Source organism: Nyctibius grandis, chromosome Z (genome assembly GCF_013368605.1).
Source record: "Nyctibius grandis isolate bNycGra1 chromosome Z, bNycGra1.pri, whole genome shotgun sequence".
Taxonomy (NCBI): Eukaryota; Metazoa; Chordata; class Aves; order Nyctibiiformes; family Nyctibiidae; genus Nyctibius; species Nyctibius grandis.
Genome location: NC_090695.1, coordinates 8,423,259 through 8,667,325, shown reverse-complemented (window position 1 = coordinate 8,667,325; position 244,067 = coordinate 8,423,259). Strand labels below are relative to the sequence as shown.

Sequence of the window (244,067 nt, the reverse complement as noted above, 5' to 3'; positions counted from 1 at the left end):
CAGATGGTCCGTGTGGGTCACCCTGGCCAGAGCAGGCAGGAAACTGGGGCAGACTGGAGGTGGCCAGGGATGTCACAGCACTGGGGAGGTGATGGGGAGCTGGGAAGGCAATGGTGGGTGCTGCCCATGTGGCCCCAGTGCAGCTGGGGAGTGAGGAGGTGTCAGAGCTGGTCTGGTGGGGAGGGAGGGCATAAGGCTGCAGGAGGAGGTGTCTGGGGACCAGAGACACAGGACAGACATGAGGAAGAGGAGAGTCACTGCTTTGAGGCTCCTCAAACAACAGACGGCCTCTTCTGGTGAGACATCAAGTCCTGATCTGGAGCCACGAAGGAATAAGATGGTCCAAGGCTGTCCTTTGCAGTCTGCTGTGACCATCTGTCACCTCTTGCTGCTACAAACCTCCACCCTACAGCATTATGGGAATGCCTGGGGCTGTTGTTACCTGCAGGGACCCCACCTGCACCTCCTGCTTCTGCTTCTCCATGTGGCGGTGGCTGAATCACTCAAAGCTCCTGGGCACGTTCCTGCACCACTGGTAGTATGCAGGAGCCTTTCCTTGTGGTGGGACCCTGATGCTGTGGTTTAACCCCAGTCAGCAGCTAAGCCCCACGCAGCAGCTCACTCACTCCCCCCATGGTGGGATGGGGGAGAGAACCGTAAAAGTGAGAGAACTCATGGGTTGAGATAAAGACAGTTCAATAGGTAAAGCAAAAGCCATGCGCACAAGCAAAGCAAAACAAGGAATCCATTCACCCCTTCCCATGGGCAGGCAGGTGTTCAGCCATCTCCAGGAAAGCAGGGCTACATCACACGTAACGGTTACTTGGGAAGACAAATGCCATCACTCTGAATGTCCCCTGTCCTTCCTCCCCCAGATTTTATGCTGGGCATGATGTCATATGGCATGGGATATCCCTTTGGTCAGTTGGGGTCAGCTGTCCCGGCTGTGTCCCCCTCCCAACCTCTTGTGCACCCCCAGCCTGCTCGCTGGTGGGGTGGGGTGAGAAGCTGAAAAGGCCTTGACTCTGTGTGAGCACTGCTCAGCGATAATGAAAACATCTCTCCATTATCAACACTGTTTCCAGCACAAATCCAAAACACAGCCCCACACCAGCTACTATGACGGAAATTAACCCTATCCTAGCCAAAACCAGCACACCTGGTGTCTGGTCCATCCCTCCTGCCACTGGGGAAGAAAGTCCTGGAGGAAGGCTATAACCTGCCAAGGACATCCAGTGCTACATCTCCGTACAGCAGACATAGGTATTTTCTGAACCAATACCCCGTGGTTTGAGGTGGGTTCTTGTATTTTGCTGGACTTGACACCACTACAGGTTGAGGACTGGGGGAGTCCGGGCTCCTCCAAGTCAAGCTGACTCTGTGTGCATCCTCACCCCTTGCAGATGCTGCTCTTCACGCTGTCACCCTGGGGACCACCTTTCCACCAGCTCCTCCGGCTCTCGCCTCCATCTCTCACCTCTCCCTGTTGTGATGGAGGAGGACGGTTGCCCCTTGGGGACCAGGTCTACCCCTGTGCAAACAAGCTGCAGCTCTCTGCTAGCTGGCTTGATGCAATCCACCTGGCATTTCCACACACCTCGGCAGGATGCTCTCACGCTTGGGTCTGGCTGCACAGCTATCGGTGTGCTTTCTTGGCAGCCGAGCCTGCCTCCGCACCCTTCTGCCTCCCAGCTCTCACCTGCGACCGTCTAACGCTCTGCCAGAGCTCCAGCACAGCACCATGCCTGCTGCTCCACCAAAGCGTGGTGCCCCATTGAAGCCCGACGACTCAGTGCTGTCAGCCCAATTTGTGATAAATAAGCTGCTTGTTATCACCTGGGGGCTCCAGGCTTCTGGGAGGCTGCTGTGGGAGCAGGGAGCTTCTCCAAACTTTGGGTCAGGGAGGATGGGATCTCTGCTGGCACCCGCCTCAGGGAAGGATGCAGGAGGCGCAGTGATTCGGACGCACTCCACTGTTCATCCCATCGCTCAAGCAAGGGGGCTTTCTGCTTCCTACGAGGCCTCGCGGCCAGGAAATAGCTCCTGCTTTCCAGCCGCGCTTCTGATCTCTCTTGCAAAGCATGGGGAGCTCAGTTCAAGGCTGCTCTTGCATCAGCAACAGCTGAAAACAACACCTAAGGTGGGATTTACTGCCACGTATGTGCTGGGAAGATGCAGGGACATGTTGCACCCGGCTGATGTATTGGATTTCAGGTTACGCGATGCACAGGTCTCTCTGAGCGCTGTAATTCCCTCTTTCTTCCTGTATGGATTTATACTGCTAAGTGGATGGATTTTCTGCTTGTCAGGGATGCTCCCCTGGGACCTTCCCCAGTTAGAAACATCTCTGCACATCTGTACGTAATACCGCTGGGGCACTTCACGAGTGGGCTTTTACAACACCCCTTGCTTTATGGACTCCTGCTTAACCTGGCCAGGCACCGCGGAGGGGCTGACAGACGCCATCCATCCCGGAGCTGGTGGCAGGCTGCTTGCCAGCTCCAGGTACCGGAGTGTGCTCGGGGCTGGGTGTGAAAGCCACTGCTCTCGGATGGCTTCTCACACACCTTGGTCCCTGAAACAGCTTGAGAGGGACAGGTTTCCTCTGCTTAATAACCTGAGACAGTATGCCTCTGGACCAGGCACGGAGATCCTGGGTAGAGATGAAGGCAATCTGTCTGTCTGGGATGCTTCCCCCAGGCAAGGGCTGGGCCTGACATTTTCATCTCTGCTAAGAGCTATCCCTTCCCCCTGCCCCAAAGAGCCATCTGCTATGGTAGATTACTCCGGCTTTTAGCGCTGTGAATCCATAATTAGTGCATAATTAATTACCAGATGTTTTTAACACTAATGAAACATTAATAAATGATGGAGGCATGTTGTCTGGTAATGGAATATTAACCAGTGAACCAAGCCAGCATCTGGGTCAGTGCTGTTGCCAGCACGGCCGAGCCAGAGGCAGGGCTGTGTGGGACTGAGCTCTCCTCTAATAAAGCCCCGGCATGGCGAAAATCATAGCGAGCGCCTGGTGGGAGCTAGCGACCAGCTTGGTGCTACCTTCAGGATTTGCAGAGCCAGGGTTGTGGCTACTTCACCTCCATCCACCCATCTTTCCATCCATCCACACATGCATCCATCCATCCATCCATCCATCTATCCATCCACCCACCTCCCAACTGGAGAGCTGCTGATGGGTCACTGGGCAGGAAATTTTCTTAAAAAACAAGCCTTTTTTTTTCCCCTGGGATGAGCTGCAGCTCGATGACATCTCCGCTCCAGTTGGTGCTCACAAGCAAGGCACATGGGGATAGGCCAGACCTCACACAGTGTCCTTTGCTGCGCCCATTACCCCCGTGCCGGATCCATGTGAGCCCTGCCCTGATGTAAGTTTAATTTAGAGCATCTGGGCCAGTGGCATTTTCCTAATGTGAAATTATTAATCAGACAAGGAAAGTGCATTAATTGGGACTACATGGCATCTCCAGCCTTCAGGCTGCAGCGGGGCGCAGGCAGGTGTCCGTCCTCCTGCCTGCCTGAGAGGTGTCAGGGTGCAGCCAGAGCTTGGGACACATGGGATTCCCGAGAGCCTGTGAACGCTCTCGGGACATGTGGCACCTTCCCCATCACAGAGTGGGTGCCATGTGGGGTTGTGACAACCATCCCCTTTATATCATCGAGGGTTTCCAGGGGTAGCCACCCCCCTTGCACCTTCTCAGGATGTCCCGAAGGCCAGGTTTTGGGTCCCCCCACCCCCTGGGGAGATGATGCTATGGGCTCAAGCCCTGGGGAAGGCTCCAAGGTGCCTGTGTCCTCCCCACTACCACCCCCACGTCCTCCCCATCGCAGCCAGCACCACGTAAGGGAGCAGGCAGCTGAACCCACCCGCTCCAGCCGGAGGGGAAATAACACCCAGAGCTGCCAGTCATCATGAAATGATCATTTAATGAAGACCGTCTCTCCTGGTGCGCGTGTGTGTCCATGTGTGCGTTGTCTCTGTGTGAGCTTTTTTTTTATCCCCTCTATTGATTACTCTTTTTTTTTTTGTTTCTTTTTTTTTTTTATATATATACATCTATAAAAAATTCAAATACAGCATGTCAACAGTTGGAATACTAGGATGTACGGTATTAAATACTGCGCTTGGGTCTGGGCAGGGGCAAGAGGAGCTGTCTTTACAAAACAGGGCTTGGGGCAGGACAGGGAGGAGAGCAGAGCAGGCACGGGGACAGCAGGGGACAGCGGGGACAGCGGGGGACAGGTCTGCAGGGCTCCAGCTCTAAAGGCAACAGCAGAGCTATTCTGCTTTTGTTGGAGAACGAGACAAAGATGTGAACGGGGGCGATTCCCTGTATCCAACATGGTTAAAAGTTTGTGGGTGATGTGGGGATGGGGTTCAGGGTGGCGAAGGCTCCTGTGGGGTGCTGGGGTGGAGGGGGGGGAGCTGGAGGGGCAGCTCCCCTGGGTGCTTGGCACGGGGCGGGGGGGTTTTATCGGTGTTTCCTTTCCTTTTTTTCCCATTAAAACCCTGCCAGCTCCCTGCTCCCCACCACACTTCTGAAAGCCACCAGTTCTTCCTTCCATCATCCCCTTGGAGGGGACCAAGACCCCCCTACCCGCACACCCCTCCAGCTTTGCCACGTGGTCAAGAGCTCGGGGGAGCAAGTCCGGTCCTTGGGGAACCCCCTTCTGCCATAGTGGGGTACACAGCTGGGAGCATCATTCCCCTCACCACCACCCCCCCCAGTTTCCTATCCCCTTTTTTCGGTGCACCGTCACGCTCCCTGTCACCCGTGTGGGCGGCGGGGCGGCGGGCACGTCTTTGGCGTGGGGGGGGTTAGCTGTATGAGCGGGGTCCTCGGCTGCGGCACGGTGCCTGGGCTCGCTTCGCCTTGCTGGGGAAAGGGGGACGGGGATGGGGGGCGGGGACGAGTGCATCTCCTCGCTCCGGGCTGGGAGAGGATTTCGTGGCTCCCCAGGGGACGGCGGCAGCTCTGTCCTCCTCCGAAGTGATGGCGAGAAGCGTGATACATCCTCAACGTGTGCAAAATCGAAGAGATAAGATACTCAACCCGGGACGGGGGGTGGCGGGCATGGGGGGGTGGTGGCGGTGGTGGGCGGTGGGAAGGCGTCTGCGCTGGGCTGCGACGGACGGACAGACGGGGATCTGCGAGTGGGGAGGAGAGGGGTCACTGGTCCTGCTCCACGCTTAGCTGTGCCCGGCCACCGAGGGGACATGCTGAACAGAATTTGGCCTTTTTCCACAGGGGAATTCACCCCTTCCCAGAAGCCAGGTGCCCAAACCCGTCACCTCGACCTCCTCCTCCCAGGGCTGGACCCTGCCCATCCACCCCTGGCTGCGTGCCACCGTCTCTCCCATCACCACCGCTAATGTCACACGTGGAGATGACGCAGCTGCAGGGGAGCAAAGGACCCCGCACCCACGGGAGCTGCCTTGCGATGGCTCCTCCTTGGGCACCGAAGGACAGGTGGCACGTCCTTTATTCCCCAAAGTGACACACATGGCTGCTGCCAGGATTGACACCCCAGTCTTTGGGCAGCGTGGGTACAGTGAAAGGGCATGGGGGGGATGACCCATGAGACAGCAGCCCTGGCCTGGGGAGGAACAGGCCATGTTGGGGCTCTCCAGGCTGCCAGCTGCATTCTAAGCCAAACCAAGCACATTTTTGAGATGCATCTTTGAATTTTCTGATTTTGGACAATTTTTGTTCCATCACTACTCAAAGGCCTTAGATTTCCACATCGTTTCCTTTCCTCTTGAGAAAACAGCAGTGGAGAGCGGGGAGGTCTGCTAAGAACAAGGCATCAACGACCCACCCCTTCGTAGACTTTGTGGAAAATGTTTGAAAAGCCATTTTTGAGATCTCCACCAGAACCCCCAATCTGGAAGAGCAGCCAGATTTGGTGCATTTACAAAAAACTGCAAGAAAAACCCAAATGGCTCATTCCCAATGCCCTTCACCCACAGCCTGACTGAAGCATCCTCTTCCCAACCACAGTGAAGCCCCTGGGGTCCCCATATACCTGCCCCCTCCCAGCAACCACATCCCATCTCTTACACCCCCAGTTTGGGAGATACTCACTAAATAAAGAGGACACCATAGGCAGCCAAGACCAGTCCAGCTGTCCAACACACTGCCACGGCTCCGCTGCCCACCACGGCCCCCTTGTCGCAGATCTTGGTGGTGGGGGGTGGCATGAAGGAGGAGGTGCTAGCGCTTGTTGTCTCTGCAGGGAGGGAGAGTGGATGGTAAGGGGAGACGGGTGCCTCAGATATGTCCCTTAGGGGCAGCCCTGCTCCCTGCCCCGAGGGGGACACAGCACTGTCCCATCCCCAAATTGCCCCTCTCACTGCCATGCTACACTAGGGATGAGCGGGGGGGCTGGGATGATGAGCCAGGGGATGGTGTGGTCCATGAGACTTTCCCTGCTCTGACACTAGACCTACTGCTCGGAGATGCTTGCACCACCAGGCAGAGCTGGGCATCCCTCCCGTCCCCATCCTGCCCAGCCAGGCCGCTCTGTGCATCAGCTCTGTGGGGATTTTGGCTAAGAAGTCATGATGACATGGCCACAAGTGCTCAGCAGAGAGCATCCCCCACCCACGGAATGGCCCAGACATGGCCGCGGCTGCTGGGCTGGCTCGCAGGGCTCGTCCTCGGGTTGTCTGTCCCTACAGAGGGCTGCAGGATTGCAGGGAGGGCTTGGGTGGGCATTGAGGCTGGGGCAGCTTTGGTCACAACCAGAGGGACTCAGAGTGCCCCCAGCCAGCCAGTGTCTGAGGAATGCTGGGGAACATAGAGGGTCTGTCTCGGCGTCTTTCAGACTCCACTGAGGTGTCACGGCAAGGCTCAGCCCTGGAGCCGGGGTGTCCCACATCGGCCTTGCATGGCTGCAGCCAGCTGCATGCACAGGGACACGTGTGTGAGGGGTACACATGTGAGGGACACGTGTGTGCCTGCACGGGGAGCAGGCAGGTGCTGCTGGAAGCGGTATTTGCATTTAGCATGACGCAGGTGGGTATAGAAGCAAACGCGAAACCCTGACGCCATCACTGCTGCAAGGTGAGCAAGGGTTTACCCCCCTGGGCATGAGGGGCTGAAAATCCCTGCTGCTGCCCTGCTGGGTGCTGTTTCTGCAAGGGAGGGTGTCCCCGTGTAGGAGGCACCTCCACCTGCCGACAGCGGGGCTTGCACCTACCGCGTCCCCACGCAGGGAGCATCACCAGGGTCTGCACGGGTTCGCGCAGGGCTCTGGCAGCAAACAGCTTGCAGGCACGTGCTGGGGTCTGTGTGCACGGCGGGGGAGCTCGGAGGGTGGGGGCACTGAGCACCCCCTCCCCACACGCACATCTGGCCAGCTCACACGCGCGGCCACGACTAGCAGCGTGGTCCCCACCTGCCTGCACACCAGTGCTTCCCCCCGCCCCGCCACCGGTGCCAGCCGGGGGAACGGGCACAGGGTCCGCTCCAGCCCTTCTGGGAAACGGAGGGCTGATAACGCCCATTTGGACACGGTCCCAGCTCCTTCCTAGAAACAGAGGCTTGTTAACTTTGTGGCTTTTATTTCGAATTGGCATCACTCCGAGTCGTCGTGAGGGGTCAGAGGTGTGGAGGGGGTAGGACTGGAGAGGGAGGGCTGGAGGGAGGCAGTGCTCCAGGAATAGTAGTAGTAGTAGTAATAATAATAATAATAATAAAAACCCTCAACCACCAGCTTTGTTGTCACCCTGCAAGCGTCCTGGCGAGGAGGATGCCGGAGCCAGGTCAGCTGAGTCAGCACCCCTTGGGCCACGGTTGCACCTACTGCCAGGGCCATGGGTGGGGGGCAAAGTGTAGGGTGAAGGGCTGCAGCTGCCTCAGGTGCTAGGGGAAATCTCCTTGGGTGGGGATGAAACTTGCTTGGAGCTGGACTTGGGGGGACCCTCAGCCAGGACCCCTGGGTTCCCCCCCACTGCGGGCACAGCCTGTCTGTACTGGGAAGGGGGCTCTCACCTGTGACCTGGGCCTCCGTGGTGAGATGCTTGGGCTCCTCCGTCCAAGGGGTGGCATGGACGGCCACGCTCCAGTCACTCCACGTGCCAATGTCGTTGTCTTTGGCGGCCACCTGGATGATGTACTCCTTGCCAGCATAGGCATCCGTGATGGTATGTGATGTCCCGTCCGACAGCTCGACCTGCAGGCAGCAGTGGGGAGGGGAGGGCGGTCAGAGGAACCTCCAGCACCAGGAGGTGTCAGACGATCAGTGTGTTTAGCTCAGCTACAAGATGATAATGAGACTTTCGCAGCACTTTGGGAAGCGCTACAGGGTTTTGGGCAGAGGCATGAGCTCAGGACAGGGATGCAGGGGGAGAATGCTCCAGCTGCAGCTAAGCCACCAGTCTGGTGAGACCCTGTCCCGCTCCCAAACCCGTGGTGCCGGAGCAGAGCAGCTTCCTCTAGAGGTCACCAGAAACCAGCAGATGTGCGGGCAGGCTCTGCTGGGACGTGTTGGGGTGGCTGGGGTGTGTGCACACATGCTTTCTGGGCATCACTGCCAGTGCTGGGAGGAGGCTTCCCCCACCAGTCACCTCTGGCCACCCTGCTCCTGTGCCTGCTGGCATCTCACAAGCTTGGCTCGCATCCCTTGGGCAAGAATCAAGCCATGTCCAGCCATCTTTCCTAGAAAAATTCCCTCTGTCCCGTTGTCACTGCTGACTGGGACACAGGAGGTCCTGCTGCTGGTGCAATGGTTTAACCCCAGACTGTGTGCACACCTTCCGGGGATCTCTGATCCACTCTGAGCTTGTCTCGAGGACAGGGGGATGCAGGTGCTCGGCAGAAATGCACCGCCAGTGCACAGCCACCAGTGAGCAAACACACCTGTCTGACAGAGTAGGAGGGCTCAACACCCAAGTGACCTTCCAGGGATGGAGCCAGGCTTGGTCTCAGGGTCCTGAGGGCACAGAGGGGACCAGGGCAGTAGCATCCTGCAGAGGTTACATGGGAGATCATCCTCCACCCAGTCTCTGAGGCTGAGGAGCAACACGCTGCCCGCTTCATTCCCCTGCTGTGCTGCCTGTGCCTGGCATGGGGAGGACACGGGGCACCCTTTGTCCTTCCCGCGTGCCCTGTCTGACACAAACCACCTTCTCTCCAGGCGCATGTTGATAATAAAGATGCTAGGGGGATGAGGGATAGTGCAGGTCTGATGCAGCCCATCTGCGAGCACCAGTGCCCAGCCAGAGGCTCATGCTCGAGCAGAACAAGCGGCACTTCGTGGGTGGGGGGAACTTCATGGTGCAACCCATGTGGGGTCCTCCACGTCTCCCCAGCCACCCAGAAGGTCAGGCACAGGATCCTACTGCCCTGGGCAGCACCAACAGCTGAGTTTTATTAAGAACTCAGTTCAATGACAGGAGCAAGATGGAGTCGAAAACTTCTGCCTGGTCCTTGATCACATCCCGAAGCCCACAGAGAGAAAAGCTGCACCATTGGGTTGCCTGGGCCAATGCACCTGTGGGATGAGGCTGCCCTGGCACTGTGGCTTTACACACACAGGGATGGTGTGCACACCAGGGACGTGTGTGACGGCCCGGCCAGCGGCTGGCGTGGTTAATCTCATCACCCCGCTGCTTGCAGGGGTACTTGAAAAGCAGGAACCCACCCTGAGAAAAACCCAGCCGTTTTCCAGTCCCCCTGATACAGCACGTGCAACACCCCAGCACAGATTTAATCCCTTTGGCACACCAACTGCGGACCCCCTTGGCTTTTACAGCTGCTCTGGGGGGTCACTAGCAGGGAGGGGGGCACTTTTGCTGTCCGTCTCACCGCTGCAGATTTTGGGGCTGGATAGAGGGAGGCTGAGTCCTGCCTCCCCTCACACCACCAACTCAGGGCTGACACCCATAGCGCCGGCAGGATGCAAACAGGGGATGCTGGTGGTTTCACTGCAGGGCTTGTGCCTAAGCTGAGAACTGCCTAAGCCCTAAACCACCATTAGCCAAAGCACTGGGACAACTGGTGCCCAAGTCCATCCCTACCATCCAGGGGACAACTTCCCACCGTGCCACGGGTCTCACCATCAGGTCTGACCCGTTAGCACAGGGGCAGCTACTCCGGGTGTCCACCAAGGGGGTCTGAGGTCAGAGCCTGGCTGGACAGAGACTGGTGTGGGAAGCAGATGAGCCCAGTGACCCCAGTGGGGCTTTGTACAGGGTCTCCCTGGGTCTCCAGCACACCAAAGAGGCTGACAGCCAGCCCTGGGGTCACAGGTGCTGCCTCTTGTCCAGATAATGGAGTCAGGCTTAGAGCAGTCCTGTTTAGCAGCTTGCAGGTCTCCAGCACAGTCTATACCAGTGGGGTGCCCAGCCCATCCTGCAGGAAAAGGATTTTGGACCATTTCACTTATGGGATAGATGAAAACTGAAATCCTGTGAGGTCCAGGCAGAAGGGAGGATGGGGAAAAGAAGATGAGGAGGATGCCAGTCCCTCCTGCAGGACACGGCTGTGCATCCTCCAGCCCACGGGGGAGTCTTGGCTGAGACCCACCTCACCAACCCCACCAAGCTCCAGCCTTGCTCAGCCCAGGACCAAAACCTGAGCTGGATCAGGGTCCTCGGAGGTGATGGGCTCTTGGCACCCACCGCTGCACCCAGCAGAGCTGAGGAGACAACTTTTGCACCCTATTCTCATAGAGACATGTGTTCATGGCCCAGGCACCCAGGGCTGGGTAGGCAGGAGAGGAGACCCACCAGGCTGTGAATCACCTGGCCCGTGCAAAGCACCACGCTTGGCAGGGCACTTCCCTGCAGCCCCACAGCACGGTGAGGCTGTCGTTGCCACCCAGACCCTGGGATTCATGCCTCTGCCACCAGCTCCGGTCACTGCTCGCAGGCATGCTGCCTGCAGGCACAGCAGGACGGGATGCACGTCCAGCACCGTGCATCCCACAGCGGGGACCTGCCTGGATGGGATCAGCCCAGGGCCGTTCAGTGGCACCCACCAATGTGGACAGCAATGCCAATGTGATCAAGCTCAATTAATTCCTAATGACAATTAAATTAAATGAAACCTTGCTGGGTGAGCTGCCAGCCCCCACAAAGCCTGTTCCTCCCAGCTTGGCCTGTGCTGGGCTGGGGGTGCCTTGGAAGCAGGGAATGAGCACAGGGCTCGGAAAGATGCCGGGGTTATCCAGCTGGTGTGTGGGTGTCTCTAGGTCTTTCAGCATCCTCCAAGCCCCCCGGCTGCTCCCTGAGCCCCGCAGCAAGCCTGCTGCAGGCAGGCCAGCCCTGCTGAGGTCCCACTGGCCTGGCCAGGCTGCTGCTCCATCTGGAGCGTTTTCTCCAGCCCAAAGAGCCCTCCCGGCTGAGCGCTTCCCCTTGGGAGCAATTCCTGCCTCTCCCCAGCCACAGCCAGCCTGCAGCTGAGTGTTTGCAGATGGGGCATCGCAGGCACAACGGGGCCAAGGATATGTCTTGCCTGGGGGGAATGTTCCCCCAGGACCCAGGCTGGAGGACCTTCCTTGTAGGACCTGGGAGGATGCTGCCTTAAGCTCCTCTTTAGACAGCAGACAAAAAGAGAAGGCATAGACGACAGCGTCCATCTCTCCCCACACATGATATCTGCATGCAGCACTTCTGAGCTGGGCAACCAGGGGACACATCCAACATTTGCCGTGGTGGGTGAGAAAGTCCCTGGGTGGGTGCCCATGGCTCAGTGCAGAAGCGCAGCAGCAGATGGGAAAGCACAGGGGGACTGGGTCCAACTGGGCGTAGGCAGGGAGAGCCGCAGTGGGGGGATGCTGGGGAGGTCGTGGGGGGACGGATGGACACACAGCATCAAAGGCAGAGGGAGAAATTCCTTAATCCGCGTCCCCGCCACACAGAGACAAAAGTTGGAGGAAGGCTGCGCATGGTAATTTTTTTGGCTGTCTGCGTGTCGCTGCCTGCCTTTGTGCACCTGCCAAAAGTCACTCTGGCTGGCTGCGAAGCGCTGCCCAGATTAATGAGGGATCAGTAGCCAGTGCAATGCAGAGCTATTAGCATTGCAAAAAAAAAAAAGAGAGAAATGAAAAAAAGCCCTTGAACTCAGTAATTCAGCCGACAGCTTGCTGAGGACAGCGTGGGCTGGGATCCCACTCCCTGCCATGGCCACATACCCCCATCAGCTTGCTTGGAAAGATAACGGGGCTGCCGAGAGATGGCCAGTGCCCACCCACAGCCCCAAGACAGCCAGGGCAGGTGGAGGGGAGGATTTCCCAGCGCTTGGCTTTCCCCTTGTCCATGCTGGTCCCCCCTGCCCATGTGCTGCAGGGCTGGGGACACCCACATGAGCCATCCACACCAACAGTGGACATCCACACGTGCCCTCGTCCCAGCCTCTGCCCGCAGACTGGTGGCACTGCCCTGCAGTGCTCGGCATGTCAGGAGGTAAGGAAGCCACTGCCCTCCCCGGGCTCCCCCAACTCCCGCTGCCCCCAGCCCACCCTGCCAGGGTGCCCCGGCAGTAAAAAAGGTCACTGTGCTCTCTTCCCACCCAGGCTCTTCTCCCGGTCCAGCACGACCAGGTAACAATTACTTGCGAGCAGGGTGATGCACAGACAGGTCTGAAGCCCAGATGGCCTCTGGAAAGGGGATGGGGGGGGAAAGAAAAGCCCAACCCTCCCTGCCCCAGCAGCTGGGCTGGGGGCTGGTGCATGTTGGAAGGAGCGGAGGGGGAGAAGGGGGGGATCAGATGCCTCCTTCTCTGCATCCCACATGAAAATGTGTTTGCCGTCTCCCCCGTGGCGGCCGTGGCTCTGCTTTCCATTCCTTGACACCTCCCGCTCCCCGGCACAGCTCCCAGCGCAGGAAGGGGGTGCTCCGCTGCCGGGAGGCTGGCAATGCGGGGATGGGGGGCTGGCACCCCTCAGTCCCACGGCAGGGATGCACCACTGCTGTGCATGCCAGGACAGAGACCACACACCTGTCCCAGGTGTGGCATCGAGCCTGGATGAGCCTGCCTTCCCCAAAATAAAAGGAGCACCCCGGCTACGGTAGAGTGAAGCTGATCTGCTCACACAGCCTGTGCCACCCACAGAAAGTGGGGGGACGCAGGAGGAAACCCCTTCCAAGAGCACAGCCCAGGTCTGCTGTGCATCTCACATCCTCGCAGCCTCCTCCACCTCTGGATGCTCCCCGGGTTATCCTGGATAATGGGGGAAATGGGAACTGGGAGGGGGACGGGGCACCCCAGCGGGCTCCATCTCACAGCCTCTTTTCCCTGCAGCACATGGCCAGATCCTGCCACCTGGCTGCAATGAGCTTTGCAAGGACTCATGCTACACAAGCAGCTGCTGTTTCAGGTGCCTTCAGATTGCAGGGGGATCCCAGGCAGGTTCCCACACGCCCCGGGGAACAGGCTAAACCAACAGCAGGAGTCACCCCCAAGCAAGCTGCCTCGCCACTGGCAAGCGCAGGAGGGTCGCTGCGAACAGCCGCTGCAGCCCGCGAAAAGATGACGCCAAGCGGAAAAGAAATGTTTTGCTTTTTCCCTTTCAAAGCCACGTCTGGAGAGCAAATAGGTCTGACATTCATTACTAATAAACGAGCCTCCAAATACCTCCTCCTTCCGCAGCGCCGCAGGAATCAGTCGGGCTAACCCCAGACAAAACTTTCTGCCCAGACTCTGGAATAACTAAAAGGTCGGGGAAAGTGAATGACACCCCTGTTATTCTCTGCCAGCTGGGTAGTGGAGGAGCCCAGCAGGGTCTGAGCCGCGGTCTCTGCTCTCACCCCCACCCAAAAAGGCTGCTGTGCTGCTGCTGCGTGCAGCTCAGCCCTGCTGCCGGCCTGCGGGGACGAGTTATCGCAGGGCTGGGCTGTGTCACACCAGATGCGGCTGAACGGCTCCCTTCTGGCTTGAAATAAAGAGCGTCTTTGAAAGCGGAGCTGTAAGCTCGTTCATAACAGGACTCTCTCTCCGGATGCACCATCCCCTCCTTCCAAGTGACAACTGGCAGAGCTCGCTGTCCCTTGCGGCTGTGGGGAGGATGGGATCAGGGGTGCTGAGGGCGCTCAGCACCAGCTCTAACCCTGCCCAGCACTGGCGTTTGGTACCCACGGATGCATTTACCGTGCTGATTCAGCGGGCTGGGGGTGAAAGCAGACGGGTGCAGCTTGTGCGTGGGCACCGCGGGGCACGGGCACCTGCCTGGCATGGTCTGCATGCGGGCAGGGAAAGCTCAGCTTGCCGGTGCCGTCCTACCTGCGTGTGGCTGTATGGGCACGCGGGTGAGCACGGGCACAGGGGTGAGTGCTCTGCTGCCCAGTGGCACCTTTACGGCTGCCATTGGAGGCCTGATCCTGCCGGGCGCTCAGTACTTTTAGGTCATTAGCAGTTCCCAAGGGGGCTGAGAGCACCCAGACAGTGCCAGCCAAGAGTCCCCAACCCGTCTCTGTCCCTGGAGCTAGTGGTGGGCGGAAAAGGTGATTTCTGAGCATTTCCCACCCCCATCCTCCTCTGAGGCACCCTCTGCTCCAGCCCTGCCTGTCCCACCGAGCGACACTACCACAGCCTCAACATTTTCCTCCCACCTATTACTTCTTTTTTTTTTTTCTCTTTCTTTTTTAATCACTGACTTTGCAGCCGGGAGGGGATGGGAGAGAAGTGCCGCAATAAAAGCTACCAGGCGTGAAGCTGTAACCCAGCTCGCTCAGGGTGACCTCCCCGCCAAGGCTGCCCCGCAGAGAGGGGGAGCGCAGGCAAAGGCAACAGAGGCGCAGGGGGATGCTGCAAAGTGACATTGCCGCCGCGCTGGCGGGGACGCAGCTGCGGCAGGCGGTGGCACTGATTGCCTTCCCCAGCTCCATCCCTCCCCCCTGCCCAGTTGCAGGCACGATACGCATTAGCACACGCTTTCAGGTTATTTCAGGCTGCCCCAAGGCAGGAGCTTCCAGAGACAGCCTGTGGGATTCACCTATTTGACCAAAAAACGTTGATTTGCCTTGGAAGATCAACCTGAGCCCACCCTGGCAGCCACTCCAGACACATGAGTGTCCCAGAGGACCATGCCCACCCTACACCAACAAACCCAACCACTAAATATTTGGCAATATCCCCAAATTGCCTGCTTCTGTCCCCAAAACCCCATCATTTGCCTGGATCGGAGCTGCTCAGTAGCAGAGCTGGCACAGACACCTGCATTGAGGGCTCTGCGGCCCCAGCTCCTAAAATCCCATGATGGTGGGAGCACCTCTGCTTGCTTTTCCAAAGAAGGAGGTTTCCAGCCTTTGCAAATGCTCACGGATGTGGCTCTAATGCTTCCAAAACAGAAGAGGAAGGAGAGAACCCAACCACATTATTAGCTTTAAATATCTCATGACCTTTTACTGCAAATCTCAAGATCTGAGGCGCAGCCTGCCTCATGGTTCGTTAACATTTCATGTTGTCAGCGCGGCCAATGGGTTCAATTAGACTTTGCGACGGCATCTGCAAATTGCTGGCAACCCACCGGAGGAAATCCTCCCTCGGCCTGGCCACCAGCTTTGACGCTGCTTAAGAAATACCTTCTGAGCCTTGCCGTGCTCCTGGGACGTGCACCGAGCTGGTCAGTGCTCAGTGCATGACAGCTCCCTCACAAGTTGGGAAAAGGGGAGATCCTGATCCAGCAAATGTTACGGGGTGGGAGAAAATTGTGTGCAAGACCTGCCCTGGGCTCCCCAAAGATGCTCGGGTCAGTGCCTGGCCACCCGCCCGCATCTAGGGGTGAGCGTGCAGGCGTGCTTGCGGGGAGATCGCATGTGTGAGTGTGGCGACCGCTGCTGTTGTGAGTTAACTGAAGGAGCCTTTAAAACCAGAAACAGGCTATTAGCAATCCATTAGGAAAGGGTATCCAGTTCCAGCCTAGGTAAGCCATTAGAGGAACATCTGAGAGCATTAGGAGAGCTCGCTTGGGGCCAGGATGGGGCTATAAAACAGAAGAGGAAACCACGCTAATCTGGCTTGAATTACAAACTTAAAAGCAGGAGAAAAATAAAGGATACCCTAAACATTTAATGTTTTATATTTAGGAGACAGAAGGGGAGATTCTGCCAAAAGGAGAGAATAAAAAACCTGTTTCGGCTACAAATATCCCATCTCTCTTCTGGCAGCAGAGAAACCACCAGCCCCTCTTCCAGAAAGGGAGGAGCATGACTTCAAAGTCGCTTGAGTTTCAGAGCGAGCTCGGTGCTGGTGGGGTGGAGGGGAGTCAGTGGCCACCCGATGTGACACGATGTGACACAGCCGCGTCCTGAACAGCCGGGAAATGCCCGTTCCCAGGTTCAAGGGAGCTGCCGCGAGGCGACATGATGGTGCAAGGAGCATCTGGCATGCGCCCCGCGGCACGCTCACGTGGAAACTCATCATCGTCATCTCTCCACGATAATAATTCCCAGAGCACATTATCATGATTCCCAGAGCAAACTGCAACACGAGAGCTGCTGAGCAGCCTGAGCGGAAAGGAGCTGCTCAGCCGGGGAAAGGGAGTGCAAGTGGCACGCTGGGGCTCACATCCACCTCTGCAAAGTGCTGGGAAGGGGGTGAGGGTGTCCTCCTGGCTCTGGGAAGGCCCCAGGTACTGCTTCATGGTGGAGGATGCTTGGGCCAAGCGTCGCCCTGCTCCCTCTGGGGGAAAACTGCATTTATGGCTAGCTTGTGCAGCGGCGGTCTCGATAAGATCCACCGCTCCTGCCACGGATGGCTTCATCTTCTGGTGCCAAGCCCTGGCATTATTAAAATCCTGAAAGGAAGAGCCTAGGAGAAAGCAGACGCTGATTGAATCAGGCCCTATGGTATTCGACAGCTCAACATCCATCTGATCCTATTAGTGCTCATTCGGTCCTGCCTGCCGAGGTGCTGTGCATAAATCAGACCCTGCAAAGATAATGGGAGGCAGAGGGGAGAAAGGGGAGATGCTTCTTCTGCCAAGAAACGCCATGTGTGAGCGAGGCCTGCATGGATATTCCTCGCTCTGGGCAGCCTCCGGTGCTCCCTTGTGGGTTTGCTCCCGCAGGGCTGCCAAGGGGGTGCCAGGAGATGCTTAAAACCCACAGCCAGTGTGTGGGTGGGTTTGCCATGAGGAGGCAGGGACGGGGCTCAGCGTGGGGACCTTGGGCACACAGGGATGTGCCAGAGCATGAGGTGGCCCAGCTCCTCTTGGCTGCTGGTGGAAACTTCTCCTCTCCCTGCTGGGATCCCAAGCTGCCCCGTCGTCAGCAAGCAGGTTGTGCGCTGTAACTTTTCCATGCTGGCAGCCAGTGGGGACACCAAGAACCAAGACAGGGAGCAGCTTGCGGCAGGAGACCTTCACCTCAGCAAGAACTAAGACACTCCCATGCAAGCGTGGCATGCATGAACACTGCATCCTTTCTCAGGGCGCTTGTCCCTTCGAGGAGAGACCCAACACCACCATCGCAGGACGAGCTGGATGGCTGAGCTAGGCTTGGCCCTGCCAAACCGTGTCTTTCCCTCTCGTGGCTGGATTTAGGGGAATGGGGACACCCCCGAAGACGCCAACAAGCAATAGGTCAAGCAAAGCAGAGCTCAGCGTGGCTTGGGCATGCTCCCAGCACGCTGGCATCGGCTGGGTTCATTTTTGGGTGCAAACTCCTGCATTTGCAAGGCAACCAGCTAGGCTGAGCAGGCTGAGCATGCCAGGGGGTCTGGGGTGGGGGCAGCTCCTGCTACTGCAGTGCTGCCATCCCCTGGTGTTTGGGAGCTGATTGAATTAGGCTTCGCAAATAATTCATCTGATGAATAGTGGCAGTTTTCCTCAAATCACCCACAAATCAGATTTTTCATTACCCAGCCGGCGGGGCAGGGAGTTGGAAAACAAGGCTGGTACCTCACTCGCTGAATGCTTGCACTGGCTCACCAAGCAAATTATTCCACAAACACACTTCTCCATCAGCCAATGACAGGGAAAATGTACCTTGCAAGGGGATATTGATTAAAAGTGGTACCCAGGACTGCTGTGCTCTCCCAGGATGCTCGGAGATGAGCCCTTCCCAGCTCTCCTTGCACCTACTGTGAGGGCTGGTACCTTGAGCTCTCTCCACAGCTCAGGGTATCTTTAAATAGGAGAAATCAAGTTTTTACTGCCCTAAAACTGCCTTTTCCAGCCAGGGTGACCCTGCCACCAGTGTTGCCAGCACCTCCATGTATTTCCCACCATCGCTGCCTGCCCAAGAGCACTGATGGAGAGGCCACACCGTCCCTTCGGAGGACCTGCAGTGAGGGAACTGGCACAGCTTGACCCCGTGAATATGATACCTAATACCCAGTGATGGAGGGACCAGCCACCCTGAAGATGTCGAGGCAGGAGGCAGCTCACTGGCTCTCCCACCACTTTTGGGTGCAAACCCCTGCACTTGCAGGGTGCTTGGCTGAATCAGGTTGTGGCAGGGTGAAAACATCAGCTTTTTTCCACAATAGTTTCACACCTTGAAAAAACTGACATTGTGTTTGGTATTTCCCATTAATTCTTCCCCCATTTTTTCACAGCTTCTACAATTTGAGTATTTGTCCCACAAGAGAAAAAAAAACATCCACAGCAAACCAACATCCGAACTCCACCTCTGCTTTCTTACCCCTCAGGATGCTCTGCGGATGCTCTCCCGCTCCCAGGAGGGAAGCGAAGGGCAAAGAGACGAGCAGGAAAGCCCTCTCCCAACCTTCCTCTGATTTTCAAAGCCATCAGCAAATGCTTCAATCTGAAACTCAACCTGTGGCGCTGCCTCACGAAAAATCCCAACCAATGCAAAAAGAAAAAGTCACCGAGACACCGACGTCTTGCAGAGACACGAGCAAAGCCTCCCATCCCCTCTCTCAGCTGTTGCTCTCCCCAAGACAAGCCAGCTGGCAGAAAAACCTCCCTTGGCTCCACGGCTCAGGTGACTTCCCTGGGGACTGGGTGCTGCCTCCTATTTGTCTTTTTTTTTGTTTGGGCAAAATGCTTTATCAAGCAAAGCACCTCACTGGCTTTCGACTGGCAGAGCTCGGCGCAGAGGGGATGCTGGATGAGCCGTGCCAGCGTAGCAGCACCTCTCCGAGAGCGGCAGATCACTTTCCTTCACAAGCTGAGCATGCAAGTAGCACACAGAGGAAGAAAAAAGAAGCAGCCCGTTTGTTATCTTCCTGCAGCTAACAAATGAAATCTGTCCTCCAGGCTGCCAAGGATCTCACTGACTACTTTTTTTTTTTTTTTAAGGAACAAGAAATAAAAGTAAGAAATACGATAACATCGCCGCAATCTCCCTGTGACTGTGCTGCGAGTTACGGCGAGTGGTATTTTATCTTCAGTTCAAAATCTAAATGTGGCAGAGGCGCATTTAAATGTGGTGACATTTATACTTTAAATGCCTTTTACATCTCATTGGCAGGTTTTATACAGAACATATGTATGGAAAGCAGATAGGGGCCGTGGATGAAAATGCGGAGTGGGGAGAGCCTGCAGAGCCATTTGTAGGCAGAATGCGAGTTAAAAGAAAGACGGAGAGGAAGAGAGAAGGGAGGGGGGAGAGAGAGGGAGAGGAAAAGCATCTGGGTTGCCTGGGCAGTAAGTAGACGTTTATTTTGGTCCCCGACCACTTGTTCCCAGTGTAACTTGTTCCCAGACACCAGCTCCCCCTGCTCCCTTCCGCCCCGGCCAGCTCAGCATCACTTACATGTTGCCACTGGTCCAGGATGAGGGGCCGATAGCGCAGGAAGAACTTGAGTGGGAAAGACTCCGGGTCGGGCCACGATGAGGGGTTTTGCCACGACACCTCCAGCCTCCGAGGGTTATTGGGTACAGGTTTGGCCACCACGCTCTCCGGAGGGTCTGGCTTTACTGGAAGAGAAGAGGGTGGCTGGTAAAGCTTTGCACGTGGCATACTTCCTTACACCCCTCGGCATAGCTGGCCAGGCTCTGCGCTGTGTGCTTTTCACGGGGAGCAGCCAACACACAGAGCATCCTTCTCCCAAAGTAATCAGACGCAAATCACCTTTTCTTGTCCAGGTCAGTAGTACCACTGTCCTGGCTCAAAACAACCACCATCAAGGAGGTGTCAGTGCTGGAGACACACAGAAACAACTTGGCCAGAGCAGAGAGCATCCCTCTCCCCACGTCTACCTGGCTCATGGTGAGGAGCCCACCAAGCCCAAATCCTGCACTTTCCTCGCACCTCCTGATTTCTGTTTAAACATTTAAACCCATTTACCTTGCAGTAACATGGCAGAGTTTGGCCCCTGGATTTAGGGCTGGGGTTTTGGGGATTCAAAGCACTGGCACGTCATATTTGCCAAGGGCGAAGGATCGCCGTGGTCACCTTCCACCCCAAGTATCTCTCTCTCAGCCCTGCTCTACTTTTGCGATATGGAGATATTTTATATCTACCTGATGAGTATTTCAAGAATATACTAATTGGCTGTGAGCTATGTAACGTGCTTTGAAGTTACAGCTGCTTTTAGGGTGCTGGGAGCAAATCACAGACAGGCTGTGATGAACGGCACTGCCCATTGCAGATGGAGCCTTGCTCCACGCCAAGGGTTTGCTCAACTCCCAACAGCTCAAAGTCCCAATTTGCAATAGCAAAGCTACAAAAAGATCAAGATTTGGGTATATCCACACTTCTCATTTTGTCACGGCCAGGAAGGAGATGGGCACAGGGAGAGGGGCACAAGGCTGTGCCTGGGGTGGAACAGGGCTCTCTGTCCGCTCTAAGAATAGCAACGCACATGAGTCTTCATGTCCCGGGAGGGCTCTTACCCCCCGTCCAAAGTCCACATGGAGACCAATGGATCCCTCCTGGCCTGAAAATCACTGGATTGAGTAATGGTCCCCTGGCTCTGACCACCTCGAGCAGCAGCTTGTGAAGGTGCCAACATCAAACTCCACTCCCACGCATGGAGGAGGGATGCTGGGGCCATGGGGAGTGCCTCTCTACCTGGCAGAGCTCCTGTCCCTCACTCAGAAGTCTTCTCCATGCTGACCCCAGGGGTTCACCTGGGATGTGATGTCCACACAGGGGCTTCACTTCCTCTGGGACAGGAAGGAGGTGGTGGTGGCGAGTGAGCTGCTCCCTCGCTAGCTTGCCTGCCTGCAGTCCTGCCCTATGCACAAAGGGCATCTCTCCCTCTGCTTGAAGCTGTATGGGACCATGCGCTGATGTGGGGCCAGTCTGCTGCAAGTGGAGTCGTGCGTGTGCTGTTCGCTCCCATCTCTGCTCCAGGATGATGGTAGCATCGCACCAACTGTCCCCAGGAAGACACCTTCCCTGCACCACCACCACTTGCTCTTCTTAGGAGAAACCAGCCTGTGATGCTTTCTAACCCGCTTTCTTGGCTATGGGTGAGGCAGAGGGAGGCCACTGAAATGAAGCCACAGCCCAACCACCTTGGTGGGGACCCAGAATTAGCCCTGTTCCCACTGAGACATAGCCCACCACCACCTCCCTCTCCCCAGCCCTCCTGCTCAGCACCCTGGCACATACCCTGCTGCAGTCCTCCTTCACCTTCACCACCACCCCGACAGCCTCTCACAGAATCAATGAGGTTGGAAGAGACCTCTGGGATCATCGAGTCCAACCATTACCCTGACACCACCCTGTCAACTAGACCATGGCACTAAGTGCCATGTCCAGGCTTTTCTTAAATACCTCCAGACATGGTGACTCCACCACCTCCCCGGGCAGCCTGTTCCAATGTCTAATGACTCCTTCTGAGAAGAAATTCTTCCTAATGTCCAACCTGAACCTCCCCTGGCGAAGCTTGAGGCTGTGTCCTCTTGTCCTATCGCTAGCTGCCTGGGAGATGAGGCTGACTCCCACTCCACTACCACCTCCCTTCAGGTAGTGCTGCGGCGAGTGCAAGGAGAGCTGGACAGCTTCCTCCATCCCCACTGCACCTGGAGCTCAGAGGATGCTCCTGGAGGCTTGGGGAGCGGCTGGTGAGTAAGCACCCATGGGCCTGACCAGGGGTGCCCAGTGCCACCTCCCGGCTCCTACTGACCCCTCTCTGCATCAGAATGGGACACCATTTTCCATTTACAGCTTTATCCTCGGCAGGAGGGATGACTTGCTGGGGCTGCGCCGTGCTGAGCTACTCCAGATGGCTGTGCAATTCCTCCGCTCGCTTCAAATCCCCGGGCTCGGGCTGGACATCAGCTTCCATCGACAGGGACTTGGAGTCCAAATGCGTACGGAAAAGTATAAATCCAGCGCTGGCTCGGCGGGCTCAGTTTGCAAAACAAAAGTCTGTACGGCTGAACGAATGCAGATGACTGCGAACTGCGGCTCTGCAGCGAGGAAGTGGGAAGGAAAGCAGCGGGCTGGGGACGGACGCGATGGGATACCGCCTGGGGTAACGCAGGGAGCCTGGCCCTGCTTTTTGGCGTGCCAGCCTGGAGCCAGGGCACAGGGATACTTAAATGCAGTTGTGCCAGGCAGGGCACATGTGCTTGGGCAGCAATGAGAGATGTTGCTGCGGTGGGTTGGAGGGAAGCAAAAAAAAAAATGTGCCCTGATGGTGAGGTGGGAGTCATCTGCCCGTGTCGCAGGGATGTGACCCCCAGCTCCATTCCTCTGGGTTGGAGACTGTCCCTGGTGTGCAGGGGAGGGCTGCCCTGGCTCCGAGCGCAGCAGAGCCCAGCCATCAAAGGGGGCTGCGCTCCTGGCTGTGACGAGCCTTCTAATGGTGCTGCGGGTTAATGGGAAAACCAGCAGTCCCTGCTACCTCCCCATGTGTACCCCTGTCCGTGGGACTCCTGCCCAGGCTAGAAAGTGCAGCAGGGCCAGCCTCTGCAAAAGCACAAAGCCAAAACTGTTCCTGCCACGTCCCTCCAAGGCGGTGCGGATGTGAGAGCCCTGAGAGGGGACGGCACCTCCGGCAGCTGGTCCAGCAAGGACAGACCTACCTCTCTTAGGACAGACCTCACTACGCTGTGCTCATCATGGGAAACATCAGGGCCGGTCCTGCAGGGGCCAGCTGAGGAGTGAGGGGAGATGGGCTGCGTCCAGCTCCCCAATTTCTATGTGACCTTGAGGGAGCCCTTTATCCTCTGCAGCCTCCCGGGTCCCTGCTCCGCAGACGGGGACGAGCGATCCTCCTTCCCCAGCCTTTGTCTGCCTCCATTTAGCCCTTACATGGCGAGGCAGGGGCTGTCTGGCTGTACATCAGCCAGCATAATAGAGCCCTGTCCTCGGCGAGGGCCTGCAGGCAGTAATGTAATAAAAGCAATAATAGTAATAATAATAATGGACGACGGGCATTAGGCTGAGTACTGGTTAAGCGGCTACAAAACCAGATGTAATATTATCCCGCAGAGCTGAGGGAGCATCTCCAGACATTCCTGGGAAGGGGACTTGGCCGGGAGGCAGCTCACAGCTCTTCCCGCTTGGTTTTCGGCTGCTGCATCCGAGCGAGGGCTTGGCATGCAGGGAGAGCCGCAGAGAGCGGCTCTTCATGAGGGCTCTGCACGCTCACGCTTAAGCTATCCGTCTTTAGCTATCCGTCACCCCCGGCTGTTGTTAGACACATCTCCAAATGAAGCCTGCGGTTTAGAAAGGCAGCTGAGACCCCGCAGCACGGAGGGGCCCGTCGCCCATCCCATCTCTCCAACGAGCACTAAAATGGATCCCTCGCGGCCGTTAAATATCCCCTGGCATTTTCCACGAGCGGAGGGATATTAAACTCCATGTCTTAGCCAAATGTCAGTCTAGGTAATTTAATTCTGCCTCCCTAAGTAGTATGAATTGAACTGACCTTCTGCCTAGGCAACTGTATACCCATGTTCAGAGAATCTGAATTTTGTACAGACACAGGCACGTTTGTCCTCACGCAGCCCCCTCCGAGATGCTCTGCGTCTTAATCACCCCAGAGCTGGAGCTGGGAGGATCAAACAATCTTCCCAAGGTCTCACAAGGGATGGGTGGCAAATCTGGGGAATGCACCCATGCCTGCAAGGCCCCGTCCAAGGCTGCCTTCCTCCTTTTAATGCTGTGGATCTTCCCCTGCTGATTTGCCCCAGGCTCACATAAGGAGAAAGGAGCCGAGGCGGGATGCCAGCGTTGCTGTGTGGTGGTGATGTCCCTGCTTTCCTGGGGGATGCACGTGCTGGCTACCTAGTTCTTGTGCTGAAACACAAGTGAGGAAGGTGGGGCTGTGTCCTGGAAGGCCATAAATGTCCCCACTCTGCCCCAGTCATCACGAGGCAGGTGCACAGCTCCTGACACACCACCTCACTCCTCCCTGGCACCTTTCTCTGCCTCCAAGCCCTCTCCTCTCCACCTTCTCCAGCCCCTTTCCCACCTCCTCCTGCCTTGGGCTGGAGCCCTGATGTCTGCAAGGCTTTGCAGAGCCTTGCCCTCCCCACGCTCACCTTTATTAATATCAATACGTTTGCAGAAGACGTAATTATGAAAACAATTTCCAGGAGTGAGACTGGGAGGAAGGCAGCCCGGATCTCCTACCGATGAGAGAGGGGGGCCAGAGGGCTGGGAAACTTCTCCCCGTCATCACTGACAATGGAAATGCAGAGCGACCCCTCACAGCTGGCTGCTAATAACCAGCACGGCACGACCGCCAGCAAGGCATGGGCTCGGGATAGCAAAAGAAAGTACCCGTCATTTTCCACTCAATTAGAGCCCATCTTCCGAGCGGCTGGGGAAGGGATTTTCTGCTGGGGGCTCCAGGGAGGAAGGGGAGAGGAAGCAAAACCAAAGGAGGTCTCTCCTTCCCAGGGGGCTTTTTGTGTTTGCCCAGGCTGGGTGGGTGGTCTGGCTCAGCAGCGGGTCTGCTGCCGGCTGAGCCGGCAGCGGGAGGGAGAGCTGCTGGCCCCACGCTGCTCTCCCGTTGGCTTCAGGCTGCTCTGTCCCCAACAGGGCACGAGTTCGAGGCTTCACACCCAGGGTTTAACCGCCACGCGGAAGGTGTGATGGTTTCCTCTAGACTAAGCGGAAAACACAAGGCAGGCTTTGACACCCCCAGCCCCAGGATTTTAGGAGCAGATCACACAGTTGCTGGCTGACACCGTCTCTCCACTTTAGCAGGAGGCATGCACGTGTCGCAACGCTCCCACGCAGCATTCTTCCAACGAGCTGATGCGATGGCTTCGTCTTGAGCCATAGGTTTTTCCACCCCTCCATCTAGCAAAGCGAAACCCAGCACAACTTCCAAGATGGGATCTCAGCTCAGCTGATGCTGGTGGAGATCCCCACGGAACCTACTGGGTGCTAGATCCACACCGCTAGATCCATGCTGGGACCCAGCCCTGGGCTTGCAGCCGCAGAGGAGAGAGCCAGAAGAGACACTGAAATACAGAAGCTTCTGCAAGGAGAGCAAGCAACCAGGGGCAAAATTGCCTGGCAAAATACGCTATCGCAGTGTACTTGTTTTAATTGGAATCACCGGGACGGCACAAGGAGAAGCTCCGTTCAGGGTAGGTGGCTGTTGATGGGTGGCAGCTGGGTTCATCCCGTAATGACTCCGCTAAGCCTGTAGACTGCCTGCTTGAACACTCAATCACCACCGTGTCTATGCTTCTCACGCACAGTGGCCGTACCAAATCCTGAAGAGGAGAGTTTCATAGATGAACAGAACATGGAGATTTTAAGGTCAATAGATACTGAAATGTTTATGGGAGCAGGCTGGCTCTGGGGTGCAGGACACAGCCCTTCGTATCAGCACTGGGCCATCACCCCTTCCCCGAGTGCCATCCTGGAGGGTGCTGGAGCATCTGTCAGGTGGTGCCAGGGGGTCTCACCTCCCACCGCAACCGCCGGGACGTGGCCAAGCACCCTGCGCTGCTCCAGGCGCTCTTGCAAGAGGAAGCAATATTGCACCATGCTAATGGCTGGCCTGGGGCAGCGCCGGCCTCCACTCACCGCTCCTCCGACCCGGGCTGAGTTCAAACTCCTGGGCTGGGTCCGGCTTGTGCTGATGCCAGGATGCCCGGGGCTCACAGCTGGGTGTTCTTCCCAGGGGGTTTGCCCTTGTGTGCTGGACGGAGGGCCAGATGTTTGGGAAGCCAGGCAGGGCATGGGTGGGATGCAAATGTTACAGGACAATGCCCTGAACTCCTGCAGGAGGGAATGCAAGGAACTTGGAAAATGCAGCTTAATTGCTGCCCTGGGCCCCACAGGATGGAGGTTACCTTCATTTTTAAGGAGTGTATCTTCCACAAACACAACAATTTCCATTTAAAGGCACCCAAGTGACTGAAACTCCACCGCTTCCCTGCTAAGCTCCTTGCCTTGTAATCAACGTTTGCAAGGCACCGACGAATACAAGCTTCGGGTATGGGTTGCGGCCGCAGGGACACGGCAGGACAGTCCCTGCTCCAAAATAACTTCCCCACTCTGTTCAGACCTGGCACCTTGTTTCTTGTTTGATGTTTTCCAGGATTTGGGGTAGAAAGGGAAAATCTGGGATAGCAGTGGAGCTCCTCTTCTTGTACCCTGGCACTTCCAGCTGCTCAGGACTGGCACATGCAGCACATCAAAGGCAAAGACTGACTGCTGGCTGTACTTCAAGGATTCATTTATTTGTTTTTCTGGTCCAGTAATTGCCACATGTAACCAGCAAATTGTTTTTCGACGTGTTCCTGAACTCTATTCTCTCCATTTTTCCTGTTCTTTGAGGATGGGCAGTCTTGTCAGGCACTGGCTGTAATCTGTCTTTGGCTGGTGGCAAAAGCGCTGTGCCCGGCTCCTTGCTTTACTGTGCTTGGCACCGAATTGCCCAGTCCATGCTGGTCCTTCACAGTCGGAGAAGCATCTGCACCATGGGTCTGGACACAGCCAGGCAGCTTCCCTGTGGCACAGTTGGCAGCACGGACACCCTGGCCCCCAGAGCCCGCTGCTCCCTGTCACACATTGCACAGCATCCACTGCCCAGATGGGGCAGTGAAGAGGTGCAAAGCGGGGAACAGGGTTTTTAGGAGCATGTTAGGTAAGGGTTGGTGGAGGATGACTTTGGGAGGGCTTTATCCTGCCTAGGGATGGGGGCAAGAGGATGGGAAATTTCGATTTCTCATCTAATCCTAATACCCGTGACTCTGCTTCCAGCACAAACACCAAACCTCTCTTTTAGGAATGCTCAGAGGGGCCAGAATGGCAATGCCATTTGGACCACATCAGTTCCACAGCCCTCTGGCCTGGGACATGGCAGCCGTTTCCTCAGCCCCCAAGCAGGGAGCAGCTCAGCAACTACAGGAGACCTGGAACACTGGCGATGGGACCAGGCAGGGCACCAGGCCACTGATGGGACCAGCATGAGGGATGCCTGTGGGCATCCTGCCTAGCTCCCCGAGGATGCTCAGGTGCCAGCACCAGTTACAGCAGGGACAGAAGAATCAGGGGAGGCATGATGAGGATGCCAGGGTGGCTCAGACCCCAGCTCCATCTCATACATGGTTAAGCAGAGGCTCCACTTGAGAACCTGCCTCTTCCCTGACCCGTCGCTCTGGCGGGCGATGCTGCGTGCAGAGCAAGCCAACCCCAACACCGTCTCGGAGAGGCCAGTTGCTTCCGCGGAAGTTACCTATGGCGAACTCGTCAAAGGTGACAGTGGTGGAGTTTTTGCCCAGAGCATTCGTGACTGTCAGAGTCACCTTGTACTTCACCGTCGAGAAGAGCTGGAGGTATCTGATGTGACACCTGTTTTTGGGAAAGACATCCTTCTCGCAGACCATCTCTCTCGTGCCGTGTCTGGAAAGCAGGGGTGAGAAAAGCCGTTACCTACAGAGCAGTGCTCAGGGTGAGGATGCACCCGTGCTGCTGGAGGCAGAAGGAGCAGTGCTGCGTCCCCACTCTGCCCACAGTCTCCGTGCAGCAGCCCCTGTCGCAGCCAAAGAGATGCTTTCCTCCTGCCAGGGAATTTTGCAGGCTCACGTGTGGAAATTTTGCAAGCTCGTGTGTGTGATGTTTTATCCTAAGCCTGCACAGAGACTGCAGTGAGTGTCCTCACGCCAGCCCCAAGAAAAGCATGAGACCCTGCTGGGGCTGGGGTTGGCTCTGTCCCTCCTGTGACAGGAACAGCATCTCCTTTCTGCTGGTGACACAAGCCCCAGAAGATAATGCATGGCACCACCCTGTATAAGGGCTATGCCAGGACCTGGGCACAGGGTGGGGGACGATGCCATGCCATGGCCAGTTGTAGGTGAGGGACACTGCTGCTACCTGACCACAGCCAGCGTACAGCAGAAGGGAGCATGGCTATGCCAAATGCACCAAAAAACAGTGGGTACAACCTCCACTGTGGACAAGTGGTGCAGAGAGGATGGACTCGGGGAGCATGGAAAGGGGACCTGGCAGCTGCGGACTTTCCTGGTCCCCTCTGGGGAAACTGGAACTTTCTTGGGACAAAGCCCCACTGCCCAGCATCCAGTTTGGATGTCCCTGGCGCATCGTCCCCAGGCCCACTTTTGAGACACCGATCCCATACGCTCAGCACAGGTCAGACCAGGTCCCAAGACTTCATGGCACTACTTGGGACCTGCTCCAGGCTGCAGGGACAAAACCTCTCGCTGTGCCCTGCCCTGCCAGGCACTTACATGACAGAGATGTTGAAGGAGTTGGGGATGTAGGTGGGAGCAGACAGGTGCCAGCTGCAGTAGAAACCCTTCGGGTAGTTGTTGGATCGGCACATCAGCACTGGCTCCTTCGGGGGCACTGCCAGGGAAAGAAAAAGAGCAATTAGCCATGGAGGTGAGATTACCACCAGGTCCTGAACAAGGGGACATCCCTCCACCCTCAACTGCTGCCAGCTCAAGGTCGGGGGACACAGTTTGCACAGGGAGCCTGGTCTGTGTTCATCAGCTGCTTGAAGCATCTGGGGGCCTTTGTGCCATGTCTGCTGCTGAGGTCCCCTAAGAGACCTTACCTCGGCCTGGGCTGCGCACAGCAGCTCACCTTCTCTCCCAGCAGCTCACCAGCTCTAAGGAGAGAAGGGGTGGCAGAGGAGGTTGGCAGGTACTGGGGAAAATTGTCTTCAAGGCTGCTACAGAGATGTTGCTGATGGGGAGGAGGTGCCACTTTCCTGACCGCATTAAGCTACAGCGCTCAGGGCCTTCTCTGCCACATCCCTGGGGAGCGATAAACTTCTTGTTGAGGGATGATCCTCCAGAAGACCAGAGGTCCTCAAAGGGAGGAAGAAGGACTGCTTATGGCAAGATGAGGAGGAACAACATGAAATCAGCAGAGGAGGACTGCAGGAGTTCAGCTCTGCAGGAGGACTGGTGGAGTTAACCCTCTCAGCAGCAGGGCAGAGCATCCCATCCAAGGGCCGTGCCTCCCAAGAGACACGGAGGCAACCGCCGATGGGAGGAGAGCACGCAGCGAGGAGCAGCCTACCTCTGGCCTCGTCAGCCAGTCCTAGAGGTTAGAGGCAGAAGTTTTTAAACACAAACAAGCGTTCACACTGCTCTGGGCTTTCCCGGGCATATGTGCACGCTGTGATCTTTGCAGGAGCACAGCCAGAGCTGCAGGAAGACTCTGCAAAATGCCGAGGGCCAGTGCGTGTGGGAGGATGAGATGTGATACCCTTCAGCTGACAAATTTTTGCCCTTGTAGGCTGGTAAAAACCTTATCTGAACTGACACTGAAGTCAACTCCTCTTGGTACCTGGACACTTGCATTGCAAAGAGCAGAGTTTGGCTCTAACTGGAGCACCTTGGCACAGTACCTTGACATAAAACACACTCCCTGGGCTGGATGTGCAGCAGGATTCCCTCAGAAAGGCTGCCTGAACCTGTAGCAGTCCCTCTTTCCCTTCCTTCATTATCCTGCATCCCCACGCATCCACCCGGGATGTCCCAGGACATGCTCTTAGAATCATAGAATCATAGAATCAGTTTGGTTGGAAAAGACCTTTCACGGAGTCACAGACTGGTTGGGGTTGGAAGGGACCTCTGGAGATCATCTAGTCCAATCCCCTGCCAAAGCAGGTTCACACAGAGCACGTTACACAGGGTCGTGTCCTGGCGGGTTTTGAATATCTCCAGAGAAGGAGACTCCACAGCCTCCCTGGGCAGCCTGTTCCAGGGCTCTGGCACCCTCATAGTAAAGAAGTTTTTCCTCATATTCAGATGGAACTTCCCATGTTTCAGTTTGTGCCCGTTGCCCCTTGTCCTGTCACTGGGCACCACGGAGAAGAGTCTGGCCCCATCCTCTTGACACCCACTCCTAAGGTATTTGTAAGTGTTGATAAGATCCTCCCTCAGTCTTCTCTTCTCACCAAGTCCAACCATTAACCCAGCACTGACAAGCCCACCATGAAACCATGTCCCTAAGCACCACATCTACTTGTCTTTTAAATACCTCCAATGTTCCAATGTTTGATAACCCTTGCGGTGAAGAAATTTTTCCTGATATCCAAAATCTTCTCTCCAAGCAGAGGTTTTGAAACAAACCTAGCAGACTTGGCAACCTCAGTGCTAACATCACTGCTCACCACCTCACTGTGGTCCCAGCAGCACTCCCCCCACATGGCTCACCGCTCTCCTCTCTGCCACGGAGGCAGATGCCTTACCCATGGCTGTTACTGAAAATGAGATGCAAACCAGGATGCAGTGATGCAAGAGTTCAGGGAGCACCCCCAGGCTGGGAACCTCCCTCCCTGAGGGCTGCAAGGGCAAATCACAAATCCCACACCACCACATCTTTCTATGGAGTAGCCCATACTGATGGTGCAGGGAAGCCACGCACCAACCTAACACCCCTCTGCATGCTGTGCCAGAGAAGTGAAGGCTGCAGTGAGTCAGCTAAGGGTGCCCTTGCTGCACCGGTGAAGCCGGCAGCACCAGGAGGATGCTCAAGCCTCAAGACATCCATGCAAAATGGGACATCCCTGCAGCCCTGCAGAGCTGCCCATCTCCTGGAGATCTGCTTACATGCAGCCCAGGTCTCGAGGGTGTAACACACTTGGGGATGGCCTTCCTCTGCTCAGCTGTGGGCATCCAGGGGCAGAGCATGGCCCTGATGGAAAACTGCAGCCTGATCATGCCCTCTGGAGAGGGACAACCCAACCTAGTTGCCGTGAGCACGGACTGCCGGGGTGGGCGGTTGGGATCCTGGCTTGGTGTTGCACAGCATAGCCCGTGGCCAGAAAATAACGATGGGTTTTGCTTAGAAAAGTCTTTTTTGGGGGATGACACGAGCTCCAGCTGCAGCACCATGCTGCAGTCCATGGAGGGGAAACTGAGGCTCAGGGCTTGCATGCACACTGGCACCTCCGGGAGAGGGCTGGAGGGGGAGCAAGCAGATGGCAAGAGAGCCAAGGACAGTGGGAGCAGGGAGAGGGAGAGGGAGAGGGAGAGGGAGAGGGAGAGGGAGAGGGAGAGAGAGAGGGAGAGGGAGAGGGAGAGGGAGAGGGAGAGGGAGAGGGAGAGGAGGGTGCTGCCAGGGAGGGGAGGCTGTGCGGTCCCCGACGCATGTTTCTCCTAATGGCTATTTCAGCCTTCAGCCGGCAGACGAAGGCCAGAGCCTGGTTAATGAGCCTCACAGCTAAATTATTCAAGCAGACCCTCCACAGCAAAACAGAGTGGCTAATCGCAAGGCCAGAGACAAGGGCCTGATCCTCTCCACAGCTCCACGCTCCTCCTCCCCCTCGCTGGCTCCTTAACCCCTTCCCCGCCCCGCAGCAGCCACCGCCGCAGCATCGCCCTTTGCGGGAGGCAACGGGGCGGGTTTGGGGGCTCCCGGGAGGCGTTTCGGACTGGGTGCAAGGGGTGCAGGGGATTTAGGGACAGCCTTTGGGGTCCGAGCGACCGCGCGGTGGCAGTGTGGGCTAACAGCACCCGCCTGACACCCGGCAAACCGGGCTGGGGGCTGGAAATACTGCGGGGCTCGGGGGGTGGGATGCTGGGGATGCTGCCGGGGACCTCTCGCTCACTTGCTGCTTGCGCTCAGCTGTCCCATAGGACACCAAGAGCCATCGGGGAAGCCGGGTAGAGGCAGTCAAGGCTTCGGTGAGCATCCCTGAAGTCCTGCACCGGCCCTGCCCGACGAGGAGGCTCTGCCCTACCTGTACGTCCCCAGATGCTGCACTGCTACTGAGCAGCAATTAGTCCATCTGAGGATAATTCATCTCCGTTGTGTCCAGTACTACACCGGACCTGGCTCTTGGTGATATGTGCTAATTTCTCCACCGAGGATGCTGTGAAAGGCTGTGCCTCCAGGTTTGCTTTGCTGGGAGAAGCGGGGCTGCCCAAACTGCCTCCTGCTCCCGTCCGCACTCTGCAGCAGCCTTTGAAGATGCCCCATTTTCACAACCTTGAATGCCTTGAAGATCCTGTTCTCTGCTCCCAGATTGCGGCCCCCAAATGCAGCCCCTAGCCTCTGTGCCCACAGCATTCTCCACCTTTCATCCTCTGGTGCCTTTTAGCAAGGCAGAGCCTGGGGAAGGGGGACAAAACGACCCTCCTGTCTCTGCCACCCTGGTGCCCATGCAGCATCCTCAGTCCGCTGCAGCTGGAGGGACGCTGCTGTACGAAGCCTGGCTCCCCCCAGCCATCGCTATCTCTTTATGGCAGGGACAAGCTGTCTCACGGGGATGCTCCTGCCACCTCCATCTCTCCAAAGAGCCGTCAGTCCCGCAGCCACAGGTGTTTTGGGAGGGGCTTGTCATGCAACTGCCCCACTTCACACCTTGATGGGCAGGAAGTCCACCGCACGGGAGAGCGCAGGGCCAGGGCAATGTGCCACTTGGGGCTGTGACCATGACACCATGCAGGTGACTGTGACCATGACTGCCAGGCTCCACAAAGGAGAGGGCTGCAAGCCCCTTCTCACCTGCCACAGCGCATCGGGAGGGATGCTTTTGCCCACCCTGCCATGGTGCGTTCTCCAAGCTGGTGGCAGCGTCCCTGTTTTCCTACAGGAGATGGTGGCTTGCAGCCCTACTCCTCTCCCCTCCTCTCCCAGGAAAGGCCCTCGCTGGCACAGCTCATCCTGCCCATCAAAGGCTCTTAAAGAGAGCAAATAAAATTGCAGACTCCAATCGATCCGGCGCTCCGTAATGCTGTCTTTGGAGGTGGGCCAGCCCGTTGGGCTGATAGAGAGAGCAAGAAAGGCAGCAGAGGAAAACAAAGCCATCAAGGGAGCATTAAAGGCTTTTTCTGCCCTGAGGCTTTGGGCAGTGCCTCTGGGTGTGGGGTGTCCTGCTCCAACCTCCTCCATCCTCCCCCGGCTGATGTCCAGCTCTCAGCTCCAGCCCAACGCCAAAAACAGTCCAAGCAACACGTTGCCCCTGCACGGGCACTTCTCCCCCGGCTCCTGCACGCAGCCTCCCTAATCCCGGCAAATATTTACTTCCCCGTCGCCTCATGGAGCTGCTGAACTCTGTAAAAGCAGAGCTCCTTCCCTTTCGCAGCAAACAGTGCCTGCCCTCTCTAATCTCTCTATTAACCTCTCGCATGGCAGGAAGCCACTTCTCCCACGCGCTCTGCTGATGTCCTCTCTGCAAACTCAGTGTGTTTAATGCCCGGCTGTGGCGGCTTCCCAGCGGCTTGGGCTGCAACCAGCTTTGCTTGCAAAAAGCTCGGGGCAAGAGGATGAAAGGCTGCGCCATCCCACCTGGGCAAGCCGCTCACAAGCCATGAGATGCTCCAGCAAAATCTGGAGCTGTGGCAGGCAGCGAAATCCGGTGCCAGGGTCAGCGTCTCTGCAGACCCCGCAGAGGACCAGTGGCAGGGACGGGGTTGGCTTTCCCATCACACAGTGCCCCAAGTTTTGCATACATTTGACCGCTGTCTCTCCGCCTTGTTGGAAACAGCTGTCACTTGACCAGCTCCAGCATTTCTGCTCAGCCAGGGAGAGTACAACAAGTGGTCCTCAAGGATGAAACAGCTCTGGATGCACCAGCACAGACACAGATTTTTGTCTCCCTCCTCATCTCAAAGCCCATTTGTCCTTGTACCCCGAGTCCCACTGAGCAGGGGAATAGTGTGACCAATCCATTTTAGAAACCACTAAAAATGATCTACAATAGCTTTTCCTAGCCCTGCTAGGTCATGAGATAATGGATATTAAAATTGTGGCATTTTTATATATAGAAAAGTTATTTTAGGTCATTTTTAGAGGTTTCTGAAATGGATCAGTTATAATTTTCCTCTCCTGCTGAGGGCTGAACGTACTAAAGATGCCTTGCTCCACAGGTGGAGGGATACAAAAAATAGTACCAATAAAAGTTTTGAGAGGCCTCTCAAACACTTCTACAGGAGGTATTTCTTCTGGTGCACTCAGGGCACATTCAGGCACTGGGCTGCTAGGTGACACTGATCCTACAGCGCGCTTGCAGGGTCAGCTACATAAGTCACCATCCTGGTCTTGGGCCAGCAAAGCCTCCACGGTCCATGACAGCAGCACACCCCACGTGTCTGTGCAGGCACCTACGCAGATGCTTTTGTTAGGTGCACACCAGCTGCAAGCACGATGTATTATTTATTTAACATCGCTTTTCTAAAATTATCTGTGTACAGCAGGCTGGTAAGACACAACAAAGACAACAACGATGAATAAATCATATTTCTACTGCCCGGTGGATCAGGGGAGCATCCGTCTGCCGTGTATCACCTCTGCTGGAGTAGAGCATGGCTGTGGCTGGGGACAGTCCCTTCCACTGCCCCAAATGTCAGGATGTGGCTGTGTTTCATTGCTGGAGAAAGGAAGTGAGGTGAAGCTCCAACTTTGCTCTGTTTCCCCTTGTCCAGGCTGTTCTTGGATAAGGGTGAGGATGAGGAGGGGTGCAGGGACAGTGGTGGGGTGGTATGGAGGCAGGCGATGCTCCCCTACATTGTACTTCTGTGCTCTGGGAACATCACGCTCATAACCACCACTTCTTCAAGAAGGACTAAGCAGGTGGCGTTTTTTTTAATTAATGCAGCATAATTCATGTGAGAGAGAATTAGAGAGCCCAGGGATGCAGGGACTTAGGGCAAGATGGGCTCGTCCCTCACTGACCTCCTGGGGGGCCTGGGGCAAGTGATGGGGGACGGGGTTTAAGTCTCTCCCAGTTGGTCTAAGCCACTTCAACCAAGGGACATTTTCAGGGGGACATTCCTCCCCCTTGAGATCAGACACCGAAGACGTATCCCTTGGGAGTGTAAGCCATCCCAGTTGAACACCAGAGATGCCCACAGTCAGTCAGCACCCAGCCCTGACACACTTATGCTGCAGCATCTCCCCGGGAGCTCCTGAAAAGGGCCAGGGACACCTGAGGCTGTAACCAAAGTCCCCTGGCCCTGCTGCCATCTAGGAGCCAGTTCCCCAGCCTCAGAGCAAGAATTTATTCCCCAGAAGGTGCTGGAAAAAAAGGTGGACTCAGCAAAGGATAAATTTCTTAAAGGCCCTGTTTTACACTGATTAGGGCTCATAAACCAAGCTATGGATTTTCTCATTTCCCTTGCAGAAAATTCAGCGCATGCGTCGAGAGGCAGCGCTGTAAATTTTGGGGCGAGGCATTACTCATAGAGAAGAGAGAGCTCAGAGCCCCGCTTTAAGCCCAAATCGTTGTGCAAGCTCCCAGCCCTAGAAGCTGCCTCACAGCAGGACAGCATGATAACAGGCTCACCAGAGTCTGCTTCATCCTGCGCTGCACGAGGCCGTGCTATTCACGGCACAGAGGAGCTGCTCTTCAAACCTGACAGCTCTCAAGCCTTCAAAAATTAGCGAGCACGCCTGGCTAAGCAGTGAGAGGAAAGAGCAAGAGGAGAGGGGCTCTGGCAATTGTGGCATGGGGTGGGGTGGCTGGCTGGCACGGCAGCCCTCACCGGAGATGCTCCCCGAGGTGCAGGATGCTGCGGGAAGGTGATTTAGGCAGGTGAAGCTGGCATCCTGCACCCGTGCCAGACCCCCTTGCTCCCAGCTGCACAGCAGACCTCCTCCAGCGGCGGGTCCTTGGAGATCCCACCCAGCACCCCAAATCCCAAACCCCACTGTGCTCCTGCAAGTGACCTTGCCCCCCTGGGCTGGGATGCTGGGCTGGATGCCTTAGGGACCACCATGCGGCGGGGATGCTGGGTGCCTCCAGCCTTCGCTTGGGACCCCACCAGAGCAGAGAGTCCCTCCTAACCTCCCCGTCCTCCCTCACAAATGAAAGAGCAGCTTTGCTCCAAAACAGTATTAAATATTGAACAAAAGAAAGCAAATCTGTTATCTGGGATAATTGGGAGTAAATAAAACATTCAACCAAACCAAATGCAGCTGTTTCTACTTGGAGCCGGCACAACAGCAGGGAAGCCAGCTCAGCTACTCCGCGTCCTCGTTACAGCAGCTGATTATTGTTTTGTGTATAACGGTAGCACGGCCAGGCGTCGAGCGAGGCCGGGGCCCGCCGTGCTCTGTGCGGCACACCGGGGAGGGGTACGGCGGCGCGGCAGGACATGGCAGCACGGTGAGCGCGCTGGGCACGGGAAGCCCTTCGCATCGCCGGGGTTTGCTCTCCAGCCCGTTTGCTCTCCAGCCCGGGGAGTTCACGGCAAGGCCGGCTTTCCTCCCCCAACACCTCTTCGAGGGGATTTGCATGTAACATAAACCATTTCAGAGCCAGGTCACTGGTTCGCACATAGCCCCAGGGCAGTAATGACCAAACCTTGATACCGGCTGCTCTGGGATCGAGTGTGCCGGGCCTCCGTCCAGCTCCTGGAGACCTGAAAGAGCAGCTTGGGGTGAGGGACTGTGCAGCTCCCAGGGGAAGGCACTGGCAAATGGGGCCAAGGGAGGCTCCAGTGATGGAGAGCGCATCCCTGCCCACAGCTCGGGGCTGGAGCACCCCGGTGTGCCAGGCTGCCGTGCCCAGCCAGCGGGGAAGGGGCTGCAGCCCCCGCAGGGAGAGCAGGGGGATGACGTGCTCATTGCTTTCCCAGTGCAGCCGTGGGGCTTTCGACCACTGGGTTTTGGGGAGCAGAGCTTGACACCCCCGCAGCTCCCACCCAAATGCTGAGCCTAACCCCTCTAAAATGGCCGTGAAGGATGCGGGGTAGGAATTGCATGGTGTTTTGCAGTCCCTGCCGAAATAGTTTCTGCTTCCAGGGGACCCCTCCCCTCCACATGGGGCTGGATGCACCGTGCCAAGGCAATTCTGGGGGAAAATGCTTCCCAGCACCCACATGGGTCCCCCAGCACCTGCTCCTCACCCCAAGGATCTTATGGTGGCTGCACCTGGAAGCACATCACAGCCCTGATCCCCAGAGAGGAGTAGCTGCCTCCCTTGGTGCCTCCCTTGGTACCCCTCTATAACAGGCTTGATCAGAGCAGCCCAAAAAGTGTTTTTTTTCTGCTGTGCCTGGTCTCAGCCCACACCAGCTGTGAGCGACACGCAGCCCTGGAGCCCAAATCTGCACAGAGCCCTGGAAATCTCCTCTAGGAGCTCAGCTGGAAACGCTGCCAGCCAGAGGGATCATCCCTGTGTCCTGTGCGGGAGGGCAGTGCCTTCCCCAGCTCAGCTGTGAAGGGGGCATGCAGGGTGCCCTGAGGGCTCTCCGGCAGGTATTGGGGAGCCCGAGGGTCTGTGCCGTGGCAGCCTCCTGGCTCCATGCCTGTGGGGCCTGCAGAAGGGGACTCAGCATCCCCTTTCCCCTCTTTTCGCAGCTCCAGGCAGAACAGCCCTGCATGATCTGCCCCGTGAAATGCCCCTGCCCCCTCCATCACCTTATTTAAAGGCTGCAAGAAAGCAATTCATTCTCCTGGCCTCTCCAGATGGAGAAGACAGGGAAAATACCAGGTGCAATCAGACACAACTGGGACCATCGGCAGCCATGTATCCTCAGCAAAGCTGTCCCACCAGAACTCCTGGAAATTGTATAGTTATCCAGGAGGAGCCTCTGGAGGGAAGCTACAAGCACTTTGTCATGTACCGAGCAACAAGCTAGCCACGAATATTACCAGCTATCACTCCCAGCAGGGGATTGTGGGCTGCCTCTAACAGCCAGTGGCTGTCCAAAAATGCCTCCTCTCTTCATCCCTCTCAAGATGCAGCCTGGATATGTCCCCTTCTCTGCTCTGCTCTTCTCCAGGATGCTCTGTGCTACCCAGGTGAGGGGGGTACTTGCTGGCAGAGGGGTCTCTCACCCCATGGGGAATGGAGAGGAAAAAGTTAAGAGATTTCTGAATTTCTGGAGGAGAGAAAGGCATATTTTTGGGTTTCTCTTCTCCTGCCTGGGCAGGAGGAGGAGCTGATAGGAGTGGTTAGTAATCAGACATACCCCTCATGCACTTCTGGCACTGGCTTTTGCAGGAAAAGCTCTTTTCCTTCAGCATTTACGGAAAACCACCCTCTCCTCTTTTCTCCCACAGGTTTTGCTAGAGGAAACACTGCATGTGCTCCCAACCCCTTACAAGGCAGACCCCACGGCAGCCTCCAGCCTACACCAGCTGCTCCATCTTGGATTCAGTCAGAACAGGGATCCGCAAGCAGGCACCTGTGTGCAGGTACCCCGCTGTGCACCGGGTGTCTGCACAGGCAGCGGAGACATTTGCTCATCCTCGAGCCGACCCTGTGTTTGGCCTTCCGGATTGCATCTGGGTTTGCTCACGCAGACTCAGCATCCCCTGGCCACCGACTCACATCCTTGGGGACTGCCCTTCTGCCCTGCACCACTGCTCTCCTGGTAAGATGCTACGCTGCCCCGTGGGGCTGATCTGCAGCCTGTGTCTGTCCCTCAGCCCCTGGGTCCATGCAGTCCTTTGTGTGAGAGAGCCCCAGTCCCTGCAATGCTGGTGGCTTCACCCAGCTTCATGTCATTGGCGCAGTCTTGCTGGGAAACCAGCTGCAGGCACCTTGTGAGAACAGCTGGGCTGGAGCCAGAGGTCCCCCAAGAGATGCCAGAGCTGTCTATAGAAAGCTTTCGCAGGACCAGAAGGAGCCTCATATGGCTTCTTTTCGTGCTGTTCCCACCCCGAATCCGTGCGAGTCCCTGCAGCAGCAGCCAGCCTCCTTGGCGTGTCTAGTGCAGTCACCTGGCCCGTCCCACATGTCCTTCTGCATAATATATCCTGGAAAATCGCAGCACCGGACTCTGGTGGGGATGGGGCTGAGACATACACCCCAAGGGGTGGCTCTGGTTGGTGGTGCTGTTCAGGCTGCTCAGGGATGCTGCCAGCCCATTAATGACATGCATCAAGGAAGATGCTTAATTTGTCCGAGGGAATGAGGTCTCCACACCAGTCCTTAGCTGCCCGCTCTCTGGCTTTGAGAAAATACCAGTCGGGCATGCCACTAAGAGCAAGAGGGTCCCCAGGTCAAGCTTAAATCCTCCCCCGTGCCGCTGGCACCATGGGGTGGAGGCAGGAAAGAGGAGGGAGCCCAGGTTCAGAGCATCAGTCTCTGCAGCTCAGCCAAAGGGTTTCCTTCAAGGGGATGAAACCCAGAGGAGTGTGGCATTTCTGGAAGGGGTAGGCTGAGATACCAGCTCAGCTAACACTACTGCTCGACACCTCTGCTCTCTTTACGAACGCCGTTTTTTTATCCTCAGGTCTGAATCAGGTCCTGACCTCATTCTTGTCGTACGGCAATGAGATCCTTGGGACGATGCAAGTCACACAACCCCAGACTTCACTGCATTTGGAAGTAATAGCTGCATCCTTAACTCAGCCGACTTCGGGGGAGGTCCCATTATCCAGCCCATCTGTAAAGAAATGGAGCTAAAAAAAGGCTCTTTGCCTTATGAAAATGACGCTCATCTTCCTCAAATCCTGGCTTGCCGCTTAAATCCCCACACACGGCAGCGAGCAAACCCCGTGGGATGCTCCTGGCGTGCATGGTCAGGGCAGCCCCAACAGCTCGAGGGGCTCAGGGAGCCCCTTCCCACCCACGTGAGAGCCCACAATTTGCAAAACGAAGAGTGAAGCACAAACCGACTCGATTACTCACAGCAACTGCTTTCACCCGCTCTAACCATCACCTGTAAAATCTTTGCAGGGTTGTTTTCATTTTCTTCCCTCCACGCTTCCCCCAGCTCCGCTCTGCAGCGAGCACCTCACCAAATTCCCTTAATCTCCCCTTTAGGTCATATGCTACCTTCTAATTCTTTAATCAATTTTTCCTCTGGACTCCCTGTAATTTATTGATGACCCTTTAATAACTAAACCCCCAGAAGCGAACACACTTTTCCTGAGCGCATCAGCACCGGGTCAGTGACCAGAGCGGCATCATTGCCAGAGCTGCCCCTGCAGCGATAACTTGGATGCTCAGCACAGCCTGCCCCTCCTCATGGAGGACAGCGGCTTCTCACGCATCCTCTGGTTCGCTTCCAACAAAGAACAAATAACAAGCAGTTACTGTTTTCTTTATAAATATGTTAATTATTTCCCGAGGGCTGGAGGGAACCCCCAGCACAGAGCTCCCCCAGGGCGGCTAACCCTCCTGCAAACGCCAAGCACCAGAGCTGGGGACTGAGCTGTCACCAGGAGGTCCCCAAATCTCTTTTGGGCAGGGCAAGGGAGGCAAGATGCCAGCACAGGCACTGGGCACAGGTGGTAGGGGCACTGCTGCTTTTTTTTTGGGAGGCACCGTACTGCCCAGTGCAGCAGGAAGACCCTTAAGAGACTGGGGGCAGAGAGAAGAGGAGGGTATGGTGCCCAGATACCCCACCAATGGGCTGGGACTGATTCCTGGCTGGGTTGTGGTCTCTGCAAGAGGCTGAGCACAGGTTCAAGGAGTTTGGCAGGGCAGCCCGGGGCTGCTCTTTCTTCCCCTGCCTTTCTCACCCCCTCCAAGGTCAAACAGTCCTGGACTCTCAATAAACTGTCGTAGGGGCTCCAGGGGATTTCAGAAGGTATTTGATAGGATTTCAGGAGACCTGAAGCATGGCTTCACCGGGATGGGGGTAAATACCCTAGAGCTTTGAAGGGAAACATTATTAGAGCCACTGAAGGATTTTTCTGTGCTCTCTGAAGCGTTGCACAGAAAATTGCAGGAGAAGAGCAAGCCCCATGGTCTGGAGCTTGCCAGCAGCAGAAGGATGCTACAGTGTCCCCGCTCACATGAGCCCCATGGCCCTGTCATAGACCAGGAGCACACTGCTGCTGGGTGCACTGAAAATGCCTCCTGCAACAGGGACAACTATCCCTTCGACACATGCAGATGGCTCAGCATCCTTCTGAGATGAGGTGAGCAGCAGGGACAGGTCTGAGAGCAGGACTGTGCATGAGAGCTGGAAGGATGGGCTGGGGAGAAACACACAGGGCAGGGCAGTCTGGTTTTACCCGATCCTCTCCTGGAGCAGAGAAAGCAGCTCTAGCTGGGTTAATGCCAATGCAGCGAGGTCTGTCCCTTGGCATATGTGCCATCAGCAGCACAGGAAGGAAGGCAGCATGCCTGGAGTAAGAGAAGCGCTGTGACGCTGCCAAAGTTTCTGACCTTTCCAGCAGTGCCACCGGGTTGAACCTGCCCAGGATACAGTATGGGAAGATTTGGGGTTTATCTGCAACAGGGAGAGATGCTGGAGGCATAGCTTGACACACGCCGCATGCCCAGAAAGTTGTTCACGGACATTTTTGGAGAGCAGTTCTCATAGAAGCACCCACACCGTTATGGCAGAGCAGCTCAGACACAGCCCGGCATAAAGAAATGCAAATAACGTTTGCGGTCATAGCTCACACACGCATCTCGGGGGCTGTCTCTCCTGCTTTCTGCACTAATATGGGCTGGAAAGGCAAGAACTGGGCAAGGACCTGGAGGGCAGATGCATGGTTTTTGTTTCTCCTCCCCATCCTGAGGCTTTACTTGGACCCTTGGGGAAGTTTGTAGCTCGAACGCAGCCCTCGCTGTGCGCCAAATGGGCTGCAAATGTATTGGCATGTGTTGCGTCTTCTGCAGCGGATAATAGGATCCATTTTCCAAGGAATGGGAAAAGAAAAGGAAGAAGAGGAGGGGAACGCTTAAATCTGCAAAACAAACTTCCATCACCCCTTCCGAAGCACTAAACTCATGGCAATAGATGATATATGAAAGGTTGGTCTAGAGCAACAATCTGCAAGGGCGTCTCACAACAACGCAGCTGGATTCAGATGTCAAACCAAAATCCTTAGCACTTAATACCTTCAAAGCCTGTACAGAAAATGGACATGATGCTGGCCCCAGTGGGGTTATCGGGAGATTTGTCTCCGATTTCACCAGCAGTCCCGTTAACACGCTAATTCCTGTTGCCCCAGGAGAGGGCAGGGGACCTTCCTGCCCGGTGGCACCTACGCCATGCCCCAGCTCTGAGACGTTGCAGGAGATGACTTCCAATGTGGTATTTGCCGCAAAGCTTGGGAGAAGTGATAAACGGGAGAAAAGCACCTGTGCCACCTTACAGCCAAGGAAACGGAGGTACAGAGCAGCCAAGGGATGGCCACGGAGGATGGAGCGGCTGACTGAGGACGCCTGCTAAATCCCTCGGCCCTGCATGCATCTCCCCACGTGTCCCGGGTGCTCAATCCACCTCTGCCTGCCCGTGAGCATTGCCGGGCTCAGCACCCATGGGTAGCTGAGCTACCCAGGCTCCTGGCCCCCCGCCCGGCCCCAGGCAGGGCTGGGACAGCCCTCCTCGCCTGCCCAGCTTCCCCGCAGCCCTAGCAGATGTTCTGGGTCCTGCATCCCGGGACGGATCCCAGCTTGATTTATTACTGGACGTGACTTCTGGAGTTTGTCAAAGGCACCCGCTCCCCCTCCCCTGACTTTCCCCACACCCTTCCCATTTTGTTTTACGTTCACTTTGTGGTCTCCCCACCATAGCTTGCAATAAACAGAAACTCATTTCCAGTATAAACAACCGCACACTCTGCCCCAGTGAGCCGTACGACCCTGCCTTTCCTGCTCCCCACCCCTGCCTGCTTTGGGCTCTGGGAAAACGGTCTCTTCCTTCTGCTTTTTTTCACCCCCCATCCTCCTGGCCCTTTGCTTTTTTTTTCTCGCTGAGATTTATAACGTGCCAGCCGGAGCCGGAGTGGTCTATCCCACTCCACGTCACGTACGTGCTATTAAAAGTAATTCTACCAATAGAACTCAGTAAGGAAAGCCACACGAAATCCCAAAGAGCTGGAGACACGAGAAAGGCTCTGCCTGATCTGAGGGTTTACACTCAAGATGGGGATGTTGGCCCCAGCACGGCCAAAAGCCTCCCAAGATGTGGGATGCCTCTCAAGGCATGAAACAGGGCACCGATGCATGGGGGCAAGGCTGAGCCCAGTGCTGGAGCGGCTGCCGAGTGGCTGTTGGAACAACGAGGCTGTTAGAGACCCTGTGCTGCTCATAATCCAGAGGCGTTAGTGCCGATGGTGTTATACAGGGAGGATGCTAATGGTGTTCTCACGGCGGTTGTGCCTGGGTAATCACCGGGACCTGTCTACAGCTGCCTGTGGCTGCAGAGCCCTTTCTCCATGTGGCTTTAACAAAATGACCCCACCTTGACCACTTTGGCCCTGAACCTGTTTCTGCTCAAACATCTACAAGCTCATGCTCATTCAACCCAGCAACACCCTCCAGGTTTCACCCCAGCGATGGAGGTGTGCGGGGCAGATCCTGCCCTCCCCAAGCCCTGAGGGACAACAGCGGGATCAGAGGACAGCCCAACGGGAGCCAAGCCCGGGGAAAGAGGCTTTGCAGGAAGGCCACGGAGAGCTGGATGGATTCACCTCTCCGAAGGGCTAGGCTTGTTCTCTCAGGGTTGCCTTTATCCAACCTTAAACACCTGGAAGGGAGGTGGCTGGGCCAAGCAGGCTGCCTCTGCTCCTGCTGTGCTCGATGGGGACAGACAGGCACGTGGGGAGGGCAAATCAGCAGCTGGCATTCGAGCCTTTCTTCTACATGGGGTACACGACTGCTTGCAGTGTTTTCAAGGCTGTACAGGGAGTGTAGCCAAAGCACTTGTGCTAGAAAACCCATTAACTTTGCAAGCTTGATGCCTGTTAAATGCTTTCGTCACCCAGGGTAGGCATGATGTGCAAAGCCAAGGTGGCTGTGTCTCAGCGGCGTGGATGGTGTGCTCAACCCAGCTGTCCCCACCTTTCATCTGCCACCATGAACCCAAGCAGGTGCAGCCAAAGCCACCCAGATTCAATCAGGAAAAAAGGTGAATATTTTTGACAGGTGGGTAATTAAACCCTGGAAGAGCTTGCCAAAGGCTCCGGTGGATTCCCTGCTGCTTGAATCCTTTAAATCAAGGATGAATGCTTTCCTAGCAGCTCTGCTGCCCTTTGAAGAGGGATTCCTTCAGGGCAGTGCCCTTGCAGGGGCCATGCAGCAGGGCCGGTGGCGGCAGCAGCCCCCTCCATCTCCTTCACATCCCAAGTCAGAGGGATGCCGTAGGGGATGCACACACCTGCCTCTGCCCACGGCACGAGGACACTGGGGTCAGTCACCTCGCAGTGCCCGGGGACAAGGCTGATTGTTCAGCCGAAGCTCCATAGTTGCAATTTTACTCTCTATTACCCTCTCTCTGGGACAAGCCAGCCCAAGACCACCAGTGGTTAGGAGTTAGTTGTTTAATTCCAGGCAAGCAGCTGGTCAAAGCAGCCAATGGTTTCATTTTTGCTGGGAGATTAAAACAAACAAGGAAATGAGGTGGGTTAGTGGAAATCTGAACACAAGTGGTTTGGCTGGAGAGTGTCCCAGCATTGCAAACTGGCCTCCTAAGAGCGCTGGAAACACCCTTATCCCTGCTGCGGATGCTGCCTGACCCCAGGCTCACGGTACCGCCAACTGGGACTCATTGACAGCAGGGCTTGTGCAGCCCCAGACAGTCGGATTTTGGCTGCTTGTGCAGCATCTCTGTTAGTTTTGCCCCACTTGGGGTTTTCCATGTTGAAATGAGCACCTTGAGGGGGGTGCAGAGCACTGGGGTGCTGCTGGAGGGCTGCGACGGACGAGCAGCACCGCACCGGGAGCTCCACGCCTGCAAGAAGGGTGCGCTGATTTGGGAAAAAACCCCACGCACAACATTTATGGGGACGTTAGACCTGAGTGACTGTACAGAGCATGAGTGCCAGTGGAGACTGAGGTACCACGGTGCAGAAACCCCACACAAAGCACCGGGGAGCTCCTCCCGCACCTCCTGGTGTCTGCCCACTCCCAGAAGCAGCAAAATTTGCAGCTATATGAAGCAGGTGGGTTTGCCCACCTTCTCTGGTCCTCAGGGAGCAACTGATGCTGATCGGGTCTGTAATACTCCCGAGGCAACCCAGTGGGCAGGGTCCGGGCTGAATCACTGTCTCCATTTACCCACTGTAATGCATGAACGTGCTGGGTTGAGCCTTGCATATGACACACACTGCTCCATGCAAGTGCCACGCTGCTGGCTGGCCCCAGGGAAGCCGTGTCCTTGATGACAGAGCTGCTCCAGGTGGTTTAAATGCCCTTGAGCAGGAAGGGACTCAGTGACAGAGGTCTGGTAATGCGAAGTCACCTTGGTATATCCCGTGCTGTCTGTGCTGCAGGTCCTGCAGGGGGTCTGCCCATTGGATTTGATGGGAAAGCTGCAGGGCGTGGGAGATTTCCTCTGCGAAATGCCTGATTGCCATGGAAGCGCAGTGACCGGGAGGAAATTTAGAGAAAAGCACAAACCAAAAACTTCAAGCAGAAAAATCCCCAGAGTGGAGAAACCCTTCTATTACGTGCTGAGACTCATTTTATCTCGATGGCTTGGCTACTGTCTTGCGTCACATCTCCGTGGCATGACATGGCTCCGTACCACCATGGCAGCAGTTGGTGCTGCAGCTGGCTTTACCATGGCAAGAGAGTTACAGCCAGCTACAAGGAACTGTAGGATTAGCTGTCTATGAACATAGCTGGTAGCATTTTATCACCCCTTCCCACCCCACTGATAAAAGCACTCTTGGTACGACGGGTGCCGAAGAGACCGCTCTCCTCTCTCCCACGGATGAGCAGCTGAAGCTGTGCCCGGCTGGCTGGAGCCTTTGGTTTGTCCACCCAAACTGAGCATCCTCAGCGCAGTTAATCACCGCAGGCGTTGAGGCCGGAGACAGCCAAGGCCGCTGAAGCCCGGCACAGTTCGCTGACCCTGGGGAGGAATGCAGCTGACTCACAGCATGGGAATCTGACCTCCATCGTGGCCCCGCGACTGGCTGAGATCACGGATATCCATCTCCTGGCACTGCAGCTCTCTGCAGTGCTGCAAACGGTCCGGCTTGCCCTGGAGGGTCACGGCGGGTCGAGCCTCTAACCTCACTGCAGTGATGCTCTTTAGGCATCCCGGTGCGTGCTGCACACCCTGGTGCAGCCCCTGCACCCCTGTCCCCGTCCCTGCCTGCTCAGGAACATGGACAGCAGTCCTGGTTCTCTCCAGCATGATATTTTCAGCTAGGAAATGCTCCAAGTGTGCCAGCACTGGAGCTCTGATGCTGATTCTCCTCCAAGTGACCCACAGGGTCCTGTTAGAGCTGGCACTATGTTGATTTTTATTTAAATCAATATTTTCCGTGTAATCCCTGAAGTGCTCGCTACTAATAACCTCTCATCCTTCCAGGATGCCTTCAGCTGTGGTCAGATTTGCTTTGCTCTGCACCTAGATACAGGCTCTCAACACTTCCCCTTTGCAACTCCACCTCTGCCCATGTCACAACCCTGCTGCTACCCAGGGTGCGATTCAACCCCTCCGGTGGCCACCAATACCTGTGAGATGCCCAGCTGGTATTTAAGTTTCCAACCACTGTGACAGGAGAGAAAGCCCTGAAAAAATCTCATTTCCAAAGACTTTTTTTCAAGCGCCAGCCCCAGGTGGGAACTGATAAAGCAAATCCCCAAGTGTTTGGGTTGAATAGCAGGTTTCAGGTCCAGCGTGTGGCTTTTGAATCCCAATTCTGCAACACTTCTCATTACTATCTGCACATTCTGGCTCTGCATTTTTGGCCGTGCGACTGCGTGTGCACCCCTGGGGAGAGCAGGGGTTTGTGTGGCTGGCGTTTCTCAACGTGGAGCATGGAAGAAGTCTGGGTCACTTGGTCACCTGCACCAGCAAAAAGGGACAGGGGAATTGCCCAGGCACTGATGAGAGCCTGCTAACCATGCAGGGCACAAAGACACGTCCTAGTTTCCCGACATCTCTGAATTTACAAGAATAAATCCTTTCCTGTTTCATCTAAGCAAGTATGGGTGCTTTTCTATCAGAGCTGAAAGGCTTGGTGGATCTTCCCCAGGTACAGGCTCAGCCTGACAGCCACAGGGTGACAGTCCCAGGGCTGGGGACTGGCCAGCGTGAGGCACAGCCTGGAGGCCACCAGAGATGAAGCCCCGCAGGGACATGCTGCAAAGCCAACCCTTGCTGCAAAGCAACGTGTTGGGGGTGCTCCAGACCCTTGTGGGAACAGCCTCCTGAAATGAAGCACCAGTCACCACCTCACTTCCTCTGCCTACCCCAGCTACCCTTCCCCAAATCCCTCCCCAACAGCTTCCCCCAAGGCTGTAAAAGCCAAAACCAACAGAGGAAAAAGTGAGATGTAAACCCATCATCACGATGGCAGATTGGCACTTTACGGATTTTCCCATGTCAAAATAATGGATCAAAACTCGTCCTGCCACCCGGGCTCCAGAAGGGCACTGCCGCTCCTGCCCATGGATTATGTTCGATGAAACCGAGTTAGCGTTTTTATCTGTCAATTAGGAACCATGAAACAGTTATTAAATAGAGTCAGAGCCCTCCTTGCTGCTCTCTTGGGCAGTGCAGGAGACACATAACAGCCTGTAATGAAGCATTAAGCAGCAGCAGTTTTGTTTCTGATAGGATTGGAAATGATAAGCCAGCGAGGCATGGTCGGATGGGGGGAGCGGGTCCCTACCTCCGCAGCCATGTACCAGCAGCTGCTACAGGGACGATCAAGACCAAAATTTCTGCCCCCTGCCCCAAATAAAGTCTCTGCAGGACTGCTGTCTCACTGCAACTGCTTGCTGGGGGAGAAGTGAGGGCCTGAATTTAATTATCTGCTTTTCCTGGTGCAGCTCTGGGTGATTACCGTGGAGCCAGGAGGGCCTTCAGCTGTGTGTGGAGATGTTATCCCAGCCCCGAGGAGAAAAAGGGATGGTTTGAACAAGCTTTAAGAGACAGGGACTGGGCTGCCCGCGGGGATGGAGATAACACAGGCGCAATACACTTCTGGAGGTCATCAGAGTCCAGGGGATGCTGTCACTGCCCTCCCGCCACAGATGCGATGCCCTACGGCATCTTTCAGTATGCTGGCACAGCCTGGGGACAAAGCTTTCCCCCTGGCCAGGCTGGGATGTCTACCCGCCCTCAGGGGCTCTCTGCTCAGGATCTGGCACAGGGCAAGGCCAGATTCTGGGCAGAGGGGTGGTGGTCCTGCAGGGAGGGAGATCCCAGGGAGGGGGAGAGCACTGCCCTAGCACGGGAAAGGGCAGAGGTGTGTGGTCCCAGTGCCAGCAGACAGATTTACCCCTCTCCTTCCCACCCCTTGTGTCTTAGAGCTTGGTAAGCCCTTGCTCTGCCCTGGCAGCTCAGCACCCATGTCAGCCTGAGGATGCCTAGGAGGGTGTTTGCTGTCGTGGACCCATCCCACCCACTGTTGAGGACACGTCCCCTCCCCAGCTGGTGCAGGCACACATGCAGGCAGTGCCTATTTGCAGCCAAGGGGTCACCCAAATGGGGAAGGAGCAAACTGTCCTCCCCACACCTCGCCCTGGTGAACACCAGGGATCTGTCTACGCCAAAGGGTTTCACACATTTGTGGCTGCTTTGCAGCTTGTTCGGTTCCAACGGAAACACGACAACAACAGCATGTGTTTTTTTTTTGTTTCTGGTGATTTCAAATGAAAGGTTGAGCTTCCAGAGCTTTTCCTTTTGGAGCTCACTCCAATTTCATTAAAACCTCATCAAACAAAAATAAAATGATCAAAATCTTGAACCCAAGCGCTTAATTCTCTAACTTCCTGGTTCATCAAAAGTCTTCAGCTGGCTCTGACTTCCAGGGCATTTTTCCAAAGTTGCCAGTGAACAGCAAAACCCATCCATTTCCCCTTTCTGGGCAAAACACTTAGAAATCTGAAAACTAGCATCTCTCAGTGCAACGAGGGTACCCACTAGCTCCTTCTCCAATTGCCAGCCTCCAGAGTGCAGCAGGGAAACGCACTGTGGTGTTACACTGGCTCATTACAAGCCAACACCATCCACCCCTCTCTTCCCAGGGACTGTGCAGAGTTTCGGTGTGTGAAAGATATTAAGGGACTCCCAGACAAGTTGCACCATTGCACCGCTGTGTCCTGAGTCCTGTCACCACGGCATCCCCGCGGCACGGTCTGCAATGTCTGGCCTCGAGGTTAATCCCTCTCCTTTCCTTCCAGCCATGCAGAAATGAGAGGGAGACCTCAGCCCGGCAGAGATCTGAGCTCTCCCTGCATGGAAAGACGTAGCTATAGTAACAAATCGCTCGGGACTGCAAGGCAATGGACAGGCTTCAGCATGGCAGAGGGGAGGGATGCTGGTACCCCTGTGGGTAGGATGCTGGTGAGAGGAGCGTGGAGGGGATGGTGATGGGCATGCTTTCCAGGGGAAGTAGTGTCTTCCTGCACCCTCTGCCCTGCTGCGTGCCCATGCTGTGGGCATGTTGTACCATCATGGGGCTCTCTAAACCTCACAGACTTGTGGGGTATTTATCGCTACCAAGCCATCTCTGACACTTTCACCTTGCTAAGATGAAGAAGATGCCCAGGACACGACTGAAGCAGCATGCTGCTTATCCAGCCTGCCTGGGGAATAAAAAGGGAGAAAAACTTGAAATGGCAGGAGAAGCAACAGCTGCTGTAAAAGAGAAGTAACCCATCAGACAGGAAAGGCACAGAGCCTTGTCTGCAGAGATCAGCACACCCAGCCCCTCTGCTCACCTCTACACTGCAAGCTGCTCCCTCGAGTGGCTGCGAACGTGGCACCCGTGCCTTGGGACGGGACAGGACCTGGGGCAGGTTTTCCACCGCTGCACCACGGGGGCTTGAACATGGCTCGCAGGCAGAGGGGGAGCCCCATACCACCCAAGCCGGATTTCATCTCAGCTCCCACTGGCAGCTTGTGTGCGAGCCCCTGTTGTGGATCGGTATCAACTGGTGGAGCTGGCACAGTGCAGCTAGGGTGGGCTGGAGATGGGAAGATGCAGCAGGGACAAGAGAAATAGCAATCCCTGCCTGTCCTGGGTAGACGGAAGGAGGTTTCCAGCCCCATTCCCACCTCGACCATGCCTGCAAGGTGGCCAGGAGGGAAGGCCACAGTGGGTTGCTGGAGAGAGGCACATCGGTATCCAGTGCACCAACATCAGGACAGGGGGTAAGGCGCAACCTAAGTGGTTCTCCCACTCTAGGCTGAGGAAGATGTAAAATTAGGGCCAAATGCAGCCCAGGGTGCTTACAAAGCACCTACCACCCTCAGCTGTCTGGGGACCTTGGCTTTTGCAGCCCCGCGGTAGCAGGATGCTGCCCTTGCTGCACCTCTGCAGCACACAAATAGAGGCCTGGGGCTGTTCCTCGGGGATCAGCCTCTGCTTTTGGAAAGCAGCCAAGTGGCAAAACCAGGCTGGAGCCTACCACAGAGCTGCTCAGCCAGGAGACAAACCCAGGGCAGGGATGCAGACAGGGAGACTTGCAGGGGCTCTTTGCAGCAGCACTGAAAGAGCTCTGCAAACACCTCCATCCCAGCGTGAGCATCCTCGGGATAGCAGGAGGGGCTGCTGCCTGACTGGCTCTTCCATGCCTGCTTCATACCCGGGAGGGATTCTGGGGGTGAGGGGAGGGAAGGCGGCCAACCCCTCCTCCTGCACCTCCCTGGCTTCCCTGAAATTTGCCCAAGAACAAACTCTCAGGGATTAGCGCTGGCCACATCCTGGTGAGAACAATATTAAGGGATTATGAGATTAGAAATACCATTTATGCCGAGAGGAATAACGCTAATTCTTATCTGATTGTCTACAGATGTCAGCAATCAAAGCGCCTCTTTCATGCAAAGCAGGGCGTGCTGCTGCAGGAGCAGTAGGTGAAGGCGACTTGGCCCCCTCTGAGCACAAGGGGGGCCAGCTCCTCCTGCCCATATACACCCCGGATTGCCTGTGGCACAGCCGCCGGCGTGCAGATGGGGTTACCTTCCTTCATGGGGAAAAGCTGTCCAGCAAGAGTCCTGTGATGGGGTTGCATCTCCCTTCTCTGTGTCTCTACCGGGCTGCCCCTCCGTACAAGCTCAGCCATGCATGCACGATGCTGGCGGATAGCCCAGGGTGGTGGGTGCTGCTTTGCCCACCACCAATACCAGCCTGAAACCCCACAACTCCAGCTCAGTTACAAGCCCACCACGGCCCATTTGCAACCCTGGACCACCAATTCCTCTTGCCCTGGGCTGTGTCCCCCTGGACAACATCAGCACCTTCAGACAAGGACGTGGCACCATGATCTGCGGGGTGCATGGCATCCCCAGAGTGATGCATGGCTCTTCCTGCTCCTGGAGTGGTCAGACGGCTTCAGAAAGAGCCAAACTAACCCGGTCTCAACCCAAACCCGTGTGCTGCCCCTCTCCCCTCTCGGAGCCTGCCTTACGCTCAGCCAGAGGGGCTGTGAGCGGTGGGGCTGGAGGCAGTATCACTGGCTCCGTGAGTGGCATGGTCTCTCCTGGGCTGGCCAAGCACTTTGTGCCAGCTCGCCTGGGGAGGCAGCTCTTAATGGGGCTGACTGGGAGGCTCTGCCCGGACATTAAGGAAGGTAAGTGCTTCTGGGTGTGTGGTGCCAAGCTCCTGTCTGCATGTTGGAGGCAGAGGTTTGCGGGGAGCTGCTCCTGGCTCCCTCCCCACCACCGTTTGATGGCACGTTATCTCCATTCGGCTCCTCATCAAAAGCTCTCTGTCAATCCCTCCTTCAGAGGAGGGTGGCAGGAGCTTTCCTCTTTCAGGCTAATGTCTCACATGAGTCTTTCCTCCCTGTCTCCCTTCCCCCTTCCCTTTCTCAGCCCTGAGCCATCTCATCCCATTTTGGTCCATTTTGCTTTTATGTCTTCACAGAATCACAGACTGGTTTGGGTTGGAAGGGACCTTAAAGACCATCTAGTTCCAACCCCCCTGCCACAGGCAGGGACACCTTCCACTAGACCAGGCTGCCCAAAGCCCCACCCAACCTGGCCTTGAACACTGCCAAAGAAGGGGCATCCCTGTGCCTTGCAGACATCCCAGTGCTGAGCCACTGCTCAGCTCCTCCTCACCGGGAGCAGGGTGCACACAAAGGCGAGGCATCAGGGAGCTGGGATTGAGCAGGGTGAGGAGATGTGCTCCTCCTGAGCTCTGCAGGACTGATGCCGATCCTCCCCTTCCCAGGCACCTTGCTCCAGGGAGCTTGTTCACAGCTGCCCCCAGAGCCTTGCTCAACCTCCCTGCGCTGGCCAGAGCAGCTCAGCACTGCACAGAGCACGGCTGGCTGAGACATCTGGAAAACCACCATCGTGTCCCCATTCCATCACTGTCCCACAGCATCCCTGCACAGGGTTGGACTAACTCAGTTTAGACCCAGAGAGGGCAGCTCTGCCCTTCCCCACCTCCCTCATTTTTCTCCTTACAAGCTCCACTCTCCTGCTGTCTTTCAGGCCAGGTATGAGCACCAGGTATCTCAGAAAACGCAGGGGACGAGGTGCATGGTCTCGGCCTCAACCTAAGCAGTCCCTGCTTGTCCCATGCAGCATCCTCTGAAAGCCCCACAGCCTGCTGTGCTGCAGGTTAGTCCCCGCAGCCCTGCTTCGCACCACCGAACACCCGAGTCACATTATCTGATGAAAGAAACAGCCATCGCGAAGCTAAACCTGCAAGACAGGGATATGCACCTCCCTTAACTCACCGACTCGAAGGCCACAGAAGAAAATTAGTTCATCTCACCTGACCTCCCGGGTTGCACAGGCCATTACGTCCCTCCGTTCCTCTGTTGAGCCCAATAATTCGTGTTTGACTGAATCATCTTTCAGCGAGGCAGCCAGCCTTGCTCTGCAGATAACAAGCGACAGAGGAGCCACCGCTGCTTTTGGCAGTTTGTTCCAATGCTTAATCATTTTTTCTATTAAAAATACGAGCCTCATTTCTAATTTGAACGTGGCTGCGCTCAGCTTCCAGCCATTGGCTCTAGTTATGGCTTTGCTTGCTGGTTTAGTACCCAGTATCTTCTCTGCTTGGAGGTAATTACCAACGGGAGTCAGGGCATCTTTCCAGCTCCTTTTGAAGTCACTGAACACACTATTTTAAGTCTTTGTCCTTACAGCAGTCCCTCCTACTCCCTTTGCATCCTTCTGCACTTTTGCTAGTTTTCCAAAGTCCTTCTCAAGTTGCTCCTTCCACAACGTCCCAGGACTGATCTGTAAAAAGGTTAAAATTGCCTCCTCATCAGACACACACAGCATTTGGCAGAGCTGGCTCAGTCTTGGCTCCTAAAGCCCCAGGATGGTGTTTTTGGCCAGCCTGTCCCAATACAAACTCACAGTTTGCGCTGTCTCCATGCTGGCACCCTCCTGCAGGAGGTATCTTATGTGCGCTCTGCAATTTTGCTGGTTTTAGTCATAACTAAGCCCTGGAGGTGCATGGAAGCACAGACCTCACACTGCCACCAGCCCCGGCAGTGAGCTCACCCCAAGTGAGCATCATCCCCGAGGCTTGCTCCGATCCACCAGTCACCAGGAGACGGGGAAGCAAGGGAAGGGAATGCAGCAAAACGATGCCTGCACTGACTTTGTGAGCTTTGTGAGCTTTCCAATGCCCATGAAAAAGCCCACCACTCTTTTTTCACTTCCGAACAAAACCCTCAGCATCCTCTGCAGCCTGACACAGCAGCCCCCGCACCACCGCTAATGCAACGCTGCACCGCTATGGCAAAATCTGCATCCATGAACACTGCCTCGGCAGATAAAAAAGTGAGTGGTGTTTCTCCTCCTGAGCCCCCAGAGGCAATTGGAGCATTGCTGACGTGCTTATACTGCTCCACCAAGGCAAGCCTGGTTTGCAAAAGCCACTTGTCACCACTGGCACTTGCAGCAAGGAGCAGCCTGGTGTTCTTGCACAGTCCCCAAGCACCTGCTTTGCATTCATGTGAACTGCACAGATGGCCACAGGACCAGCAACCTCCCTCCATGGTCTCTTCTCCAGGAGGAGTTCAGGGATCTGATTTTGGAACTTATTTCACCACTTATGCCCAATGCTGCAGGTCAGTTGTAGGTAGAGGAATTGCCCCCCCACTAAGCTTCACAGCTCTGTCTCCCTGCTGCAGACCACGAGCTGCTGCAGACAGCAGAAGGGAAGTAGAATAAACTCACACACTGGCCAGCTATGCTAAGCCAGCTCTGTCTCACTTGGCCAGGCAGTGGGAGGAGGAGGAGGGACGGGAGGAAGGGCTTGATGATGGAGGCTGTGGCACAAAGGGGAGCATGTGTGGATGTTGCCCACAGGTGATGCCTCTGGGCTGGCTGCCTGTGAGCTGTCCTGCTCCACCACACGATGCAGAGGCATCGAGTCCTGTGTGACCAGAGCGTGCTGCTTCTCCGGGGTGGGCTGCGTCGGGTGGGAGCCCTGGGGTAGGAGGGCCCAACCCAGCACACCCCAGTTGGGAAGCCAGGTAGGGTGAGGAGCACACTGAATCACCAGTCTGGTTTCTAAGCACAACTGTGTGGCTTTGGGAAATCCCTCCCCAGACTGTGCCTCAGTTTCCCCTTCTGCCTTTTCATTGAGGTTCTGACCCCTCTGCTCCCCACAGAGCTGGGGCTCTTCTCTCCGTCAGGGAGGGGAATGGGAGGTGGTAGGGGCTGCCCTGTGTCACCAGTGCAGCACTGAAATCTGGGTCCCTGGGTTTCAGTGGGGGCAAGGGAGGAAGACGAGGAAGAAGCTGATGAGGCCAAAGAGCATTTGCAGAGCGTGGCTGTACCTGTCTGGTGACTCAGGGGAGTCATGCACAGAGGGAAGGGGAAGTGGCTTAGGTCCAAATGCAGAGAGCGGAGATGAATCCAGCACTGGAGGACTGAGTGTTAAGAAAGCAACCAGGAGCCAGAAACGCGCCTACAACAGCCAGAGACCCTCCACACCAGGGTCCCCTCTTTGCAAAGGCACGCTCAAACCTGTTACACACTGTCTTTCAAGCAACAGAGCTGCCTGCCGGGCCGTGCAACGCTGTACACGTTGGGATGCTGCAGCAAGTGGGCAGCGATGCGCAGGTATGCATAGGCAGGTCGCTGTGCTGCGGAGCACCAGTGCCCACACAGACACGCCTGCACAGGACCCTTGCCACCCAGCACCCTCCGCTCTGTGCTCAGACAAATGCCCGTGCAGCACCAGACGCTTCGGGCTCTAGGCACTGGCTCAGACCAACTCAGGTTGCACAGCGTCCAAAGAGCGGCCGAAAGGCAGAGAGCTGCCCTCAGCCCTCTGCTTTCTTCTGTGACTGAGAGGGTAGGGCACGTGCACCTGCGACACGCGACAACCCACGCCGTGCAAGGCTGCTCCTCGTGGAACGTGCACTGCGTTGGGGTGTGCTCAGCACGAAGCCACACACACTTATGAGGCTGTGGCAAGGAAAAACATCTGGGGTTGGGAGCACTCAGAACAAGGCTGCCCAACGTGAGCAAAAACACAGCACCAAGGTCTCAGCTCCGGCTCCTAACCTCCCTGTGGTTTCCTGGCACCAAGTGATCTCCTGGCCTCCAGAGATGGACAGCAGCATCCACATCCTCTCCCTACACATCTGAGCTCAGCCACGCAGGACACCAAGCTTCCCCTGTGGACCTGACTCTGGTCCAGCCCCGGTTCCACGGTCGCTCTCTCCTCCACATCTCTCAGTTGGGGCACACTGCAGCAGCGCGGAGCCACCACTGATCCCTGATGCACGAGGGTCTGTGCAGGCGCTGCTGGGCTCCGGCTCTTCACATTCCCAGAGCGACACCGAATTTCCCCGTGCTGCTCGGCACAGCAGGCTGTCACCGCTCACTTGCTTTCGGCAAACATCCCGTGCCCCTCTCCCTCCTCTGCACCACTGGCAGTCAGGCTGCCCAGCCTACTGCCCGGCTAGCTGGCGGGCAGAGGGACGAATGGCCTGCCCTTAGCCATATCTGCACTCAGCAGGCCGTGCACATCTCCTGTCAGCGCAGAGAAGACCATCCTGGAGAGAAAACAAGCAGCCATCACCCTAGGGATGGTATCATAAACCATTTTAATAAGGCATTTTGCTCCCCCTCCCCACCATCCCAACTCATGCAAACACTGTCTTGTTTAGTTGGCAGCAAAAGATAAAGACCCTCAGGGAGCAGAGGAGGGGGAAAAAAGGGACATCTGTTTAGAGCATTTCTACTGCGTGGTTCTCCCAGGCTATTTCTATCTCTTCTTGTCAAAATTTATCAACTGCGTAATTGTTTAAACAGCATTAAAGTGCTTGGAGCAAGAGCAACTGGAAGTTGTCCTGCAGTTGCCTCTGGTACCGATGCTGACAGCTTGGAAGGGGACTGGGGAGAGAAGGGTTCCATTGGGCATGGGAACCCTCTGACTCCTTTTCTGGGGGGGAGACACCACCCCGTCCCGGTAACAGGAGGAAAATAATCTCATTTTATTCCCAGTGCCCTTCCCTGCTTTCCAGCCCCAAGACTCTCCTCCCTCGCCTCTCCTCCCCGCCCTGACCTGCTGTTAGCACACATTTACTCTGCTGAATTATTTACAGCATACACACCGGCTCGGGAAACCATAGCTAATGACAATGTCTTTCACACTGAAGTACACTGGATCCTGCCCTCACCCTGCTGAGCCCTCGGCTGGGACCTTACTGCCTGCCCAGGCCCTGCTGCAGCTCCCGGCCAGTGATTTTGGAGAGGGATGGAGAAGCACTGGGAGCTGGGAAAAGACAAGGATTTGTTGCTGCCTGCCATCGCCTCTCCTTCCAGGTGGCAAGATGGGGCTACAGAAGGTCCCCACCACAGAGTCTTCTCATCTCTGGGGAGACAACCTGGCCTGGGTCCCTGCAGACACAGGCACATGTGGCTGGTGACATGTACCCCATGCTGCTGACAGCGGTGCAGTTTCTTTTTCCACCATCATCTGGAAAGCAGACCGTGATTTTTTTCTTAAGTGTCACAGCCGCGTGGAGCTGTGGGTGGAGAGGGAAAGGCAGCACCCACACGCGGAGCATCCACACCTTTACTCTTTGCCCGGTGCCTGCAGTGACAGGAGGTAGCCACATCCCCTCCCAGCACCCTCAAAGCCGAGGACCCACCGCCGGCCAGCCGCAGGAAGCTTGCACCAAATATTTTGACAAGGGGCACTTAGGAGCAGCCGAGACGAAATCCTTCCTGGCGCAGAGGCCAGTGCAAACAGAGCGCCGTGCCACCAGCGTGTCCCCTCTGTTTCCCCTCCTCCCCTGGCATGCACTGTCCCAGCCTGCGGCCAAGGCGGCTTTGTCCTCCCAGCCCCAGGCATCCCTAATTCCTGGCACAGGGAACCTGGGGTTGTGGGAAGCTGTTTAGACTGGACTTGGGCTTCTTTAATTACCGGGCTGGTTTTGTCATGGTAGGGAGGATAAACAAACCTCAGGAGAGCATGACCAGGCTGTGCTGCCACCCGCCTGGGACACTGGATGCTGGTGCTGCACGCAGCCTTTGGCATTCGTGCTAGGTGAAGATGGGGAGGGTTTCCCAGTCAAGCTGCCAAGCCCCAAAGCCCTTTTTCCCTCTTCTCCAGCCCGGCAGCTGCTGGGACGGGGCAGGGGGCAGAGCCAGGTCACTCGCCCATCGCATCCCATGAGCTCATCCCCAACGCTGCTGCAGGACGGGATGTACAGGGAGCCTTTGGGCTTGTTTCACACCTAGATCTAAAGCTTGGGACCCTGCCAGGTGCTCACCAAGGAGGTCTTTGCACCTGGGAGCACCCTCTCTCTGATGGACACTCCATCCCTGGCTCTGGCTGGTCATCGGCAACCCCAAGGCTCCCCCATCTTTGCCCTGAGGAGTGGGCTGGCAAGGGGGTGACAGTCTCCACTTCTCAGTGCCCTCATGCCATGTGATGCCCCTGCCGTGACTCTGGCGAAGGTCGAAGCTATGAGCTCTCCATACCACCCAACCTGGCACGAGCTCATCAGTCGCCAGGGTCAAGCGTGGGGCCACATCCCTTCAGGTACCAGTGGGGACGCACCACGGGATGCGGAACCCCGCACGCGTTGGCCGCCTCCTGGGCATGCTCTTCCCTCAGGCAGGGGCTCTGCAGGCCACAGAATCGGGGAGGCCAGGGCAGAGCCGCTGGCGCTGCAATCCTGCGCTGCGGCACCTAATAAATGCCACGTGCCGCTCCGCTCGCCCCGCTGCCGCGCGCTCCCCGCTGCCGCCAGCAAAGGGGGGGGGCCCGCAGGGATGGAAGAGGGGATATTTTTATTGTTTCTGACACCGGCTGCCCCAGATTATCATATTTTACGTAGCGAGCCAAAGAAGCATCACTCTGCTATGCTGCAGCTGGGCAGGCTGCCCAGCCCGGCGAGGGGAAGGGCGGGAGGGACACGGCGGGGCGCGGGTGTGTGCACGTGCGGGTGCGAGCGTGCGGGCGCACGCGGGGCCACAGGCACCACTTCGCCGGTCCCTCCCCGCCGCGGCACGGCAGCGTGCGTCCTGACACACGGGGCGGAAAGGTTGCCCGCTGCCTGCAAACGTGTTTGTTTTTCCAGCCCGCCTTCTAATTCGATCAGGACTAATTGTGTTTGGGAGCGCGGTGGGCTTTTTGGGGTGGGTTTTTTTTTTTTTTGCCTTCTCCTTAAAAAAGCAGGGATGGCAATTTGCATATGGTCACCCAGCGTGCCTTTCCAGGTCCCAGCCGGGCCAAGACCTGAAATCTGGGCACAGGTAGTGAAGTTTGTTGAGTTTTCTCAGCCATGAGCTGCTCGGCGCAGAGAGGCGGCGACTGGAGAGCATGCGTGCCTCGTGAAACAAAGCCGAATTTCGATGGACGGGGCACTCTCCCATTCTGGTTGACCCTGTCTGCAATGGTCCCTTCCCACAGCTTTCAGGAACTGGGGGGGGTGATGCTTGGCCGTGAAGCACCCCAGAGCCATTGCACCTACGCAGCCCCCAGCACCGTGGGCATGTGGGGAAAAATCAACCACATCCAAAGCAATAAACCCAACAGCTTTGGGGTCCATCTCCTGATGCTGGAACATCATCAGCCACATGCTTAAATTTATTAGCTCCATCCCTGCCATAGGTTTGGTCTAGGTTAATGTAGTCCTGCCCCACTCACTGCCTGGGCACAGCCTTGGGGCTGACCTTGCACGGGGCCGTCCCCGAGGGGCAGGAGGACATTTGGAGGGCGAGAGGGATGAATCGCAGGGGCGGGCGCTGCTCCCTGCCAGCTGGCCCTGGTGCCAGGGAACGGTCGCAGTCATGTTTAACTTGCTGCTCTCGAAATAGCCTCAGTTTACACGGCCGCGGGAAGGGATTGGATAAGTTCATAGGGGAAAAATCCATCAAAAGGGCTTTTACAAAAAAAAAAACAAAAAAAACCAAGCCCTGCATCACAGATTGCTGGACACGAGCAGGGAAATATCTGCACGCGCTGACCCTGAGCCCGTGCTTCTCCATCAGCATCCGTGCCAGCGGCAGGAGCACTGGCCGGAGCAGTGGTACCCTGCTCCCAGGCAGAGGCATCCTCGCTGCTGGAGCCAGCCAAACATCTGTTTTCCCAAGCTGGCATGTCGGCAGTGCCCTCCTGCAGTTCTTCCCATCAAATCAACCTACAGAGGCAGGCGGGCAGACACCAGTCACTGGCACTGCCTCCCTCTGCTGTTTAGGCCATGCCCTTCATGAGATGCTCACACCTGCCCTGATGCTCCGTCCCTCTCCTGGGGAGATGGATGTGCATGTCTTACATGGAGAGGTTGTTACCTTTTTTGTTTCTTCTTTATTTTGGATGGGTGAAAAAGACAAAAAGTTATAAAAACATCGAAAAAAAAGATGCAAACTACAGTCCAACCCTCCGGTTGCAGCTGGAGCCCAGCTGGGAAGAAAGGGACTTCTAAGGCAGAGAAAAGGGAGGCTCTGATTATTTATTAGTGGCTGATGTTTGATCGTTTGCTAATCAGGCCAGAGAACACACTCGGGCTCTCCCGGCCTCCCTGCTCACATGTGGTTCCTGTTGCTTTGCCCCTTCTCCCCCCCCCGCCCCCCCACCCCGCTCTGCTTTTGCTTTGTTTGTTTTTCTGTTAATTTGGTTGTTTTTCCATGTTGTTTTCTGTCAAACCGCATGTTTTTTCCCCTTTCTCTCGCCAGCCGCTGCAGTGACAGACGCGGAGGGAGGAGGCCAACGCAGAGCTGCTTGCCCTCTGCCAGCCCCTTTCCCACCATCGCCCGGGAAGCAGCGATGCCCACGGGGCAGGGCTGGGGCTGGCACCTGGCTACGAGCGCCCCTGCCACCACTGCAACGCGCAGGGCAACTCCACTGCCTGCATCCTGACCTGCGTACCTGCTGCTAGAGGGGATTTTTCTGTGTTTTCTCTCCCACGCAGATCCCATCCCTGCCTCCACCCCAGCCCACCGGGCAGCAGCCCCGTTAGGCAGCAGGCAGAGTGATGGGGGTCAGCAGCACAGGCAGCAGCGCTTGGGCATCCCCAAAGCAGGGCAGAAGGGCGGAAGAGGGGCAAACAGGCAGAGCCAGCAGGTCAGGATGAAGATAAGCAGGTTAGAAAGGGATGGAGAGATGGGAGCAGAAGGACAGACGCCCGCCCTGGCTGCTTCCCTCCCTCCCCTCCTTGCACACAAGGCCTCCCCGCTCCCATGTGCGCTCTCCGGCTTCTGGCAGCCTTTCCGCCGCGCGTTTCCACTCCTCTCTGGCCCATTAGCAGTATTTTTATAACATTCTGTAATGCACAGAGCTGTGTGCCAAACCTCAAGAGCACATTATTTCCCAACGTCTTTGTTATATCCATCCCCGGGACCTCTGGCCGCGCGTTTCCAAACGCAGAGCTGTGGCTCATGGGGGCAGTTGGGAGCCCAGCGCTGTGCTCCTGGTACCCAGAGCCTTCCCCTCCCTCCCGCCTGCTCCCAGTGACCAGCCCCAGCCTCATTCCAGGGATACCTGGTGTGCAAAAGCCCCCAGCCCCATTGCTTGCTGCTTCTGGCCACGCTCGGGCATCCACTGCTCTCCAGGCTGCAGGGCAGGTGATCCATTGGAGATAAACACGGAGCATCCTGGTTGCTCTCCTGTGCTTCACCCCCTGCTCAGCTGCCAGAAAAAAAGGAGGCAGAGCAACACGTCGCTGCTCAAAGTCTCCTGGAAGAAGCTGCCCTGGAGAAGTGCCACCTTCTTCTGGGCTGGTTTGTGCTTCACATCCCGGAGATGGGTGATCTGGGACCCTTAGGGAAACACAAGCCTGTGGGCCCTTCCTCCTCTCCAAGATGGACCCTCCATCCCTGGTCACCCCATCCCTGGATGCACACTGTCCCCACTGCATGTGCACCAGTGTCCCCATCTCTGCAGGGGACAAGACAGCCCAGTTACCCCCGCTCATGTGCGCTCCGCTGGGTGCTGCTAGGCTCCTGGACATGCTACCCATGATGTGGACCTGGGTGTCAAACCCCCCCCGCCAAGAACCAGCTGAGCTATCCACGTCCTCCTGATTGCCCGATGAAGCACATTGATGAGACACATTCTTTATGCTTATTTATGCAGCATCCTGGCCCCTCCAGCATGAAATCCCCACTCCAGAAATCCTGGAGTCCTCCTGCAGCCACTGCCGTGTCCCACCGGAGCTCCCTGCTCCTTCTGGGCCACAGCCATTACGGGAAACACCACTGAGAGTGGTCTGAAGGCCGATGCCGAAGCTCCTCCATCCCTCCCAGCAGCTCCCCTTTCAGCACAGTCTGATCCCCTTTAGCCATTTCCTAAGCCATGTTCCAACTCGCGTTCTAATCCACATTTTCTCTGGTTTAACTCATAATTTCCCATGTGGCATCATAGCAAATACTTCACTGAAGTCAAGACAGATTATATCGACCACATTTCTGGGCTTAGGAAATCAGTTCCCCTATCAAAGAGAGAAATCAGGTTAATCTGGTGTGATATATCCCTGGCAAGTCCCCCTTATATTTTTCTCCCATTTTCCATTTGTCTCCACATCTTTAATTGCTCCCTCTTCCAAGCGTGCCCCACCACCCTGCTGTGCTGTGGGGTCAGGATGTCTGATTGGGATTTTTCCTTCTCTCAAGCACAGGAGACACATCGCCTTGCCCCACAGCACCAGGTACCACCAGTGACCTCTCAGCTGCTAACGAGCCCTGCTAATGAACAGGAGATGTCCTCACCTGGGGATGAGATGCTCCCCAAACCTTTAATAGATCATTTTCTTTGAAGATGCCCACATGGTGGAGGATCGTCTCCAGGTTTTACCCTCCCTCCTTTCCCCGAGCCTGCGCTGCCCTCGCTCTCAGCATCGCCGCTCAGACCCGGCGGGGTTCATTCGGTACCGGCCTCTGCTGAGCTTACCTTTAATCTCCTCTGAAACCTGGCTGCACAGCCAGCTCCGCTCTTCTCTCCTCGTTCGCTCCGTACGTAAACGGCTAACCCCCCTTTTCATTTCCTCTGCAAGGTCTCGCTCAGCTTGACTCCTGGCAGGTCTCCCTTTATCCCTGCGCTCGCTGACCCCCACGATGGAGCTCGCTTTGCTAATTTACACCCTTCCCCGGTCCTCACAGCTTCTCCACTCCCTCCCCACACCCTTCCTGCAGCACTGTCCACCCAGGAGCACCCGTACCTCGGCTGGGGGGCACACTCCAGGTACCGTCATTTATTTAATGACAACCCCAGCACTTCGCGTGTGGCCCCCCAGCCCCTCGCTCCCGCTGCCGTCATCTTTCTTGTTGCCCCAGTAAGAGGGGAAAGCGCAGGCACAGGCCTGTTTTCATTTAACTTCCCATGCAATTGAAACGAAACGAATCCAAGATCCCTCAAATCCCAGGTTTGGGCTCCCAGTGTGCTTAGCTGCAGCAGGGATGGTACCACAGCGCCGTGCTGCAAACCTCCCGTGAGCTGCCCATCTCCATCTCCATCCCCATCTCCGACCCCATCTCTGTACCCTCCTGGGATGCTCCCAAATCCGCTCCTCCGCAGCAGCCTGCGCACCTCCAAGCAGTCAGTCATGCCCTGCAGAGGCAGGAAAGTTGGGGGGGTGCAGGCAGGGGCTGAGGGTGGCAGTGCTGGGAAAAGAAACCTTGCAGAGAACATTAAATTAAAATCCAGGCAATTAAATTAATTACCACTAAAAGCGCCTCACCTGATTAGCTCCTTGCATACTTAATTGCATTAACACTGGGCACTCACTTATTTACTTGTCGCCCTCTCTCCCGGGGCTGGTGGCCCCTGCAGCATCCGACCGGGTTCCTCAGCTGCCTGGTGCTCAGGGGGGCTGTGAGCTGCCAGCTAAACGGGAACACGTGGTAATAGGAAACAGCAGGATTTAGGCTCTAACGCTGAGCTATTCCCACGGGTCCCTGAGCGGATTGACAGGGATTACTATTAGCGAGGTGCTTAGCAGATGGAAGAGCCATTGCAAAGTCACGGTGATGCCACAGCTGCAGAGGAGACGGCTGGAGGCTGCAGCCCCCTCCCCGGTCCCCTTGTTTCCTCCAGACCTAGGCTGCAGCCCCCTGTGCACTGGCACAGCCTGGGACCTCTCCCCAGAAGGGGTCTGGTGAGCACATGCCAAGCAGAGGAGCTTGCACAGCCTCCTCCTGCTGCTGCCTGCTCTGCACCCAGCTTCTGCCTTTCCTGCCCCCAAACAACCTGTGAACACCTCCTCACCCCGACAGCACGGCTGAGAGGCCCCTGACTCATCTGCCCCTGCCTTTTTGTCTGCTGTGCTCCCAGCCCTGACACCTACACTGCTGTACCCCCCACCCTGTGCTGACTGCTCCCCCCTCGCCTGCTTCTCACATTGCCTTTCAGCTTCGTCCAGCACCCCTTCCCCTTGGCCCACATGCCACGATCCCTCCCAGCAGACCCTAAACCATGAGTTGGACACCATGCAGCATCCCTGAAATTCGGATTTCTTCAGTCTGACCGACAGATGCAGTGAGCCCCTCCTGCCTGATTTGCAGGGCTCACGCAGGCCATGGCTGGTCCTCCTGTGACCCTCTATCCCTGGATCACAGTCTAGGATGGAAACACCACGCTGACTCTGATGCAAGGTGCGGAAGGTGAGACAAGGAGCAGTGAAAGGCTCTGCTGTGTCTTCCAAACCCGGGAACGTACAGCCACCCACATGATGCATACCCAGCTGGTGGGGCTCCCAGCTGGTGCCTCACAGCATCCTCTGCAGCAGTTACCATCCCACAGCCAGCTACATTGGCTGGTGCTCCCAAACACCCACCGCTGCCAATTGCAGACGCCGTGCTGCGAAACACACTGTTGCTATCAGCTGTACAAACACATCAGCCCACCAAACACACAGCTGCTATCAGCTCTCAGCATTGTGTGAAATATAGCACAACTCTTATCTCCCGCACCGAGACCTGTGAATCAACGCATCTCGAGCCTAAGGTATGCGAAATCCTGGGAAACGTGCAGCTGCCCTCCAACACACCTGTACACAGGGGCTCTGCGAGCACACAGCAACTGCCACCACCTTTTGGCTGCTCCTCTGAAACAACCATGTTGCAGTAACCCCAGCCAGGACTTCTCCTTCTGAGCTGCAATCCTCTCTGACAGCTCAGCCCCAACTCTTTCCACCTGCAGAGATGGTGGTCGTGGCACTGGGCTGGATGGAAAAAAAATATCCCTTCCCAAATTATTCCTGGGGCATCATTTCATCTAGTGGCTTTGATGCAAATTTTGAGGCAGGAAGGGCTGATTCCAGCATTGTGCTGCTGGGATTAGTACACTGTGGGGAGCTCGTATGGTGGGACGCAGCAGTCAACCATATATATGGACAGTACAGGGGTTGGCATGGTAGGAGGGGGCTGTGAGGGGTCAATATGGTAGCATAGAGCATGGCTTTGTCCCACCCACTGTCACACATCAGGGTACTCACTTCCCACCCTCAGGTAGGTCTGGTATTTGAGGTGCCAGGAGGAGCCCTCGTAGCAGGAGTACTGGCCGCTCTGTGTCAGGTCGACATTCTTCAGGATCAGGTAGGACCCGTTCAGGTGGGACTCATCGATGTCGGTGCCATTGGCCGTCCAGGTCACAGCTGCGTCCCAGTCCATGGAGCCACATTTCATGGTCACATCTGCACCTACCCGCTCATACTGGATGTGGCTGTCTGTGGGGAGGAAGAGGAGAAAACCAGGTGAGCTTGGAGCCCCATGGGCAGGGCTGCCTTGGAAATAGCATCTTACCATCAATGGCATAAGAAGTGAAAGGACCGGAGCATGGACTGACACTGTGTTGGTGGCCAGGGAAGACTAAGTTCTTCTCCTGGCTCTGATAATGATTTAAACTTAGATCAGAGTGAATCAGCTGGCAAGGACCAGGGGATCAGGACTCACAGACCACCTCCATCTCACAAGATGCTTTCCTCTGACCTTCACCTTAGAGGAGACATGTCAGGGCTGCACCAGCCCAATGCCTCACAGCACAGACAGGCGCTCACACCAGCAAGTCGTTGCCACTCTTGTATCTACGTAGCTTGTTGCAGGATGCAAACCAAACGCAGACATCAGAAATTCCCAGCAGGTAAGTGACAGAGCCCCAGGACTTGTCACCAGCAAACTCAAGTTATTTACTAGCAGAGGTGGGGCAGCTTCCCTTGCATTCCCTGCCCAGGAAATCGGGTGGGAGGATTGCAACCTAACCGTGCCGTGCTGTGGAACGGGACAGCTGCTTAGTGCGTGCTATGCTGTTCGTCCCCCTGCCTGACTTTCCTTCTCTCTCTACAATAACATGATGCCTTGCTGAGCTGTTTGATTTAGCATCTTGCGAGTGGGGCAATACAGCTCATTGGGCACCAGCTGCCTAATTGAATTTTCTCAGGCTTCTGGACAGGAGCTCGAGCTGACTTTCATTAATGATCCTTAGCAATTGAATGTTTCCCGTGTTGCTACACTGGCTGTGCTGAGCTGTGTGTGGCAAGGATAAAACCGTGTGTGTGTGTGCATGACACGGGGTGAAGCAGGACAGGTGGGTGAGCAGGGGATGAGGTTCTTTCAAGGCTTCATCAAGCCTTTGTGCACACACAAGGGTGGTTCAGTTCTCAAAATACTCCTGGGTTTCAAAAACATGCTTGACAAAGTGCCTCCTCCCAAGGAAACCGAGCAGCCCTGACACAGGAGGAAAGTCCTTGCAAGGATTTATAGCAGCTAAAGATCAGGAGACCAAAGGTGAGAACAAGCCATCAGATGTGGCAGTAGAAGACGTCACCGGTGAAGTTTGACAGAGGTCAGAGCTGGATCAGAGCTGCCCAACGCTCTCGTAACTCACAGGGAAAAGGGGGTCGAGGCAGTGAGAGAAGGCAGAGTACTGCTGAGGCTGTCAGGGCAGCCAAACTACAGAAGAATACCATGGTACAGACCCACGAGGCAGTAACACTGTGTTGATAAATGCACAGGGATGCACACAGGGAAAATGAAGCCTTGCTTCCCTTACATACTCACAGCTCCAAATGAGCTGCAGCCTCCATAGAAACATATCTTGGAGTCATCACGCTCACTTCCCTGAAAACATCAGCTTAGCAGTGACCGAAAACACAAACCCAACGCTAGGAATTATTCAGAAAGGGATTGAGAACGAAATGGAAAGCGCTGTACCCTCAAAGCTGTGCACAAATCTGTCCCCGTGCCGTTAGGAGTACAGTTCAGCTGAAAACAGAGCGGAGAAAGGAAACGGGAATAGCAAAGGCTGGAAACTGCCCCTGCATAAGGATGGCTCAGGCTCGATCCCTTCATCCGTAAAAGGAGCAACTGAGCAGAGACATGATGGACACCTAAGCAATGACGAGTGACATGGAGAGGACAAATAGAGAAGGACCGCTTGCTCTTTTTCCTAATAAAATCAGGGGCAGCAAATGAAAACAAGCAAAGGAAAGTGCTTCTTCGCATAAAGTGTGATTAAATTACAGAAACCCATGTCCATCAGATGCTGTGGATGTCAACATTTGGGAGAAAATAGCAATTAAGTGAATTCACAGCAGAAGACACCACCCAGGGCGGTAAAACACTGAGCTGCCCAGTGAGCCCGGGGAGACTGCAGGCAGCAGATTGTGGGGAGGGACGGGAGAAGCATGCCCGTGCTTGTCCTGCTCTCTTCTTCCTCTCTAGGCATTAGCTCCTGGGTCCCGTTGATAGGTGAGACCACATGGGCATGATCCAGCCATTCTTTGTGTGAAAGACCACAGCCTGAGCCCATCTGCAAAGGAGACAGCCCCAGGGCGAAGCTGGCCCTGAGGACTCCCTGGTAGGTCTGAGTCCCCCTGCAGATGGTCTGTCAGGACACCTACTTCTGAGAGGCAAACAGCACCTTTGGGGATGCTATCCCTGCTGGGAAAGGGGGTGCTAAGAATAGGTGGGGAAAAATTGGGTTGTAGCGAGTAAGATGCTGGTGAGATGCCTCAGGATCATCTCAGACACTAAGCCAAGGGTGGGAACCTTTGAGAAACTGCACTGATCAGGCGAGTGTGTTTCAAGTGTCTTAAAAAAGCTTAGCGCATATACTGACCAGCAGAAAGAGGGGACAGCATCTAAGCTGAGGTACCTCTGTGAGCAGGAGTAGATGGAATGGGCCCAGACAAACAGGCAGATAGGCAGAAGTGTGGAAGAAGATGGATGGGTGGACGGATGAATGAACGCGTGTGATTGCAGACAGATGGACAGCTGGCTGTCTGGGCACAGATGGGATGGAGGGAAGAGTATGAAGATGAAAGGATGGATGACTATGCAAGTGGATGGATGGATGGATGGACGGACGGACGGATGGGCAGGCATATATGGGGATGCAGAGATGTGTAAGAGGATGGAGGGATAAGCATATAAGCAGCTGGCTGGCTGGCTGCTTATGTGGATGGAGGGATGGGTGGACAGATAGGTGGACAGGTTGAGGGAGGGAGGGATGGAAGGACCAATGAATGGCAGTGGTGTTGGGTGGATGGTTGGCTGTTTGAACGGCTGTGGATGTGAATGGATGGGTGGATGGACAAATGGATAGATGGATAGATGGATGGACAGATGACCAGGCAGATGGGTGGATAGACAGATACAGATAACAGAGCTAAAGTAAGAGTCCCAGCACCTTAGACAAGTTCTCCAATTTCTTCTAATGCATAAGGTAAAGATATTTTCTCTTCCCCTTTCCTGATGGCTTACAAAAGGCCATTGACTCTCTTGGCCTTACACTTGGAGATCTGCTTGGCAGAGACACTGGAGATGCTGCACCACTCACCAGCCTTCCGTTGAGAAATGCTCAGTGCAGCAATGGACCCACAGACCTGCCTGCCTTGCCTGGCTCCTGCTTGCCTGGTGCCTAGCCCCAGGAAAGGTTTGAGAGCGGGGAAAAGCTCTGGGCTGCCCAGCTCTGCTTCTCACAACTGTTGCTGAGAGCTTGTCTGTAGCTGGTGGCAGCAGGACTAAGCTGGGAAAGGGGAAAAGGCACCTTGAATTATTTCCTATTTGTCCTTAAACACAGTGCAAACATGTTGGCAGTCATTCAGAAGGGCTGAGGGAGCCATTCCTGGAAGACAGGTATTTGAAAGCAATGTTCCTTTCCAAGGCAATGATTTAAGGCCCCTGAGGAAGGAGAAACCCAAAGCACAGCTTCAGAGGAGGTGTTTCTCCCAGCTGGGTTTGCTGAGGCTCTTACTGGAGCCAAGCCATGTCCCCACATCCCTCCTGCCCTGTGCCAGGTGTAGAAGTCCCACCCAACCACACTGCCATGTGAACGCATGGCAGCCCCTTTGGGAAGGGGCACTATGCGGACAGCCCTCTCCCCCCCCCACCGCTGGAGCAGCCCTGTCTTGCACTTGGACACCAGTTCTGCTTTAGGATGGGGATGGGCAAGCGTGACCAGAGGTTTTATTGGGAGCCTCCACTTCCTGTAGACTGGGTATGGGCAGGACCTCCCCCCAGCCCACCCAGAGCCTCACGGCTCCCTCGTGCAGGGAGGGGAGGGAGGTTTGTCCACCCTCCTGGTCATCACATCACTGGTAACACATGGGATCGATGACCAAGATGGTGCCTGTGCTGCAGGGTCAGCCCTGCTGGATGGACATCGACTGGTGGCACGGGCAGAACGAGGGCCAAGAGCCAGGGGCTGCAGCTCAGGAGGTCTGAGCTGGACATGGAGGAAAATTTATTCTCCAGGAGAGTGGTGCAGCGCTGGGACAGGTACCCACAGAGAGGGGGGATCTCTGTCCTTGGAGGCTGTCAGGGCTCTGTTGACAAAGCCATGGCTGGTCTAGTCTACTGTTGAGGATAGTCCTTTTCTGAGTGGGACACTGGACTAGACACCTCCAAAGATTCCTTCCCACCAACACGGCTGTGGTCACTGGCTAGAAGTGATGCTTAGAGATGTTGCCCTGCCCCTCCACCATCCTGCTTCTCCACAGTATGGTGCTTTTGGGTTGGGTGACAGCACACACGATGGAGAGGTTGTGATGCTGCACCCCAATCAGCAACATGCCTCTGAGCATCCAATCCCACCATGCGCCACATCCTCTGCCACAGCACAGCACACCAGCCAGGCACAGCATGACTTATGATATAAAGTCCCAGAGTTGGAGAGGAGCGCCGTGGTGATGCATAACGAGGGCAGAAATTACAGCTTTACCCACAGCCCTGCAAAGCCGCAGTGGAGGGTAGAACAGGAGCCACCACAGGACAGACACACACAGCTCCCAGTGGTGGACTTGGGGCAGCTTGATGAGTTGTAGGCTGCTTTGCTGCCTTCCTAGCAATGATGAGTGACAACTTGACAGCATGATCTGTGCAACTGCAACATAATAGGGACCAATGGAACAGCGGTCCAGCGGAGAGACATGGAGGGAAGATGAGATGAAGCAACTGAGATGCAGAGCCCATGGGAATGTATTTGATGCTTCCGAAACCCACCCGGCTCAGCTGGAGATCCTCAACAGAAATATCATCCTCATTTTCCTTCTCAAGGAATCTTGACCTGCATCAGGACTGCAAGGGCAACAACACAGGGAAATCCTGCAAACCGAGGGCTGCCCTGGCATGCACCATGCTGTGAAAGAGCAAAACTCCTCTTGGGACCCTCCATCTCCACTGGCTGCTCTCCTGTTCCCACGGAGGCTCCCACCTTGCCAGCGTGGGCAGCTGCCAGGGCAAGTGTGCCGCTGGGCACTGCCCTGTCCAGCATGTATGGAGCCACGCCACGGATGCGGCCCCAGAGGTCTGTGTCCACATGCCTAAGGGGTCTTTTGAACAGCAAGTGGAGGAAACTCGTCGCTGTGAGGCCGCACCTCAAATACTGTGTGCAGTTTTGGGTCCCTCACTACAAGAAAGACATTGAGGTGCTGGAGAGAGTCCGGAGAAGGGCAACGAAGCTGGTGAAGGGTCTGGAGCACAAGTCTTGTGAGGAGCGGCTGAGGGAACTGGGGGTGTTTAGTCTGGAGAAAAGGAGGCTGAGGGGAGACCTTATCGCTCTCTACAACTACCTGAAAGGAGGTTGTAGTGAAGTGGGTGTTGGTCTCTTCTCCCAGGTAACAAGTGATGACAGGACTAGAGGAAATGGCCTCAAGTTGTGCCAGGGGAGGTTTAGATTGGATATCAGGGAAAATTTCTTCACAGAAAGGGTTGTCAAGCGTTGGAACAGGCTGCCCAGGGAAGTGGTTGCATCCCCATCCCTGGAGGTATTTAACAGACATGTAGATGTGGTGCTTAGGGACATGGTTTAGTGGTGGACTTGGCAGTGCTGGGTTAACGGTTAGACTTGATGATCTTAAAGGTCCTTTCCAACCAAAACGATTCTGTGATTCTGTGTGATTCTGTGAAATGGAGAAGATAGATAGATAGATAGATAGATAGTTTGCATTCCCAGCACTGGTGCTCACCGCAGCTCCTCAATGAGGCTCTTTGTGCCAGGGCCCATGGGGAGTCAACCTCCAGCATGCACTCCTGGGGCCAAAACCATCCTCACCATCACAGGGATTTGCAGGCAGACTGTTTTCCCTGGATCCCTCTGCCCAAATGCACTGTGGGGTTGCGCCTGGCATAAGCAGAGCGAGAGCAAAAGGAAGGCACCAAAGTATTTTTGGGGACAAACACAAGCGCTCTTCTCCTCTGCAGGATGCACAGCCTCTGGCTCTGCCCCTCTTTTGCAGATGGGGAAACTGAGGCAGCGAGAAAGGACATGTCCCCACTTCCCCCGACAGCACAAGCGCTTCTGCAGTGGGATGGGGAATTACATACGTGCCTTCAGACAGAGGGGCCTTCACACCACTCCCATTAGCCTTCGTACATCCCTCCCAGAGCTAAGCAAGTAGACACGAATAATCACCTCAGCGGCTAATTAGCTCTCTGCGTATGTATTCATGAATTATACATTTAATATTTACACAGTGCTGGGGCTATGCCGAGAGCTTTCCAAGCAGATAAACCAGCGAGGTCTTGCACCCTGCAACTTCCTGTGGTAAATAAAATGAGTAAGTCCAGAGGAGAGGAGCAGGGAGCGCCAGGGTGTGGGGAGGGAGAGGGGAAAGAGCCCGGCCAGTGTGGGAGGGAAGGAGAGCACTGAATCCCACCTTGGCTGGCCACCACTGCAAAAGCCTCTGCTCTGCTCTGTCCCAGGCTGCCCTGCCTCCTTGCAGCCATGTCTCATGTGCCAGTGCCTGGGGAGGAGGTGGCTTGGCCATCTCCCATCATCCTTCCTGCATGGAGGAGGATGTTCCTGGCCATTGGGCCTGGGTCTCACAGAGCAGTGGCACAAGCCTGTGGCTTCTGCTCCTGCACCCATGCTGGCTGTCTTGAGCATCACCGACTATGCCCAAGGGATGCTGGTGGCTCTGATCCCATCTGCAGCTTCACAGCCCTGAGGCCTGCCCTTCTTGACATGAAACAGCCTCTGGTACCAGAGAGGGTTTCCCGACACCGCCTTCCCGAAGCACACCCCATTCTCGATCTCCTCACATCTATTCCCTCCGGTGCCGCTTGTCTTTGCACAGCTTTTGTTGCCAGCAGAAACCTTCCCTTCAAGGAGGAGGAATTTCATGCTTAAGGAGTCAGTTCTTCCACGAGTGATTTAAAACTAGATACATCTTTGTAAGGAAACAGGCGTAATTAAGTGTCATCGATGTAGTCAAAGATACCGACCGTTCCAAGTTAATTTTGCCCATTAATGAAGAATTGCAGCAAGCAGAGCCCACGTTTGTTTGCTCTGCTTTGGTAAATCCCTGGAGTCAGCAGCTTTGCTCTCTTGACAAGAAAAAATAATTAGCAAGAAACTTTAATTAAGAGATAACAGATGAGTGCTAAAGGACTCATACTCAATCACTCCACGATAGCCAGGAAGCAGACCGCGGCGTACTTCAGAGGTGTTGTAAAGGGGGCACTTTCCCCGCTCTGACATGCTTGGCTCAGGGCAAGCTCCAGGGCAGGAGAGCCTCTTCTCTCAGCCTGGATGTGACCACAAAACGCCCTCCCGTAAAGCCCTGCTGCCCCCGAAGACGCTCTCCTCCAGCTTTGCAGCAGCCTTACCTCCCACCACTGCTCTGCAGCTGAGTGCACCTCCCTCTGCAGCTACACCCCAAATCCGGCTAGGGCTGTCCATCGCAGGGTGAAAAGGGCTTTCGTGGCCCTTCTAGCTGCTCAGCTGCAAGAGGCTGATGCTTCCCATGAAACTGAATGCAGTATCTACTGGGACGTTCTGAGGAGGAAGGGACACTTTTGCAATCAAATATGCCACGGTCACAAATGATAATCCAAGCCACAGGCTCCCTCCTGGACCCGATGGCCCAGCAGTGATGTCTGCTTTGCTATCAGCTTGGCATGCCGTCCCCAGGACCGAGCTCCAGGTGGCACAGCTGGGATGGCGGCACGGTCAGGATGGTGGCGCTTGCATGGCTTGTGCACAGGGACCAACAAGGCTATGCAGTGGCAAGCACCCTCCTGGGGAGAAAATGCAGTGCTAAACCCAGTGGGAAACTGCAGAACAGAGACCCACTGCTGGAAGCAGAAGAAACACAAACTTGCAGCAGAAGTGAGGGCCAAGTCCTTGCTGCAGCACTGGCTCAGCCTCAAGGGATGCGGCAGCTCCCCGTGCCTTGTGGGCTGCGGTCCCACGCTGAACCCTGGCTGGGAGACATGGTAGCAGAATGGGGGAAGCTGCCCTAGCAGATGAGCAACTGCAGCATCATTTTCCTGCTTGTACCACACCATCAGATTGGCTGAACCAATGGCTTTGGCCCTGTCTGAGTGGGATCTCACCAGGGTAGAGCATGCCCTCCCTGTGCCAGGACAGGACTGCTATGTCCATGTCTCGTACTGGTCTTGGTGCATTTTCGGCAGCCCCATGTTGGGATGAGCTTCTCTCACAGCTCTTTAGACCTGCCAAACCACATCAGCCCAGAGCATCACGCTGGCAGTGCTCCTCGCTGCAAGCCAGAAGGGCTCCACATCAGAGGCAGCCTTGTTTCCCCATGTGCCATCACACTCAGCTCTTGTTGAGAGTAACAGGGGCTGTAGAGCAGCATACTGCCCCAACACCGACTTGTCCCTGGCCACAGGGGACAAGCAAACCTGGGAACAGCAACCAAGTCTATCCTGCCTCCATAACAGAGTCTCTCCGGCCATGCATTGGTAGGAGACAACAAAGAAGCTGCCTATTCTCATGGCTTCGGGGTAGGACTGAGCTCTGCCAGAGGGTGCTAATGCTGGTGTGTACCCATCTGTAATGGTCCATACGCAGGACCAGCAGAAGATGTGCTTCTGCTGCTACTTCTGCTTTCCTGTCTCAGCTGCTTTGCAGCAGAGAGGTCTGGATGCTATTGGGCTGGTGATCTTGGTTTTTTTTTCGCCGGGAGACTTTGCTCTTGCATCCCAGGAGGGGACTTGAGCTCATGTGTTGATCTGTTTTCCAGAGGAGGTCCTGGTAAGACCTTCACTTGAATGTCCTAGCTCTTCTGGTCCAAAAATACTTGTGTCCTGGGACTCCAAGTGCGCTCCTTGCCAGGACAGGCTTAGCTATGACACCATTTTCATCCTAAGGCAAAAGGAAGGCTGGATGGGACCTTGCCCACTCGGCTTCCTTGCAAGGTCAACCTGAGATGACGCGTCCTGGGGAAAAGCAGTTGCCTGGTGAAGCAGCAAGTCCTCCAACCTCCTACATCTACATTGCGGCTGCCCCAGCACGTGGGGTGGTATGATCATAGAATCATAGAATGGTTTGGGTTGGAAGGGGCCTTAAAGACCATCTAGTTCCAATACGGAGAGGAAGGTGTTGGAGGACCAGACGGAGATGAATGGCACTAATGGAAACCAGCATAGAGCAGAAAAATCCCACCAATATCCTCCAAGCTGGGCTCACTTGAGCCTTCACCAACGGCTGCCAGGTGACTGGTGTTAGCACCACAAATGAATTAAAGGCTTGTTTTCTGGTCCTGCTTTTTCATGCAGACAGGACAAATAACTACAGGCCACAAACGAGTGCTTAGATCAGGCTTTTCAACACCGTTTAAGGAGAAATCAATACGATTCGGAATTAGGTGCCCAAATCACAGCCGTAAACACAAGAAAAGGTCATTGTGGTCCAGCAACAGCGTGCAGATGCCTGTATTTGCCCAGCTCTGGGGAGCAGGGGGGCAGCGCTGGATAGAGACGTCAGGGCACCTCGCAGTGACATCCATTGACAGGACAAGTGGCAATGGTGCAAGCTGGAACACAGGAGGTTCCACATAAATGTGAGGAAAAACTTCTTTACGGTGAGGGTGACCGAACACCAGAACAGGCTGCCCAGAGAGGTTGTGGAGTCTCCTTCTCTGGAGCCATTCAAAACCCGCCTGGACGCGTTCTTGTGTGATATGGTCTAGGCAATCCTGCTGCGGCAGGGGGATTGGACTAGATGATCTTTTGAGGTCCCTTCCAATCCCTAACATTCTGTGATTCTGTGATTCTGTGATTCTGTGACCGCAACCCGCCTCCTAAGCCCGGTGCACAGCGTACGCTTCCCCACTGCTGCTTGCCAATGCCCACGCGCCTGCCCCCAAATAACAGCCTTCCCAGTGTGAATACCCCGGGGGCGACGGCTGTTTGTTCACATAACAACCCGGCTGCCGCTTCACCCCGCTCGAGGCCGCAGATTAGCATCAGGCATTGTGCAATATGTTTTTTTATTAGCACAGAATTATGGAAATCAGAGGCGTAAAAGACCTGTTGGGTCCCACTCAGTCCATCCTCCTTCTGCCAAGACGGTATTGGTCCCTGCAGCGTATTTACTATTTCTCCGGTCTAATTTTACATACTGTACAATCCTTGCAGTGCCAAGTTACGATCCCTGTGTGAGAAGCAGAGCTCTCAATTTCCAGGCTCTTGGGTGTGTAAAATCACAACCGCGATGTTAAATTAACTTTTTTTTCCCTTGCATTTAATCATTTAATAGCTCTAAAATTCAGCCCCTCAGGCTCTTTCTGTCTGCCTGTTGGCTTGGCTTTTGCCTGCTGTAGGCCAGTGGCTTGTCGCTTACAGATGTAATGCTCACACCCCTGGGTGGATCGGCAGCAGCTGGGCTTGAAGCTGGGACCGCTGCAACTGAACACGTGAACTTCTGCGGCCCGACGATGGAAAAATCTCCTTCGCTTTCTTAACCACAGGTACAGGAGGTTTATCATCCTCCTCCTTACGACCCAGTCCCAGCAAGGAGGAGGTACAGAGCACACTGTGTGTGGGGCCAGGCACCAAAGGCATCACCCAGGCTGGCTTCTGAAATCAAAGTAGGGGTGCAACCTGCAGCACCGAGGCATGGGGGGACAGGGCAGCACCGAGGTATTCCCAGTGATGTCCTGTGCCCAGGAACTCCCAACAGAAACACCAATACTTTTTCCTCCATCCCTACATCCACTGGAGGTTAGACCCCAGCACTTGTTTCTTCCCAAGAGAGGGATTTCTTCCCCCAGCATCAACACCAAGACCTTTCTTTATGCACGTGGCTACAGGATAACAGAAGAATTAAGCTGCTGCCAGCGCAGCACGGCGAACAGAGGGTGGGAAGAACAGATGCTGATAAAATGGGAAGCATTTTCCCCAAGTAATTTTTTTTTTTTTTGACTCAGTCACCATCACTCACTTCTCCAAGTAACACACACTTCTGGAGCCTGGAGATGATTTCAAAGCAATACTAACAATAAGGCAACCATCTACTCTGCCCATCAGGGGCTGTATTAACAATTAAGCCAAGGCCTCAGGATTTGCCTCAGTAATAATGAGATATTACATTTGCATTTCATGCTTTTCACTCCAAAGGATCCTCAAGCAAAGCCAAGCCTGGAAACGATTACCAGCACATGCTGAGCCACGGCACAGCTGTGGACCTGCAGCCTGACAGTCACACAGAGCATCTGCTGGGTGCCAGCACCTCTGTGGTGAAAGATGGGAACGTCTCAGACCCATGGCACACTGGAAAGAGCATTACTTCCACCAGAGAAATCAAGATAAATCCTTGAGTGTAGCTAAAGAAGCATTGCAGACCACAACCGGACCTCAGGACAGAGCTCCTGGATCTCGAGTAGAGCTTGGAAGCAGGCTCCAACTGGGGGATGGATGAGGCTGGGTTTCTGGTTATGGACTGGAAGGTGTATCTGGGCCATGGATGACACAACTGCAGGATCATGGTCCCCAGATGGTTTCTGAGCAACTCACAGAGCACGTCTACAACATGGCAGGAGACTGCAAGCACACGATACTTTGGGGCATATGGACAGAGGCTTTGCACGCCTTGTGCAGATGCACACGCATACCCCTACACAGCACAATGCAGAAGCTAATGCAGTGACCACACCACCTCTGAAAAGAAAGCCTTAAGATGAGGACAGTAAGCAGGGAGCTTTCAGCTGGGTTTCCCAATCCTGGCAGTAGTACAAAGTGCTTTCAGAGGAGGGTGCGTGCAAACCCTTACAGGGTCGTGAACTAAGCCATCTCCTGCCTGGTCCTGCTCCCTTGTTGGTGCCTTGAAGCACCAGTATCCAGCACCCTTTCCAAAGCCTCTGATGAAATTGCCTTTCATTAAGCAGCTGAGCATTTCCAAATGGCCCCCATGGGCTGGCTGGTGGCAGAGGTCCCTGCGTTCACCACGCAGAGCCTGTAGCAATCGCGCCATGATTTCTATTCATTGCTGGTTGCCTCTCCATTTTTGGAAACACCTCCTCCCTGGCAGAGCCTTTCCTGCTCGTCTACCCACCACTGTTCCCTCTCCTTATCGCTTACATTGCCATCCCTCTGACTACACTCTCAATAGCAGCGAGCAGCGCTGCTCCCAGGCTCTGTGAGACGGAAGCTCAGCCTGCCTTTGAGAGCATCTCCTAACCTCCAATTACTGATGCTGCTGCTTCAAACAGCCCTCAAGTTGGTGGGTTTTTTTGTTTTTTTTTTTTCTTTCCTGTGTTGGGGATGATGAGCAAATGTTAGTTCAGGAGCAGACATTCATTCAGTATGATTTGAACTAATTGTCCATTATTTCCTAAATTTCAACACTTAAAAGCTTTGAGTGTCTTATTGCAAAACAACAGCTAAAAGGCCAGTTATGGTCATTGACTGAAATACAAATAAACGTGCCCAGTTCTCTAGAGAGCTCCTGGGTTTGAAGCAGAAGAAGATTTAGGGAAGCATATTTTCTGAAAGTAAGATTATACAGAAGCTCACCACATCTAGAGCTCCAGTTATCTGAAGGCACTACTGAATTACAACTATTATTAGCACAAGAGATACTTGAATTCTGGAATTTCTGTAAAAAGTTTTGAGTTCAGGTTCTGAAGCATTTAAAGGACTTGAGAAAATATCTTTGGCTCCAAGTCAGCAAAGCACTTAGGCAAGCCCTTAACTTTCAGCATGTGTTTAAGTACCTTGCTGACTTGGGGCTTTTAACCCTGGCAAAAAGAAAGCAAAGAGGGAAGAAAAGCCAAAGGAAAAAGTTCTGGTGTGTGTGGAAATCTCCAGGCAAGCCGAAATTATATGTGAATCTCTTCTGGAAACTAAGAAAACAAAAAATAATAGTGACTTGTTTTAAAATTAAACACTAGAGGAAGCTTTCTGGAGGGGGGAGAAAGACTCCCAGAACAAATGGAGTATTTCAGTGTAGCCCGATGCCGGCTCCGCTCTCCTGCCTCTTCAGCATGCTGAAATTATTTATTGCTGAAAAAAAAAACCAACCCAAAAGCAACCCCAAAACCTACTTCCCCCTCCCACTTTTAGATTAAGCGTGATGGGAGAGAGAAAAATCTTGGCTTCGGCAGTGAAAAAACATCTCTGAAATGAGTCGGCTGTGAGAGGCTGTCTCCATCAGGAGGGAGGAAGAGGAGAAGGGACGAGGGAGGGAATGGTAGCAAGGAGGAGGAGGAAATTGCCCAGAGGCAGGAGCCTGCAAACAACCGCACACACTGCCTGCGGGAGGGGGAATATGAGAAAGTCCGTAAGGAGGGAAAATCAGTGCAAATCTATGCAGGCACGCATGGAAAGCAGCTACAGGCAGCACGCAGCTCTTCCCCTACCTCCGGCTTGAGGCCACGGATAGAAAACAAACGGAAGCAGAGCAAAAAGAGGATGCTCTGCAGCCCACCCAGGGAGAGCTGCCGCTGGCCTGTGGGAGATGGCGACAGGGAGAGCGGTCGCCTGCGTGGGGACGGGAGGGAGGAGATGCTCTGGCTCCTCTGGGCTCTGGTGTTTGCAGCCCCCTTGCTGCTCTGGCACGGCCAGGGCAAGCTCGGGATGCCATGAAGCTGGAAACGCTGCTCTGGCCCCATCAGGGCAAAAGGCCAAACTTCCAAAAATTCTCCTTTAAAGAGAAAAAAAAGAAAAGAAAAAAGAGGAAGGTTCTTTCCTTCAGCAGGAAACCAAAGGGTTTCATGTCTTTTAGGTTTTTTCCTTTTGTACAAAGGGCTTTTTTTGGGGGGGGGAAGGGGTGTCAATTTAAAGTGAAGAGCCTAACCATTTCTGAAAAATACCAAAAGACATACTGCAGCCCTTCCCCTCGTCCCACAACTTCCCCTCCCTCCCCCCGATGGAGAAATATGATTTTGTAAAACATTTGGATGTTGATAAGACTTCATTTTCCGACAAAAAACGTCTACCCTGAGGATTCTCCCTGTCAGCTCTGCTCAGGACAGACTGGCAGCCGGCGCTTCGCTTCTGGATGGAGATGCCCCTCATGGGAAGCACGGGGTCCCAGCGCAGGGGATGGAGGCGGCTCTTCCCCAGCACTCACCACGCTGCCGCACTGCCCACAGCCCCCCGGGGATGGGCACCCTGTCACCCTCTGCTCTGGCCCGGCACCCGGCAAGAGGCAGCTCTAGCCTTAACGAGCTGACAACTCAAACAGATGAGACAAACGAGGAGAGCATCATTCTCACTATCTTACAGGCGGAGCTGAAGTCCCCAAAGTAGGCTAAATGATTGGCCCAAGGGTGCACAAGTTGTTTGCATCAGAGCTCGGCTCTGATTTTCCTCCTGGTACATCGACACCAGGGTTTGGCTGGGCTCTCCTCACCCTACTGAAATACAAGCACCCAAAGCACAGAACTCATTTGGGCCATTTTTATCTATCTTGAACCCCTGCACGCCCCACAGGATGCCAGCACTCAGATGCTGCAGTGGTGGCTTGTAGGGCTATGAGATGGCTGCTGTGGAGTACACCAGTGACTCCTCCTGAAGCAGCAAAGCAAAACGCCTTCCATAAATACCGGTTATGCTAAAAAACTCCTCAGGGCTAAGCAAGTTAAGAAAAATGGCCCAAACTCACTGGAGGAAGGAAAACACAATTAAATCACCTAACAGCCCGTATCCACTAATCCCTTGTGCTACCGGGCTTGACTTGAATGCCTGTGCCTGCTGACACCCACCTCCCACCCCTTTTCCAGCCCTGGCACTGCTTTTCCCAGCACCCTGGCAAGGCAGCTGTGCACACGTGTTGTGCAGGACAGAAAGCCCACCAGACCTTGGGGCTCCCAGCAATGCAGTCACAGCTCAACTGGGACCCCCCGGCAATGGACCCAAAGATGGGTTGTGCAAGGAAAAGCTTGGGAGTTCCTGGCCCAGGCCACAGCACGAATTAAAGACACGCAGTGTTTGCAGGATATCAGGCTGGGAGACATGTTTGCAACATCATACAACATGTTAAAAAAGCTGTGACGTGCTCTGGGCTGGCCTTCACTGTTGGTAGTTTTCGCTATGCGGTCTTCACTCTGAAGCTGTGCTTTAGGGCAGGATGAAGAATGTAATGGGATTAAATCTGCCTAGCTAAATCCTGGGGCTGCCATCTCTCCAAAGCTGCCAGGAACAAAATTGCAGAAATACGGAGAAAGAAATGCATCAAGGATACAAAATCCCCTGGACTCACAGAACTCTATGGAAAAGACATGCCCAGACTGCAGCGAGATGGACAACTTCACGTGGAGGGATGGTTCACCAACACAGAGAAAGGCTGACTACCGGGTGTCTTGCTCAGATAAGGCAGACACCTCTGTTCACCAGTGACTGGTTCAACCCCCTTCAAATTTCTTGGCGGACAAGACACATCCCACCTCCTCAATAGCACATCTTGGTGGCCCAGCGGTTGCAAGGTTGCTGCTGCCCTTGGATGGGGAAGCAGGGAGCAAGGGGAGTGCATGGAGGTCCCACGCTTCAATGGCTGAATCTCCTGATGGGCTGATGGACCCTGCTGCCACGCAGAAGACAGGAGCAGCACCTTTGCTAAGGCTAAATCAAGCTAAGCCCATGTCAAGAACCAGAAAAAATGAAGGAAAAAAACCCAACCCTGCATAAATGTATAAACAAATTTCTTTTAAAATGACGGTTTCTGAAGTCCCATGTCATTACTATTCTCCCAGGATTTTCATTTCTGTCTCCCATGCTGCCATCGCAGCAGCTACGTAACTTTTGAAGAGCACGGACAGGCAGCATGAAAATGGCCGCAGTTATTATATTGCAACACTTCACTGCTTCCATGAGCTTCACCTCCCTCCTCCACTGTTGGAAGTGAAGTACAATCAATGCTAATTAATTAAGGGCCAGAACCTGCCAACCATGGTCACACTGAGTTCAGTGCTGTTTCTTGAATATTCAGGGCTCACTCTCCATAAAGGTGAGCATCAGTCTCCAGCAACTCGAGCTGTAAACAACAGAACTTCTCTTTGCAAACCAGGAGGGATGGACAGACGTGTCTGTCTCAGGGCTGAGAGCTGGAGGAGTTTCCTGCATGGGGGCAGACCCCCTGCGCCACAGCTGTAAATCAGCAAAACACCATTGACACGATGGGAAGGGTAGTACAGCAGCTTGAAGGCATCTCTAAAGGCTCCCCGCCAACAGGAACCACGGAGCTGGCAGAGCTATTACACCCAGCCAAGGAAGGCCAAGAGAAGGATGCTTGCTATGGGTCCAGCAAGAGAGCAAAATCATCCTCCAAGAGCAAGGAGGAGCAACACCCTTTCTCTTAGTAGCCAAAGGGCTGTGCCTGGTGATGCTGGGAGAGAGCAAGGCAAGGGCTGGGTGCTAGTGGGCAAAGCTGGGGAGGCTCCTCAAGGGCAAAGGAGGCAGAGAAGAGTCCCAGTAAAGTGAATGGACTTTCAGCAGGAGCGCCAGTGGGAATGGTGCTACAGCTACTTGCAAGTGAGCCTGTGGCCACTGGCAATGGCCATGGTTCCTCCCCCTGCCAAGGGGCTCATGTGATGCTCTAAAAGTTGGGAGGCACCAGTGGGGACCCAAGCTCCTGAGCTGCCCTTCCTCTATGCCACACAGCAGGGATCCTCACCTGAAGAAAAAAAAAAAAGAGACAAGAACTGGCCAACTACCCTGTGCTTCCCACCACAGAGGTAAAACTAATTTTCAAGTCTGCTGAGCATGGGAACTTGGATGTGGTCACCAGCCAGGTGCCTTGCTGTGTCCCAGGTAATGCTATGCCCCCTCCCAACAGCGGGAGCCCTGCAGGGCTCAGCAGCCCCTTCCCAGTCCTGAGCAATGTCACTGGATTCTCTTGGTTTGCTCCAAGCCTGTCCAGTTGTCTCAACAGCTGGCACAGGTTGTGGCAGATCTCCAGGCTCACAATTGTGGCTAGACATGGAGGTTTCCCACTGGAAATCGCAGGGAGAGGAGTAGACAGACAGACATGAAGCTTCTGGATTTAATACAGTCTCACTCCTGTGTGCCTCAGTTTCTCATTTGCACAGCATGTTCTCAGCCGGAGCAACGACACCACGGTGCAGGCAATCCGCAGACACAGCAGAGTCTGACCTGCCAGGGCTTGCGGCTTGGCTGGAGTCAGAGGCTCTCTGTGACTTAGCCTACAAAGTCTCAAGCTCACGGAGACTCCCCTTGGGAGTGCTCCAGGCTCGGCTCACTGTGCCCCCAGGAGCGGGTTTGCACATAAACAATGTAGATGGTGAGCAGAGCCCGCCTGCCTGGTTGGAGAACATCTGCGCTTGGACAGCTGTATGGATGTGGGGCTACCAGGACTGGCTCCCAGGACTGGCTCCCAGCAGCAGACTCCCGTGCCCATACTCTGCATGATGCAGGTTTGCACTGGCCACTGCTGTCGTGAGCCTGCCTGGCTGCTGCTCGTGACAGGACAGGGCCCTGATCCCCCTCCACAGCTCTGTTACCAACGTGGACGATGCTCGGCAACTTCCTCAGCTCTGTTTCAGCTTGGATCCTGGAGACAGCAGGATCCAAGCAGCACAGGCCGGCAGAGTACAGAGGGGACCTCTCTCCAGGGAGAAGAAGCACATTTCGGCATAGCAAAACACCCATTCCTCACCAGCTCTCCACCAGCAGAGCTGCATAACCCAGCAGCATGCCCAGCTCCTGGACATCGGACATACGTGCACACCTCATCACACCTTAGCAAATTCAGCAGGAATCAGACATGCTACACACTGCAGCTCTGCTTTACCTCACGCATCCTGGTCAGCTCCTCGGTGTGATGGTGCCGGCTCTCTTCTGCTTACAAAGCACACAGCTCTTGGCTGGTAGAAGTCCTCCAGGCTTCCAGCTTTGCAAGTCAATGTTTTTCAGCATCAGCCCTGCAAACCTCTCACTGCTTTGCAACACTCCAGAATAGATAACTAAGAAGAATCTGACTACTGCCGGATGGCTTAAATCCACTAACAGGGATCAGCACTGGGGGAAATGCTTCAGGCTTTGCAAGCTAAAAAACCTAGGAAGGCCAAGTGTGTCGAACCTGGGACGAAGGGCAGCGCATGGCTCTGCCAGCATGTGCACCCTGCGGCAAGGCTCTGCCCCATCCAGGGGGGATCCTGCACCAGGAGGTGGATGTGCCTTGCCCAGGGCTGTGGGACAGGGACTCACCCTGCACACCGATGTACGCAACTGTGCAAGGAAAAGTTTTCAGTCCCTTCCCCTTGGCTCCTGAGCGGAGATGAAGGCTGTTTCATCCCCATGCTATGAATCACATACATAAAGCCCCTTCCCCAGCACCAGCCTCCCCAGCATGGCTCTGAGCAAAGGAAGGCAGTGCAATGAGGCTCCAGACTCCTCCGCTTCAATTAGCGACTGGTGGCAGCTGAGCTTAAAGTACGATCTTTCCCAGCAAATCCTACACCAAGAGATCAATGGTCCATATGCTGGACTAATACTGCAAGCCCTCCTGCCTCCATCACCGTCGACTGCTGTGTGGTTTCACTTCACTTCTCCACCTGATTAGCCTTCCTGGAGCACTCATTACAAGGTGACATGCATTGCTTTTCCCCTTTGTAATGGGCCTGCCACAGCCCCTCCACAATCCTTCTTTTTCTTCTCCTTTTCCTTTTAATATGCCACAACTATATTGGCTTCTCTGCACGGATCCGCTCCATTTAGTGCTGCCCAAGGTTGCTTATCCTGAAAGATGTTCTTTTCGTCCACAGGACAGACTGCACACCTTGCAAGTTGTTCTTCTGTTTATTTTTTACACTCCAGCATCTCCCACACAGATTAGGAATCTGTGTATTAGCTATTTCCCTTTGCACAGAAGCACAGTGTCTGCCCAGAGAAATTAAACCCCCCAAAGACCTTGATAATAATGGTTTGTGCATGTCGTGTCCCGCATCTGCTCTCCTGAGCATGCTTCATGGTTCTTTTGCTCTGTTCCCACCCTAGCAAAATCCTCTTCCCAGGAAGCAGAGATGATGATGTTGGGTCTCAGTGTCTCGTTGTGGCTGTGCTCCCATTATCCAGGGCTTTGCTTGGTCACAGATGTGTCACAGGTGGCCTGAAGACAGGAGCAAGTGACTCACTCTGTGTCCAACGCTACTGATGGATGTGCAGAACCTGAACTTCTCAGCCCCAGCCCTGCCAGCCCTTTTGGTCCCGGGGTCTGCCGCACACAGCCCTGCTGACATGCTCCAGGGATGATTTGTAGCACCCTCTGCTAAGGTCGTGGGCTCCTGCACGTGGTGCCCGGAGCTGCAGCACTTTGCTCTTTCAGCCTGACCAGAGATTGGCTTTGCGGTCCCAGGGCATCCTATGATCCAGGGCTTCAGACACTGGAAACTCTTCAAAGCGGATAAATAACAACTGGCACCTTCAGTCCAAGTTCAGCTGGACACATGTCGCTGAATGGGCTAGCAGGGCCCAGGCTGCTTTGGAAATGTGAGATGGCTGGCTCCCTGGGACAGTCACGTGTGACTTCCAAGGCAAGACCTTTCTGAGCTTTTGGAGGCTAATTGAAGCCAAACCCCTGAAGCACTAAAGGCTTCCACTCCAACTGTCACTGTTTTATGAGATCTTCCATTTCTGGAAGCCTTTGAAAATGAAACAATGGGCATAAAAAAACAACAGGTGTAACCCATGGACAAGGATTGCTTCCTCCCTCGCCAAAAGGAGCTCAGTGCTAGGACAGCACATGGCCCTTCTTCTGCAGCCAGAGATCATGCAAAGAGCAAAGCCCACAACTATTCCCCGTGTGCTTGGCTGTGCCTTAGCTCCCCGGGTGTGAAATCTGTGCAAACGAGATTTTGGCTTCCACCAGCATTTGGGGGCTTCCTGCTGCTACGGCGAGCCAAGTGTTTGCAGAAGAAGCGATGCTCCTGCTTCACACAACAGGATGATGCTACCCTGAGAAGAAGATGACCTTTACCCAAACCCTTCCTTCCACCCTCTCCCCATGATCTGGGCTTGTCCAGCAGTGGGTTTCAGCAAGGATTTGTCAGCAAGGACCCAGCTGGCTTACACAGATGCGCCATGAGTTGAATGCTGCTCTCCGTCCCACGCTGTCCCCTCTGCACATCCACACCAGCAGGTCCTGCTTCCTCCCCATGGGTCACAGCGGCTTTGCTCCTGCGAGCAGTAACTCCCAGGGCTTCGTCCTGGGCTGAATGCTCCCCATCCAAAGCTCCTCCGGGTACCCGAGTGCACTACAAACCCCATTGCTCCTCCTTCATTGCTTGTCGATATGTTTAATGAAGTCTAAGAGACTACTGAGACACAGTTTTCCTTGCCACTGGCACAACTAATGAATCCTGGCAGACAGTGATCCCCTCGGCCATTTCTTCTCACCACATATGTGAAATATTTTCACCAGTTTTGTGGGATCACAGACTGACTTGCCCAAAACCTGCCAGATCCACACTTTTACTCTTTAGTCACTTTTTTTTTTTTTAATCATTTACAGCTTTGTGATCTGCTTCAATACATCAGACCTGGAGCAGATGGAAGGGTTCATATTTTTGTTAGCATCCCAGGCATTTCCTACTAGATTACCTTCCGCTCTCTGATGCTCATGTGGGCCTGGGGACAGATGTCCCAGAACCTCATCTCCATTGGCTCCATTGCAAACAACTTCATCCATTCCCATAAAGTGGTAAATTCAGTGCAAGTGCCTCCAGAAAGACTTGTACAGCAAAAGTAGGCAGCTTCCTTGCAATGTCCTTCGCGTGTTTCCAAACTTCAGTAACTTGGGAAGAGCAGGTCTTCAAAGCCCTGCAGCCACTCAGTGGTGCTCCCCCCTCACCTAAGTGCCAGTCCCTCTGTTTTTCTTCCTGTCCTTCTCCTCCCTCCTGCACTTTAAGAGCATCTATCCTCATGCATCTGACAGCACTTTGCACAACGGGACATCAATTTCACGCTGACCTGTGGCTATTTTCCAAGCACAGACCCCAGGTTAGTGCTGCGAGCTCTCTGCTACCTGTCTGACGGGCATGAGCTGAGCTGTGCTCCGACAGCGTGCCCCAGCAAGACAGGCCACCCTGCTCCAGGCACCCGCGACTTTCTGCGGTGCAAAATTAACAGACACTGCCTGGAAATCAACCCTCTCAATTTCCCAGTGCCCAGGCGAGAGGCATGAGCCTGGGACATGCTCCCCGCGGGGCTACCCTGCGCCACCGGCCAGACCCCCGGGGGACGCTCGGCTCTGGGACCTGCAGGGCGATGAAACAGTGGGCAAGGAAACACAGGCACTAAAAATAGGCTGTCTGCGGTAGGGGCTAACCACATTTATTAGCAAGCCCATGCTCTGGCTGACCACAAGGTCAGCCTCCGAGAGCTTGGCCATAATTCACTCTGTGTCTGGGCAGGAAATCTACTTGAGCTCAGAGGGATGTCCAGTAATAGAAAAAGATGTTCCAGGACCTGGGGCTATTTTTGCTGTTTTCTTTTACTTCACAGATAGGGAACCTTTCAGGACATGCATCTTGTGCTGCAAAGCAAAAAAGCCAGGTGTTCTGGGACAGAGAGAAGGGTAGGAAGGAAAAGGTGGGGTGGAAGTTCGTGCTTCTTTGGGTCTGGGGTTCTTCTTATCAGACAGACTCACCATCACCATACAGGGCAGGGAAGCAGCAGGGAAAAGATCAGAGCAGCAAGGGGGACCCCAGACCTTTATGGGCTCTTAAAAGCTCTAAAAGCATGCAGCGGAGTTTAATGGGTTGCAGCTGGGGTGCCATTGCAGGTGGGGTGAGCTGCTGTCTCTGCTGCTTCCTTGCAGCTGTGGACTGGCAGGGAAGATGGGGAGGCAACTGGGAAATCACCACAGTAATGAATGCCCAGCAATGAGGTAATGGGCCTTCCTTACAAAGGCATCAGAGGGACTTGAGGATCCTGCAACTTGAGCTACAGCCAGCTTGTACCTCTGGCCAGCAAGGGGTGGGTCAGCAGATCATCCCCCAGCAGATGAAGCAACCCCACTGGGATGACGCTGGTCCCCAGCAGACAGCCATGTGCTTTGGCTAGCTTAGCCCCAGGAAGCAATTAGCAAGGCAAAGGAGGCAAAGAGCAGGTGCCTGCCCTTCAATGGCAGCCTTCAGAATGATTTAAGCAGCCTTGGTCTCATGGAAAAGCTCAAATCACACAGAATCACAGAATGGTTGGGGTTGGAAGGGACCTCTGGAGATCATCTAGTCCAACCCCCTGCCAAAGCAGGTTCACCCAGAGCACATTGCACAGGGTCGCGTCCACGTGGGTTTTGAATATCTCCAGACAAGGGGACTCCACAGCCTCCCTGGGCAGCCTGTTCCAGTGCTCTGTCACCCTCGAAGTAAATAAGTTTTTCCCCATATTCAGATGGAACTTCCCGTGTTTCAGTTTGTGCCCGTTGCCCCTCGTGCTGTCACTGGGCACCACTGAGAAGAGTCTGGCCCCATCCTCTTGACACCCACCCCTAAGGTATTTGGAAGCATTGATAAGATCCCCCCTCAGTCTTCTCTTCTCCAGGCTAAACAGCCCCAGCTCCCTCAGCCTCTCCTCGTAAAAGAGATGCTCCAGTCCTCTAATCATCTTTGTAGCCCTCCACTGGACTCTCTCCAGTAGTTCCTTGTCTTTCTTGAACTGGGGGGCCCAGAACTGCACACAGTTACTCCAGGTGTGGCCTCACTAGGGCAGTGTAGAGGGGGAGGAGAACCTCCCTCGACCTGCTGGCCACACTCTGCCTAATGCACCCCAGGACACCATTGGCTTTCCTGGCCACGAGGGCACATTGTTGGCTCATGGTGAACTTGGTGTCCACCAGAACTCCCATGTCCTTCTCTGCAGAGCTGCTTTCCAGCAGGTCAACAACCAGCCTGTACTGGTGCCTGGGGTTATTCCTCCCTAGGTGCAGGACCTTGCACTTGCCTTTGTTGAACTTTATTAGGTTCCTCTTTGCCCAGCCCCCTAACCTCTCCAGGACTTGCTGAATGGCAGCACAGCCTTCTGGGGTATCGGCCACCCCTCCCAGTTTTGTGTCATCAGCAAACTTGCTGAGGGTACACTCCATCCCTTCGTCCAGGTCACTGATGAATAAGTTAAACAGCACTGGAGCCAGTACTGACCCCTGGGGAACACCACTAGCTACAGCTACAGCCTAACCACTCCACACAAGCCGCCAGTGCTGGAGCCTTCATGTGAGGGGTAATGTGTCCCTGGTGAGTCAGGCTGGCTCACCTGCCAGGTACACGAGTTGCCTACAGAAGCGAGGTGATCGCTGGGGTGCCCAGAAGCGCAGACAGCACTGCTCTGCCAGGGGTGCTGCCATCCTGGGGTGTCCACACTTTCAACAATACCTTCCCCCATTGCCCCGGTGCTTCTGGTTTTCCCCTCTTGCAGCTCTGAGGCAGGAGCATCTACTCATAACATGCCCTGAGACTGAGGTTTTCCAGGTACAGCTGCCTCCTTCAGCAGATTATATGAACACCATCATGAACCAAGCTCATTCAGCCTGAGGACAGGCCAAGCTAAGCCCCCCAACCTTGACTGCACTGAGCAAACCCTGATCACATCCTTCCAACAGCAAGACACGTCCTTTTATTGATCCACCACTGTGCCTCAGTTCTGGTTCTCCAGGCTCTCCATGAAGCAACTCTGAAGAGCATTTTGGCTTCAAGTATGCTTGCAAAGAGGGATGCATGGGCAGGTACACCAAACCTTGGTTCATCAACTGAGAGAGGTCCTGGAAATGCTCCAAAACCAGCTCACACGCTGAACGGGGCTGCAGCTTGGAGCAAGGCTGGTATTTCAGCCAGCTGGATAATGAGAGCATCCAGAGTTATAACAGAAAGGATTAAAAAATGTAATTGCTAATGGGGAATTAATTGTTAATGGGGAATCATCATTGCAGGAGGGTGTTCCGTGTGGCCCCTCAGGGATCTGTTCTTGGCCCATTGCTAATCACTCATCTTATCAATTACCTTGAAGGCAACATAAAAGTGTTGCTGGCAAAGTTTGCCGGCAACACAAAGGCTGACGTATATAATGGAAAGGACGAGTCCATTGCATGCAGACCTCTGGAGCAGTTAATATACTAGCCTTGCCTCAGCAAGAGCATGTGCTTTATGCAGCCAAACACAAGTCCATTCATCTCCAGCAGAGGAATGTAGGTCAGGCTTGCAGAATGCAGGGCTGCATCTTGAGGAGGACAATACCAATAATACCTTGGCAGGAGCCACCCGGAGATGAAGTGCCAGTGCACTGTGATGAGAGCAAAACTTGGCCCGAGATGCAAGGAGGTGTCATGAGTGGTGGGAAGGTGCTATGTAATGAGGAGACAGAGCTTTCTCCTGCACTGGCCCCAGCCCGAGAGTGGAATGAGCCTCTGCGGGAAGCACGCACCGTCTACAACCTCCCAGTTGGCCGCTTGGCACATACACACGGTCTCTTTGACCTTGCCTTCCCCAGTGAGTGCCCGTGCTTGGGCAATTACAAAAATTCCAAACCACTCTGTTGCACACACATCTCGCCCTGGGGAACGGGTGGAAAAACAAACAACACATGACAGATGTTAGTCATGTCGCTTAATGCATGACTGAAAGGCAGTGTGGTGAGGGACGAGGAGAGGAGAGGAGAGGAGAGGAGAGGAGAGGAGAGGAGAGGAGAGGAGAGGAGAGGAGAGGAGAGGAGAGGAGAGGAGAGGAGAGGAGAGGAGAGGAGAGGAGAGGAGAGGAGAGGAGAGGAGAGGAGGAAAGGAGAGAGAAGAGGAGAGGAGGGAAGAGAGAAGAGGAGACCTTCTGTATGTATATTTGGAGAGACTACTCCTGCAGTGCTGCCTTAGGTCAGACACACATCTCCCCTGTGCACTCATGCGCGCAAGAGCAAGCCTCATGACCCACGTAGCCCATCACATCACTTGAATCCAAGCACCTTAATCAAACAGCATTTGCACAACAACCAAAGACCACTCAGATGTCTACAAACCAACCACATGTTCCTGCAGGAATCTACAAACCATCTCCTACACAGAAAACCGAAAGAACACCCCCAAAAGCAAAGCAACTAGTTTAACCATGCCAGGCAGATGCCGTGGGGACTTGCATGGGCTGAGCGATGCAGGAGGAGCCAGCGTCTGGGAAGAGCTGGTTGCATCCCTGTCAGCCAACAAAAGCCACACGGAGAAGGCTGGACAATGTGGTGAGGGGAGAGAGGGACATACCTACAGCTGGTTTCTCTTCGGAAAGCCAATTTGAATGGCTTTGCTGTGCATTTTGAAGGCTGTTTACTGGCCCAAGCTTTGTCTTAGCTGAAATGTGGGCAGCATTTCTAACAAGGCGCTTGCAAACTGGAGCTCCTGGGAGGCTTTGCAGCAGAACCGATTGCAAAAGATTAGCGCCAGGGCTTAAGAGAGCAAGAGAGAAGGGAAAGTAATGAAAGAAAATCTCTTTCTTTTCCTCGGTTGAGGAATGATGGGGGCTAATTGCTTGTTGCTGGAGAGAAAGAGAGGAGATAGCAGCTTCTGCGCCCATCAATAAATTAACCCCAGCATGTGGCATCTGAAATGGATTCATTTCCACAGACGTTTATCTCTTTGTCTCCTCTCCTGGGTGAAAACATAATTATTGTTTAAACACAAGTTAATTCAGCAAGGTGAGGATCAATAAAGCAGAATTACTCCTCTTTTAAAAGCAGAGAAATCTCAATCTCGGACAGATGTGGACATAATTTTGGCAGAGCTGACGGATGGGGAAGACGCTTTGGTTGTGGCAGGAGCCAGGAGAAGCAGAGCTCCCTCTTTCCAGGACTGCTGCAACCCTTGGGTCTACTGGGAACAGCTAATTCCAGCCACAGGCAGCCATGGGAACGAATAGAAAAGCTGTAATCACCCATGCATATATGCTTTATGGCCTGACATGCAGTTAGGCATCTCCACCATGTACTCACTTCCCACGTAAGGAGCTCTGGCAAAGCCCCAGGGCTCATGCTGTGGCCCCTCCCTTTCCTTTGAGGATGCCCAAGACCTGCTAGGGAGAGGGTCTCTGCATGGCAGGGACCCCTGCCAGCACTGCTTTCACACAACAAAGCCCCTGGCCAACCAAAGGTGCAAGTGTCACAGCAGGCAGCATTGCTTCTGTGCTCTCCCGAGTTTTCCCCATCGCCGCCTTCTACTCCAAAATAAAAGGGCAGCAACCACTGCCTGAAGGAGGAAACACAGGAAAGAAAACTGAGCTGCCCACGGCAACAGGGTGGACACTGGGCTCTACTGCGTGGTCTTCAGCCAGTTCTGCCTCCTCTGTCCCCCCTCGTTTCTTCTTGCAGGTCCTTTCCATCCCTCTGTGCTGGCTGGGAGCTCTGTGGATGGGGACAGCCCCCGGCTGCCTGGGGCAATGCCTGTCCCTCGAGGCAGGCTGTCCCCCATCCAGCAGCCCCATCTGAAGCTGGTTTACCTTTAGTGCTCTCCCATGCATCAGGGGGACATCCCTGGACCTCTTGCTCAGTGAGTCCATCAGGAGGGCCAAACACTACCCTATACCACCCTATTCTGGCAGCTAACCCCTGCAAGCCTCACCTCTTTTCCCTCGACTTACAATTTTACCCAGTGCACCCCCTTTTCTTTGCTAAATTCAAGAGTACTGCAGCGGCCGTTCGAAGCCACCCTGCGCCAGCTGCCCTGGCCACGCTGGGGAAGGGTGCATGTTCAATACAGCGGCAGCGAGCAGCAGCCATCCCACCACGCCGAGCACGCTGCCGGAGCCTGCCAGACCCACCCAGCGTGCGGGGCTGAGCGGCGTGGGGTGATCCGTTTAGCAGCAATAGGATTAGCTGCAAACACACGATGCAGCTCCTGGCTGGCAGTAGCACTGGTGGCTCCAGCAGCACCCACGGTCCAACCCGGCTGCCCCAAAACACCAGAATCAACAACCCCATGGCAGAGGTGGGCTGGGAGCAACCTGTTCAAAGGCTTGAGCTATTCTGGGGGAGAAGACACAATCTAATCAGGGATGTTTCTCCTGGGGGTGGCATCCCCCACCCGCAGCCATGCATTCTGCCCTACCCCCATGCCCCCCAGTTGGGGTGACACAAGGGGCCATGCTGTGGGAGAGTCCCCCACAAACATTGTCCTTCTCTGCCCCTCTGTGCTTTCCTGCAGCAGGACACCCAAAACCCACTGCCTGAGCCAGCACGTCAGTGCCACCCTCCGAGCATCCCCCTGCAGCTGCCCTGAGCGATGGCTCCGGTCTCCCACTGCACTGTGCCCACTCCCACAGGTAGCTGCAAGCGGTGGTGCCCAGCAGGGTGGTACAGGTGTAACATTAGCAACCTGCCACGGATGCAAAGCAAGGGAGCTCTGTGACCAGAGGGAGGGAGGGTACTCAAATCCGTTGACCTCTGAGCTCCTCCACTGCCCCCATCAACCTTGGGGAGCATCCTGGGCTTCTGCATCCCAGACAAACGCACCTTTGCTCTACCAGCTCCAAGGAGAAGGACCAAAGCTGAGCACAAGAGGGGTTAATGCATGAGCAGCCTCAGCTCGGGGAGCCTCAGCCCAGAGCTCCAGTAATCACCAGGGTGCATGTGAGAGCCAGGAGCCCAGCCGGTGGCCGGCCTCCCTGCACTGAGCTTGTGCTCACTTAACAGCTTGTCATATCCTCCTCACTCAAGTATTCAGTGCTAATGCATCTCTTAAAGTGCTTCATGAGCTATTAAAGTCGAGCGTGCCTCAAGTGCATGATAAATGGACTCTATGCCAGCATCTTCTCCCCACTCCACCCGGTCTCTGCCACCAGTGGGATTAATCCATCCTCCCACCCCATTCCTGCTGTGCTTTCCCAGACTGAGTGCCTGGCTGGCCACGGATGAGCCCTGGGGTTTGCTGATGAGGGGAGGCTGCAGCAGGTAAGGGGGCAAGCTCTGGATGGGGGGGGATGGAGCACACCCCTCAGGTCTCCAACATGGGGCAGATGCTCCCAGATTTCACCTGCATGTGTGTAGCCTCCCCAAGCCGGGCACGGTGGGGTGGGCAGGAGACCTGCTGCTCCAAAGCCCCTGTCCAGAGCATCACCTTGGTGTTTCAGAGAGGTGCCCAGGAAGGACATATGGTACCTGGGGGGAACAGATTGAGGACAGTGCTGGAACTGCCCTACTAGCTTTCCTCTAGCTCTTATACCCAGTTTTGCTTCCTCTCTTATACCCAATTTTCCTCCTTCTCTCCTCTTTGTGTCTCCCAGTGCAGAGCAGCCTCTCTGGCTCCTGCATATGGGGACAGCCCTGCCTCACTCCACACACCCCCTTCAGGCACCTGTGGATGCACACAGGTCCCAGCAGCTCTGGTTTTGAGCTGGTACCCCAGACATCTCCTGCCTGGGTGCAGCCAGGCAAGGGAAAGAGGAAGGACACAGGGATGGGGAGGCTATGCTGCCAAATCCCTGAATCCTGCCAGATCACAGAGCAGAAGGTGACAGTCGTTGCAGCTTGCCTGGCCAGGGGTCTTGCCCAGGGCCATGCTCTCTGCACCAGCATGCTGCTGCCAGTGGTGAAATGTGTGGCCCTGGCCAGGACCAGTGGGGAGCAGTGTTTGTTTCCCAGTCTAGACAACACATTTCAAGTGTGCATAACCCTGAAGTACCTGACACTTCTGTGTTTTGTGCATCTCCCTGTGAGACAGGTCCGGACCTGCCATCCCCACAGCACGGTGGGAAGCAGCACGGTGCATCCAAGGGATGCTCTGGCAGACTTGACACTGGGTCCTTCAAAGCTTCCAAGGCAGCGGTCCTGCAAGCACAGCAGGACCTTCTGCTTCTCTGCAGAAAGCATCACACCACCACAAGCAGCACAGAGATCAGCACCCATATACTTCGAGCAGGCACCCTGGGAAGGTGCTGGGAACACTCCTGCAACACCACTCAGCAAGCTCCCCCCATGTCTAGAGTGGCTATCCCCACACGATGGGGACATGTCACTGAACCCCAGCTGCTTCATGTCCGAGGAAGCAAGGCTGCCAGCTTCCAACAATGTAAACCCATCCAGATGGATTTAGGGGAGCTCAGTGATGTGCTCTGGCTGGGTTCCTCAATCCCACAGAGGCCATGGATGCACAGATGTCCTTACTGGAGTTAGATCAGCAAAATTCTCCTCTACAATCCACCAAAAGCAACAGCAGCCAGGCTGACTGCCAGGAAAGCCCATTGGCTTTTTTGGAGGTCCCCCATTTGTCCCATTTTTGCAGGGCTGCCATAGGTGACCCCACAGCGGGACCCAACCCACTGCCCCATAACCTTCTTGCTCCTGCCTGGACCCAGGATCACCAGTGTCTCTAAAATTTTGTCTCTCTAAGGCCATTTCTAAGGTAAGCCCCAAATCCTCTGCTAATCTGGAGAGGCAGGAGCTAGTGGTGGGCACAGATGGGTGGTGACAGTGGGGGCAAAGTCACCTCAATGAGGTGAGAGCAGGATGAGGCACCCATCATGGTCATGGGGTAGGGTGTTGGGGCTTGGGGCTGTCAGGCTGCTGCTTCTTCCCACCCACCCATCCTTTCATGCGTGGGTTGCACAGGACAGCATACAGAAAAGGCGGGTGAGGGATCGAAAGCGTTGCCCTGGCTGTAGGGACACCCTGGGACATGCAGGGTGTGGATGGGACGGGGGACACCAGTGGGCACTGGGGGGATGCAGGACACCCAAACCGCACAGTGGTGGGCAGGAAGGGACACATGCACCATGGATCAAAGTAAGAACATCCAGAAATGTCTTGTCAGGCAAGAGTGGAGAGCGCACTCAGCTTGCCCCAAGAGAGAGGTCGGAGGGGTGGCACTGCATTTTTTTTTGGGACCCTCCAGGTGGAAGAGGTGGGAAGAGACTTACCCTGCTGGCTGTGTCTCTGAGCGTACACCACCACCACGGCGGCGAGCACCACGCAGCAGGCTGACGGGATGGGGTTAGCCATCTGTGGAAGCAAACACAGGCAGGAGCAGTCAGGGTTTGCCCCCAGGAGATCTTGCACGTAGCGTGCTGAGAACAGGTCCCTCCCAGGCAGCTGAAGGGCATGATGGAACTGCAAGGAGATGGCCACGAACTGAGACTTCATCTCAGCTACGGGGGAACTTGCTGCAAAACGAGGCGTTTTGCTGGCGCATGCTTCATCGCTCAATGGCCTGTGGCACTTTCCATGGGAGCTGTCAGCACAACAAGGTGTCCGGAGGCGAGGATAAGCCTTGCACAAATGCTGTGTTTTCCTCATCTCATTTTCAGCCTTTCCCTTAATAAAGTCAAACTCCAGTGCTGGGCTCTCCCTGGCAGCTGCAGCATCACCCTAGGAGCAGACACTGCTTGCAAGTGGGCTGCAGAGGTTTTCTGAAGAGATGGGAGCACACCCAGGCACTTCACAGCAGCAGCCAGTGCTTAGGATGTACAAAATGCAGATCCCAGCACGGGCAGCTGCTGCTGCTGCTCTGGTGTGGCCCCTCCTGGCCCTAGCACTGAGCACTGTGCTGTCTACCAGCCCCATGCAACAGCAGCAGCATTTCTGGGCATGCCAGGGACAGCATCACCCTCATCTGTGTCTTTGCAGTGACCGATGGGTGTTGCATGCTGCCTCAGTTGCCGTGGTCAGTCCTTATCTCTCTGAGCTGGGAGAGGAGCAGACGCTGCTCCATCCTGCTGAGCCGTGCCACGTCCTAGGGGATGCTGGGGTGCAAGGATGTGCGTAAGGGGACACAGCTAAGAAGGCAGGTGGGTGGAGACATGCTGGACTTTAGGGACAAGCAGGGAACATCCCCCTTGCACCAACGAGCCTCCTCGTGAGTGGACAAATGGCAGCAAGACCGCAAGGATGCCCTGCGCAGCCCTGCCAGGCTTGGAGATCATCGGATCATAGCATCACAGAATGGTTTGGGTTGGAAGGGACCTTAAAGATCATCTAGTTCCAACCTCCCTGCCACGGGCAGGGACACCTTCCACTAGACCAGGTTGCTCAAAGCCCCATCCAGCCTGGCCTTGAACACTGCCAGGGAGGGGGCATCCACAGATGCCTGAGCTCTCCTCTTCTTGCAGCCGGCGCTGGTAGAGGAGACAGGAGCGGGGAGGGAGCTGCTGGGGCAGCAATGGGGATGCTGGCCCACCCGCCAGGAGTTAAATAGTACCATGCATGAAAAGCAAATTACACCTTCAAAACCATTTAAACCTCTCTAATCTCCAGTGCCATATCGGTAACGCGTGGAGGATTGCCTTTTAATCTAGAACATGAGTATGGGCTCGTTAGCCAGATGGCATCCATTTAAACCTAAATAAAGGGGGAGCTGCACCAGCCAGAGGAAAAAAACAGTAAAACATATTCCATTACCCAACACGGCCGTTGCAGGAGCCCAGATGGCCTTGGGTTCGCAGCAGGACACAAGCCTTTGCAGGGCTGGAGGGAAAAGCAAGTATGGCCGGGAGGGATGTCACGAGCAGATTTTGGGATGCAGCCTAGTCTCAAATGCCTCTCAGGGGCAGGGATGCTGGAGGGATGGGGGCCCTGAAAATGGGGAGCTGGGAGACAGGCAGAGAAGAGACCCACCGCCTCGCTGCTGAATTTGCAGCGCTGGGTTTGGGCAGGGAGGGCTGGCAGTGAGAGCTGTGGCGGCAGAGCACAGACATGGCAGCCCCAGACCCCGCTCGCAGCCCAGCCCTCCCGGGTCACCTTGAGCAAATCGCTCTCGCCACCTCCCCGTGCCTCAGTTTCCCCGCCTGTGAAACAGAGATAATGAAGGTGACCTTCCTTTGAAAGCTCTGGGTGAGGAGCGCAAAGTGCTAATTACAGCATCCTTATCATTCACTCTGCTGCTTCTCTCCTGCTGCTCTTTTTCCCTGTGCCTGCTCTCTGCTCTGCCTCCTCCGTGTGTCCCCAGCGTCCCCACCATGCCCGTGGCACAGCTCCTCTGCTGCCACCCCACCTATGTGCTAGCTGCCAGCGCAACCGGCATCTTGGGGAGTGGGTGTCAGCTTGATGGCTGGGACCGGAGGCAGGTGGCAATGCCACATCCTGGAGCAGTGCTGGCATGCGGGGCCCCGAGCAGCTTGGGAGCTGCCTGCAAACCAGGAGCCGACCCTCCCTACCAATCCCAAATTCACTTCCCACTGAATATTCCCTCCTTACAGCCCTGGAAGTTGGTGGGTGGCACCAGGAATTGAAGCAGGTAAGGAACTGCACCAGGGCTGGAGCCCCTCGGGCACCACAACCCAGGTACCCCCAGGCAGCGCAGCCACCCCATTTCTGGGGACAGTGGCAATGACAGGACGCAGGACGGGAGCCCCTCCAGCCTCCCGGCAATCAGCCTGCTCTTTGAAAAGCGTGAGATCTGCTCGCCGTAGCCTTTGGTTCGTCTCACACCGGTGCAAATATCACTGCCAACCATCACGCTCCACATCTTGGTCCTGCCGTGGAGCAAAGCCACTCACCCTCCCCTGCCGCTCCTTGTCTTATCAGTCATTAAAATAATTGCTGCTACTCCTGCCTGTGTGCCTGGCAGACTCACCCAGGTCTGGACCCATGCAGAGACAGGCACCAGACTTGGGCGGCGAGGGACGATTCCTGCCCCGAAGCACCAACAGTCTCAAGAGTGATGCTGTTTGTTTGGCTACAGATGGAAAAAGAGAGAAAGAGGAGGGACCCCAGCAAGGTCCCTGGGGACTCTGTGGCACAGCCAGGACACAGGCAGAGGCTTCTAGTGCTGGCACAGAGACCTCACCACCTGACTGCTTTCGCCCTGCAAAAACTCATTTCTTCTCAGAGATGAGCCCAGCTGCCAGGCAGGAGCTGGAGCTATTTTAGTGCAAAAAATCCAGCCAGAAAACCAACTTTTTCTCACTTGAATCGCAATTTCCCATGCAGTATTTGCTTTGTTTGCCTGTTTTGCCCAAAGCCATGTTGATATTTTTTTCCAAGCGCATAACAAAACCTTAGCAATTTCTGCAGATGCTTCTAACGCAAATTTCCATTTGCTGTATTTGCTCATTTAATGGTTTCTTTAGCAAAAGCCAGCACCCCGGCATGCGGGTGCATGGGCCAGCGAGCATCAGCTCACCAGGCGTGCAGCTCCCCGGGCTGTGTCCCTGCTCCAGCAGGGACCAGCTGAAAGGTGATGGTGGGGAACCACATTTATTACACAGAAAACCCAGCAGTGGGAAACAGTCTTCTGCGGAAAAAAAGAGGTTAGAGAATATTTGCTTTTACCCCTGCAGTGCATCGTTTCTTGGGAGTGGAGAGGAAAGAGGAGCCTGGGCAGGAGCGGGGGAAGTGAGGGGGCACATGAGATGTGGTGGCCCAGCAGCTCTGGAGCTGGAGCCTCCTCTGGCAGACTTCCCCCCTGACCCTAGCTTCTTGTTGTCATAGAATCATACAATCATAGAATCGTTTGGTTGGAAAGGACCTTCAAGATCATTGAGTCCAACCATTAACCCAGCACTGCCAAGTCCACCACTAAATCATGTCCCTAAGCAATCCCTAAACCATATCTCCCTTTTGGGAGATAGTGACTAGTCAATCCTTCCCTGCCTTGTCCTCCACACCAATGGCAATGAGGACATCATTCACGGTCACTCTTGGCATTAGACAACTCAATATAGACATGAACATGGTCCTCTCTGGCAGCTCTTGGTCTAAACTAAATGCATGTTCAGTCTTGCTTTCCCTGAGCAGGATCAGGCTACATGTAAGTGGGATGTGGCCAGACCTACGTGAAAATAAGCCCATAGGCTGTCCCTGCGAGTGAGATTGAAGGGGCACAGCGATGTGACATCAACTGCCATGGCATGATGGGGTGAGGACAGTCCTGAGGTGGGCAGCAAGAGCAAAGAGGATCCTGTATCCAGGCGAAAAGTAGGTTGCCACCATCTGCTGAAGAGTCCCAGTGTCCTCTTCTGAGCAGGCAGGGAGACAGATCCCTTCCAGCGCCCCCTTACAAGGATCCCCAAAGCCATGGGGATGCTCGCTGGCAATGGGGTATTAACTGGTGACAGCCAGCTGGAAATTGCAACTCCAGAGCAGGGCTGTCCCTAGCTGGTGAGGAATGCGGGCTGTACCCCAGCCTCCCCCCGCAGCTCTCACCTGCCACAGCCCCCTCCCAGCCATGACAAATAAGTAAGAACCCATTCTGGAAGGGGGGGTTCACACACAAAAAAAGGGGTACTTTCAAAACCTAGTGTTTCCACAATGAAGTCTTCTGTTGGACAACTCCCCGCTGGTTGCTGTTACAGACCCTGGATCTGAAGCGGTGACCGGGAGGAGGAAAATACTTGGCCTTGCTAAGAGCCTTCCAAAGGAGCTCTGCAGCGCCTGTACTGCAGGCGCCCGCCGTAGACACCGCGGTGTGCCTGTACTGCAGGCACCGACTGTAAACGCTATGGTACAACCTCTACTGCAGACACCGGCTGTAGACACCACGGTACGCCTGTACTGCAGACCCTGTAGGTGCTATGATACACCTGTACTGCAGACACCAACTGCAAATGCTCTGGTACGCCTGTACTGCAGATGCTGACTGTAGATGGTACCGTACACCTGTACTGCAGATACTGATGGTGACCTTACAGTACACCTGTCCTGCACACACTGACTGTAGACCTTACAGTACACCTGTACTGCAGATGCTGACTGTAGATGGTACCGTACACCTGTACCGCCAATGCTGACCGTAGACACTGCAGCACACCTATCCTGCAGGAGAGCTCATAATCCGCCTGTCCCCAAGGTGTGATGCTACGCCTGTAGTGCAGACGCCGACTGTAGCCATTACAGTGCATCTGCGCTGGAGACACTCTCGGCAGACACCTCCTGGGACCCAGTCCCACAAAAACACCCTGACCAAAGCCACCCTCAATTACTCAGCCCAGCCCTTTGCTAGCAGAGATCCTGCCACAGCTTTCCCCAGCCCCAGGGATCTGGGGTGCCTCCAGCAAGATGCCATCCCTCCTGCAGAGCTGCGTGTGCTGCCAGGACGAGCAGTGAAGCACGGCGGTGGGCAGGACACCCTCCAGCCCCAGTTCCCGCAGGGACTGCACAACTTGTGGGCAGTGCTGTGGGCAGGGGGGCAGCCCTGGGAGCAGTGTCTGGGTGCCCAGAAGCACTGAGTGCTGTCTCCTCCCTTCAGATCACCCCCGGCATCAAGGCGAGGGAAAGGAGAGGAAAAATTAGTTGTCGCTTGTGCGCTTGCTAACAGCCCTAAAACCTCCCGGCCTTACAATGCCCCGTCAGCATTAAACTCCACTTTTCTGCTTAAGAGGAGGAGAGAAAAGAGGAGCTTTATCATCTCCTTAATACTTGCTATCAGAAAGCCTTACCTGCAGAGCCAGAGCCCCTGCTGCTTGAAAAGCCTTCTTAAATCTAATTTAAACCCCCACTGTCAACGGGGCGATTAGTACTGGCCCCCTGGACCACGACTGCCACAGGGATGACCAGGGCCAGCTGAAATTAATTCACTCATGGCTCTTGCAGACTGCAACTTTCCTCTCCCCACCTCCTCCCTTTCCAGCAACGAAGCAGAGATGCTGAGTGAGAGGATGCCCTTGGAGGAAGGAGCCCCCACAGCAAAGCCCCTCCATCACTGTGCCTCTGCCAGCCCGAGGAGCGCCACTGGACCCGTGGGTGGCTGTGCAGACCCTCCTGCCCTCACGGTCTAGGAGAGATAGACAGAAGGTGGAGGGACGGCCCTCAAAAAATTTCCCAACTGCTTTGGTTGAAGACGTGCCCCTGAAGACAGCCTTGCAGGGCTCTTGGCTCCAACACACGTGCTGAAGCCTGGAGTTGGTCCATCTTCCCTGGGTGTTGCTGTAAGATGTCTCAGTGAGAAAGACAGTGACCAAAGCTGCTCCCCATGCCTGTGGGGATGAAGAAAGATCCTGGAGGGACCATCAGCCCAGAGTTGCCTTCCAGGGGCTACTGCAGAGCCCAGAGTCTCCAGGGGGAGCTGGGATGGTTTAAGGAGGAGCAAGGTACCCATGAAGTGTCTCAGGTTGTTTGGGAGCCTGCCTGCCTGGCAAGATGGCTCCCAGGACAGGTAATTTCTTGCTTGTGTGGATCACAGATATGTGCTCCCATGGGGGCAGGGAGCTGTGGAAAGGCCAGCAGGGCCCCGGGACACCCCAGGAGCAAGATCTTTGCCCTGCAGCTGCAGAGGCTGAGGGATTTCTGCTCCAGGAGCAAGGTGGGTTCCCCTCCTCTCACACCACACCTTGCAGGTCCTCCAAACTGACCAAGTGAGCCCTAATGCATCAGGACACTGCATCCCACACCCTGTCCCTTGCAGAACAAGGGACACACGCAGGGGTGCTATGACCTGCCTCCTCCGTGTCCTGAGGACAGGCAGGGGAACCATCCTTGAGGTGTGGCTCCCTGCCAGCCACATCCTACCTCCATGACCAATGTTAGGAGAGCATCACACAGGTACACCGCTGGGAACCTCTCCAGCGACGCTGCCTACCAACAGCCCTCGGTGCCTTGGCCATTGTGGGGCAATGCTGCCGTGCAGGCAGCTGCCTGACACTGCTCTTCCCACTTGGAGCCTTGAAGGGGGATGTTTCCCACAGCCTGTACCTGTCCTTGCAACTACCATCACGTTAACCAGCCTTTCTGCAAGCGGAGGGCAGCGGTCCAAGCCCAGCCATCTGCTCCAGTGGTGATAAAAGCCAATGCAAAGCACAGCATACTAATAAGCATCGCACGTCTTCGAAACCGGCGCCAGGAGAAAGCACGGCAGGGCATGAGGGGACCTGGATCCCCACAGCAGAAGTTGTGAAGAAACATTGCCCCAGGCCTATTCCTCACGGACACCAGTGCCACCTGGGCAGAAAGCTCAGCCAAGCCACCATACCCAAGCTCCACTCCTCCACACCCCACATCCACACCCAGACAGCCTCCAAGACGGAGGAAAGCTTGGACCAACGATGGAAAATGTCATTTTCCCCCTCTTTTTACTCAACTTTCCTCCACGCTGAGCATTTCCCAGCTCCCTGCAGAGAGAGACTGCAGAAATCGATCACATGTTTGCTTCTGTTAAAGACGGTGTTTTTTCCTGGAGCCTCCTTTCTAGTGGGGTCTTGGACTGAGTTTTTCCATAGATGCTTCCCCCAGTGGCATGGAGCTGATGGCACCACACCAGGGACAGACAGAGGAGATCAGACAGAGAAGGGAGGGAGATAGGAGGTGGGAGATGCTCGTGGTGCAGGTGTTTTCCAGTGCTTCTCCCGGAAAGCCAGAGAAATCATCCAAGAATGGCACATCTGGGGGCACATCCTGCTCACTCTGCCTCTCCAGGCTGTGATTACTGTGGGAAGGAGCTCTTGGTGTCACACTGAATTTTGGCACTTCGATTAGCAGTCGCCACTCTCAAAAACAGAATGTTGATGATGGGGAACAAAACCCAAAACAAAATACAAAAGCAAAACCAAACTCCCCCACACTGAGCAAACAGCCTCAAAGACTTTAGGAAGGTCCTGCTACCTCAAGCCAGGTTCAGTTTGTGATTTCCAGGCAAACGCTTTCAACATTTCTTATTTTTGTCTGCAGGTCTGCATCGCCCTTCAAACCCCGCAGGATTTTGCTCACAACCCTGATTTTTCCCTTGAGGAGAGTCTGTGGCCAGGCTTCTTTGCGAACTCCCCAATGCCCCTTAACATGCAAACCTCCTGGGTAGAGAAAAGCATCCTAGCATTAAAATCCAGACCATGCCATAGTCAAGTGCCGTACTGAGCAAAACAAAGAGGAAAGGCAGGACAGACAGAACTTGTTGTCCAGGCTTCCTCCATCAGCAGGATGCCCGTGGCACAGTGGACATGGCATAGGGCAGCATGGTGTTGCCAAGCCTTTCCAAGCCTCAGGAGCCTGGTTGCTGGTAATGGCAACTTTTGGGGGGGGTCTGTCCACAGGACCTTTAACATCCCCCTCAAGGGCACCTGGGGACACAGGGACAAAGGGTTTTGGCTTGAAATATGAAGGCTGCACCTCCCAGAAGCCCAAACTTGCCCCTCTGAAGGTCTGTTTTCTGCAGCACCCATGCAAGGGGCTGGACACCAGCATGGGCACTGGCTCCAAGCTTGCCAGCACTGGAGTTACCCCACTGCTGCCATGCTGCAGAGGTGAAGGGCACTGTGCTGCTGCAGAAGCACAAGGGCAAGCGAGCTGCAACTGCTGGCTGCTGCCCCAACCCAACCGCTGGCACCCTGCAGCCCGCAGGACCCCTTCCCCACAACATCCACAGGACCATGGTGGCTTGGCCCCAGAAAACCTCCTGGTGGTGATGTGGCCAAGCCAGGCAGAGCTACAGCTCAGCCCCAAATCAACAAACACAGCCAAGGACTGAGTCTACAGCACTGCTGCTCAGAAAGCAGGGCAGGCATGCAGAGACTGAAGGACGAGAGCCTGAAGCCTGTGTTGTAGGGGCTCAGGGATATGAGCAGGATTGGAATGAGGAGCGCTGGAAGAGACCTTGGCAGCCCATCTTGCCCATGGAGGGAATAAGATGCTGTCTTAGTAGCTGCTAGCGTAAAGGAGGGAGCATCCAGTTGTACAGAGCTTGCTGGGCATTTTAATTTTGCCTTGTTTATTCATTTGGGCTTTTTTTCTTTAAGTGCTTGGCACAGAGGAAGCCACTCCAATGACTCCGACGCCGCCTCCCCAGAGACAACTCGGGATGATTTGTTTTGCTTTGCTTCATCTCTCCCCCATGCCCGCAGTACAAGCTGGAAGGAGGACAGGGTGGGCAGGGGCCAGGCAGCCTCTGGGGCCCGGGGAGGTCAGCAGGCACTGCTGGAGGCAGGCAGGGGATCAGGATGCTGGGGATTCTGTGCTCCCCACTGGTCTCTGCTTGCTGTCCTTCCCCGTCCAGGTCCCACAGGAGATGATGGGCTCCCCACTCTGCAACTTGTCCACTGGCCCCAGGAACTCCCTCTACCCCTTGGCACATGGGTCTCCTTCTCAGCACAATGGACCATGGGGAACAGCAAATGGCATGGGGAGAGCATCAGGACAGCCCAAGGACCCCAGCTCTGGCCAGGCTGTGAGCCTGCCCCAGCCCTCCCTTCTTGCCCACTGCCCTGCAGGGTGCAGGGGGTCCTCTGGGCCCTCACCAGATGGGGTGCCCCAAAGGCGGAGTGTTGCTTTGGGTGGGCGAGTGTGACAACATGCACTCCACCGCTGGCTTGCAGGCTCGCCAAGCTGCTCTGCACACATCTGCTCATGAAATGCATACAGCTGCACTGCAGCCACCCCAGGTCCTGCCCTGCTGTGCCCTTTGCAAGCCCCTTGGCCCCTCCGCACCCTGACCCACCCCATCTCCATGGCCCCAGGCTCCCCCCAGCTGACCAGCAGGTTTTGCAGGGTAGATTGCCACGGTGGGTCATGCCTCATGGCCCTGTGCTGATGGGTTTGCATGAGCACCACACGTGCCTCCAGCTCCAAACACACACAGAGCACTTGGGGCACAAATCTGCAAACAATAGCATGGGGCAGTGGACTGGACAGTGGTCCCTGCAACGCCTTCACACCACCAACCATCCCACAAGCCGCTGTGGGGACACAGGCCACCCCAGGCAGCCAGGACTGATGTGACAGTGGGGACATTTGCCATGCACCTGCATATGGGCTGCCCCCACCTCGCTCCCCACTGCAAGAATGCTGTGCAAAACCTGGGCAGCGAAAAGCACAGGCTGGAAAGAAATGCTGCCCACGCCACAGCCAGATGGGGTATTGGTCCTCGTTGCTTCTCCCAGTTCCATCTCCACCTCGCTCACGCCGTGCCGTCCCACAGGCTCCCAGCGTGCCCCGTGCAGCCTGCTGGGGACTGTCCCCGAACACCACAGCAGCACCTGGTTTTTGTAGCGGGCAAACAGTGAGATGGGGTGTAACTGAGGCACGTGGCTGCTCCATGACGTCCCAAGGACAAACGAGGAGAGTGGCAGAGCAGGAAGGGACTAAACCTCCCCTTCGGCAGGTGCAGCCTGTGTCAGGGCCAGTGATGCTGGAGGGGGGTTCTGCTGCCATCAGCCCCTTTGGTAGACAAGGGGATGAGCCACAGAGCCAAGCCCCGGCACGGCGGTGGGACTGGGGACAGTGATGGGACCAGGGCTGGCAGCGGGACCGGAGCTATGTGCCTGCACACTCCTGCTTACAAACACCCTCCTGGGATAGCAGAGGGGAGGAACCAAACCCTTTTCTCTCCAACCCCCCAGACGGCCCCACTCGTATGTCGAGCCTTGCCACGCGCCGGCAGCTGTCTTGCCGTCACCGCCACCTCGGTTTGCAGCAGGACCTCACTGACCCCAGCCCCCCCCGTCCCCCCGCAGCCTGGCATTGCCTGGATGGAGCTGGGGGAAGGGGAAAAGCAGCTGAGAGAGGCTAAAGTGCTGGGGTCTCTCCCCCACCAGCATCGCTGAAACGGGCTGGGGGTGCCCACAAGCCCCAGGCTGGTGCTGCTCACCTGGCTTCCAACTGGTGTCTCTTTGGGGGGCTCCAACCGCTGCAGCCCGGAGCTGGCAGAGCACGTGGGGCCACTGAGGGCACCTCCAAAACCCCCGGGGACCCTCGGCCTCCCCGGAGTCCTGCCCCAGCCCCGCACATGGCGTTTGCTGAGAGCGAGCAGAGGATGAGGAGAGAGGAACCGAGCTGGCTCCAGGCAGCTGTGCTGAAATAAAAGGCAAGAAAGTCTCTCGCCCAAAACTACAGGAAAATTTAATTATCAAGGACAAAACACCATCTGTTTGTGCGGACTGTGACCTCCTGCTGGCCCCTGGCTTTAACAGCTCTTAAATTAGCATGTTTGTTAGGGGGTATTAGCTGTCTGACATCAGGGAAGGAGATCCTGCAGGGCGAGGAGGACGGAGGGGCTGTACACCGCAACGCGTGCCGGGGCAGCACGGCGGGCTCAGCGGCGATGGGGGAAACAGAACACCCCTTTGGAAATGAGGATCCCCTCTGAGCATTGCCCTGGCCAGCAGCGATGAGCTCTGGCAAGCCCAGCATCGCCGCGTGCTGCCACTGGCAGGTTGACGATGGCATGAGACCGTATTTGGGTCTCAGCCTCTTTCCAAAAAATAAAGAGCCAACAAGATTACGCTTGAAGGAAGATTTTGCTACATAAAGCCAGCAGAATTAAATGAATACTCAATATAGCAGAAATTGGGTTAAAATCCAACTTGTTTCCAGCCCTGCAAGGGAGGGAAGACACACACACTGGTACCAAGCCCAGGAACTGATCTGATCTCCAAGTAATGTCAAACTGCACAGATCCTTTCTTTCTTTCTTTCTCATGGTTTACGGGGTACAGTATCCAACGTGGGCACACCATCACCTTCCTACCTACTGACACCGGCTGCAGTGAGCAGGAAACAATATGAAGCTTATCTGGCTATTTAGAAAAAAACCAGCTCAGCTGGGAGAGGTTCCACTTTGCAAGGTCCCAGCAGCTTTTTTCTCCATCACCTGAGCTTTGCTCTGTGAGCTCTGCTCTGCTTTCAAGCCCCTCAGCTGCTGCAGAGGAGGCTGGAGGCAACGGTGGCTGCTGCCAGCATTGCTCCTCCGAGGCACTTTTCTACCGTCGAAGCCAAATGCTAAATACGAGGTCAAGAGGACTCTGTGGCTTGCCATGAGGACTAGCATCCAAGGAGCATGGATCCAGGACTGAATTAATCCTGGGGCAATTCTAGGGGCTATGGGTCCAGAGGTGGCCATGCTGTCATACCCCACGAGCGAGCATGGGATTGTCCAACGCTCTTCCTGCCTGGCCACATGCTCTCCACCACCCCTGGTCCACATCACCCTGCTGCCCATCACCCTGGTACCCATCACCCTGCCCCACCCGCCAGGCTCTTGATGGACTCTCTGGGCTCTCCTTTCCTTCCAGTCCACAGAACCACCACCTATCTTCCACTCCCGTGCCCCCGATAGGTCAGCTCTTCTCCAACTCTGTACCATGTTCATACACCTTAAAACTAGCAAGGGGTTCTGTGCTTAAGATGGAAGCCATTGTCAGGTCTCATCCTGCGTATCTGCCCCTCCTCAAGCTCCTCTCCCTCCAGTGATTGCCCTGTCTCTTCCACTCCCAAAACCATGCCAAGGTTTTGCTCCTTCTTGCTTTTGCAGGCAAAACAGACAGTGTATGAAGAGCAGCCCTTGCAACATCTGCTGCCTTGCTAGGAAGTCCTCTTGCCCACCTGTACACCAGTGATCCCCATCCCAGGAGGCTGGTGCTCCTCAAAACTCCTGCCTGGAGCCTGCGCTCGTGCCTCCTGTCTCTGGTGGGCCAGGCAGCAGTTGGGGACCAGGCAGCCACCCCCTGCCCGGCCGGCTGCCTTCCACCACGTGTGGCTGGGCAGATGCGGACCACGTATGCGCTTTATCTCAGGACCCTTCCTGCAAGCTTCAGCACTGAAGGAGGAAAAAAAACAGCAGCCAAGAGCAGCCGTGGAGTCCCCAGCAGTCTCCAGCCCCCTCCCAGACTTTGGCTCAATTCCATCCACTGGGGCAAGACTGAGTTTAGGGGAGGGCTTGTTTTTTTAATTAGAAAATATTCATCAACGTTTAAAAATAAAATAATAAAAAAAGTGTCAACCAGCTGGGGCTGCGAAAGCTGGGGCGTTTTGGCTCCCGACCGAGCACTTTGATAGAAAGGCTCTTTGGAAAACGCCATAGAAAATATTTAATTTCTCCCAAGGCCTGCATATGGGGCTCATCACTCGCGCATATTGCACCGGAATATTCATGTGCGCTGGCCTCCTGCTACAGGATGACGAGGGTTCGCCGGCGCAGCATGCGAGAGGGGCTCCTTCCCTTCCCTTCTTTTTTTTTTTCCTTTGGAAGAGGAAAGCGCTGTATTTCACTTTCAATCCCCAAATATTTCTCAACGGCAGAACAAAGGAAAAGCTGAGCCAGAGTTAGGTCTACTCGTACTCATCAGCTTGCTGTGCTCACCGCGGGGTAAAGTCACAGATGAGCAGCAAACAAGGGGAAACACATTTCTGCCCCTGGTTTTGCTCCCTTCTGGTTGCCTGAGCCTGTTGTGATGCTGCCTGGATGAAGAGCGGGAGGTGACTTCCACCTCCCTGGCCTGGCAGGAGGTTTCAGTTCAAGCCCCAGCTCTCCACCCCAGGGACATGGAGGTGGCTCATCCTGGACCTGCTGCGGGGCATATCCTTTAGCTAATGCCCTTCTGCAAAACTCAGTGAGGGTGGAAATAGTCCACAGAGCTGACCCTGTCCCAGTGAGAGGATGACTGCCATGGCTCCCTCGGTCCCCCATCTCCTGCCGGTGCTGCCAGCTCCCTCCCTTTCGCCCTCAGCTGTTGGCTCAGCAGCATTCAGGCTGAGGGCTTTTCTGCAACAAGTCAACGAGCTGTTTTGGGAGGAATCAAACTCACACCAAGCATCTTCTCACCCTCTCCAAGGGATGCTCATCTCCAACAAACGCTCCCTTCCTCCCCGTGAGCCCGCCCCTCCAAGGTGCTCTGCCTCCTGCCCTGCAGCCTGCTGAGGCTGCCTGACGATCTTTAACCTTTCCTAAATGGTTTGTGCTCCCTGAGCCCAGCTCTGGCTGCACCCCTCATCCCCATCGCCCCTCCAAGCTGCTCTCTGCAACTCCAGCACCTCCCAGCACAGCACGCAACAGCCCTCACGAGAGCAGATCCTGCCTGGCCCCGAAAAAGCTTCCTCCTGGCAGATGAAAACTCACAGCACTAATTAAAAGAAACTCTGGCCAAGGAGAGGGGGTAGGAAAAGAAACCATCTGAGTTCACTATCTCTGTGGCTGAAGTGAAGCCGACGGCAGCTTGGGGAGAGGGCATGGCTCCTGCCGGGGCTGCAGAGGAGCCTCTGAGCAGAGCAGCGCAACTGTGCAGGGGTCAAACCGAAGTTCTTAAACACACCCATGAAAAGTATTAATAAAAAAAATCTATTGAATCTTCAAAACAGAAATCATCCCTGAATAACTGTGCACACAAACATGCACACGCACGCACACGTGCACACTTTATTAATTTTGTTATTTTTTGGCAACCTTTCCCAACCAGAGGGGAAATTTGATGCCAGGAACATACCTAGGCAGGGTCCGCAAGATCCACTATGGAAAAAGAATTCAATGGAAAAAAAAAAAAAAGTGCTTAAGCCATATCTGGAGCATTGTGCCCAGTTTTGGGGCTCCAGTACAAGATGGGCCTTGCTGACATCCAGCAAGTCCAGTGAAGGGCCATCAGGGTGGTGATCAGGCTGAACCACATGGGAATGAGGACAGGTTGAGAAAACAGGGCTTGTCCAGCCCGGAGAAGGGATGGTTTCAGGAGGACCTAACAGCAACCTGACAGTGCCTACCAGGAGGTTACTGAGATTATGGACACAGACCCTTTCCCTCCATAGTGGGAAAATGAGAGACAACAGACATGAGCTGCAACAGGAGAGGTTCAGGCTCGCCTGAACCCACAGGAAGAAGGACCCAGACAGGTTGTGGGACCTCCATCCCTGGAGGTTTTCAAGACCTAGATGGACAAACTAAACTGGTCTAGACTAGGTATTCACCCTGCTTGGGGCAGCAGGCTGGACTAGAGAGCCCACAAGCTCACTTCTCACCTGGATGGATGTATGAGCATGCCATTGCTGGGAAAAATTAAATACAAAATGTCCCCCACAAATTCTGGGAGAGGGATGGCTCAGCCCAGAGCTCCTTTCAAACACAGTGAAAAGCAAAATCTGTTTGAACAAATCTGACTAGCATTTTGCTTGGAGAGGAACAGAGACCACAGGCTGCAACACACCAAGGCAGATCCTGCGCTCAGCCCATCCCCATCGATGAAGTGGAGACCAAGGAGACGGCTGTCTTCCCCTCTTCCAAACCTCGTTCTGTGGGGACCGACTCGCACGACACCGGTAAGTGATTAACGAGCGGCCAAGCCCGTCAGCACGCAGGCTGCGTGTATGGGTGCCTGCGTGCGTGCGTGCGTGCCGCTCCCCGAGACTTGGCGGGGAGGGGAGCTGGGGGGAAGAGCGCTGACAAGCAGATGATTAATTGAAATGCAAGGGGGAGGAAAAGTAACGTCCGCTAAAACTATCAGGTGGTGCGAGCATGGGAAAGAAACTCGGAGATGCTGTCCCCATCCCTGCTCCACACGCATCACGCCTCCCAGCTCCGAGCTGCTCGCCAGTCCCTTCCTGGCTTCTATTTTTGCAGGTGCAATTTCATATTTGAAAATAACCATGCTGCACACGCACGTATGCTTGTTTCCTCCCCGGCCCCCGGCTCATTGCACGCGGAAACGGCAGCGATGGGAGAGCAAACCTCCCAGTCTGTGGTGCGTGGCAGCAATTAGACATCCAAGCGCTCGTTACCCCACGCCTCTGGGCAAAGGTGCCCGCAGCCTGGGCTCTCTGCACTGCCTGCACCACCTGCACCTTCCAAGCAGTGCAGGCCTGAAAACGCACATAAATTTACCATTTTGTGCTAAAATAGCAAGGAAAAAAGAAGAAAATGATAAAATAAAAGAGGCTGAAAGCTCAAGCCTGGCTGAGCTCTGATACCTTGCTCAGAGTCTATAAATTACATCCCAAGCATCGGGGCTGGGGCGATTGCACCATCAGCAAAGAGAGCAAGCACCTTCTGTTCCTCACCCAGTGCGAATGGGCTCAGCTTGGGTCACCAAATACATAGCAGGGAGATGCAAAATGGTACATGCTGCTCCCCTGCGCTGCTGCCGGGAAAAGCAGAGAAGGCAATGGGATGGGGATATCCTAGGGGCAGGTTTGAAGGAGCTATAAAGGGATTTTGTTATGGCCAAGGTCAAGGCTAGCACCCCAGGAACCTCCTGCCTCCAGCTCCTCCTCCAAGAAGGAGGACCAAAGGGAAGACCAGACAGTCTTTCCCACGGAGAGGAAAGGATCCTGAGCTTCAGAGCTTTGGGTTGGAAAATTAGGGATGTGACCTCGCCAGTGGCCTCTGGATGTAATCACAGCACAGATGACAAACCCTAGCTCTGTGCCCGAGCGTGCGCCGAGTGAGCACTGAGCGAGCAGGGCTTTACAGAGGCTAGCAGGAAGGGGATCTACACCGGGGTAAAATGGGAACCCAAACTTAGGCTGCTGGAGCGTGGTTATTTCTTTCACTCGGCAAACCACTCCCCAGCCAAGACAACCAGCTCAGAAAATTAACTTGGCGCGTTGTTCAGCACTTTGCTGCTCAGGTAACGAGCGGAGCTGTAGGCGATTGCATCGGAGGGCTTCACGAACCGCTTGTACCATTGACATGGTTTAACAGACTGCTGTTTATGAGACAGAGCAGTATTTAAAAGACACATTTCTCTCAGAGCTGCACATAAAATTTGATAGCTAAATAGCTGTAAATGCTACTGAAGTCTGACAACTCGAAGAGGAACCGAGGGTCTGTCATGCGGAGTATCCGCCAATACACCCAGCCCCGCAGAGCCAGCGAGACTTCCAGTCTCATAAAACCTTTTTTATATTGGAAGTGAGAATTTGTGCAGCGCATATGAACTCTCTTTTATTGGGCTGGTGTGATGCTGAGAAAATGCAGTTAAAGTTGTACAAGTCCTCCTTGGAGCACTATCGGGGCGCCTATAAATCAAAAGCTTTATCCTGGAAGGGGTTTACTAAATAAACCCGCTTTAATTCGGGCTCACGCCGAGTGGCAGGAGCTCGCAGCGGGAGCAGGTGCCTCCCCTCGATGCTGCCCATTCGCACTGGAGGAGCGGGACCAGTCCCAAGTGAGAAGGGCTCTGGCCGATCTCCCTGCTCTCGGGGCCAAGAAGAGCATCCCAACAACAAAGCATCCTCCAGAGCCTAGCACCGCTCTCCTCTCCCCCAGCATGCGGGTTTTACCCTCCTAAAACATCCACGGCCCCCCATGATGCTCCCAGTTTGCAGTCCCAGCCCAGCTGCTGCCCTGAACCCGGTCCAGACCCCCATGCCTACGCAGCTGATTCGCAGATCTCCCGGGAGCATCCCGGGCTGGAAGGACCACAGACCCACCTTCAGCACCCAGTGGAAATGGAGTATTTCCGAACCTTCACGAAGGCCTGTAGCGCTCCGGTTGGGGAGGAAGACTTGGGCCAGCTCCCTTATCCCCCAAAGACTCCTACATCTCCACTCTATACAGCTGCATTAATTATTTCATCTTAGTCTGGCTTCCTCATTAAGCTAACCTAGACGGCCCGCGGCTGAGTGACAGCGAGCGAGTCTGCAGGAATCCAAGCCAGCAGCACTGGAAGCCATAGGCTTGATGTGATTTACGTGGACTAATATTACACATATCTCAAACACGCAATCTTTAGAGGACCCGAGGCTGCCGGACAGATGGAGGAGAGCCCACGCAGAGCCGGCAGCGCAGCATCCAGACCGAGCCCGGGTATCGACACCTCACCCCGCGCTTGGCCAGGAGGGTCGAGCCTGACTGTGGGAGCAATTCCCTCGTGGATGCCCTGGAGCCGTGGGGAGCGGAAAGCCCCAGCACTGCTGCCAGCGGACTCGAGTGTGACACAAAACATCTGTGTCAAAGCAAGGGCTGGGAAGCACGACTCCTCTGGCACCGGCCGCAGGACAGCCCCTTCACCCCACTGATGTGGCTGCGAGTTCAGCTAATTTTGGCATCGGGCTCCCCTTGGGATGTCTGGTTTTCGTGGGCTGTAAGAACGACGCTTTGGGGCATTATGCAGATCCCCTTTTTCCAATACTGCCAAATCCGAGGCTTTTGTGTGAATCCACAGCGTTTTGCCGTCTTTGCAAACAAGTGTATAGAAATACAAGACTTCAGCCCTTTGGAAGCCTCCAGGGAAAATTCAAAGCAATGAAGAAATATGAGTTGTTTTTCCACGAACCCATCGAAAAAAGAAAAAAAAAAAGCCCTGAAAAGCCCCACATTACTTTTCAGCCTGGTTTTGCCAGCAGTACAGGTCTTTTTCCCACAGTCTAAGGAATCAACACATTTTCAAATCACTCCTGCTTATGGTATTGAATATCAGAAAACGATTGCCTTTCATTCAGCAGCTGTTTTGGGACACCAAGGGAAAAGGCAGGCAGTCTAAACTTAGCAAAACACGACGAAAGGCTTCAATGCATTTAAAAACTGGTTGCAAGGACTGGAACGGCAAAGGAGAGGTCTGCAAAGGGTGCAGGCAAAGAGGAGGATTTCGGGGTGCCGGCATCCTTCCACAGCCCCAATCTCTCTTGGTAGCAGAGGGACCATTGCAGCACTGCTCCACTGCTCTGGGTCCTTGGAAAAACGCAGGGATGTGTCCTCATTTCCCCAGGAAAATCAGCAGTATCTCCTGATTTACCCAGCTTCAGCCCTTCCAATGCGCAGATGCCCTGGCATCTCTGTGCTGCTGGTGGGCAGTGGGCAGCTCCAAAAATAAACCGAGCAGCTCGGTGTATTAAGAGGAAACCTAACGGAGGGAATAGCAATCGGGGATGGAGGATTTGCTGAAATAAGTTTACCCTAAAGCACTGGAAGGAGAAAAGCCCTGCTCTCCTAGAGGCTTGTGCCATTTAATCCCCCCTGTGCCCCCAGCAATAGCTCCAACCTCTTCCTGCTCATCCTATGTCCCCCGCCTCATCCATATGGAGGGGACCCAAACCCCAGAGCTTTCCTGAAACGAGGGCATGGACCTGGCCGCCAACTCCAGTGGTTTTCTCTGTCTATCACACCCGGCTGCAATCGGCCAGCAGGATGGCGACTCTTCACCAGAGAAGGCTAACAGCCTGGCAGACCACAAGAAGGGGACCAAAAGGGAGGGGAGATGGGGACAGCCAAACCCGGCAGATATCAGCACTCAAACTGGATCATGCAACCCATCAGCTCTGGTCAAACATCCCCAACGATACCCCTGAGCGAGGGACCAGAACAGGGCACCTTCTCCTCCTCCTATTTGACCCCTGGTTCCCACCTGGCCCCCACAGAGCCACAAAAAAAGCTGTAATGCCACCAGGTAAGCAAAAAGCCACGACCGCCGTGGCTAACAAAGACAAACTGCCTCTCTCCTTCCTCCCAGATTGCAAGCAGATGTGTGCTTAAATTACCTGCTGCTGACTGCGACGCTTAGCGAAGCGCCGTGGTCTAGGAGCAGAATGAAGAAAAAATGTGTGAAATGAGGGAGGGGAGGATTAGCGGGAATTCAGCTGGCTCTGGGAGGGCAAAGCGTCACTGTTGCAGAAAACAAACATCATTTCCATTGCAAGAGGTGTGTTCGTAACAGCTAGCACAAGCGAAACCCTGACCTGTCTAAAGACACCTATGAAATAAAGAAAGCCCGGGGAAAGGCTGCAGGGTTGGGTCTGGGCTCCCCAAAGGGAATCGCTTCCAGACCATAGCACGCTACAGGAGCAGCCCTGCTTGCGCTACATCGTCTTGGCTTCCTCTTTCAAAGAAACCCTTCAAGCCTGTGCACCCCACTGTCTGCACAGCTCGTACACCCTGGGTCTAGATGGCTCCAGCCTGACCGAGCTGCTGCCAGCGCTGGCTCCTGCGATGGGCTGCATGAGTTCACCCATCCTCCTCCGTGGGTTTCCCCAGTGATGCCTTGGGAAGCCCATCAGCAGTCCCCACGCCAAGGAGGGTGCAGACACCCAGGGCCCATCTCGGTGACGCTAAGAATGATGCTAGTGGAGGAAAAGCCTGGAGAAAGGTACCCCCACTGTGCTGGCCCACCATGATGAACGGGGCAGATGGGACCCCTGGGCTCTGCACCACCTCTGCCTCTACTCAGATCCAGCTTGCACCCATGCTGGTGGCAGCTTCCCCTTGTGGGAGGCTGCCCAAAGCCTGAGGCATCAGGGTATGTCTTTGCACCAAGGGTCAGGCTCCAAGCAATGCTTCTTTACAGAGCTGGGATGCGGGTGTAGCCCAGGAGAGCCCAGATGCTGCATTTCTACCACACCATTGGGGCCAGAGGCTTGCTGCAAGGATGCCCGGTCTCTGGAAGAGCATCCAATGGGGTCTCCCAACTCACAGCAGCGTTCTGCTCAGCAGGACAGCATTTTGCAAGCTGAGCCGTACAAATCAAGCCCAACCTGCTCCCCTTCCCCCTCGCCGCTCCTGGCTTGCTCTCTGCCGAGCCCTTGCGGGTCACACGTGGCGTCCCACTTCCCGGCACAGCTCCGCCGGCTGGAGCAAAGAGCAGAGTCAGACCCCAAATTGCAGATTAGTGCGTTGGGTTCATGGACGGGAAACAAAAGATCGGAAATCTCTGAAGTGCACAGCTGGAATCCACACCCCGACCATGTTTTTGTGAGATATCACGTACATTTTTAAAAGCTATCTAGAGAGGGCTCTGCTTTAACACAGCCTGGCGGCTGCTGCGCTGACACCACCGCCTGTCACGCTGACCAGGACTTCCGATTGTCTCCTGTCCTGCACAGGCCATGCTCATCTGTGGCCTTTAGCCTTGGGTTGTGAAATTATTCAAGGAAAGGATTAAAGGTCCTCCTCTGCGTCCACCAGCTGTGGAGGAAGAGGGGGAAGGGAATGACATGCAACCCAGAAAAATCACTGTGGGACACTATGTGCCAACACCCTAAAATGATGGTCCCCAGAAACCCTGGGGTTTCTCTTGCCATCGTATTTATGGCCTCACAAGGTCACTGCAAGGGGAAAGCCCATGAGAAGCCATAAGATGCTCATGTGGTACCATGAAGAACAGGGACACAGAATCACAGAACCACAGAATGGCTGGGTGTTGGAAGGGACCTCTGGAGATCATCTAGTTCAACCCCCTGCCAAAGCAGGTTCACCCAGAGCACGTTGCACAGGGTCGTGTCCAAGCGGGTTTTGAATATCTCCAGAAAAGGAGACTCCGCAACCCCTGGGCAGCCTGTTCCAGGGCTCTGTCACCCTTAAAGTAAAGAAGTTTTTCCTGATATTGAGATGGAACTTCACATGTTTCAGTTTGTGCCCATTGCCCCTTGTCCTGATGACCACAAAAGCACTCATCTCTCTCTCATGCTGCAAATGTGTGTTCTTCTCCTTTCAAAGCTCCTGCAAGAGTAACTATACTTTTACAGGACGCCAGACTATGGGGGTCTTTCTTCGCGCCCTTCCATATACCAAGCCTCTGGGCTAAAAGTCACCCAAATACCCTTACAGGATGCTTACGTACCCTGTTCCTCAACAACGCTGGTCTCCAAGGAGCCCCCCAACATGCTGCAGGAGCCTGGGCAAGGCTTTGTTCCCCTTAGGGCTTCATTTCTTCCTCGCCGCCTCTCCTCCCCATCTCTCATACTGCCTGGGTTGCAGGCTGCCCTCTCAGCCTGGCTCCGTGGGATGTTTGCTTCACCTTAACTCACAGCTTCTTGTCTGCGAGCCCTTCCTGCCTGTGTGGCCAGCTGGGAATGACCAGTGAGCCCTGCCTACAACTGCTCCTTTCCCAGGCTTCTCTGCCCCGAAGCATCATCCAGGATAATCTTGCAGCAAGTGTTTCCTCCAGGAGAACAGGGTTCCCTCCATTCAAACTGACCTCGGCAAAGTGGCAGCTTCTCCATCCCCTCTGTCCCCTTTGTTTGGACCAGCAGAATCGAGATGAGATGCTGCATTTCCAGTTGGAAACAATGAGCTTACAAGCACAGTTTGAAATTGAAGGTCCAACCCAGCCATGTGCCACAACCAGCTTCCCCAGAGAGAGAATATTCTGGGACGCTCTCCGGTGTTTGTCCTTTAGGGACTATAAAGAAGGTGCAGCGTGGTGCCAGGATCCAGCAGACACCGTGCTCAATGCACTTGCCATGCTGGGCACAGAGCAGGACCCCACATTCCATTCGGAAAAACACCTTCCCAGCCATACAATAAACACCAGAGCAGCAACACACAGTGGTACAGCTGCAGGCTCACCCCAACGTGGGGAAGAGCCAGGCCAAGCTAACCTGGGACAGCAAAACTGGGAGCGAAACCCCCCTCCAGCAAACGCAGGGCCGACGATGAGATGCAGAAAGGATGCGAGTCATTGAACAAAGGTGTCTGCTTTATCCAGCACACATGTAGAGTTATTCTCACCTGAAATCAGTTTTTGGACAGCTAGAGAGCACACGCTGTTTCCAGCCAAACACGCCTGGGTCACTCTCCTAGGCGTGGAGTTATCTCAGGGTTTATTAACCACCATTATATTTATTAAAGCCACCATGCCAACACGCTCGCAAGCTCCAGCTCAGCAGCATCATGGCCAGAGCGGCAGGGAAGGAGAAGCAGCAATGCCCACTCTGCTCCTCCCTAGGGAAATGATCAAAAAAAGAGCAAGACCATCGCCCACAGCCAGGGATGCCCAGCACAATCCCGACGGCTCCGAGCCCAGGCTGCCCTCCCTCCCACGCCAAGATGGGAAACCCATTAAACGCTGCAAGCAACGAAGCCTGTGCTGCTCCTCCCTGGGGGCACTTTCACAGTCAACTTGAGGAAATTGTTTCTGATATCCAGCCTAAATTTCCCTTTGTTGATTTTCAGTTCAGCAGCGGAAAGGTGGGAGCTTTAATGAGACAAGCGGGGCCGCTGCAGGGGAAGGAGCCGTCAGTTTGAGCGAGGCAATGCACAGAGCTGCGGTTTAAGTGGAGCAGCTATTGCGAAAAGCCCAGAATCCTACAAACTTGGGATGGAAAAGGTCTATTAACTTTCCCAATGGACTAACATGAGATTGTTCCCCCATTTTCTAATGCTTCTCCCAGTCCAGCTATTTGATTGGGACCAGAGCTCTGCAAAAATATGAAGGGCTTGTTCTCTTTTTTTTTTTAAGGAATTGCTGCATGTGGAATAAAACGTTGGGCTTTATGGCCAGATTTTCTTGTTTCATCCAAGGGCAAAATTTTTGCTGGTTTGCCTGCTAGACATAGCTTCTTCTGTCCTGAAAAACCCACCAGAATTCTTTTGGCACAGGAGCCAGGGCATGATGTGCGTGGCAGCAAGCTGCTACCAGCTTGTGTTCGAAAATAAAAGTTTTTTGGGGGGAGAGAAATGTGACACAAAACTGCAGACAACCACTTTCTGGGACACAGGTGCTGCCCAGCAAGGCATCACCTGCCTCAGACACTTCCTCACAGGAGCCCAGCATGATGCTCTACCACAAACTGGCACCAGGAGAAGTTCGCTGGATGTGAAGCCAATGCCATCCTTCACTATTTTTTCCCCCTTTAGCTGAGGAAAAAGCTTTTCATCAGCAGCTAAGATACTGCAATGCTCACAGGAGCATTCCCAGCACAGCAGATGTGTGACCAAGGGGTATATGCAGGAACAATAGTGAAGTCAAGCAGGCTTGGCCGCAGGGAGAGCATGACATCTACTACTTCAAGCAACTGGGACATTGCGCCCTGAAAATCCAGCTTGAGACGTGTTTCAGCAAGCAGAGGAGCAATGGCTGGGTCTAGGAGTGCCGGGCCCCTCTGCATTACCCACTCTAGAAGTATCAGCACCACATAACCCTGAATCCCCCAAACAGGCTGCCTAGTTTGGGGCTGCTCTGTGCCTGGGATAACGAAGCTCCCAGGCCATGCCACACTGATGCTGCTGGACCCCTCTGCAGCAGGCAGGGGTTTGCCCAGTACATCCATGGACCCCCATGGGGTCGTGGAAACAGAGGCACTGCAGGAGTTGGACCATGCAAAGGTAACTCACCCCTGGCAGATGTTTGCCTTAATCACACACAGTTTTCTTAAATGTCAGATGGTTGTATGGCGGTAGAAGGGTGCTTTTCCACTCTACTTTTAGGGGCTTGTAAAAGCAAAGTGGCTGCACGCTCCCTGGAAATGTCAGGCTCCGTTTTCCCGAGGACCTGCCACCCGTCAGGTTTTGCCAGTGGAAAGAAGAGGAGGGTGTGCTTGGCTGTGCTGAGCGAGGCGGCTGCGTGGGCAGGCATCACTGCGATGAGCCCTCCCTCCCCTTGCACCCGTGCTGGGTCAGGGAGATGCATCGTGCTCCCCAAAAGCAGCACCCAGCCTCCTGTGCAGAAAGGGGCAGGGGGGACGGCACCGGTGGCTGCAGGCACTCCCTGACACTAACACCAGGTTTTGCAAGCTTGGCAGGCAATGCACCCTGCCATTGACCCCGAATGAACGTGCAGCGCTGGGATTCCCGCGCCGTTGCCCTAGCAGTGCCCTTTGGCAACACAGCAGTACCCTCGTGGGATAAAGCTTAAGCACACAGGCTGCAAAAAACCTCAATAACAGAGATCCATACCACAACGTTAAAAAAAAACAACCCCAAATTCCCTGATTTCGTTGCAGGGTTTAACAGCAGTACAAACCTGAGCAGAGGGGAACAAAATAGAGATTTTCTCCATCTACTTCCCAAATGTCGGGCAAGGGAGCGCATTGCACGGTACACTGCAAGTTTGGGATGTGGCAAGACACCAACTGCATTTTATGTGTTGCAAAACCACCTCCTCTGTGGCAGCTGAGGTTTCAAAGCATCAGCTCTGACCTTGGTAATAATTTTTACATATTGAGTCACTGCCGACGCTGTAAATAACGGGGGAAAAGAGCTGGGATTTCAAAGACCTGAACGCATGGCTGGATCAGCTAAGAACTCGGACAGCCCCAGCCGCCAGCCCGGCCCTCCAGCCCTCTGCCACTCTTCACCATGGGCACAAGGGAGCAAGATTGAAATGATTCAAGGCGATGTAAAGTCCTGGCATGCCAGACTTGTCAAGAAGAGGGTAAGGATTCAAATGAGGATTAGGCACAGCCCTCTGACATGCGTGTAGCCCTAAGGGTGATCAGCGTGGCTGAGTGGGTGACTCCTGATTTTTCACTCCCCATCTCCAAGGGAGGATGGCTTGAACAGGCCAGCCCTTTTTTTCTTCCCTTACGGAAAAAATCAGGGCAGGTTCATGTTTGCCTGCGAAGGCAAACGACCCAAAACCAATGAGGCAAGAGGAGAGAGGGGACTCAGTAGAGAGCCTTTTCCACTGGTGGGAGCAAGCTAGATGGGCAGATGGAGAGGGAAAGAGAGGAATCCTCACACATGACATCCCACTCCATCTGGTCCCTTCAGACTGACCCTCAGCTTGAAGGTCTACCGCCCTGAGACACTTTACCAGATACATAATTCAATTCCCCAACTCTCCCCCTTATCCCGACAAGGGAATAGCTGTCTCTGATAGCCCTGATTTGCTAAATAAAACACTCCTTGACGGCTCCCTGCAATAACATTTGCACAGAAAATTGACATTCTTCCTCCTCCCATCAGCCCCGACACTGTTTGTTTGTGAGTTAATAACTTGGATGCTCGGCTGAGCTATTGATCCCTTCTCAGCGCAATCATTCTTTTGGGTCCAAAACACACAAAAAAGGAAAGAACGAGCTTATGACGGCAAAATTAACTCGGTGCTTGTCCTTGGCCCCATGGCATTGGCGCTGCAGGGGGACTCAGGACCTTCCCAGCTGCTCGTGATGTCTTCTGCAGATGCAACCATACGAGGCTGGATTTACGTCTCCATCCTTCTCCACTGTCAAGGAAGCTGTATTGTGGCTTACATGCAGAAAGTTGGCTTTCATGACCCAAAATTACCATTTAGCTTTAAACATTCATCACTCAGCCAGGGCTTCATAGTAGAACAGATCATCCACGCAGGTGTCCAGGCTAGACATTGCCAGCAGCAGTGGCAGATGGGTACCATCACCTTTAGTTATAGGAAGGGCAGCATTTCAGAGCCCCAACTCCCCAGCTGAAGGAGAGAGGGCAACACCAGATCAGTCCCTCCACCCAGGGCAGGATGCTCTTTGGGTTTTTGTTACATTAGACAGGAGCTGGCACGCCAGAGGCAGAGCAAAGGTCCAGGTTTCATACACTCCCTCCTGCCAGCACTCACTTGGGAGCAGATCTCCCTCCGATACCCACTGTAATGAAACCTGACGAAGCAATTAAGGTCTCTGCAATGCCCTTGTCCTCCTTAACTGCTCCTGTACCAGTAGGGCATTGCACCACGTCTCCTGGGGGAACCCTCGCCTATGCCAACATTGTATTTTCGCTTTGCAATCTGCTCACATGCCTTTGCCTAACTGTTCTTCAGATTGCTCTTTTCAGGGGAGATTTTCATGGCAAACAATTTTTTCCAAGTTGCATTTTTTTTCCTTCAAAGCCTTTGATGTCTGGGAAAATAACAGGCAACCTCAACACACGGCTGAGCATCAGGCGAGAGCTGGGAAGCACTAAGCGGAAATGCATTTAGTTGTCTGGGTCAAAAACCATTTCCTTTGCTAAATGATTATTATTGTTCCAAGAGGATTTCAGTGGGAATTGAGGGTGCTTAGATAGATGGATTCACAGGTTTGCTGAGCTTCTATAAGGGTCTCTATATCCTCCACCATAATTCTACATCATAACTTCCAACACCAATAACTCTTCTATGACTCCCAACAGATATTCCTGTGCCTTCCAAAGCAATAACTTCTCAATGAACTCCAGACCTGCCAAATCGACTGTTTTCCCCCTGCGGACGCCTGCTTTTTGGCCCTTCTCACCATCCCCCTGGGAATCTTGACCCATTTACCTCTCCTTCTGGTTCCAAGCTCAGTGCAAGGGGAGATGAGATCAGAAAGCGATCTGCCTCGGACGTCAACAAATAGCTCTGGCACTAAAAGCTTTCAGTCATCTCCCATTTTCCTGACTGCTCTCAGCAGCCGAGGATCCAGCTCTGGACCTGCTCGCACCAGGCATCCTTCTGAGCAAACCTTCCCTCCATCACGTGCTGTCCTTTCTCACATTGCTCACTCCTTCCCACTCGTATCTGAAAATTATGAGTGTGTCGCAGGTCTCCCCTGGAGAAATCACTTAGGTTATTCACCGGGGCTAGAGAACAAACATTTAAATAACAAATAAATTGCAATGCGTTTCTTGGGTCGCCAAGCCTCCCAGTTCAGCCGTAAGAGCAGCATGCCAGGCACAGCGGCACAGAGCTGCTACCTCTCTGTGCACTTGATCTTAACGACGTGTTAATTAAGCTAAGGTTAGAGCTGGTCGTTACTGTATTATTTTTGGTTCTATCACAGTAATGTTCGGTGGCCTCAATCAGGAACAGGCTTTTTTTTTTTTTTTTCCTCCTCTCTCCTTTTAAGTCACAAATTATTTCAAGATCTGGTAAAAATAAATGCACACAAGCAGGCTCTGCTCTTTTCCAGGGGATTTTGCTCTGTGAGGGAAGAAAGGTTTCGACAGTGTGTTTGAATCAAAAATGAACATATGCAAGAGGGGAAGAATGATATGCATCAAAAGTTACTCTTTTTGTTGAAAGATTTTCTTTTAAACAAAGAAAAACCCCAAAAGATTAATCTCACAGCACTAGGTGCTCTGTACAGAGTCAGTTCGTGCTGCAGAGTGAATATTGAGCAAGCTACAAGGCTGCCCAAAGGAGGACAGAGGAAGGATAAGCGATTTGGCTCCGTTTTCAGGCTCTCCAGTTGCTATCCCACTCGCCGACCTGCAAACTCCTCCAACCGCTGGGGCCGAGCGTGGCTGGCCGCCTCTCAGGTCATCCCCATCCCACGTGCACACAGAAAGCAAGGAGCGCTTCTGCGCCTGAATACATAACCAGGTTCTAAAAGACGACACCAAATTTGCTGGTGAGCGCGTTAAAGGAGCGTGCCCCTGGTGTAGGTTCACATGGGTGCCATCAGCTGCCAGTTCTCATCAGACCCCTCATGAGCCACCACAGGCACAGCCCTGCCTTACCCATCCTGGGGCGCGAGTATCAGGGGGACAGAACTGGGAAGCAGGAGCTCTGCAAACCATCCCAGTCTGAAACCAAATGGAGTCCAGGAGGGAGAGGCAGATGGGGAACGCCACAGAGGCAATTTGGGCAGGTCTTCTTGAGCCCAGGGGGGATGCAGGTGCCCATCACCAGGGTGTGATGCTGCTGCCCTGGGAAACTGGAATAGCATTCCCTGTCTCCACTCCCTCCCAGTCAGGGGGAATTGAGCCACGAAAACCTCTCAGGGCCTTTGCAGGAGGGTCCAATGCTTCTAACAGGGTGGGCACCTCAAACCACCTTACAGGTATCCCTAGATATTGGTGTAGGGCCAAGCCACGAGTCCTGCTGGGAGCACGGGGCTGACATCGCACCGCCCAGCTGCACCCCAGCACCCTGCGAATGACCCGAGTTTTTAAAAGACGCCATCACACCTACGCTATCCAATTACTAGGAAACAATTAAGCTGACGATGGACCTCAGGACCACTGTGGAAAAATGTGAAAGCAAGCCACCTGCTCAGCGCAGGGCCCGCTTTTTGCAAAGGATTTGCAACCCAACGTCACGTCTTCTGTCAAATGGGAGCGAGGACTTGTTTTCCCCTGGTTTTCAACCAAAATCACCCTATGCTGTTTCTGGCTGCTTCCAAAAACCACTCGAAAATGTCATTAGGAAATGAAACCTCTAGAAACTGTTAGTGTTCACCTGTCCTGTGCTGAAATTGTGACTTCCCTTTGCATTCCCTTTGACCTATGAGGAACGGCTGAGGGAGCTGGGGTTGTTTAGCCTGGAGAAGAGGAGACTCAGAGGTGACCTTATTGCAGTCTACAACTACCTGAAGGGAGGTTGTAGTGAAGTGGAAGTCGGCCTCTTCTCCCAGGCAACTAGCGGTAGGACAAGACGACATAGCCTCAAGCTTTGCCAGGGGAGGTTCAGGTTAAGACATTAGGAAGCATTTCTCCTCAGAAAGGGTCATTAGACACTGGAACGGGCTGCACGGGGAGGTGGTGGAGTCACCATCTCTGGATGTGTTTAAGAAAAGCCTGGACATGGCACTTAGTGCCATGGTCTAGTTGACATGGTGGTGTCAGGGCAATGGTTGGACTCGATGATCCCAGAGGTCTCTTCCAACCTGATTGATTCTGTGATTCTGTGATTCTGTGATTCGGTGATTCTGTGATTCAGTGCTGCTGTCCTCATCAGGCAAGAGCTGGTTCTGTCCCAAAACTTAACCCTTAACTGTGGAAAATCTCTGGAAAGAAAAAAAAAAAAAAAGCCCTTTCTAGGGGATAATGTGTAGGAAGAAGGCTTCAGAGAGGCTCAGCAGTGCTTAAATGGGTAACGGAGCAGAAATGGCTCCAGGAACCAGGGCAAGTGCAGACTTTTCTGGGGAGCACAGTGTCTCCTAAGGAAGCAAGACCCGTCAGCTCTAGTTTTCCAAAGAGGTCTCGCAGCACAGGGCGATGCAGGCAGACACAAAGCGACTTACTTGGGGGCTCTGGCATCCAGGCTTCGAGCAGGAAAAGGCGCTGCACTACTGCACTAATTATCTGCTGAACATCTGTCTCTCCCCTACTACCATGGGGCCGGAGGAGTCCTCCTGCATAGCCGAGGATTAGTGCTGGAAAAAGATTTTGTTGACTGCATGATTTTGCACAGGAGCGGGGGGAAAATTCCCTGGAAGGGAGATGTTTTAGGGTGAATCTCTTGGATGAAGGAGGGGAACTTGTGGTTGAAACCAGAGACCTTGCCAGAGCAAGCAGCGGGTGCTTGCCCTGCTGTGGGCTGTGGGATTTAGCCCTTTGCTGCAAATCAGGGGGGAGCAGGAGCTCTGCCCCTGCAGTCCCCCATGCCTTGAGCAACACCAGGGCATCTATTACAATCCAGAGGGTCGTAGATTGTAATCCTACCCCCTCCAAAACCCCTCTCATGTTTCCCAACAGCCAAAAATGAAACCAGGGAAGATTAATGGAGCAAAATCACAGAGGCACGGGGGCAGTGGGGCATGGCTGGGCTCCCCACAACCTCTTGGTCCACATCTGGCGTGTCATGATCGGTGTTGGAAACTGGAGCTGCCCTTCAGCAAAACTGCTGGGTTTTGGTGGGAGAGGAGCACAGGGCGGGCAAGACGAGACCCCAGTGCAGGGAGAGCTTGAGCAGGGCTCCTGCCACAGCACCCACCCCACTCCTCTGGCAGAAGGCTTTAAGCAGAAGTTATCCACCAAAGACCAGTCCATCGGTGGCTTTCCACAGACTCCTTCCTTTCCCCAGGATGAAGGGAGATTCCCAAGTTCATCAGCAGCTCTGGAATTTATGGCTTTTATGGACAAATCACTCAAAATAAACTTCAAGGAGGAGCGAAACGAGACTGGGTTTAGATTTACAGCCTTCCCAGGTGGAGAGGGCAAACTCTCTAAGACTGCACGATGGGCATGAAGGGGAAAAAAAGTTCAACCTTGCCTGGTCTGCTTCTCCCTGCCCAAAAGGCTACAAAAGGTCAAAAAATAGCAAGACTTCCAGTAGTGGTGTAGTACTTAGGGGAGGGTGTAATCCTTATCAGTGTCTCAGCTGGGAAGTGGTACTCTCAAACTCCCTCCGCAGCCAGCGAGAGAGGCAGCAACGCAAGGGACCTAGGACAGGCTCCTGGCATAAATCACCCCCTAATAAATCAAGGAGTCTCCTTTGCCTCAACTTCAGGCAATGGAGGTGGGTGGTGGGAATACATTCTTTACCTTCAGTCTGCACCCCACCAACCTCGAGAGGAAAGATCTGCCCAACTGTGTGTGACATCCACCACCCATGTTAACAAGGTTTGTGGAAATCTGTGTGCAAGAAGCACTGACAGAAGCCTAAAGGACCAACCCGTGGTGAAGAGAGGCAAATCCCCCACTGTTTAATTAGCACAAATGTCTTGTGAGCTGGGAATCTTGTTGTGTTTTTTTTTGCTTCAGGACCATCAGGGGCCAGAAACTCGCACTGTAACACAAACAAAACGTCCCTTAAAATCAACTGGTGCTTTTGGCCAAGCAGAAATGGTTGGGATTTCCAAATATGGCCCATGGGAACATCAGCCGAGGCATTCTTGGGAAGCATTTTGGAGCCTGAACTGTCTCCCAAGAATAAAATCCTTCAGTCTAGCACGACAAAAGAGCCATCGCATGACAGTCGCTATCGCACAAGCGCGCAAATTAAGCAATCAATCAAATGAGCAATACCCTGGAAAACAGCAGCACGCAGTGCACGTCGTACTGGCAGTGGGCAAGCAGAGCTGACCTGAGGTTGCCTCCCATCATACATGGGCTGTTATGTTCCCTTCTTCACCAACACCACAGCAACTGGGGTTTTTGGTTTTGGCCATTTTATCCAAGTTTGGGGAGCAGGACCCTTTCTTGGAGAGAATACAGGTATCCAGCAAAAGTATTTGTTTTGGACTCTGCCGCTCTATAAATCAATGGTTATTCTGCGGGGACATGACAGAGCAAAAAATTAGATGTAAAATTTGCCAGACGGCGAGGAACAAGCTAGAAATTGTTGCCGTCTCTCCTGGGTCGGGGAGGGATTCCTGTCTCAAAGGTTCGGGATTGCATGTGTGCCTCCAGCTTCACATAATGATGTCCCCCGGGGCAAAGAGAAGGAAGACTATTTAAAACCTCCCATGACTTCTTGTCTTCCATCTCTTTTAATTGCTTCAAAAGACATCGCTGCTGCCCATTCGTGGACCAAAACCCCCGGAGGTGAATTTTGGAGCCAGGCTATGCCACCCTGACACTGGGGCTGAGCAGCTCCTCAGCACCCAGAGGCCCAGATATGTTTGCAAACAGACCGGGCAAACGGCTGCGTGTTTGTAAGTGTATTTTAAAAATCAGATCCTGTTGGCAGGCAACATGCAGACAGCAAGCAGGGCCAAATCCTATGAATAAATTGCTTGGAGCGAGTAGTTTGACGCGCCATTATTCATAACTAATGCAGTCCTAGTAAATAGAAAATGGAGGCCAAACCTGCCTGTATAGACACCAATGACCTCATCTGTTTTCATCCTATTTACCAAGCGAAATAAGAACAGAAGAGAGCTACCACCATCCTCTAAAAGGGGTAATGGAGGTTTCAGGGGAACAAATATTCCCAACAGCTCTGAGGTGAGGCAGGAGCCTGGAGAGCGGGGACAAGAGCTGAATTCAGAGTCAGAGCAGAAATCTGGTCACGCCAGTGCAAAGACACAAATAAAGCTGAGCAAGCCCCTCTTCCATCTCCGAGCAGCTCTCGCTCAGGGTTACAAAGAGCGTGGCTTTCCTGAGCCAGGAGGAAAGCTGGAGCCCACAGAGGGGGTACAATCTCCTTGGGGCACCCACCTGTAGGTGGGTGTTCTTCTCCCGTTTTCCAGTCAGCATCTCCAAGCAGGTTATGCTGAGTTTTTCAGGAGCAGGCAAGCTGCAGTGCACTTCCCTACCTTCCCATAGTGAAGTTAAAAGCAAAACAAAACAAATAAAAAAAAACAGGGAAGAGATGAGGGAGCAATTGGCTGCTCCTCCACCCAGCACAGCAATCGCAGGCTTCCCAATACAACCATCAACCAGTTGGTTAAAGCAAATACGAGACACAACTCTCGCCGAGCTTTCACACAGCAAAACCCAACAGAAGTCACTCACAGGGTGTATTCTACGAGCAAAACCCATCCTGATGGCCGAAGGGAAGGGACCTTCAAGAAGTGCAGGTCTGCTGATGCCGAGGCAGCCGCCAGAGCAGCAGCTGCTTGCAAGAAGCCGTGAGGCTACAAACCAGAGCACAGATGTGCTATTTCTGCTGTATTTCCTATGCTCGTTAAGAATCATATTTATTTCAATTTGGGCAATACGTAGGAAAATCGTGAACATGGCTGTGATCACTCTTCCTTGGCTTCCTTTCCCAAATAAAGCAAATTTTAACGGCGTTTTAGCTGCAAGCTGCTTTCACCATGAAGAGGCCAGCTCAGCACCTCCAGGATTTACCTTAGGGAAAACCAGAGCCATTGACCTGAGGACTGCCACATTCATCTCGAACGCAAAGGGAAATACTTCTGTAAATGACAAAGAAAATTTATTACACTGCTTAAAAGTTACAGCCCATTAAAAAAATTGCCCTGATTTGAATCATTGACTTTTCAAAATAAATACTATTCTTTCATCAATAAGCTCAAAATATAAGCTAACCACAAAACCCTTTGGAAAAAAAGAAACATAAAAATGATATCTTTACACATTAATAACATCTATTGATCTAACTGTAAGCATATGTCCACATACATAATCTTACCATATCGCACATCAATAATAGTCTACACTTTTTTCATATTAAACTATGCTATTCCCATGGAACCAAAGTCCTAAGTATTTCCCTAAAAAGGCCCTTGCCATTTAAACGCACAATGGTTGCATTTCAAAGTATTAACACTAAGAGCGTATTTGGTTATGCAGACCCATATTAACCATTCATAAAGTGAACAGGGCAGAGTCGTAGGCATGCCAGAAAATAGAAACACTTTAACTTGTAATAAAACCGGCGGTGTTCTCTCTGCCTCCTTTTGCTATTACCTTCTTCACATCTCAGACCCCGGATTTATTAAGCAGCCAAATCAGCTCGGATCAAGCGGCATTGCCAGCTCCCTGTGCCTTGGTGTTTTGGACGAGGCTTAGTGTGCTATAATCTTGTTTATTAACTCTTTGAAAAGGGCTGAGCAACGAGGAGGAAAAACTGGCAGATGACAATACTATTTAGGCTGATCAAGGATATGATGGATAGGGGAGACCTTCAGAGCGAACAGCAGTGCCAGGTAGCGAGGAAGCCCGGTGTGGTGATAGATGCAAGGCACCGCACGCCGCGAGGGAGATTTTGAACTAATCGCACATGTTGCTGCAGTCTAAATTAGCTGAAAACAGCCAGCAAAGTGATGTCAGCCTTCGCTCTTCGGCCACGGCTAAAATGGCAAAGAAAATGTTAGGTCATACATAAAGACCCAGGATTACGAAATACGTGACAGCATAAATCAGCGGTATGCGCTGACCTGGAATGCTCCGATCGATCCTGGATATCCTGCGTAAAAAAAAAGACAGAGGAAAAGGGTTTCTGTTCAGATGGACAATAAAAGTGATGAGATGTAGAGAACGAGCGGAGTGCGAGACTGAAAAGTCTGAGACTTTAATTTACAAAGGAGGTGGATAAACAGGAAGAGGAAGGAGGTGCAGGGAGCAACGAAAGACAGCTGGCAAACACTCCTCGAATACGGCAAAGGCAGAAGAAGAGTCCACAAAATCAAAAAGGAAACTTGTAGTGGTTTTATTTGGGCATACGTAGAGCCCAGTGCACAGCCAGAGCCTGGGCTGTGCTGCCTCTGAGCATCCTGCAGACCCACGACCTGGAAGAGTTAAGAGCAGAAATTAAACACTTTGATTTCTAAGACTCATAGGTGCACAGTGGCACTGGCAGGTGGTGGGTGAAGGAAGGGCTGTGTTGGGGAGAAAAACACTAAGGTCGAGGGATATGGCTCCACGGCCAGCTTGAGGCCTTACGGACAAAACCCACATCCATCCAGGAAAACATGACCTGTTCGCTGCAGGAGGCTGCTGCCAGCTGGGCAGAGCCAAGGGTCAACCCATCCCCTGCAGCAGGCAGGCTCTCCCCTTCGCCTCTTTGCAGTATTTTAGGTATTTATTGACTTGGGGTCTCTCCCTTCGCATGTCTCCCTCAACCCTTGATGAGGAGCACCGCTTCCAGCACATCACTATGAACGCAAAGTCCATATGGCTGTCCAGGGAAGCTGCTGCTCAAGGTGGAGAAACTGAGGCAGAGACCCCACCTTCCCCGACATCATTGGGATGTTCCTCAACACTGCGCTCCCTGCATCCACCAGCTGCATCCTAAAACCATGGTTGCCCAGGGGCAGACGGGCGGACACAAATCCTCACGCGTCTCTCCATCTCTCCCCTCCCCGTTTTTCTGAGGTCCGGTGATTTCCCAGCTGATGAACACATTACCACCTCATTCGGCAACGCCTCGGAGGCGCTCACGTTTCAGGCCCCGGTGAGAAAAAGATGAAGTATGAAAATCCCTTTCCTTTCCAATCCAGTCCTCCCAGCACCGGCCAAGGAGCAAACACAAAACGCCTCGGAAAACACACAAAAAACACCGGACGCGAGAGGCCGTGCCGAAGTCGCACCATATGCAGGTGTCAGGGAAAAAGGTCTCCCGTCTCCCACGCCAGGCTGCTATCTCCATCCCACTAAGACTTCTCACGTGGGATTGATACCCGGAGAGGACCCTCGCCCTCCACCGGCTCCCTAGACCAGGCAGAGAAGAGGTGGAGGATGCGCTCAGCCATGCTCATCAGCACCAAAAAGTATCTGGAGACGGTATCTAGCCTTGGAGGCTTCAAATATGTCCATGCCAACAAGGAGAGCTGTCCATATGAGCCCCTGCCAAGATATCATCTCACCGTTTAGGTGCAAATATCACTGGGGGCATTTTTATCTCAGGCATCACTGGGGAAAGCACAGTCCCCCTTCCCTGCCCTCGAAGCTGCAGAAAAGGGAGAAAGGCTTCGGGTCATGCGAGGAGTTAAACACTACCCCAAGGCATCTCCTGGTGACTTCCCTGTCCACAAACAACTGCATTTTTGTTTCAGAGAGGGTGCAGCATGTTAAAACCCAAGACACATCAGGAGCTCACCCCGCTTCTGCGGTCAGTGGCTCTGGAGCCCCCATTTGGGGTATTATTTAGGAAAAAGTGAGACAAGCATCCATGAGGGTGATGGAGAGAGTGTCCTGTCCTGCTCCAGGAGAAGGGGACACATCAGAAAACCTTCACCTTCACCCAAGATCCTTGAGGAAAGGCATCAACTCTGCCAGCACCTCAGGCCAACGGAGACTGATGCTCCTCAGGGAAGGTCGAGTCTCCTCCCTGAAAAGCTTTTTGGAAAGGGAGGAGTTTATAGCAATTATGGCACTGTTCTTCCCTCCAACACCCTCATAACCCCAGGCAGAGCAAAAAACCCCACAGCTCTCGTCTATGCTGGTTTTTCACCCCATAAATAGAAACAGGCTGATCACATCAAATTCATGCAGGATTTTGTGGGAAGCGCAAAAGAAAACAGGACAGAGGTTTGTTTAGCGGCGACAGCCCAGTCCTGCCTCTTTGACATTTGCTCTGAACCAGTGAACTGCACAGCATTTGAACTTTTGTTTAGACAGATAGGCCTGTGTATTTAGAAATCCTTGAAACTCATCCATCTGCAAAGACAGCAACTCTCGATAATGCAAAAGCTCCAGCCGGGATGCTGAGCTCAGCAGATCTCTCTACAAATGATTCCTATTAAAGTAAAAAATTACAATGCAAGTGTCTATTAGACAATCCAAGCCTAACATAAAAAAGGAATTAAAAAAACATAATACGTTCATGCCAGCCATCTTTATAGACCACTGAGGAGCTCAGGGAAGGCATTGGGACACCCGTTCTCCATCACCTGCCCCAGCCAGAGCAACGCAGCCTCCACCATAACTGGGACCATCCTGGTGCAGCCATCCTGGTGGGGGTCTGCTCAGCTCTTCAACGCCTCTAGAGATGGAGACCCCAACCTATTTGCCTGGCAGTCAGTTTGGACAGCGACCCACCCTTGCTATGAGAATCAGCTCTCCTGGCACACAGCCCTCACTGTTTCACACCCAGGGTTTATTGCCTCAGGCACACGAGGGCTGGTTTCCCAGGGAGCTTTCTGCCTCTCTGAAAGCTTACAGCTTTTTTTAGTTTTTCTCTTCTCCAGCCTCAACACTCCCAAACTGTGGCCTCGGGGACATGGGACATGCTCAGGTCCCTGGCTGGTTTGTCTACCATCAGCATCAGCAAAGCACTGAGAAACTCATCACAGGTGATGGGTGCAGCCAGACACCAGCACTGGTCCTGGCCTCATCAGTATGGGCAATGAGGCACAGCTATCAGGATGAAAGGAAAAACACAACCATCCTCACAAAGAGCCTAAAGACCACCTGAGGCCAGACCGAGCTGAAGGAGAGCCCTCCCTAAGGTTTCCCTTTGGCAGTGTTAGGTTAATGGTTGGACTTGATGATCTTAAAGGTCCTTTCCAACCAAAACGATTCTGTGATTCTGTGATTTTATGAGTCCCGGTCTGGGGCAAGAGGGTGGGATGTGCCCAGGAGACCCCGCCAGGGCCATGTCCCCTCTCCCTCCTGGCACACCAGGCAGCAGCAGCATGCTCAGCTCCCAGCACCCCCCAAAGCCTAAACCAGCAGATTATCACATTAACGCTTCAAATGTTTAATTTCCTGCTCCAATTACACCGGTTTTGCAGCAGGAGAGGCGGGGAACAAATGAAAACAAGCCGAGTGTTTCCAAATAAACCCAGAGTGACTCTGAGACCACTGGGCTTCCCCCTCCACTCTCAAGCTGGGGATGGGCGGCCGAGCTCACACCATTGAGGTGACTGGATGTAGGCATGGGAGCCACCCGTGTGCCGACCTCTCAGGCCAGCAGCGCAGTTGCTCCCCACCCTGCTGCTCAAATGAAAAGGTCCTTTTGTTTGGCGGCTCCGTCGATCTCCACCGTGCTGCAGAAACATTTGCTGCACCACAAGGAAAAAACAAGGCAGCTGGTGTTCGCAGAGCAAAACGGGATACTGCTGCCGAGAGGGTCCAGGGGAAGCATCGAGGAGAGAAAGGGGATGGGGTAGGAGGAGGGCAAAAATAGTGGGAGGAGGGAGGGAAGGGCATGGGAGCATGGGGGAGTGATGGAGCAAAAGACGGAGGGATGAAAAGCACAGAGGAGAACTGAGGAAGAGGGAAGGAGAGAGCATGAGAAAGGGGGAAAGACAGTGCGGAGAAAGCGAGGGGATGGAGAAGGAAAGGGGAACGAGCGAGAAGGAGAGAAGTGCTCGGGAAACTTCAGGCTGCGGCTCCAAGCAGGCTCCAGCAGAGCTGCCTCTGCCTGGATGCTCCCTCTGCCACATCCATCGGGTTGCTCAACCCTCTCCAGAGGAAAAGAGAGATCTGGAGAAGAAAAAGATATCCCAGCCCAGGCGCCTTGCAGGGCAGCAAGTCCAGCTTGAGCTACTCACAAGGGATATTAAAAAAAACAAACCCATCCCCAAGCAATTGCACAGACTGAAAGCCCTGCTGGCTGTTTTCAGGGAAGAGCAGGGTTCCGGGACTCAAAACCCCATGGAAAAAGCACAACGATGGCTCTGCAGCATCCCACTGCCCCTAGTGGGAAGGTGCCCCCCATCGCCCTGGGCTGGGCTGGGGTAGGGAGTCCCAGGATGCCAGGGGATGCTTTCCCCCTGGTGCCCTTCCCGGAGGCTGCCCACGGCTGCTGTTATTTATAGCTCACCCGAGCGCGCGGGCAAGGAGGCGAGGAGAGAGAACCGACCTTGGGGTCGGGGCCAGGAATAGCTGCCAGCAGCCAGAAATAGCTAGTGCCATGTTCGGCCCTGGTTCTTCGAGAGCCGCTGGATCGGAGCTCGGTGCTTCCAAGATTTCAGCCCCAGCCAGCACAGGATTGAGTTCTCCTTCGGACTCATGTTCCCCCCCGACAAGACCCTCCCCCTGCCCCCAGCTGCCCTCCAGCTCCAAAAAAGCTTCTGGGTGGACAGAGCAGGTGGGAAGGGGCAGGAAAGCAATCCAGCGGCAGGGAGGGGACGACTGACCTCCAGAAAATGTGCTGGAAAAGCAAGGGAGGCAGGTCGTGAGGAGGGGCGGGTTTCAGCACCTGCTGCCGCAAAGCCCGGTGCTGACCTGGGAAGGGGCGACGCAGGGGAGCAGATTCCAGAGGATTTTGGCAGCACGCGGCGATCGGCGCGCAGCTCGATGACTCCTTTGGGTGCCTGCGAGAATCTCAGCACATGAGATCAATGCGGACAGCGTGCAAGGCACGGAGACCATCACGTGTGAGCCTCCATATCTCCCGGAGGAGGCTGCAAGCAGAGACAACTGCCTCCTCGTCCCGGGCGTGCAAGGTGTGAGCATCCTCCCCGTCCCTCCGAGAACGTGCACGTACGAACACACGTGTCCGTTTGCATGTGCGAACACAAAGCCCAGTGCACACTGCCGCATCCAGCCCACACGCAAAGGACTTTGCACTGGCTGGACCTGCCTGCAAACGCCCTGAACCCCAGCACCCCCTCTCCTTGCCCACCTTACTCCACGCTCAGCTCTGCCAGAGATGCATGTCCCGAGGCAAGGGCAGGATGCTGCTCCCAGGTCAGGGATCAGTGGCTGTGCCCTTCTCGCCAGGATCACTGCTGGTTACAGAGCTGGTGTGAGACCGTGGGAGCGGGAAGGCCTGATCCTGCTGCCTCCAGCACCAGCCCCCAAAGCCCAGCCATGGCCAGAGGCAGACTTTAATGATTAACCCACAAGTACCATGCCCAGAGGCCAACGCTTGGGCAGGTAAGTGCAAGATGAAGGCAGACGAGGGAGCGCGGTGCAGCCCGTGCAGAAGGCTGAAAGCCTGGCGTGAGCAGTGCTAGTTCGCTGGCTACCTGGACTGCAAAGGAAACTGCAGAGAGGAGACCCTCACTCCCTACTGACCAAGAAGGGGTTTGAGCAACTCTTCTCCCATCCTCCCTGCATACTGTTCTCCCTGGAGAGCTTCCCAGCCATCTCCAGGGTGCTGAGGGAGGGATGCTGGTGTGGCTGTGTGGGCTAGGACGCCTTGCCTCCTCTCTTGCCCCCACCACCTCCCAGCATAAACACAACCTGTCCCTTCTACAAGGTCTCCCTCCGTGGCTGTAAAGCCCTCACCCAGCGCAGTACTGAAGGGCTGAGCTGCAGCAACAACTGTCCCTGGGCTTTTTTCTGTCGGGTTATGAGCCCCATTCTGGATATGGAGGGAAATCCAAGGCCCATCTGGTCCTGCTCCCCAGCTGGACCATCACAGCACAGACCCACAGCAAAGCACTAAACCAGCTCTGTGTGCTCCTTCTCAAGAGCTCTGAGGATGCTCCAAGCACCATCCATCCGATTGCAACATAGCAGGTATCCCCAGTGACAGACGGGAAGAATATCCCACCCCATGCTCCATAAAGAGCCTCTCCTGCTTAATTTCCTTATCTCGACGCTGCTCTCCCCAGCCCCTTGCTGCTTTTCGGTACCAGTGCTGAGGATGCCATGGAGCCAGGCAGGGCAGGGCAGGGCACAGCTGGGCAGGGAGGGAGGCAGCCAGCCCAGGGAAGTCTCCCAGCCCAGGGGGATGCACAGCATAGGGCAGGTCTCACCCTGTGGCAGCAGGTTGTGCTCGCACAGCTGGGGAGCAAAGGAAGGGCCAGAGAAGGCAGGGAGAACAAACAGAAAAATAAAGGATGCCCTAAGCAGTTTTGAGCAGGAACCAGCGGCACTGGTCCAGACCTTCCTACCTCCTGCAAAAATACACACACATGCAGGTATTTCAGGGTGGGGGAGGCTTGTACAGGGCTGGTGGACACAGTTCCTGCAGGTGATCCCCATAATCCCCAACTGTGCGATCCTCTTATGGCAGCTTCGTGCACGGGTGTGCAGGGTGGCCCGCCAGATCCACTCCCTATCAAAGTGTCCCTAAGAGCCGCAGAGCCAGGCACTGCCGCGAGCGCACAGCAAGTCTGCAACACACACCAGCCTAGGGAAATCGTCTGCCCAACCAAGCAGCACCAAAAGCCCCTCTCCAAACCCATCCAGGAGCAGCAGTGTCCCCTTGAAGCTTCTCCCATTTGGAACACACCTCCAAGCTTGGACCATGTGAGCCCAAGGCCCTGGGAAGCAAAGGCTTAACAGCATCAGTTCCAGAAGAGCTGCGTTCCAGCACAGCCAGGACAAGAGCAGGGACGTTTCTGCACCCACATGTCCCCACATCACCCATACTCTGCTCTGGTGAGACCCCACCTGCAGTACTATGTCCAGCTCTGGGGCCCCCAACATAAGAAGGACATGGAGCTGTTGGAGCGAGTTCAGAGGAGGGCCACGAAGATGATCAGAGGGCTGGAGCACCTCTGCTATGGAGACAGGCTGAGAGAGCTGGGGCTGTTCAGCCTGGAGAAGAGAAGGCTCCGGGGAGACCCTCCAGCAGCCTTCCAGTACCTGAAGGGGCCCTACAGGAAAGCTGGAGAGGGACTTTTTACAAGGGCATGGAGTGAGAGGACGAGGGGGAATGGTTTTAAACTGAAAGAGGGGAGATTTAGATTAGATATTAGGAAGAAATTTTTTCCTGTGAGGGTGGTGAAACACTGGCACAGGTTGCCCAGAGAAGCTGTGGCTGCCCCCTCCCTGGCAGTGTTCAAGGCCAGGCTGGATGGGGCTTTGAGCAACCTGGTCTAGTGGAAGGTGTCCCTGCCCGTGACAGGGGGTTGGAACTAGATGATCTTTAAGGTCCCTTCCAACCCAAACCATTCTGTGATTCTATGATTTGGGGTAGAGCCAGCCCTGGGGAGCCTGTGGAGACCTCCCCATCACCTCAGTGTGCAAAACTCAGCCTCTAATCCCAGGGCAGGTTGTTTTTTTTTTTGTTTAACGAACTACTTTCCAGCCTTGTAAGGCGAGTCCCCACGTCGCCCAAATAAACTGAGTATTTTTGGCCACTTTCCCTGCAGCCTCGGGCTGGCCTTTGGGAAACGCATACCCCGCAGCCCGCCATGCCCTGGTAATTGAAGAGGCTGGTGCTCCTCCGAGCCAGAAAAGGGATTACAGGACACGCTTAAGGGCTTGAATCCATAACCTTCAGCCTCCCCCGGAGCTCGGGTCCCTCCTGCCTGAGCTGTGGCAGCGGCACCGCTAGCCGGCAGCACCGCCAGCCATCTCCATCCCGGGCATCCGAAGGGCACGGCCAGCATCTGGGCTTCAAGCTGGGGCAGAGCACGCCGCCCCTCCGGGCTGCTGGCAATTAACTGCTTTTGAGGCTGCAAGGAGACAAATGACTGTAATTTAACAAATAGACTTTATCTTAAAACGAGCGCCTTACCCAACACCTATTGATTCCTGCTCTCTCTCTCTGGAGAACTCTCCACAATTAAGTTGTCACATCCTTAATGCCCACGTAAAAATGAGCCTGCTCCAGTGTCTCCCAGAAAACCTTGCCCTTGCAAGATTACAAAACCCAGCTGGTGAGGTTCCTTTTTACCCCTGAATTAGCCAGAGATGAAGTTTATCTCAGTGGTAGACAGCAGAGCTTTTATCTGCATCCCTCTGGCTGCCACGCAGCTTGCAGACAGCTTGTGTTTCGCCCGCCCTCTTCCAAATTGCTGATGGTTTTCCAGAAAAGCTGGGAGAGAGGGGGGCAGCTGGCAGCACCCCATCGCCCCAAGGGGCTGGTACAAGGATGCTGTGGGCTCCCCTGTCCCATGGCCCATCCCTGCCCCACTGTGAGTCCCATTAGCCTGGGACACAGGCTGAGCAACCCCGAACGCATCGCATCAGCACACCGTGCCTCAGTTTCCCCACTGACACAAACAGGCTGGGTGCTGGTGACACCTTTGCAAAGCAGAGGAACAGCAGCATGGGCCCAAGGAATACGGCACATCTGCAAGTGGAGGAGGGCTTGCTTTCCTGAGAGCATGTGAGGTGAGTATGAGAATTGCTCTTTTCCCCTCTCAAAAGGCCAATTAAGGCGCTGTTTTTAATAGGCAGGGTGCGATCGTCACCATGACACAACTGTGCTCTCGTGCTTCCTGTACAGGGGCTGGCAGTGGCCCCAGCAGAGCAGCTCAGAGGTCTGCAAGCCCAGCCGGGGCTTGCTGTGCCCTCCAGACACCCCCACGAACCCCACGGAGAAGTCAAGGGAAGATGGAGAGAAGGTGAAAACGCCCTGGGCATGCACAGTAGCCCCGTGGAGTGGGATTCAGCTCCAGGACAGCTGATGGTGCCTGAAAATCCTCAGGTTTTGCATCCCCAGCGCCCCAGCCCAGCTCCGGGGGATGATTTCTACCCCGCTGCCACTCACCCATAGACAGGGGAGCAAAGCGGGAAGACAGCACTGAGAAAAACAGAAGCAGGGGGGAAAAGCCACAAGAGAGACTGCAGTGCCAGAGATTAGGAAGGGATCTTTGAGATTTAACAGAGATTGGGGAGCTAGACTTAATTACACGCCACGCACTCCAGCGGCGAGCCACCGGCTGCCGTTCGTTTCACCGATGCAGCATATAGATTTGATAATCGCTGCCACGTAGCGGGGATAATCTTCCCCTCGCCATCTCCTGGCACTTATTTCGCTGCAGGGAGAGTTGCAGCTGGCTCTGCAGAGAGCCCTGCACCCATGAGCAGAGCCGGGAGGATTGAGGGGTGCAGATGGGTGCACTCAGATGGCTGCTCAGCCCCACAGCAAGGGTGCACAGTGGTGGTGCTGGGCTGCGCAGGGTGCGTGGCCGTCCGTATGGGTCCCATGTGGGAGCATCCCACCCCGAAACATCATTGCAAGGGAGGACTTGGTCCTCTTCACCGGTGAAGCAGGTGTCATTTATTGATAGTGTCCCCTTGAGGCAAGCAGGGGACTAAGCAGATGCATGAGAAAGGCTCTGCAAAGCATAATAGAAGCAAGAGGAAAAGCCACACTCATAAAACACCCAACGCCAGGAGTTAATACGGGGCACCGGGGGTGCCACGGCTCACTTCTCTGTCCTGAAAGGACCTCACAGGAGCTCAGCTTTGCAATCATTTTACCTGTGGCATGAAACCCGGGCATCTCTTGCTTGTTCCTAGGAGGACAAAGTGGCTCCCCTGCCCCAAGGGGTAGGGCTGGGTCCCCGCTGGTGCTGCTGGGAGGGTGGTGGCAGGCGTGGAGTGATGAACCTCCCCAGGCCCCGGCTCCCGTCCTCTCTGGAACGTCAATCAGGCACCTGCCAGCATGGCCAATTCACTTCCATTTGGAAAATTAAAGAAATAAAATGAATCGCTCGCTTAATTTAAAAGGGTGGCAGGAAGCAAAGACACCTTGGGCCCGTGCCAGCGTGCGCGGAGGTCTGCTGCTTCTGGCTAGACCGCAGGGTTTCACCACGGGCAACACTGGCCTCTTCCCCTCCTCTGCCTGCTGCACCCAGCAGCCCCTGCCCGGGGGCTGCAGGGGCTCCCGGTCCACTCCCATTAGCCCCTATGCTTCAAAACTGGGCAGGGGTGGGCAAGCACAGGGGTCCTCAGGGCAGTGATTCCCCCCACAAGCCATATCAGGGGACCAGCTGCCCTGGGAACGCTGCCCCATCGCTAGCTGGGAGGGTAAAACAGCCGGGACTGCTCCGCATCACTGCCTGCTTGGGGGCACCTGGGCTTTGGGCTCTGTGCCTTCGGGGTGCTGGTCCCCAGGACCCACTGCCACAGCACAAAATGGGAAGCAGGGGGCAAAGGCAGTGGTGAAAACGATAGGGAGGTGCAGGGCAAGAACCCCCAAACATTTTTTCTCTCTGTAACCCCATGGGCTCAGCTTTGGAAATGGCCCCCCACCCCGATTTTCATGATTTTGGGGGCTTACAGGCAATACTTGCTATTGCTTCTTTTCTCAGCTGCTCTCAGCTCTGGGGCAAACTTCTGCTCACAGGAGCCGGCCTCATCCAGGCTCTAAGGCTCCAGAGCCTGTAGGATCCGCTCCTCATTATCCCAGGGAAGGGGAAGGAGCCACCAGGAAAGGACCCTGCCCTCCAGCCAGCTCTCTGAGACAGGACTGAACCTCGGGCTCTGTCCTTCCCCCTCCCCAATGTGTCTTCCTCACTTGCAAGACACAAACATCATCTCTCATTGCTTTTTTCCTCTTCCCCCCGTAACCAAGGCGAATCCCCAAATCCCAGCTCCTTCCTGCCAAAGACACGTGCACCTGCAGAGCAGCTGGTGCCAACATCCAGAGCAGAGCCAAGCACAACAAACGGGCTAAAGAACCCTCACTGCACAGAGACCAGCTTACAAAAACAACCGTATTTCACCCAAACTCTATTAAACTGTCCTGGGTTATTGCTCCGTTTCCTTTCCCACCACCAAGGATCAAATGAGATTTCTGTGGCTACACAGAGATGCTCACACATCTTCCCTTCAGCTGCCCCTTCTGTGCTCTGCGCGGGGTGAAACCCGCTGTGGGGTGGCACAGCTTTGCATGCAAATAATTTCCCCTCAACGATGACTTTTTCTCATTGGGAAAAATACAACCGGGAGCTCGTTCCCGCGCATGATTACCCACTGGGCACCCAAACCCTTTGCAAGAGCCCAAGTGAGTCCTGCAAGCTGGGGTCTCCTTGCAAAGCCCGAACAACAGGGTTGCAGAGGCTTCAAAGCCAAGAGGGACTGATGTGAAGGTGACACCAACCGGCACGGCCCTGCCGTGTCCCGACACTGTTCACCCGAGGGTGCCTGCAAGCTCCAACCCTGCTCTTTGTGCAGTAATTAATGCAATGAAACATTAGCGAGGAACAGGGCACCGCTCTCTTCTCTTTCCCTCTGAGCATCCCTCTCGTCTTACCTTCAAGCTTCAGGGTTTTCCTTGGTAAACTTGAAAACCAGCTGCAAACTAGACTCCTTGTTTACAAGTCAGAGGATTTAGAAGTTGTGTAGGAGATGAGGGGCACAGCTCCCATTAATTTCACCAAGTTTTACACATCTAAGCCTCAGCCATCAGTTTCTGATAAAAAAAGAGGTTCACTTCAAGGCAAAAAATAGCCAAGAAAATGAACTTCGCTTCCACAGGCTTTTAAAAATAGAAGTATCTGAAACGCAACGGTTCTTGCAGGCACTTGGCAGGCTCTGCAAATAGATAAAGGCATTTAGAAACTAAAATCTTGAAAATTTCTGCTGCCTGTCTTGTCCCACAGTATGTGCTCACGCACACACACACACACCAGCTCAGCCACCAGCGATGTCCGGAGAGGAAACGCAGAGAAAAAGTCCAAGAAGTTTAATGAACTGTCACAGCTTAACAAACTAATCCCTGCTTATGCTCACCTCATCCCAAATGAGAGGCTGGGAAAAAAAACAAGTGCGCAACATAAGGCAGCTATCTCTTATCTTCTCTGCTGCTCTATATGGGCAGATGATTGAGCAGAGACTCCCGGGTCACGGCAAGGCACCGCTTGCTCCTCCGCAACGCATGGCCAGAACTGAGCAAATACCTCGCTATAATTTCCCATGAAAAGTTTGCATCTGCTTTCCAGAAATACTTCAGCTAAAGGTAAGAAATGTGCATGGGAGCAGCGCAGCTTACGAAACGCTCACAGAAAGACAGCTTTGAACTGGGGCGTGAAGACGCGTTCGGCAGATCGGGTGCAGAAAGACAGTCCTCACCCCGGTGCTATTCATTCATGACACTGGCGTTGTCCTCTGCCAAGAGCAGGACCGCAAATGAGCAAGCCAAGGTGGAGGCAGAGAAGAAGGACGAAATGGAGGAGGTGTTTTCCTCCTGCTTGCACTGAGCTCCAGAAAGATTTTGCAAAGGTTTTGGGGAGAATGCTGCGCCCCCAGGAAAAGCTAAAGCAGGACCCACCAGTGGATCAGCTGCCCTCCCTGAAGCTGCAGGGAGACCACTGCCTTCATCCCAGCACCCTTGTCCTCAGGAGGCAGGGCTGGGCGCCTTGCCGGCTGCCAGAAACAGCAATGCAAGGCAGGTTCCTGCTGCCGAAAACTGGGCGAGCTGCTCCTGAGCGATGTGAACACTTGCTGGCAGGAGGCACTGGGTAAATAACTCGCAGCAGTGCAAACAGCAAGCAGCATTTCCTTGGAAAAGCAGCACCCAGGCTTTCAATCAAAGCTCAGGGCTGTATTTTCTTAGGCACTTTTCTGAGCTATCAAAAGGCTTTACCTCTCCCATCTCCCTTATAAACACGCACATACACACATGCACGAGCTCCTGGTCCCCCAAATCCTCCCCTCTACGTGAACTGCTTCCTGGCAATTCCTGGAACAGAAAAGGGAGAAATTCATCGTATGAACCATCAGCTGCTCCTGACCGGCAGCTTTGATCTTCATAAAAACCAGTGCCTGAACACAGCACCATATTCTCTTAACGCGGGCAACGTTTCAGAGATGCCTGCAGGACAGCTGGTACCAAACTAGAAAAGACTGCAATGACACCAGGGCGCAGGTTTAGCTGAGCAACAAAGCCTGGGTGCAGATGCTAAATCAGCTGGTAATCCTGTATCTCAGCAAGAAGGTGGGGTCTGTTTAGGGTTTTTTTTTGCATCTAGGTAATGCTTTTCTGATACTGCAAAGAAAATCCTGGTTCCAGCTGATGCTGGCTTGCTCTAAGGTAGTGGAAATATCCACTATGTTGCCAACCTGTCTCACAGGGGTGGCATTTTGTCTCCCCTTTCTGTACAAGTTTCTAGGAATAGGTTAAAAATTTTCAAGAAAAAGTAAAGTGCCCTGAACAGCCAAAGAGCAAGGAGCTGGGGAACCTGGTGGTGGTCCCCAGGGGAGTGTCGAGGAGGCAGGGGGTTAGGTCGCACAGCACGGATTTGCTTTTCATGTCTTCTCCGAGAAGACACTCAGTGGCTTTGGCTCAGACCCCCGCTGCCGCTAACACAACACCCCAAAGAAATGATTCTCTGCAGGAAAGCAAACAGGGCGTCAGGATCTGCGGCCAAACCCTTATGTCTCACAGGGGGAGAGAAAGGAGAGCAAGAGGAAATGAAAAACAAATCCCAGAGCCGGGGATGTGCCGAGGGGCGGCTGCGGCGCGGTGTTATCTCTGTCGGCAGGGTGGGCTCGGTGGGGGTCACCGCAGGAGAGGGGATTAAGCGCTCACATCCAGACGAGCAGACATGCCTCTATAAAGGCAGGGGCGAAGGGGAAGCTGCTCCGAAAGCTGACAGCAGGGCAAGTCTCACTGGGATGGTTTTACCCTGGGGGGTTGCATGGTTGGCCAAAGCACTGGTGGGACCTGGAGAAGGTGAACACGCTGGTGGTCTCCCTGGGTGGACTCTGCCAGCCAGGCTTCCCATGGAGGAGTCAACCCCATGCCATGGGATGATGCCCACCTGGTCTCGTGCAGCCAACCTAGGAAGTGCAAAGGGGATGCACGTGGAGGAAGAAAGGGAAAAGGAAGAGGTGAGATGATAGCATTAAAATATAAATAAGACAAGATGGCTGTGTATATACTTTTAAACCCACCCAGATGGGAAGCCAGAAGTAACCAGGTCCCCACACACCATTAGCACATCACTTATTAATCAGCCATTAATGAAAGGGCTACAGACAGCGGAGTCTTATCTTCTACCACTAAATATTTTCCAGCCATTCTTCCTTCCTTCTCCAATTTTATTCCAAGAAATTCCCCCCAAAGCTAACACCTGAGAGCTGTGCTTTCATTTCTCTTTTCCTTTCTTTCAACTGAAGCTTTAAAAGAAACAAACACAAGCAGAAGCAGCTCCATAGCAAGTTTCTGTCTAGTCCCTTTTCCACGCAGGACACGCTGCGCACTGATGAAAGCCCAGAGTCCCTTCAGAAACTCACAGGTAGCTTCTCTCTCCAGCTCTTCCCACAAAAGCAAATTCAAACCTCTTAACCTTTTTTTTTGTGTCAAAAGGCAAATTATTTGCAAACTGAGTCCAAGCCCCCTAGAATGCACTATGTTTCTCTTAGTATTTGCTGAAGAGCTTCAATGGGCCAGCAACTTGTCTGCAGAAGTACCTGTTTTTCACCCATAAACTCCACGACTGACTGCCTCTCGTGCTGTGGATGAGGCAGCTGAAGAATAACTCTGCATTGGTGTTGAAAATAACAGCACCTACTGCTAGTATGTATATGTTGCAAGGTATGAGTATCTATAGTGCCCTTTCCTCGTTTCAGAGAAACAATTTGCTTTCTAGATTCAGTAATAATTTCAGCAAAACCAAGGTCACAAGAGATGCAGTTTTGGAAGGAGCAAGCAACTCATTACTCCGCTATTTATAAAACTTTAAAAATACATGTACAAACATGAAAACACCACCCCCCCCTGCTCATACATATACCACCTTATTTGATCAGACCTCATAAAAACCAGATGCTATCTTGGAAACTAACTTCTCTGGGAAAATAAACTGCCTGTAGTAAATCCCAGGGCCAGCATGGGCAGCTGCCCCTGCGTGCTGTCTGCGTGAGGCTTGCCACTTTGCAGAGTCTCAGGGCAAACAGGGCAGCGTTAAAGTTCCCCGCAAAGCAGGAAAAAACTGGGAGAAGCCACGAGAAATCTCACAGTAACTGCTAGCGGGGAGCCGGGCTTGGTGCTGGGGTTTTGGGGTGATGTAGGCAGCTGGGAAAATAAAAAAAAAAAACCACAACCCACGGATGTCAGCAGGTTGTCAACGTCTCAGAGGAACCACCATAAAATCTGCACGCAGCAAAGGGCTTGCTGGTCGGCAGGAGGGCTGGCGAGAAAGAAAACAACACGCCGGGTGACAGCAGAGGCTCTGCGCAGGGAGGCTGTCAGCGCCCGGGGGTGGCGGAGAGCCTCCTGCTCCACCAGCCTGGCCTCCAGCGAACCATGCCAGAGCGTGCAAGCAGGGGGGGAGCGATCGCGTGGGGACTCAGAAGCGTATAGGGCTGCTTTCCTGTGGGCATGGAGCACCAGTGGTCTTGCACAGCCCGGAGCTGGTTGCGTTGTGCTGCCATCAGCCAGGCAAAGAGAATCGGTGGGATGGAGGGACATCATCAGTGGGATGGAGGAAGGACATCGGTGGGATGGAGGGATGGCATTAGTGGGATGGAGAGATGGCATCAGTGGGATGGAGGGATGCCATCGGTGGGATGGAGGGACGGCATCAGTGGGATGGAGGGTCAGCCCCGGTGCTCGGCGAAGCTTCCCAAGCTTGCCGACGGAAATGAAAGCGTGCTGAGCGCGGAGGGATGCCTGTCCCGGATATTTGGTGCAAGGAAGAATGTGGAGTTCTTGGAGCGGGCACGGCCACCCGCAGCTGTGCAAACAACCCCGCTGAGAAGGTGACTTACCTTGGCCCCCAGCCGAGATTGCAGACCCCCTGCCTCCAGGAAGCCTTTTCCCTCGCCCAAAGATGGGACAAGCAAACCCGGGGGCTGTTTCCCAGCAGGAAGCTGCCGTCTGACAGAGCAGCACGTTAAAGGAGCTGGCTTGGGTCAGGACCGAGCACCATTAGCCCCTGTCAGCCTGACCCAGCCCAGCGCAGAGCAGTTGCTCCTCAGCTTTAATTTATCCTTGCAACCGAGGCGAGTTTCTCCGCCAGCAGAAAAGCCGTGGCAGCGACTGTAAGCAAAGGGGCTCGCTGCACTGCTCGGGTCTCCCCCCACCGCAGCATCCCCCCAGCGCTGCAGCCCGGGGGGGATCCCGCGTTCAGTCGGACGGGCAGGAGGAATGCGAAGCCCTGATCCAGGAAAGCAACACACTGATCCGTCAGCACCTGAGTACTCCTGACCCCTGTCACCTAGAGGAAACTAACTTCAGATGGTGAGAGAGGGAGGAAGGGAGAATGATCCGTGCCAGATCCTGGGGGAATGGGATGCTCGGGGGTGAGCTGGTTGGAGGCTGCACAGGAAAACGCTGTGTTGGAGACTGGGAGGGACCCCAAGTGTTGGTGGGTCCCCAACCTGGTCCCCAAAAGACTGTCCCTGGTGCTGCAGGCAGGAGAGGAGGAGAAAGGACCAGCCAGTGACTCTGGATGCCCGGGCCGTACTCCTGGCTCCACAGCAGCTTCTCAGCTTGGCTCTGGAGGTATGGAGCCCAGGAAGGGTGAAGGTGCTCCCAACTCTGCCCTCCCCACCTCCAAACATAGGAAAAATCCTAGTTTTCTCTTATTTTGCCACCCCAGACTACCCACTGCAGGCAATAGATGGAGTCTGTAGTCCCTACAGTAAATAAAGATGGAAGGGCTTTTCATTCCATAATTCCATGTATTTTTTGGAGATGGGGGTGAGGAGCAGGGGGGACCCCGGCCAATCTCGAAATCTTTGTTTCCCCAGGCTTCCTCCCAAACTTTTGTGCTACTTCAACGAACTTTTATTTTTGGAAAAATAAACCAGAACAAATAGCGATAAATACAGGTGGGCTTAGAGGGAAACTGCTGGGAGAGCTCCGGATCCTGGCAGGGATCTCCTGACACTGCTGAAAACCCAGGGCCCATTTCTGCCCAGTGGGAGACGCAGACCATGGTGGGAGATGTGGACCATGGTGGCAGACCCACCGGGTGACCCTCCTGCCCTAGCCAGGGAGCAGCTCGCTCAGACCCAGCCAGGAAGGGGCTCTCCCCAAGCTCCCGGGCTCTGTGTGACTTTTCACCGCATGCAGCTATTGGATCCAGATGGAGAGAGGAGATGAAGAATCACGGGCTGGCGCAGAGTATTTGCAGCAACGAGGCCATGGAATATCATGGCTTGACCCTGGGGATGGAGCCTGGTCCGGTGGCAGCAGAAACCACCAGCTGCACTGGGCTGGGTGGACGGGGGCTTCCCTTCCCAACATCCCTGTGAGGGGAGAGAGGTGCTGTGCTGTGTTACAGTCTAGGCTGAAGTCAGGCTTTTCAGGGCTAGGACCAGGGATACCGTTGTACGACAAAACACTGCTTAATCCTGAGCCAGTCAGCATCCACAGCCACGCTAAACCTTACTGCTCTGAGGGTACTCATATCACACGAGTACATCTATCATATTCTCCTATGTCTCAGCCTAGAGAGCCCTCTAACCCCTGCCAACAAGGAGGTAGCAACAGATGAGAATGTCAGGCAATTAATGTCAATTGAAAAAACAGAATAAATACTCAAGTCAATCAGAAAAATAAAACTAAGAAAGGGAGGAGGACCCTGCAACACGCTAGTTCCTGCATGCCACTCGGAGCACCATCTTAAAATGATCCAACAACCAAGCCATCACACGAAAACCCAGGGGCAATCACACCAGCTTCTCTTCATAAAGCCCTTCTACGAGCTTTGAGGACACCTTCCAGTAAAAAGCACACTAAAGGGTCCACTCAAGATGATGGAAAACAAAAAACTCAAACCTCAAGAACACAAACCCTTTGCTCAAAGGCAAACCCAGCCACAGGGACACAGCTGACCCACAAACCCAACACTAAGCAGCACATGAGCTGATGGTCATCCCTCACTGACCACCGTAGCTGTGACGGAGTCTTCTCGTTTGTTTTCTTGCCCTGGACTGTATAAAAGAAGTTTACAGAAAAAGACAAATACACCACAGTCACTGCCCTGAGTCCACTCTCCTGGCCACAGTTCAAATGATACCAAACACACATATTTCCTGAGCAAGGCAAGATGAATCAAAACAGCACAAAAGAGTAGCCAGAGCACACTCAAGAGAAACGGGCAAGCAAAAAGACCAGCGAAAAAAGCCATACTCTTCGGGTGGGCTTCACGAGATGGCTCTGACAACAGATATTTTATACCAAAGCCAGGGCTCTGGTGCCACATGTCCTTCATCACACCAGTTTGGAGCTACAGCAGCCCCCAGAGATATCCTCTGGGAGCCTCCCAAATTTGTCTTGGGCTGCAAAGATCCCACAGTGCTGTCCCTGGGACCACTCCATCCAGCTCTATCACTTCCAGGGAGGCGACCTGCCGCCTTGGCGCTGGCAGAGTCACCTGCATCTGTTTTCAACACCAAACAAGCACCAAGAATAACCCCCAAAAGCAAGCCCTTATTGTAGCAGAGCAGAGGGTTAAAGTCCCAATTACAGAATTGGAAACACAGTTACCCAAGAGAAAAATAAACCAGTAACAAAAAAAAAAGCCAAATACACAATTCCAGATTATATTTAACACTCAAATTCCTCCTTAATTGCTCCAGTGTCTCAGCCAGCTTGCAGGGGAGGAGTGGGGGCTGGCAAATTAGCTCCCCCCAGGGCTGCTTCCCCCTGGGGAACTTTCCCAATTTACATTCCCATTGTGTTCTTTAATTAGTACATTCCTACAGCTTTTCTGAGAGTCCCAACACTTCCAGCACTGTGACAGTACTTTATAAATAATAACTCAGAGGGAATAGTCACTGTACCCTGCTTCTCTCCTCCCAGTGTCCCGGTTGGTGGCTGGCAGCTTTCGCAGGGACCACACACGGTCTAGAGCAGCCCACCACCGCTAGCCCCAGGAGACGGCCTTTGGTGGGGACCTCAATAACCTCCCTTCTGCTTCTTCTTCCCACCTTGCAAACCTCTTATTTGGGGTCCCGCTTCCCAGACGGGCTTCTCCCAGGCGAAGTGTTTGGACTTGACAGCATCCCCATAATGTGGTCCCCATGCTGGTGAGAAGGGCTGGGAGGACACCTCCAGTGAAGGTCCCTACAGCCCTTTGGCTGGCTGATGGCTGAGCAGGACGCTGTCCACTGGCATCAGTGGCTCAGCCAGGCTTTGCGACTCGGACTCTACCCAGAGCCATCCCAACCCCAGCATCATCAAGTAATACCCCTGATCATGTGGCATGCTGCTCCTCCACACCAGGACCTGGGCAATAACCTCCAGCCTACAATTTCTGGCACCCTAGGGATGCAGGAACTACTTGGGGGTAAAAAAAGGGGTAAAATTTATTTAGTCTGCAGCACATCAGCCAGCCCTTGCCAGGGACGGGGGCCAAGCAGAGCCCAGAACCACTCACCACCCAAAGCAGGGGGAAAGCCTCCAGCACCTTCAGCTGCACAAAGGTTTCACCCAAATAACCCAAAAAAACAAATGGGGAAGAAAGCCTGAAGTAAAGGAAAGACAACCCAGTGCAGCCACGCATCAGAGGCTTCAACCCAACATTTTCCCAAGTCTCATTACGTATGATTTATGAAGGCTGACACTGCTGTTAACCTCTGACCGTGTCCCCACTGCCTGCAGGGCATTTCGCAGCCTGCCCAGGACCATCCAGCAGCAACGTGGGGGAATGACTGAGTTTTTATCTCCCCCATTAGCACAATTAGGTGCTTTGAAGGAGACCCGTCAGACCATTTTACCTGCAGCAACCTGGCCGCTTCACCCACCCTTGCTCCCTTGGACGAGCCCTGCACGCAGCAATGCTGCTCACACCACGACGTGCTTGCACACACGCACAGCACCGCTTGGCACAGGCGACGGGCACTAATAACCCGTCATTTGCAGCCCCATCTGGTTCTGACACGTCCATTATTCAAAGGCATTTGGCAAAGACCTTGGGCAACTCATTTGCAGAGTCCGGGTCAGTTCACAAGCTCATGAATTCCCAAACTATTCGCTGGTCATGCCCGTAGCCAATCTGTGAATAGGTTTTTGGCAGATTTGAAAGGAGCTAGTGTTTTCTGAAAACACCTGCCTTCGGAAGCTGCAAAAGCCCATATATTTCCATTCCCGTTTAAGATGCACATCTAGCTCTCCCAGAGGGCTATGGAATAAGACGAAATAAGGAATAAGATGAAAACTTGACTTGTCTGCAACTATAGATACTAAGAGCATCCCCCACCTTTCAGCAATCTCATGGGAGATCAAGTGATATCAGGGCCACTGAGCCAGGGGTGCAAGCCTCAACCTCTTCCTTCCCTGCCCACCCAGGGTTGGAAACAGGGCAGAGCACAAGCAGCTCCTAGTCTGGGACCACCCCCAATCCCCTGCCCAGCCCTTCTCATCCCACTTATGATGAGACAGGGTTAAAGGATGCAACCAGCTGCCTCGGCTTCCAGCTGAGCCCCAACACCAGTGCGATGCCCTGGAAGTGGAGGCAGCAGCTCCTGGTCCCACAGCTTCCCCATAAAGGTAACACACCAGCCAGAGCTCCACGGGAGACCTGGAAAAAAGACACGCAGCACCTTTATTTCCAGCCAGGTCGTATCACGCTTTCCTCTCCCTCGACCCACCGGAGCTGCAGCACATTGCAAAGCACAGGCTGTTGGGGTTTGCCATCTTGCACGTGCAAAAATGCAGCAAGTTCTTCGCTCCCTCCCCACGGCCCAGGCTCTGCTCTCTTCCTCCCCAGCTGCCTCGCTCGGTGCAAAACCCCACTGAGGTTTGCTCCATCAGTGGGCAACCCTTCCCCACCACAAGCTGCAGCCCACGAGGCTCTCGGGGATCAGGCGGCATCGCACGCCCGCTCAGAGAGGGAGCGGGAGGCGCAGGCGGGGGAATACGAGATGGGGTTTGCTGGGAGACGGCTCTGTGCTTTTGGCAGGACTCGAGGGCATTTGTTTTGAAGCTGTGTTTACATGCCTTTGATCAGACGTGTTTAACTTTTCTAGTGCATGACAGCAGCAAAACAAGTTTGATACAAGGATAATGAAACACATTGTGCGCCTGTACGTGTGAACGGCTATAACAAGGCTGCACACATCAGTAACTCAAACTGCGGGCGGTGTGGGGGGCACGAAGACAGGGAGATGCATCATGGTGATGCCAACAAGCCAAATGTATAAAAAAAACAAACGCTAACCCAGCAACAACAGCTCAATCTCAGCTGCTGGAGTTGGCCAAGTGGAGTCTGCCCTGAGCCCACTGCAGAAGCAAACCTCCCTCCAGCATTGCGGGGAGCTTACCCTTAGCAGCTAAACAGAGCAGGAGCACCGTGGCTCCGCAGGGCTCAGGGCATGCTCGCAGCAGTGCCCGGGGGCACTGGTGTGGAGCTGCCCATGTCTTTTCCAACCTCTGATGTTCATCAGCAACTCTCAAAGCCAGAGCCATTTTTTTTGAGAAATGCTGGCACAAGACCGGAGAGCAAAAAGGAAAGGCAGCTTTCAGAGATGCTCCAAAAACAGCCGCTACGGCACACCTGGCACAATTACCAAGGACGTACTTGCATATGTTTAGACCAACTGGACCACCCTGCCGTCATTTCAAGCTTCGCAAGGCAATAAAAGCTCTCTCCCAGTACACCAGGGAAACGCAGAGCGCTGCCGGCATCCTTTCAGCACGGGAGGACAACACAGGACCCACGCGCACGGCCGTAGGCTGGGAAACGTTTCCAGGTGCCGCAACATGAACAGCCACGTGCTGAACTGCTAACGCAGTCCCTGGCATGGGGGAAAGCCTCAGCACACACCACGGGCTGCTCCCACGGAGCAGTTTGGATGCAATGATCCTATTTTGGAGGTTAAAGGAGATGTGGAGGAGCGTGGATGCTCCAGCTTCTGCTAGAGAGCAAGCCCAAGCGTGTTTAATTTACTAGTGCAAATGCCAGCAGAGAGGCTTTCTAATACAGTCCCATGCTGACCATGCTTCAACATGAGAGATGCCACCATCTCTCAGTGCTGAGCACAGCAAATGAGTGGAGCACATTGGCACAAGAGGTTTCCTAATGGCATGCCACCTCACTATGCAACCTGTCAAGCCGACGCAGGCTTAAGCAGTGGATCTTAGCTGGCAATAGGGGGGGGAAGTGAATACTCAGCTGTGATAAATATTTAACATGCTTTTAGTCCTGAAGAAGTGTAGCACTGAGGCCATCATCCTGTAAGTGAAAACCAAGGCTGATTAATGGGGGAATGTACTCCCATTTATGGGAGGTTAGGATCAATCCCAATTCTCAGCTATTTGTTGAATCTTTAATGCTCTTTTTTTGAGAGCAGGGTTCCTTGGTGAAGGGCAGCATCCTAATAGGGCTGCTTTAAGAGTATGGATGTTAAGGGGGTACAAATAAAAGCCCCCTGTGAAAAATAAACAGTAAGATGAAAAAGAAAGGTTTCATGTGGTCACTGCATTTGGCTGTCTCAGAAAAAACAGTTTTGAAGTCTTCTCTCTTCTTCAGAGGATAGGTTTACTTCTTCCAGAGCTTGTCCTGTCATCTCAGAGCTGAGCCCAAAGTTACCTCCAAGACTGTCCTCTCTGCCAGGCCAAAGACAAGCTTCTGCTTTGGGGAGGAGGGAGCACCACTGCCAGCCCAACAGCCTGTGTTTGATGTTTCCATATCCTTCATTCCATGCTAGAAACGTCTCCACCTTCTTCCACACTTCAGCCCTCTTCTCAGACCTGCAGTTTCACCATCCCATGCTCTACCCCTTCCCTCTCCAAGCAAGGTGGCCCCATAACACCTTCCATCTCACCAGCCAAGACAAACCCCCCGTCTCTGCAGTTATACCAGCATCAACCACACCCCCTCTCATGCTCTCAAACACGCCCCTTCACTTCTCCTTTCTCCAGAGCACCTGAGGTGAACAGACAGATTGCATTTGCAAGGCATCTCCCAGTGATCTATCATGGAAAGCATCTCCCTTTGTCCTTTTTGGGTCTTCCATCGCATCGCCCTCCTGCATCCCCCTGCTCCCATGCTCACTTCCCCTAAGATATTCCCTTTTGCTTTTCTCTGCCTTGCCATCCAGCAGAAATAACCCTTGCTGCCTGCAAACAAAACCTTTCCTGCACATTCTGCTCGCTGGCCCTCCCTCCCTTGCCAGCAAACAGCACAGAAACAAGGCCACAGACACAAACCTTGTAACGAAGATGAAGAGCCACAAATTCTTGCCGCCCCTCTCCATCTGCCCACGCCTTTCTGGTTGCATTATGCCTTATGTTGTTTCTGGTCTGAACCTAAACATCAGGTCCTTCCTGGCTATGCTGTTCCTGTCACCTGCAGCCTGCACCAGGGACAAAGAGGCCAATGGAGGCATGAAAGGGAGGGCACAAGAAGTGAGCCAGGAAAGGTGACAGTAAGAGGCAGCAAGGGAGGGAGTGCATTCGCGGCAGGGGAGATCAGAGATGCTGGAGCCAAGTGCAGGTTCCCATGCAGGAAGGGACTGATGCATCCCTGCTGAGCCACTCCAGCTCCATCAAACCATCAGCTGGAACAGAGATGGTTGTCTGAGCTGAGAAAGGGCACTGGCTTCTCCCCAGGGTGACAACAACTGCGATGAGAAGGCAATGCCACCCCCAGGCAGGAGCCTAGAGCCTCCCTGGCCCCCAAAGCCTTTCCTTCCCCTCCACCTTGCAAGGGGACCAACCTTCAAAATCCCTCCTCTCTCTATCCATCTGCTGAGATAATCCTTGGAGGCACCCCAAAAAATGAGACTGACCCAAAAGCAGGCAGCATGGCTGGATAAGCTTCCTCCAGGGCTGCAAGTGCACAGGCTAGAAGATTGGGGCGGAGGGCTGCACGCTCTCATTGCTGTACACACACACCCCCCCCCTGTATCTCCCTTCCTACTTCCACCCCCCAGGATGGACCACTCCTCACTGACCCTGCACCAGGATCAATCAGCAAGCCATCGCCTCCATAACTGCCTTTCCTCATCCACCACTGTAACCAGGGATTAGGAGCAAAGCTACCAGGCTAAGCCTTTGCTGCAGATTAACCTGCACATTGTCCTCAGTGACAACACAAGTGCCAGACATCTGTCCTTGCCCTGCGACAGACCTCAAACATACTTCCCTGTGCTGCCGTAAGACTTTCAGAGACGTGCTATGAGACATGCTCCTCTGCCCAACCTTAGCAAGCTGTCCCAGGCCCTCCTTGAGCTCCCAGCAAAAGAAGGGAGCAGAAGCATTCTGCTGTGCCCCTGCGAGCTGGCAGAGACAGAAGCTGCTATGCAACCTGCTGGCATTAGGGGAAAGATCAGCACCAGAGAACCAGCCACATCCCAAGGGGGACAGCATTACACCCGATGCCCCCGTGGGACTTTGCATACCCACTGGCAAGATGCACAGACAGATTCACCGCGTGGCAATGCCAAGCGGAGGAAGATGGTCCCAGCCTAGGGAGGGCACAACCAAGCCCTACTCTGCAGCCAAATTGCCCAGGTGCTCTGGCTTCTCGCCCCAAACCAGGAGACCCTTTGGCAGAGCCACGTGCTTGGGAAGATGATGGCTGTGCAAGCGTTAGAGACAGGGCTGCTTTTGTTTACAGGCCGCTGGCAATGGCACTGCGCATCCCACATCCTCCCCCAGCCAGGAGTGAGCTCCAAGAAAGGAAATTACACGAGCCAGAAGGTTTGATGGAATGAGCCCATTGGGCGGCTTGAAGATAGCTATTAATGGAGAGCTTTCTCTAATTGCTTTTGTATAATCTGGGGCTGCTAGGCGGAACTGGGTAATAAATGAAATCCAATTACATTTTCTCTCAGTATTTATTTTATTAAGTAGAATTCATCAGCTGATGAAGGGCCCCTCGAGGTAACGGCTCATGACCTAGTGGAAGGCACTTTTTTTATTATTATTATTTTCCCCACTGAGGGAAGCAGGTAATTCAGTGCCCCAGTAAATGTAGACTGCTCCCCCTGCATCGTGGCAACAGTGACAGGTCCCAAGGCAGAGGGGATCCCGCGGGGTGCCCAGCACCCACACTGTCCTTCCAAGTGGGATCCCTGCTCTGACTGCTGAAGTTCTAATGAGCACAAATGGGTGATTGAACCTCAGCTTCAGAGTGCCAGAAAAAATGGAGACGGATCTAGAGTGTGCAGCCTGCATGGTGTGCCCCAGAGGGATGCAGCAGGGATTAGTCCCGCTGGGGATGCAGCAAGAGTCAGTCTCAGTCCACACCTGCTCCCCTGGAAGCTGCAGATTTTGGTGCTGGCACTGCTTCCCTGGGACGGATCTCTGCTGCATGGGGCTCACAGACTTTCGGCTTAGTAGAGGACTACAACTGAAGAGGCTGTGAACACCAGCAACTCAGATCCATCACACCCAGCCCTGTGCTCCAGCACATCCATAAGGTCCAGCCTTGTATTGCTCTGCAACACAGCACCTCAACCGCCACTTGCTGGTGGTTTGAGACCCATTTGCTGGTGGTATAGACCCAGCTGCTTCCAAGAATGCTGAATATGAGGCTACCAAAACCATTGGTCTCGCACGGAGGTGCCCAGCCAAGCCTCATGCCACTGTTTGCACGGTGGTGCCAGCAGGCAGGGCATGCCAGGGATGTCCGGTGCTGGCACCGCTGCAAGGGACTCAGCTGCCAAGCAGAGTTTTCTGGAAGCCGTGGTACTGCTGGAGCACAGGTCCCAGGCCCTGGCACACAGTCCCTTTCTCTGGTGTGCAGGAGGCAGCAAAACCCAGCCTGGATTGGGAGGGGTTGCTCCGAGTGCACCCATCCAGCTCCAGCCAGCATCCCTGTGGAGCAGGGGTGGCCACCGCCGCACAAGCCCCTTCCTCCTCACCAAAAAGCAGCAATGGGGCTGGGGTTTGCTAGGCAATTGTGGGGTCCAGAGCAGGATCTCTGCCTGTTTTCTGAAGCCCATAACGAGGGCTCCTCCATCATGAGCAGGCAGGATACCTTGGGGATCTCACATTCGGCTGCCGAGCTTTTCACCACCCCTCTTCCCATGCAGATATTGACCGATGTTCGCCCCTCGCTCCCAAACCCAGCGCCGACAGCCACGGCTCGCCCAGCTTTCACTGCCATCTTGTCATACAAGCAATTTATCACCCGCCAGTGAGCGCTCGTTACAGACGACAGACTCCAGTGTCCATTAATTAATGGGAAGTACTTAGAGAGGCATATACCCATGCACAAATCTGTCTGAGCGGTTTCCTACGGCACCTACCGCAGGCACATCCACGAGCTGCAACAGCGAGCACAGGCTCCGGGAGCCGCGGCAGAGGTAGCGAGCAGCAGCCAGGATCAAAACAAAGAAGAATCAACACTACCAGGGAAAAAAAAACAGCCTTGAAGGTGATAGGGTAGCATGGTTTTACTCCTGGATTAATAAGAAACTACTCAGTTTAAGGGATCAAAAAAAAAGGATGATTATTCAAGAACTGGGGGGCAAGCAAGCCGTGCCCCAGCTGCTGAGGCTTGGGGGAAGGTTGCTCCATAAGACAGCTCCAAAGGGCCCACACACTCTTTTGCTGCAGAAACAGCTAATGCTTTGCCTAACCTTGCACGGGGTACGAGCTGTTGTTGGCTGCGATGCCCTCCCCAAGCATCCCACAGGATAAGCCCCATTCCCTGGTGTGGGAGTGAAGCCAGGGGTGCGAGAGCTGCCCCTCCGCAGCCTTACACACCCCAGCCCCTGGCTCAGCGGCACCGAGCGAATGCCCACCCACGGCTGAGCCTTCACGCTGCTGGGCGAGCTAAAAATAAACGAGGTACGGGCTCGCGGCGTGTCAGTGCCAGGTTTAAGAAGTGCCACGTTCCGCTGCTTCCCTGCAGAAGCCCGGCACAGAGGGTGAGGAAAAAGGGTTTCAGAGGGATCTTCTGAAACTCGGCTGGCTTTTTGATTTGTGAAGAAAACCTAACACTGGTTTGAAAGGAGATCTAAACATCGTGTCAAAACCCAGCTCTTGATGTTTTTCACAAGTGGGCTTTCACTTTCTTCTGCTGAGGCTATTTGCCAAGCACAACACAGAAACACAAGCTATTCCCGCTGATCCAAAACTATTTTTCACCCAATAAGCCATTCATCTAAAATCTTTTTTGCCCAGCTCTGCTGTAGGGGAAGCTATCTGCTCACGGCAGCCCAGGATTTATGCTCAAATGAGCATTTGTGACTAACAGACAGACTAGATTCATAGTGAAATGCATCATCAATAAATCAGTCAATCACTTCTCCTGCCCTCAGTGCAGGGCTGAAGTCTGGAGTAACTACCCAGCGCTCTGTCAACCTTTACTCCAACAAAGTCTGGGTAAGAGACCTCAGGATTTAGCCTATTGATTGCTTACCATTGTTTGTGATGCCCTGCGTGCGTTAGACATGCTCCCTTCAAGCAAGATTAAATACCTGGCATATGGGGCTGGGATTCGAGGGAAATTATCTTTCACAAGCATGGGAATAGACAAGTCAAACTGCCTTGTGCAATAGTCCACCGTGGTGCAAGGGCCACCTGAACGCCCCCTCATCTTGCTGCCAGGGAGGGCGGCACACGGCGGTGCTGGCTCTACCTTGGGCTGGTGTAGCAAGCCCCATGGCTGTAGCACATTTCTCTTAGTTAAATGCAATTTTGGCTGCGGCTATAGAGCCTCTGCAGCTCTCAGCTCCTCTGGTAGCGTTTTGTTGCAAGAACAATAGAGTGACAGCTCCCTGGCAGCTTTGAGTAGCATCCCCAGCTCAAAGGCAGACTTAATACCTCCGCCAATCTTGAGCCTTTCAGTTTTTACATTCGTTTGAAGTTAAGCTGATCTAACTTGGGTGAGTGGGCGCAGACGGAGTCGCTCAACCAAAGCCAAAGCATGCTGCAGCAGGGCTGCCGCAGGCGCTCGGCAGCAAAGTGGGCGCCCCTCCGCCCAAGGATCGCTGCTTGTTCCCCCCACACCATCATGTATATTGAATGATGGACATAAGCGATCATCTTGTCCCCTCAAAGGGCAAGTCTGGGACATTTCCTCTTCCTGCAACCATAAAGCAAGACAGAACACCTCTCATTAACCCTCTGAATGCTGCCCACCCCCGCCCCCCAGTGCCTCCCTCCCTCTAGCAAGGAGGCAGAAAAACTGATGCCACTAGCCTTCACCCTCCAGATCCAAGCCTGATGTCCAAACAAAGCCAGGAGATGACCCAACTCTCCCTGCAGCACATAGGCAGGGCACTGAAAATGAAGCCGAGAAAATAAGACTGCAAATAACTTTCTCACGGGAGTCCTGGTGCTCCTGGGATTTGCCCACAGCAGCCCTGACTTCAGCACCACTGGTGCTGTGGCTGGGATGACAACAAGATCTCAGCCAGACCAAGATGAGAGTCTGCTGCTTCCCACCTCTGAGGAGCTGGATCTGTCTGCTACATGTGGTATGGGTTGCTTCAGGGTTTCACTGATTGCTGGTGTGGAGGCAAGTACAAGGACACCACCACCTCCCCAAGCATCCCTACCATGGGCTGAACATAGCTAGGGATGAAGGGCGCTTAGAAGGAAAATAAAGTCTCACCTTCTAAGGATGCTCCTCCCTGCTAACACCATTCAGCACACAGGGAAAAACCTTCAGCAACTAAAAACCTGCAATTCCCCCAGTCTGCAGAAGCACCTAGCAACTTTGTAGGGTGAGGAAAAAAAAAAAAGAAAAATCAAGGATTTACAGCATCCAAACTCAGACCACTGGCCACTCTCCCAACCCCACAGCATGCCCATGCACCGGAGATGGCACATCGATTCCCAGGCTTTACCCACACATCCCACTGCAAGGCAAGCTGATTTCTGACGCTCATCCCACTGCCCACCTTGCTTTATTTCTGCCTTTATTTCCCTGTCTCCTCTGTGTACTTTTCCTGCTGTCATTTGTTCCTGTCCTTTACAGCTCTGCCTGCTGTCACACGCATAACCTCGCCTGTTTGGTAATTTGTGGCAATAAAGTGTCACTGTGGGGAAAAAATACAGCATCTCAGCGGCATATAAATCTCCGATCCATTAATTGTGCTGGCCCCCACGTGCATGCCCCTCCTTTTCAATGTAAAGTGCAACAGTTTAGGGCAAGGGGAAGAAAAAAGAGCTGGTAATATGTAATCTTACTGAAGGGCAGCACTGAGCCATCCTCATTAGGGGTTGTAGGGAATGCTGAGGGGGTGGGTGTGTGCTGTGAATTGCCCTAGAGACATGGGGCCTCAGTGGAGGCTTCTTAGAGCTATCCAGAGCTTAAAAAGATTCATCCTAAAAGGAAAAACAACACATTGCTAAGGGGTGCCACTAGCACTGCAGCTTCCCTCCCCGAGGAACAGCCTTGCTGGTGCTCAGCAAACATGACCCTGGGAGCACCATGGCCACAGAAGGGATCCAGGTGTGTGCAGCTGAGCCCCTCGCTCCTCTTCCCACCCAGATGTGGGATCCTGCCCACATCCATCGCAGCTGACAGTTCCTCCAGAGGATCCTCACCAGCATCCACCCCCCTTAGGCATTAATGGGGACCACGATGAGGCAGGTCTGCCCTTTTCCCCCCTCCATCTAATGCAGCAGGTCCCTGCTTCACACAGCCATACGCCCACCTCCGTGCTGACAACAGTTCCCCACAGCCCACAGCCAGGACTCAGTGGGGCAGCTCCCACCCCAGGCAAATGCACCCCACATTTCTGCCCCCACAATCCGCAGCTCTACTGCGCAGAGCATCAGGCACCCACCACCATGGTCCTCTGGGAGCAGTAAGACCCGTAGCAGCTGTGATGCCATCCGAACTGGTTTCAGAAGGAGTACAGCCCCTGTTGCTGTTACTTCTTTCAGCTGGAAAACACTGCTTGCCTCCATTAGACCCCTCATTTACTGAACAACCATCTCTATCACGCTGCAGCTCAGCATCCCGGGCCAGCTGTAAAAAGCCACCTCCTGCACTACTGCTGCCTCTCTCCCAAGCCACAGCTCCCGTGCCAGACCCAGCAGACAGTCCTTCTCCCACACCCACAGTCTGCCACGCATTGGGGTCTCATCCGCCACTCATCACACAGAACAGCAGGAAGCCTCGCATTAAAGTATCCTCCTGACACTGACATCTTTCTTGACACCTATGGCCCACCTGAGCAGCTAAGTAACACCCCCGTGAATATAAACAAGTGGGGAAAAGCGCATTCACTAGACAGATAGCCTGGGGAAGTGCCATCACCGTTGAAAGCCCATATGTGGTTTTGTAACAAAGGTATTTGCTTCCTGTCTTGCCCACTCATCAGAGGGATATTTGAGAGAAGCTAAGCAGCACCCTGGAGACAGACTAAAACCAAGCGGAGAACAAGGGATGCTCGGCACGCTCTGCAGGAGCCGTGCAGATGAACACATTATAAACACCCCTGGGAGGAGAAATCTCCTTTCTCCCAGGCTCGCGAATGGCACGCAGCCAGAAGCCGTCACGCAACTATCCTGCACCTGATCAAGAGGATGTGTTAAAAAAACCCAAAAAAAAAGTCAGGTCTTGGTTTCCAAACCTGCCCATGGACAACTCCCTCCCTCCTGCAGCCAAAATTCACTCAAGCCTGAAAAAAAACAGCACTTGTGAAATCTCCAGGCCATTGCGATGGTGTGGTGCAGGGAGATGGCCAGGGGAGCTGTTGAGAAGACCGAGGCAGGCTTCTCGCAGCAACACATAGCAAGAGAATGAGTGACACTGGGCAGCAGCTGAAACAAAATGTTCCTAGTGGATGCAAGGAGAAACTTTTCCCGTCTTAAGAGCCCACCAGCACTGGAACAGTGGCCCAAACAGCCTGTGCTCTTTCCACTTACAGGGGCTTTCAGAAGCAGGCTGGATAAAGCCCTGAGCAGCCATGTCCAATCTCAACTCTCCTGTTCAGTGCAGAGTCTCTGCTGGACTTGAGATCTCTGAGGTCCCTTCCAAACTGGATGGTTTTGCAAGTCTGTTGTGAAACGCTGTGGCTGCAATGTCACATCAGGCCACTGCTTCCCAGGGTCATAACGGAGGGAAAACCAGCACAGCACCTTTAACAACAACACTCAAAGCTAGGCAGAATGAAGCCTTTGCCCTTCTCCCATTCCCAGTTTCATGACTATTGCGACAGAGCAATGTATGGAAGAAAACTAACAGCAACTCTATCATATGAGCACAGGCACTCCCTCATGCCAGGAACTGAATCTGGAGTTGGTAATCCATTTCACCCCGCCCCTTCCACCATCCCCTCAAAAACTATATGCTCACTGAAGATATATATGCACATAGACTGTGAGATCTGTGCTAACTTGGCCTGAGGAACCACTCCAAACATGCAGTTTGCATGGCTGGTGCTGATTCAAATGTCCTCGATAGCGTTTGATGAAGGAAGAAAATGCGTGAGACACAACATGGCAGTGGCCACAGGTGGCTACTTGGGAGGTTTAAGGTGAACAGTAGGAAAAACCTCTTTGCTGGGAGGGTGCCACAGCTGAGGGTCAGGTACCCCAGGAGATGGGGGCGTCCACACTTAAGCTGTGAACACTCAGCTAAACAGCCACACTGACCTGATGTAGCATTGGAAGCAGTTCTGCTCTGGAAACCTCTGGGTCTACGAAGATGCAAGAACCAGATGAGAGATTGCTGGCCAGACCTTATCTTGGTTGCTGACTCCACGAGCATCTATAAGACCCCTCAGCCACTTCATTCTTCCCATCTAAAAAGCAGGTCCCTACTTGGAGGGAGGACAAAGCCCACCTAGAAGCAGTATCACTGTGGTCTGTGCCTGGAGGGGATGCACCTAAGCCAGAAGGTAGAACAGATTCCTTCAGATCCAAACACTGCTAAACATTCAAAAACTGCATAACCAAGCGACAGAAGCAGAGCTTTGGCAAGACATCTGTCCATCTATAAATAGAGCTCAACCGTGTGTCCTTATCGCAGGGCTTTGATGCGTTTGGGGAGAGGATTTTTTTTCCCCTTTGCCGCCGAGTCACAGGCAGCACAGATAATGGGCTTGAATCGATCCAGCTCAAGTATTACTAAACTTCCTACCACCGTGGCAGCACGCCAGCCTCAAACAGGACAAGAGAACATGTGTCTGTTCAGAGCCAACCACAAGGAGCAGGCAGAAAATTGCTTTAGACTTTAAAAATAAACAGGTGCTTTTTGCAGATTTGTAGATCAATCTACAATGTATTTTAGAGGTTTAAGAAAGTCAATAGAAACAAGATATATCATTGCTGCACAAGAACCTGAGAAGTTGTATTTCTATTTACGCTGCTACTAGCACTCCAGCTGCGGGCTCATTTTCCTGCTACTCCCTGCCGCGGTCCCACATCACCACTTCTCCAGCAGCGAAGTTGAGGGAAGGGGCTCCCTCCGCTGCTGCAGTTCACCAGCCCATTGGTTTCGCCAGGAAGACTCGTCCCTGAGGCTGGCTGGGGTCAGAGATACCCTCAAAGCGTCACCACGGCACCTAGTGCCTTGCTTGCGGGAAGAGAATGCAAGGACTGCTGGCAGTGGCCAGGCTGACCTCCCACGCACCGGAGCTCATCTCCTCAGGTCTCCATCCACGCGGGCTCATCACATGAGTTCACTCGAGTCTCTTGGGATGCTCAAGGCAGTGCTGAGATGATCCCTTGGGATTCGTTGCTCAACCTGGTGCTGCTGCAGAACCACCATCCTGCCCTCTGCAAACGCATCCCCAGGGATGTGACAAGCCGGTCCGCTCCTTGCAGACACATTTGCCATGTACCCACCATACCTCTTGCACCATCGTGGCATGACTTGAAGAGGCCTTAGCAGGGATACCCTTGCAAGCCCTCTGCCACCCCCCAGCTCCACCACAGAGCACTACAAAGCATATTCAGAGTTTTTCTCCCTCTTTTTTATTAAGCGAGCCACATGCCATGCCTAAACCAGACCTAAATCATGCCTGTGCCTCCCTAGATCTTGTGCAATGTGTCATCCATTAAACATGCAATTAGCCTGCATTTACAAATCTGTAAGAGGCTCTTGCCAGCCATCCATCCCTTACAGACAGGACCACTCACCTCCCTCTGGTGGAGCCCATCCTAATGGCCCACCAGGAAGCAGATCCCACTGGTACCAGCCACATCCATTTGCCGCAAAAAGCATCTCTCATCTTCCACCCTCTGCCTGAGAGGGAGAAGGATAACGTGTTCAGAGCCCTGGAACAGGCTGCCCAGGGAGGATGTGGAGTCTCCTTCTCTGGAGATATTCAAAACCCACCTGGACGCAACCCTGTGCAACATGCTCTAGGGGAACCTGCTTTGGCAGGGGGCTGGACTAGATGATCTCCACAGATCACTTCCAACCCCCAACCAGTCTCTGATTCTGTGTGTATGTGGACTGGAAAGAGTTGGTGTGGGCCCCTGATGAGCAGGCAAAGCCTCTGTGCTGCGGGATGCCCAACTCCAGTCACCCTTCTGCCCCAGAGCCCAGTTGGGCACAGGAAAACAGGTCAGGCTACAATGGTGAAAGCAGAAACTGGCTTTCTGCCCTCCCTACAAGGCTATAACATGTGCAAACGCCTGCCACACATCCCACACGAATGCCATTGATGCTGCCCTTGGCAGCAAACCCAGGTAAGGTAGCCCATGGCAGTGATGCAGCGCAGGGACCAGCAGCTGGGGCACCAAGGCTGGCAGGAGGACCAGCCTACTGCTGCTCCTCCAACCCCCTTTCCCACCCTCTGTCAGGCTCCAGCTACTCCAACAGCACATCAGCGGGGCTGGGCTTTTATTCCTCCGCTGCCGCGTACGAGTGGGCACCAGGGGACGTATCATTCAGTGAAGCCAAGGAAGAAACAAGCAGCGTTAACCGTTAGCACGTGTGTATGGAGACCCTTCATAAACTCTTTTTTCCCTTGCTCCCATCTGCTTTGCTCTGGGCCACTAAATCCAATTCAGCAGCGCTCAGAGCTTGTACCGAAGCTGCGACACATTTGTCAGATACCTGACTAGACCCATTGTTAATTTTACAGCACTAATTTATCTCACCATATTATACTGCTTTCATTTCATCCCCTTGGATCCCATTACTGCCAGCGTACCTTGTAGCCAGCGCGTAACAGTAATTGGTATTATTAGCGATGTACCTTCCTCGAGCTGCTCTATTTGCAGAGCTGTGAGGAGTCCCTTGGGATGGCCAGTCCACACTGAGGATGAGGAGGGAAGGGGTCCTTATTCCATGTCACTCCACGGATGCCACCACTGGGCAATGCTGAGGGCAGGGTTTTGCTGCTGCAGAGCATCCCTGCATGCCCAGATCCCAGCCCGCTCCCCACTGCGGCTCCACCAGGTGCCGCCCACCCCTGCGGTCCCTTAACCTTGAGCTTTTAACTCCAGAGCCCACATTTAGCCTTGCACACAAGGAACATTTCTGTCCTTGCCTGTGGCTCAGAGGATACAGGACCCCACTAATCCAGGGTGAAAGGGGCTGCGAAACACCCCTGGGAAGCACAGTGTGGGGGAGAGGGCAGGGGAGCTGCACAGGGAAAATTCATGACATTTCATGCTATTTTGGCCAACAGTTGCTGCTCTTTGGTGTAGGCTATTGCTTTTCCAAGATCAACGTAATTAAAGCCATGTAGTTTTAGCTAAATGGGAGGCTGCGCTAGTCAAACGGTGACAGTTTCCACTTAAGATGTCCTTGCCTGGCATTTAGAGACTTGTTAAACTTCAATTCATTATCTTAAATTCTCAAGCACAGCACCAGCAAGCACCAGCTTCCCCAGCATGTCTCCACAAGGTCTGCGTCCCCAGATGGGGCAGCCCCATCCACAAGTCCCTTCTCTGCTCCACCACGGTCCCCAAAGCCTGGAGAAAATGACCCCAAATCTCTCCTCAAGCAACGCTGTGTTATCACAGCCCCATACAAAGCACACATGTAACAGGTCCCAGAGGTGGGACAACCCCTTGACTATGGCTGATGATGGTGGTGGTGTCCTAAGGGGATGCAGCCCTTTTCAGCATAGCCCAGGGAAGTTCATCACATCTGTGATGCTGTACCCCCAGTGCAGGAAAGCAGCAAGTATCCAGCAGGCCTGAGAGCTTGAAGTTGTTCTTGTCTGCGAGAGGTGGCACCTCACCTTCCACCACAAAGCAGGGCTGGGTGACACTTACCTGCTCCAGAGTAGTTCAGCCACCATGGGACTTCTGCTACCCTACTTAGATCCAAGCTGCCGAAATGGCTTTCAAGCAGGCAGGCTCTCTGTGGAGAAGCCTCCCACGTGCAGTCCATGACATGTGCATTTTCCAAGTTGTTCATCCAAATCTGGCCCTCTACAACCTAAATAACCACTGTCAGCACCTGCCCTCTGTGCACAGCAGCCATGGGGCTGCTCACGCACCAGAGCCTTTTGCCACACTTTAATAAACACCGTCCTAGCCAAAAGACACATGGCTGCAGCCCCACCACAGCCCAGAGCACACCAACAGAGGACAAACCCGCTAAGCATGCGCTTTAATCCCACCTCTTACCTCTCCACCAGTCCAGAGTCCTTGGGGTATCCCCAATTTCTCATCAACGTCTGGGGGATTCTTCTGGCTGCTTGACCGACCCTCGCCGCTCAGATCCGGGATGTTCTTCAACAGAACAGAATAGACAACCTGTCAGGTTACCAGGTGGAGCTCTGCCATCGCTTCAGGTTTAGAAAACAACTGAAGGAGGGGGGCATCTGTTTTCCAGCCCTGACAGCTGGGGGTAACTGGTGTAAACATGAAGCTAGTTTAGATGAAGAGCCCTCCCATATGAGCATCACAGTCCAGCCCCAAAGCACGCATTTGCTTAATTATTTCGATTTAGAGACATGAAAGGGGAGAGGGAGGAAAAAAAAAACAACACAGCAGCTTGGGGCATCTCTGATCTTCTTTAAAGACAGACAGAAACGCTCCCCAGCCAAAACAGCATAGCAGCACTAAAACGTCAGCCCAGCACCAAGGCATTCGCCCACAAGGTCTTGTGCTGCCTAAGCCCTAATCCTGCAAAGCCTCACACACGTGTTAAACCACGCGGGGAGAGGCCAGCCCGATCGAACCCGGGAGTGTGAAGAGGAAAGCACGCACAGACGGCTTTGCATCACGGACAGCGAGGACTGGGAACAGAAGAGAGACTTTCTGTGCTGCATCTGACGTGCTGCCTAGTGAGGTGGAGTCCGAGGCATTGCTGTAACCAGCGGTGCCTTCAGTTATAGCAGTAAATACGCTCTTTGTGTTAGACAAACAAATTATCAGTCGAGATCTGTGCTCATTATCTAGCTCTTGTGGCTGAGCTTGTGTTGTTCCCCCCCTCCTTTTTAAATGCTTTGAGGAGGGGAAAAAAAAAAAAGAGTCTCATGGTTCTGCATTATTAAGAATGAAAAATAGGAGCCAAACTCCACTGGCAAGAGGCAAGTCTGGGAGTCGCTCCCGCAGAGATGCTTTCCCAAGGGTGACAGCGACTCCAAGCCTGGAACACCACGTGCTTTAATTAGCGCCCGACCCGACGAGCTTCACCAGAGCCTTTCCTGGGACCCCATCCAAAGCCTGGGCGAGTCGGCGGGAGGATGCCACAGAAACCCAAACTACAACACCCATCCACACCCCACTCGCCTACAAAACCTAAGTAAATAAATAACCCCCCCCACCCCCTCACCAAACTCTGCTGGGTGCCTGATGGAGAAACCCTCATTTGCAAAGCACTGGGAAATAATTAAGAAGTTTTCCCAGAGCTTAAAAGGAGGGAAGCGGACTGTTTGTCATGCCGGCAGCGCATGGTGTGCCGCAATTTATCATGCTTGTCAGGTGTCAGCCACTGAGAAATTTAACTCCAGCTGCCCCGAGACCAACACCCGCAACGCCCCATCACTCAAAACCCACTGTGCCAGGCACCCCCAAGCTGACAAGTGACTGGCAAGGAGGGGAGAGGGCTCCTCCCCACCAAGCCTGCCCTCGCTCTGCAATGCCAATGCAACATTTTAGTTTTCTTTATTTTTTTTTTACCCGCAGATGAAGCGGAAAAGAGGAGATCAGGCTACAGCAAGTGGTGAGGCTCATTCGTCACGTCACTACCTGGCAGGGACCCGCCTGCGCTGTCACACCAGTTTAGCAAGGACAGGACAAAGAGAGATGGGTTTGGTACCGAGTGCCCTCAGGGAGCTTTTTGCAGCATCCTCTGCTTGAGCCGTAAGGACACAGCTCTTGCAGGGATAGTGTGTTATGCTGGGTACAAAGTGCAAAATCCCAGTGCTGTGGCTGAGGGATGTCCCTGGAACCTGCTCATATGGAAAGGACTGACACCTCCTGCTATCTTTGTGCCCTGTCCTGATGGGACAAGTCACCCCTGACAGAGGTCCACCTGCCCAGCTTTCCCCATGGAAGTCAAAGCATGGATTTGCACTTTAAAAACCCCAAATTATGATCAAACTGGGTTTTGCAGGAGCTTGGGATACCCAAAGCAGGTCATCAGCTGAAGGACCTGACTCAGGAAGATCTGAGAGCTAGACTGCCCCAAAACCAGGGGACAACCTTAACCACAGCTCAGGTAGGCTCATGTAAGGAGGAAATGTCACCAGTCACAGAGCAAGGATACGTCCTAGGGCAGGTCCCTGCAGGACAGCTTGCTCCAGTCCTGAGCTCACCCTGCATCACTGAGGACTTGAGCTCCCAGCAATGCCAAGGTCAGGACACTTCATCAACCTGACACCTGCTTTATAGGGCCTGGCTGGGCTGCCCCCCTCCCCTCCCCCGAAATACTCTTGTTTTGGCTATTCTGTAGCAACAAGAGGAGTCAGGAGGAAGCTGCAATCTTTTCAATGCAAAAGCACTAACTGTTTAAGCAGGTCCCTGCAAAACCCTGAAGGAAACCCAGCACACATTGCATGCTGCATGTCCCACATGATGCATCTGCATGCTTCAAGCAACGGCTAAGGGATAACTGAATAACTTCTTGAAAAAAAAACTAAAATAAAAATAGCCAAACACACAGCATTTGCCAAAAAAAAAACCAAACCCAAAACATCTCAGCTACATCAATCAGGAATCAACGAGTTTCACTTGTACCAGCAGAAGGGGCCCAGGGTTTCCCAGCAGCAAGGCACCCTGTGCAAGGGCTGGGGCGCGGGTTTCGCCCTCACATGTGCTCAGAGCAGCGCGGTTCCTGCCGTGGGAGCAGGGCGGCCGCTGCGTCCCCGCACACGCTATATATAATACACCCACACAGCAGCGCTTTTCGGAGGCTCGCAGCTTGGCGTGGGGAAGGTGGATTTTCATGGCGTCAGCAACAAGCAGATCCCTAACACCTGGCTGAAAACCTTCCCCAGAACTATCAGACCCGGTCTCACAGCGCAAAGGTACTAGAGTTTCTTCGGCACAACAACTGCAAGAATTTTTCTTTTTTTTCTTTTTTTTTTTTTTCTTTTTAAGCTGTGGATAGACTTAATGCTTTTTTTCTCCCCCAAACTGTGCTCTGAGAGCAGCATAAAACCCTCTTTGCTAAAATTTTCCAAAAAAATTCAGCCGGAGGCAGAGACATGTGAAGTTTCAGTCCAAATGGTTAAAGGCTGGCGTAGTTTCAAGCAACTGAAGACAGGGGCTTATAATCAGAAGTGTCAGGCAACCTTAATTATATTATTTCCTGAAGGAAATAGTTTTCCTTGCCGAAGTCCAGAAGTTATTAAAAAAAGTTGACCTCACTGGAACCAATCAAGATGGAGACAAGAAGCCTGTGGTGGATTTTTAAAGCAGGCGAGTTCACACATCTGTATTTTTGGGGGTCCAGGATTTTAGGACAGGTGTTCCCGGAGAAGCCTGGCCCTGCGACAGCCCCACGGCCAGGAGCCAGGATGCAGAGACGCCCCTCCATCCATCTTCCTCGAGCCCCCTGGGCAGGGGGACACGGGCTCCCAGGAGCCCTAGGAGGGTGCTCGCCTGCGCCCGGATCGATCGCTTCGCCAACTCGAGCAAAGAAAAACAGCCGGCTGCTTTGTAGCTGTCAGGAGCACACAGGCTTTTTGTCTGTCTCTTCCCCTGCACCCATAAATAAAAGTGACAGCAACTTTATTTAGGACTTCTTCCAGTTAAAAGGGGATGGAAGTAAAGCGAAAAATGAAATCGTAGCTTAGCAAAAGCGGAGGGGGGGATCCTGGAGGCACAGCTCGGGCTGTGATGCGGCTGCAGCAGCCTGGGCTGGCGGCATCCCTCACAGTCCCGAAACCAGCATCCCCTCATCCCCACCAGTGCACCCTTCTCCTCCTCCCTTCCAGGAAAAGAAACCCCATCCCACCTGCCACCCATCAACTCCCCAGCACTAGCCAATAGGCTCAAGGACCTGGAGGGAGTCAGAGGTAGAATAACTGTGTCTCCTGTCCTCCTGAAAGAGATTTAAAAAAACCCCACATAATTCAGAGGAGAGAGTCACCTGTTCCCTGCACATATACAAAGCTTATAGTCGTAGCATCAACAGCAGCCCCAAAACACTGCTCAGCCCTGTGCAGCTCACCTGCATGGCTGAGTGGTGAGCGCAGCATCTCCACCAGCATCCAGTACCACGGGAGGTCCTGGCTGTTTTGGCTATAACCTCCAAGGAGTCTTTTGAAACTGAGGAAAGACCTCCTTTCTATAAAAAGCATGGAAAGAGACGCAAAAAGCAAGAGAGGAAGTGAAGGCCACTCCCCGAGAGGGCTGAGCACCCAGCAGAGCTGGCCACAGGCAATGCCCCAGCATGGAGGAGCAGAGCCAGGGCTGGAGCATCCCAGGTCTGGTCTCCCTCAGCTCCCCGTAGTGTCTCCCAGCAGTACAGCACCTCGTGTATCACAACGGTATTGCAACACATTGAAAACACAAGGTTTGTTTCAACTTTCTTCCTGCTCATACCACTGCTGAGCTGGAGCTATGCCACGTGCAGGAATCCAGTCCCCAACAAGGGCTGGAGGGCTCATGCTGTCTGCACCATGCTTAGGAGCTAGACTGGAGTTACGCCTGCACACAAACACACTCAGGGCAGGCATGTAGGAAGAGACCCACCATCCCTGGGGATGGGTGCCCACCTCATCTGCAAAGGTTCAGGGTGGAAGCTGTGTGCAGCTCCCTGGGGAGAGAGGCTTCGAGTGACCTCATGGGTTTCTTCCACCACTGCCCTCTCCGCTGCCGTGAGTCAGAGATTAATGACAGGCCATTTGTCAGCACCGGTGGCATCATCACCAATCTCATTTCTGAGCAGACATCTGACCTTGCTTGCACCCCCGAGACCCGTGTTACCGCACGGCTCAGGCAGCCTCCTGACAGCTCCCAGGGGACACAACACAAGGCAGGGGACTGGGCTGTGACGCAGCCTGATCCTGACTCAGGATGCACGAGACAAACCTTTCAGCTGCGAGATGAGTGGTGAGCATTTGTAGGCTTGTCCCACTGCCCTACCCTTCTCCTAGCTGGTACCCAAGCAAGGGTCTCCCTTGCTGAGCACTGGATTAGGTTATGGAGAAGGGAGATCCGTTCCCAAAGAGGAGGGCTCAGGCAAAGCCAGCCTTGCCTGAATCTCGGCGGTAGCGGGGGAAGACCTTTTCCCCATGCCTGCAGCATCCTGTGTCTCAGCCCCACGCTACTCAGCCTGCTGGAGGGTTCAATGTACAGTACCAGCTGTAGCACCCAGACCTTCTCCCACAGGCAGCTGTGATCCAGGTTGAATTTTAACCCAGATTTCACTCAATGAGGAGACCAGACAAAATCCAGACACAGATCCACCCTGCATTTGTGAGCAGAGCTTGTACCTGTGTCCTGCAGAGTAGGTGAGCTATGCCACAGGGTCCAGCACCTCTCTGCCCCAAACCAGACCCTATTGCCACCGTACAAGTCTACTATGCAACTGTCACTTGGACATCACTCACAGCTCTGGTCCTCACAACCGCAGAAAGGGACTTAGTGAGACTGCATGAGGTACAGAGGAAGGGGAACATAAGAGCTCCTGCATCAGGGAACACCAAGCACACCAAGACTTTTCAGCCTGGGAAGAGGGAAAGGGCAGAAGGAGGACACAGGACAGCCATATGAGCTCAGAGTAGACAAACTGTGTTGGCCAAACCATGATGTTTACACAGCTCCTTGCTAAATGGCAGAAACAAGTGATTTCAAGAGAAGCAGGGAAAATTCAAGGAGAACAGGTCCTCTGACAAATCCCGGTCCTGATGCAATCTTTGCCTCAACACAACCCTCAGCCTTAGACAGCCAGATGCTGGGAGGATTGCATCCCCACCGGGAAGGATGAGACATCGGGCAGAACGGCTCTTTGTCTGCACTAAGTCAAGCCAGTCCCAGCTCTTGTGCTTCTCATCAGAGGAAGGAATTAGAATGATGTGGGACTGGGAAAAGACAACAGTTAAGATTAAGAAATCAGTGCCATTAAACATCATTAGAATAATATGCCCAGAAAGCTTCATAAAAGGAGATACCATATGATTGAACGCTCTCCAGACCCTCATTTTACTCAGACCCAAAACACCAACCGAGAGTCTCTTCTAACAGCCAACTCTCACAGCTATCGGAAGGTTTTTTGGTTTTGTTTTGTGGCTTTTTTTTTCCTGAGGATTTTTTTTGGGTTTGTAATTGAAACTACAATTCTTTTTAGTTCCAGGGGAAAAAAAAAAAAATCATTTTTCATTAAGCTGAAGCAAATGGCATTTTTGCTTGTCAAAAATATTTGACACAACTCTGACAGACTCGACTAGACATATAAATAAAAGATTTAAACCCTTCTGCTTCAGAGCTTAAGAAAAACCTGCTGTCAGCCCCATGCCACCACAAGCTCTCTCCTATGGGCCACACCGCCTGGGGGCTGCCAGCCCATCCCAGCGCTGATGCTGGGATGGAGAACAGGGACCAGGCACACCAGCCTGTTCATCCAGTAAAACCCCACCAGCCCACGTTACCCCACTGCAGGCTGCCATTCCCGAGGCTGTATCAGGCTCCCCCCAGCTCGACAAGCCAACAGCCAGCTCCGGTGGCAGGGAGGCGAGCGGCATTGATCCCCTCGCTCTCCTGCCACCCTCCGTATCCGATAACGGCATCGACCGGGGAGCGCTGGATGCTTTATTTGCTCGGCCACCCGGGCTGTGCATCGGCAACCATCAGGCCTCCTTCCCCATCCATCGTGTCAGCGACACGGCGGTGGACACCGTGACAAGATGCAGGGCGGTGTCGAAGCCCATTTTGAAATCCTTCTATCCTATTCAAGCCAGAGAGGCTTATCTGCATAGATTTACACTGTTTGCCCCAATATTTAGCTATTGAGCTGACTAATCTGTGTGCAAGAAAAACCCCGGTGGCTCAGAGGCTGAGCAATCTACATCATTCATCATTTAGATTAGCTATTGTCTTAATCCTCTTTAAACTACTGTATAATACATAAGGGAATGGACGTCCTATCTGCTCAGGATATGCAGAAAAAGCCCATGCTGAAGCTCAGAAACTTGGACAGAAGCTAGAATGACAGATCTTACCAAGCCACAGAAGAAAAAGGAAACCTGTTACACCCCGTGACAGCTGGTTTGACTTCTTGCTTTATCCACCCCAGCAGCCTTGAATTATTACCTAGCCAGCTTCCTCAAGGAACACGTAGCTCCTCTGCCCTCTCCCATCATCACAACCCCATTACGAACTGAGGACCCCAAGCCATGCCAGCCCACACAATTTGGTCTTGCTCAAGCTGCTGCCCCAAGGACGAGCACCTCTGTGCCCTGGGAGATGGGACATCCCAAGCCACCATCAGCCACCTCTGTGCTCCTCTCGGAAAGGCAACAGCTCTGCACAGCCCAGTGCCGTGCTTTAGGGCCTGCCTTGCAAACAGGCAGGCTCAGGTCGAGGATTAAAAGTCCGCTTCGCTATCCAGGATCACACCGTGCATCGCTGCGGTGCCCAGTGGGAGGACAAACAAAGAACAGGTTTCTTTATGGAAACAGCAAGGAGTTTTGGGGGGAGAAGGAGGGGGTGCAACAAGGCAGTAGCAAATGAGGCTTCAGTTCATTGCCTACCAGAGCTGAGGGAGCTAATAAACAGACAGATGAGAGCTAAATTGTCTTCTGAACCTCTGTATCAGTATTCACATTACAGAGGCTGCTTCCAGCAATTCCAGCGTATTAATAATAAATGCTACATAATTACAGCAGACTTGCTTTTGTCCTCTCTTCCTGTTTTCTGTCAATGTCTGCTTAACCCAGTGCAGCCCACAGCCATCCTCCACCAGCACCAGCCCCTCTGCGGGCAGCACAGCCCCAGCACCATGGATGGGTGCCTCTCCAGCTCCCTCCGGGGCTGGACATGGTGCAAGGGGTGGTGAAAGAAAGCTCAAGTGCTGATGCCAGTCCACAGTGATCACTTTCTACCTGTCAAAGATGTGGCGATGTCGCTGCAGGGCATGAAAAAGGAGTATTTGGGGCCTTGGAGGGGCCTTGGACTGTGCAAACGCCATCTCTAAAGCACAGAGGAGCACCGAGTCACTGACAGCTCCTTAAAAGACAACAGGGTTTATGGCCTCTCCTGGTTTTCACCTCCTCCAGATTTGCAGCTGAAGCTACCTTCCCTACAGAGATGCTTTTGGGGTGTCTCTGCCCCAGCGCATCAGAAGCCCTCCCACAGCACCCATGGTCACAGGGCTGTTGGTGGTGACGGTTCCCCGGGATGCACAGACCAGAAGCAATAACACCACTGTCACGGTTTAAGGCTGGGCCGGCTATTAAACCTGTGGCAGACGCTCTCTGTTAATCCTCCTCCCCCCCGAGAAGGGGAAGGAAAAGAGAAAAGGGAGACAGACTTACGGGTTGGAAAGTTAACAGTTTTAATGAACTGTAATAATGAAAGAGTGAATAATAATAATAATGGAAATAATTAAATATACACAAATATATACAAAACCAAGATTGAGCTCCCCCAATGTCGTCTATGTCACCACTGGCACTGCAGGGCAGGCTCCGGGAAGGCCCAGGCTGGGCCCAGCAACAGGCGGGGACTGGATTCAGGGATGCACGGATCAGGATTGGGGGCAGCAGGAAAACAGACAGAGTCCTCTTGGGACAGTGGCCATAGCAGAAGGGGGCAAGAGGGGCGAGACCCTCATGATCCCCCCACTTTATACTGAGAATGACATGTATGGGATGGAATACCTCGTTGGTCAATTTTGGGTCACCTGTCCAGTCCGCTCCTCCCTGCAGGTGCGACCCTTCTATGGCTCTTCACACATAATTAGTAAGAAATTTAGCAGTGACCTTGATTTCTCTAAGAACAAGTACAGCAAGAGCCTTTCTGCATAACATCCCTACCGGTGCCTCAGTGATAACTACAAACTTTGAGCGTTATCAGTCCTAGAAGCAGACACTGTCTGCAAAACATGCAGTTAGTTTCAGAAAGTGCAGTTACTTAGAAGAGACTTAGCTGAAAGGAAAAATCACAGAGAGGAAAATTGGTCTGTTTTAGGCCAAACCAGGACAACCACACACTGCTGGGAGCTGGCAGCAGGCTCCGGGGTAACCCCAGAAGGAAGTACGCTTATGTGCGCTTGCAACCCAGAAGCCAACCGTATCCTGGGCTGCATCAAAAGCAGTGTGGCCAGCAGGTTGAGGGAGGGGATTCTGCCCCTCTACTCCACTATTATCAGACCCCACCTGCAGTGCTGTGTTCAGTTCTGGGGCCCCAACGTAAGAAGGACATGGAGCTGTTGGAGTGAGTCCAGAGGAGGCCATGGAGATGATGAGAGGGCTGGAGCACCTCTCCTATGGAGACAGGCTGAGAGAGTTCGGGCTGTTCAGCCTGGAGAAGAGAAGGCTCCAGGGAGACCTTCCAGCAGCCTTCCAGTACCTGAAGGGGCTACAGGAAAGCCGGAGAGGAACTTTTTACAAGGGCATGTAGTGAGAGGATGAAGGGGAATGGTTTTAAACAGAGAGAGGGTAGATTTAGATTAGATATTAGGAAGAAATTCTTCCCTGTGAGGGTGGTGAGACACTGGCCCAGGTTGTCCAGAGAAGTTGTGGCTGCCCCCTCCCTGGCAGTGTTCAAGGCCAGGCTGGATGGGGCTTTGAGTAACCTGGTCTAGTGGAAGGTGTCCCTGCCCATGGCAGGGAGTTGGAACCAGATGATCTTTAAGGTCTCTTCCAACCCAAACCATTCTATGATTCTATGAGGCAACCGTGGGAAGACATGGGAGATGACACACAGGTCCCAAGTCTGGCACCCAAGTAAGGAAGAACAAAGCCTTTGTGTAATCAAGTTCCAGACCAAAACACCTCCAGCTTGTGCAGCAGCCACCTCCCCACGCTTCCTCCTTCTTCTCCACAGTGTCAAGGACCCTCGGACCCAGCTGCTCTTCCCAAGCATCCATCTTCCTAGGCAAGCTGTACTGAAATGCCATGCCCTGCCTGATCATTTCATGAGCTGATTCGAATGAGAGTTGAAGACCCTCTGGCACTTTTTTCCTGACTTTTAGAAGCGTTTCATCCAGTTTAGCTGCAAACTAAGCTCTGGAGCCTGCTTTGCTTCTCACATGCCTGTCTTGGTGAACATTTCTTCCTCAGTTGCAGGCAAAGAGCATCAAAACTCTGGAGAAGGGTCCATGTTAACAGTGCAATAGCTGTTTATAGCAGAGCACAGGTTTAATTTGCACCTTTCAGGCTAGCTCTCTCTTTTCCCAGCCTTGCAGGGAGGCTGTCATGCCCCCTAATATGGCTTCAATAATAGAAGAGAACAAATACCTCAAATGGGATTTCTGTGAGAAGAAACCAACACGCAAAACAAAGCTTGCCTGCCTTCCAGTGCAAATTAACTCAGCTTCTGCCCCAACTACAGACCTTTCCAGACATGAGACCCACTGGACGGCAAACGGAATGCCAAGTAACTCAGATGCAAATCTCTCCCTGCACAGAAAGTCTCAAATGCTAAGGGAACACTTGGCTCGAACAGCTGAGCATTGAGAAGCCTTGAAATGGAAAAAAAACCACCTCACACCCAGCTACGATCACTCATGCAGGGAAGACAAGGCTGGAGCAACGTAAGACCGGCTGTGCCTCAGACACCAGTGTCCAACATGGGCCATGCACAGCATCCCCCAGCGCTGGCATTCTGCCACCGCTCTCCGCCAATTCCCATGGCTGCACATACCCACTTTGTGTTTTCTGTGCCGTCTCCTCCGCAAGGTGAAGCATAGAAGCATTTTTCCCCCTGTACATGTCATAGTCACTTTTTCACGGTTCTCAGAAAATGAAGCAGCAACCAGTTGTTCAGGAGAAAATGCCGAAGAAGAAACACAGCTATTCTCCACCCTACACTGACCAGTAGAGGTGCTAAGAAAAGTGAGAGGTACAGACCACGTAGGTAATGGGAGGAATGCACAGGACAGGAGTCCTCTGGACCACTCACATGGAGTGGGCATGCCAGAGAAGGATGGAGCAGAATGAGGAGCAGGAAAAAAAAAAAAGAGGTATCATCATCATCATATCAAGCTCTTCCTTTGCAGGATGGTACTTTGAGTCTACTTTGAGAACAACATTGCCAGCAGATAGCCATGGGGTATGAGGAAGCCCAAGTTCATTCTTGCCGGGTGGCCCTGGGCTGGTGACATCTCGGTGGGCTGTCTCTTTCACAGGGCAGCCCCAATTTCTTCACTGCAGGGACCTCTGCTCCCTGTGCAAAAGGCACTCAGCAGGCTGGAGTCCCCACACACTGCCATGAGCTGGTGGGGCCAGGAAAGGAATAAGCCATATGGAAAGGGAAGGGAAAGCACCACGAGCTGCAAGGAAGATGACATATGTCAACCCAGAAAGGAAGATCCCGAGCTGTACTGCAGCTCCGGGACACACACCACCACCCAGCCAAGCAACCTGTGCTGCTGGAGCAGCTCCCACACGCAGAGGGAAGCGATGGCCCTGCCAGCCCCTCGCAGTGCCCGGCAGACACACGGACAACCTCCAGCACTGCTGGGCTGGCTGTCACAGGAGGACTGCAGGTGTGGGAGGACAGTGGAGCACCCAGACTGCTCTGCATGCTCCTCTCAACAGGGCACTCCCAAGTCAAGCTCAAACCCTCCCAGCATGGATCCCTGCGTAATAGCACTAGAGAGTAAAGCAAGATTTGCCCCAGGATGATCAGCCAGCACTCCTAGATGCAGAAGCAGAAAACGATTAGGCTTCTGAGCCCCAGGCTCATCTCCAGGACTGCCTGCATCACATCCCCCTGCCAGGGCTGTTTCCCCGCTTTCCAACAACATCCACGTCCAAACCCATGCCCCAAATCTCAAGATGCTCCTAGGCAGTTGATGGCAGCACACTGCAGGCTGCGTGAGCCTCTTGTGTCAGCCCCCTCCACATGCCATTTCAAAAAAAAAAAAAAAAAAAAAAAAGAGAGCAAGTTATTAGTTACAAATTAAGCTGGTAATTGATACTAAGCTCTGTTAGCTCTTGGGGAAACAGAGGCAGAGCTGTGGCCCTCACAACATGGCTCACTGATTGCAACTGCAATACGAGGGGCCTAAGCTCCCTGGGAAAGCTGCTTTGGACACTGTCACACCACTTCCAACTCGAGCTGAACACACCAGCCCAGGGATCTCTTAATACTTCACTTCCTCCGGCCCTGACCTACCTCCAACACACCACTCAAACACTCTCCCAGCTGACAGACACAAGTGCAAACCCAAAATCAGCACCCACAAGCACCAGCAATTGCCTCTACCAGACTTCTTCTATAACACAGCAATTAGGGGTGACGGCCCCAGGGCTCCTCTGAAATAAAGATCTCCTTGCTGGGAGGGGATGAACAGTTTCCCCATCACCACATCCCAGCATCACTTAAAGGTTTGTACAGCAATAAGTCCCCATTTTGCTTGGCCCTATGCAGACTCCTGGCACCTTGCAGAGGATGAGGAGATGAAGCAAGGCAAGAATCAGCCCACACCAGACAGGTAAAATCAGGTCAGCTGAGATCCTAGAGCTGAAGAAACCCCTCCTGCCTCAAGTTTCTCAGCTGTGCCTTTTGGAAACATCAGAAACACAGTGCAGAATTACCTCCTCTCTTAATAAAAAACAGGTAATAAGTAATTAAATAGTAATATTAATAATTAATGAGTAACAATTCCTTAATAAGGGACAGTAAAACTTGAATTAATGCACCCCTTCATCCCAGCTTTGAAGCACATGGAAGCTCCTCTGTTGCACAGGGAAGCACAGCACTTGCCTGCACTGGACAGACCTGCCTGTGGATGCCGAGGTCTCCATTCATCCACTCTCGCACCACCCTTCTCCTCAGGCAGCTCAATTAAGCCTAAGGAATTACATCCAGCACAAGTCACAAGCAAATGCAGGAAGACTTGGCGACCATGGTGCTGCGCAAGCAGAAGGTGAATAAATAAAATTGACTCAAGTTGACAGAAAACTGTGCAGTGAAGCTTGCTGGAAGTTGCCAATTCAGTGATAGAGATTCTGTAGCAAAGCACCTGTTTGATTGACTTTGGCTCACAAGAGGGCAAAAAGAAAACATGACAAAAGCCAATTCTACTTTTAAATAGGAAAAACTCCAGAGAAGTTTTATGCTATTTCAACGTTTAAGTTGGAAAAAAAATAGTTTAACCAATAAAGAAAGAAAATATTGCTAGTTACCAGAACGGATCTAGGATCAGACCTGTAGAATAACATAGGCTGGCCCAGATCTCAACTTAATACCTTGCAGGAGGAGCCAGACCAGCCAGCTCAGGTCACACCGGGGCTGCTGCAGGTCAGGGCTGAGCATCTCAAAGGCTGGACCTTTCCCATCTCTCACTCCTGTTGCAGTGTTTTACCACACTCATGGGGACAAGATACTTCTCAAGTGCCTGATAGGCAATCATATGCTCCAGATTGGGCTGTTGTCTGCTGCCCTGTCCCTGGGTGCTTCCAAGAATGAGTCCAACTCCTGCCTTTCCTCACCTATCAAGGGGCTCAAAACAGCAATAAGACCCCCCTCAACACCCTTTTTTGCCTTCCCTCCCACAGGCTGCTCAGACCTGCTGCTCTCAGCATCTCCGACACCATTCTTCTCCTCCATAAACCCTCCAAGTTTCCCTGCTGACAATCACTGATGAGTTTTGACACCACATTCCAATGGGAGATGGTGGTGGGGAAATATTGTAAACCAAGTCAGACTTCACAGCTTCCTAGAGGGCAAGAAACCCTTCCCAAATCTAGTCATAGCCATAACTGTCACAGTTTTCCCTTCAAAAAACAAAGAGCCCTTTATATTGCTGCTCCACAGCGATATACACAGTTGCCATTTCAACAGAGTTTTCTCTCCATTCCTTCAATTTGAAGTCAATTATGGCAAGGTTAATGGGGCAGAGAGGATCCCAGTTGGCTGGGTAATGATGTCAAAGCACCTGGCATTGCCTGGGCAACAGCTAGGCAGCAGGGATGCAAATGAAGGCACAGGATTGCACTTGGTCCCTGGAAACGAGCTGATGCAATTGAGCGTATCAGCATTGATGAACACGGAAATAACGAGAGCACCCAGAGAAACAAGACACTGATGGTGGAGGGGGTTGCACCCAGCAGGAAGAGATGGCTATGGGCACTGTGCGCTGGGTGTCAACGGGAGCAGGCTTCATGGTGCTCAGCATCCTCCAGGTCTTCACCCAGATGTCCTTCCCACAGTTTAAGGCTCCAGCTTGGCACACCCAAGACTAACCATGTCCCTCTGCTGAAGTCTCTCCTCCAGCAGCTTCTGGCTCCTCTCCAGACAAGCTGAGACAAGGAGAGCAAGAGGCGAGCTGCATTAAGATGTGCGTCAAGAGGGCACATCTCAGGGCGACCTGATAAACATGGGGCTGAGGCAGCAAAGACCAAGGGGCAAGAGGTGCACAGGAGCAGAGGTGCTTGAGAGCATTTCAGTGCAAGGAGCAGTGACTTGCTTAGCAGGAAGGCCACTCCAGCAGTGCAGCCCACCTTTCTCCAAAGCTTGCAGTCCTTACATCACCTGTAATTAATATTTTGAAGCTTGCAGGCAGAGCAACAGGATCTGCTACGCGGGATGTTGTCTGCCAGGACAGCACTTGGCACAATGTGGTTCCACGGACCAGGACTACAGGGCAGCAGATAAGAGTGCTGCAAGCCTTGGACACCAGCAAGCCATTTCCAGCTTTGGTGCACCATCCAGCTGCTGTATCTTCTCCCTAGTCCATGAGTTCCATCAGGTCCCCCTCAACACATTTACCACCTGGAAAACCTTCGCTCCTGTACTGTAATATTCAGTGCTTTTCTATCCCTGGCCTTTAAGCCCACTCCACGTCACCACTCTCCCTCTTTCCTGACCCCACTCACACTCCAGCACAGCTGCAATGATGCAGCTGCCTTTGGTCTCCAAGCAGAGGCCACCCACACCTCCACATCCCAGTGGCATCGGTGGGCTGATGCCCCATACCCACCCTCTCACGCTTTCAAGCTGACCCTCTTCAAATCCAGAGCCCATCCCAAAAATATGCTCCACAGCAGCAATGGCTCCACCAGCAGCCATGGTGAGGTTCCGCAGGGGTTCTCCTGCCCCAAGAAAAGCTATATTAGATGGGCAGGGGGGAAGCTGATGGCATTTCTCACACCAGTGACTAGTAGAGCTTGCACAGTTGAGATGCAGCTGTGCAAATGAGACCCCGGCAACCACCCCCCAGCCCCAGGGATTCTCCACAGGCATGAAGAGCACTGTCATGGACACAAAGCAGCCGACACCACAGGGGAGCAGTTGGGTCATGCATCCATTTACAAGGTCATCACCCTGTGCCTCTTTAAAGCCCTTCACTTTCCCCCGAGGCAAGTCAAGGTGACTTGGACAGACCCTGATGCTCCTGCTCCCACCGACGCTCTCTGCTATCCCCTGCCCTTGCACTGCAAGCCCTTTGGAGCAGAGAGCATCCTTCTCTGCTCTCTGGAAAGGGACCAGCAAAGCAGCAGCTTGTGTCATAAATACCACCAGCAATGGGCAAGAGCAGAGGAGTCATGGGCTCTGGAGGGACCGGGAGCATCCCCAACCAACCCATGTCCAGGCCCTGCAGGACATAGGGCTTGCCCTGAGCAAACACCTTCCAAGCATCCTCCCTGCTCACCAAAGTGGGACCAGGCATGCCTGAGCTCACAGCAGTGCCATCCCCAATGCCAGGCCTCTCCTTGAGTCCCAGCTTGCTGCTTTTAAACTGTCAGCAGTAAAACCAGCTACACATCAGAGGGAATTAAATGGAAGAGGAGAGGAAAAGAGAATTAAAAAAAAAAAGAGAGACAAAAGGGAGAAGAGACAGCTCTGCTAACAGTGAGTCAGCCAGAAGTCTCCGAATCCATTTGAAATGCACAGGGCTTAATTTAACTTAATGGTTTTGTCAAACATTGGCACTCTGTTAAAAGCACAGGAGAGCTGGTAATCCACATGCCCAGTGGCTCTGTCTTTGCTAGTCACAAGAAGGCTGCTGTTCCAGTCCCCAGACAGATCCATCCGGCTTCACGCAGGCAGCAAGCATGGCCCTGGCTACTGCAGTCACTCATTAGGGCAGCTCTGTATTTACTTAGCACTGGCAGCAGCCCTGGCTTTGCCCAGAACGCAAAAACAAACACAGTCACTGCATTTCTGAGCTTATACACGTCTTAAGGCAGCTCCAGGCTTCTCCTGAAAACATAGCTCAGGCAGGGGAAGAGGGATTTGCAACTTTCCCCCGGGAAGACAAAATGAAATCTCTCACCTTCATGGTCTTTGGAAAAAAAGTTGGAAGAAAAAAAGAAATGCAAACTTCTTGTTCACAGGCAGGCAAAGAAAGCCACAACTTGAGCTGCAAAGGCCAGTTCCCCATCCAGCCATCTCCCCATCCTCACTGCTCTCCCTCATCTCTCCAGCAGTGCTAGGTCAAGGGCTCCCAGAAGCTCCCACGAGATGGGACGGGGCTCAATGACAGGGGGAACCAGGCAGCACTACCTCTGCTGCTGTCAAACCCTCTTCTAGGAAGAAAAAAACAGAAATATCAGCCTGCTATTTAAGATGAGCTTCCCTCTGCAGACAGGAGATTGAGCCCATCTCTGCACACAGACAAGAGGGTTTTTAAGCCTTCTCACCTGCCCTGATGCCCTGTTCTGGCAGCAGAGGGGGAATTCAGGACACCTCATATGCTGCCTTGTGTTTTGCCCCCCACCTCCTCGAGGGCACCAGTGGATGACCCGCAACACCAAGCACTGTGTGATTCAAGCCAAGACACAGGCACACAGGGGACAGGGACCAGGGCACTCTCTCCTTTGCAGTGAGAACAGTCCAAAAAGGACAAGCTTGTTTGTAGTGTCTTGGGAGGAAGCTAAAACATTGCTTTTAACCTTGCAACTGTCTGCAGGACATCAGTCAGCCACACATCTGCCCTCTGCACCCACACCCTCCCTTGCACCAGCAGCCACCACAAACTGGCGAGACCTGAGACGCTGGGAGCACAGCTCTGCCCACCTCGCCATCTCCACGTGCTCCCAACAGCAGATCCCAGAAGCCTTCCCTTCCCCAGGGCAGAGCCTCAGTTTCCCAGCACATCCCTCAACCCTCCCTCCAGCTCAGAGCACCCTCCCTGCCACGCACCCCAGGCAGCAGGGTTTGTTCAAAGGGCCAGCACTAAAGGAAGCACTGCTGCCAATCCCCAGCCTCTCAGGACAGCCTCAGAGCAAACGGCTACAGAGGGAAACAAGCCCTAAACTCCAGGGCCATGGGCACATCCCCCCTTGCATGCAGGGCAGGTGGGGAAGGGGCTCCAGAAAAACTCAGGGGGGGCAGCAGAGGCTTTTGAGACTATGCATCCCCTTAAACCTCCCCCTCCATCCCAGGACCTGGGTTGCTGTTTGATTTAAGACGCAAATGGGATCGAGTTTAAAGGTCTCAGTCTGGCCCTTGACTCCTTGGTGGGAGTCTTTCCACATCACAAAACCACCAGACAATTCAGCCTGATTGACAGCCTTTCAGGCAGAGAGGGGCCCGGGGCTGGAGGGAGGGGAGGGGGCCATGGGTCAGGGCTAAGGGGGGGCAGCCAGAGCCGTGCATGGGGCTGGGATAGCAGGGGATGGCTGCGAGGTGGGGATGATGCTCAAGGGTTGTGCTTCCACTGGAAAAAGATTTCTGGGGAAGGATGAGAGAGGCTACAGCATCCTTGAGGGATGCAGTTCCACTTAATGGCATAAGCCAAATTACAGACAGCACATACAAGTGAAAAAAAGAGACTTGGTTTAATGCACTTTTTCCCCAAGATAAATGGATAGCAGTGGACACCAGAGAAAGCAGGGAGTTGAGGACAAGGCAGAAGGGGGACCCTAGGCTAGGAGAGAGGAGAGAGGGACAGGCAACAGCCAGGAGGGATGAGGGATTGGAAAGCAGGTGAGCAAATCCAGCACTCAGTGACCCTGGGCTCAGCCACTGAGGCTGCAGCAAAGGCTGAGATGGCAGCACAGAAGCACACACACGTGGACAAGTGCACCCTGTGCCATACTCTGCTTCATGTTCCATCCCCACTCTCCAGCTCTAGCAAAAACCCAGCCCAGTGAAAGGACATCACCAAGTCTCCCATGCAGCAATAGGCAGGGTTGCCAGAACAGCCAGTAGAAGTGATTCCTCATCTCCTCCACTGTCCTCCTCACACCCCAGCTTAGGAGAGCTAGGCACAACCCACAGCTCCCTCCAACACAGCTTTTCCCCCAGTACCACAGCTGATGCCAACACCCTCCATGGGCCTGCAGAGCCTAGTCTTCAGCTGTACATGGCCAGCCCCCTTTCCAAACCCAGTTACATCGCTAATTTTGGGAGAAGGTTCCCTTAAAAGTACGCTCACCTTGCAGCCTGGGTCAAACCCATGTTTGCCAGCTCCTTGTCTCAAGAGGACACAATGCATCTCTGTGACAAGCTGAGAGTCATCACTTGGGGAGACTCGGCAAGGGAATGTAAGACGACCACAGATACTTGTCACGCTATCTTATTTATCCCTCCATCTGCACACAGGAAACCCTTTCTCCTACCTTTTTTTTTTCCTCCTTTAAATAAAAGAGAAAAATTTTAAGCTGGTGCTTTAAAGCACAGCAACCGCCAGCCCATCTCTACGGCTTGCCAAGAGAGCAATTCATCCTCCGCCTCCATTCTGCAGTAGGTAAAGCCCCCCCCCTCGCTTTTGTTCATCTCCCCGCTCTTTTGTCTGGCCCTGAAAGCGTTGATCACTCCTGCATGAGGAATGTGAAACTGATGTGATGTGATAGGAACAATGCTCCAGCCCCGATCCTCGCAGCCACATCAAAGTCCCCATTTGCATGGCTTCCCCTTGCCTGCCTGTTCCCCTCTGCCCCCAGCCGCACTCTGGCTGCTTCAGCGCCTTCATTGTCCTCCCAGCTTCGAGAAGCAGCCTTGGCCTCCTGCTAAAAGGCGCTCGATGGCCTCCCCTTGCCTGCCGCTGCCCCAGCTCACCCGTGGGAGATGGCGCCCATGGGCAGCATCCAGCTGGCAGGAGGGGTGGCATCTGCAGGTGGCACTGAGCTGGGATGCACCGAGATGATGCCTGTGTTAATCCCACTGCTGTCTGGTACCTGCGCCCAGTTGGATGCTTCTCCTCACGGCACTGCCAGGCTGGGGTGGGGGATCCAAGCCAAGGGATGGAGAGGTGAGGAAGAGCTGGTAAATAAGGAGGTGTGGGGCAGTGGGGCCTCACTGCTAGAGGAGAATGGGGAAGGTGTGGAGCGCATCAACATAAAAATTAGGACATTTCTTCAGCCAGTGAAGGGCACAGAGGGAGTTCACACTGAAAACACCCTGCTCTTGCAGTGGGTGTGGGAGGCAGATCCTTGCCTGTCCTTCAGGTGCAGGAGGAGAGAGCAGGAGCCAGACACTCGGAGAGGACACGACCTGACAGCCAGACACCACTGCACCTGTAGCACTGCCAGCCCACGCAGCACCTTCCGGCACCGGCAGCACCACAGCGCGCAGCAGATGTTGCACAAGCCACCGGAGCAGTTGGATAAACACAGCTCTGGGTCCAGGCTGCCTCCTGCCAGGCTGCTGAGCCCAGGCATGCTGCCACCAGGTAAAAAATCCTGCTGCTACCCTGTAATGAGCAGCCACCATCCAATGGTAAGAGATGCCCTTCCCAGAGCATGCCTCACCAGGAATCCAGCTTCTCCAGACCTCTCCAGGTCAAAGGCTTTAACCCTCCTGGGTTAAAGGAGCTGCTCTCCTCCAGCAAAGGAGGCTGCAGAGAGAAAACAAACCCTCCAGCGAGACACAGAGCCTCTCCACAGTCCCACAGCAGCTGTGGCTCCATGGCAAGGCTGCGCCAACACGGCAGCAGCTGGAAAGTGATAGCTCTCCAGATCCCCAAGGCATTGCCTGCCTCCAAGTCCTTTCCCTTTTGCGGGCAGTCAGGTGCCTGCTGCCAGGCAGAGGGATGCAGGCAGCACCCAAGCAGGGAAGGGGACAGCCATGCACTGGCCTTGCCACCTGGAATGCAAGGGAGAGGCTGTCACAGGACAAGGCCAGAGGAAAGCAGTAGTGAGACCACACAGAACTGTGTAGCACCAGTCTATGCTGGAAACAGGAGGGACACTGATGCTCCTGCTAAATTGAGGTGCTGCTGATACACCTCACAAGCTGAAGGATTTCATTTTTGGTGGAAGAGGCAACACACTGTGTTTACCCTTGCCACATAGACCAGTGTAAGATTGATTCCCTCCCATCCTCATCCTGTAGTACAGGACTTCCATTTAACCTTAACACCAACCCATGAGTGGGTCTGTGTCACTAATCAACACACAGAGGCAGCCAGCAACTGTCTACAGAAAAAAAAGAGGCTTCTATGTCCAGCCATTTCCAGCACAGCAAGCAAGACCCAGGTAATCAAGGCTTTGAGTCCAAGCACATCTCCAGTTTGCACCTCATATAGAAGATCAGTGATCCAGAGGGACTCCAGGTGTTTTGACTTCAAATGCATAGAAAATGCAAACCAACTGTTCAAGAGCCATTTCTGGATTATCAGTCCACAGATCAAAATGCTCCATGGGTTACTGTGTAGGACGTACTGCTCTAATGTTAAACAGGTGCTTCTTAAGCACCTCCCAGGCCACCTGTACCCAAGAAGCCTCCCAAATCTTGAGAGCCCCTGTCTCTTTCTTTAGTTTTCACCTGATAACTGCAGCCCCCTATTCAAGCCCCTCTGCTCTTCATCTCTAGCTGAGGTTCAGCAGCCTGCCAAGGGACACAGCACTGGCAACTGTTCCTCATTTATAGTGATGGAGAATATAACTTCTCTTTAGAAAAGTAAATAGAGCCACTACCAAAAGGCAGAGCACTGTATTAACAAGCGTGTTTCTGCATCAGTGCTTTCAGGGGAGGCAGGATAGTCAAGGTGGAAGAAACAAGCCCACCTTCCTAATGCTTTGGGTCAGATTTGCTACACAAAAGCCTTCTGTTGTGCATTACACCTGGCCAATGTCACTTCTGGTTAGGAAAAAAGAACCTCTGCTAGAGGAACACGGTTGGGTATGATTAAGGAGGACATTTCATTGTGGTATTTGGATTTTTCCCCTGCCAAGCTGGTTTACCTTAGGATAACACCCGAACGGCTGTTTTGCTGTAGCTGTCCTCACACACTAACCAGAGCCCCCAGCAGCTCTGAGGCTCCTTCACTGGGCTGGGGGGAGCACAGCGCACCCAACTGTGCTGCCCACCACCCTGCTGGGCTCCCACCTGGTCACCCCCCAGGGCTGAAGCTCAGAGTCCAGACACCAGGAGACATCCATCCTCTCCCTTGCTCTACCCCAATGGTCCCCACCAGCTCCCAACCACTGCCAGCAGCTGCTGCCAAGCACATGAGATGCTGCCCCCCAGGATGCCGCATCCAGAGAAAGCCCCCTCAGCTTTCCTTAGACCTAACCGAGCATCGCAGCTAGCTGAACCTCAACAGTACCACCATTCAAGCAGATGGCAGGCAGGCACCCCTAACCCTTCCAGCACGCATACAGAGCTAAAAGGCAGCAAGGCAGTTAAACAGAGCCGCCCCACTCGCTGCATTCATCTGCTATCGGAGGCATACCACAGGTGAACAGGACCTTGAATACAGCCAGACAGATGTTGTTTCAGGGCTCACTAATTCTCTGTCCCTAATTCATTCCTGGTTTCTGCAAGATACAGTCAATTCTTGACCAGCCACCACACATGCATGTTTCTTTGCTTTCAATTCAGCCAGCAAAATCCATTTACCGTGCCTGTCTCATCCGGTTTCCGTCAAGCCTGCTGAATTCTCCTTCAGTGAAATAAGCAAGTTTACTGTAACACCCTCTTTTGTAAGAGCATGGCTAAAATGACAGTCTTTCTGGTGCCTGACTATTTCCCTTCACAGCAGGAGCTAAACACTGCTTGTTTTCAATTGTGAACTGTTCCGACTTCTTGAAATGCATGAAAGTACCAAGGGGGTCAATTTAACTGGGAAAGAGGTTTCTAAAAGAGAATATTTATTTACCTTGCAGTTTGCTGTGGAGAAGTTTAGGCTAGCTAATTTACTAGCCAAGGATGCAGGGGTCTCTGGTTGAACATGAGAGGGAAGAGATGAAACTCAACATCTGCCTTGTCCAACATTGGCCATCAGGAGCCACAGACCAAGCTGTTGGTTTAAGGTTCTCGGTTGCAAAGCCCTGCCCCACTTGGTGGGTCTGGGGGAGGCAGGGCAAAAGCCCCTGCACTTGCACAGCCCAGGTTTTTTTGGCTTTTGGTGCCAGAGCCACGTGCCACCTTCAGGCCTCGCAGAACATGGTCCCAGTCCTTCGCAGCATGTGATTACCACCTCAAGGCACCTCCTAAGGGTTTCCCAGACTGAATTTGGGGTAGGAGAGAGTAAACAGAAAACCCAGACCTTCCCCCCACACCCCCTACTCCTTCCTTACTGCTTTTTTGGTGACACACATCCATGACAAAGGAGCTACAAGACAACAATATTATTGGCCATGGCCATGTGCTAAACGCTGCCAAATAAGTAACATGAGAGTTAGTGACCCTTTTATACAAAAACAGCTGGAAAACCAGGCCAAGCTGCTATCTGCAAGCACCTGGAAGACCCACACTATTAACTTCTGCCCATAAGTAGCCACCAGTGGCCTAAGAGCAGGGTGAGGGGAGTCCCCATGTATGCACACCAAAGGAAGACCACCAGAGAACTCTCCTCCCATCCCCACTCCTGCCTGAGCAGGACAACCGCACATCTGGAGCCAGGCAGCTGATGGGAACCCAGCATGGGGCACACCAAGCTCTGCACAAGGAAACCTGGCCTCTGTACTCCAATTGCAAAATGCTTGAAGCCTGATGCTTTCAGCACAGGAAACGTCTGAAGTCCTTACACTTTAGGGCTGAATTCCCCCTCCTGCAGTAGCCTGCAGTTTTCATTTCTCATCCTCTCAGGTTATAGTTTCCTTACACTCCTTTCACATCCTTGCTGTTTTTTTGGCGGCTCCTCAAGTTTCATTCTCTTTTCCAAGTTACACGAGCTGAATTTAAGACTTCTGCTACACCTCCCTGCTCATTAGCAGACATAAATTAAAAGCAGAATTAAAGAGATTATTTGCAATACCACTTGAGACACCTTCAAGCCTCTTACGGCCTTGCCACATGCTGTGAATTCTGCCCCACCAAGGGACTTCACGTCTGGACCTTGCCAAGTGTTTATCTACATCCTGTTAGGTAGGTTTGGGGGAAGAGCTCTCATCCTTCTCAGAAATAAGACAATCTTGAGACTTTGCTTTCAGTTCCTGCATCAAGTTTGTTGCAAAAGAGTTTCCACCTGCTAAGGTCTTTTGACACTGAACAGCAGATATGAGCCACTTGCAGGAAAAAAAAAAACGTACAACAAATGAATTTTTTTTTTTTTCCTTTCACAGAACTTGTGTAGGATGTTACCAGACCTGCACAGGAAACTGAGCTACTGCCTGTAGGGCCCTGGTCAGCTACAGCCTCCCACAGAGACCACAGCTACAGTGAGCCAAGCAAAATCACTGCACGCCAGCCTGCTGCCAGGACCAACAGCATCCTGTTGATCTCTACATCTCCAGGAGTCAAACAACTGAGGACCTGCAGACTTTTATTGCTATGCTCCTCTGTACCCATCTCCTCCCCTCGCAGTCCTGGGTGTCAGGGAAGTGGCTGAGAGACATGCCTGTTGCTCCAGGCTCAGGACCCGATGTGCTGACATTAGCACCCAGAAGCTCAGGGAGGTTGCCTAAGTGCAAGGAAAACTATTTGTGAAGTGTCATATGATGCTCACGGGTACAGCCCCTGCTGTTAAAAGCTCAGTTGGCACAAAGCAGTGGCGGAGGGCTTGCAGAGCCCTGCCTGTCCCCTAGCACCATTCACACCCTGGGAGTCACATACAGATCCAGGCAAGATGCAAAACTGAGCTCTAGTGTCCCAGGGAGGAAGGGCTTGGGGCAGAGCACCCAACCACCTGTGGGAAAAGAGCAGCAAGAAGGACTGAGCATGTGTCACAAGATATCCAACCCCAGCTGGTCACCGGAAAGGAGCTGGGAGTGATGAGGACAGAGCACAAAGCCAACAGCTCAGCAACTGTCAGCTCAGAGGGCCAAGGCATGGCGAGAGCACACTGGCCATCACCACTACATAAGACACCACATGCCTTAATCTCTCCCCAGGGAGAGACCCTCTTCCAGCCCAGACTGTTTGTGTATTCAGCTAATTTTGTTGCCTGATTTTCCACCTCCTTGCTCAGCAGAAAGCCGATCCTCCCAAGCAATCATCACTATTTCATCCCTACCCTCAGAAGCAAGGCCACGGCATAAGCAGAACCCTGCTCCGCTGCATCAGCTGCAAACCCAGTGTCACAAGGGGAACTTGGCTCCCCTTGCCATGTCCCCTTCGCTGAAGCTCCTCTCCTAGTATTGGCACCATGTGTGCCAGCATAGCCAAACACTGCAACCCACTTGTTGGTCTAAATGATCCTTATATATCATAAAATGCAGTTCCAAGTCTCCTCTGTGGCTCCTACACACAAGTCAGGCTGTTCAAGGGCAGTAGTATAATTAAGGGGAAAAAATACCCTACATACACCAGGGAGCATCCTGAACAGCATGAACTTAGTATTAGCTTTTGCTAGAGCACAGCGAGACTATTCCTGGCTGCTGCCCTTAGCGACAGTGTCAGCGCTTGCAAAAAAAAAAAAAAAACCCAAAAAAAGGGAAGAGAGGTTGTAGAAGTGGAACAGCTTCCAAGAAGAATTAGGAGAATGAGTGGGGAACTTGAAAGCCTGCTGTGCAGCCACAGGCTCGAGTGCTCAATTGGTTCAACTAAGCCAAGAGATGATCAGGACAGGATTTAGTCACCCCCTGCAAAAGAATCCCACCTCTGGGGCTGCCAAAGGGGAACAGGTCATGACTGCCCCTTGCTCAGGCTCCTGCTAAGTGCCATTCCCGAGAGGGGAGAAGGGAAAACTGCTCCTGCGTGGGGGCATGTGGTAGGCAAAAGGCAGGATCAGAAAGGGCTGTGGGGTCGGATCCTACACAGCAAAGGCAAAGGAGACAGTTCAGCTTGTGGGTCACTAACAGGGCAAACAAACTAGCCTGGGCTGGGAAGTGTTATGCCCAAGACTCAGCTCCAATTGCAAGCCACCCCACCTTTGAGACCCCAGGTGTAACAGAGGAGTGCAGATGAGCAGCAGAGATGCCCTGGTCCCCTCCCTACAGACCAGCCACAAAGATGAAGCAGAAGCCAAGACACGTAGCAACACCAAGGGCATCTACTGACAGCCCACCCCAAGAAGTCCCTCTGCACCTTCCTCTAGCTCTTCATTTCACATGCAAAACTTACCACAGGAGACAGCCCATGTTCTCACTATAGACAGTCAGTCCAATGGTCATTTGGAAAAAGAGATGGCAGATTATGTTGTTTTTAAAATGCAAGTCAGCTGTCTTCACTGGATCAGGAGGAGGATCAATTAGGACAGACCAGCAACCTTAAGAGGTCAGAATAGGCATCCCATGTGCTTCTCCAGCACTTTGAAGTCTCACTGTCCTTTCATTCCCACTTCCATATTGAAACCATTTTCTCCACAGAAGCTTTGCATCAAACACTGCTCTCAAACCCACCTGCAACACTGAAACCTGCTCTTCGCTCCTCCCTCCAATTACAGCGCTCACTTCACCTTTAAAGCAAGGCTGCCCAGGATGCCGACTTGAGCTGAGTAATAAATGGCACAGATCGGCCGCTGCCAGAGCGGGGCTGTAATCCCGTCACAGAGCTGCACCCTGGAGAGCCAAGCTGCAAGCTGAGAGAGCAGAGACATCACACAACATCCTGCACGGACAGAACAACCGACGGGGAGCCCATCTTGGCCCTCGGACTGGTACCCACCCTGCACTGGCAACACCCCCGGCACCAGGCTCCCTTCTTTTTTTAAAGCAAAGGGACACCAGATATTGACATTCAATCACTAATTCCCTCGAAGACTGTTTACTGAGGTTAGCCAAGCATTTGAAACGCTTGCAAAGTACCCTCAAGCTTTTCTTAACAGCAATTTCTGTACAGTCATCTTTTGTTCCGAGTCTTCCCCACACTTCTTTGGGCTTTTTTAATCTTGCTAAAGACATGTGAGGTGAGGATCTCAGTCATTTGAAAAGGGAAAAGAAACTGGTGAGAAACCAATTCTATTTAATAGAGCTATTGTCTCCCTTGTATTTACTTCTCCCTGGCAGTACTGTGAAAAAGCCTTTCTCCCTCCTTCCATGGCCAGCTGTAAGGGCTGAGATCATACAGCTCGGACACCTCCACATCATAACTTAGTTTCATCCTGTTGCATTCAACCGTGTCCACCCTCCACACTCCCCTCTGGCATCCAGCAGCATCCCTGCAGACATTACAAGTTTTTAACAGCTTGACCACTCTTCCTAGTCCCTCCAGAAATCCATATACCAGCACGCTTCTGTTCTCCATTTTACATCCTCACTTCTGCATTTTGCTTCCTGAATTTCTTCCTTTCCTGGTTCTTTCCCTGATGCAATTCTCCAGGGCCACCTCGCACCTCCCTGAGCCTGTCATTTTTAAGTCCACTTTCTACTTCGGTTTCCCCAGGTACTGAACTGCTGACCTAAAAATGCAACTGGGGAAGGTATCCTGGGGATGCAAAGCTGCCCACAACTTCCCAGCAAGAATCCTGCCTCAGGGATTTCTTACCCCACAACTGTCCTTCACTGCTTCATCACAGCTTTCCCATCACCTTCTCCTGAAGGCAGCTAGGACCAACACAAATCCTTTGGGTCCCCAGACCTTTGCCTACTTGCAATGCCATCACCTCAACAGCAGCCTCCCATGCTCGCTGCGTCAGCCGGGGCAGTGCCAAGCCATCTTGTCCCCACCATCTATTTGCACTCTTGTCTCTGCAGCACGCCCAGAGCCTCCAGTGGAGACAGCTGAGCTCCCAACACCACACACACAGCAAGATGCCCTGCCTGGAAAGATTTACAGCCCACACAAAGTAGGTGGGGGAAAGCAAGAAAGGTCTGGAGAGATGAAGGCAATTAATTGCAGGCCACAGAGCAGACCATGCTGCATGCTCCTTCTCCACTCCCTTTGTGCTAATCTGCAACCATTTCTGTGGGACTGTGGGAGGCTGGAGCAACACAGTTCAAACGTCTTTGCACAAGCATGGCTTTCAGGCATCAGTGCAAAGAAATGTCTGTGTGAGGAGGGACGGAGGGAATCAGACTTGGAGCACCAGCCAAGAAAAGGCTGTTTTGGTTTTGCATGAACTCTACCCACCCTTCACCTTCAACGGCACTTCCTCCCCTTGCCACAAGTAACAAGCACAGATAATTGAAGGAAAACATCGTTTCCCAGAGCACTTCTGATCCGTATTATCCATGCTCATTACAAGCTGTGAGGCTCATTCTGGTCTCCACCAGCTCCAAACAAACAGGACAGACTGCAGCACAGGGACAAGGGGTATAAGAGCTGCTGAGAACGGCTACAAAACAAACTGAGCCACTTAACAGCTCGTGAAGAACCTGCAGCCACAGAGACACGTGGGCTTCTACTGAGGCCAGGACATCAAAGACCCAGGGACATCTGTGCAGCCCAAGTTGCCTCCTGGAGCTTATGCAAGAGAGTGGTTTTAACTGGGCAGTGCTGGGGCACCAGAGGCAGAGTTCAATTTCCATCTACCTGTTGACTTGCGTGGGTTTTGTCCTGCCGTCCTCCAGGTTGCCTCCTCACCTAGGTAACAGTGCCTTGGCTGGTCATTCTGAGAAAAAGAGGACTTGGAAAAGGGAAGACGTTTTTCTTCCTCTTCAGTCATTTCTTTAAGCTTTGGGGTCTTTTTTGCCATTGCAAGAGCACAAGGGAACTCTCTGCTGCTAAGCTTTGGCTACTTCTACCCTGCTGCCATGGCTGGCTGGAGCCTCCCAAGAGGTGACTGGATAGACACGTGGTCCCCAGGTCACCCACTGTCCCACCCCTGGCATCTCACAGCTCCCCCTCACTTAGAGGATCTTCAAAGAGATGTTCAGGGACCACACTTCACCAGCTGACTGCAAAAAGTCCCATTCTCAGCAGAGCTGAAAGTTGGGTAGAGAAGGAGGCATTAGTAGACATGCAGACAAAAGTAGCTAAGCAGGAAGACTTACAGGAAAACAATTTGTTTTGGCAGCGTATTCCAGGTCCCTTTTTCCAGAAGAGCCCTCGAAAGAAGATCCAGAAGAGATACTGCACACAATCCACGTGCTAAAACCAGACAGTACTTTTTATAGCATTAGCCTCAATCAGGGAAGCAGAAGAGGTCTGGTCAACCTGGACACAGGGTAGCTGCATACGGGACTACCCCCAGCAGTGCTGTTTTCCTCTGCTGGATGGTGGGATGCACAGATCTGGAATGACCATCCACCTCCAAGTCAGCTCCTGAAGCCCCTGTGCCAAATGCTGAGCATTTGGGTCATGTGGGGAAAGAGCAACGGGAAGCAGCAGTGACATGATGCAGCAATACACCACCTTCCTTTCAAAGAGCCTTGCTGCATGCTGAGTCTGGCTCCTGCTTGCTTAATATTCACCCTTACTCAGAAATCATCTCCCACTGAAGCCTCAGCTCCCTCTCCTCTTCAGCCCTTCTTGCTCCTCTTCTTCCCTCCCCACTCCCATCAGAGTCAGGAAACTCTCCAGTTCAGCATCTGCTAAGTGTGATTTATACCATCTCCAGCCTGGTAAACTATAAGATACTGGAGAGCATCCAGGACTGCAGGAAGCAGGTCTGCCTTGGCAAAGACAAGAGACAGAGGAAGAAACACGATGGGAACTAGATGGGCTCTTCCTTCACCTGGTGCCCCCACTCCTCTTCTGCAAGCCTTGCGATTTATCTCTCTCTGGACCATCTCTGCAGGAACCAGGTCCATTACGGAAATTAAAATGAGCTATTGCCAGCAGCTGGCAAGATCAAACCCTCAGCACGCCTGTCCCCTCTAAGCAGGGATCGCAGACACCACAGGGCTTGCAGCCAAGTGCATGGGAGCAAGTGCCAAGAGAAGCTCCTGCACTGCACCCTGATGGGTCACCAGCTTTGGAGTCTGCTGGCCAGTGGCACAGCTCAGAGGGCAAGTGGGATGCTAGTCTGAAGCTGGACTCTGGCACAGTCTGGCTTCGGGGGGCGGCCGAGGGCAAGCACAGACTCTCCATGCCATTGCATGCAACCCTCAGCATGAGCACATCCAAGGTGTTAGAGAGACTTCAGGATGCTTCAACACTGACAGACCGAGTTTGAGGTCGGGGGCAGAAGAAAGCCCTTTCCCTTCTCTCCACACCTTCCCCTACTGGGGAAATATCCCTAGTATAAAGATGCCTGAATCATGGAAAGATTAATCTCCCAGGATGAATAACTATCACAGGAGGTTGGTGGCTGCAGGTAGCACTAGAAGATGTGACCGATCAGAGATCCTTCCCCAAAAGAAAGGCTTCAGTTTCACACACACACACAGGGTGAAACACAGGCCACCCACATGAGGCAGTTTGATGTTTCACTGACCTCAAACACAGCAAGGTCATTATCATCCCCCAGAAAAATCTTTTTCCCCTCATGTATTTCCAAATGATAACACAAGCGCATTCAGTCCTGAAGAGGTTTTGTGCTCCAAGCTGGTGACAGCTCTGGAAAAAGCACAGAAATAAATGCCTATGGAGGCTTACTGGAAGGGTTCAAAGCTAGCAAGGCAGGGACAAACTTCTCCCAAGCATGATGAGCTCAGTCAGGCGTTACTGACTGACCCAAGAGAGAAATACAACCCATGCTAGGAGGGGATGTTTTCCAGGTGCTGCTTTCCCTTCCTAGCCCCATGCACCAGCACGGAGCTCTCCAGACCAGCACTTCTCAACCCAAGACATTGAAGGCATCACAGGGCAGCCCAAGCACAGCTGCAAAGGCAAAACCTCACACCCATACAGCAGCACTTGTGCACACAAGAAGCTATAGGAGAGAGCAAGTTTGTAAGCAGAGAAATGTTGCAACGCTTCACAAAACAGCCCATGGATGTTTGTCAAAAAAGGCAAGGTGGCCCTTAAAAGCCAAGGAATGCTGTCGTGAAGGCTCAGATCTTCCTGGCCACAGCAAGACCAGGAAGGAAAGAAGCCTTATAACCAAGGAGGCCTTAAAACTGCCACCACTCCCCTGATGCAGCAGGGATGCAGGTGATGTACACACACTCCGGTCTTAACAGCGGGACAAGATGTCCTTATGCATTTGAGCACCAAAACAGGAGATTGTTCCACCTGAGGCTCTGCTGGCCTAAGCTCTTGTACAGCCAAAGGTCAGATGAGAAACAACCAGCTTTGAAAAAAAAAAAAAATATATATCAGGCAATTGTTTTTTTTAATTCATTTCCTGCAAACAGACTTTTTGCTGGTACTTTCCAGTGCTTAAGACAAAAAAAAATGAAGTTATCATCTGGACAGTCACAGCACTGCCATGCTGACAGTCAGCCTAATCCATCTGATTAGAAGAGGATTTGGAAACAAAGAGAAGGGGAAATTTCCTTCCTTCCTTCCGCAGCATTTCAAAGAAACCTGCTTCATGCTCTGCCACAAGGTACCCCTTTGCCAGGCTGTCCTCAGCCCAGCCTAGACACAACAGGGCACCAAGCACCGTAGCTGGCGCCAGAGACCTAATGCTTAAATGTCTCTGAAAGTGTCCTGTTAAAGGGATCACAGTAACCCCCACCACACTGCCCACACAACAGCCATATCCTCCTGCAAATCACCTGGGAGAGTCCGGGGTGACACTAACCTTGGCTGGATTTAAGCCCTGACCTCCCAGTCCCCTTTCTGACCTCCTGTGCTCTGCTCCGTCCACTGCCATGATGCTCTCGCTCCCAGGCACAGGGAACCTGCAAGGATTGCTCATCAGTTGCATGATCTGTTTAAAAGAGCAAAGCCAGCTCATTTGCAGTCTGTGCCATTTTTTTCCTATGCTACTCAGCTCTCGGGGGAGGCACCAGGGCCAGCCAGGTGGTCTGTAGGTAGCACTGGGTGGGCTTAGCCATGCCTGTTGCCCAAGAGCTGGAAGATGCTGGAGAAACCTGGCAGCTTTGCATTTGAATGCCTTGTGAGGAACAAAAGGAAGGAAAGCAAAAGTGCCCCTTGGCAGGCCACTGTCCCCCAGGGAACGGCACTGGGGCCAGCAGATTCAGGGAAGGGGGCACAGTGGGGCTGTCCATCAGCTGCTGACAGCCCAGACACTTCATCCTCCACCAGCAGAACTCCTGGGCAGCCCTGCACAAGCTCCTCAGGTACTCTGGACCAGCACCAAGTGACAGCTCGCCCTCATCCTCCCATCTTTGCCAGCCTCCTGATCATCCACTCCCTAAATAGCTCAGAGCATTTCAAAGGGAGGGTACAAGCAACAAGAAGATAAAAACGAAAAATCTTCTCCTCTCCCTCACCTGCCTGTACAGCATCTCTTGGTCAGAGTCTGCGGGTCACACAGCCTCCTCCAGTTCAAGGCAAACAGAGTGCTGTGATTTTTAAGTGACCATCCATGACCCAGAGTTGCAGGGTGGAGGGAGTGGATGCAGACCTGCATCTTAAGTAGATTAGATTTTTGTATTACACTTACATGCAGAAAGCAGAGAAATCCCCCAAGCACTTCACAGCCAGCTGTAATAGCAATGTGAGAGACTTAATGGCATGCAGGGAACATGCTTTCCACTGGTTGCAGCCTGGCTGCTTAGACCCTGCCTCACCCAGGGGAGCTCGAGCCAGCAGGTAATGGCTTTTTTTGTCAGGAAAGAGCTACAACCACTCAGCTTTTGGTTAACCAGGCATGTAGGCAAACTGCTACCAGAGCTGCAACCCACCACATCTTCAGGCTAGACCCAGGTGAGGGCTATGCTAACCCAAAAGCACCAAGCAAGCCTGCCACAATCTACACAAGGACCAAGAGACTGCAAACAGCCTTCTGCCTGCAGCTCAGCGGTACTGCAGCAGCTGGGGAGCAAGACCAAAGTGCTCCCATCTGCCTGAGCATCACTCCCAGCAAAGCACAACAGGCACATGGTGCAGCCAGGAGCTCCCAGCATCTTCCCTGCTGGTGCTTCACCCCTGGGCACAAAGCAGCTCATCTCTGCTCTGCAAACATCCTTGCACATCACTGCTCGGGCCAAGAGCCATGCTCTGCAGCTCAAAGGCAAGCAGATGGCAGAAAGCCACAGTTGCAGCAGGAGCAGAGCAAGAAGCTTGCACATGAGGCTACAAATGCAATATGGGCCCGCTGCTCCAACTGGCAAGCCCTTTGACATGCATAAGTAGACTCACTGCCTCCCAGGGACCTGTGTGCTGCCTTCAGTTTACAGCTTATGTGACAGGAATGATAGTCACCATCAGGACAGCTTGCAAGAAGTTAAGGGTATGACAGGTCCCCCTGGTGTAAGCCTCATGTTAACACTTGACGGCAGTAATTAACACACCATCACCAATGGATTAAGACTGGATGATCAATCTAGTTATCACAGCCTCCCTCCAGCCCCAGCACAACTTCTTGCAATGCAGAAGTCACCCCAGTCCCTTTTCCTCGCCAGCAAAAGGGCACTGCCAAAGGCTCACCAGAATGGGTGCTCCCAGTTTGCAGCTTTTCTTTTTTAAATTAAAGTTGTATAAAGAAATTTATGAGGTATTTTTCAGGCTGAGATGTTGACATTTTATTTGCCCAGTATGAGAGCCCTCAGTTGCTTTATTGCCAAAACATAATTGAACAAAGCTCCAAGAAGAGAAAGAGCTGGAGAAAAATCTCAGTGAGACGCGGCTGGGATGTGCCCCACGGCTGCAGCACAACAGCCCGGCACGTGCACATGGGACCCCAGGAGCAACTTACACCCGGCTGCAGCCGCCATCTTGCTGGAGAAACAAGCTGATCTTTCAGCTGTCACACATCAGTGCTGGAGATGTGCAACCAGACATCTGTGGTGCAGCATGAACCATGTGCCTGGAGACACCTGACGAGGCACAGCTGGGCAGAGAAGGGATGCAGCGTGAGGCTGGGGTGCACAGCATCATGCAGGACTCTTCACAGAGCCTTGCTGGAGGACACGTTGCAGCTGCAGGGCTGGAGATACACAATCACAAGCTTTGCACTGGTGGAGTATGAGGCATGAGGCTCCCACTCAGCCCTTGACAGCACGCAAGCCCCCACAGAAGGGGACAGAAAAAGGCAGTGGGCAGCAGATCCCTAATGCGGAAAGGACCAGCTCTTCACAAGAGGTGTAGGAGAGCAGTGGGACTACTGGGTAAAGGATGCTGCAGGTGACCAAGACTTGCTTTCTTCAATCTATGCACTTGGACAAATTAATAGCAGAGGAAAAAAAAAAAAATACATGTCTTTACTTCTGGCTGAAGACAACTGAACCACAGGCTGTCAAAGGCTGGAGCTACACCAGTGCACGCTTGCCCTGTTCTTATGCCTTTCCTTGCTTGTCTGCTACTGTCCGCTGTCAGGGACAGTACCCCAGGACATTTGGCTGTACCGATCAAGCCTTTCTCAGGGAAGAAGCCAGCCTGAAGCACTCAGCAGGAAAGCACTGGGGCAGATATTCTGATTCACATTTGCAAGGGCTTTTGACAGGAGCAAAGAACGAACATTTTAAGCATTGCTTTCAGCCAGCATGCATCCCGGCCCACGAGACCCCTCCTGGGGCGAGGCACAAGAACAATCTTGCTTTCAGATCAAGGGCTCCTTTGTCACCCTACTGCAAGCCATTTGACCTTCAGAGTCAGAAGCAAGCTCATCTCACAAGCGGTCTGATGGGCCTGGGTTGGGAGCAAGCCCAGGCACTTGAGAAGGACCACAGCCCAGCTGCCAACCCCAGCATCTCAGCAGGGACATCAACAGACCCGGAACCTGAGAGCTCAGCTCTGGAAACACTTGTTTTGGCTCAGCACATTTCCTCTGACAGCCAGACACAACATCACCTGGGCCAGCATTTCCATTTACAAGAATATCCTTGCCAAGAATGAACAGACCCAGGCCAGGCTATGCCAGTGTGTCCAGAGAAGGTCTAAGCCTTTGAAATAGAAGCTAGCCTTCATTTCATCAATGGCATCTTCACATTTCTTCAACGCGCATCAATCCTGCCCCACTGCTTTAAGGATGGAGCCTACAGACACCTCCTCATTCATTTGCAGCTCTCCCTCCAATTGCCCCACCTTGAAAATCTGGAGCTCTCTTCACAGAACCGTTTTGGTTGGAAAGGACTTTTAAGATCATCAAGTCCAACCATTAACCTAACACTGCCAAGTCCACCACTAAACCATGTCCCTCAGCACCACATCTACACGTCTGTTAAATACCTCCAGGGATGGTGACGCAACCACTTCCCTGGGCAGACTGTTCCAACACTTGACAACCCTTTCAGTGAAGAAATTTTTCCTGATACCCAACCTAAACCTCCCCTGGTGCAATTTGAGGCTGTTTCATCTTGTCCTGTCACTCGTTTCCTGCCAGAAGAGACCAACACCCACCTTGCTACAACCTCCTTTCAGGTAGTTGTAGAGAGCAATAAGGTCTCCCCTCAGCCTCCTTTTCTCCAGACTAAACACCCCCAGTTCCCTCAGACGCTCCTCACAAGACTTGTGCTCCAGACCCTTCACCAGCTTCGTTGACCTTCTCTGGACTCTCTCCAGCACCTCAATGTCTTTCTTGTAGTGAGGGACCCAAAACTGCACACAGTACTTGAGGTGCGGCGTCACCAGTGCCGAGTACAGGGGGAGGATCACTTCCCTGGTCCTGCTGGCCACACTATTGCTGATACAAGCCAGGATGCTGTTGGCCTTCTTGGCCACCTGGGCACACTGCTAGCTCATACGCAGCTGGCCATCAGTCAACACCCCCAGGTCCTTTTCCACCAGGCAGCTTTCCAGCCACTCTTCCCCAAGCCTGTAGTGGTGCATGGGGTTGTCACGCCCCAAGTGCAGGAGCTGACACTTGGCCTTCCTTGCACCTAACTGCAGAAGTATTAGTACAGAGCATAGCACTTTCAAATGACACACCAAGGAGACAGCTGACCTGCACACAGGGCAAGAGCCAGCACAGCTTCTGCCCCAAAATTCACCGAGTACCCTGGTGCACAGGCTGGTTTTGAGCATTGCTTGCTACCAACAACGCCAGCTGCTCTTCACACCAGAAACCTCGACAAAATAAGAGTTGACATCAGTTGTTACTGCTGTAAGTCATCCTACATGCAGCCACACTGCCAGAGATCGCTCTCCCCACAGGCTGCGCCTCCTGCTCTGCACCAAGGCAGGACCACAGCACCTGCCAAGTCACTGCAGTGCCCATCCAGCCTCCAAAATACTGTGTCTTCTCCCAACCCTCAGATGCTGGGCCCTAGCAGAGCATCTCAAAGCATCTAAAACTTCAAATGCATGCCTCAGATATCAGTGTATTTGCACACGGGGGCTGCTCATTGGTGCAGAAATATCAGCAGAGGCACCAAGCCCTAGGACAGGGCTCACTGGTGTTGCAATCACCCAGCTACCCCAATTTCCACACCCCTACCACTGCCTTTCACCTGGGGCCCTGAAGGACATCAGGCCAATATTCTTCTTCAAACCTGCCCTGCAAGGACTGAAACCATGACAGTAACAGCTATTACAAGGAGGCAGGAACAAATCTGAGCATCAGCCACCAAGCAGAAGGAAGTCACAGCTACATGGACAGCACAGAAAGCTCATCTTGGATGGTGTCTGGGTCAACACGAGCAAGGCACATGCTGCCCTGCATGCCAGCTTCTCCAGAAATGGGAAATGCGTGACAGATGCATGGTGTTTATGTAGCAGAACGGCCACCCTCACTCCTGCAGAGCCCCGTCCGTGTGTTTGCATACAGGAACTCACTTCAGGTCCGCAAACGTAGCCTTCCCAGGCACCAAGGTGTTACAATACACATTTAACTAATTCAATAACCAAAAAAAAAAAATATTAGGGCACACAGCCTGTAATTAAGTAGAATTTCTTTCCCAACGTGCTGCCAACACACCTGCAATTAGCAAGCCCTTGATTCTCTGAATTCCCCAGGGATCAACAGCACCTGATACCAGCATGTCCTTAGGTCTTTCCTAACCCAGAAAGCTGCTCCTCCACACCTCTCTGTTTCAACACTGGTGAGATTTTTCACACCTTGCAGCTCAGAAACACTTAAACCTGGGTCACCCTGATCCCAGCTCCGCGGGTCACACCAAATCCACCAGTGTAATTGGCAGCACAGGTGGGTTGCGGCTGATACAAGCCAGGGCAAAATTACTCTCATTAAAAGCAGCAAAGCAAGACCACGCTAAGCGCAGGATGGAAGGAAAATTGCTTCCCACACCAGCTCTCTCGAGCCAGCTAGCAGCAAGACTGCAAAGCCAAGAGCTAGAGCAGCCCTCCTGCTAAGAAGATCCCCCAGAAACGCAAACGTTGGACGAATTAGCTGCATGAAGGCAGGACAGGAGGTTGGGGAGAGCCAGATGGCTTTTCCCAGCAAACAACCCCAGCTGCCATAGGGTTAAATCAATGCATGGAGCTATTAAAGGGGGTGGAAATGTTTTAACATGGTTGAGTGAAATTCCTCACACTTTTAAGTCGACAAGGAACCCCATTGGGGCTTAATAGGCTAACACAACCCATCCCATTACAGGTCGTTAACACACAGAGGAGCCTTGGGAAGAGGGACAATTAGGGCTCCCCACTCACCTCTGCAAGAGGGACTCCCACTCCAGCTTTGAATCCCACTTATGGGGAACAGGGGTGCACGAAGGGGCCATCCCCTCTGCCCCCTGCAACTTCTCCACCTGGAAAGGCATAAACAAGAGCTTGCAGCAGGCTGAGCTATCATCGGGCTGAAGGAGCAGAAAGTTGGTCCCCAGGGCAAGGTGCAATGCACAAAGCTCCTTTGCTGGTGGGCATCACTCCTCCCCACTTTCCTCTCTCCCCATAGCCCTAATTCCCAGACTCAGGGCAGGGGAGCCACTGTCCATCGCACATCTGGCAGCAAGAACAAGGAGATACCAACAAAGTACCAAAGCAGCAGTCAGCTGCTCCCCAGAGGCTACAGTTCAGTGCTGGAATTACTGCAACCCTCAATTTCTGCTCTATGGAGTACAGTATTTCCAGCCTAGAAATAAGCTTAAGACACCTCAGGAACTTGAGAACAGGTATATACCAGTTATTTTCCACTGGCAAGAACATGGTAACTGAAGCACAGGTAGGAGGGTCAGAAGGAAAAGCAAAAAAGACTTACCACATTACCCCTTAAACTACCAGGTCAGAGCACCTTGCCCTGCTCTCCTCCAGCCATCCCCGAGGAGGGCAACCACAGCTGTCAGCATGGTGGGGTGGGAGCCCTGCAACTGCAGACCTGCAGCTAAAAACAGAAGTGGCCCACAAAAGCAGCTGCTGGCTTCTCCCACACTTGTGATCAATACAGCCAACTCCGGGGAGGCTCTGAAATAATGATTTTCTGAATAAATTCTGCAAATTCAGAAGCAAAACAGATCCAGAGCGTCAATGCCTTGCTCAACCCAGAGCAGAGAACAAGCTGGGAAAGGCTTGCAAGCTGGTGGCTGCAAGAAGGGCTGTGGATGGGAGAGCCCTGAGGGAGGATGCCTAGAGCAGTCCCCAAAAAGCGAAGAAAAATCCTACTTGCAGAGATTTGGCACATTAGGATTTTACTGTGATGGAGCTGCTATTTGCTTTTTCTTCCCTCCCATAAGAGGGTCCAGAGCTCCCATATAAAATATATAGAACAAGCTCCAAGGGTCTGCTTCCCTCAAATACCTCCTCCTTTGGGCATCCAGCCCTGTCCACAATCTAAACATGCCCATCTCTCACAACACATGCAGCCCACAAGGGCTTTGGTCTCTCACAGATGGTGTTTCACCTCCTTGCCCGTCTCAAGAGTGGGATAAGATTATTGTAGCAGCACCATTCACCACAGACAGTGAAGTGACTGAGGACTTGCATCAGTCCAGCCAGGACTCAGCTCCAGCCCCTTTCCCCTCTCCTCTGTAGGCAGGCACCTACCCAACATTAAGGAGACCCCACTCACGGACCTTTGGTGGCTGTGCAAAGTAAGTTGTAGCAGTATCACTCTGACATCTCCACACAGAGACCTGGCTGCCACTTCTAATTCAGCCCAACACAAGCCAACTTCCCAGTTCTCTCTCCAGATGCCTCCACAGCAACTATACCCCCATCCTGGCCATCACCTGCTCACCACGGTACCTCCCTGGCCCAATGAGATCCACTATAGCACCACTCTACCCCTCCAGCTGCACCCAGCTCCTCCAGGTTCCCCCTTTTTCACATGCCCATCACTGCAGCTGCCTTTCCTTGAGCAAATGGGCCCTGCTCAGATCCCACCAACCTCCACCTGCAAATACTCCCCTCTTTGCATCCTCCTCCAAGCCCCTTCCCAGGATTCCCTTTCACCCAAAGGAAAACACTGCTCACCACCTATAGCAAGGCTCCCCAAGATGGCCATGGGACAGCCTAATGTTCATAGAGAAGCCACTTTATGCTTTGCTCCCATCATCCTGAGAAGGAGCCCCAGAAACACCTACAAAAGCATTGCCCCAGCACCAGCTTTTCTCTGATGCCTCAGAAGTGACCAACCAACTGCTGTGAAGCCACTTGCAATCACCTCCATTTTTTCTGCCCTACATGCACCAGGGTTGGTCTGCACCAAAAGCTACCTATGCTTGTAGAAGGTGGAAAGCTAGAAGCACAGCTCAGCAGGGCTAGGCAGTGCTCCCAAAGCAGAACAAGCTGCAAGTTGCTGCCTTGCCCCTGCCTCTCGTTGGGGAAGGGCAGAATCACAGAATGGTTGGGGTTGAAAGGGACCTCTGGAGATCATCTAGTCCAACACCCTGCCAAAGCAGGTTCACCTAGAGCACGTTGCACAGGGTTACGTCCAGGTGGGTTTTGAATAACTCCAGAGAAGAAGACTCCACAACCTCCCTGGGAAGCCTGTTCCAGTGCTCCAGAAGCACCTGCAAACTCCACAATAGAGACAAAAAAATTCCAAGCCATTGACTTTCTTGCTGGCATTTTGCACAGGGACAGATCCAGCTGGAAGGGACCTCAAGTGGATGCCTAGTCCATGCCCTGTCCCCCAGGAAGGGCTCTTGACCCAACCACCCCAACAGGCAGGGCTGGAACAAGCAGCGCTAGGAGACACCCAGCCCCTTCCAGAGGTCCAGAAGAGCAGCTGTAGCCCCTTTGAGTGAGGAGCACTCAGCCAGGCATGAGCCACACGTTGCAGCAAAAGATCTGGCTGCTTTTGCTCTGCAAAGACCAGGGCAAACCCAGCTTTCAAAGGCTGCTTTCAAAGGCTCCAGCAGGTCTCACAGCACAGGCAACCCCATGCTGTTTTCTGCCAGAAGCAGCACAAGGGCATGGACTCCTACCACACATGCCACCCTCCCAAGCAGACGTTACCTGGCCTCGTATCATCACATACGCTCAACAGAGATGGAAACCAAGACAGGGTGGTTGAAGGGACTCTCCCAGAGAGCTGGGGGCACTACTCTAACCCTACTTTTGCCCTGCTTGCATAGGAAGCGCCAGCAAACAGGCTGCACAGCCAGACACCACAGCGCTGCCCGCAGAGCAGAACGCTTCCCCACTTGATCCACTACACATTTGTTTTCTGTTTCAGGCACTGGCAGCTCTTATTTGTAAGACCATGAAACAATCTGAAGCCTTACAAGAACACGTCAATTAGATGCTCCAAACCCCACACTCAGCAGAAGGTCAAGTGCCCAGCGTGCCGTCTCACCGGCGCTCAGCCGTGTGCTCCCCACGTCAATCGGGCTCCTCCGACGGGGTGTCTTCTGAAGAGGGCTTACAACAGCATCCACTGCTTTGCTTTTATGGTGCACGAGGAACTGGCTTACAACTAGGGGTGGGTGGCAAATAAAAGTTGATTTTTTTGTTTTAAACAGGCAGGCCAGACATGTAACAGCTTCCCAGCTTCGAGCCGTTTTGATCCAGCCAGCCCCCTCTCCACTGAGTTCTGGCAGGAGACAGGCACAAAGCACCAATTAAACAAAGACAAGTTATGCTTTTTCTGTCAAGCAAAAAAAGAAAAAGGTGTGGAGGGGAGATGATGCAGGAGGGAGGAAAAAAAAAAAAGAAAAAGAATCCATCCCTGGAGTCATTTTGCTTTCAAAACAAGCTGTCAAGGCAGCCCCTTCTCCTCCCATCTCCCGCAGAGGAGGAGCGAGGCAGCACCCGCGCGCCGGCCGCGTGGCGTCAGTCATCAGACCACACCATCCGTCACTTGGCACATCAGGCCCAGCCGTGCCCTTGCCTTCCCTCGGGCATCCATCAAAGCCTGTGACAGGGAACCAGAGCAGCGGATTGCTGGAGAAGATGGGCTGAGCACGATCCCCACCAGCTCCACTGATGAGAATCCCCACTTATGGGCCATTAGGCTGGTGAAAAACAACACCCAAGAGCAGCAAGGGCTCATCTGCCCACATCAGCAGCTCACTTTTTCCATGGCAGAGACACGCACAGCTGGCACAAGCATGCAAACCCTGACTCTTCTGCCGTATAGGTTACTGGGTTTGGAATCTCCTTGAATAGCCAGCAGCTCTCCTGGCTCGAGGCCAAGCTCAGGTCAGTGAGCCGAGAGCTTCCCCCCATATATTCCACACCACTGCTTGGTTCAAAGCAAGGCTACCTGCCATTGCAATGTACTGCCAAGGAGCCACAGTACCCAGCACGGACACCAGCGAGCTCTCCATCACTTTGGGCACCACCAGCTCTGAACCTACCCTGAGGACCTGAACGTCGTGCCCAGATCTCGACAGCCAGCGTCAGTCCTGCAGCCGGCCAGATGAGAAGATTACAAAGATCCCTCCAGGCTTTATTTTTGCATGCGACTGGAGAAGATAAATAGCAAGCACAGCCACTTCTAGGACGAAAAAGGGCAGGCATTTTAGCAGTGCACAAGCACCAACCCCAGCTTTAATATCCTATTTGCTTACGTAGCAGAGTCCCCTTTGTAGGGCCCATTAGTACCGGTTAGGACACTGGCTTCACTCCCACCTCTTCCTTCCTGGGGTCTCTGACAGCACCAGCTAACTACAGCAGCAAAGTCACCCCCAGGAGCTAATGCACGCTCTCATTTCAACAGGGTGGCACTCGTGGGGGCCTGAGCGCTCCCAAGGAGGGATACCCTCTGCCACGTTAGCAGGGAGCAATGCGCAGCCTGGTCTTCCGGGCTGGATCCATCCCACGAGTAGCACAGACGAGGAGGGAAGAGCGTCTCTGCTCCAGTTAGGTCTGCTTGGGCTGGTGGCATCCCCCTCACTACCGAGTGCCTGCTCATTAGCATGGGGTCACTCAGCTGCAGCGGGGCACAAGCGCCACTTGGCTATTGCAACACCACTCACGTCCGCTGCTGTGGAAGTGTTGAATTTCCTTTAAGAGCTCTGAAGCTCTTGGTTTGAATTTAAGGGAGGGGGGGGGAAACACCTCACAAAGCATTGCAGGATCTTTGTAAACATACCAGAGGAAAAAAGAAAGTGAATCTTTGAGCCTCTTGACCTTGACAATGTCCTTATAATTACAAGACTATTTATTTTCAGTTAGACAGTGTCAAGTTGTTTTTTCTGAGCAGGTGATTATGCTGCCCAACTAATCTAATGAAAATTATCAGGAGGCTACTGACCTCCTGCTACACACACTTAATAATGCACAAAGCTTCAGGATCAGACAGGCAAATCATAACCCTGCCTTATCTTATCACTTTCTATACAGCTCCAGGCTTGTTCCACTCATGCTTGGCTGTGTTAGCAAACGCTGTCTCAGTGGAAAGCACAGCAGAGCCAGCCCTGAGAACTGCACAGCAAAAAAGTTACCTCCATAAGATTTATTTTTGTACAAGCCAAGAGCTGCAGCAGCAGATGTATTTAGTCTTTAAGCTGCTGTCTGGCTCCTGAGCTTGTATCGTGAGGTTGTGGTCCCCTTGCACTGGGCTTTGGGAAAAGCAGCGTTGTCCTGCTACTTTCATGAAGGGTACAGGGAAGGCAAGGTCTAAAAAAGGGGTGCATAAAGGGGTTCCTTGCTCCAGATGAAAAAAGACATCCCTTCTGCTCCATCCTCTGAGAAACCCCCGTTTCTGCCACCTCCTGCAAACAAGGCTGCCCACCCCCTTCGGAGGTGCCACAGCACAGCCAGCGGCACAAGAACTAGGGCAAAGCGAGAGGAGCCAACACCAGGGATGCTCCATCCCCAGCTCAGGGCACACAGTGGGGGCCAGGGGGTCTGCAGTAATTCTGTCCCACTTACTGCTATTCCTCTTTCTTTGAGGAAAGACAAACAGCAAGAGCAGCAGCTGGAAGAGATAAAAGCTACAAATCGCAATTAAGGAGGCAGGACCTAAACAAGGAGCCACAGAAAAGTTATCACACACTCCCCATAGAGCCTCAGCTGGAGCAGCACACACAGCTAGAGGAATAGATTACACACGGGTGACTTCAAGCCTAAAAGAAGTTTCCACTTGGGAAGCTACAGAGAACTGTGGAAAACCACTGCTAAAGGACAAGTTGACTAGTTTTTATGCCACCCCCCCAACATGAAACCCCAGAGAAGACACCCTTCTTATCCAGCCTGGCCTCATAGCCTTACCCCTACATTGCCTCTCGGTCCATCAGACCCCCCCAGTCCAGGAGCTCCCATCTTACCTCCAGTCACTGCTGCAGCCAGGAGTTTCACCCCACAGCCCTTACAAACTCCTGCCAGCCCCAGCAGCCTGCCCCTGCCCTGCAGCCCTCCCCTTCCTACAAAGCTCTCCTCACCCCCAAAACACCTGATTTATCCTCCCACCCTGGCTATCGTGGGACTGGAGTTACTTTTCTCCAGGTGGGGAGGTGCTAAGCAAGACACAGGTGGGCAGGATTTCTCATCTCTTGAATGGCGAATTCCTCCCCTCTTGCAAACTTTCAGAACAAGAGGGGCAAAGAGTCTCCTCCGAAGTGAGCAGAAGCAAAGACCAAGGTGGGTTTAGGCATAACAGAAGAAGGAGCAAGAGAAATCAGAGAAAGACAGGCAGGAAATAGCACAAGATTCAGCTTTGGGAAAATACCAGCTAACACATGCAAGGAAAATGATCCGTAGCAGAGGTATTCAAAGGGAAGCAGAAATCTGGGAAAAATTAATGTCCACGGCAGCAATTGAGGGGGGACAGTGAGCAGGCAAGGCTTTGAAACCGAGCACTACTATGGGAGGGGCTCTACCTAGGGCAGACCCCACCTCTGCAGAAGGAAGGGCGGTGCTGCCCTGCTGCTCTGTGGACATGGCTGTGCCCAAGGGTGTCTTCAGAGAGATGATCCTGAGACCCAGGCAGCCCAGTCACACCATCTGGGCACAGTATGGCTAAAAGGGTTAACTGGCCAGGACTCAGCAAAAGGAGGGGTCCTTTGTTTTTCTCCCCTCCTTTCAATTTTAGAAAGCTGCCTGTAGCTGAGGCATCTGAGCTACTTCTGGAAAAAGTTAGAATGATAATTAAATTCCTCCATCTCCTAGCCTGGGTGACAGGAGCAACTTCGTGCTTCTCGTCATTGAAGCCAACAGTGTAATTGCTTGTGTCACAGCCTCGCTCCATCCACATGTGCTGACTCTGACCTTTAAAGCCAAAATGCAGGTCAGTTCATGACTCTACTGTCAAGCAGCTGCTTGCTGTCCTCCACGGGCATGGCGGTGAGTGCTGGGGCTGCGAGAGGGCCGTTGGCCCAGTTAAACTGGCATCACCCTACTGAGTTATGTGGTGTCCTCTGAACTGCCATCCCTCCTGGAAAATGCTGCTCAGGCAGAACTCAGGCAGCTCCTGACAACACACTGTGCAGGGTCTGGTGGAAGTAATGTGGGAGATGAGAGCCTGGCAAAAGCCAGTAAAATACATCTTTCTCAGGACTGACTTTATCATCAGGCCTGGCCAGGGAGGAGGCCTGCACAAGAGGAAGGGGTGGATTTAAAGCCATACTGCACAAAGCCCTCAAAAACGCTCTGAGGACCAAAGCTGGAGCTGGCTGCTGGGGCTGAGACCAAGGGACGTCTCTAGCACCTGCAGCCACCCGTGGCTCTCTGCTCCAGAGCAGAGGTGACACCATCCCCTTTTCATGCTGGGAAACAGGTGCTGAGCCCAGCAACCTCTCCTCCCAGCTCACACAGTGGCAGAAGGTTCTGACCGCTTGGGAGTGACTATGACACTCCAGAGCTCGCAAATGCATGTTCTGGGGAGGTTTCTCTGCACCCCAAGCTGACTGCCAGCTGGATTCACGTGTCTGTGCTTGTCCCCAAGGCAGACAGCCACAGTAGGGGCATCCTCTGGTGGCACTCCCTGCCAGCAGAGCACGGCAAAGCGTCAGAGTGACAGCCTCTGGGGACAAGACAGCAATTTACTCACCTCGCATGGACAAGCGCTTGCTTTCCTTGCTGAAATCCAGCAGGAGAGCCGCTGATTAGTGTCACTCGTCCTGGTTGTCTCAAGGCAGACACCCAGCCTGCCGGCGCTCTGATGAGAACCCACCAGCTCATCGCATGCATGCTTGTCACTAAGATGCAGGCCTGAGGAGAAGGAAGAGATTGCATGCAAGTCCCTACCACTGCCCTCTCCATCCCAGCACCTCCTTTCCAGTGCAAGCCCTGGCTCCGTCTGCTGCTTTTTAACACCCACCACCAGCTGATTCCAGCACGGCCTGAGCAACAGGGAGAAAGGAAGCTGAAGTCTGTTTCTCTTCATGCATCCACCAGCTGAGCTGTTGCTCCATCCCCCACGCGTTACTGCCAGTGACAGCAAAGGCAGGAGGAACCCAGCTGGACTCCTCTAAGGCAGGGATGGGGCAGGGTGAGCTGTTGCAGGGCCAGCACTTAGGAGAAAAGCATCTTCAGCTTGACAACTCAGCAAATTTGATCTGGAACTGGCAAGAGAGAATAAATGTAAAACCTTTAAATGTCATCTCAGGGGTTCGGCTGCCAGAAGAACTGGAGACAGACGGACAGATAAGCACACAGGGCTGCGCAGAAAGCCGGATGCCCTGCTTTGGTCTACGCAGAGTATTTACTAATGTGTCCCGCAGCTGGCATGAGCTGTCAGCAACTCAAGAAATCTGGTTTTCTGCCACCAGCTCTGCTCTGGGACCTCCAGGAAATCCCAAAGCCACTCCAGGTTTCAGTTTCCCCTCTTTGCCGGCAATGATGTTTCCCTGCAACCCCAGGTCATAGCAAGGTTAAAGGCTGAACCTGGTAATGTACTATAGTGAGCAACCTTGGGGAACCCTGCAAGCCTAAATGCAGATGTGCAATAAGCCAAACCTCTTGCTTGTTTGGGTCCTAGACCCAAACACAGGCCAGACCATCCCAGTTCCTTGTTATGAGAGGGAAAGTCATAATCATCAACCCACTTCCTTTGTCATTGACATCTCTGACCTGAGCAAGCCACATCATCTTCTCCTCCCTTTGCCAGCCCCGGGGGAGACAGCAAGCCCATCAGTGCATGACTGGCTCTTCCCTGTGCCCAAGGCAACCCTTCTTGGAAAAAAACAGCATTGCTGGCCTGACTGCAGGTAAAGATGTGCCAAAACTAGGAAGCACAAATACCGCATGCCTTTGAAGTCAGGGACCCACCATGGCTGTTAGAGAAGTTCCTCTTCATCCTTGCTTTGTGGCGGAGCAAGCTAGGATGAACTTGAACTCGCTGATCCAAAGCAAAGAGGGCTGGGGGGGCAGCAGATGTGTCTATACAGCAAAAAGCACTGTGCAGAGTGGGGATATGGAGCATCAGTGATCCCCCTCCCAGTCCTCGTCCCATCTAAACAAGCCCCAAGAATTTGGTGTCTCTCAGCATTGCTGCGAGAAGGCAACACACACCAACCCGGAGATCCGCAAGCAGGGTGCGTGGATAGGAAATGGTTGATGGCAGTTAATAACTCCAACTGTAGCCAGAAGAGGGGACCCCAAAATGTTCTGGGAGTTGAGTCATACAGAAATGCCCCATCAAAAGGGCAAGGGGTTTCTGCCAGGAGGCACAGCACACCTGTGGCACAGCCAAAGATATTGCCCAGCCAATACGCTCCCTCCAGCAAAGATTTCAGCACTAGCCAGTGCTCTGTGCCCCGCCACAGCACTTAACTTTCAGGCACGACATAAAAACTGGACTCGCCAACATACCCGATGGGCCTGTCAAACTAATCACGTTAGGAGGACTGGAAACACACCAGCAGCAAGAGCCAGCCCCTGCTCCAGAGCCCTTGCAGAAATCACGCATCCAGGAGACGGAAAAGCCTCTGTCGTTCCCGGAACCAGGTCAATAACACACAGACAACTCCATCCAGAGAGAGACCCTTTCAGTGAACCACAAGAGGAGAGCAGCTTCGGCTCCCCCAGCTGCAAAGAGCTGGGCAGGCGCAAAGAGCCAGCACGGAAACGTGTCTGTGCAACACGTGTGGGGAACCGGCCGCCCCGCACATGTCCGGGCTCTGGGGCGAGAGGAAACCGCTCTGAACCACGGCACGGGAGAGCTGTGAAAAACAGCCACCGCTGCTTGGTGCAACTCCTCCCACCCCCCCGCAGCCGGATGCCCGAGTCAAACAGCCTCCCACCGACACGGGCGCTCAGCGTGCTGGGCAGAGAGAGCAGGTGAGGAAAAGGTCTCAAAGCTGAGCAATCCCCGTGCTCAGGGAGGGAGAATAACACGCCCTTTGGGGAGCAAAAGAATCCAAAATGCATTTCATCCGGAACAAAACCGCCCCCTCCCCAAACCCGTAGTTGTTTGTGGGTGCACCTTTGCTGTAACGCTGTTATTTCTATTTGCTAAGTGAGAAGCCCAGAGGACTGGACAGAGCTTTTTTTTTTTTTGATCGAATCTGAGAGCAGCAGCAGCGTTTGGTTCTCTCTCTCCTTCTTTTTAATGTGTTTATTTTTCAAGCCCTTAGTTCAGATGCACAGAGGAGGGTAAATCACGTACTGGCAAAGTCTGGCACGGGCTGCCTGCCCTTTGCATCCGAGAACCACGCTCTAACCACAGGAGAGGATGTATCCTCGTTACCACCAGCAATTTTTAGGCCATGGACAAAACGGCCACGGTGCAGAAAGTGTACCTATATTCCAAGCAGACACAAGCTTGTTCTATTATATGTAATACTGTTTAATTTCACAAGCGAATGCTCACGCCTGGCCCCGAGGAACCCAGCCCAGCCTGCCTCCTCCAAGCATGCTGGCAGCAGCAGATCCCTCCTTCTGCATTGCCCAGCTTGCAAAGCTCCAGCAAAGGGAACTTTACACCTCTCACAGATGATCCCTTGCAGCATGCAATAGCTGCTGTGCCTGCACGGGGCTTGGGCAGGGGTCAGCCTGGCTCATCAGCTGCTGGGCATTTGCAAAGCACGTAGCAATAAGATGACTTGGTGGTCACCCTGAAAGAAGCTACTTCTGGAGCAAAAACGATGCAGCAGTCAAAAAGCAGCTACCTTCTCTACCTTCTCATCCATCACCTATAACATGGCACCCCGAAATGCAGTGTCCCTCCTTGCAGCACCGGGAAGCCATGGCAATAGCGTGGAGTAGGAATAGCTGGGTGGGTCAGCCCCACATGGCCATGGCAGGGTCCTACAAGTTACTACATCCAGTCTCCAAGTTATTCTCACCTGTGCTCCCAAGACTGGGAAAGCCATGACGAGACCACGAGAAGTAGGAAAATACCAGGCTGCGACTTTGTGAACAAAATGCATTCACTGGCTTAACACCCACATAATCAAAAGCAGGCGCATCCCTCCGTAATTGCCAGCACAGGGATGTGCCTGGTTGAGTGCTTGCGTTAGGAGGCCTGTGGTATTACCTACAAAAGCAAAGCTGGTCATCAGTCCCTCTGCAGAGCAAGGCTGCTCACAGCACTGACGAAACACGCAGCTGACCCTGCCTTGCCCCAGGGATCTCCTTCTTGACCCACTGAAACAGGAATAACAGTAGCTCCTTCCTCCCAAGGAGGTCTGAGACATCCACTGCTACTGCCAGAGCTGAGCATCACCCTCAGGGGACGTTTGAGTGCTGAGGGGGTGGATTCAAACCCTCCTGGCAATTCAGAGGGCTCTGACAGCGGTGGGGACCTCAGCCCTCATGAGAGAGAGGATGCTTTCACTCACTGATGCCAGGAATGACAACTGGCCCTGTGCTTCACGCTCATCCACCAGCCAACTCCCCGGCTCCACCTGGCTCCTACGAGCTCTTAGCTTCACTGGTGGGAATGGGCAACTCATACCATCTTCTCCTTGCGGTGAGGAGTGACCTGACTCAATAAATACCAATGGACTTGATGGATAAAAGGCAGGGAGTGAGAGCAGCCCCGAAGCAGCCCCCAGTCCCTCCTCTCGGAGGGGGACTAACCACCCCAGCAGCCAGGCTTGGGTCAGCATTGATCCAAGCTGTGAGTCGCTTCCAGCATCGGGGAAAAGCCTCCCCAGCAGCCTCTCCCCCTCACCTAGCATTTTTTGTGCCCCTTGCCCCACCAGTTCCCCCCCTCACAGGGTGTGTTGCATAGTATTTAAATGCAACCAGGTCCAGTCAAGCCAGATTCCAGTTGATCCCGGTCCCCTCTGTAAGGCAATGCTAAGAGAGGGGTCACGATCCCCCCACCAGCTGCTGCAAACACAGCCACGACTACAGTAGAGCATCATTTATTGCAAACTCTTCCAGCCTTCCTCCTCTAGCCTCCCCCGAGCAGGGAGCGGCAGAAAGCAATCCCCCTGGGGAAAACGGGCAGGAGATTTCCCTCATAATGGGCACTAGTATTAATCCTTCCATCTGCTGCAGCTTTACTTTCATTTTGCGACTTTATGAACATCATTCGATGCTGGCAGCCGCCCCGGAGGGCATCGCAAATCACCTGAAGGAAACCAACTTCTTCCAGCACCGGCATCCGGGCTGCCTCCCAGACAGAGCGTGGCAGCCCCAGCCGCACACGGCCACGCTGCCTAGACAGCTCACAGCCACGCCGACGGATCAGCGGTGCCTCAAGAGGGCTTCGATGACATCTTTAGGGTGTCATGGCTAATTAGAGCCCTGACTATACCCTCTAATTAGGTAACACCTTCAGACAAAGCACCCTCTCCTCTTCAAACCACATCACACCCCTTTGGGTACAATCCCTAATTGACTTAAAAGTAGACTCGGAACTTCTTCTCAGACCTCTTTCCACTTTGCAAGGGATCTCAAAATAAATAAACCCCTGGTCCTCAGCTCTGGGCTCAGAAACCAGCTGAGGCGATGCCCTTGCATCCGCACAGGCACGCACCCGCATGGCCGGACACAAAAACCTCCATCAAAGGCACAGAGCAAACACACTGACGCAGCAGCTTCATCCTCCTCTGATCTCATTCCGAGCCGTCCTAGTGCTACTTTCAACAACAGCCAGCAAAGCCTTTTCTAGGAGAACGGGACTATTCGTGATGCGTCAGTGTCCTACTAAAAATATTGCCTGGGGGCTTGCGAGGGAAGCAGTGCTCCAGCAAAGGAGCCTGGTATCTGGCGACAGAAAGCATTAAAAAATTCAACCATTTAGAAATTAATATGCCAGAATGTTATCAAGCATCAACATTTGAATTCAGAAGCCTGATTTCTGTTTTCATTAAGTAATGAACAAACTGAAACGATCTGAATGTTTTCAGTTTCCCACTAGCGCAAAATTTTAAGTAGACAGGCAAAAGAACCCCCACCATCATAACTGCAAACGTGATGAACAAAAACTATCAAAATTCATAGAAGATAAATGCAGAGTCCTCCCAAGCCTGCTATGAGAACAATGTCTCTTTATTTGCTTTTCGCGAGGTTTGTTGTAACAAGAGAGAGAGACTCCAGTATACAGTGTTTTAATGTACATACACGCATTCACAGCTGCAATAATAGATTTTAAGGACAGAAGACAATATTACAGCTGAGTGTATGCAGAAATGCATAAACATACCTTCAAAAACACATTTTTTGCACCCTACCCAGAGATATACATGGCCACAAATGTATAATATATATACACACACACCCCCCACACACACCATGTTTCAGATCGATCAGAACCATTCATTAAATCAGACTCTGTAAAGTTTCTGCTGCTTTGGGAAAACATGACCCTGAGGAGACATCACACATGAACTTAACATCCAGCAGAAAATGAAACCATAACACGCTTCCTCTTGAAAGCCAACCCCGAATCTAACTTAATCCCTGCTCTGGACAATGCCTCCGGGGAGGCATTAAAACCATGCTAGGTGTTTTCCTGGATTTCCCAAATTCCCCGGAGACTCCCTGGCACTCCGGCTGTATCCATCTCCTCCTCACTTCAGAGATGTTTCTGGCTGAGCGCTCCCACCCTTACTCCTGCTGCTCCCACAGCCGTCCACACACGGATCCAGCGGAGCAGCATCCAGACAGCCGCGTCCTGCCCTCGCTGCGGGGTGAGTAACCCGGGGCAGCCCTTGGGGTTTAACGCTCGGATTCCTACAAAATGCGCAGGGCGATGATGTGCGGGCTTGAAGGGTCAAGAGTGGCTTTGCATCCTTCATCCCCATCCCCGACAAAAGGATTCCAGCAGATCTCGTGCCCCCTAGTGTCATCCTGGCGAACGGGCCGGCACCGGGCACCGGCACCGGGTACCACCGCGCCCGGGCAGTGCCCTTACTTATCCCACAGAAAAGCCGACACCATATTCTGCTGGTACCAACAGCGCAATTAAATGCCACTTCCAACAGTTCAGGTGAAGGGCAGCACGAGCTCGCTGGCCCTCCCGGGCACCCCCAGAGCAGCAACAGCCCCCCAAGTGTCCCCGTGCCCGGCACAGTGCCACCTCCGTTAACGGTCCCGCAGAGCCTCAGCAAGATCTGCCCCACCGGCAGATAGCCCGAGCGGTGTCCCTGGCGAGGGGCCAAGAGGAGGAGGCAGAGAGCATCTGCAGTGGACGCTGTCCAGAATAAAACTCCTCCTAAAAATAGATGGTCCCTGGAAGGGCACGGCCCTTCCAGCTAATGGGAACGCTCGGTGCTAGGAGCTCAGGGTTTGGGATGACAAAACTTCTAAGTGCACGAGTGCAAGATACCACTGCCTTTGCACAAAGTCCCCCTTTGTTCCCCGTGAGACCCCCTGTGGCATCGAGGTCTGGCCATTAGCGCAAGCAGCAATGCACAAAACCAGCCCAGAACCCAGCATCCCTGCCTGCCAGCCTGCTCTGACCACGCAACAAGGTCCAGTACCTCCTGGGAAAATGCCCATGCTGGCTGCAATACTAACGGGTGCAGCTGGGACCAGATCCTGCACACGAAGCACCTAACAAGAGGCACGTGCTGGACAGGAGCACAGAAAATGTGCGTTGAGCCTGTGCACGTGCCTCAGTTTCCCCACCTGTCCAGCAACCCCAATGCAGCTTGCCCTCTCTTATTTTGCTCATCCCTCCTCGTTCAACTATTCGCTCCCGTGGGCAGAGGCACCCCACGGACAGCACCTAGAGCACTGTCCCCTTCCAGTGTGTGCTAGCAGCATGCAAGCAAACCTCGGTAAGTCATCGCCAAAATTTGGAGGAATTCTCCCCAGGGCACTGACCTGGGTATGCTGCTTTCTTCTGCAACACCGAGCAGGGACTATAGCTTAGAATAATGGGGAAGTAACTCAGTTCAGTGCTGACAAAGCATCACAAGCCCCAGCGGGGTGGGAGGGGAGGAGGTGTCCTTCCCTCACGCTGCCATGCCTGGTATACATCATGTTTAGGGCCAGGCATACGTCACCGACACAAAATGGACAAATTGGAGGGATTTCAGAAAAACGAGCGACAAAAATGATCAGGCGGCAGAAGGGATTGATTTACAAGGGGAGATTAAAAGAGCTGTGATCAGTCTAGCTGGGCTGAGCAAGTACTGACAGAAGCAGTCGGATGCTAATCTGAAAATGGGATGAAAACGATATGGGAAGGAATAATTTAGCATCTTCAGCAGTAATGGGATGAAATTAAGGGGAATTCGGGGCTGAGTAGGTAGATTAAAAAAAAAAACAAACAAGCCAAAATAAAACTTCTTTCCTAGTTGTGCATAACTGTCTCTATCAAAACACAGAAAGTCCCCACCGAGGCTTCCCGCGTGCAGGAAAGCAGGGGAGAGCGAAGGCTAAAGCCGCCGGGAGCAGTGGGAAGGTCCCCGCAGGAGGATGCCTTTGCTCTCCCAGGTCTTCACGGGGGAAAGGTGCTGAGACGGCTTCCTGCAAAGTCGCAGGAGTGAGCTCAGCTGCGAGCACTGAGATATTTACACACAAACAGCACATTACTCAGCAGCTCCCATTTGTCAGGCGTAATGGCAGCGGCAGCAATAATAAACGACAGAGCTGAGAGACAGGCTCCCCAGGCGCACACCCAGCCCCAGCCTGAGCTGGAGCAGGATGCATTCCTCCAGCTTGCCGGGGAATTAATTGAGAGTGGCTGGAAGCCGGGGCTCGCACCCGTGAAACTCCTGCTGCCGGCTTTGGAGAGTCGGCCACGTCTCCGAACGCTGAGCCTTGGCTGCACAGTTATTTGTACGTGTGTGTGCATCAAAAGCTTTGTGGCTCCAAGAGGTACCAGGGCTTCTCCCTTCCCAAGTCCAGGAGTTGCTGAGCACCTTCCATGGGGATGGGGATGGAACTTTTTGGCAGGATCATGTCCTCTCAGAATAAATCAGACCAAAGATAATGCACGATCGTCAGATTGTGGCTTGGCCTGTTCTGACAACAGGGTCTGATGAAGTTATCCTAAAGGGCTGTTGCAAAGGAGTCTGCCAGGAGGCACGGGGCTCTCATTTCCGAAGCACAGCCCATCTCAGAAAAGTCCACCCTCCCCAGTGAGCCCCAGCAAGCTGTGATCCCAGCACCTGGTCCCAGTGAGATGCTCAGTTGGACACGAGCATCCCTTGCACATCTCCAGGCATCACGGCAAAGCTCTAACTCCTCACAGAGGGGCAGGGAGCAGGGAGCAAGAACGGCTGCTCCCACATACTTGCACGTTATGCCAAAGCAGCCAGTGTCCCTGCCTCGCTGTCTGCACACACAGCCAGCAGGACCGGCAGCGGCATGTGCAGGTCCTGTCCCTCACGGAGGTAAACAACACGCGTGCACAGAGAGCGGGCACGGTCAGAGCTAAATTAGCAAAATCCTAGCCAAAGTCAGCAAGTTCCTGAGCAAAAAGCAATCTGAGGAAAGGACCTCCTGGACTATCCCATAAATTGAAACACAAAGAGAAGTGAAAAAGAAATCAAAGAGCTTTGCAGGCAATCCCCTTTCTGCAACCTGTCCTCTGTACAGACCCTACACGTCTCTGTAAGCATGGGGTGGGGAAGAAAGGGGCTTTCTAAGAGGAAGAAGGAGAAGGGCCAATCTTTACACCAAAAAAGTTTAGTGGTTTAAGAAACAACTGCCGGAGGAACCAGGGAAGCCGAAACATGCAGACCAGGTTCTGTCCCCAGCTAAGGCAGCACTAATTAGCTCGTGCTGGTTGGAGTCCCAATCCGGTTTTAAGATTGCAGTGGGGGAAGTCACCAAGATCTGGAAATGTCAGGGAGTTTGTGCAGCAAAGGGATCGGTGTTGTATTATGCAATTCTGGAAAGCAGCCCTCGTACTTGTGCTCGGGATGAACTGCCTAACCCAGGGAGAGCAGTTCCACAGAAGCGCCAAGCAGACGTTTTTCTTATAAAATCACCCCCCCACACACACACACACAAAAAAAGATTATAACGAAAAAGAAATCAACAGTGCCACAGCAGAGGAAAGGGCAGGTTGCGCCTTTGGAGAAACGAAGAAAAAGTCCGCTCTCCCGCCCAGGAAATCCACGGGCTCCGGTTTACAAAGAGCCACCCGCAACCTCGGCTCCAGCCTTGCTCATGGCAATGCAGCAGGCAGGAGGGCTCATCCCTTCCCGAGCCTTCAACCTGATGCCGTTCGCAGCGGCCGCGATGCCCCCCGCGATGGGCAGGGGGGTCCCGCCGTGCCTCCCCGCCGCCGACCCGCTGCCTTCGGGGGCGGGGGGTGCGGGGACGCCCCAACCCCGTGCCCCCCAACCCTCCTCCGCCGGGAGCGGCCGGCCGGGGCGCAGGGCGGACACACACACAGGACACACACGGCGGAGCACGAAAGTAAGTTGCCCAAATTGTTCCCCCCGGCGGCGCGGGGGGCGGAGGGGCGGCCCACGGCGGGGCGCGGACACGCGTGGGCGCGCCGGGGAAAGGTGCGCGGGGGGGACACGGGCCGCGGGAGGAGGGGGGGAAGCAAGCCTTCCCGACCACCCCCCTTCTCGCCTCCCAGAAAGGCTTCAGCGGCGGGCACCGGGGCTCGCCTCCGCTGACCCCCGCGCCCACCCGCCGCCTCCTCCGTCCCGCGGGTTGTGGGAGGTGGGGGGGACACCCCGCACCGCCCTCCAGCCCCGGCCGCCCGGTACTCACGGCGCCCTGTTCGCCGCCGCTCCCGGCTTTACCCCATGCAACCACCGGCTGCTTCTGCACCGGCTCGGGGGCTATAAGCTCTTTTAAACTCCAGCACATAACCCATGTGACCGCAGAAGCCACTGGTAAGGAGCGCCGGGGAGCCAGCGATGAGCTCAGCCCGCACCCCCCGGCACAGCGCCGCGGACGCGCTCCCGGCCCCGCCGCGCCGCGCGCACCCGCCCCACGCCCGCACACACGCACACGCACACAGACACACGCGTACGCACACCCGCGAGCGGCAGCCCTTGCACGCCCGCCCTGGCGCACGCCCCTGCGGACACGCAGCCGCCCCCTCCCCACCTCCCCGCGGATGCTGAGCCGGAGGGGAGCACCGCACGCACGCTCCCCCCCCCCCGCCCCGTGTAAACGCACACGGCGGGGCACACTCGTGAAAGCGCCGTGCGCGCGGAGCCACGCGTGCACATACACGCCCACGGAGCACCGTCCCTGCGTGCATGGGCATGGGGCTCCGTAAGTCCCCCCGCCTCCCCCAAGATGCAGACCCGAGCGAAGGCAGCACGCTCGCAGCCCTCCTGCACGCTCACGCGTGCCCGGCACGCGTGGAGCCACACACACAGAGTCTTGCACAACGCGCCCTCCGCACACTCCTCCCTCATCCGGAGGTGCGGACCCACATGAAGGCACTGCACTAACATTTCCGTGCACACCTCCATGTACGTCCTCGCAGGCACCTCACTTCCGAGTGCCACACCGCCTTGTACGAGCACCCTCTCGGCGTACACAACAAAAGTGCCACACGCAGATGCGTACAGAACTGAAAGCACCGCACTCACCCCTCTCACACACGCTCATGCTGCACAACTGAACGCCCAACGCACACAAGACTCCGCTCCCACATCCTCTTGCACAACCGATGCACAAGCAAGGCAGTCCACCCGCATGTGCACCCACCTTTCCCACTTGAATGCAACCTGCCGGTGCGTGCCGAACGAGCCCACCCTGCCCATCCATCGTACGTGAGGTCCCCCCTGGTGTGTGGGGTGGCCCCATTTCCCATCACAGGTAAAGACCATGAGCTGTCACATACATGGAGGGTCTGCAGGGTGAAGAGGACAGATGTCCTCTTGTGCTGTTCACGACGACTCCCGACAAGGCAGAAGCTGCAGGGGTGGCCATGCAGCCAGGCCAGGGTTGCAGAGGGTGCCCACTCCAGCTGTAGCACAGCGGAATTCAGGAGTGCCAGGATGAAACGTGCCAAGGGGCGACAGGAGCTGGGTGTGAGGCTTTGGTGTGCAAAAGGCTGGGACAGGCAGGCCTGGCTGGGCAGGTGCAGGCGTGTGCTGCTGGGGCACGCCAGCGACACGTGTGAGAAGGCAGAGCTGGCAGGCAGAGGGCTTCGCTGTGAGCTGAGTTATGGAAAATGACTCTTTCCAAGGAACTGCTAAAGTTAAAGCGGCAGCGAGGCCAAACGAGCAGGAGCCAAAGGGGAGGGTGAGCAAGGACAGCCGAGTGGCCGCAGGGTGAGGAAGTGCAGGGTGGGCAGGAGGCGGAGGAGAAGGCACCCTCGCAGGGCTCCCACCTCCTCCCAACTCCTGCCACCCACACTGGCAATTGCAGTCACCTGGGGGGCAATTTGCGGAAAGACTGATTGGCACCATGGTGGCATCGGCTGGGGGGGTTCCATGGGGTGGGAGGTCTGGAGGGAATAGCCCATCCCAGCCATATTCCCCACTTGGCTGCCAGCGTGCAGATAAATACCTCTGTTTCCCCAGCTTGGAAGAAACAAATGCCCATGGAGAAACAGCCTGCTCGCTGCCAGGGGCTAGGTGCCAACGAGGGACAGAGATCAGTGCTAACTGGGGCTTTTTGGGGAGCCCTGCAGAGCCCTACAACTGATTATGGGAGTCCTCTGCCCTGGCCCCCACCCCAGGGGCTGTGGCAGAGCTGGGGTGCTGCTCCCTGGACATCAGCATTCGGGTCAGCAGTAAGGACTGTTCCAGCTTCCAGATATCCGAGCGTTCCCAGCACAAATCCCTGTGACTCAGGAAACAACACATGCGAGAAAACTCTGCAGAGAGGACTTGGGAGAAATACTCCTATTGGCATGTTCCCACTTCCCTTGGCATCCCGGGACTTCTCCTGGGCTGCAGTAAACAACAGTATTAACAACAACAACAAAACTTTCTTCCTGATCTTCCTGTTAAAGAAAAGGGGAAAATAAAAAGAAAACGAGAAGGTAATATTTGGGCAAACCTACAAAAGCCAATCTGTTTTGTTCCAACTAGATGTATGTTGATCAAATTAAAGATATCACCTCTCCCTGCAGTCCTGGCCTCTCACAGACAGTGTCACACAGGCAGAGGAAGGGTGCTGGGTGGAAGCCAGATTTCATCTCATTTTTCATTGATGCTACTAAAAGCCACTATTAATTGGAGGGAAATAATGATGTTTTTGTCTCAGACGCAGGCCCACAATAAATTATGTGTTTATTGTTACTGGTTTTATCCATGAAGAATAACCAGCATGTTTGGGCTCTGGGGTAATTTGTGATAGATAATAGCAAGTCCTGAAAAAGCAGGAGAGAAACTAAGCACAGAGAGGGGATGTGTCCAAGGCTGCTCAGCAAGTTGCAGCAGAGTTGGAGAATGACCCTCCTGCCCAGAGAATCTGAACCAGATTGAAATAGTCACAAAAAGAAGAAGAGTAAAGAAAATCCCAGCCCCTTTTTCTCCCTCTTCATCCCTCCAGCCCTGCTGTCAGCCAGGATCAGGGCAGAAAAAGAAGGAGTAAAAGCTGTGTGGGAAGCAGCAGCTCTCAGATGCCACTGAGAAACGTGTCAGGAGAGCAGACAGTTTCATGGGGACAGGGATGGAAAGATGCCGCAGCACCAACAGGTCCAGGGAGAGAGCTGGACCCATGGAAATTATTCTCCGCTAGTTTATGAGCCAGCATCAGGCCATCCCTGTGGGCTGCTTTTCCCATCCACTTCATCCCAGTAAGAGCCACTCATTGAAAGCAAGGGGCTCGTCACAAGCCTGTACATTGATGTTCAACCAGGAGACTATCACCAAAAGCGTCACTCTACTCCATTACGTGCCACCCACCTGCCTCCAGCAGCGGTGGTACCCCAAGCAGGAGAGCAGATGCTTCACAGCTGCATGGTGAGAGTAGGACAGAGCTGAGCCACGGTCAGACACGAACTTTTTGAGCTGGACCTGGCCAGTTGTAAAGCAACAGAGATCCCTTGGACAACTGGGGCCAAAGCTCAGGGGACAGCATTTGGGTGGTTGTACCCCAAAGCTGAGTATGTATAAGGAAAGAGTCTGAGCCGGTGTCTTTCCAAACCATTTATTTGATACTTCGTGGCAAACATCTGACTAAATTACTCACAAATTATTCAACCATCAGGAGAGCTGATTGAATGATTGCTGGTGAATCATTTGCTCAAAGCAAAATGCCCAAATTCCTACACTTAAATACTGGCAGGCAACACGCAGATGAGTTTCAGTCCTCCAGAATCCCTGAGCTCCCATCAGCCCCTAAGTTTGTGCTCCTCGCTCACGGCTTCCCCAAAATATCCACCCCCTGCCCGACCCCTTGCCACTGGCAGGAGCAAGGTGAATAGGAGAGATGGGGAACCATTCCTTGAATTCCTGCTGGACTTCAGGCAAACAACAACACAGCAGGCTGAGCTAGGAGCCTTGTCTCTCGCCTTTGCACAAAAGAGATTCTCCAGAGGGGGAAAAACCCCACAACAATGGTGAGGAAACGTACAGGGTCGGCAAAGAAAGCAACTGACCTGGCATGCCACAGGCCAGAAAAAAGTACAAATGATCTTGCAAAGAAGCAGGAAAAGATGGGAGCTACGGAGCCGACGAGCTTTTTTACCAGCCTGATTTAATCATCTTCTCAGCAAATGCTCCCCACGAGGAGCAAGAGGGGAAAGCAAGATCATGAAAAGATTGCAGGCAAAGGAATTCTGCCGGTACTCCTGGACTGATTAAAATTCCTCAGTGCTCATGGCAGGAGAGATTATTTTATGTAAAACTTCACCTTGTCTTTATTACATTTGCCGAACTTCTTCCTGTGTAGATAGCGGGGAACGGCGGGACGTGCGTGCGAAAGACAAAGATGGAGATAATAAGTGCGGGACTTGGCTGTGGCTTTCCAGCCTGTTACCCATTTGCCTGGGAAGGCTGACAGTGCTGAGTGTCTGCGTGTGTGCACACAGCAAGGTGCGGGCGAGTAGAGGCCGTGGGTACCTCCCAGAGCCTGGACAGGGTGTGATGTGGCCGTATGTGTGCGCAAAGGTTTGCACGGGAGAAAATCCTGTCCTTGGATGTGACCCTGATCATCAAGTGGCTCAGACATGAGTGATTAGCGTGATTTGGGCTGCAGAGGGAACAAGGTCCCACCGGTCAGCTAAAATATGTGAGTAAAGTTTCCATGTGCAGCAAGGATGTCAGGTTCGGTGCACGCTGTTATCAAACCGCCCCTGGAAAACAGAGATTGGCGTGTGGTGAGACCCCTCGCTGCTACTGCCGGGTAAGATTTCGATGACAAAGTACCGCCTGACACCTGTTATAAATAACGGCCGTCCCATCACCCGCGCAGCACATGGCCCACTGCTGCCAGCTCCTCGCTCGGAAGAGGCTCAGCATGGAATGAAAGCCATATTTAAAATACATTTTCGCATATGTCTTTCTGAGCGAGGAACAACAGGAGAGGGGTCTGGAAAAGGTTTCCCCCAGCACTTTTTTCCCTTGGTGCCACAAGCACAACCCCATGTAATCTCAGGCAAGAACTGAGACCTTACAGCGATCATGTTTTGCATCACTGTTTCATGAATATCCTGAATTACAGGACGGAGCTTGCAATGCTCCTGGAACTGGGAAACCACCGCCATAATCCTGTGCATTTGCCAGGTGGGGTGTTTTCCCCCCATGGATCAGGGCATCTTACATGGGTGGGCCAGTGTTGTCCTGCTGTCAGGATTGGGGGCCATGGAGGTGTCCAGAGGGATGTGGCTGGCACAAGGCATGCACAGGCTAGTGCACATCTTCAGGAGGGGACCCATCCTGCCTCCAGCCCCTCCTGTAACAGGATTGCACCCAAACCACCGCAGGGTCTGCAGTCTTTTACGCACGGCGGAGGTGCTCTCATTGCCATTGAGAAAGCAAGGGTGTCCTGATGATTGTGGCTCTTGCCTGGATTGGGAACCCCTGCCACAAAACCCTGCCAGTCGCCAGCCATGTGTGAGCCCGTCCCAAGCTGTGGCCCATGCCAGTGTGGCTGTTTCATCCCCCATGATCTCCCTGCAGATTAACACCTCGAGGCAGGCCAGCATCTGCTGCAGCGTGGCTCCGTGCTCTGGTTGCGGGACTGGCTTCTATCACGAATCATCTTCCTCGCATAGAAAGCAGAAGCCAGGGATTAGAGCGGTTTGAAGTTTTTAGCATGAAAAGGTCGGGTTTAAAAGAAAAAAAGTGAAAGAGCTGCTTTTTGAATGTCTTTCGGTGAGGAATTTGCAAACCTCTGCCCCCGCGATTTTCAAAAGGGCTATTTTTGAGGCAGGAGCTTAATTTTCTTTTACTTTCTTTCTTTTTGCCTTTAGCTGAAAAGCACAATTCCCCCAGAAACCCACGTTTGGGGTAAATATATTGCAGTTTAAAAAATTCTGGGAAATGTCAGGAAAAATCGAAGGTGACTCAATTTCAAACTCTGCAAGTCAGAAACACCTGGGAAACATCAGTGCTGGGTGTGAGGAGCAGGGGAAGGAGAGGAGGGAGAGGTCCCCATCTCTGCCAGCAGCTCCTGTTTGCTGCATTCAGAGGGGAGAGCCACAGTGGGGAAATCACCATCCCAAATATGTCTGGAAAGAGATGCCACGACCACTTTCATTCCTGTGTCCCCCACTATTTGTCTCTCAATATTAACCTGTCAAAGATGCATTTCTTGTAATGGTTTGCTGGGTTTCTCCTCCTTAGTCCTGAGGGTAAACTCCTATAAGCCCAGAAGCTCAACCAAGCAAGTGAAACCCTCTTGGGCTGAGCCCCATCCTCACGCCATAGCTCCTTGGTGCCTCTATGTGGGACACATCTATACTGTGAGGACAAGTGGGTCCTGTGGTCACTAGGGAAGACAGTATGGACACATCTATACACCATATAACCTTTAGACAGCAAAGGAGGAATACCCCCTCTTCTTGCTGCTTCGACATCTAACTCTTCCTCCATCTCCTCTCCTTCATTACCCATGTCCCAGCTACCCCTTCCTTCAGCCTCACCACTGCCAAGACCAAAATTGGACAAATGTTTGCTTTTCTCTCTCACAACCTGGAAAAATCACAGGGAAAAGCACACCTGCCTGTTTACCCCATGTGGAAAAGTTTCAGTCATGACCCTTTAACACTGCTCTTTTTTTCCAGTATAGATTCATTTGGCTCCTGCTCAAACTGAGAAGAAAGCCCTTTCTTTGCAAAAATGCCAGAACGGGACTTTAAGACAAATTGCATAATTGCTTTTTATCATCTCCTCAGAGCAGGAAGGGCGCTAACACCTTCCTGTTCTCAAAACTTCAGTTTTGAGAATTTCCAATTGAAAAACATATTTTTTTCCCCCAAAGAAGTCTCAAACAGCCTCAGCTTGGAGTCTTTTATCTGAGCCCAATCACATCTGTTTTCACAAGAGAACTGATGGGTGTCTTCTCTCTGGGTTTGTGTGATATCACCTGTTTTGGGAACACTGTGCTACCTGGGACAATACACCGCTGGGGAGCAGAAACACCAGTCCTGGAAGCATTCAACAGCTATCTGCCGAGAAAACCTAAGGGTCCAAATATTCTCCCTGAAACGCAAAACTATCCTGACCAAAACTGTTCAGCTGTGACTTCCTGAAAGGTGTTGAAAAATCTGGCAGGGCGTGGAAAAGCCCATGAAATTTCCTTGGGAAATTGACCTGGCATCACAGAAGGCTTCCGAAATTTCTCGGTTTCGTCCAGGTGGAGATTCAAGCTCTCAGGAGAAACAGGATCTCCCCTGATACCTTGATACAAAACAGTGATTTAGTGAAACTTCAGCTGCTGTAAATTTTGATTCTCTGACAGCCACTTTAGCAAAACTTCCCACCTAGAAGGGGGAAATTCATTATACTTGCACAGCTTCTTTGTTTGAACAGAAAAAATCTCCCATGGAAGTTTTGGGTGATTTTGGAGATGGAGGAGGCTGCGGTCGGAATATTGATGCTCCGGAGGGTTCGAGGCGGGGTCTGAGACTGCAAGCCCCCTGCATAGAGAGGGCTGTCTTCATTCCCTAAGGACAGGCACAGACTTTTAACCCTCCACCCCTCTTTGCTCAGATGCTGACAGAGATGTGCCAGCTATTTCCAACCATCCCTCGCGCACCCGCTGCCTCGTGAACAGCGAGTTTCGCTTGGCATGAAAGAAATGCTGCTAAGCGGCGAGGATGCAGCTATCACAGGTGACAAGAGGAGCATTTTTCCAGCAAAGTCTCAGGGGAAGGAAGGGAAAATACAAACGAAAGGGCTGTTTCGCTGCGGTCGCGCCGCGGGATGGTTCTCCTTGCTCGCAGTGCCATCTCCCGGCAGGGCCGGCTGCGGGACCGCCCGCGGATGCTCTGCGCTGGCGGGGCGGCTGCGGGGGCGAGGGTGGGCGCGTACTTCGGGAGGGCAATGCTCAGCCTGGGCTGCTTCCCCCAGCCTGCCAGGGGCTGGGCTGAGCGCCGAGGGTCTGAGCTTGCAGGGGTAAAAAAAAGAAAACACAGAATCACAGAATCACAGAATCACAGAATCACAGAATGTTAGGGATTGGAAGGGACCTCGAAAGATCATCTAGTCCAATCCCCCTGCCGGGGCAGGATTGCCTAGACCATATCACACAGGAACTTGTCCAGGCGGGTTTTGAATGTCTCCAGAGAAGGAGACTCCACAACCTCTCTGGGCAGCCTGTTCCAGTGTTCAGTCACCCTTACAGTAAAGAAGTTTTTCCTCAAATTTAAGTGGAACCTCCAGTGCTCCAGCTTGCACCCATTGCCCCTTGTCCTGTCAAGGGATGTCACTGAGAAGAGCCTGGCTCCATCCTCTTGACACTTGCCCTTTACATATTTATAAACATTAATGAGGTCACCCCTCAGTCTCCTCTTCTCTAAGCTAAAGAGACCCAGCTCCCTCAGCCTCTCCTCATAAGGGAGATGTTCCACTCCCTTAATCATCTTCGTGGCTCTGCGCTGGACTCTCTCTAGCAGTTCCCTGTCCTTCTTGAACTGAGGGGCCCAGAACTGGACACAATACTCCAGATGCAGCCTCACCAGGGCAGAGTAGAGGGGGAGGAGAACCTCTCTCGACCTGCTGACCACACCCCTTCTAATACACCCCAGGATGCCATTGGCCTTCTTGGCCACAAGGGCACACTGCTGGCTCATGGTCATCCTGCTGTCCACTAGGACCCCCAGGTCCCTTTCCCCTACGCTGGTCTCCAACAGCTCTGTCCCCAACTTGTACTGGTACATGGGGTTGTTCTTGCCCAGATGCAGGACTCTACACTTGCCCTTGCTATATTTCATTAAATTTCTCCCCGCCCAACTCTCCAGCCTGTCCAGGTCTCTCTGAATGGCTGCGCAGCCTTCCGGCATCTCAGCCACTCCTCCCAGTTTTGTGTCATCAGCGAACTTGCTGACAGCGCACTCTAATCCCTCATCCAAGTCATTAATGAATATATTGAATAGAACTGGTCCCAGAACCGACCCTTGCGGAACTCCGCTAGACACAGACCTCCAACTGGACTCTGTCCCGCTGACCACTACTCTCTGGCTTCTTTCCTTCAGCCAGTTCACAATCCACCTCACTACCCGATCATCCAGACCACACTTCCCCAGTTTAGCTACGAGGATGCTGTGGGAGACCGTGTCAAACGCTTTACTGAAATCGAGATAGACCACATCCACAGCTTTACCATCATCTATCCACCGGGTAACATCCTCATAAAAGGCTATCAAGTTGGTTGAGCAAGACTTCCCGTTGGTGAAGCCATGCTGAGTGCCCCTAATGATCCCCCTATCCTTGATGTGCCTAGAGACAGCACCAAGAACAAGTTGCTCCATCACCTTTCCAGGGATGGAGGTGAGGCTGACTGATCTATAGTTACCCGGGTCCTCCTTCCTGCCCTTTTTGAAGACTGGAGTGACATTCGCTTTCCTCCAGTCCTCAGGCACCTCTCCCGTTGCCCACAACTTAGCAAAGATGATGGAGAGTGGCCTAGCAATGACTTCCGCCAGCTCCCTCAGCACCCGTGGGTGCATCCCATCAGGGCCCATGGATTTATGGACGTCCAGGTTGCTTAATTGGTCCCTGACCCAGCCCTCATCAACCAAGACAGATTCCTCCTCTATCCTGACTTCTTCTGAGGCCGCAGGGGTCCAGGGCTCCTCAGGACAGCCTCCAACAGTATAGACAGAGGCAAAGAAGGAAACGAAACAAAACTGTTTTCTCAGACCTTTCCCTGCGTTAGTATAAGAGGTGACTTGCACGTGGGGCCTCTAAATCACAGAATCACAGAATGGTTTGGGTTGGAAGGGACCTTAAAGATCATCTAGTTCCAACCCCCCTGTCATGGGCAAGGACACCTTCCACTAGACCGGGTTGCTCCAAGCTCCATCCAACCTGGCCTTGAACGCAGCTTCTCTGGGCAACCTGTGCCAGTGTCTCACCACCCTCACAGTCAAGAATTTCTTTCTAATATCTAACCTAAATCTACCCTCTTTCAGTTTAAAACCATTCCCCCTCATCCTATCACTCCATGCTCTTGTAAAAAATCCCCCTCCCACTTTTCTATAGCCCCTTCAGGTGCTAGAAGGCTGCTGGAAGGTCTCCCTGGAGCCTTCTCTTCTCCAGGCTGAACAGCCCCAACTCTCTCAGCCTGTCTCCATAGGAGAGGTGCTCCAGCCCTCTGATCATCTTCGTGGCCCTCCTCTGGACTCACTCCAACAGCTCCATGTCCTTCTGATATTGGGGGCCCCAGAGCTCGATGCAGCACTGCAGGTGGGTTCTGGTAAGAGCGGAGTAAAGGGGCAGAATCCCCTCCCTCGACCAGCGGGCCACACTTCTTTTGATGCAGCCCAGGATACGGTTGGCTTTCTGGGCTGCAAGCACACATTGCTGGCTCATGTTGAGCTTTTCGTCAACCATCACCCCAAAGTCCTTCTCCTCAGGGCTGCTCTAAATCAATGAGACAAGCTTTCTCTGAAGTGTAGGATGACAGAGACCCTTGCTAAATCTGATGCCTGGACAGAAGAGGAAGACTGATGCTGGACATTGCAGCATGGTGTAAGTGTAAAGGTCCGTGACAAGCCTTCAGGGTGGCCGTGTGCCATCCCTACATCCTTCCCCGTCCTTTGCCTGTTCTTGCAGCGAAGAGGGAAAGCCAGGGCTTTTGCTTCCCATATGTCCACAAAGTGCCAAGCAGTGAGTCCTGGGCTCTGCAGGCACTCCTGGGAGAGCAGCAGTGATGTGGAGGAGAAGAGCTGAGAAGCAGCAGCTTCCACCCCTCCAAGTGGCTTTTGCTTCATCAGATGTTTTGAATATCAGTTTTGCTTCTGAGAGTGTGTACTTGGGTTTAGGAGTGTGGGGACTCTCATCTGAGATCTGCACTGACTGCTGCAGCAGGGTTTTACTCAGGACAGGACTTGGTTCCCAGTGTGAAATGGCCCTGGGACATCTGTGGAGACAGAAGAGGGGAGTAGCAGACACCCCCCAGACAGCTGGTAAGGCTAGCGTTCCCCCAAGGGTAAGCAACCCATCAGGTAAGGCAGGCAGAGGCAAGAGGAGAGATCAGAGAACAGAGAAGCAACCAAATTTCCTCATGGGGCTGGGACAGCCCAGATCTTGGTGTGCTAGATCCCAGCTTGTCCCCACCAGTGGTCCCGCTCAGCTCTGGCTGTTCCCAGGTCAGCAATGTCCCATGTGTGCTTCCCACAGGCTGGATTCTTCCCATGGGCTCCTGCTACCTCTGAGCTACCCAGGGAGCAAACCCCAATGTGAGACTTCACCTTTCTCTGCCTCTCAGCACCTCCCAAGCACCTGGATCCTGTTGGGGCCAGAAAAAAGATGCCTCCTTCTCCTCCCCAATCAGCACCATTTCGAGCCCGTGCTATGAACGTGCCATAACCCTGGCACATGGGGTGTAATAGCTCCTGCCATGTCACTCACTGTGGTCGTAAGTGATAAATAATTGTAGTCACCTTCCCTGCAGACCACAGCTGTACTTAGAGGCCTCTGTGGAGGTCAGGGCTCTGGGCGAGGTGTGCTGGGTACTAATGCCTGTCCCCACAGTGCTAATTTAAGTAGGGATGGAAACAAAAGCATATTGACTCTTATTTTCAGGCAATGGGCTGAGAGGAGAGCAGTGAGAGCATTTTGCCAAGCATGAAGATCAAGCTGTTGGATTCCTTCCCCTTCTCTTCTGGCTCAGTGTTTTGGCTTTTCCTCCTGGTACATCCTGCAGGCTCTGGCAGCCCTGAGCCCAGAAGTGGTTGCAGACGCAGGTCCTCACTATCTCTTGGGCAAGCACGAGGTATCCTTTTATTCAAAGACTTGATAAGTCAGCTTAACCTCCAGTTACGGACCACAGAAGAGCGTGGGAGACTTGCCATTCTCTTGACCTCTCTGTATCAATACAGGCTGTTTTTCTAAAAGAGGTACAAAAGTCCTGTGCTTGATGCAGGAGTCCTCAGGCTGGCAGAAGGGACCAAGTTTGCACCAAGTAAGAAGTCAGACCAGATGATCAAAATGGTCCTCGCTAGCCTTAAAGTTTATGAATGCTGTTTAAAGGCTTGGAAACTCTGCTTCTGTCAGTTGGCTTAAGCAAAAAACCTTTGAATTTTGATTGCTTTCCCATTCAGCTAAATCCCAATTCATTTTCTTCTGGACAAGTTTATTCTCTTCCTCCTGCCAGCCAGGTGCTTTAATCTCTAACATTGTCTTCTGTTGCCCATCTCGTTCAGGCTGCTTCAGCCTTTTCCAAGCAAACCCAGATGAAAAGGGCCATCTCAAGACAGGCAGCTCTGCCTGCCAGCTTGCCCCCAAACCCTATGGCAACTCTGCCAGAAGCAGGCAGGTGTTGTGGGGTGAGAGGCTGGTTGGCACCATGCTCACAACCATGGTCGATATCCTGTATTCTAAGCATCCTTAAAACTAAAGCAGGGAGGGAAAGGACTGCCAGGGATAGATTAGTGTTCGCTGCTGACAGGTAATCAGCCAGCCAAGAAAAAGAACTGGAAAAAGGAGCAAGATGAGATGTGAATGCACTCAACTGCAGGGGAACAATATTTCTTGTACCAGCAATGAACACAGCAACAGGAAAAGGCTTTGGATGTAAGCATCCTGATTTTTTAAAGTATGCTCCTGCTGCCACTGCAGCAGCATGTGCTTGTAGATAAAGGGTGTTTGGGAGAAGTGTGAAAAGCAGGAGCACAGCTCCCCAAATATTTTCATTTCTTCCACAGAGATCTGTAGTGTGGGAGCAGCCAGCACAAGCTGCACCACGATCTTGCAAGGGATGTGGTCAGCATAGTGGGCACCAAAATCTTGGCCTTTGCTTAGGAAGGATTGTGAATGGATGAAGACCCTCTGATGGTTTCCTCGTGGACCAGAACTTTCTCCTCTTGCAAAGGCTGCTGAGGGCATCTGCCAGCCTTGGGCTGCAGAGCAGAGGTGAGGAAGGGAAAGCAGCTGGAAACAGGCAGCAAAATGGTGCAGATGGGGTCTGAAGGCAGCTATACATGTGATGAGCTGATGGAAAGAGTTAATTTGAGGAGGAGGAGATGACACTTACAGCAAAATTCAGTGCCCGGAGTCTTGGGCACACTGGCAGTCTATGGGGTAGTCCTGGGGCACCGCTCAGCAGCACAGCTCTTGTGTTCCTGTACCTTGTCTCTGTCATCAGATATATGGAGGGCTATCCTGTGCTTACTTGGACTCCAGGACTTGCGGAGTCCTGATTTCAGAGCATCCCCCACAAGCCCTCCTGCATCAGTACCAGGCTGCCTTGGATGTAGGACAGGGACCACATCTCCCAAGACATGGATGAGGCAATTCTCCATGCCAGGCAAAGTGCAGGGCCAGCAGAGGATGTGGAAAGTGACACACTAAAGCCCTATTTGCTGTCTATCCACCACCCAGACAACAGGAGTGGGAAGGGTGCAGACAACATGAGCATTAAAGGACTTTCTGCTGGGAGAGCCTTTCTCTGCTCGAGCTCCTCCCAGCAAGAAGCGGCTCTCGATAAAACTCTTTCAGCAGCGCTGATGGCAGACTGAAGCAGAGCAGCAAACACAACCCCAGCAGGAGACCGTTTAGGTTATTACTTTAATTAATTGCACATGTAGCTAAACTGAAAGAAAAATAGAGACGTGACACCCAATTATTCAAATCAGTTCCTGCCAGTCACACACCGCTGCTGCTACCACAGTCCCAGCGCGAAGCGCTGCCCTCTGCTACCTCCTGAAATGCCAGACATTTGCATCTCAAGGTTGGCAAGATCTTGTCTTGCAACTTTTCTTGCTGTGCAAAACGGGTGAGGAATTGTAAATTTACCAGCGTGGTCCCACAAGGGATTGCGCTTCCTAGAGCTGGTGAATTAGCCTCTCCTATGGCCGAGTTTGCCTCCAAAGGCCTCACTCTTCACCATGCAGCACAGACTGCTCCAGACAAGCTTCTCAGTGACCCAGGGAGACACTGGAAGATGCAGCCCCATAGCCAGGAGAAAGACTCAGTGAGCACAACAGGCATTGGGCTCCTGAAGGGAAACACCCTCAAAGCACTGTCCAGCTCCAAGGAGACGCTAGCCCAGCTCCCATCACTTGGGATGAGTTCAGGAAGTTAAAGCACAGTGCTTCAGGCTGGGAAAGCTGAAAGTTTTCTTCTTTAGTGACCAAAAATGTGAAAATGAGGCAGTCAGGCTATTCAGGACTGGAGCTTTTGAACATAATTCCCCCTGGGGAGCAGGTGTTGCTGGGATTTACAGCTGCCTGTTCCTGTTCTCCCACTGTGGGGGCACACATGCCTATTTCTGTTCATCGGTGCCAGGCACAAATCCTTCTTCAGCCCCCAAGCATGGCCCCGAGGCTGTGATCCCCAAACGGGCTCTCAATGAGCAGAAATAGGGTGGTTTCCTCATTTCCTGCAGCACATTTTCCCCAAAGCAATGGCTCGGTGAGGTCTCTGGTGATGCCTTTGCTGGAGAAAAATCAGAGATTTTGGTAGAAAGGAAGACTCCCGTCTCTGGTCACCTCCTACCTGCCTGTGAAGTCCAGACATTAGGGTGCCCATCCCAGCCCAGCTTGGCTCTGCAGCCACTCAGGGTGCAGCCATTTCCCCTGTGCCCAATCCATGTCCCTGGCACCCAGTGGGGATGAGAGCTGCACCAGCAAAACCAGGCAGAGCCTGTCCCCAGGGGACCTGCTGCCTGAACAGGGCAGGTGAATGGGTAATTTTCCTGGTTTTATTCTATTTTTTTAAATCAGTCTGGTGCAATCTGGTGGGCTGCCTGTGCTCCTGCATCGTTAGCTCAGTGGGACAGGGAGCGGCTCTCCCCTATGCTGTGGGTATCAGCTACTTCTTCACTCCAATGGTCTAGCTGATTAACAAGCCCAATTAAACTGCCAGCCACGCTTTTCCATTTGCATTTCCCTTTGAAGTTTGTTCCTTGTATTTGAGACCTGGAAAGGTCTGGTGTGCCCCCAAAACAGTTGCTTTTTTCCAGCTATGCTGGTTAGTCTGATAGAAGATGTTGAATTTCCCTTAAATTCTGGTTTTACCTTGGTGCTTTGTCACAGCAATGAAAACACCACCACCTTCTTCCTACGTGTGGGTGTAATTTGCTCATCAAATTGTTCACATTTATCTCCTGTTGGTCCTCTGCCTCCACCCACCGTGTCTCACCTCGTGGTTTCACCACAAGCCCTTCAGAGCAGATGCTCTCCCTGGGCTGCAGGGGGGGAACAATTTTAACCATCCAGCTTTAGAAATGGATGGAGTTAATTAACGTCATTCCCCTTCTCCCGATAGCCTCTGTCGCAGCGAGGCTGGCTGCAGCAGAGCAGAGTAGCAGGGGGTTCCTATAGCCTTATAGGACACGGTTTGAAGTCTGCACCTTCATAGCTGCTAGGTCTGCCCTGGCACACTGGGAGGGAGACCTGATGGAGAGGCACAGCACCTGTTTCCACGCTGTGGACACCAGCCTGAGGGTCGAACGGTCTCTTCCATGGCATGGTTTGCCCCACCAAGAACAACGCTGTTGCAGTATGGGTGCTGCAGAGCTGGGGCTGATGCCTGCTCCAGGGGGGCCCTGCCTGCTGCTGTACCAGCAACACGTCATCCAAGCATCATTTTGCAGTTAATGGTTTTCTAGGTGAGTCTTTGATAGCAGACAGTTTGATCCCAGACCACACACTCCTCCTGCCGCCTTCTTTACAGTCACAAAGACATTTTTTAACATTGTGAGTTTTTATTTTTGAATCAGTGCCCTCCTGGAGTGGTGCTAACACCTCTCCTTCCCGCAGAGCTGGGGCTCAGGTCCTGCCCCACACAATTCCTGCTTTGTAGGGACGTTTTACCCTGCCCCAGATTTAACCTGCCAATCTGGTGGCTTCTTTAGGGAGGACAAAAAAAAAAAAACCAAACGGTTAAGGACAGAATTTCTCCTGCAGCCTTCACCAGAGTGATCGCCATCAAAAAATATACCTCCTCAAACCATCCTGCCACTACATACATAGGTAACCCTGCTTTCCTCAGATCCTTTGTGAATTTAAAAAGACAGCTAGAAACACTTGTAGCCCTAGCTCATATGCTGTCTGGGTCACCAGTGGGGTGATGGACAGGAGGGAGATGTTTTTGGGAAGCTGGAGGGCTCCTTCCCTCATTGAAGCACCTCTTGAGCCCTGCACCAAGCTCCTTCCCCATGGAATCACGTCTCCGCAGACTCACCGAGATGCAAGGAGAAGCACAGTACCAGCCTGGGATGCTTCAGGTTAAGGTACCTTCTGAACCTGGGACAGATTCACAGCAGTTAAGGTCAATCCCATGTGCAATGTGAACACGAAGTCAGCCGTCCCTTCAAAAGCTGCTTTTTCCATTCTTGAAGTGCTGGGGAAAGTACTCACGTGTGGAAACCTCAGAAGTCACTCCAGGTCTGCTCTCTGTCGCTTGTGATTAGCTCTGGAGCAAAACAGCCCTTCCCTGCCTCCTGTTGAGTTTTCCCATGTACCAGGGCTATTTTCAGCCCTGGACATTGCTATGGGGCAGACCATTGCTGAGGTAAGGCAGAGCAGTGCCACCAGCCTGCGGTGTGCCAGCCCTGTGCTCGGTGCAGTGCCCATGCTGGGTGTTGGTGATGCTACAAGCCCATCAGGACTTCGATATATGTGCCTCAGGGGCTTGTGCCTGCCACTGTCCAGCTCTGCCCAGACACAGGAACAAGCACAACCTGCTGGTGTCCCGCAGGCCAGCCCTGTGTTTTCCTTCTCACGCAGGACTCATCCAAAATGGTGGGAACAGACATGAGTCTCTGTGGACGTCCTTCATCCAGAGTCATTCCTGAGCAAGGCGAGGGAGAAAACACTTTCCAGTGATGCTTTAGCAATGGGATCTCTCCAGAGGCTGTGTGCAGGCTCCTGTTCTCCTCTCCCATCTCTCAGATGCGGAGAAGAGAGGCAGGCCCAGGTACAGGATGTGCCCCAGACCACACAGTGACTCAGTGGCACGGACATGAGGAAGAGCTGCTGAGCCCCAGCCAGGCACACCGCCCAGCCCAGTGTCAGCCCAGCTCGATCCTCCCTGGACAGACCATAGGAGCCCCTCTGGGCCCCGTCCTTGTCCCCACACATGATCCCCCTCCAGCACTGGCAAGGCATGCTGAGCTGCGCCGGGGTTATATTGCTCCAGCCCGGGAGATACACGAATGAAGTCTTTGCAGGCAGATTCATCAATCTCCATGGCTTACAGCCCAAACAAGCCCATATCCCATCTTGAGGGAAGCAGGGCAATTTTCACGTTTGTTTTTTTTTTTTATAATGACGAAATCCAGAAGCATTCATGGAAGTGAGACCCACAGGCAAATCATGCTGAGCTGGTGCCTCGTGCCCCAGCCCCCCAGGGCAGAGCAAGGGCTCACTGGCTGTGGGGCTGGCTGGACCCGCAGCTTGCTGAGCAACCATCAGGCCACGTAAAGAGCTGAATCAGCCCTTGCCAAGTCCATCAGGCTTCCACCAGCCTTTCCTGCATCACCAGTGACTGCCAGCCGAGGCTTACTCACCTTCCTCATCTTCCTCAGCACTCAGAACACATCTTAGTACATGCATTGAAGTAGCATTTCTGTTTGGGAGGGCTTAGAAAAAGCTCCCTTGCATCATTCCTCAAATGGACAACAGAAAAAAAAAAACCCAACACCAAAACCCATCTCTGTTACGGGACTTATTGGAGATTTATTATAGGGGAAAAAAAGAGAAAGTCTTCCAGGTCAGGCCATTTTTATCTTGCCTCCTCCAAAAAGTGGAGGAGTATCCAGTATCAAGATGAACCAGAGCCCAGCAAACCAGATAAAAATCCAGCCCCTGCCATAAGGAAGCTCTTCCAAAATCTGAGCAGGAAGCGGTGGAAGGAGTCCTTTGCTCCTAGAGGAGATGGCCCTGATGGAAAGATGGCCCTGAGGAAGGACAGGCTTGGCTTGGGATGATGCCTGCGGACTGCTCAGATTTATTTGCAACAGGCAAGTTTTCCAAAACAAAAGGAGAAGAAGCTGTTTCAGTAGAATCCAATCCTTTTGCCAGAAAGGTATCATTTTGGTAACATATTTAGGGGAAACCAGTCAATTTGAAGTTTAGATTTATACTTTATATTCTATTGCAACTCGCTCACAATATGTTATGTAATATATGTCACACACCCAATTTGCATGCTGAATTTTAATATAACAAAAATGCTGAGAAAGTGTCACTTCAATTTTCCAGAAGAGCCCTGAGGAATGTTTGCTTGACCAGAAATTTACATTTTTCATTCCTATTTGGAACAACAACAACAAAGAGGTCGATATTTCCCACGAAACGGGACTTTGGGGCTCCGACCCGCTCTCCTAGACAGTCTGGGGAGAGCAACTTTAAAGGCAGAGCAGGCAAAATACTCTTGATGCTTTCTGTTCCCCGTTCCGTCCCACACCGTAACAACCGACGTCTTCAAAAGAAACAGCTCCTCGAAGTCGCAGGAAGAGCAAAAACCCTGAAACAGACCCGCCGTGCCCCGAAACCATTCCTCTTCAGAGAGCAGTCCCTCTGGGCAAATGAACTTCAAATAATTCCTCCCTCTCTCCCCCTCCAAAGAAGCCCTAATGACACCTTGTCCGTGAACTTAATGTGTTTTAAACTATCTCCATGCCTGGCCACATACTTGGAATGTCCCCTAAGGACTGCTAAAAAGTCACAAGCAGGAAAAAAAAAAAAAAAAAAGACAAAACTTCAGTCTGGGTCCCTGGGCTCCCACCCCCGCGGAGGGGAGGGTTTGCCAGAGCTCGGCGTTACCTCTCGCGCACTCGGACCAGGCTCTTGGTAGATGGAGCCGGGCACGAGAGCAGCTCCAGGACACCAGGCTGGGTTTGAACTTTTCACCATTTTTTTTCCCCCCCCCACCATCTTGAGGGGGATTTTTTTCTTTTTTTGGTTTGAAAAAAGCCCTTCAGGAAATTATTTAGGAGCAGAGAGCATGGTCAGCTAATGGGCTGCAGCTGGGGCAACGCGGGGCTACGGTCCTGTCCCTGCAACGGCTTCCCGGCTTCACGTGCACAGGGGCTCTCCTCGTGCCCACGCATGCCTGGCACACCATGGCTCCTTGGCCAGGCAGAGCTGGAAACTCTCTGGAAAATAAGCAAAATCCCCCAACCCTCTGAACAGCAGCTCCCCTCCACATGAGCTGTTGAGAAACAGGGGCTAAACAACTTGTGCCCTTCCTCTCCAGCGCTTGCCATGTGTCCCGTGTACGTTGCCTTGCCCTTGCTCAATGTGCTCCCAAGTGACCCTACAATAACAAACAAGGGACTGCTGCCCAAAGTGAAGCATGGTTCCGGTATCCCCAAGCTCTGGGTTGACATCAGGGAGACTCTGGCTCTGGGAGTGTTTATGACTTCCCCTCTGTGGGTTGCCCTCCCCTAGAAAAAGCAAGCCAGGGTTCAAACATGAGCAGTACGACAGCAGCCTCCTCCAAGTGCCATCTGTCTGGGACGCGCAAAGACTTTTGGAGTCACAGATTGCTCTATGTTCTCGCCCCACACCCCCAGCACCCATGCTTTGAATTACTGTCTTCATTTTCCTGCTGATTTAGGAGAGGCAAAGTGAAACTTGCAGCAGGGCAGAGACAGTACAGCACCTCAGAGTCCTGGTGGCGGAGGTCTCTTTTCTGTTTGTCTTTCATGGGGAAGAATGGTTGAGATACCCACTCCCAAGGCACCACACTGCTCTTCCAGAGCCCCCCTCTGCCCATTAGTTGCAAAAATGCCTATGGCGCAGGCGATGGGCAGAATGCTGGGGAGAGAAGGCATGCCACCACTGGGAGGGCAACAGGGTAGGAGACACCTGATCAGATCACCATGCTCTCCACCATGCTTCAGCAGATGGAGGCATCTGCTCCAGGGAAGAGAACATCTCCCCTGAGTATTCACAGTGGTGCTTGGACTCCAACATACATGTAGATACCTAAATGTGTATGAAAGCCAGATGTACCTCACAGGTTGCTCCTAAAAATGATTTCTTTTGAGCCTACCTAATAAAGAAAGGCCCATGCGTGAAGGAAAGCCTATGCCATGCCTGGCCATTGAATAAAACTTGGCATTTCCCACCTGGATCTCCCTAGCTCTAGGTTTGCCTTGGGTGGAGAGGGTGGATGACTGCCCTTCATCTTGGTAGCAGCCAAGAAATGATGAGCCTGCCCTTGAAGGCCAGTGCCACCACCACAGATAAAGCCCCTGGAAGCGAGTGATCCATGGGGTACAGGAGAGCTTGGACAATGCAGAGACTGGCTTCCTTGGCCAGCATCCTGCAGTGTTCAGTGGTGTTACAGAGCAGCCCAAACCTCCCCACTGACCCTGTCTCCTTAGGCTTTCTGTATTTACCGCAAACCCAGCCCTCCAGACAGAGATTTCTGCTTCATTCAGAGTCTTTCAGGTTCTCAATTAAAAACTGCAAAATTCTCAAGATTAAAGCAGGCAACCACTCAAGCCCTGGAGTAATTTTACCAGCTGCTAAAAAAAAAAATGTCTAGAAAATATTCATGAGAAAAAAGAAAAACAATTATTCTGCCCTTTAGAAAAGCCTTACAATTTCCCAGCTAGCTCAACCCAGATGCTGCAGGAATCAAATTGATCTACAGAACAGGTCTGGGCCTGTCTCTGGGGCAGGTGAGTCTCCATCCCCAAAGCATGTGCTGGCTGTAGGGCAGGAGGGAGGAGGGCAAGGACACGTGCACATTTGGGGGATGGATGATGCTTAGGCAAGAGTTTGGCTTCTCTTTCCTGTTTTCCGCAGCTCTGGAGGTCGGTGGCTGTGCATGGTGCCTCTGAGATGGGGTCACTGCTGGGTGGTGGCCAAGAACCAGGCTCTGGGATGGCACTGGAGTGTGGAGATGGCGCAAGAGACCGGAGGGGAGCACCGTGGGGCTGATCTGGGGCCATGGGAGCTGTGACCACCCGGGGAGCTCATGCAGCACCTGCACGCCTGTCCCTTGTCTGATGTCAGCTGCTTTGCTTTCTTCTCCGCCTTCCACGGTCTTTTCCTCTAAATTAAATTAACATTGTCTCCCACTGGCTTGCAATGGACATCTATTTATTTATTTGCTTCCAATACGCCAGCAGGGAAGACTTCTTAAAGTTGCCCAATTTGCTTCCCCCTGCCTCTACCTAGCCCCATCCTAATTAACAAAACATTGCTGTTAACGCATGTGACACCGTCAGCGGGTTAAGGGGTAGAGGCAGCCCCAGAGCCAGATGTTATCCACACCCACCCATCCCTCCTTTTTGGAGAGACCAGCATGTCTCAGTGTGGAGGGACGGGACTGCCACCCCTGCCCTCCCGCACACCCGCTCCCTCCTCATGCTCGGCAGCAATGGGAAAAGAAAAAAAAGGAAGTTGTTTTTTTTTTTAATTTTAAAATTATGCTTTTAATTTTTTTTAAACTAAAAATACCCTCTCGTTTTAAAGTTTCCAAGCACAATGCCCTCAAGAAGCAAGAATGACAGATGCTGCCGAGTACAGATGTTTTGCTTTCCTTTTTTTTAATTTTAATTAGTAATATTTTCCACACCAGATCTCACAGATGGCTATTCGAGTCCCTGTGAATGGGTCAGGCCAGGACTGGAATGACCTGCTGAGAACATGGCCTAACCACCCTGCACGGTGGTTATATTTAGGCAGGACTTTGTCTCTGCCTTATTAACCTATTAGTTGCCATTGCCTCACTGGGCACATCCAAACTGCCCTCGCCCTCATCTCCAAGGCCTCATGCTTCCTTTCACTACAGGTCTTCTGGGCAACCAGCTACCCACAGCCCTTCAGCAGCCAAACGCCCAAGCTGACCCTATTGGATGGCTCTTTCCACAGCCCTACCTCCACCTTCCCATGCACATCCATCCATGCTATGAGATTTTTTTGGAGGCACCATAATTTCAAACCAACCCATTGCCTTTCACCCTTCAGGTGTCATGTGTGGAATTGTTCTTCTTTAACACAACATTGCAAAGTACAGCAGGGCAAGGAAGGGTGCAGAGTTGGGCTCTGGACAACGTACGGTGAGATACTACCACAAGGATGGCTGGAGACAGCATTGGGGGGCGGATTTACCCCCTCTTCACTGGGCTTCATGTGCCATGTCTGCCTTGCACAGCAGAGGTGTCTTCCCTGCATGGCTCGTGCTTCCCAGTGGGAATCTTTGCTCCAAGAAGCTTTGCTGTAAAGCTACCTTCCTACAGCAAGGAACACAATTCCTGTTTCCCTGCCTTGTTGCACACCCACACAAGTGTGCTGACCCATGCAGAGGAATCGTTGCTCCCAGGGAGGGAAAAATACAAGAGCAACATCATCTGATTTCAAACTCTGTCCTGCTGGGAAAGTTTGTGCTAGCAGCCTGGAGCAGGGAGCACTGGCTGTGGGGAATGGAGAGACGCAGGAAGAGAGAGCAGTCTCTGCAGCATGTACTTATGTATATTATAGAATCATAGAATCACAGAATCGTTTTGGTTGGAACAGAACTTTAAGATCATCAAGTCCAACCATTAACCCAGCACTGCCAAGTCCGCCACTAAACCGTGTCCCTAAGCACCACATCTATATGTCTTTTAAATACCACCAGAGTTGGTGACTCCACCACTTCCCTAGGCAGACTGTTTCACTGCTTGACAACCCTTTCAGTGAAGAAATTTTTCCTGATATCCAATCTAAACCTCCCCTGGTGCAACTTCAGGCTGTTTCCTCTTATCCCATCACTTGTTACCTGGGAGAAGAGACCAATCCCCATCTCCCTACAACCTCCTTTCAGGGAGTTGTAGACAGCGATAAGGTCTCCGCTCAGCCTCTCTCTCTCCAGACTAAACACCCCCAGTTCCCTCAGCCGCTCCTCACAACACTTGTGCTCCAGACCCTTCACCACCTTTGTTGCCCTTCTTTGGATTCGCTCCAGCACCTCAATGTCTTTCTTGTAGTCAGGGGCCCAAAACTGCACACAGTATTCGAGGTGTGGCCTCACCTGTGCCGAGTACAGGGACACGATCCCTGCCCTAGTCCTGCTGGCCACACTATTTCTGACACAAGCCAGGATGCTGTTGGCCTTCTTGGCCACCTGGGCACACTGCTGGCTCATATTCAGCAGGCCATTGATCAATATCCCCAGGTCCTTTTCCGCCAGGCAGCTTTCCAGCCTCTCTTCCCCAAGCCTGTAGTGGTGCGTGGGGTTATCATGCCCCAAGTGCAGGACCAGACACTTGGCCTTGTTAACCTCATACACTTGGCCTCAGCCCATCGATCCAACCTGTCCACATCCCTCTTCAGAGCCTTCCTACCCTCAAGCGGATCGACACTCACACCCAGCCTGGGGTCGTCTGCCAACTGACTGAGGGCACACTCCATCCCCTCGTCCAGATCGTTGAGAAAGATATTAAAGAAAGCTGGCCCCAACACTGAGCCCTGGGGAGCACCACTTGTGACCGCACGCCAACTGGATTGAACTCCATTCACCACAACTCTTTGGGCTCAGGCATCCCACCAGCTTTTTTCCCAGCAAAGCGTATGCGAATCCAAGCCATGAGCAGCGAGTTTCCCCAGGTGAATGATGTGGAAAATGGTGTCAAAGGCTTTACTAAAGTCCAGGTACACAGCATCAACAGCCTTTCTCTCATCCAGTAAGCAGGTCACTTTGTCATGGAAGGAGATGAGGTTAGTCAAGCAGGACCTGCCTTTCATAAACCCATGCTGACTGGGCCTGATCGCCTGACTGTCCTGTATGTGCCACGTGATGGAACTCAAGATGATCTGCTCCATAACCTTCCCTGGCACCGAGGCCAGACTGACAGGCCTGTAGCTCCCTGGATCCTCCTTCTGGCCATTCTTGTAGATGGGCATCACACTCACTAAGCTCCAGTCCCCTGGGACCTCCCTGATTACCCAGGACTGCTGATAAATGATGGAAAGAGGCTTGGTGAGCACTTCCGCCAGCTCCCTCAGTACCCTTGGGTGGATCCCATCCGGCCCCATAAACTTGTGTGTGTCTAAGTGGCATAGTAGGTCTCTAACCATTTCCCCTTGGATTATGGGGGCTTCACTCTGCTCCCCGTCCCTGTCCTCCAGCTCACAAGGCTGGGTACCTGGAGAACAACTGGTCTTACTACTAAAGACTGAGGCAAAGAAGGAATTAAGCACCTCAGCCTTTTCCTCATCCTTTGTCACCTTGTGACCCTCACATCCAGTAAAGGATGGAGATTCTCCTTGGCCCTCCTCTTGTGGCTAATGTATTTGTAGAAACATTTTTTATTGCCTTTTACGACAGTGGCCAGATTAAGTTCTAACTGGGCTTTGGCCCTTCTCATTTTCTCCCTGCATAGCCTCACAACATCTTTGTAGTCCTCCTGAGTGGCCTGTCTCTTCTTCCAACGGTCATAAACTCTCCTTTTTTTTCCCAAGTTCCAGCCAAAGCTCTCTGTTCAGCCAGGCCAACCTTCTTCCCCGCCAGCTCGTCTTTCAGCCCATGGGGACGAAAGACAGCAGGTGTGGGTCAGAAGTCCCTCTCACTGCCCCATCAGTCTACTGGAAGAATATTTAAAAGGCTGCTTTAGGTTTTCAAAGCACTTGCTTTCCTCTGATCAAGGCATTGCTGTACAGGAACAAAATTGTGGAGCTGCAGAGACCTCTGTGAAATGTTGGCTTGGTGAACTGTGGTGATGAAAACTGTGAAGTGAGAGGCAGGAATTATTAGGAGGGACCAGAGAACAAATCTGCCGATGCCATTATGGTGCGAGATAGAGCTGCATACACCTCTGCCTGGGGCATGGGGTGCGGCTCTTTTCCTCGTCTTTCAGCGAGATGAAGGTGGAAAAGGTTTAGAGGATACTGGCAAAGACGAGCAAAGGGCTGGTTTTCAGGTAGGGAGCAGCTACCTAGGCTGCAGATCTTCTTCAGCAGAAAAGGTGTCTGGAGGGGGAAGGAAGCAGCGTGTGATTACCTGGGGATGGGAAGTGCATCTGAGCAGAGTACCCCGTCTGCACTGCTTGTGGAGCCGTGGGCAGGTGCCTGTGGTAAAATAAATGCAAATTCCCCAGGACACGTCACCTCTGCTCTGGCAGCTCTTGTGCATCTGGGGACTCACCTTCTCCTGCATCTTTGATGGGAGATGTCAAGGTCCATCAACAACTGAGTGTAGCCCAGAGCATAGCATCAGAGAAGGAATGGTCAGAAGACAGGAAAGGCTCATCTGAGTCTAGGAAGAGAAAAAAAGAAAAAGGTTTTGCTCATGGAGATGCTGAATAGCACAGTCTGAAAGAGCCCAGAGGTCCTGCAGCTCAGGAATGATACATGCCTAGCAAATGCTAACGAATCAGC

At 53.5% G+C, this 244,067-nt stretch overlaps 1 protein-coding gene across 3 annotated transcripts; it reads right to left on the bottom strand.

The window, feature by feature from the left end:
• Positions 1 to 3,922: 3,922 nt before the first annotated feature.
• CNTFR (ciliary neurotrophic factor receptor) lies at positions 3,923 to 219,045 on the bottom strand. 3 transcript variants are annotated; one of them, XM_068423188.1, is made up of 10 exons: positions 218,933 to 219,044; positions 164,459 to 164,563; positions 95,058 to 95,139; positions 64,974 to 65,204; positions 28,549 to 28,666; positions 27,537 to 27,703; positions 19,685 to 19,848; positions 8,013 to 8,193; positions 6,102 to 6,246; positions 3,923 to 5,164 (listed from the first exon to the last, which is right to left on the bottom strand). In XM_068423188.1, coding segments are annotated over exons 1-10 (1,293 nt in total). In that variant the 5' UTR covers positions 219,032 to 219,044; the 3' UTR covers positions 3,923 to 5,163. The 3 variants fall into 3 exon arrangements, with proteins under 3 accessions (XP_068279289.1, XP_068279291.1, XP_068279290.1); XM_068423190.1 differs by lacking the exon at positions 164,459 to 164,563 and having other exon boundaries at positions 218,933 to 219,045; XM_068423189.1 differs by lacking the exon at positions 3,923 to 5,164 and having other exon boundaries at positions 6,101 to 6,246; positions 218,933 to 219,045.
• Positions 219,046 to 244,067: the final 25,022 nt, after the last annotated feature.

What these genes read in the sequence shown, in the direction of transcription:
- CNTFR (XM_068423189.1), bottom strand. Translation starts at nt 219,031, where the DNA reads ATGTGCTGGAGTTTAAAAGAGCTTATAGCCCCCGAGCCGGTGCAGAAG. An exon ending in GCGGCGGCGAACAGGGCGCC is followed by an intron (nt 164,564 to 218,932) that starts GTGAGTACCGGG and finishes GTTCTGTTGAAG; the next exon opens with AACATCCCGGATCTGAGCGG. An exon ending in CACGGAGGCCCAGGTCACAG is followed by an intron (nt 6,247 to 8,012) that starts GTGAGAGCCCCC and finishes CCCTCCCTGCAG; the next exon opens with AGACAACAAGCGCTAGCACC.